General features: G+C 27.6%; 3 protein-coding genes across 4 annotated transcripts; all 3 read right to left on the bottom strand.

The window, feature by feature from the left end:
• Positions 1–31,370: 31,370 nt before the first annotated feature.
• LOC123301166 (katanin p60 ATPase-containing subunit A-like 2) lies at positions 31,371–32,168 on the bottom strand. Its single transcript, XM_044883899.1, has one exon. It carries the CDS (start codon positions 32,166–32,168, stop codon positions 31,371–31,373), a length of 798 nt encoding a protein of 265 aa, XP_044739834.1.
• Positions 32,169–33,893: 1,725 nt separating this feature from the next.
• LOC123301165 (tubulin alpha-1 chain-like) lies at positions 33,894–35,259 on the bottom strand. Its single transcript, XM_044883898.1, has one exon. The coding sequence runs from the start codon at positions 35,226–35,228 to the stop codon at positions 33,894–33,896; it is 1,335 nt and encodes a 444-aa protein (XP_044739833.1). The 5' UTR covers positions 35,229–35,259.
• An 85,767-nt stretch (positions 35,260–121,026) lies between these two features.
• On the bottom strand, positions 121,027–263,561 carry LOC123299564 (homeotic protein distal-less-like). Of its 2 annotated transcripts, XM_044881797.1 has the most exons (6): positions 262,994–263,561; positions 240,137–240,160; positions 239,928–240,091; positions 122,850–123,033; positions 122,119–122,566; positions 121,027–121,074 (listed from the first exon to the last, which is right to left on the bottom strand). In XM_044881797.1, exons 1-6 carry the CDS (start codon positions 263,310–263,312, stop codon positions 121,056–121,058), a joined length of 1,158 nt encoding a protein of 385 aa, XP_044737732.1. In that variant the 5' UTR covers positions 263,313–263,561; the 3' UTR covers positions 121,027–121,055. The 2 variants fall into 2 exon arrangements, with proteins under 2 accessions (XP_044737732.1, XP_044737731.1); XM_044881796.1 differs by having other exon boundaries at positions 239,928–240,160.
• Positions 263,562–288,358: the final 24,797 nt, after the last annotated feature.

The following is a 288,358-nucleotide window of genomic DNA, read 5'->3' as shown; positions in this document are numbered from 1 at the left end:
TTTTTGCGATAACTCCCCGATTAGCACGTGACTATGATTGAGTTTTTAATTATTACCTAATTTAGCAATTAATTACACGGTAAGAAATGAATGGCGCTTATAACAATGCTAGTAATATCACAGCATTGAATAGGGCTATCCACCAGACGTATGGTTAGTATCGCCAACCAGTATGGGTCTGACGCCTAAACTGCATTGACTCATCAGCCATAAGTGTTGCTAATATCACTATTCTCTCAATACAGTACACATTATAGTGTTCACGCCGATACTGGCATTGTGATATCCACAAAAAATTTCTTATCGTGTGTTCTTACATGTCTAGGAAATGTTGTATCCTGGTAAGTCAGTTATGAAAGTGTAGTAAATAAGGATAAGAAAAAACTAGTCCTGATGGAATTGGAAACTCAAACTCATTATTTAAGTTAAAATAATATTTCAATGTCTTTCAGCAATCGTTTAAGAGACTTTTTCACCAATTGTATTCACCAACATGTATTCCAAGCGAATATAAAATTATCAAAGATTTGGTGACTATTCACAAGATTAGCGTCGGGTAACATCTCTCAGAAAAAGAATAACAGGTAATTCCTACTGATGATGACTACATTTTAATCGAAAAGTGACTGAAAAGCATTGTCGAATAAAAGTTTTAGTCGAACAAAAATAATGGAAGTGGACTTCACGATTTGGAATCTGCATTCAATCTTATGTTCAATCTACAAGTATTGATCAATAAAATTTAATACAAGTGCATCATTTTATTTTGTACGAATGAACCAAGAAAACGGCCAATTATTAATTTTTTTTTTCAATCTTAAGTAACTCTGATATCTTCTAGTCGTTATACATAAAATATATCCGTGTCCATTTATACGCATCATTGTATCAGATAATCTAAAAATATAGGTTTTACTTATAGGTATGAATACCCATAGAAGATAATATTCTCCAAACAAAATAAATATACTTCCACTTTATATTAAACTTCATCCATCTTAATTTCTACTACAAGTTTCCAATCTGTTAAGCTAATTAATTGCAATGCAGAATAAAGCAACCAGGTTCCTGAAGCACTTTATAAACAGTTTGTTAGAGTAATTGGATCTTCTAAATATGGGAAAACGGATTCTCTTTGGGCACTAACCGGAACATATTTGGTTCTTCAATCTGCTTAGATATATTATTACAAATTGTACTAGTAGTACAGTAAAAGATGTTACAAATAAAGGAAAATGAAAGATACCGCTCGTATTTTGCAAATTTTAGGTGTCAAATATCATTAGTAAGGCATGAATTAGTGGTGTCAATGTTTCTATTTTTAATAAACAATAAATTAATAATTCCATGAAACAATCAATATTAAAGTTTGCTTACAAAATTAATAAATAGGCAACTTGAATTACGTATACGTTATACACGTATAACAGTTTTACTTGACAAACACTTAACATTTACGTCATACAAGTTGACTATTTCATCTCATGCCTTACTAATGATATTTGACACCTAAGAAACAAATTCCATGAGGTTTTAGCAAATATTTTATGCACTTAAGAAATAATAGCAACTCTAAAATTATCAAAAATAATTTGTGAGATTTCTAAGTTTTTGTGATAAAGTCAATTTCTTGTATTATAGATACGTATTTCGACTACAATGTATTCATCATCAATGTAAATTAGCTAACCTTAGTCAATTATTCTCCTGCGAGTACTGTTTCACCAAATTAGCAACTATTAACATCTCTCAGGGGAAAAATTACGATTAGCTATTTCATACTGATAAGATAACTACATTGTAATCAAAATACGTATTTATTGTACAAAAATTTATCTAGGCATTGGGTGATAAGACCTTTTTCACATTTTTTTTTCTTTTTTTTAAATGTAAAAAAAAGTAAATGTTTTGATAAATGGGCTAATTTTTTTCCCCAATTTTTTTGAAGCCATATGACCGAGAAAACAGACAATGAAAATCATTAAAATTCAAATTGGCGAAAATGATCCGGAAATACACGATGTTACACGAAGGTTGGTTTGACGTCATTTAAAGTTGATAATAGTGATATATTAATACAGCTATTGACACTGTTTTATTGTCATTGCTTGTTGGATTGACATCACAGAGCACGTGTGCGGTGGAGCCAAATAAAATCGTTTTAAAATATTTCAAATTTTATGACTTTTAAACAATTTTTCATAGTGTTTTTATTGTTAAAAATGCGTAATTTTTGAGTTACAGGCTCTACAGGCTCTCTTCGACCTATATTTTCATAAAAAATTATCAAAAAGCATTTCTGTTTTTCATGAAAACGGTCTATTCAAAATATTATTAATCAAAAAATTCTTGATACTAAATACATTTTCTTGAATATTACCAGTTATTCATTTTATTAGGAATTTTAGACTTTACATCTTAGCACTTTCGACTTCATAGTTTCTTATTGTAAAGATAAATATTACGACTTGAAATCCCGGTTTTATTAATATTATTATTAGAAGTATCTATAAAAGTTATATCATCTTCTGTGTTTCAAGAGCACACAGCAGACCAAGCAAAAGCATTTGATAAAAAATTACCACTTTTAAAATCAAAACATAAATGAGAATTATTGCTGCTTAACAACATAAATTACCATAATTTTAACCATAATCGAACATCCATTTTGATTTTTTTTTTCCTTTTAATATTATATATACTGAGTTGTTGTAACATAAAATTATATTCCAATACATTATTTTTATATTGCGGCATATTGAAAACTTGTCTTTTAATAACGATTTCACGAGACATTTTTTTTTTCATGTTGTTAATAGATGAATATATTTATATAGAGTGACTTTTTAAAAGAGATCTTATAAGATACCTATTATGTTAAAAAGTTTTTCCTCTCATTTTTGGTTAGATTTGACACAATATCGAAGAACAAATTAATTAAGCAGCAACAATGTTAAAATTATGGAAATTTACTTCCAACGCCAATTTTTAAAGCATTGCATGAAATTTGCAGCGGTTTATTTTCGGCCGAGTAGGAGTTATAACAAAGGGTTAAATTAACAATACCCAATAGGGAAAAACATTAATTCGTGCTAAATCAAGAATATATAACTGTAATTGATTATTATCCCATATCCGGTCCTATATGCTGATAGGGCCCACATTTTGCAATGAAAAAAGGTTTTCGCCATAAATGTCGTCAAAAATTCTTTTGAATAAAAAGTTGTAACAAATACGGAACTTTAGTAATTGTATATCTTTTATTTTTAATATTACGAGGTTTTATTTAACTTGCAATGTATGTATGTATGAATGTTTGTCCGGGCGGGATCTCGTAACTCAATTTTGAAGCAGTTATTGTGTACATGCACGCTTAATTTGGATGATAATGTATGGTAAGGAAAGTGGCATCCTGATTTTCCCATCGCTTCCACCATATTTGTTATACATACTTTTATTAGACTTAAAATAAAAATATAAGTAGAAAATATAAACTAAGTAGAAAATAGTCACTCATACATCACTCAAATCATTATAAAACACACACTTTGTGACCTCGCATACATAAGAGCTTCATGAGATTGAAAATTTTTTAAGAAAAATAAATTAATTTAGTTTGAAGATTTTGGGGAACTACAAATTTTGTCAAATTGTATTAAATCTTAGATTATTCTTATCATGCGTACTTAAAGATTGAAAATATATCAATTGAAATAAAATGAAGTTTTGAAGTTCGAGAATTGAGAATTTTCAGTTTACGCAAAGGATTTTTCTATTTAGAGAAATTAAAATGGATCACGGAAAACGCCATTTTCTTACCACAAAATAATTATAAAGACCCGATCGTAAATAAACAGAAACAAGCAAGAAAGTAAATCGAGGTAAGTATTTGGTACGTTTCATTCCATGTTTGAGAAATCAATTAAAGGGGCAGAATTACCTACCCTTTAATGATGAAGAAACAATAGTCGAAAAACAGAAGGTTCTTTTCTAGAATTATGCTTATTAAGATTCATTCAAGAAACATTTTTCGGGCAGATTTTTCACTAAAGGATAACATTAATCTAAAATGCTTAAAACCGAATTATTATACTATTTTTACAGTATTAACTACACAGTTAGCAGTTTAAAATTTGTGAAATTTTTCAAAAATCTAATAACAAAAATATTGTATGAGAATAAGTTGTTGAAGTTTCTAAGAAATATATCCTAAGTATAATTTTGGATTTAAATTTAAATGAATTTTTGTGTAACTTGTTTGTGTATCCCTACTATTAATAACAATGTATTCATACTAAATTATTTAAAAAACATAAAAACTATATTTTAAGATATTTTATATTAAACGACGATTAAACATAATCGCTATTTACAAAAAAAAAACAAAAAAAAAAAACGATGATGTACCCTACACATATGTTTTATAAAATTTTACATTGAGATAGTTGAATAAAAATACTAAAAATCGACAAAATATTGAAGGGAGAATTGCCAAAGATGAAAATTATTTTGTAAAGTCATTTATATTCACACAAGCGAGTGAATTTCTTTTATCCAACTATCTTCAATCAAAGTTTTGGTAGAAATAGTATGGAAAAAACCAGAGCGGAGTACACTGCCAAAAAGTTTAAACAATAAATATGTTCTTAGCATGGGGCAAGTACCTAAATATTTCATTCAAAAATAAACTGAAATTATATACTTATTTTCTTGACTTTAATGTTGAGATTGTAAGATCTTGCTCTTACATAGCATATGCTGAAATCTAAAATTCGAAAATAAAAACTAGCGAAGTACTTTTTAAAATTTTTGTTTCGCAATGATGGAGTGCAAACAATAAGCGTTACTTTGGTAATATTCGTATACAATGTCAAGTCGTATCGAATCGAATGTAGATGCATTCGATAAAAACACAATCGATATGTTATAAATATTATCAAAGATAATAAATGAGAACTCTAGGATATTTCGAAATAAATTTCGATTTTTGCCAATTTCCTAGATCAGTATTTTAATTTTATAAATACGTATTTCGACTACCAAGTGATGAGTATGAATTAGCTAATCGTAATTACGCTTATGTTACTCGTTGCTAATTTGGTAGCGGACTGCAGTTTCAGCTTGCTAGTCGAAATACATATTTATAAAATACAAAAACTGATCTAGGAAATTGGCGCAAAAATCGAAATTTAAATCGATATGTAGTGTTTTTGCCGCGTAAGCATGCTTAAATAAATCTGATTCAACCATATAGATCTGTTATGCCCTCAGAAGATATAACTTTATATAAAATTATCCATGGAATTCAATCTCGTTCCTGTTAAAGGAGTCAATTTCTATTTATTACAGAAAGTTATCCATTTTGTCGGTTTATATTCTTATTTTTGCAGTGCTGAAGGTTTCTTGCTTTTTGGCATAGTGCATAGCTTAGACGAGATGATAACTACATTCAATCATCAATGTGAGAGAAATATTTTAGAAGGCACGTCGCCTGGGTAGGGTAAGTATCAACCGAAAATTTGCATGTCTTGCACAAAGTTAGGACATGTTAGACTGTTGTTTTCAATACCCGAAAAAAGTGCGAAGTGGTTTTAAGTTAGAAACAAACATGTTGCAAATAATGACAGTGGACCTTAAAGATGAAGGACCTTAAGATTTCTATGAATCTTGAATTTTATTGGAAATTACCTCCGAATAATGAATTATTTTTGATGTTTGTTAGTTTTTTCGATTTTTTAGATTGTATAGACCACAATAATCGACATTTACCCCCACCATCAACAATTTGTTCTTCATACCTCAATTTTTTATTTCCGCTTTAAAAATTTTGATTTGATTGTAAACAATACATTTCGGGCACTCAATTTATTCTGCTTAACATACAGTCAAAAAGAGAGCGAGGTTTGATGTCATCTTCAACATTTCGAAAACTTGCTGTATTAAATTTTAATATATGTAAATCAACATACATTTTATAAAAGATTTTATGTACATTAAATAATTGATCAACAACGTTATATAAAACCATTTTTCTATATAATTTGTATATTATTTTTTTTTATTTTAAAATTCAATATATATTATTTAGATGAAAATTTAATATATACTTAAAATATATATTTAAAGATATAGTCAGCCCGTGTACAAGTCTTTAGTCTACTACAATTATATTATCATATACCCAAAAAGAACCATCTATAATATTGTATAAAAATTTTGTCGTAGGATCATCGTTTATAAGATGAATTCCATTTAAGGTCTTTCCTCGAATTGTATTATTATAGACAGGAATCAACTCTGTTTAAAAAAAAAAAAAACTGTTTGATTTAACAGGAATCAAGCAAATTTTAGTCACTGAAACAATCGCTTTTAAACAAATTGTTTGATTAAAGACGAAATCTTATAATTTGTATGCAAAACTATACGTGTTTCCAAACTTGTCCACCTCAACTTTTTACGCTTTAAATAGTTCATTTTTAAATAACAAATACAGTTATAAACACTAAATTACTTTTTTCCCTAAAACATCTCTATTTAGCTTAAAATAAAAGCACAAGCAAAATTTCTCTCGAGTTATTGTCCCGTTGTAAGTAAACTTTGAATTCACAAAGCCGTTAGTCAAATTTGATGTAATATAGTTGAGTTAGGACTTCAATAATTGTCATGTTTAATTTTAGTAATTTCTCAAGAAATATTAGGAAAATCGAAAGTTTGATAGTAAGAAAAATTAAAGGAAATAAAATTTATTACAATTTACTTCCAGACTATTCGTTCGCTAGGCAAAATGGAGATATTTACGTTCTAAATTAAAAAGCAAAAAAGTCAATTCTATTAAATTTTATGTAATAAATCTTGGCTTATTAAAATAAACTCTTGGCTTTCCTAATATAAGCTGAGAAATGCAAAAAATTAATAACGAAAATTACCGAATGCCTATTTTGTTAACGCTAGATCGAAATGTCAGATTCGCCAATGAACTTTCCCCCTTATGTTGTTCACTATTTTAACAGAAAAATCCTCTATTCGACAAGAAAAATTAAAAAGGCGTTTGGAGCTTCATAGATTAACGGCTAATGGATGATCAAAAATGACACCTCAATGAATTTTTATTTCTTCGACAAGAATTCTTTTTACTTCGAGACTATTGTGAAGATCATTCAGGGATTACAGAAAAACTCTAACCCGTCCTATTCCGGCCTATTTTACCGCCGAAGGAAATCTATGGTAAATTTTATTTGGAACTCTTCAGGCATAACCATATCGTGTAACTTATGTTGTAAGCGTTCTTGGGTATCGAGACCATGGAATAAAACCATCGTTAATTCTTCTTCATATTAATTATTTCTGTAAAAAGATGCATCCATTTCGTTTCAATTTGTTAATATTTTGATAAAAAATATTTGAAACAGATATTGTCTTGTATATGTTCTCGTTCTGCTTAAAGTTTTTTTTGTTATTGATCATCAATTTACATTTTGTGGATAAATTTTGTTGATTGTATATAATTTTAGAAGGTGGTATAACTATATGTTATTTTCTTATTAAAATTATATGCTTATAATTTTCATCAATTTTTTTAAATTTTATTTTGGTTTTACAATCTGTTTTTTGACTTTTTTTATATTTTAAATTCACCTTTGACATCTGTTCTTATATTTTTTAGTTTATCCTATGGACGGTTTTATCCGATAGGCTAACTTTATTATCCATGTTTATAATATTATTTAAAAGAGATAATGTCTTGCCTAGCGATTGAGACGAATTTTTGTATTTACATGTAGAGAATGTGGGTCAGAGAAGTTTGCGAGTTTGAAAACCCTGTAGAACAAAAATCTACCAATTTTTATAAAGTATACTTTTACCATTTTAAAAAACATAATTATTTCTTGTGAGTTTACTTGAAATAGAAAATCAGAAAATCAGAAGAGAAAGAAACTGTTTCCGATTAATCGACAACCAACAGTTGAAACACTGATAGAATGGAAGTCATAATAGGTAGTTCAAATATTCCCTAATGTACACGAGAGTGGATCAGATCTTATTGGATTTGTTTTTTGAACTCAGTTACATTCAGCTAATTTTCTCCATTTAACAATTTCGGATGTTAAAAATGTAATTTATAGTTACTTTTTGATTCCTATTTTCTATTATCAGTTCTTAAAAGAACTATAAATAGATCTAGTGACTAAAAGATTCACTTGAACGGTAATATACCCAAATGCCATAATCTAATGATTATGTTAATAGCATATTATGCCATAATCTATTTAGTCTGTTTATAATGACTATAAATAAAACTAAATCTTAAATCTAACACGTTTTGTCTGTTTAGTGTGTTCACAATGACTGTTAAATAAAGCTAAATTTTAAACATAGCACGTTTGACCTCTTTAGTTTATTCACACTGTCACAGTTGTCCAAGAGTTTGATCACTTCAATGTTTGGATGCTGCTCAATGCGTGCCAGGTATCTTTTACTGAAACGATCAATTTTTCCACGCACTGTGGTCACTTCAACACTTCGGTGAATATCATCATTATGCACATACCACGGAGAATCACAAATTGTTTGCAACATTTTTGATTGAAATCTTTGCGGAATTTCGATATTACTATTGCTAGCTGAATGCCATAGGTCCACACAGGTTTAAGTATTGTTTTATACACTAACACTTAATTGTTCAACGATAGCTTACAATTTCGACCCGAGAGCCAGTATAAATTAGAAAATATCAAGTTTAGCTGTTTTCTTTTCAACCAAATGTGTTTACGCCAAGTAAGTCTTCTATCAAGGTGTATATCCAGATCTTTGACTGCATTTTAATGTGGAAAACTGACACCGTTCATTATAATATTCATTTTCTCAAAGTGAGCGTTACTTCAAGGAATTTCATATCGTTAATTTGAATACGCCATTTTTTCAACCAATATTATATTTTATCGATACTTGTCTGCAGTTTTTGAGAATCTGAATTTGGATCCACATCAACCGACAGAATCGCAGTATCATCTGCAAATGTAGCTGTTATGCTTGCGTCTATTACCGGTAGTTCCGCGGTATAAATAAATTCAAGAGTTGGGCCCTGAACACTGCCCTGAGATACACCAGATTGGAAAGGATAGACCAGAGAATTCTTCTTGAATTTTTACTTGGAAGTATCTGTCTTCTAAGTATGATTTTAAAACACAGAAATAAGAACTTGAAATTCGTTGTTTTAATTTGTACAACAGAGCTGGATGCCATACTTTAAGGAGTTACTTATTTTAGGTAAAAATGTTATAAAATTTTGTTTGCGTTTTGAAAAACATTTTAAACACACACATATACTTAATTATTAAATATAATAAATAATAATAATATTTTTATTATGTATGTAATATGTTAATTAATTTATTATTCATGTGCTTCATACAATAAAATAATATTTATTATAATTAGTATTAACTCTTTTTTACAAAAGTTTTCATTTAATTGGTTCACTCACTCACCATGATAGTTGTAGAAGGTGTTATGAATGAAATATTATGAATACATGTATACACAAAACCAACCTATCTGTTACTATTCATCATATATAGTACAAGAAATAGGGATTTTAAAAGCTGGTAACTTATAAACAAATTTTATAAACTCATATTTAAGGTGTTGTTTTCCCTACAATATTGTACAAAAGTTTTGGTTTATTGCACGGTACATAGATTTAAACCAAATACATGCTTTGTAGTGAAGTAATATGTTACTTTTAGCTTGCAATACCACTCACGCAACTACAAAAATAATATTTTGCGTGCAAGGGCTACTTATAAATTTGATAATATAGATATCTTTCTTCAGTTATCAATACTCTAACTATAGTCGTCTCTGTGCATCAAATGAACTCATAAATAAATAAAAATTTTGATTTTATATCACCGACAACGTTTTATTTTTATGGTATTATTATAAACTATAAGATTGTCTAAATATTTTAGAGAGTTTTTTAGCACACTCTCTAGATATTTTGATGTAGAAATATCAATCAATTGAAAAGGGTAGGTAACCTAGGAATTTTTTGTGATTTTTGGAAACTTTGTTAATCAAAAAATTTATTTATAAAGTTTTATTTAAATCCCTAGTATTATTCAACCCTTCAATTTAGTTGCTCAAGGAGGCCCGTCACATATAGAAAAAAAACCATGTAAAATTATCATTTACATGGTTTTTTATCATTTACAATTTTGATGCCAGAAAGTCGAAAAAAAAAAAACAAAAATTTGATGAGTTACTCACTTTTTTCAGTTTTGCAGTTATTAAAGAAAAACTGGTTTTAAGTTTTCTTTTTTTAATGTCTCAAATTAGCTACATTTTTTCACAATTAATTTTACATCCTTTCTAGTAGCTATCTTCGTCAAATTTTAAGTGAATTCCTAAAATTTTTTAACCAAGAGTGAATATTTTTCTCTATTGCTTGTGCTAATATTAATAAATAAATATTCATATTTATTATATATTTTGTGTTTTTTTTTTAAACAATAATTAGAAAATATTTTTCAATAGAATGAATAAACATGAATGTATTTAATGTTTGTATTATTATTACTATTATAGTTAAATGCACGACATGTTCGTACAATGTGTACTTTTTTTTTCTTTTCAATATAAACATTTACATATATTTACCATTAGGTACAAACTTTATACAGTTTATGCAACAAAAATGACTTCAAGTTAAAATGCTATTCCCTAGGGTACATCATTTTTACAAAATATGTCGTTCAATCACAAAAAAAAAGAGAATAGTATTGCCCTGCGCCAACACCAACATATATGTTTGGAAAACCTGAAAAAACAAGGCGTAAGGTCATAGATTTAGAGCCAGGCCAAAAAGATGAGTTGATTTTACTAACGCTGATAATTTGTGGATTGGTTATAGTAGTTGTGTACACAAACATACTGCAGTCAGTCAAGCGAACTATAGAAGAGGGGTCAGATATATACTATCGAAACAGTTCAGTTTTACGTGGTACTAAAATGAATGTACTAAAGCCGAAAATTTTTTAACATATTGTATATTGCATATAAATAACAGTTATAACAGTCAGTCAGTTAAACAATACAACAGGGCTGGTCAGTCAGCCCTAATTTGTCAACAATAAATAAATCAATACATTATATTTTTTTATGATTTCCGTGGTATTTAAATGAATTTATTAATGCTAAAAAGTGTTATACTGCTTGCATATTGCTGTATAACAAATTTTCAGTTTTCATAAATTCATTTAAATACCACGGAAATCATAAATAAATATGATGTGTTTATTGTTCCTAAGTAAGGGCTGACTGACCAGCCCTGTTCTAAAGTTTAAGACCAAAAAAGGTTACATATAATTGAATCACCTATGTAGAAAAGAAATGGCGGAGTTGGTTACGTCATAGACCAGATATCAAGGAAACCAGGGTTTAGCGTTTCCATATACTTGTTTAAACGTTTTGCGCAAATTGCGTTAACCCATTGAATGAATGGCGTTGACTGATATAAAACTACACGAAATTAGAAACAATTTGATATATTCATAATAAAAATATGCTGTAAAAATCGATGTGTGTAAAGTTCCTTATAATTTTATTATTTTATTTATTTATTTCTAACATATTGTAATCATCAATTTTCTATACTTTGCACACTTAAAAAAAGTTTCATTCCCTAAATTTCACATGATTACTTCGGCTACCACTTTTAGTAAACTACCCAATTACTTTTAGCCTTACAAAAAATGATCATTTAGGTAGGTATCCGAAAATTAAACAACATACTCTGTTTTTACTTAAAGTCAACTTAGGTCTTTGATTCTGTTTTAACTGTCTACATTTGGACACTTTTGTTTTTAACCATCAGATAAGCCACTGAGAAAAGAAATTGTTTAGATAAAACCTAGAATAGTTTTACAAGATCTATTTTAGAGTTCCAAATATGTTTGTAATACTTTATCAGCATACAAGTCAGTTAATTAAGAAGATGTCCATAAACATGGAAGGCATATATTATTCAGAATGGAAATATTTTTATTTACATGACTGTAAATTTTATGCACATAAAAATTAATATTTTTAAAACTAATGACTATTAAAAACATAAGCTTTATTATATTCAGCTTAAATGAAGTTATTTAAGGTCAACTGCATTAATATTACAATATAAATTCCTATCACATAATTTATCTATGCCAGTTTGAAATGAAAAGTATTTTAAAGCATTAAAATCCATTCAAGCATTAGGCGTGATGCTTAACAACCAATTAGAATCAAGGAATTTAGATAATGAGTATACATCAAAAATGGAATTCCCCTTCTTACATTGAATTAAACTGCATTGAAATAATTATTAGAAAATCATTATTGAAACTTTAATATTTCGATTGATCTTAAAAAAAAAAAAGATTATTGAATTAAAATTAAGCTATACATTCTTGATTAAAACGAAATTTTTACAAATTATGATAAAACAAAGTCCAGTATATGGCTTTTCGGACTTTCGCAAATTATTTCATTAACAAATTTATAAAATGATATTATAGCATCCGAATTTTTCCATCTTTGAAGCTGTGTAATACAATTTAAAAAAAACTAATTTTTTGAAAATCAACGTTGATCGATCAAGAGGCTGGTTGATCAACGCACTGGATTAAGAAGCATGAAATTTTGTGCACAGGTTCCATAAATCTTTGTCAATTTAGAGCTGTAAAAATGTAAAAAATAATATATGAGTACATGGTTCAAAACAAAATTTTACTGTATCACTTTTTTATTTCATTCTTTAAAGGAGCGCAATAAGCTACATGGTCGAAGGCCGCAACATTTTCCGAAGGGATGGGAATAAAGTTGATGTTCAAAGTTAGCCCTGTCAATATGGTGAGTAAATAGTACAATATTGTGAGTAAATAGAATTGGAGCCATAGGGGATATGGTATCTCTCATCCAAATCAAATATTCACCATTTGCTTGGATAAGACTGCACTTCCCACTTTAACAATTGAGTTTTAAATTCAATAAAATCATTCATACGCATAAAGGGTACTGGACGCCACATAACTGCTTCTATAGATGTGGGTTCATAATATTTATGTCTACGAATCCTCTATTAGATCGTTATCTGTGAAGATTCTTATCCGTTGCTTCTTGTCTTAAAAATCGATTTCAATTAATTGAAATATCGTATCAATATCCATTACCTTTTACCTCAAATTATGTTAATAGATTAGAATCTCAGACGGAAAGAAGCCGTTAGTATATTTTCGTTTCTCAATATGTTCGAAAATTATTTGAATTGATTAATTTACATATTTTAAAATTACAAAATTTTATAAAAAAAGCTTTATTTTCACATAAAATTATCCTAATGAGTATATTTAGCGGCGCCAATTCAAATTTTAAGAAGACGATATTAAATAAACATTACAAGGGTATTCTTTTTATTACAAAAAAAAAATGTTTAGAAACCCTTAAATTTGATTAAATTAGGTCAGCAGACAAATATTAAGAGAAAATTTCTGTGAACCTTAGATATTTTTGAAAGTATATACATAAAAAATTCAAATTATAGGTGTATTATTTAAGTAATCATTAAAAATTCATAGTTATTCAAAACAAAAATAAAAATAAAAAATGGTCATTAAAAAACTACAACCACATTTTATACACAAAAAAAAAAAAAAAAAAAGAAAAACATCTTTGGAATAGTTTTTATGTAATGATATTTTTGTACCGAGTGTTTTTAAAATTATGAAGTTAAAATTAATTTCTTTAAATTTGCTAATTCAGTCAATAAAGACAGATTCTAAGAAATGCTCCAAATTTGAAAAAAAACCGTTATTAAACAACTAACGTATCTTCATTTTATGTACAAAAATTAGAAAAGAAAAACAACTTTTTGAGAAATTTAAATTTTAAGCCGTCGACATCAAAGCAACGCGATAACATTAATCACAACAAAACAACGACGAAAAATTTATTTAGGTTATCCACCATAAAAAGTCTAGGATTTAGGTGGGTTATCCTCATTGGCTGCTGAACATTAATGTACTTTTCTTTAGTCACTAATTCTTTTCCTTGCTTAGTATAACAAAAATGCAAAATTTCTCGATTTGCATTTTCAAATTATAGTTCCTTCTCTGCTTCGCTAGAAATTTCAGTGAAAAATTTTGGCCCTAATTCTACCTAGTCCAAATTTCTAACCAAAAAAATCCCACACTTAAAATGTAATACAGAATTATGGACTCTGGATCAATTAAAAACGAACGATAATTGTGGGAAACCTGGTAGACATTATGTTTCGTTCGTTGTAAATTATGTATTATTGAATATGAGGCGCATTGAAAGAATTTTATTTAATAATTTTTTTTAAAACAAATATGTATGTTGAAATTATACATATGCAGAAAATTTTTCTAACAATTTTTTTCTATGGATCTTTTTAATGCTATCGATAAATTAAGATAAATTAAAGAAGATAATTTTGTTTTGATTACTGTCAATAGTAATTACTTCAAATTTTAGCAAATATTTTTAATTTTTATGTCAAAACCATTTATGGGCAGTCATTGGAAGTTACCAAAGATCAAAATAAGAAGCTATTTAACAAAGTATTTAAAAAATAGACGTGAATGGGTTTCGATCTGATGACCTTCCGCATGAGAAACGAGGACTGTATCCACAATATCCCAGCCTCCGTGAGAATATATAACCGGATATGGAGGTACGGATGATAGTTCCAAAAATCCATGTAAAATATACTTCCTTATAGCAAGTATCCTATAAGGTATCACTAAATAGACCACAATTGCTACTTATGACCTCTGATCCTCACGACAATAGAAATTTTAATTTTGGCTACACTTAATCCAAACTTTGTGGGGTAGAGTTTTCACGGCTGGGCCTCTTTGGGTAGTTTTAAAAGTCTGATATGTACAGTTTGAATAAAAAGTTGACTATTTGAAATTTTTGATTTTTTAGTGGTTTCATCTAATGAATTTTTGGATGTGTCTCACCTGTTGAAATACATCCTCAAAGCTAAATTTCAACTTTTAGGGCTTTAATAATCAATAAAAGTGAAAAAAAGTTTACTATAAATCATCGATCATAAAAAAAAACTGTAATATCATGTCTATTATTTCAGCTATAATATTTAACGAACTCTCTTCAAACAAATGACGAATTTGCCGCATTAATATTTGAAGACAAGTGAGTGTCGCCATGTACACAAATGAACAACACGTTAGTCTAGCCAAAAAAATGAATTTAAAATTCAGATTTTATTTAATGTTGGAAGTCAAAAAAATTTACATAATTTTTGTTTGATATTATTTTTTTTTAATATTTTGTATGATTATTACTTATATGTTCAAAGACGAACGTTCACTTTTGGGTATAAAATACTTTTACTACCTATATTTTAGATACAAACGTATTTTTTTCGTAAAAATAATATTAAATTTGTTTCAGAACCAAAATTTGCATTTATGTGTCGCTAGACAAAAATTTATATATTTAGGTTTTTAATTTATACATTTTTGTTAATAATAGTAGGAATAATATGAATGATAATTGGTACTTAAACACTAACATTATTTGAGACTTAAACTCCCTTGAACACTCCTACATAAAGCCGTCTCCTGGAGACAGTGATGTTCCTGGAAATAGATTCAAAAGGTAGCAGCAACTTTAAAAACATCACACTTTACAAGTAAATATTATACAAATGTTTATTTAGAACCTCATAATATATAGAATACAAGAGTGATATCCTACTGCTTCGCTTGGTTTAAAAGTAAAAATGGATTAAGATTTCTCTTGCTTATCCCCTTTCTATAACACTCGAAATAATAGTAAGGATTGTTTTACACAGGTAAAATATATATATGGTTTTCTATTTTTTTAAATGTATAATAGGCATAATCATTCATAAAGTATATCAGAAAAGATGGCCGTGTAATATTTTATATTGACTATTTTTACAGAAATCTGTAATTTATGGTAATCTAATGTCAAATTAAATTATTAAAAGTTTTTTTTTTAGTTAATATATCTTTATAAATTATATCTCGTGTGTTATTCTGAAGTATGAGCTATATTGCTGTACAATTTCATTAAAAACCATGGTCGCTAGTTTTAGCGTGAAAGCGTAACAAACAAACAAACAAGCATGCTTACTTTCGCATTCATAATATATAGAGATAGAGATTTTAAAAGATGAATATTTATTGATTTTTTCACGAATAATGTTTACAAATAAACAACCTTCCACGTAAGGAAAAAAATCCTACCCTATTTCCTACAATAAAACGTAGTTATGGCTATTATATATCTACTTAAAAAAACTTTTATTCTTCAATGTAGAAAGAAAATATGTTACAATAAAAAACATGACAAATTCTTGAAAAAATTTGTTGATTTCTATAAACAAATAATTTGATTACTTAGACATCGAAATTATTTTCTTGCTATCATGTTGAAAATAATCTTTTCTTGAGCTAAGAACATAATTCTTGAAACTAGTACTTTTTTACAGTTAAATAAGAAGATATTATTTGAACAAATATTCTAAAAATTTGTCAATGGAACTCAAATAATTGCCTCCAATGTGAGGCATTTTAAACAAATCACAGAGCAATGAATGAGTCCTTTATTCATAATGAAATCTTGATATTACAAGGATTTTCAATCCTGTTTATTGTATACTAATATGATCATAAAATTTAAAATACATAACACATAAAATTTAAATTTAATAAACAAATTTTTATAAATTATTTATTAAATCTGTTAATAAACCATAAACATATTAAACAGAAGCTGTGGAGATGTTATCTAAATTTGTTATCAAACATAACAAATTTTTGAATACATTAAAAATTTAAAAATACCTACAACGTCAAAGGCGACCGTGTTACACAGATTTTAACCAAAAAAAAATACATTTTCGAAACTAAAACATAAAAACTTTAAACAAAAAAATTAACTGAATATTTAAATTAAAATTGCTTTAAGGTAATTTTTTTTTTAAAAGACAACAAATATTGGAATATTTATGTGAAAGTTACACAAAAATTTTTACGTAAATTATTTAAAGAAATTTTCACCTCGACATAAGAACATTTTTTATAACACCTTTTATTATTACGAATATTTGATTGCTTTTGGATAATTACTATTTTGCTAATTTCTTTATAGCAATAAATTCATATAATTGCTGTTAGGTAAGAGTTTAAAAGCGAACCATCATCATCATATTTAGTTGAGAGTTAAATTACAAAATCTTGAAATACTTTAAAAGATGATTTTAAAGAATTTAAACGTCGATTTTAATTAGTATCCAATTTTTCTTCCTTCGATTTTCTAAAAAAAGCTATGAAGGTGGTATACCTACATAGAGCGGTCTTTCACCTGATAAAAAGACTAAAATTATGACTTGGAAATTATTGAAAATTACGACCGAAATTCTGTATCCTGTTAGATCTTATCTCAGTCTTATCCAAATTCATGAACATTATCATTGAAAAATATCATCGAATTTTTTCAAATTTTTATCAGATTCAAACTCAATTTTTTATGCCAAATTAAAATATCACTAATCATGATTTCCAAAACATTAATTTTAATATGGAAATTAAAATTAATGCGGTGTTATTGCTATCTATTAATTGGTGGCTGATGACCTACCGTCGGCGAAAAGATTTATTTTATCCTTTTTAGGTATCTTCGCATTTCATTTACGTTTTACGCCGTCGCTGACATTTCCTTGTTAAATCATGAAGTCCTTTATGATATAAGAATTTATACGTTCACAAAAACTAGGTTATTTTTAAATTGTTCGATAAGAAAAATAGTTCAGACTGGATCGGATTTCATAAAAAATTCAAAATTCAAAGTAAATCGTATGACTTATTTTATGAGACAGTTGACGATTTTTTATCAAATTTATTATTTGCGGCTGTGGTCACCTTTTCAAAAATATGTTTAAAGGTAAAATTTTGTTTAAGTTTTGTTCACATCTGATTCTTAAAAATTTCTCAAATATAAGTTTTCTTGGTAGTATATTATTATGGTCATATTATTAATTGACTGCCCTTTTTATTTATTGTATGATATTGTCCTAAATATGTATAATATTTGATCGTTGAAAATAAGGTGCACATCAAACAAGGAATTACTGTATAAGGGTACCTACTTTAAAATAACAGAAGGTAAATACAGATGACATTTTATTTGCCTTTAACAATTAGGTTATAATCATAATAATCATCATTATCAATAGACACTAATATTACAACACGAAATAAATTTTTAGGATACAAAGTGGTTCAAGTGTTAAATATTTACATCATTTTTGTACAATATTTTAATATTTTGTTTATTTTGAAAAATTTGTAAACCAAGTTGTAATTGAATTGCCATATTATCAGATTTTCTCAGGAAGCTGAAGAAACCGTGAAGTTACTCCTAGCTCCTGAACTCAATAAAGAGATTTTTTATATTTTTTTCATATCCGCAGCTTTTATTTTAAAATATTTTAAGGATATTTATTTAAGTTTTTTAATTGTGGAAAAACTGAACTACCCAATATCGTACAGTATTATGATGCAGTGATATTAATAAATGAATTGCACTAACTTCCGACTTTTTGGTTGAAACAAATTCCTGGAACTTTGACATAGCAACCCTACGTGGGCGTCGCTTGGTCGCCTACGTAGGGTTGCTACGTGATGTAAAAAAAAAGTTCGTTCATATATATTTGAAGGATCTTGTTGTAAAAATTGTTTACTCAAATCAGTCTATTTACTCAACGCCTGCTGAAGCTTTGTTGGGGGCCTGTTAACGTAGTTCTATTTTAAGCCACTGGTTGTCGTATGGCGAAATTATGTTTCAATAACTATTCCTCATATTCATCTTATGTTCTAGTAGGTACTTCTGTATTTCAGTTATTGATGCCACGATACGAGGAAAAGGACAAAAAACTGTTTTCTTATAATGAAATAAATAATTTCTTAAATACCGTCTGAAGTACTTTCGAGGATCTATCTTCGGACATATTTTCAAGAAATATCATGAACAAAATAATCTAATCGATCTATTTCACAAGGAGTGAATTTTTGAGTTTTGTGAGTTAAAATTTCTTTACATTTCAAATTTCATGAAAATTGAAGAACAAATAATTTCAACATGGATTTTATTAAAAGAGGCGATAGGTAAAATGAAAAAAAAAATTTTAGTTTCCGATTTTCATTCCCATTATCGATTTTGTTTCAGATGAATTTCGATTTTCATAAAAATCAGTTTATAACGATATTTTTACCCAAAAAATTTTAGACGGGTCGATAGATAGCTGTCAAGATATTGTGCTTAAGCCCTCTACAAAAATTCTTTTACTTACTTTCAGGGTGAAAAAATTTAGATTTTAGTAAGATTTTTTTTGAGATGCTCATTACCATAGATATCCTAAAACAAGGCAAAAAAGTGATTATTTTCTTTTAAGGATATCGATAAAATAAAAAAAAACTGGTACCCGATATGTTCCGAAATTAAAATAAAAGAAAGAAATGTTAGAAACTTTCCTTAGCAAATCGAAATAGAGTATAGATCATACCGTATGGACCTACCTCGACTTTATTGAAAAGCATGATTCTAAATTATTCTTTCTGACTTATTTATTTTTTTGACTTGTATCTCCCATCTTTTGCAGCTAGTTGCAGTAACGTAGATTATAAATGACTTATACAGATTTTCAAATAATGTAAATACACAATACCATCTATTAATGAACAACTGTGTATATACTTTTACACAAAAAAAAACATATATATAAAAATATAAACCTATTTGTTTGACTGAATGTAGATACAATATATGTGTACATTTAAAATTGTTGTATGTTAACATCCGTCACGAATATGGCCGCAGGTTAACTATTGTGTGTCATTGGTAATTATCTGCGAGCCAAAGGAAAAGAAAAATAATATTTGTAATAAAAAAAAGAAATATTAATAACATATATATATATACAAACATACATATATACCTACAGAAGTAATAATATCAAAAATATTTTTATATATTTCATTTGGAATTAGATCTAGGTATGTAAAAAGTTGATACAAATAGTACCGAGCCGGTTTTTATAATAAATATTAACCTGATAAACTAGAAAACATAACGATAGCAGGTGTTGGCCGAAAGATTGAATTCTGAGAGTTTTTAACGTTTTTCTTGGAGTTATTTTTGGATTTAACATTTTATTTGTATAGAAAACTTACGCAAGAAAAAACATATTAAATTTTAACTTTTATAAGGAATATCCGACGGTTACATAAAATCTTATTTTTTTAGGAAGGTAGTGTTCGTTTAATTAATATAATTGTGTTCAAGCACTGAATATTAGGGTATTTGATTGTTTTCTGGAAAACCATCTTAGATTATAAGAGACCTTAAAATGTTTTAAAAATAACAAATAAAAATACTCTTTTAAAATAACCCATGAAAAAATTTTTTGTAACATAGATATCTATGCACTAAAAGTAACATATAGCATAGGAATTGTGGATTTGTTCAAGGGAGAGCTGAGAAAATTTTACCATTTTCAGCTAAATAAGTAATGATAGCCAATCGTAGACTTTTGATCAGGCAAAAATTAAAATCTATGGCTTCCATTAGCAATTTGCTTATTTTTGTTAATTTACATATAAAATTTTGAGCCATATTTTTATTTCATTGTGTATTAGCATATATATCTCAAAGAATTTTCGTGTTACCAAACTAGTAAAGTCGTTTTACTAGTTTGTAAATGTTTTTCGAATCATTGTGATCAAAAGCTCTCACGAACTCAAATTTTTTTAACGGGTAATTTTCGATCTACGTGTGATAAAAAGCTGCACATACTATACTATAATTGTAGCATCTGTAGCATCTGACTACTACTTGATTTTGATCAGGACAATCCGAAGATCATTTTGTGAACGGTTTTTATAAATTTCACAGCAAGCCAATCACGCGGGATCTTTTGACTTTCAAAAAAGAGTCAAGCAACATCCTAATCCGTACAAATTACAATTCTTAATACTTAGTAGATGTTGAAATAAATTGGCGAAACATTACAAGTTAATTAAATTGTTGTGTTGGATAGGTAGAAAACAAAAATATGAAATCATCTTTAAACTCGTAATGGATGAATGAATATATTCGAACAATTTCAACTTTTACAAATACGAAACATTGTACAATAAGTAGATATTATATTAATAAATTGTGAAAAAATTTTAAAAATGTCTCGTTAGAAATGTAAAAATAAATAAATCATACACATTTTGTATAATTTATTATACAAAATAATTATACAAAAATTCAACTCGGGTTGAAAAAAAATATAGGTTTGTTTCTTTTTTTCTGTTGTTATTTCATTAATAATGCATTTATTATTATCGTTATTACATATATTAAGTACCAACGTGTATATACGTTGAAAATAATATAATACGGTGTTTTTCATTAAGAGGTCTCAATTTTTAAATTTCAATAAAACAAAGAAGGCAACCATTAGCACTGTTAATTATTTAAATAGCCTATTTATACTTTTTGTTTATTAGATATGATATTGATATAATTTAAATTTCATACTAAAGTGATAATTATAGTTGGGTTATATGTATTTTCATAAGTTCTTAAAATTTGATTATTTGAAACCATTCACGAACACCTAATATTTATGTTTATTATGGATCATTTTTTCTTGGAACAATTGCAAAAATTATATTGTCCGACACTTCTCCGACACCGACAAGGGAATCCAATTATTTTAAGTATCAATTATCTTATTTGAATATTATTATCAGCGCAATTAACAAATTTTTAGGCTCGATGCGAAGCAGAAGCTACGACCAATTTTGAAAATGATAAACGACGACTATGAAGCAGAAGCTAATTAATATGTGATCTGTAAATTAATGACAGTTCAATGGATAATTTACTTTTTAAAAAAATGAATTTCTTCTGCAACACAAAATTTACACTGGTTATTATTAACTGTTTTAATAAAAAGCCGTAGAATAATATAGCTCAATATAATACCATACAAAATATAAGTAATAAATACTATACATTATGTCAATAAATAATAAATACTATAGATATTAATTACTAAAATAATGATTTAGTTGAAATGTCCAGCCAATAAAATTCGAACGAAAATTCCAGCCGGAAAAAAAATTTTGAACCAAATTTAAATTTCATGAATATCTCCTTCTCTTCAATATAAACATTCTATATATGTAATCTATTATGTAATACCAATGTATAAAGTAATTGAAAATACGATTTTTCAATTGTAATCACTCAAATATCATATATTTATAGAATAATGTCAGGTGATAATGTTATTAATGATATATATTTAGTTATTATTTTTATTACACAAATAAACACACTGGCTGACTGCCATATTAATAATTAATGATAACAAATGGACACAGAGTTTGATGATTCCATTTAAAAGAGTCTAGGCTGATTCGGTTTCTGAAGATTTTCAAAGAATCAGAAACTAGATATTTGGTATTACGTTGGTCTATTAATATTCATAGCACAACCTCCGACTAAACTTGGTTTAATAAAATCTGAAAAGAGAGAAACAAGTCCAGTAGTTAACATAGAAACTTTAACAGACGGGGCCCACTAATAGGAAATTTTGAGTCGATATACATTTTAATGGACCCACTACTGGATTGGACTGGTGGGATTCTTTCATTTCAGATTTTATTTAAAGCAGGCATCTTTTTTATTTTAGACTTTTAAGAAAAAAACCCTCTTATTAAACTATATTAAAACTTTTAAACCAAATTATTATTCCAAATTCAATTAAAAAATGTATCTTATATATATTTTTGTAAAATTCTAAATTCTAAAATATGGGGAGAAAGTTCAAAGTTCAAACATAGCCACCAATTTATTGCTTCGAGAGCTTCGTATCGGGTGTAATATATGTCTGGGGCAGTAATATGACAAAACAAAGATATTCTAATTCGCTCCCCCATTTTTAGGTAGCTTTAAAAATATATCAGTTTTTACCAAAATTAGAGGTTCATCGTTTGTCATTCAAATAGCTACGATTTTGTGACTCCGCCATTTTTATGTAAGGAATTATATGATCGAATATAGAATCAGAAAAACGGATATTTTTTAAGAAAACATATTTCCCTAGTTGTAAGGTTTGCAAAAGCTAAGGAGTGGTTAAGCGTCTGTGTATAAAAACTAATGTTATCCACGAAATTCATTAATAAATTTTCGTTCATTGTGGGTAAAAATTTTTATCAACGAATCATTTATATTAAACTTGAAAAATATTCCTACAATTTTAAACAAAATTCTATAACATTTTTCATAAAAGAATAAGTCATATTTATAATGAATCGATAATTATCACAACAAAAATAATTGCTTGTTATATAAAATGGTTTTTGGTTTATTGATATTTATCACGAAAAGTTATAAATAAAACTGAGCGTATTTAACGTGACATGTTTTATTTGAAAAGTTTTCATTTTAAAAAATCTGTTGAAATAAAATATAGCTCCGTATACAGGTACATAAACATTAGATTATGGTAGCGCATTAGATTCACTTAGATGAGTACAAAATTTTACAAGACTAAAATATTTATTCCACTTTTTTTATCATCTTTATTGGCACTTGGAAAATATTTGCTCGATGGGAATATGATTATGTGTAAGCCAGAGAAAGTGATCTACAAAATATCGAGGGCCAAATACTATTGGAGTATTTTCAAAAAAGAAGAAGTAACTTTTCTTCGCCAATAAAAAAGGCACTGTTGACTAACATTATAGTCACATTTTTGTTAACATACTATCCTAACTGTTCAGAAAAAGTAGTCGAAATTAAGAATTTTAGATTGATTTTGTTTCACCCAATCGCGCGATACAAATACCCAAAATTATTTTCAAATATTAATAACACACCATTCACTATCAAACAAAGCTATTTCTAAAATCATGGTTATAATTTATATCAGTTTGATTTCATTTCAAAATTGTCAAACTTTTCTTCTTTACTTTCCTCTCTTTTCTTTTGAAAAAATTAAGAAATAATATTTTGGTTGCATGCATTTTAAACCTTAATAAACTTAAAAGTATGACTATATATTTTTTATTTACAGATTTCGAAACCGTGTAATTCGTTCCTAGTGGCCTTATTTTTGTTTCTAACCATTCAAGTTCCAATAAAATACAAGGCTAAAATGAATTCACAATTTTAGTCTTTAAAAACTTTAAATGAAGAAAGAAACAAGTTTCGCTGTACAATTAATTTTGTTATCGATATAATTATTTTCATTAAAATGATTTAATATGTTTTTTTTATAATTTCAATTAAAACATTTTTTCCTTACATCTCTAATATAAACATTTTGAATTTTTAGGTCGCATGGAAATAAAAACAAAAAAAAAACCTACTGTTCAACTACTGACTATAAACTTTATATACATTAAGCGGCTATTAAATAGCAACTTTTTTGTACAAAAGCAACTCAAAACCACTCAAATGATTTACTAAAAAAAAGTATAAGAATATTTCTCGTGTAAATACAGTAAAAAAATGAAAAAAAGAACATTACTCATATATAAAAAATATATATACAATTGACAAAGTGTGAGAAATGGTTTGATTATAAAACACCTGATGACTTGAATGACAAGAAAGGGTGTCTCAGATGTACCTATTCAGTGTGTGCGTAGTCATGGTAGGGACAATAAAATTGATGCCAGCGTTTCCAGTGAAAAATTTTGGTGATAGAGGAGGCTGTTATGACTAATTTGCAATTCTTTACATGCTAATGTTATAGAAAATGTCAAATTAAAATTGTTGAAAAACACTAATTAATTAAACTTAATGCATTAAAAATTTTGAAAATAAGAAATCAAATTGTACAAATATTATTTTTCAAATGTAAATTATAATTATTTTTGTAAATTTGTGAGACAATATTATTAAATTTTCAATGTAAGTCATAAATGCAATCCATACAATTATATATGCATCCATAAAATTCTATAATTAAAGTAGTGTATCGTTCCCATGGAAACGCCTCCAATAAAACTCACGCATGGTGCAAATATCTACACCTTAATGTTAATAATCCGCATCTTTTATTTAACGAATAATATAAGCATTTGTCAAAATTTTCAATTCTTTGAATCCCAATAGAGTGGAAGTACATGTCTAAAAAACATCCCTATCCCTTTATATTATCAATGTGAAATAAAGGATGTTTGTTTGTTTATTTGTTACGTTTTCACGCAAAAACTAGCGAATGGTTTTTAATGAAACTGTACAGCAATATAGCTCATACATCCCTATATATTATAAATGTGGAAGTAAGCATGTTTGTGTGTTTATTACGCTTTCACGCAAAAACTAGCGAATGGTTTTTAATGAAACTGTACAACTATATAGCTCATAAATCAGAATAACACATGAGCTATAAATCAAAAAGATATAGATTCTATAAAAAAACTTTTTTTTTAAAATAAATTAAATCTGGCATTTACTATTTTAAAGATCTCTGTAAAAATTTTAAATAGTAAATGTCACAATTCATAGCCACCTTTTCTGATATACTCAATTAATTATGACTACTTTACAATTAATAAAATTGAAAACTGTCTTTTAGCTGCGTAAAACAATCCTTTCAAGTGTTATGGAACGTTGATAAGTGAGATAAAAAGTGGCAGAAGCTATAAAGCGGTGATTTTTACGTTTAAGCCCAGTGAAGCGAGTGGGTACCAAGCTAGTACTGAATAGAGTACCGTTGAGACTTTGTGTATGTATTCTTTATGTTCTTTTGGACAACTGTTTATATAATAAAATTGTCTGTAGCAGAACGTTCACTTTAACGGAGTACAGAAAATTTTTATTTCGACTCCAAGCCAAAATTAATTTTTATTAAATTAAATCACTTTTAATCGAATCATAATGGCACAATATCGGTGTCTCAAAACTTAACGATGTTTACTGATGTGGATGTGGACAACAGGTTGTTAAAAGAAGATGTGGATTCCAATAAGAATCTTTAGGTATAGTATCTTTTAGCTGAAAATCCTTATAGATCCTATTGTCTTCCATTATAATACTGCTTTCTTTAAGTAGAAATATCTTCATGTCTGTGATAAAATGAAAGACAAATAGGTACGTCAGAGGACCATTCAGTAAAAATCTCATTGCGATGGTATTACTAAAGTTTATACTATATAGTAGAAAAACCACTAGCAAATCGACATATAAATATTATTTTATCTGTAGGTATTACATTTTGTAGTAGATATGTGTAGGTTTTGTTACTATACATTAGGTAAGTATATACCAATCTACCTACCTATCTACCTATGAAGGTTACTGTCAGTCATTATTATATATTTATCTAAATGTCTTTTTTGTACTAATGACCAACTCGTAACAATCTCTGTATATTGTATACAATAACTACTCGCTGCCCGTCGCTTCGAGTGTAACTTCTAAAATAGCATGGAGAAAGTAATTTTATTCTGAGCCCCCTATCTTTTACTGACCATATGCCCATATCATTTGCCTATTTAGCTGTTATGATCGTTATAATCGTTATTTATGATCTTTTTGATCTTAATTACCACGCTTAGTTTATACCTGACTAAGCATTCGTCATAGTTTTAGAGAGAGAGACCTAATCTTCAGATCCGTTTTGCGAGGTTTTCTTTTATTAACTAGGCTTATTTATTTAACGATCCTGACCGTCTAGCACTTAATATGCACCTAATTGTGTTTCGTTAACATTCATTATTTCATTATTAATTTCATTGCGTTGCTAGCATCACATAATTCTAGCAACGCAACTTTGAGTTTTGAGTTACGGAGTGGTTTACAGAGCCCCTAATTTCTGACTTTGGTGACTTTTTAAATGCAACTTCCGTACTTGCGTCGCTGGCGTAACAGAGCTGTAATCAGCGCACATAGGAAAACCCCCTTTTGATATTATAATCATATAGATAGAATATATTATCTGTATAGATATGTCTAAATACTTATTACATATGTAAAGGGAGTTCTACCTGAAACAAATGATTATTTCTGCGATTTTTGTATTATTATCATTATGTATACGTAATAAAATTTACCTTTTCATTTAAAACAGATCAAGTTATCACTTGAGAAAAGGTTTAAAAGGAAATTAAAAACCAGAATATCTCATATACAGGGTGCTCTGTTATTGATAGCCGAAAATTATATCAGTAAATTACGCTTATCAAGACAAATGGAAAAGCTCTTTACCAAATTTCGATCAGAGGCGCTGAAATTCATTTTAAAAACATATTCACTTAAAATTTTATGGTAATTTTTTAGGAGCTTTGTATAAAAGAAATTTAGCCAAACTCAAGAAATAAAATGTAAAGTGAGAATGAATTTAAAGTTAAGTAATACTAAACATTTGAGCTAGTAAAAAGATCATCAATGGAAGAAACAAAACAGGGAATATTTAATCTTATCTTATATATTTAAACGAGTAGGTAGGGGTTTTTTGGGGAGAAAAGTCGATCTAGCTAGGTTTGATTTTTAAAAAACGTCGTTTTATCCGTCTTTTAATGAAAAAAGGAAACATACACTGCAAAATATGACTCTTCCTGACATCTATTGGTGTATATTGTAGTTAACGAAATAAAGTACATTACCGGGACATTCAAATTGGTATTTATGTGGAGTTTTAAGCGGTTCTTATATTAGTGATAAAATTTGTGTCTTTTTAACTAAAAAAATGCCGAGCAAAGCTCGGTCATGCAGATATTGTTTTATTTATATAATTAGTGCATCGGAAACTTTTTCATGATTCCATTGCAAATGTCGTATTTTGTCTTACTACTGCCATAAAAATACAAACTTTACTGTATTTCACAATTTCACAAATATAAAAATTAATGTATGAGGTTGTAAATATAATTTTTAGTGTTGCAAAATTATGTTTTGTACGAATAAAGACTATATTTATAAAAAATTGTAATCATGAGACACATGTGTATTTTTTCCTCTCATATTATTAAAAAAAAAAATTTTTTTCTTATTTTATATTTAAATTGTTTTGTCAATTATAAAAACATTTAGTAGTAATACGTGTGACAAAATACTGGAACAAAATCCCGACCACACAACAATGGTTTACTATAGTTAAAATAACACAATTTAAAACTACATTTTGATAGTTAATGTATGTAAGGCTATTTTCACACTATTCGGTTTCGACCGCACCGCACGGTAAACAATCGGACGGAGAAAATTGTAATGGGCATCATGTTCACACTATATGGTTTATGTAAGACTTTTTTTCATCACAAGCTCAGTGGGGTTGAGTGGTACGCTGTTTGGTTATAATGAATCGTTAACAAATAAAGCAAACGTCAAGTTTGAGTGCATTCTATAAATGAACGAATACAGAAAGTGGGCTTATTTAATGATTATTATTTGAGGATCTTCGGAAAGATGAAAATAAGTTTTTCAACAAATTTCGAATGTTCATTGCATCCTGCAGACAACTGATAGGTAATTTAATTTTCTGCAATAGAGGTTATTACCATTTTTGGTCTTAAGTGCACGGTTATGGAAATATAGCCTAAGACGGTTTTTCTTAAAATGGAGGCACTTCCCCAACCTATTTTTGTAAGGATTTTGTGCATTTTCATTCAGAACGTCATACTGAACCTATTTAAATAAAAAAATAACTCCCTTAATTTTGTGCATTATGGACAAGAGTAACGAGCTTCTATATAACCTATAGTAAAAAGTTGGATTCTGGTTAGCCAACTGTATTCGAGCCTTAAATCACTATAATGACAGTTGATTAATAGAAAGTAGTTAACAAAAAACATTTAAAGATTGAAAATAATACTGCAATAATTATATATATTACTATCCGATAAACACAAAATGGAATTAAATTTTTTAAAAAAAAGTTAATTTAATAAAAAGAAATAGAATAAAATGAAGACGATTTTCAGCATGACTGTACTCTACCTATTCTATCTAGCTACATTATATTTATACACACAACGATTTCATCAGATCGTTGTTTCCATGACGACATGCTTTGATATATACTACAATATAAAATAAAATGAAAAATGAAACATTTTCATTTTTATAGGATCTACTTTTAGATCGGGCGATTTTAATAGAAAAAATGAAATAAATGTCAGATTATAGTTTGAACTTTTAGATACTCAAAATGGAAACTCAGTCAACAGTATAACAATTATGCTTGTTTTATCCGATAGTCGATAAACGATATGTACATTTTTATAGAGTGAAAGTATGTGCCTATACAAGGTGTCTAGCAGTTCTTCCAAAATACTTGTGCTGCACAAAGTACTCTTAAATGATTTATAATGTAAAAAGCTTTTCATTTACTCTTAAATGATTCATTTCAATAGATTCCACCTACCTCCTATCACCAATCTCCTCTATATACTATTCGCAATAAAGACAATGGCCACTTTGAAGACCCACATTCTATCCTTCAGCCAGCTTGTCCTTGCTTATCCCGCCCGTAAACATTAACTTTACGCCCATGTCCTTGGAAAATATCGCAACTGCGCTTCCTTAAAAATTTTAATAAAAAAGTGATATAGTAAAAATTTTCATATTGCTAACTTCAATAATAACAAAGTTAAACTTTCAATCCCTGATTTACCGCCAGAATGAATTGAAAATAGGCATACAGTAAACTTTGTTTTGAACCATGAGCTCATATATCATTGTTTTGATATATGAAAATTGATCAAGTTTTATACAAACTTTCAACCCTCATTTTAACCCCTTAGGGGATAAATTTACAAAAATCTCTTCTTGATTTTACAAACTCTTTCATGCTTCCAGACCTAGCGGTTTCATCTGTGCGTTCATCGGTCAGACTTTCATCCAGTCGGTTGTACGAAATCAAGTTGTACGATTGCTTAGGCACATTATACCTTAAATTGAATACAGCACTAGCACTAACCACCTCCGTTGATTTATGCCTTTTAAGAATCATTTACTAAAATTAGATGAACAATAAAAACTAGTGCAATTTTTATTTAACTTTCGAAATTTTATTTCTCTTTATATACAATAGTCAGCAATCCCGCCAGGTTCGATTCCCGACGTCACGCCAAAAATGAATTTTAATAATATAGTTGGGATAGGCTGTCCTGTCATAATAAAAATATTTACTTTTCATGTTTATAGATTTTATTAATTTTTAACAAAGTTATAAAAGAACTGAATATATATAATAATTGACATTTTAATATTTTAAGTGTGTTCACTAAATCTTGGCTATATCTTGACGAGCAATTTATATTTTTGGTTAATTAATTATTTTATTTTTATTTTTTATTTATATAAATAAAAATATTCACAATAACAGTATTTTGTTAAACTAATCATAAAAATGAAGTTGATGATTTATTTCATATGCACAGTGTATGATGGTCCACGAATGGAGTTGATTTTTTAGTCAAAGGTAGCGATAAAAAGTCAATCTTTTCAAAATTCTGATTTCAACGAATTTACGAAATATACTTTGTTGGCAAATATGAAGAAAATACTAACATTACTTCGATTTAGTAAAAATAAGGATTTTAAATAATACCATTTAAATGGCAAAATATTTCTTTGCAAAAATTGCATCATTAATTTAATTATTACAAATTTTTCATTCCTGCTCTACTCCTTCCGTCGATAATCATTCTTCTAAAAATAAATATTTTTCGTGGTGACGAGGCGATATTGTGCGTGGCTACAGGGTGTTGGCTACGGTTTCCTCTAAATTCCCGAAATGAAAATATCGATTTCTTCACGCAGCGGCATGAAAATAGCTTAAATACAGCACGATAGCCAGACTTTTTTGCTCCTTAAGTGAGTAACATAATATCTTCTAGATGTGTTTCAAAATGAAATTGGTTTAGGATTTTCCTTTTTGTTATTCAAACAGAACCATTAACGGAATAATTTACTTTTTAAGCTAAGAATATTCGCTCGTCGCATATAGATTTAAGCGCACTTTTATTAGAATTATATGATGCTCAATGAAGCTCAACGTTGCAGAGAAATTGACGTCCATGTGGACTGCTTTGTTTTAGAAAATGTGTTGCCAAACATTTTTTTTTATCATTAATTTTATTTCTTAAAGTTACAAAAGTTTATAATATTTCGTTTCGGTGCTGCCATCAGATTTATCGCAATTTAGGTCCGTCCAATTTAACCAAAAAATTTAAAGCAAAATTTCTCTTAGATAATGTATGGATCATACAAAATTCATTTCTCATGTCATTTATTTATTGTCATAAAAATTTTTCACGATATTTTTTCTCCCATTCAATGTATTTTAAAGAATTATAAAAATGGGAAGAATAATCACCAATTTTATCACAGCTAATATATTTTTCAAAACGTGATAAAATTTCGGGATCTATATTCCAAGGAGAATTCGATGTGGCAAATAAAAATACATGTTCATTGGTTGCATATATCTCATCAATTATTTTTAACAATTCACATTTTTTATCACCTCCGCTTAATTTTTCTCTTTCATCTTGTTGTGCACTAATGTATTGTTCGATTTTATGAAGACATACAATTGAAAATGCATGATATTTCGTAAATTCAAAGACTGTTCGTATTAATTTTGTTCGTAAGGATTTATCAGTGTTTGTAAATGAAACGTTAAAAAATGTAGCATTCTGACATTGATTTGCTAAAGCTTTTATAAGAGTTGTTTTACGTGAACCTGATGGACCAAACAGTAAAATACCCTTCCATGGTACAGGTAATGTTTTATATAGTTCTGGAAACTGTATGGGACAATAAACTGCTTCATTTAAAAACCATTTTTCCACACCTTTACCATTAATGTCTTGCCATTGTTTATTGACTTGTAAATCTGTAACATATAAATCCTTAGAAGATGTATTCACTAAATCTTTCCAACCATTTAAATAGCTATAATCGTTCAATGAGTTATAGCAATCTGGATCCCCAATGGATCCTATTTCTTCTTGTGTGCTTTGTTCATTATTTCTTGATGTCAAACCTGATGTGGTGGACGAAACAGGACACTGTACTGTTTCTTGAGATGCCATTTTAAATGGTGGAATGATATCCCCTGTCGATTTTATTACTTTTTTTGTTAAACGTGGCTTTGTTTTAAATGTTTTTGAGTAATCATTAATATACCCCTGTAATATTACATTCAAGTCAATGTTATCACAGACTTCAATATTTGCTTGTAATTGCGCTTCACTGGTAAAACATTCAAATGTATTGACAAAACCATTCTCTTTCAAGTAATTTGCAATTAAATATAATAAACTCGTTGTATTTTCATTTGTTCCTTTTTCATGTTTTTCTTCTACTATTTTATTTTCTTTAACTTTCCGCGTTCTACTAGTGAATACTTTCCGCGTTCTACTCAATAATATTTCAATCATATTTTGCTAAAAAATGTTACCATGCACAAAAAATCAATTTGAATTATGAATTTCTTTGTTTATTTACTTGGATGAAAGTTGATTTTAATAATTAGCAACATGATATCAAGGACGAACTTGATCGCATTTCATCACATTAATTTAAAAACAATTCAGCACTACGTATACCATTTAAGAACGAAGGTTTTAGAAATGTTGAAAGGATGATGTATTATCTTATTGTATCCTCCCTTTGTGTAATTTTTTTAATGTTGCAATTTTAAAACCTTTCGAACGCTCATGAAAATTTTTTATAATTTTAAGAAACTCTCAATCTCTATACGAAATTGTTTATAAAAATAGCCCAGTGTAATTAGGGATCTACTTCGAAATGAGAGATATAATGAGCTGAATTTTCGTATAAAGTTTCATTTGGAATTCTCTCAAAAGTCTCATAAAATCTCATGTCTGCGTTGTAAGTTATTCTAGGACATAGGTAAAAAAATCAGGTTTTTCGCGGTTGTCTTGGTTTCTATTACTCCAATGAGGTTAACATTTACTATACAAATTGTAGAGCATAAAACATGCAAGAAATATTATTTGAAAGATTTTTGTACACATTCTTAGGAACTTCTTGACATGCTACAAACTTTTCCTTGAAATCTTCCGGAAAATCAAAAAACAGTCCCTAAATTACGTTTTTCTGTTCTATACATGAAATATGAGATTTTCATCAATCGACCCGCAATAAAAATCGAAAAATTTTGATTTCCCATAGTTGGATTGCAATACAAAAATTGAAGTTTTCTGATTTTTCCCGCAGTTTCAAGCTTTCTTTCAAGCATGCCTAGCAGCCCTTTAAAATTTGTATTTATCAGTCAGTGAGTCAGCTTCAGTTACGGCGCTCAATGCCTTCCATCGTCAAAATAGTTTTCAAATAAATTAATACCATTGGAGCATCTTTTACCTTGAATAACTTAAACTCAGAAACGAAATTTTGAAACAACTTTTAGAACGATAAAATGAATATCCCGAATTTGACACCATTTTATGCAAAAGTGACTTTATTAAAACCGTAGTATCTTAATTTTACCCTAATAGACTAATGTGGGATAGGGGTGCCTTTTTAGTATTTTGTAAACAATTCATCTGAATGAAATTTTACGTAAACATTTCAATTTCGTTTTTTTAGACTATATTAGAGCTATTTTAATAGAAGAAAACAAATTCACCTATGTTTTCTATTCTTTTGCTCATTAGCTTAAAACGAGCTAATAAAAAAACATAATCAAAAAAAATTGTTGACTTTATTTATAAATAAATCTTTTAAAATAAATACAAATTAAATCACAAAAACACTCTATATTAAAACTTAAAAAAAAAAAAGTATAAAAACTGCTATAAACCCGACGATTCTTCATTCGACAATTCATTATAATCTTTTTCCAGCATTGCTAAGTTTTCTCTAGCCTGTACAAATTCCGACTCTTCCATACCTTCACTTAAATACCAATGTACAAACGCTCGTCGACTATACATTAAATCGAATTTATAATTCAGTCGTGAGAATGATTCTATAATCGCAGTCGTATTCGATAACAAGCATAAAGCACGTTGTACTTTGGCAATATCACCGCCGGGTAAAACCGTAGGCGGTTGATAATTAATACCAACTTTAAAACCAGTCGGACACCAATCAACAAATTTAATACATTTTTTCGCTTTAATCATTGCTACTGCAGCATTAATATCCTTTGGTACAACATCACCGCGATACAGCATACAGCAAGCCATATATTTTCCCGTACGGGTATTGCATTTAACCAGTTGATTAGTGGGATCAAAACATGCATTTGTTATTTCTGAAACATTTAGTTGTGCGTGACATACTTTTTGCGCGGAAAGAACAGGTGCATAAGTTACTAAAGGAAAATGAATACGGGAATACGGTACTAAATTATTTTGAAATTCCGTTAAATCTATATTTAACGATCCGTCGTAACGCAAGGAAGCCGTAATTGCTGAAACAACTTGTCCAATAAGTCGATTTAAATTTGTGTAAGTTGGTCTTGTAATATCCAGATTTTTCTTACATATCTCATAAATAGCTTCGTTATCAACCATAAAACTACAATCTGATGATCCCAGAGTTGAATTGGTTGTAAATATCGCATTGTATGGTTCTACGATAGCTGTTGAAATTTCAGGCGACGGATACACAACAAACTCTAACTTTGATTTTTTCTCATATTCTTGTGTTAATTTTTCCATTAGTAAGGATGCAAACCCTGATCCTGTCCCACCACCAAAACAATGAAAGAGAATAAATCCTTGCAGTCCTGTACACTGGTCAGCAATACGTTGAATACAATCTAGAACGTGGTCAACTTTCTGTTTACCAACGGTGTAATAACCACGTGCATAATTGTTTGCTGCATCTTCTTTGCCACTAATTAATAGATCAGGGCTAAATAGTTCACGATATGTACCATGTCGTATTTCATCAATCACTGTTGGTTCTAAGTCAACCATTAATGCACGTGGTACGTGTTTACCAGTTTCCATTTCATTGAAAAATGTGTAAAAACTATCGTCGATACCGGCTTTTACACCTCTATCCGGTATTATTTGCCCATCTGGACCGATTCCATGTTCTAAGCAGTAAAGTTCCCAACAAGCGTTACCAATTTGTACACCAGCTTGACCAATATGTATAGAAATTACTTCACGCATTTTTTTTTCAATAAATTGTAAATATATTTTGGTGAATAAATTTTTTTTTGGATATATATACTTAATTTATTAATAGACAATTTAAATTAAAACCTACCCTATAAATGTCATAATATAATTTTGATATTCTTTTGTTCACAGAAATTTGACAGGTGTAAAACTTTTTAAACTTTTATCTTACTATTTGACTTGTTTGGAAGCATAATATTTCAGATGGAATATAATTTTTCGGAAAAATATCAGAGATATTTCAGAAATATTCCCGAAACTTCTTCATATAATGTTTGGTTAGAGTTAGGAAGTAAAGATTATGGGGTACAAAATGACAAATGTGTTTACAATAAAATAGTCCGTGAGACAGCACCCTTTTTATTGAATGATTAATATATACTTGAAACTTCGTGAAAGCCATCGGTCTGAAAATAATCTTTGTCGGACACTATGATCACTTGATAACATTAATTATTAAACTACAGAATATTTTGTAGTTCTTAGCTATGCTCATTTGATTACGCAAATTGATTTTCTCTCTTTGACTTATTACTTTCGAAATAAATCAAAAAGAGAAAGTTTGGTAGACTCTCCAAAAGGAAGGCACTCGCGAAGTTTCCAGTACGTATTGATCATTTAAGAAAAAGAGTGCTGTCCCGCGGACTAACAGTCACTCGCACTGTTTTTCCGCAAATTATATAAAATGATAATCATATTAATCCAGAAGAAACTGTAAGTTCTCCCATGCGCATATTGGAGCCCTGGAATAATAAGTTTTATGTTTTTTGAGACGCTTATATTGTAGTGGAGCGAAATATAGTAATTCATAAGCTATATCCAGGTAGAGTCTAGGCTATGTTAAATCAGCAGAAGCAATTTTATTAACAAACATTCTATTGTGTGAGATCTGATCGCTTAGACATTTCTCCTCATTTCACTTACTCATATCCTCACACAAGTACTCCGCAACTAATTATCTTCCCAAGGAGTGAATATTTGGTTTTTGGTTTGGTATTTGATGTGCTCTATGAATCCTTAGTTTCAAAAATATTATTCGAAACTAACATTCCTAATTTTCTTAAAATATATTGCATGAAAATGAAAGTGTTAATTAACATTTCATATAAGCTAATCAATTAAATAAAAAACAATTAAATAAAATTTTAGTCTTAATTTATAAACTAAAAATACGTATATACAAAATTTGTATACCCGACTACCAAAATAAAAAAAGAAGGGTCACAATTTTAGCACTTTGTTTATGTATATATGAGCCATTGCTGAATATATAATTTAAGTATGACTTGTATGTATAATATCATACTAGATTTTCCAATAATCATGTTAGCAAACAAACCGAATGTCTGGTCAAGTCTGTCATGTCAGGGTTTTGGCTAGAGTTCGTGTTCGTAGCTGAATGGGACAGGATAAATTAATCAACTTAAGCTAAATACATTGTAAAAGGTATCCTATAAAAAGTCTTGAAAACTTGAAGGGTATGTAAATTTAAAAAAAGGTTAATAGTGCCCGTGATACGCTCTGGATTAAATAATATACAAATGAGATGTCATATTCAGTATCAAAATAAGGGTTCTTTTAAAATTACTTAGAAATAAAAATTAAAGCTCAACTACGCAAAAAAATGAAAACAGCATAAAATCTAGAGAATACGCAAAATATTGATTTATTTTAAAAGGTTTCAGATTACAAACAGTTGAAGATGTTGGCTTTTGTCCATAATTTAAATTTTTGAGCCTCCGATTATAACTGCTTTGAATCTAAACATTTTTGCCTGATCACATTTTTCGCGTAGTCGGGTTTTTTTTTTTACCTTTTTTCTAAACTAATTTCTGTAATGTAATTCGATAATGCATCTTTATTTATAAATAACATATAAAGTCTTTTCTATATATAAAAAATATTCAACGAAAACGGCGCAAGTACTAAATTATTGATTTTAATTTAATTTTCATTTTATTCAAATTATTCTTCTAGTAAAACTGAAATGGAATATATATTTTTTCTATTGAATAGAAAAAGATATAAAATACAATATACACATACATACAACCACTCAATATAAACATTTTAGGGTACTTTCATTTAAAGGGGAAATATTAAAGAAAATGTGTATACGAATATGTTTGTTACGCATGCGTAGAATATGAAAAATAAAATTGTTTTGTATTTACATAAGGGGTGAAAAATTCAACCAATCATTGTATTTTATCATATCATCCGAAAATTTTATTGTCTAAATATAGGCGTGTAAGGTAAACTGGTGTTATGTAATATTTCTTTTTTTGGTGTGATATATGAGACTTGTGCTAAGGAGTCTTTTACTTAAATATTTAAGACATAATATTCAAAAAAGAAAATATGGAAATATTGAATTTTCCAGCATATTTAGAGCAAGATTGATTAATCTTTCTCAGCGTAAATCATATATAAAAAATGTAGTGAGTGAAGCCTAAAAAGCATTGGTTTTTGCGAATTGGTTATGTAGAAGACCCCTTCCCATAATAAGTTGGTATGTCTCTCTTTGCCCTCTTAGTTCCCAAACCAACCAATCGATTTTAGCTCGAGTTTTTCTTTTAGAAATTGCCTTTTTGGGCATGACTGTTTGCAGTGCTGTAATAATGGTAAAACCAGCAGAATTCAAATATGCAAACCAATCTTCATATTTCTTGGTGTATGTAGGCAGAAAGGTTTTATCTATAAAATTTTTCGCAAACTGTAGGCCTTAGCAGAGGAAATTTGAAAAATTATGAATTTTTACGGTTTTTTCGAGACCCTTTTCAAATTGACGTTGCCAATTTTTATTAACATAAATTTTTTATATGTCGGTGTCCAATTATATTTCTCGAAAAATTGAAACCTTTTAAAGTAAAAACAGTTGGTTAACCACCAAATAAGTAACAGTCTTAAGCTTTGTAGCTAAGACCGTACAATTACTTTATTATTTGAAGCTTTTCAATTGGTGTTCGACATATTTAGGTAGAATCAGCAAAGCCGTTCTTAATTTTTTTGGTCGTTGTCAAAATAGTATACGCTATTTATTCTAAGAAAAGCTTTCATTACAACAGCACTGATTGTTTAGTTGGTTTGATTAAAAATGTGTAATATAATTTATCTAACCTTCCAGAAATTTATTACCCACCAGAAATAGAATTTTGTTTTAGCAGGAATGAAATTATTCTGAAACGTGACTTTTTTGTAATTTTAGCTATAGTTAATACTTTTCTTTATAAAATTTAAAGACTATACACTGTTTTTTAATTTTATTGATCTCTCTTAGAATAGATATGAGTAATTGAAATCAGTTCAACTTACCTCGCATTGAGTAGTACTCACAATTAACAAAGCATGAAAAAGATATGTGTACATTTTTACTGCCATATGGACATTATAACAAAAGTAGAGGACGAAGTGGGTTATGTTTCATTGACAGCAAATTGAGTTTTCACGAGATATCATTGTTACGACACTCCTGTGCTCCTAAACATTTTATTCTTACATTTTATGTCACAGTATGCATAAGAACGTAGTTTCCATTATATAATGAAAGTAGGTGCTTAATTGGATTATTTAAATGATTTGAAGCGAATCTTCAGTTTCATATATCATTCTATATATGACAGTTATATGGCGGGCTTTATTCTACAGTTCTAAAATTTAAAAAAATTTAAAGGGTGAAATATATTTATTAAACACTTTTTGTAAAACAATGCACACTGCTACTGTAGGTACTTTATAATATCAAGTCTTTCTATAGTCTAGGATAAGACATTGTAAGTGTTGCTGTATTATGGGCATATGAGTATAGTTAAGTATTGGGCCTCGGTGCCAGCGTACCTTCAATCACTCTTCACTTACTTCAATGATACTGTTATCCATGGGACAATAGCTATATGGTCACAAAGTTTTCTTATCAGAGGGTAAGCAGCCGACAGGGTGGTTGTCCATGTGATTTTGCTTTCAAATAAAATAGACTTATTATTCCATAAGTAAAAAAATACTTCTTTTGCTGTTTATTTGCAACAAAATAGTTATGTTTTGTTGAATATGGCTGTCTTGCCATATTTGAGTTAAATATAATGGACTAAAACATTGAGGACGTAAAACCTAGAATGCTGCAAAGCAATGCATTACGATAGTTTCCTGGTGTCGAATTTGTCATATTATGAATAAAAATGTAAAACTAGACTTGAGACTATGACAAAATTTGAAAGTGAAATAAAAAATTGATTAAAAAACGAAGAAGTTATTAACATTCAAAGATTGTTACCCATCTCCTTTTAGCAAAACAAAGTTTTACATGTATTTTATATGTATATCTATAGTGATATCGGACAATGAAACCATTAACCTATATCTTCCCCTTTGTTTAATTAGGAATTTGTAATGTTCATATTTTGCGTACTTCTAAAGATTTTCAAAAACTAACTTCACTTTCTGCCCATGCAGTAAGAACTCTTCACCTGAAGTGATACAAATTTAGACAACAAGCATGCAAATACAAAGCAAAAAAAGATTATTTTGGCTTGTATTAAGCCAAAGGTGCTCCACGCTCAGAGAAGACGATTGGAACTTTTTCAACATTTTAATCACATTCCTCCAATGAAACGGTTTCCTAGATTGAACTTTAAATAACGTGACACAAAGAACCTCCAGGTACAATCATCCAAGTGTTAGGGTGTAATTTATTGCACAGTATGGTTTTGTACATTGTAATTTTAAATGTTTTAAAAACATATCAACGCAAAATGTTATCGAAGGCACAACACTGTTCCATATTGTGTACCTGGATGTAATATACATTATTTTTTAAAGGTGTTAAAATGTTATTTTTCGAGAGGTCATTATTGTTATAAGAAGTCATTATTATTAAATAATAAAAAATATTTTTTAATTTTTATGTTTATATTTATATACAGAATGATTTAAGTTATAATACCAGGACTTCACCAAGTGGTAGATAACGTTAAGATAATGAAGTTATGCTAACACTCGCAGTCAGTAAAGCACCAATTTCTAGATACAAGGTGTTAAAATATTTTGAGTAAAAAATAGTTAAGAAAAATTGGAAATTTGACACTCAATGTCGCAAGCATATGTTATTCTATGATGTTAGTGTTATAGAAATAAAGGTTCAGGGGATTTTTCAAGAAAGGTTCAAGAGAATCATAGCACACACATATCTCTAAGGTTAGTTTTCATTATTTTTCATCATAAACCTTGACGGACCATTAAATCTTATAGCATGTATTCTCAGCACTTTATATATTCCTAAGTACCTGTTTTGGCTATATTCACAATAAAATAATTTTCTTTCAAATGTTTCAACACCCTATATCTAGAAAAAGATGCTTTCCCGGGAAATCTTCTATTCGGAAATCACCATTCTTCGTTATCTGCAATTTTATGAGGCCAGATGCTATTTTAATTTGGACCCCCTGTAAATAAATATGTATATAAAGTAATTATCTCATATAAATAATTATTAAAAAAAAAAAAAAAATGAAAAGTAGTACTTAGTACAATTTTAATTAAAAAATTAAAATTTTTCTTTTGATTATGTAAGATACATATCAAATAATATTATAAACCTACCTATGTTATACAAGTACGAACGAGTATGTGTAATAATTTTACCACCTTAAAGTACTTGAGAGAATTTAGTTAGATTATCTTAAATCTTATATTTTAAAAATTATATATAAGTATTAAGGTTATTCGAAAATAGTATGCTACGTTGGAAATATGTTAAGTGAGGAAAAGCGATGATACAGGAAATTTTTTTTAAGGATCATTATACACTCTTGCATTTTTATAGTTGGTAATTAATAATTTCAAACATTACGTTACATTTCGTTGCGAATCGTGGTAACTAATATTGAGCTTTATTTACTAGTTAGAAACAAAAATTTTATTCATTTAGCAATTAATTTTGAGCTTGTGAGTGATCTTGATTCTGATTTTCTCCTAAAATCATTTATAAAAAGCTTCTATTTCATTGTTTGGGCTCGGATTGCAATAACTTTTATAATTTAAAGTCAGACAAATCTGAATGACTTAGATCTGTTGATCGAATAACCTTAAGATACTATATAATTTTGTATATTATCTTAAATCTCACATTTGAAAATTATGTATATTAAAATATATTATATTGAAAAATATATATAATAGACAAATTAATATGTGAAAAAAGATTAAATTAGCACTAATTTTGTTATTCATAAATTACTAATTTTCGTAAATATTGTAATTTCAATGTTAATTAATTGGTTTATATTAATAAAAATGTTAATTTTTGAGAAACAATGATAAAATTAAGGTACTAAACTTGCTTTGTACAACGAATGGTAAATATCTGCACATTTTGTGTTAAAATAATTAACATGTAATTAACTTGCAGGTATACCTATGTATGATTATGACTGGTTGGCCATGAAATTTTCTGGTCTTAAATTTAAAATTTTTATCTTGACAAATTATTATTTAAAATATTATCAAGCTAAATTCGCTAGATTTGCATTATTATCTAGTACTCTGAATTACTTCTAAAGCCATCGCGGGATGTCTGGCAGATGTTAAACATCGAAACTGTTTTACATAAACAATTGACTGAGTTAATACCATTTATAGGCAGAGTAGATTATGCAATCGTTTGTTTTTTTACGTCATGTAAGTAACGAAAAGCACGCTTACACGCAAAGTAATAAGCGTATCTTTCTTTTCACTTTCTTAGTGGATATAGTATATGCTATAAGGAGCATTTTTTATATTTAAACTTTTGTTCTATCCCTTACGGTTTACAAAAATGGGGCCTACGGAGTGGTTGCTCATTTACAACTAGACCCCTTTTTTTACGTCCAAAGAAGCTTACAAAATTTCGGCTTGATATTCCTTTTCATTTTATAGTTATCGTGTTGACTAGCAGACGGACGGACGAACAGACAGGCAAACAACCGGAAATGGACCAAATTTTTTTTCGTGGCATCAATATTTTTAAACGTTACAAACTTAGGACTAAACTTAGTATACCTTGATGTATTTCATATGTTCTTGGTATAAAAATATGTATATTATGTATACAGAATATTTAATATTAATTTATTATGCATTTTTCTATACAATCCAGTAATCCGAACATTTTAATAAAACTACACTCTCTGGTTATTAATAGGGCCGAATTGATGAGATTGTATTTGAAATTTTGTTTTTTATGTGTATATATGTATAATCTCACGTTAGCTCAGTGGTAGAATGCTCGCTCGAATATTAAATGTACAGGATATTTGTTTTAAATTGACATATGCTTGAAAATCTAAAAATAACTTTTATCGATAAAAATGCTTCAAGCGAAAAATGTTTGGTGAATAAGCGAACATTTTACACACACATTAAACTTGATCTAGGCTTTCAAGCTCAATGAAAAACTCACTCTACTTCATAAGTTCATAAGGTAATCGATAGACGAACACTTTATACTAGAAAGTTGTTATTGATTAAAAAAGTAACATTTTTCGTTCGAAATATTTTTAACCAAAAATTGTTTTTTCGTATATCTTCTGCGGAATCTAGGCACTCTATGAAAAAATTTCTAGTATAAGTGATTTGTTTATCTATAAAGGCCATTTTTGTTCAAATTGAATGAAAAAACGCATGATATAGTTTCGTATAGGGTCTTATAGGGTATGTTGCCTAGGTGTGTTCTTCGGGGACAGCCAACATAACCTAACCTAGCCTATAGGGTATGTTTGCTATCAATCACTGTCTAAACTATTCGGGGTAAAAAACATGTTTGCGTTTTTTTACATAACATCTTTCTAATTTAAAGTATTCATTTAAAGTTGATCAATAATGTGAATAAAAGTGTGGTTTGAATTGAAGCGGAAAACTTCGAAATGCGATACCGATATAGGATGAGTTTTCTTCGATATAATTTATTTTTCAAGTTTCAAGCATATGTCCACTTAAAAAAAGACATAATGTATATTCACCAAGACCCGATTTGACCCGCTGCATCACATTTAAAATCATAAATAAATGCAAAGACATTCATTCAATCATTAAAAAACAATAAACAAATGCATATTTATATAAAAATCACTTTTAATGACTATTATAATCGATATTTATTATCTAAATTAAAATAACACTAAATATAATTATATTTAAATGATGATGATGATAACTTGATTGAAACAAATAAATATGTCGATATATTCACATCTCACTCACTCACTTAATCAGTAATGAGTGTAGTAACTTGTGATGATAATTATTAAATAAAAGTAAATTCACTCAATAACTAACTAACTACCTGTGTAAGGTAAATATAATATAACAGAATCAATTATCATTATTAAAATAAAATTATAACCAATTATATATAAATAATATAAGTACAATAAAATATTGTATAAATAAAGTTCACTGTTATTTATACGTAGTGAGTTTCGGAACATTATTTAATCATATAAAGAGTGTGCGATGTTCTATTGTGCCTGCCCGGAACAGCGGATACAAATATCTCATTATAAACTAAACTAGCTGACCCGACGAACTTCGTACCGCCTTACAGTCTATTCTTTTTTTTTGTGATAAGTCAGAAACAGACAACACTTTTTTAAATTTATAGAAATTTGTACCTTTTAAATTTAGTAATATTATAGATGCACATCGAAGGGACGTTTACATTTCAATTGACATTTTACCACAGACAATTTACATTTTACCATAGACAATTTGTTTTTGAGTAATGTTACAATGTCCCTCAATTGTTTTGCATTATCGGAACCCCTCTACTAACACTTAAAATTTATGGTGTGGTATTAAAGTTCAAATTGACTTTTTATTATTATTACGAATTTTTTGTATGGGAATATAGAAAAATGTTGTTCTTAGACTTTTTCAGGCTTTTTTTATTAATTTTTCCCATGTTAAACCGTCCTCGTACTTCAAGGAATATTATAAAGGAAGAATTAGCGAAATCGGTTCAGCTGCTCTCGAGATTTGCACATACAGCAATACAAACAGCGATTCATTTCTATATTATATATAGATAATGAAGTATATTCCAAAATTGTTGTTGTCTTCCTATAATGTTGTAACAAAGTTTTGGATTATATGCACGGTAAAAGTAAATAAGCTTGTAGTGAAATTTTTTAAGCTTTTGTTTCAAATATTTTTTCGTAAACCTCACTGTTTTACGCGTGAGGGCGCAAATTATATTGTATGTATTATATGATCATATCAGATATGTATGTGTGGCTATGTAAGAATGCTATCTTTCTTTATTTATGTGATGTAAAAATACAAAAGATTGCATTATTAACATTGTTTAAACATGGTATTTCAACAATTAACTCAGTCAATTGCTTGTAATCAGTTGTTTTCACTTATTTTCATGTGTGACATATAATTTTTTAACAGGTTGTATAATAAATAGTATAATAATGCTTAAGATGATCATGTGTATGTAAGTAATCAATTATTTATTAAATATTTGTGTATATTTTAATATATTTTATTGAATTATATGCATGCAATAATAAAATCATGTAATTGATGCGATAATTAATATTTTCATATTCATTTTTATTATAATTCTAATATAAACACTGTTTTAATTCGTAAGTATCTACAGAATGATCGATTTTGTGGCAATATAAAGAGCTTACGGGTTCCAAAAGTATTGTATAAGATTACAGCGCTATCTATCTTTTATCTTTCGATTGTAGCAGCGTGTAAATTTCAAAAGAATGTCATTAAAAATTTGACTAAAAAAATTAATGCTGTTGTGTTTAATATGAATTAATTTTAATATTTGTCAAATTGAAATTTTTATAATAGTAAAACTGGTAGAAAATTAAATTTACTACAATTGATTCCCCTAGTATTTTTTTCTCAGGAAAATATTAACGAAGATAATTATGACCAATATTTTGAAAAGCCTAAAAAATTCGAAAATTTTCATAAACAAATCAGCCAACAAAGACAGCTCTCTTATTAAAACTGCAATACCTGATAGCTGGAATTATCTACTGTTACTTGATTTATTATCAACTGTCGTAGATCAACCCATAGATAATTTCATTATAAAATTTAGTTATCAAGTTACTTATAAGTATTTAATTTATATTAATTATTGATATTTAAATGCGTAATTATTATTACGTTAGCTATAGAATTTTTATTATTTACTTATTATAATTGAAAATGATTTGATAGTTAATTAACTTGTCAACATCAATGAATTATTATATATATTATACAGTATTTCATATAATATGAAATTAACAGTATTGTATTATTATGTTCAAATCATTAGAAAAAAAATTTCGAGAAAAATATTCATGCTTAATTTCTGTAATAATTTTGTGTTCAGACCAAAATAATGAAGAAATTAAAAATGCGAAATTTGTCATGAAAATCGGTATATGGCCATAAAAAAATGTTCTAAGCAACTTTTTCTAATAATTTTTTTCGATATCTCTAACCATCTTGTAGTAGGCTGAATTAAAGGTTCAGGTAACGGTTAAATATCTTAAAAAATGTGACCCATCCCACTGTATGACTGCAAATTTTCAAATCGATATTCCTATAAATTACGAAAGTGTGATGGTGTCTGCATCTTCAATGCGACACACTGTATATTTGAAATTACTTAAAGATATTTCTGATACATAATATTTTGCAATTTTTTAAACATATCGCTCACAAGGCTAAAGGGAAAAGATAAAACTAATTTGTAATATTTGTAAAATTGAAGAAAAAAAAGTTAATTAAAATTCAATACAAAAATCAATTACTTATTTCAATATTTATTGAAACTTAATTAGTTTTTTGAAATTTTAATTATTTATTTAAATTTTAATCATTTTTTTATTATATTTTTTATGAAAAATGTATTTTTAACTATTTATCACAAATTTAACACTAAACTGACTTGTTATAGTATATTAAGATCAATATTTTTAAGATTCTCTAAAAATCGATTGTCATATTAATTTCTTAACTAACACAAAAATGGCTTTTCGAAAAATTAGTTCATATTTTATTTTTAAATGTTAATTTACACCTTAACAATTACTATCTTTTCCCGCTGCGTTTGCACGATTCCAGTCCCTTTTTGAAATATTGTAGAAACTATGTTATGCTAAGGGAAATGCAAGTGTTATAGTCAAGTCCATAATAAAAAGCTCTTATAGTCGTGTCCTATTTATGACAACAGTTAGTATTAGAAAAGATATAGCCTTTGGAGTCTAAAGACTTAAAAGACGTATTGAAATCACTGCTTCAATACGTTGGTTTTCGAGATATATAGAAAAGTATCTATTTTTTTTAATAATCAGTTTAATTCCTACAGCATGTTAATTATGAACATTTTGATTGTTAATATCTCGTTCCACAGACAGTGAACAATTTTCATTTTTTTAAAATACTTTTGTAAATCCAAGAAAAGCTTGAATTGCCCGAAGGGAATTCCGAAATTATTCAATATGAGGTAACAGTCTCAGTATCGAGACAATTTAGAAAGTTTATTTGTTTACTCAATTTATTAAATTTTTTTATTAGGTCAAAACCTATTTTCGTTACACAAACAATCAATTTTAAAATATATATGAATGCCACAATGAATGACGTAAGTATTTTTATTCTGTATGTGGTACCAACAACATTGCATAACACCTACATCAAATAGTGATGATATAACATCATACTATGTATGCTATGTATTCAGTTTGCGTGAATAAGTGTCATTATATTTATGTATTATTTTTATTTATTTATTTATTTATTTAAATGTGATTATTATTATTATTATTATTGTTTGAATTGTTTTTGAAGAAGCATCCGTTTATTACAAGGTTTTTTGTATTTTTATCAATACACGGAGAAAATTTCTATGTAATTTTGGGTTTTCCAGCTAAAAAATACTCTATCTAGCGGAATTCCAAGGAATCTAAAATTTATTGTTGTTAATATTTGCTCCAAAAATTTAAAAATTAAAGAGTGTCAATTGCAGAAAGTGTTCACTGTAGAAAAGAGAATTATTGGAGGGGTGTTATAGGTTTGACAGCTTTGAGTGTGTGTCTGTCTGTGGCATCGTAGTGACTAAACGAATGAACCGATTTTAGTTTTTTTGGTTTCATTTGAAAGGTAATTTAACGGAAGGTGATCTTAACTACTCAAGCTTAGGTTATTTCAAGTGCGAGCTTAGGGTTCCGTACCCGAAAAAAATTAGCGATGATCTTTAAAATCGATCAGTTTGGAAAGGGCATGACATATAATTTTAACATATAAATAATTACTATGGAAATGAATGGTCAAATAAACCTGGCTTAAATCATTTCGAAAAGTGAATGGTAAAATAATTAGGTAATTCAAAACAATAATTCAAAAGAACAAAGTCAACTCAAGTATTTCAATTAAATTGAAATAATTAATAGAACCGACTTGATTAAGAATATTTTATAGCTAATTCTCCAAAAATCAGTTTACAAGGAATAAATCGCATTTGTCGGCGGTTTTTAAAATTTTGTAAATTCCACTTGTTAATCAAAATAGTTCGATAAGTACGACTTACTTGATATGGGATATTATGGCAGTGAAATCTTGAATAGCAAACGCATTGGTATTGCAAATTAATAATTCATGATAGACAAACTTCTCAAAAGAAACTAAAAAAAAAAAATATAGATATAAATAAATGAAAATAATAATAAACTGATCAAATGATAAAATCCAATGGTGTTGCGTATTAATTGAAAAATCATATCGTAGGTAGGGGTAGTAAACGATGTTGGATAATTGGTCAATCAAATCAATAAAAGTTAACCGAAATTCCCTGATTAATTTGTCTTTTAGAGGATTAACAAAGTCGAGTATTGAATTTTTGCTTATCGTTCGTATTAAAACACAATAATTTATTGCTTACACATTACGTAGAAACAAAAGGCAGGAAGTTTGCGGCTATAGAAGGAGTTGAATGATATCCGATATGGGGTTTTTCATCAATTGAAGAAAATATTTTTGCTAGTTGAAAAGACTTTTTTGAAAATTTACATACGTGTAAATATATTTTTTTATTTATTTATTTTTTTTTTTTTTGTTTACAATGGTTAATGAGAATTTTTTTTATACTTGAAAATTTTAGAACATTTTAATGTGATAGGTTTATAAAATTCATAAGTGCCTTCCCACATTGATCAATAATTTTATTTTATGTTTTTTTATATTACTTATTTGTCAAATTATTTATTCCTTTAATCGAAATTGGCCAATCTGATTAATAATCTCACATAAATTATGTAAAATAAAAAATTTAAAAAAAATTCTCACTTCTTTTTAAATTTAAGTGCATATGTTCGATATCAGGCCTCAAAATTAGCCATAAAATAACTTTCATCCAATTTTGTCGCAAGGTAAATTAATATAGCTTTCAGTTTTAACGTTTAAAGTTTAGAAATTTGATTAGAACATGATCAGTTTTTGTGTTCTAAATACAAAGTAAAATATGGTGGAAACGCAGTGAACAAAATATAAAAGTAGAAGAAAAGCTTTGAATTTCTAAGAAGTAATAACTGAGAAGAAGCTCAGATGAGAAGTACTGACGAATACTTTCTGCTCTTGAAATAAAATTTAATATGTTCAAGAGCAGAAAATACTTCTCAGTTATACTCAATTAAAACTATTTCTTGGCGTAATTAATTTTTTTTATGTAAATAAATTTTTTCATTATAATGAATAAAAAAATATTCTTGAAAAGAAATTGGCTTCGGATCAAAGAGATTTCCTTGCGCTAAATAATAATTTTAACTTCTTTTTAAAATTAAAAAAATTTTCTTGCAAAAAAAAAAATATTTTAAAATTGAATAACCTAAAAAAGGGGGAGCATCAGCTATCATTGGATTTATAAAAGACTTTTTAAAAACTATATATTTTATATAAATTCTTTTAAATTGCTATTCATTACGTCGATTCGAAAGATATTCGCATTATGTAAGTAAGTAAGTGAGTATATAACCTTCACATTGTTAAATTGAATAATAATTACCTATTTTTTATGTTCTACACGAGTTATATTAATTTTTCATATTTTTTTGCACTTGCCTGTTTGTCTTACATGCTTATTAGACACATATTCTTAGAAACATATGATTTATCTTAGACTTATCGTACTGATGATGGATTTATTGCATTGAAATAATTATTATATAAAACTTATAATTAAGTTCATTAATTTGCTGCATACAATTTTTGCTAGTCATCTATTTGGATTTTCCTCAATTGATTTCTTAAAAAAGTCTTTTTAATTATTTTAGAAAACTTTTTATCATGCCTAATCCTTTGAAATAATCTAAAATGAAAAAAATTCAAATTTTGTAGAAAAAAAAGGTTTTGCAAGTGAAAATTTCAAAATAAAACGATTGTTTCTATATTTTTTGTAACCCGAAACAAAATTGAAGTTGAATTTTCAACGGGTTTTTATCGTACATAAAACAATTGCAAATTTCATGACTTAAAACTATAAAATTTGCTACATATCAACAAATTATAAAAATAACTATAAATTTGTTAATAATAAAAGTATGAATTGAAACAATATTAAAAAATAAAAAAAAATAATTAGAAAAAAGTTAATTAAGTAGAAAAGTTAACTGGATAGTTGGCACCTCAAATGCGAATTTTCCTGGGAACCTATTATAAATAAAGAATAGTAGTTTGTGTTTTTTAATAAGAAAACCAATACATTTCCAAGCGGCTGTCGTATTGCCTGCAACCATAGAATACTGGAAATATGCTGTTTCTACAAAATTTTATTTTTTCTTAACGTTTAACGTTTAACGTTAGACGTGATTTGTAATTTTGTAATTTTTCTCACATCTAAAAATCAATAGAATTGTTCAATGAATTTCTACTAACCAATTCCATTGTCCAAGATTGTATCTATGGAAGTATAATTAATTTGTCTCTTCGATGATTGATAAAGAAAATTTGGAGGATAACCGTGACTTAAATATTAAATTTGATAATAAGGAACTCTCTTTGCAAATTAAGTTTGGAACTCTCTTTGCAATTCAGATTTCTTTTTTATGTTGAACGCTATAAAATTAGCTTCTGGTGAGTTGCAAGCAAGGTATGTTTATGTTCATCGTAAAATATTTACTTTGTAGTCTTTGTTACTTTATATGAAGTTCGTTAAAATGATAGAAGCCCAAAAGATATAATATAAAAAACTATGTCACAGATGTAATCACATTCTATATCCTGATTTTGATACCATTTGGGAGGTGCTAACTTCACGAAACTAAAAATGTTTATACATTTTTTTGTACTTTTGTGATGTTTTTTTTTTCTTTACTTATTTTATATTTTCAATGAAATAATTAATTAATAAAGACAAGTAATTAGCATAACTTCAGTTATAATAATTATAATGTTTTTTTATTACAATTTAATTTTTATATAGAATGTAGATGCATAAATGCAAAAATTTTTTTATGCATACAAGTTCAGTAAAAATTTTAGATAACATTTGAAGAAAAATTCGGATTTTTCGAATTTTTTTTTTCAAGGATTTTTTTTTAATGTTGGTTTACTTTTTTTATGTAACTATAAATGAGTAGAATAATTGTGTACATATTCTTAATTTCTTATGTCTATGGTATTTGCAGACAAGAATGTTAATTATCTGATATATCGGTTGTATTACAAAGATAATGTGCTAAATATCGAAAGTAGAGAGGAAAAACGATAACAGGCTTCAAATAGGTTTCAGCAGGCGTTGAATAAATATATGGATATATGTATTAAGAACAGATAGAAATTTACAACAAAACTGTTCAACCGTTTGATTGAACTCTCAAATAAAACATGATCTATGTCTAATCTTTTAAGTCTATTCAGTCCATAAAAAACAGCAATATCTCATTAGCCCGTCAGCACTCCCATTATGAGCATTTTGCTCACGCTCAATCTTAAACATAAGTAAGTAACGTTTATTTTTCTTCAGATATTGTAAGAATTTCCCTCATCAAGGGAGTAAAGGTGTTAGAAAAAATTTAATAATAAATAAGTTAAGTTAATATAAGTCGTTATCAGTAAATTAAAAAAAACTTGTGATTGAAATATGATGAAATAAGTTAAAATGAATTGAATTATTTAAATTATTTCTTTGCTCTATTATTTTCACTCTCAAACACCATTCAATAATCATGTAATTAAACTATTTTAACTAGCTAGTGCATTAAAAAATTTTATATAAATTTATAGAGGTTATCATTCACAAAATTGAATAATATTTATTGTGCAGAACGCGTGAGCAATGTCCCACCACGCGACTTAAGATGAACGGTTGACGAGTAAGTGATTTTTCCAGTATCGAATGGCCCCGAAAAATATCTTTTTTTCAAAAAACTTCTTATGGAAATTAGTTTATGTGTGTATTATATATTTTACTGAATTGATTCTATAAATGATTTCACGAAGAGTGGCTGAAACATTTTTGACATATTTTCCATATATTTATTCAACGCCTGCTGAAACCGAAACGAAAAGTTTATCATCGTAGTTATCTTTAAAGACACCGATTATTGCATGGCAAAATGGTTTTAATAATGAACCAATTTTTTCGATTTGATTTTCATATTGCATGGTTTTATACTCTGTAATAAAGAAACAGAATTTATACTCTGGTAAAGATTTTTAATTTTACATGTTTGAACTCCCAATGAGCTTGGGATCTTCCAGCTTTACCGTTGCAAGCAAGATTGTTCGAGTTCATTCGTAGGTGTTCATTTTAGGATCATTTTACTTGAATTGCCATTTCCAGATGAATTTCTTGGATATTGCTAAGCGATGACAAAAAATTAGAATTTAATTTGAATAAAATTAATATAAAATGTGCACAATTCTTTTCAACTAAACTTTCCGTCGGTTTAACAAAAAATATTTTCAATCCAACCTTCATAATTTAAATTCTAAAATAACATAAAAAAAATTATATTTACATAAAATTCAAATAAAAATTTAAAGAATACAAATTTTTATATTATCTCCAATAAAAATTCTTTACATTGTAGGTATTATGTAGGTACCTTTGATATATACCTATCGACCATCACCCTTATAACTTACTAACTCGTCGAATATGCATACATATTATATTGATAACAGGAAATTAAAAATTATTCATCATTTTTAAAACTTTATGAACAAGCCGTGGTAGATATTACCTTAGGAGTTCAATCCAATAGCTTTCTGAGAGAGAGTTGATCCTGCAGAGAGTTGAGTATGCAACAAAATATCTGATTCTTAAACCTAAATCGGTTGGAATTCAAAAATCATTGTGACCATAAATTAATAAAATTCAGTTGGTTGATCAAATTAATTTTATGCGTTATTTTTGATTATAATATCGAAAATTCAACATTTTTCCAAAAATGTCAGTTGAAATGAGGATTAGGTAAAAGAACTATACAGTTGTAGGGGTAACTGTGGCCTATTTTCAATTTGGTAGCTTGGGCTTTTGGATCATTGAAGATCTGAAAAGTCACTACTTTAAAGAGTCAGCTACATTAAGTAATTAACCTGGAGTTGAACGTGATACATCTTGAACATTAAAATTAGAACGTAATCTCTAATCACACGCATTCAAAGCGGGATCATCAGCTTAAATGCTCTAAATTATCTAAATACCAAAAAAAGTGAGGCACGTTTATTTTCGAAGTACCCGAATGATATATAAAATAGACTTCTCGATTGTACTGTGCATGTAACAATTAAGCAGTTCTATAAGAAACATGGCTTCAATTATTTTTGTATCTATTGTTATCACGTTGATTCGAGATGCTGGTGATGGATACACCCTAAAGACCTACTATGAGTTTCGATAAACCAGCTTAATAGTGGAACTATCATCTTCTTGACTACAAAGTTCACGAAAATTTGGGGAATTTCACAAATGATGAACATGTCTTCCAAGATTATGTAGCTGTTTTTGAAAGTCTCTTTTACAATTGCGTGGTGAATTGCAAAGATCTTTTAGATTAGAGAATTTATTTAAGCTGTAATAAAAACATGGGCAATTATGATCTTATGTTTATAAATAAACTGCACATTGAGGTGGTTGAATTAACATCTCAAATAGGTAATAACTTCATTTTTTCCCGGAATTTTATGAAGCTGCTCGAAATAAAAGCCTGGCGAACAAATTTCATCCGTAAAAACTTCTTTTAAAATAATTCATTTATGATAGTTGATATTATTTTTCGAACTTAGATTCTATAAAACCAATTGTCCCTCTGGTTCCTTACATTGTTTTACTGTGATTTCTGGGAATAATCAAGGTTGCACATTTTTTTTATATTTTGATATCAATCTTTAATTTTGATTTACGACATGAAAACGATAGCTTACTTTCAGTAATTTAAAAAAAAATATGGTCGCTTTATATATAGCCATAAAAAATTCGTTTTTTTTATTCTGTTGTTCGTTGTTTTAAATACCCTCTCCAATAAAAACCCAATGAATTTATAATTAATTTAATATAATAATTTTTTTTAGTAATATATTATAACCATTAACCAATGAAATGAGTTAGTATTTTAAACAGTTGGTGTTTGTATTAAAAGCGTATGATTGGTCAATGGTAATATGATTGCTGATAACCTGTTTTCTTGTATACATTTTTTTATTTTGTTTTCGTTTTATAAGTTGCCTGTTTGCTGCTCGCTTACCTTTGAAGAGATAAATATCAACTTCGTCATAATATCGTTTCATAACAGGTCACAAAGATCTTGTTTCATATACACGTATTTAGAATTATTAAGAAAAAGAATTCTTGTTGTAAAAAAAAAGTGGAATTTCAATTGGAATATTGTTTGTTGTTTTTCTGCGCTTGGAAAAAAATTTAATCAAAGTTATGCGGGAAAAATAATCCGGTTGGTGTTTAAAGTGCCTGGTGGTTATTGGAGGCTATATGGTTTTAAGATCATCGAACGATCTCGTGATCAGTAAAGTTTATTGATAGTTTAAAGTGACAATAGAATATCCAAAAAGAATCCTTTGATTTCTTATGGATGCTTGTTCTCCCCGTGCAACATCTCAAAACCACAAAGTCTCTTAACAGCATTGATAATAATGATCAGAATAGTTCAGGATCATCTTAAATCTATTAAGGAGTCACTATACTATGGAATAATCACAATGACGAGATTTCGGTGCCCCCAATCTTTGACCAGCTAGGGGGGATCTTTTTGACATTTCTTAACCAGCCAGGCATCAATCCGGAGGATCTATTCTGTGACACTCATTCCCCTGGAATCTTATGATTTGTAGATCAGTCAATCTTCAAACTGTGTTACCTTTTTGGTGTTCCTCATTTTACTAATCGAATCCTCACATAATTTTTCATCAATGTCCTTGTCTGCAGAGGGGTCTGATTTATTTGTAGCTTTTCGTGATTGATTTGTAGTTTTTAAATAAATATCGTAGGATTTTGTATCCTATCTCATTCAAAAAGAAATATAAATTGTAAATTTTAATATACATTACAATTGTTTTTCCATATATTTTGGTTTTATAGGATAATATTGTAAAGAATTTCTTGGTTCTCTGGCCGTTTTTTTGACTGCAATTAACTCCGTGAATAGCAAAGATTGCATAATGTGGCTCCGTAGCATAGAAACATTCTAGCAAGCCATAAAATTCGTTCTGAGTTAAAGGAAGACAGTACCTAGTTTCGGTTCAATAAAAATAGTATACAAGCCACGACCAGAATATAGTATGTAAGGGCAAGATCAATGTTTTGTGCATTTAGTTGAGAAGGCAATGTATTTCCGGCAGACTATGGAATTGCCACTCACAGTCGCCAACAATAAGAGCACGGGAATGTACTTTTCCTATTAAATGCACACAAATCTGTGAAATCTGTCCAGTATTTTAGCTTACAACAAATAAGAGCTCGAGACAAACAAAATACCAGAAAAAAAATATTCTGGCCTTAGAAACACTACCTAAATGATGTTTTTGTCAAACAATTTCAGAAACAACATTTTGTGCACACAAGTAACGGCTGGTGTTCTAGCAAAACAGAAGGTAAAAAGTAAGGATTTCTAATAAAATCCTTTGAAAACTTGAGCTTATGGATGAATTTCTAAATCCTTATCTAGAAAATGTATAACAAATTTTACTGTGTAAAGGTAGTAAATGATATATGTTTACAAGTGTAAATTTTTGATAGAAAAACAATCAATTATTTAATACCTACATATAATTAATTCTACGATTTTTAATTTAATTATTATTTAATGATTATTAAAACATTAGTACAGTATTAGGTCTTCAACATTCGTGTATTCTCAACCATGTATAATAGACCCATATATGTATTATAATTTATAAGTGTGTATAATTTCTTGACTTAATGCTAGAGTACACCACTAGTACATAAATGCTCTTCTACTCTTGGACAAATTTATTAAAATGTTAATATCAAATATCTTCTTTATAAAATTCACGCAAAAATATTTGTAGTTTAAACAGTTTACAAAATTATTTTCTTTAATATGTGTAAAAATGCCCATACAAGAAAAGCCCAGTCATTTCAACAATGCCAGTCATTTTTATAAGTAATTACTTACACGTGGCACTTCGTATGTAATATTGGTTTTGGTTATTTCAATTTTCTTCTGCGAACTTCTTGTGCGAAAATTTTTAATTGTGCTACAGTATTAATATACAAACTGGTTTTTTTATTCTAATAAGAGTTCGTCAGAAAAACAAAAAAGTCCATTTTACAGTTATCGGACGTCGAACCAAAAAAGAAACGTAAAACTCTTATAGAAAATCAATTAAACAATAATTTAATCCCAGATCATTTTCTCTGGAAAACAAATATTTACGATAATTGATTTTATGAACATATATTTAAACAAAAATATTTTAAAGGGTCAGTCAGGTATTGATCCCAGTACTTCTTGCATTAAATGCATGTGCCAAGCCTCTAATTTAGATATTTTTGTTATAAATTAATAATTAAAATTGCAGGGTTAAAGGTAATTAAGGAAAGTTATTATTCATAATCTCCAAAAAGGTATATTAAAAACATATTTCTTTTCCATTTTCATATTCTGGGAAATTGATTGTGGTGTAGACCATAAGAGTCGCTCTCACGTGAACGGCTTGTTTCAGCAGAGAGCTAATAGGGAGTAATACTATTAGATCTTAATAAGCAATACTCCAGGAAATTAATATTTTGTGACAACTTTGGTGAAATTTGTTATATTTATTAATGTTGATATACTTATCACTTTTTAAACGGGTCTTGTTTTCTACATTCGTTATTGCATCAGCAATTAATATTTTACTTAATTTTGTTTAACCTAAACAAATTTTAAAATTGTGACACAATTTGTTTTAAACAAAATTTATGACTCTAACAAAAGAATAATCATTAAAAAAAATACAATTGATAATTTGATTGTTTTATTTACGGTTAGGTGCGGCGTTTAATTTATGTCAAACTAAAAAAAAAAAACAAAATCTTATAAGTGAGCTTATATTTATTTATTTACTTGAAGAAATGACTGACATGAAAAATGTAATGAAATGTTACTAAAGTTGCTTCAACTATTAATAACGACATGAACATTCTAAGAATTTAACTCATGCGTGAATTGAAATATATTTATTTGTAAAATCGACTTTCTCTTCAACTTACTAGCTAACAATATTTAATTTTTAACCTCTGTGTAGTAATGTAAGCATGATTTCTATGGCTGGCTTCATTAGAGTCCTAGATCATAAACTCCAGAAGAAGCATAAAAATTTATAATAGTTTAGCTGATTTATGTTTTTTTTTTTTGTCCAGTCAGTCATGGCCTGTCGATCTCAGATATCTTTTTCCTGGCCCTAAAGCAACATCTGATGGAATAGAAAACGATCTGCTGGTTTTCGTCGATATTATATTGTAAATATCTAAGTTGTAAAATATTGCAGATCATCATGAGAAATTAGGTTCTGGCTACTGGTAATCAAGCCGAACGTGCTTTTAGCATTTACAATGAAAAAAGACCTTTGAGCATGTACAACAAATACTCAAACAAAGGCCAACTAAAGATACTTATTATCCAGCTATATGTCATTTAAAAGATTCGAAGGGAAACTGTTAAATTACCGTGTGAAAGCAAAAAAGATGAAAATACCTTCCATAACTGCCTAAAACACTTCGATATTAATTATTGTATTGGAATAAAGTTGTGTGCCTTAGATGTAAAATACTTGCTTTTTATGCAACAGGTACTGAGCTCAAATCCGGCCACTTGGAAAACATTTTGATAAAGATATGCAAATATAATATATTATGCAAATTCATAAAATCAATTGTCGTAAATATCTCTATAAGTAAAATATCTCTATAAATGTTGGTTTTACGGGAAAAATTTTTCAGAAAGTAAATTATTGTATAAGTGATTCTCTACAAACTTAACTTCCTGTTCATCATTTCCCGTTTATTAATATAAACAGAAAAATTTCAAGTTTTATTTTTCCTCTCCGTTTAACGCCCTTATTTCTATGTGTCGTTTTGACAATATTTTTAGCACATCGTGAACGAAAAAAATATTCCCAAGCAAAAATTTGATATATTGACTTGATCATAAAACGCAAAGATATATTGAAAATTTCAATGAACTGATTACAAAAACTTCTCTATACTGAGAAATTAAGGAGGTGTGAGAGGCACAATACTGACCTTTAAATAGGATAAATTTGGTTTTCGATATTTAAAATTGTTGTTCAATTTACTTCAGATTGTTCCTTAGGTCACGTATATATTGAATAGCGAGGAATGAGCTTTTAGTTCAGTTACTCTTCAGCATATATAGTCATTGATAAATTCATACTCGTTATTTAATTATCTTTCTATTATGATAAGGCCATACACTCATTGCCAGAATTGTATCCATCAATGGCAGTGTATGTATACGTTCATTATTTTAGTTGGGCTCCAATCAGGAACTAAAAAGTCCTGAATCAGTAAATTTGGAAAAACCTGTTGGATCAGAAGCTAAATTGATTGTATTTTAAAGAATAACGCAAACAAATTTTAAATTGTCCCTTGCAATGTCATCAATCATTCAATTGATGCTCTAAGTTAATTTTAAAATTTTCGCTACAAGTATACTTGTATGTTGTTTAGTCTCAGTGTATATACATATAAGTCATATGATGATTCCACACCATATTTTCATTTCATAAAATGCATAACGTTACTTTTATATAAATAGTATCTGATACAAAATTTTTTAATTTTTGTAATATGACTTGAAAATGTGAACGTCGCAGGCATTTATAAGTTTAGGTAGCCAATCTTTTGGCTAGTCAAAATATAAATGGTGTCATCATTCACAGAATAAGTTATATTGTCGGAATCGGACAGTTATATTGTCGGACAGAATAAGTTATATAGACATAAGATCTATAAAGATAAAAGGGTGAAAATTAAGTTATAATTTTGTTAGAAATTTTTTGTCAAATGGCAATTAAAGATTCACTTGGCTTGAACTTTTTATCGTGTATAATTTTATTGGCTGATTTCGTCTTTTCAGACAAAATTTTAAAGCATCTTCTTTAGTATAAAGCCAAACTTTACTTGAATTTCTTCAAAAAGTGAGGCTTGCCATACAAATTGCCATAAAATAATAATTTAAAGTTTTATGATATTCCATTTTACACAATAATTTATGTTTCTTTTATTCTTAAGGGAAGTTGCGTGAGTATAAAATTGCGTTAATGTAAAATCCCTTAAAGTTTCTGCTAATCAAAAGGATAAACGTAGATATCTTTGACGTCTGCTTTTGGCTATAAAATATTGAGAATCCGAAAGAAGTATAAAAATTCAAATTTATCCTCAGTTATGTCAAAACTGATATAATTCTCAATCCAATTCGAGGCAGAAACTACAAAATGTAGCACCCAAATGTGTCACTATCTTTATTACTTCATAGCTTAAATTCGTAAGTAGCTATCATCAATCATTTACTGTTTGCCATGACAATGTATGCTTATGTACAAATAAGTGTTTTGCTAAACTTTTTATGCCAACAATATACTTATTTTATACGGGTAGCTTAAAAAATTTACCGTTCATCTTTCAAATCGAATCTACCCTTTAATGTTTAATAATCTACACTAATAATACCCGTTTAGCGCAATGACCTTTGATTGTAATTAAAGTAATTGGATTGATAAAGTCCGTAAACTGTATTGAAATAATATTGCTACCTGATTCGATTAGCATTAACAAAAAAATTAATTATGGAGAAATAGTTTGCTTATGCATAGTAGACCACCATACCAGAAAGTACAATTTCCTTAAAGTACCTCTATGTAGAGTTCTATCAAACTAAAGTGACACCGAGCAAGGGAGCGTGTATGATGTATATGTAATCGTAAATGATTTTTGATATTTGAGGTTTTACTCTACTGTCAAGGAGTGTTTATGATTTTCGCATGCATCCTGTATGTATGTTGGAATATTTCTTTATCATTTCGTATCTTCCAAACAGCTTAATGGATTTTACCATTTAAGGTCTCATTATATTAATCTCAAAAACTCAAGGGTTTATAGATAGATTTTTGCAAAAACAAAACAAAAGGGCGAAATTTTGGAGTGAAATTTTAAAACGTTAATAACAAAAAATTAACAAAACCCATCGAATAAGGTATCAAAATAAAAGAAAATTAAATTAAATGTAAATTATGCACTTTATTTGATCATCATAGACCTCAAGGGAATGAGCGAGTTAATATCCCTAATTTGTAACAAATTTCAGGGTATAATCTATTCTTTATTATACGTATACGTATTCTTTATTGAAAAAAAAGAAAAGTATCCCCTAGGAAAAATTTTGAAGCCATTCATTGAACTCATGAAATCTATATATTAAAAAAAAATACTTTTAAAACATTTAAAGAACAAGAGTTTGATGACATTTCGTTAAACAGGTGCACACAAAAACCATGAACATTTAAAAGTCATAACGCAAAAAAAAATATTAAGGTAATTACCACGAATCGTTTATAACATGAAATATGTTTTAATACCTATCTAAGTATGGCGAGTTTTATTCAGAACTAGATATTTCCTAGAAATGTCATATTTTTTTCTTGTGATGACTTATTTTTAATCATCTGTTTTTGCATTTATGCATTCTTGAATGACAAAGGAATTGATTTTTCATTCATGGTTTAGAAAAATCATTTAAGTTCGAAAAAATAAATGAAATCATGTTAGCTACAAAAATAAACTCAAGTGAGTCGGTAGGTTAAGTTAATTGCTTACGCGGTATGTACAGGGTAGTGGGTTCGATTCTCGCAGCCATAACAAAAAAATTATTTTATTAATAGCGGTGGTTGGAAATTGAAAATGATGCTTTACGATCTATTCTCATACATACCAATTGTACAAAAACAAAATCATTAAAATCCAAGCCGTTCCGGAGGAATTTAAACACAAACGTTAAAGCACCGATTTGTGTTGTCCCTTAAAAATGCTGATGTTACGAACAATTTTGGTATAGGTGTTCATAAAATCAACCTGTCTGTGAACACGATAAATCAAAAACGAAAATAAATTTCATGCTGAAATTTTTAAAGCGTACTCAGGACGTAAAAAGTAAGGCTAAGTTCGTAAATGAACCACAAAGGTCCAGATCTTGGGATCTTTGGTCCATCTTGTAAACCTTCTTATAAGAAAATAAAAAAACTTGGTTTGAAATATTTTTTCGTAAGCATCAGTGTTTACGCGTCAGACTGCAAATTAGCTTAGAAACATTATATAGTATGTATATATGTAGGTACCTATTGTTTATATTTTAAACTTATACGTTACATATATTATGTATGTTATTGTCTCTTTATTTTTCTTTGCTTAGATGAGGTAAAAAAAATGAATGCGTAATCCACACTGTCTATACATGGTATTTCAACAGATAACTCAGTCAATTTTTTGCTATCTCAAGTTTTTTTTTTTAAGTTTTATTTATAGTGAATTAATTACTGGCTGCTAAGCTAGCTTCCATTATAATTCCAAATTTCTATAGAATCCATAAGAAACAAATTTTTTTTTGTTAGTTATATCAGTTTTATATTGACAACAAATTTTTATGCGATTACCATTGTCTCGACGCGGTGACTGTAAAATGCTTATGAACGTCTAGTTTAATGTGAGAATATTGCCTTCACTGTATTACTATTTCCAGAATACGATTTTGATCAATGGTAATTTAACATCTGACTTTTTGCGAACGATATTTTTACAATATATAATACAAACTAAGGTCCTAAATCGGTATATTTAGTATATAATTATACACATTGGAAGATATAACTTTTTACAATATATCATTCTTTTCATTCATATTTATAGGTATAATTTGGTGATTCTTGTCGCCTATGTTTAAGCCTAGAAAAAACACTACCGACGTAGTAAAGGCGCCGTATAATGATTTACAAATTAGTATTTATAAATTATATTTCATTCAGTAAATTATTTTCTTTCAATGTATTTTTTAAGTTTTATTTTTATTTTATTTTTTTTAATTTAGGGTCTTTTGTAATTAAAAATATATTAGTAAATCAGAGAATGCATTCAGAATTGATGTTTTCATTCAATATTTTCAAACAAGCAAAATGAGTTTCTGGAAAGTTTTACGAGATGGCTTTCCTATCAAAAATTTAACAAGAGTAAACAGTGTTAGATAAGTAGGCAGCTGAATCGTTCATATTAATTCCTTTATTCTTTAACATGTTTATTAATAAGTGAGATATTTGGATAAATAGATGATAATTCGAGCTGTGATTGAATATTTCACCTTCCATTTTACTTACACAGTTTCCTCGATAATATATTACATATTTTTATAGATACATTTATTTAACATTTTCAAACTCTGAACGTATTGGAAGGTCCAATGAAAACTCGTTTCATAAAACTCGTTTTTCCTAAGCACGTCTTAAGCGCGCTATAAAAAATTTAGTTTGATATCTCTTTTCGTTTTTGTGTTATCGAGTTTATGGATGGACAGACAGGCGGACAGACAACCGGAAAAAGGACTAATTAGGTGATTTTATGAACACCTATACTCAAATTTTGTTCGTAGCATGAATATTTTTGTTATAAACTTGAGATTAAACTTAGTATACTTTCATATATATTTTATACTAGCTGCGCCCGGTGACTAAACGAAAGTGGTGTTTCCCACCATTAAAACACATATTGAGAGTTACTATTACTGTGTAAATTAATCAAACTTTCTTGAAAAAACACGCTAAAAATCTATTTCACGAACTTTTACAAAACCCTTTGAAAAACACTTTCATGAATACTATCCCATAGGAACTGTACCCGGATAAAAATTAGCCTATTTTAGTTTTTGACCCCTAAAACACGTCGATCCTTTGCTTTATGAAAAATTATAACAAATCTATCCCATGCGACTTCCCAAACTTCAGTGCTATTCCAAACTATAATCTATCTCTGTGCCAAATTTCATTAAAATCCGTTTGGTAGTTTTTGCGTGACGGAATAACAAACATCAACCCGTCCATCCATCCAAACATTCACGATTATAATATATATCAGAAAAAATACATGGTATAAAAATATAATTTTCAAATGGCGTTAAAACATTGGAGCAAAATTTTGTAAAGAAAAATAAATCCAATGCACACACACTATAATATGAAGGAGCAGCCTCTTTTACAATAGTTATTCAAGATCATTTTTGTCGCAGATAATATAAACGAGGAATGCGTTTATTCAACACAAAAGCTCACTAAGAATTTTTTTAAATTCATAAACGAAACCAACTTGTACCACGTTGTTTGCCTGTCAGAAACGGTATTAACACATTGACTAGTTTATTTTATTTGTCATCGCCCTCTTGAATATATATTTAAATTGATTGAACCAAAAATTTTCCTGTGGTAATGAAATTCCGTGTATTATCTTAAATTATCAAATTTAAAATCTGCGGAATACGTAATAAAGAGTCTCTGATAATCTAAAAGAACATTAAAACAAATCCATTAAACACCCTTAGGTGGATATATATAATGTGCCATTCCAAATTTCTGTCAAATGCAATTTAGGTATAAAATATAAAAAAGACCCAAAAAAATTGACTAATTGATAGTTAAGCAATTCACATAATAAGTCAAGCACCTTTTTACACACACACACACACAACATACACAGACATTTAAACATACGCATACATACATAGGGAATTAAGTCTAGGGCCACGCACTGTATTCGACTGTGATTACAAAACGGAAGTTTGAGAGGTTGTAGTCAAGGTCATGTCTGATAACTTTTTCTTCTACAAAACATATACGTTGAAGACGATAAATTTTCAACTTGAGAAAAATTATTGCCAGGATTCGAAACAAAAAGGGGAAAAGAGTTTTCCGACACCCTACTTTGTAGAATAATGGGCAAAATTAGTTTAGATATATAAATCAGCATACATTATCATTGAAAAATTCACCTCTAGAAATTCACTCAACACAGTGGCTAAATTATGCTTAGCCTAACAACTTTTTATCAGCGAAAATTATTGTAAATGAGCATATTCGTTCACACTGCTTCCCTGTTATTCATTTTGTTGTTATTCTGTTAAGAAATGCCCTGACTGTGTTTTGTCAATGAAAACTAAAACCCAAGGCTAAAATGGAGGCGTGTTTGTGTATGGATGACATTGCCTTTTTGTCTATGATAGTTTTTACGCCTGTCATCATAGGAACCAGAGTTATCACTATTTCTCCTACCTTATTAATAAATTTCTGGCTTTTTGCGTACTCAAAGAAAAGTCGCTTTTTAAATGTTTCACTAATGATAAAGTTGCTTGGCATGACGTTGGTAAAAGTCTCTCTTCATATTTCCGGTCGTTCTGAAATGGCATTCAAATACTGCTATTGGTCCTAGACCTAACACATACATTCATACACACAGAACCTAAGTTACCTTTAATTACATCGACAACCAAAAAGATATCATCCGAAAACAAAACAACACAATATTCTTATAAACAGGAAATGCGTGACATTAACTTATAATGTCAAAAAAAAAAATGAAATATAAAATAATGATACAAAGAGACTCACACATGACAAATATAATCATAATCATAATAATAATAATAACATCAAGATATTATGCTTGTGTTTTACCCACCCGCACGCTAGTATTCGTTCACATATACAATGAAAAAAGTTTGGAAAGCAAAATTTTTTTTTTTTGAAATATTATGTGCGGCTTACCTATGTGGTTTGGTCAACCAGTAATGCAGTAATAAAAAATAAATATGCAGTGACAGATGGACAGCTAGAATTAATTAATAAAATATTTCATAATTTAAGGATCAATAATTGGTATTCAATAGAATATATATCTCGCTCAATTTTGAGCTTATTGAATTTTTGATATCAATGTTTTGAATGTAATTGATTTTTTTACCCAGAAATTACTCATTACATTTAACCCCTGGCGCAGTCGCCCTATTAGCTCAGTTGACTAAGGAGTAACTAATTCCGTCCGCGGTATGCTTAGGGTAGTGAGTTCGATTGCCGGCGTCACAACAAAATTAATTTACTTAATAGTAGTGATGGGCTGGTGTAGTGCATGGTATGTACATGAAGGAGGTGCAATCAGCCTCTGGAATTGAGGAGCTGATAAATGAAATTATCAGCGGAAAGGTGGTAAAACACATATATGGTATCACAATGGGATTTATAGCCTAAGCGTGTCTTTCGTGGACAACCAATATAACCTAACCTAACCCCTGGCGCAAAAATAACAGTGTGTAGGTTTATTAACACATATATAAATATTACATGTGCAGCTGTGTTTTTGTCAGAGGCATCTTAGCTCTTAAACGAATGAACCAATTTTTGGTTTTAAAGGAGACTTGATCTAGAGTAGTTTTTGAGTATTTTTCAAAAAAAAACTGTTAAGTTTGGACATATTTCTAGGAGAAAAACCGCATTTTTTGTCACTTAAAAGATATTGCTCATCTCTAGAAACTGGTATATAGCGTTGAATATGTACATATGGAAGCTCAGATAGTACCCAAGAAGAGCCTATTGGGTCAGGCAAAGAAAGGCCGTAACTATCCCGCTCCAATTTTTTTATCGATATTTTTTTGTAAATTCCGCTTGTTATAAATTGATTGAAAGTTTTGCAGAAATTTACCACTCTAGATGAAAAATCTAAAATATTGTATTTAGATTTTGCTTCGTTTTTGTTAATCTAAACTTTACGCTTAAATGATCGACCTATTTTGTATTGGCGTATATATTGATAAATTTGAGAGGACTATTTATAAAAGAGGTCGAGAAGGTATACGAAAAAATTCAGGGCATAATTATTCAAATGTTTTTTGAAGAAAATGATCCCATTGATGTCAAAATCCGATCCTATTTATGTCCAAAATGACCCCATTTATATCCATCCTACACCAGGATGGAAAGTAACTATAATATCGTAATTCCATTTTACTTTGTTTTCACTTTTCAAAGGATCTCAATTTTAAGCTTTAACAATCGATCCACCTTGCCAAGTGTGCGTATTCATTGCAGCATTTTAAAAAAGAATCGAAAAAGAAAAAACAATTTCTATAAACTTTTTATACCAGATTTTATAATAAACTTTGAAGAAAAAAATTTTCATGTCAAACGTGATTAAGGAACCATTTCCATTTTTGATTTCTATTTCCTCAACAAGACGATGGAATCGATGTTCGATGGAACAAGAACAATTGAAAACACATTCAAGAATCAAGATTCTTTCTAAAGATCATTACGTTTTTTTTCTTCTTTTGAAATATCATGACATTTATCTTGTTTCGCGTATACAAATGAATTCTATTAAAATTGTTAATCTATGTAGAAACGCATTCAATGTAAAAATAATATCTTAATAATTCAATTTAATGTCTTCACAAATCTTAGAATGTTTATGTTACAAATAATATGTCTAAATAAACCAATTTTCTAGATAAATATGGAAATCATTCCTTTAAACTATATAGAAAATTAGTGACTATTAGTTATACTTAGTTTAAATAAACAATTTTAACTTTCTAGTAGAAAGTCGTTGTAGTTGACAAGAAAATTAAAATCAAAAATTGTATGACATCTTTACATTTTCAGGAACCTAAATTATTTTAACACTGTCTAAACAAAAGTATGTATATGTCAATGTTAATTTGAATTGATATGCGGCGATGCTAAAGATGCATAAAATATCTAAGCGGAGAGAAAACACTAATATCTATTCAAATTTATTGGTTACTGTTAGTATTCTAAACTGAAGCCTCGAAGTTTGCGTCGAAACGTAATCTGGGTAAATATTCATAGAAGCCAGAGAATGTCCTCAGGATAATTTACTTGATGTCCCCTTCTACTTAGTTTTCAAAAAAGGTGGCCACTCTTTGAGTGCTAGAAGAAATCAATTATATTTTTGTAAATTTTGATTCGTGAAATATTATCATGGCAAAAATTGTTTACTAATATTATTTCTAGCAATTTTGCCTAAAACTTTTCCACTAAATTTGAAATTAAAAAAAAAAATTTGGGTTTCAAAAATGACTGAGAGCGGGTAGAAATAGTTTTGTTACACATTTTATTTACCCTACGATTAGTACTTTAAACCAAAAACAAATTTTCTATCCCTCAAGTTTTCATTGGAAACAATATAACTATTCAAATGTTCAAAATTAGAGGCATAATTTTAAACAAAAGTTGTCTGAAATATCGTTTTTTGAAGCATTTTCACGGTACAGCGGTATTTATAGAGACAGTTGAGTTCATTTCTAAAACTGAAGATATAGAATATTGACTTGAGTGATTAGCAGGTATTTCTTATTTTAAAATTTTATTGAACTTACTTAAACTTAGCCACTTTTTACAACAATTGTATTAAACCATATCAGAAAAAAATTTTTATGTATAAAGTAATCATTTTCATATTTTTATTTGTGTAAGTCTTATGTAGTAGATTTATCAGTTTTAAGAGTTTGGTTGAATTAAGAAAAGAGATCTTTCTTTACCCCAAAACATATCGCTCTAGTCTTTGAAGTTCACATCCATTACGGCATGTTCAATTACATATTATCTTTATTGGCAAATAAATAATAAAATAGTTAAAAAAAATATTTCTATTTCTATATAAAATAAATCTAAAGAATTTCATTATATTTAACGCAAATACCTCTCTCTAAATATAAAATAATATAAGTATTATTATTTTATTTACAAAAGAAGACGACGACGGAGACATAAGCTTTAAGTGTAAGAAGTCAACTTAAGTTTACTTATATTCAGACACTCAAAAGGCAACTTAAAGAAAATTTTTCTTCTTATTGAACAAAAATATTTCTTTATAAAGTAAAACTATAGTATATGTTATTGATTGTCCATGTCATAGTCTTATGCCACTAATACATCGTTTATAGTATTTTCGTAGTTTATTGTTTAGTTAGAGAATTTTTACCCGACTGTCAAGGGCTGGTTATATTGTTTTTTGCGAGTATCTTGTATGTATGTATGTATATTTGTTTGTAAATTTCTTTATTACATTCTGATCTTCCTCAGACTCAATGAGTTGATGACATTTAAGGTATCATTATATTTGTCTCAAAAAGTTTTTTTAGACAGGTTTTGGAAAAAAACAAAACAAAATGGTGGATTTTGGAGCAAAGTAGTAATATGTTATAAATTAAACAAAACCTGTCTAGTAGGTCTTCAAAATAAAGAAAATTAAAGAGGATTACAAAAATGTATATAAATTATATGTCAAAACTTAATTAGGAATAATAATTTGGTTTAAAAGCTTTAATGTAAAAGGGATTTTTTAGTGCTGGTTCATTAAAAAGTCTAAAATAACATAAATAATTAAAAAAATTAAAAACCCGAGTACCTTAAATAATATCTGATAAGAAAGAAACAAGTCCCATAGTTTACATAGCCTTTTAAAGTTTAGTATGACTAAAACCTTCCCAATAATCGGCCCCGACTGTTTAAGTCCCATGTAAACTACTCTACGTGTTTCTTTCTTTTCAGATTTTATGTAAGGCAGTCGGGTTTTTTATTTTTTAAATTATTTATTTTATTAGGTTAGTTATAGGTTATAAAACTTGAAATTGACTTAAGCCTTTTATTAAGACTAAACGAATCACTCTCTCACTATTTCTTTGCGTTTATTTTCTACCACCTGTATCAGATTATTTAGAAAATACAGCTTCCAGATTGATAAGGCGCTTCCTATGGTTCTGGACATTGACACCGTAAATGTTTTAATTTTTTTTGTCCAACCAATTTTCAGTGTAAACGGAAGGTCTAAAATCTCCACACGGGTCCTCTCTTTGATTCTAGAGTAAACTGTTACAATTGAAACTATGAATTTAATTGCAGGCTAAATTTCTAAGCAAACATTGACATCTCTGAGTACTATGACGCTTAGAGTTTTGCTTGGTAAATACTTATACCACTATGATTAGATCTTCTTCCTCGTCGAGGTTGCAGAGGTATCTTCAATTGAATCAATATTTTCTCATATATCTTTGGATTGTATGTTCTTAACACTATTTTCGGTGATCTTATATCTAGAATGGGCATTATCGGTAAAATAACCTGATAACATGGAAAGAATGTCGTTACAAGCGCATATAATATTAAACGAACTATAAAATGTATCACATAATATGTGTATCGGTTTCAATTGATGCGACCTTGCTATCTCGCAAGAAGAAATTAACACAAAGAAAACCGACAAGACATGAATTTTTTCATGTTTAAAAAAAATTATATTAAGAAAAAAAAACATTAATTATGTTTTGTTACACATACACACATACAGAAAGTAAAACAGACAGAGATAAAATGAATACATTGAAGTATACTATCTTTGTTAATAAAAAAAGGCCTCCAGCTATCTGTGTATACGGTTGCGTCATTAAAATGTAATGAAAAAAAGGACACATGAAATGTGTAATGTTCACTTTGATCAATTTTTTTTTATGTCATCAAATATGACTTTGTGAAAGTAAAGTTGTTTCAGATTTGTAGTTAAAATTTTCAAGGATAGTTTCGTATATCTAAACTAAAATAAAAATATATGAATATTTTTAATAAAACAAAATTAATAATAACATATAAAATATCAACTATTATAGCTAATTGTTTAAAAACTTTGCATTTATGAATTGTTTGCGTATTCGATGTGTGCAAAGAAGATGAAGGGGAAAGCTGAATCGATCGCAGCTCTGCTATTAAGAAATTGGCATTTAGTCACACGTTTTATTTCAAATATGACTATTTTTCCATTGTTTACATGTGATTATCTCGAACATAATTTTTAATATTTTGTTAAACGATTAAATTTAATACTTAGGTAAATAATAAAATTTTGATGATAATTTTGAATATAGGAAGAGTAAAAACTGTCATATTTTATCCTTTTTGAACTATCAATAAATTTTTTTATAAAATAATAATTCCTAGTTCTGTATGTTTTTAGCTTTTTGATTAGCTTTTAACAGTTTCAAATAACGTTAAATGGGAAATTTAGATTTTATTAGTTTTCTTTATTTTTTTCCAAGCCTTTTTCTATTTTTATATTGTCTAGCTCGTCACAGGCGTATTTTCTATATACTTCTTCAATACAATTCTTCATTTAGGAATGGCACATTGATCTTCTTCATGAGATAAGCAATCAGTCCACGTCACAATTGTCATAAGGTTGGCTGTTTTTGTAACTAAGCACTTTAACACTGAGTTACTTACACTCAGGATAAAAAGTGTATTGGGAGGGAGCAAAGTAGCTGGAGATCTTATAAAGTTTGCAATAAATGACGTTTTATTTAAAATATGAGTAATTTTCATGTAAACGGTGATAAAAGTAAACTAAAGTTGTTGAAAAACAAGTGAAAATTAACAATTAACTGAATAAATTGGTGAAATACCATGTATAGACAGTGTACAATACACTGCCACATTACACGTACTTACATATCACGCATACAAATCTGAAGTTCCCTTGTAATACATGCTATACAATTTGCGCTTAATTTGCCCCCACACGGGTAAACAGCGATACCTACGATAAAATGTTTCAAACAAAAGCTCTAACGGTTTACATGACCCAATTGGCCTATGCTTCTCATTTACGAACTCGACCTCACTTTTTACGTCGTATTCGTTTTTGAGTTATTGTGTACACAGACGGACAAGGAAAAACATGGACAGGCGGACAGATAGACAACCGGAAATGGACTTATTAGGTGATTTTATCAACACCTATATCAAAATTTTGTTGGTAATATCAATAGTGCTACAAACTTGGGACTAAACTCAGTATACCTTGATATATATTATATAGATAGTATAATAACAATTAATTAAACTTGTTACATTAGAAAGAGACAAAATTGGAAAAAGTATTTTTTAAATGTAAATTAACATATTACTTATTTAAATTTGTTGGAAAATACTATTAAATGTTCAATGTGAAACATATATACAATCCACAGATTATACTGCGTTAACTCCATGAAATAAAATTCATGCAGGGAGCGAATACACTAGAGTACCTACAAAAAGATCGTAGTGACTAAAAATATCTATAAAATTACAGTATTATATTTGACAGTATAAAGTATACATGGTGACATATATTAGGACAACACACGTGTACAACACGCGACTTTCATTAAATTACAATTCATTTCTGATTATCAATAAGCTCATTATTTTATTTCATGCGTGCACTCATCATGGGGTCAAAATTATGTCTTCTTAAATAAAACCGTTATATATATATATATATACTTGTAATTTGTAATAATTTTTTGTTATATTGATCATTATGTAATCTTTTACACACTTTCATCCATTTGATACTAAACAAACGAATAAAATTACAATTTTGTTGTAATGTTATAACAATTTTATTTAACCTCCATATAGTGACTTGAAGGTATGAATACGTTAAGAAAAAACGCATTTTCTTGTCTATAGAGAAGATTAGCCATAATCGCGTTAGGTAACTTACTTTGCTATAAAGTTTATTAAAAATCAACTATTTTGGGAAACAGTTTCAAAATTGATACTCATCTGTCTCCTAAATGGAACTCGGGTTTCTTGTTAAATCGGTTAAAATAAACTAAATAATTCAAAGTTAATCATAAATTTTATTGTTAATTTCATAAAAATTTTACAAAAAAAAAAAAAATGAATAAAATTCTAAATAAACATAATTTATATGAAACAGGTCCAATTTTAGTAATTTTTGGGTCATTATTAATGATTTTCATTTAAATTGATAACAGAAAATAATAATTGTTTGCTGGCTGGGAGGTAAAACAAACTGCAACAGACACCAAAAACCCACATCTAGGTTACCTAGGAAACTAAAACTTTTGCAATCTTCTCATGTTGCCACGAATTTTGTGAAAATGCAAAAATTATTTTAAATAAGTATCAATTTTTAATCCAAATTTACTGTTTTATCATTTAAAAAAAATTGAGTTGTGAAAGTTATCAGAAGAAGAAGCAGAGATAATTTAAAGTAAGTACAATGCAATCCAAATCAAACCAAAACATAATGCATAATAAATCAGAAGTATGTCTTTTTTAAACTAAAACTACAATTATTTCATACAGTAAAAAAAAATTAGCTGTAAAATTGAATTTTTTTTATAGTATTTGACTTCTAAAATTAATACCTTAAATTTTCAGAAAAATATCTTGTAATAAAAAAAAGTTGGCGCTACATTTATAATAAAGAAATATAGTTCTTACAGGGTGCTCACGACACCTTTCGATTTTTTTTTTTTTTTTTTGTAAAGTTAAACCTACCAAAAATATTTCAGCGAAAAAATTGTTTCCGAATTCTGACTATGAGAATATTGGCTAAAATTTAGACTCTAATAAACGGATTATTTAAAATAGGTATAGAATAAGTTCAAAAAGACACAGAATACGTTCTAATAAATCTTGAAATGCATGGGTTAAAAGTCAGGGATATAAATCTACATGTTTTGTTTACAGACGTCAATGTATATTAGATATTTATGAATAGCATAGTAGCATAATATATTTATGCTACTATCGAAAATTTGTCATGTGTGATAAAATGTTGATTAAAGGATAAATCAATTATCCTATTGTAGAAAGCTATGAACCCATGTGAAAATGTTTTTTTTTTTTTTTTTTTAATTTATTTACAGTAACAAAGACATCCCAGGCACTTTCTCATAGATATTATTGACTCGTTCAAATTATTGGAGCACGTGTAAGTTCATAACTTGGAGTATCGTGTACGATTAGGTAAACCTGAAGTGGAAATTCTCGTTTTAGTCTTTTGTCTACTTTATAAAGGATTGATGTAATTTTGACTAACGATAACTAAGATTTTTTATTTCTTGGTGTGAAATTATGGAGGCAGTTTTTCATTTTCGAAAACATATTTTTTGTATGTAGTCACATTTTCCATAAAATAAAGACTTATTTTACAAGAGCTGGCACTATTTTCATATAAAACTTAGGGATGAAGTATAAGTTTCGCAAAGCGATTGCATTCATTAACGATAAATATGTCTTCTTAAAGCAATCAAATTTCTGTTTGGCATATCAAATCTACATCTTTAAATTTATAAAATTTAATCATATTTATATTACAGTACTATTACAATAATATCTAGCACAGTGATTAGAATGGCAAAAATGTCTGCCAATAACAATTTTTATTATTTCTAAAAGGTTATTAAAAACGATTCTAAAAAATTATTTTTCAATGATTTGAAAATCTGCAATTTTTTGAAACTTTTTCCGGTCATGTGAACAAGTAAGCCAAGTAAACGCAACAATTCACAGGTGACTGTCTAGTTTCAATATAATAAAAGAAAGATTTACTATACAGCCGTCTTGAAATAAACTTTTTCGTTGCAAGACTTTATACCATTATGCGTCGTTGTAGAGGAGAAGGGGTTTGAAAATCATAAAGCGCACATGTTTCATTAAATTCCCTATAAGACGACGTACTCAGTTTCATGCGTCTAAAACATTGAAATGTTGGAGTTTTCAGTGTTTATTATACCGAGGGAAAATTTGTAGAAAGTTTCTAATTGCCTGAATAACTTTTGGGCAATATTTTCTATCCGAGTTACGATATACACTTGCATATACTTGACTGACAGGAACTTCTAAAGCGCGAAAAGATATTCAGGTCTGAATATACAATTATAAAATGAGGTCTCAACACTTTTTCAACCGTTCAGATGATTTACCCGAAAAATTTTCCACATTCTAATCAAGCCTGATATGCTACTCAGTATTATCCTGTCCTCATTTAACTCTCTTTGAATCAGAATATTTTATAAAATTGAAATGTTGTAGGTTTCCAACTTTTGTTACTCCCTATATAACACATTCAATAAAAATTGACATTTGACCTAGTAGATAATAAGTAAAAAGCTTCCGCATTGAACATGGTACATAGACTTGAAGAAAAAAAAATTAATTAATTGTTATTCCAAGAATAACTGTCAAAAAAAATGAAAGAAAGAAAGAATAGATGTATAAAAAAAATACTGTGGTAAACAACAAAATAGATTAATTTTTATTCAATTCTATGAAAAATTAATTATAAATTATTATTAATAAATAAATAATTAATATAAAAAAAAAATGTCTTAACATTTTAATACCATTTATTTATAAACAATAAATATTATTAGTATAAAATTAAAAATTGAATTTATTCATCACTTCCTTTTGTGGTCTAACAAGGATTTTTATGAATCCGTTTTCAGGCGAATATCATCGATCAAGGCTAGTTCTAGACAGTTGGCCACCCGTAGAAAATCATTGTCCAGTGAAAAACAAAATATTTCGTAGTTTATATACTTTGTTTCGTATATACTTTGAAAATAGCGTTTCGATTTTATCTGCCCTTATTTAACGATCCGTATGCAGACTTTATATATGAATAAGGCAAAGTCGATACTGTAGTCGAAAGCACCATATCTTTTAATGATGTTGCAGTTTGAAACAGCTCTAGAGAAAATTTCTTTGTTATTGGAAATCAAAATTCGTTGGCAAAAATTTGTGAGAAAGACATTCACCAAACGGCTCTGATTTCTTCGTCGTTATTTTTTTACCGTTTCTATTTCAGGCTAGTCATAAAGAAACGAATAATTGTATACCTCGGAACAACGTTGTTTTAAAGAATATTTTTGAATGTTATATGTAAAATTTCCACTGTACCTAAATGTAAATATGTTCAAAATAATTTGGCGACCTTTTGATTTAAAATATGGAAACCTTGAAATATACAAAAATATTTTTGACACACAAATATGTAAAGACAACATAGCTTTCAAAATCTGAAAATTAACGTTCCATTATATGAAAATCAAACCATTGCAACGGATTGTTTAAGTAAATCAAGCACATAAATTTAAGAAAAAAATTGATTAACCTTCGATTTATGATAAGAATAACTCTTTTTACTAATTTTTAAATTTTTATGAAAAGTGGATTTATGGCTTTAACACAAAATCGGAATCCAAGATTACCTACACAAATATCATGCAACAATACCAAGCTTTTGCCAAACAATATCGACTACTTTCTCATTTATCAATTATCTCGAATGTTACATACCATTCGCTTGTTGGCGGTTGAGCCATTTTCGGTATCGGAAAAAATTTATAATCAGTAAATAATAAGAATATTATACTTGCACGCCAGAAATTACTCCAGATATGTATGGAAATATTAATATTCCGTTCATGTAATAAAGCTTTCGGTCCAATAAGACCAGGTTCTAGAAACTGTAGTTATAAAAAAAAATAGTTAGAGCAAAGAATTTTACGAATTTTTTTCTTATTTTGTAGAAAGAAAGTTGTTAGCGTATGCCATAATAGCTCCCAGACAAATTGGCCGATTTTAAAGCGCTTCCAAAATTTTTTTAAAATATTGTGAATTATTTCTGATTGTGCAGAGTGAGAGTGAAAATTTTAAAATGTTTTTCTTTGATGCAGTACGATATTCTTAAATTTTACCTTCTATAGAGGTAAAAGTGTACCAAATCCTAGAGTGGCTTAAGTGTTTTTCTAACTTTATCTTTTTAAAAGTTTTCATAATATTATCATACAAAATAAATTTATTAATCCAAGGTCATAATTAATTAATGTATACTGGCTAAGCTACTCAGCTAGAATTTAGCATTCATTATTTATTTATAGCATCACTTATTTAGTCAATAAAAAATTTCATCAATTCGTTGATATGACCGAACATATAGCAACAAACTACACATGTAAAAAACTATTTCGTTGTGAATATGTAAGTGTATTATAAATTAGGCAATGTATACACCAAGAGATAAAGTTAAGTTACTGCTAGCAAACTTTTAAAGGCTATACTCTCATTATTTAGACAAAATTTTATATGATTTCTGAGGTATTAGAGGCAGAAATTTCACCCATTCCAAGTTTTGACCTGTAGAATATAAATTTTTATATTTTCCGGAGAAAAATAAGGTAGTTTCGAAAAAACGAATTATTAGGCAGCAATAATGAGTTTTGATGAAATTTAAATATTATACTTCTGTTTTTTACCACCCTCAGAGCTATATGATATACATAGCGATTGAAAATTTAACGCTTTATATACAAGTCATCCATCTACCGTTTCACAATAAAACCAATGTTAAATATACCTACTTTTGAAGTCATTTATTTATTTAAATTATCGAGCAACCCCTCCCCCTCAAAGCTTTTTCTGAATGGCTTTAGACTTAGTAAAACTTCAAATAAAAAATTATTTTATCCAAAATTGCCCTGGCGCTTGTTCACCCTTAATTGAAAGACTATGTTCACGTAAAAAAAGTACATATTTATAGCATTGTAGTCGATAGGCTGGTTTATTATCCCAAAGAATTTTTGTCGTTATTGCAGATGCGTTTGTGTTTATGTAGAGATTGGTCCGGACCATTACTTTTCGTCGTTAAAACTCATGCCATTGTTATCATTTAGCCCTGGTTTAATTTTTGTTGTCTTGGCTTCTCAAGCAAATTCGTTTTAAACGAAACGTAACAGAAACAAATTGAACGTAACAGAAATGCTTATAGTGTGTACAAAACTTTATGCACGTAATGTATGTATACAAATACAATCAGCTGACTCTAGAATGCCACTCGAGATTACTTTTGATTGATCCTAATTTGAGTTTCCGCTTCTCGTATCATCGCATCAACGAATATAAAAAACTATCCATATGTATATCTATATACGTGTATTGTAATATTAAAAACTATATTTTTATGATTAAAGATTGGAAAATATGCATAAGAAAAGCTATACAAAGTTGTTTATAAATCTTAAGAGAATAAGAAAGTATTGCTTGATTGTAAAATATTCTCAAAAATTGAATATTAATGCGATTCATTTGTAATTGAGGGTAATAGTCGGGCAATAAACGTGGCCAATCCCTTAATTAAGTACTGAGATACAGTCTACGAGTATGTTTGTAGGAGGACAAGAAGAACTTAGATCTTGATCAGTTGATACTGGGGAAAACTTGTGGATCACTGCTATGCCACGTACAAAAGATCCATTAAAAAATTATTTCAAGATAAGAACGTTGTCCTTCTGGTGTTGCGTACCAACAAATCCGATATTCTAGGAGTTTTCCTACCACATAGCATTACACTAAGCCATTTTTAAACCCCATTTTATTCGATTGATCAGGACGGTTTGCTGCCGTCTTTATCTCGATTACTTCACACCTTTCCTTGTTTTTTCATTTCATTGAAATTCAATCAAGAAAATTCTTTAGTAATTTTAAGCAGTAACCGGTAAGTCATAAATCTTGACACAACCTTTTACTGTCATTTTACTAGCATTGACAGATTTTGTATCTTCAAGTTTTTTCTGGTACTGTTAAAATTGCTTCTACAGAAAGAGTATAAAGAAATGGAAAAGCAGAAATATAACTGTAGGTGACACCTGGAGTTTGTGGTGGACAACTATTAAGTTTGTCGGGCTTTCTAAACAATCTGTACCCTGTTTATCCTATATAACAGTGAAATTCCTAATAGATAATACTCTACGACTGCAGCTACGGTTTGTTAAGAAACGTAACATACGAGCGATCACTGCGAGCGATTCGTATAAGTTCAGAGATGATATTAATAAAATTCCTTTATTGCTAAATATGCAGGGCGTTACTAGTGAGTAGAAATATCTTTTTTGATGTCTCTAGGTGTCCTGTCAATATTTTCCTATATCTCAAAAGGAATTTAAACAGTCCATTTTTGTACCGATCCGTTTGCGCCTATATTTAATTCGTTCCAAGCATCAAACAACTGACTTCTTCGTAATTGCAACCAGTTCTGATATTTTTTCAGAATAGAAGTGCGTGTAACAATTAAAAATTAAACAATAAAAATTTACGTTTGCTATTCATATTTTCCGATCTTTATCTTATTTACTTTAATAGCAATTACAGTGATACAAATTATATTAACATTTAAACTGATTTAAATAATGTATATTTTATATTAATAACACATCATTAAATGTTACTTAAAATTATGTGCGACTATTTAAAAAATATGTACTAGAAATTACCGAAGTAAATTTACACTTCTATGAGAAAAAGTTAAAATGCAATACTATAACGATGAATTTCAATCTGAAAGCGGTTGGATTTGGTAAAAGAACAGGAGTAAAATCATTAAAATAACTTGAGGGTGATACCAAAGATATAGGAGGTAATCAAAATTTCTTGGGCTAAGCTTTCTTTCCCTAACATTCAAGAGCATATAACCATAATTTAGTACCTAAGAGTTTAGAATCATTTCTTACAAAATTGATCTGTAAATCACTTATTTTATTATATTTAACGACAATCAATCAGATAAAGCTGCCATATAAACCTTCTTGGAACAGTTTTTAAGCTACTTAAGATGATTAGGAAAAAAGAAATTTTTGCCCAGGTTTCCACCTTTCTGGAAACTTTTTGAGTATCATAAACGCTGTTCAAACTATAGCTCATAAGTTTAGTTTAAACTAAGCCTTCCAAAGCTACCATTTGTGGAGGTTCAATAAGACTAGGTGTATTGGTATGTACTTATTTCAGATGGTCATCTTACGATCAAAATTTTTCTCAGGCTTGGCTCTTGGTACGTATGTAAGCCCACGGACGCCAAACAAGATTTCTTTCACATAAATGAACTCAACTTCTATTCATCTTCACAAAATGAATAAAAAACAATAATCGAATATTCTGAAATATTTTTAAATGAAACAATGGCAATAAAAGAAAAATAAAACTTTTATAATAAAATAAAACCCTACATAATGGTAATATTTTTAAAACATAATATTCCCCTATAAAATAAAAATATACAAATTGATTGTATCACACGCACTTGATATTTCAATTTAAAACAATAAACATACTTAAACTTGTCAAAATATCATATCGAATTCTATTACAATTTTGAAAAAGTACTTTTTTTTATTTTGAGTATAAGTTTTTGAAGTTACATGTAATTCTTTTTTTTACAAGTGTGTTTAGATTGGTATAAAAATATTTTTAGGGTTATTTTGTTACAGAAAAGTACCTACTCTTTAATTTTGTATTATCATTTAATATGAATTTAGGTATGTTTCGTATATTGAACAGTTGGTAATACTTGATAATTGAAATTATATATCATTAAATGTAAGTTTTAAAACAATTAAGTATTTCAGAGTTTATAAAAATTATATTCGTAGGTTATATGCGCAAAGTGATAAGAACATATATAGTAATAAGTTGTCAAGAGGAGTTAGATTGCATACGCGAAGGGAAACTTGCATTCCAACTAACAGATCTGATAGTGCAACTTAGATCGAGATGATAGTGTTATTGCTCGAAATTTGTGTCCAAACACTGATGAAAGTAGGAAAAAGAGACTACTGAATAATAACCTACTCTGAATAACCACTAGAATTAGTGAAAGACACTGTACTGCTTGGCATCAACATTAAAAATGAGGGACTATAACTTTTTTAAGGTATGCGACAAAGAAGAAGGAACGCTAGAACATGAGCTAAAGATCTCATGCGAGGTACTTCACAGTGAGAAAGAGCGGAAAAACGCATGATAAGTGTTAATTATTTGAAAATCCAACAATATATGTTGCGAAAGTGAAAAATTAAATTTCCCCCGTTTTCACCGTGTCCGATAAACACCGCATGCATTATCCCTTCTATCCTAGAATTAAGTTTCTTCCCTTCAGTCCCACATATACGGTAATATAGTTAAAAATTTGATCATCCGATATAATTTTTAAAGACTTACCTACGATGTAATTTACCTACGACCTAAGAATTATGAAGTTTTGGGAACATATTTTTAAGTGGTGTTATGGTTTTTTTTTTTTTTTTTGTAATTCTTTATATTATACTTTGTTAATAGAAATTAAAAATGATACTAATAATTTAAAAAATACTTGGAACTTGGAAGTTAATTTGTTTTATTCAATTAAATACAAGTCTATTAAACATAGCGGTTTTTGAATGAAATTCCATACCCGCCTGATTGCCTGTCGGTATTGTCGATTCAAATCAGTAATTCAAAACAAAGTGAGAAGCTACGATAGGTACTTTAAACATCAGGTTCGAGTAGCTTTGATATAAACTGATTTTAATTTCATTAATTCCAAGCGACCAAATTTAGCAAAATATTTTTTTTTTAATCTTTCAGCCGTTGGTCTTGTAACGGAAACAACAATCGATTTGCAATCTTCTTCTTTCTAAATAATTAAATGTATGTATATATCTTATAATGTATTCGCTCCGTGCGTGAGTTTCGTTTCCATGGTAACGATACGCTACTTTAATTATAGAAATGTATGGATGCATATATAATTGTATGGATTGCATTTAAGACTTACATTGAAAATTTAATATTATTGTCTCAACAATTTAAATAAATAATTATGATAATTTACATTTGAAAAATAATATTTGTGCAATTTGATTTCTTATTTTCACAATTTTTAATGCATTAAGTTTAATTAATTCGTGTTTTACAATAATTTTAATTTGACATTTCTATAACATTAACATGTAAAGAACTGCAAATTAGTAATAACAGCCCCCTTTAACGCCAAAATTTTTCACTGGAAGCGCTGGCATCGATTTTATTGTCCCTACCATGACTACGCACACAACGAATACCTTAGATCTACCAAATTATGGTACACTATGTTCGTTTATTGTTTCTATCATGTTTACATGGTTACATATTTTGTAATAATTCATATAATAACTGTTACAACAAAGTAGATATGATAGTTTTTAAATTGAGACCCTGGCTTGGCACGTCATATACCCGTCTCCCAAGTGTTGAGAATTTGAAGGATCAGTTGAAAAGTCTGGTATCTATAAATAAGCCGTAAGTGCGCAAGTTAGGGCCATTTAATTTATTGTACGTTGAGAACATTAGAACATTTGAATTGCCCGTTTTGGGTCAAGTGGTGAATTTTTTGCCCAAAGACTTCCTAAACCCCGGGATTAAGGTAAATGGTCTACTTTTCCGAACTATGATCGAGAAATCAAAATTGCTGTACTTCGTCGCAATTTAAGTTGCCCGACCAAAACGTTTTAAACTTAAGTTTTCGAGCTTGTCAACATAGTAATTATCCACTTAAGAGCACCACAGAATCTACTTATCTACTCGCTATCTAAACCGATCCTACTCGCGTCAAATTTTTTGACTTATACAAGCTTGCAAATTTTTTGCCTTGTGCATGCTTTGATCTACAATTGCATTGGTTCGTGGGCGGTAAGAAGGATATCACACTGTCAGTATTGGTGTGAACGCCACACTGATTTGACCATTGCGGTAATAGTAACATTATCAATAGTTATACCGGGCGAGACAATGCAGTAAGGACGTCAGGCCTACATTGGTTGGTGATATCACTATACTACTGGTGAATAGCCCTATTCAATTCTGTAATACTTACTTATGCTAACATAGATACTATAGTATCTGTCTCTATTCCCTACCATCAGCGTAGTAAACGCCAAACATTTCTTGCCGTATATTAGCGCAAAAATTGATGAGAAGCAACGATAAGAATTATTAAGTATTCAAAATAGTTTCTTACAAATTATTAACGTTAGCCTAAATTTCTGATGATTTAATTTAAAAAATATTATTTTAAGTTAAATGTATGAAACATATTTGTATAAGTTTATTCACATCTAATATTTAAGGTTTATTCACATTAAAAATAAAACAAAACTACGAAAAAAAAGTTAAAAGTTCTCAGAGTTAAAACATTGTGCAAAACCCCAATTAGATGTTTTAAATGCCAATAAAGCCACCATGAACCGAATGGATGGAATGTTTTAATCAAAATAATGATCAATTTTAGCGATAAGTTATTATGGTACTGCGTTTTGTCAACAACAAACAATGCTAGTGGCAAGTACTTCTGTCAAGAAATAATGTTTTTAGTTAAATTCTACAGTCTCAAAAAGTACCTATAAGAGTAGCATACTCTCGAAATTTTTCGGCTATAATAAAAAATTTTATTATAGTTTATTAAAAAACGAGCATTTTTGCTTCGTATTATGGAGTTAATATTAAGAAAAACGGATTTAAGAACAATATTTTCAAAATTATATTTAAGGATATTAGAAAAACGAAATTTTTGAAAAATACGCCAATATACTCGAATAAACTTAAGTAAAACACAGTTTGAGTATTAAAAAGAATAAAACACATGAAACTGGATCAAATAAACGTAAAGTATTTTTCTTGGATTTTCCAACTTGGTTATTCTTTCACCGATTTTTCCCCGTGGATCTTTTTCGTGGATATAGACACAAAATTTCTATGTCATCATCACTGTCTCCTTCATCGGAAACATGAAATAGTCCCTTCTCTTCTTCCTTAAACGAGGTTTTTGACATTTAGGGCAAACAAAAAAACAGTAAAACATACCAATTGTAATATTTATTTGTATAAGTGATTAACAAGAATGGAATTTAAAATTAAAATTGAAACCGGAAAAATAATTTAACAAATAGAGAAGAATAAATATTTACAATTGAAGGTTTTTTATTATTTTTTGTAGCGCCTACGATACGAATAAAAAATTCTAACATTTAAAATTAAAATACCTCTAGTGAGTGAATTTTTTTTTAGCAAATTATTAAGAAGTACTCTACTAACCTAACCATTCTTTAGCGTATAATGTCAATTCAAAAAAACTGACCTTCTATGGCAGAAAATGTAGATAAATTCTTTCAATTTTGTTGCTGAATTTAAATATCGATGTTTCTCAATTCCATCAATTCTGTGAATCATGCGTTGAATGATAATAAGTCTTTAATTTTTTTATATTCAATTCAAATCATACTCAATTTTAAGACAAATTCAAGTAAATAATAACAAATTCAGAGAAAATAGCCAAATTAGTTCAATTTTTTCATTGCATTTATTAGAAACCTATTTGAATGCAGACCTGTTAATGGTTTCGTCAGTCGCTATATTTTCAAGATCTTTTGTTCACAATAATAATTCAATGCTTAAACTGCAAAATTAACTATAATTCAATTTGACACTTTGAGTTGATCTTTTTTTCACATGTATTCTTATTGAAAGATTTCATTCTTATTGAAAACCCCAACACAATTTCAACCAATTATTATTTTGAGCAAATCTTTCAACAAATTTTAGTCTAACATCTGTACTTACATATTTTATCCAAGTTCGTTTGAAGTTTTATTAATTCGAATGTACTTTAATAGAAAAAGAAACCATAGTGAGTATTTTTTAAGTAGAATATGAAACTAAGGCGTTTTAGTAATTAAAGTCTTTAATAGAGTAGTTCCGTTTAATTTTATCCTCATACACATCACAATATCATAAATTATTATTTATATTTATAGATGAATTTTTTGTTTGTTCTTTTATATTCATTACCCGCTAAGAGATGTTATAGGATAGTGTGTTTTTTATGTTGAACCGCGCGCAAATAACTATAAAACTAATCTGATTATATAGGTCAAAATTTATTTTTATTGTTGTACATATTCTTTAGTAATCAAATTGCAATTTAAGACAATTATTTTTCTTTAAAATTTCGGTGGGCCTTATTAGGAGTACACAAAAATATGCGCAAAGGCCTAGTAGGTTCTTAATTTAATGCTAAATATAAAAAATTATATGCATTGTTCTTAGTTAATCCAGCGCATTCTTGGGAATCTGAGCTATCTTGGGAACCCAAGTGGCGGGCCTAGGAACTTTTCCCAGTAACAATCATTACCAGCTTCTTCTTGACAGTTTGTTTTGATAAAGACACAGTAAATAGTTTGTGAATATGAGGTTATAAACCGTAGGCAATTTGGAACATGACTGATAAACTGTCAACCACTACAAAATTAGCGTTTCCATACCTTTGATATGTACTTGCAATTTAAACTTATGCGAACGTCTGCAAGCATGAGGCTTTGAAAGTGTGCCACAACAAGTACCTTGTACATTGCCTAAAGAATTTAAGGATAAAAGTAGATTTTTCGAAAAATTCTACTAGTCTTAAACGTTTGATTCACCAATTAAGTATACTTGTACTATGGAAAAGCTGTGTCTCGAATCATAGAAGGTGCATGAAAGCTTTACATGTTCCATGTTCAAGCATTTATTGGTTCCTATAGAACGGAAATTTTAAAGTGTACTATAAGTTTAAATTTGGCAAATTTCTGTTCTCGTTTTTGATAAACATGACAACATTACCCTTTTCCGACTCTCTGAAAAGTTAAAAACACATTTGTTGGAGTATCAGATAATAGACACCCCGTTTTGTTGAGTACTAGATGACCTGGTGAACTTAGCTTACCCGCTAAATGCATTAGGGCTCTAATAAATACCTATTTACAACACCTGAATTATAATAAATAATATCTCAATGCTATTCAAATACCTGATCTCAATTTTAGATAATTATGGTGGGAGCGCAAATAAATAGAAAAGTATATAATAAAATGATATAATTCATTATTTATATGCGTTTAGACCATTAATTGTACGTAATATTTTTTCTTCAACATTCTTAATGTTCCGCTAAATTTTCTTAATTTTTTCTTTCAATCCACCTTCTCCTGACAATTATTAACACAAAAAAAAAAAAGAATAAGCGAAATTTTTCGTAAATGTATTAACATGGTATTTTTTGTTAAATGGTCAAAATTCGTGATAAACTTTAATACACGTATAATACTGAATTCACTCGCTCACGCATATAAAAATCTAAATAATTTGTAAACGAACATTCAATAATTATCCACACAATTTCATGAAACATACAGTTAAGCATCCACACAGTTAAGCAAACTCAAACAAGTTTCATATTAAAAATAGAATACCTAACTTTCATATATGGTTTCATTAAAATATACAAATAAATTATCCGACTTTTCCCTATTCTTTATTTTAATATCGTTCCCCTAGATTGAAGTGAGAAATACCGGGTAATTATTACACGCACGAAATTACACGCGATTCTTATGATATCTCGTGCTATCCCGTCTCTTATGGAACCCTTATTAAGAAGCTGTTAGATCGATATCCGGTTAATTTTCGTCGACTTTTGATATTGTCATGGCGATTACGTACTTGTAAAAAAATGGGTAAAAAAATAACGGAAATATGGAAAATATTAGTTTTTTGTATAGGTAATAAACAATAAAAGTCCAAATTCTTTAATTTTTTTCTGATTATTTTTGAACATTTTTTTTAATATTTAGTTCACGCATGTCAAAAATATATTATCTATATATAAAAAACAAGAAGTGCGTAACAAAATAATTTCTTGAAAGAAAACTTGGTATACATGGTGATGAATAAAGAACACCTTGGGGCGGTGTTTTATACCAAGGAAGTAATAATATAATAATATTTTATATATACACAGAAGCTGTATTCTGTATCCACAATATTTCAACCAGAATGTCAAAATGAATTTGTTGACCTTTAATTCATTAATCACCTCCAACAATAATAATTAAACTTAAATTTTATATATTTAATAAATAAAAATAAATATAACATTGGATCTGGTATAAAACTTATTATAAATTAGAGTAGAATCGCCCAAGAATACGCATAATTTTCAACTCAATTCGTAAAACTTTTTTTCTTTCTATTATATTTTAGCTTATTAGCTTATCAACACAATAAGCTTTTCAGTCATAGAAAAACAATGATTCGAAAATAATTTCAAAATATTTAAAAAAACAAATGTAATTTTAATAATCATCATGAATTGATTTTTAAGGAGCCATGAAAGTGCTTCTATAATTTAATACAAAATTTTGACGATTCAGCTAGGAACGATGGTTCAACCATTTCTAAAAATTTTAGGTTTATATTAAACTAAAAACGAACTTAGAAATATATGTATTGTTTTGACAGACTTTCCAAAACAACATAAAAAGTCATTTTTTGAACTTTTTCTAATCAATACTGAGCCCCAAAAAAATTTCTTAATACCGAATGATACTTAAAGAAGATTGATTGAAGATGCCAAAAACAACTTACGTTAGTTGTACAATGTTCAGTTCACCAGATATCGATGATAAAAAAAAGATGACTTTTCCTTCAATAACTGTTATACAAATTTTAAAAAAGTCGCAGAAGTCGCTCGGACTCTCAACTTAACATACGAGTAAGACAGTGACAACCTAACCAGAGACTTTAGGTTGTTAATGGACGAGTTAGATAGAGAGACAACATTTTTTATTTCTATCTATCTCATTACTATTAGAGAAACTGAGATAGGTAGAAGAGTCGTATACCCGTCTCGCTTTCTCCTCTATGAGCAATGCAGACTTGGGTAAAGAAACACACAATAAAGTGAATGACAAACAATAAAGTTGTAACAATGGTGACTTAGACTTAAAATAACTCGCCCATGCCTGATTTTAGCTATTAGATCTCGCTAAATCATCCTTCATTGATTAGGCATGAAAATCTTGAGTCCATGGGCAATGTTGAAAAAAAAAATTAATTAAGAAAATGATTTTTTATCTTTAATTCATTTAAGGCTTAAAAATTTTTTTCGTCTCGGCGTGATTACGCTTGGAATAACTTTCCTTTAACATAAAATCTAGCAAAACGCGATCCGCAGACAAGAGTCCAATTTCGAGATATTGAACACTCGAGTCATAGAGCTACATTTTACTTTTTTACCAAATGAAAGACAAAACGAATTATCGAAATTTCTCTTGATTGTTGGCTTACGGTTAATTTTGAGCGGTTTTACTATACGTTTATTTAATAAAACTTGTATTGTTTTTAATGAATGATATAATAAATAAAGATAAAAGTATGAGATTTAATTATGATTTATAATTAGTGTCTTTGTTTTTAATAACAATTGAAAGTGTAATTATTTGTTAAAAGTTAATCATTTATTAAATAAAGATGGTTAATATAAATTGCATAAATTCGCTCTTTCTTTGTTATACATTTTATTGTGTATTTTGTTTTGCCTGTTTTTTTTTTCTTGAATAAACGACAAAGATGAATACATTTCTTATTATTAATGAATATTATGGTCTTTGTTACATTTTAATTTTAATTTGATTTTCACACCTAGCGGCAAAAAATGTAATGTTGACAGGTTATAATATAAATTATTATACTGAGTGGAACTCAATTATTATGTATATATTCTAGTTTTCTTAATGGTACAGAATAGCATCTTGTTACTTTTCATGGGCTCTATAAACTTACAAAATCTAAAATTAAACAAGTGAAAACAAACAATTCACTGAGTTAACTGTTGAAATACCATGTATAGGCAATGTTGATTACTCTGTCTAATTACACATACATACATGTCACACATATATAACTGATATTCCCATATAATACATACTATACAATTTGCGCATAATTTGCGCTCTCACGGGTAAACAGTGGCTTTTACTCAATTGGCGTATGTTGCTCATTTACGAACTCAGCCTCACTTTTTTCGTTTTTAGCACGCTATAAAAATTTCAGCTCGATATCTCTTTTCGTTTTTGAGTAATCGTGATGAGAGACGGACAGACAGACAGCCGGAAATGGACTAATAAGGTGATTTTTTTTTGAACACCTATACCAAAATTTTGTTCAAAGTATCAATATTTTTAAGCGTTACAAACTTGGAACTAAACTTAGTATACCTTGGTATAATTCATATACATGATATGAAAAGTCCATAGCCTTTAAATGATTAAATGAGCTTTTAAGATATCTCCAGGATCGCTTTGAAACTAGAGTTTTATGAACATGATTTGAAGAGATATGTTAAAATGATTCACCAAATATGGATCTGTCCCCAATGTTTTTCTGTTTTTTCATTCAGGCAATGTAAAACTTGGGTCTATTTTTCGATTACACGAATAGTTTGAACTTTCGGCCTAAGTTGTTCACAAACAGCAATATCCCAGAGCAATTTTCATCGTCCTATCGTATATTTTGAACTTTCGCCCAAAGTTGTATACGAATGGCAATATTCCAGAGCAATTTTCCAACGTTATTTCAGAAACAACCCAATTTTGCATTCAATTATTTAGGCTCATTAGAATCCATAAAATATAAACAATCAACACGTTTAACAATTATATGAGTAAGTATTCTTAGAAATATCTCCAGAATTGCTCGGATATAAAAGCTTTTTGTTCACGATTTTAATCTACTAACATTTCAAAAATTACTGTCCCAATCGTTGAATGGACCTGATTTTTGTACTTTTTGTTGAATTTTATTCACGAAAATCCCTTAAGAAAATAGTAAAAAATCCAAAAATTATTTTTTTACCGATTTGAATAATCATTATCAAACTTTTATTGACACCAAATCATATACACAATTTAAAAATTACTCATAATTTTATATATGGTGTAAATTCAAATTGTCAATGCATTACTTCAAAATAATTCCTCGTTTTAAATAATTGAAAATTATATTTCTGTTATTAATCAAATAATAGCAAAACAAATTTTTGAGTAATAAAATTTTTAATCAAAAGAAATTCTTTTTTTTTAGTAATAATTTCATATTTGTATAGAAAACAAAATAATTTAATTTTGTTTTTAAGAAACCCAGCAGGAATTGAAATCTTCTGTATATTTCAGATAAGATTTGTTGTGTTTTTTTATCAATTGTATTCTTTTTTGTTGTATAATTTTATTATTACAACAAAATATAATAAAGGTAGCGTTTTTCTCATTCATTCAAAAACTGATTTCTCGCTTCACACCTCGGGAGGGTATAACTATAGCAAGTGTATATTTGTATGTTATATTGTATGGTATTACAGATAATTTCTAAACTATTAAAAGTGAAACTTTGAACTCATGGTGAAAAGAAAGCCTATTGCTGCCTTTCTGCTTGCAATTCTATGCAGCAATATGTATTTTATGGGACCAGACTCAAAAAGTGTTCTAACTTATTCTATTGAAAAATCATTAAATTTGAAAAAACCTTTATTTTAGACAATGCTAAGCATTTTTTTGTTCGTGATATTTTTTTCTAAAACTCATCATTTTTGAGATACAAGTGATTGAAGAAAAAAAATTGGCAGTCATAGGGACTGCCGATAGAAGTGAAACCTTAGAACTTTTAGTATAAAAATTTGAAAGTTGAAAATTTTTGAATTAAAATTATCAACATCAATCTGGTTTTCACATCTGTTGATACTCCGAGCAAAAATTATATACATGTTTATATGGTTTTTTATTATTTAAATATGTTACGGGCTGTACAAGATTATGACAAATTATAAATACAATTCAATTGAAATAACAATTAATATACAATCATATGATTTGTGGATAGTATTTGTAATTACATAAATTTCAATGTACTTGTTATATACGCAGCACTAATGTTACACAATACGTTAGATTTATAGCTACAGATATACTGAAATAAGTAGCGCGCGCACAGCATGTAGGTAAACGTCGCTAAAGAAGTTTTCACTTCAAAATCTATATTTGCTGATAATTTGAAATTAACGATTATTGTGTGATTTTGATCAAATATTTGATTTTGTATCTTTGGTAATTGGACATATTATATTTTGGACTTTTTAAACAAGTTTTGTCTCCTTACTTTTTTTCTTTCTCATATTGTTCTTGAGATAGGAGCATTAGTAAAAAATTCGCATTTTTATGCTACAATTTTTCTTTTTCAACAAAATTAACGATTATCGTATGATTATTATAAAATATTTGATTTTAAAACGACTGTGATTTATTTAGACTATTCTAAGTATTCTTAGCCAGTTTTGTGTCATTTTTCGACTTAAATCATAATGTTCCATAGAGCTACAATTTTTTTTCCTTTTTTTATAAAAAGCTCAATTTTTCCTCAAGTAATTTGTATGGATTTTATATATTGTAATTTTAAAAAAAGTGTATTCTTCCTTGATCATGTTAGGAACTACCAGTTATTTAGATACTCTCTTTCATAGAAGAAGTAGCCGGCTGTTTTCTTACCGACTGATTCGAACCGACTAACCAATGTTATAATATACAATGCAATATATAGAATATTTATTATTTTTTATTTATACATTAATAACTCAATCAGTCACAGTTTTTGTTTTATTTCATAGTTTTTTTTTTCTTCATATAAAACATACTGTATATTTTATTCATTACTCAAATTTGAAAGGACAGCAAGTTCCGGTGAATTATATTATTGAAAAAAATGAATGAATGATCGATCAGACATGAAAAAAATACAAACATTTGTATCATATTATATTGGTTACGTTAATTTATATAATCATAGGAATTTAGATTACAAATGATTTATTGTATGAAAATTGTTAGAAATTCTCTATGTGTATGTAATAATTGAAAATTAAAAATTTTTCCTAAAAATAAAATTTCGAAAGGACTGCAATTAATCAGATCTTTAGTTTTTTTCGATAAGATAGTCTGAATAAAATTGGTTAATTATGTAAAACATTTCAATTTCCCAGCAATGGATTTTAAAAGAAATGGTTTGTGCTTTCAAAGGAAAAAATTAATCAGCCGTACTGCTCTGTATACTGATTTCAAATTAAATTTTTATTACACATTTTAACGTTATTTTAATTGAAAAAAAGAGCAACGTCGCACATTCGTTCATGGGATTAATATTATATTTTAGAATTCCTACTGTTTGTGATATAAATTCCACAAAATAGCTTGAAGCACTCATGCGACCTCTGACCTCTATAGCGCCTGAAACCGACATACCGTTTTGAATATCTTAAAATTATTGGAACTGTATTCGTTATCGCTAGTTTTACGGATGTTGGTTGGGAAAAAAGAGCCACCCGACACTTTTTTCTTAGTTTATTATCAAGAAATGTTATTCGTATACCGATGGAGGTTAGGGTATTGCGGTAAACGGTGCTCGCCTCTCATGTGATATAGAAAGTTGTCAGTCGAAATCCATCTACGTAAATAGACTTTTTTAAAATTTTTATTTTGTTAAATAACTTAAGATTCTGATCTATGGTAACTTCTGATTACTGTTTATAGATGGCTCTTGATATTAAATTTCTTTTGTTTTGAACATCTTTTTTTTGAACAAGTCAAAAGAAAACATCTTTTATTATGAACAGTAAACAAAGACAATTATTCTGACATTTTCTCATAAAATTAAAAAGATAACCAGTCAAATACTAATTTCATATCTCTATGTTCACATGTATAATTTGTTATAATTTGTTGAAATATATAATATTATAATGCTTTATAATATTTATTTTATAATAATAATTTAAAAAAAAAATTATTTAATACAATTTACAATACAACTACCATTCCTTCATTGTTTTTGTTATTCGATAAATACATAATTTAGAACAAAAGGAACATAGTTCCTACCGGTGTCTCACAACTCCTCTCGTTCTTTTTTTCTTTAAAAGATCAATATTTTTCATTTTTCAATTGAATTCTATGACGCTTGAAAAAAGCATCCCACTGAAGAGACCTTCAGGGAGTTCAAACTTCTTTGGCTAATCATAATTAAGTGCACGACAATCCCTTAAATTGAATTAATTAATCAATTGAATCGTACGATGGACAACTAGGACACAAAGCAGTCTTAACACAGAGGTAATATTTTAACTAAATAACTTTGTGTTAACAAAATAATATCTATAATATTTTAGTTTCATATAAATCCAAATATATGTGAGACAGCATATATTTTACCATTTTACGTCATCGATAATACCTATTTGTTGTTCGTACGTATGTATAGGGAAAAGACCAGCGTACGTAATGTGTGTGCAGTTTTAAAATTTGCCGCAAATGGTATTATTCTAGATCGATGGGCACTTCAAAATATAACTATTGTTAAAAACCATTCAATGTTCTTCTCTTATATAGACTATAATGGATTAAGTTATATATGTCAAAACTTATTTTTAATCATGAATATAGTATGTTTATAAAGTCTACAAGCATAACGAGAGACGAGGACGTAAAATAATTTCAGTGGATATAAAACTTGCATGTACAATCGCGAAATCAACTAGATCAACCATCCCAATATGAAGCTCATTTAACGAATAGACGATTATTCTTGAGATAATTCTAAATGCTTTTTGTACAGTATTTTAGTAAATATCTCAAAAACTGGTCGACCGATCGTTAAGTAAACGCGATTTCAGTAACTTTTACATCAAAACTACACTACTACTGTTAAGAAAAAAAGAAAAAAATTGCAAAAAATCGGGGAATTGCTTTTTGTTTGTAAATTTTTTGATTTAGTTCTAATAAAATCTCCACCGTCCTTAAGAACATTGTGATAAAATCAGAAAAAAATTGTTGGCTTTGATTTGAATTAATTTTATTTTGTAGAGTAATTTTTACCCAATAGTTTCAAAAATATAATCCTTTTGTCGATAAGACGATTAGCTTTTGAAATATCGATTAAAATCGTTTACGAGGGTAACGGGGTATCTTATGTGACTACTTCAATCGATATTTCAGATGCATATTGTTTAGTATAACAATGTGCCATATCAACCAGACATTGGGTTTCTGGGAATTATTACCACTTCAGAGTATTTTTATCGAAATCGAGTAAAAAAACCATCCTGTATAATATATTTATCTACATTGATTTAGACGGATTGCAAATTACAATACACAATACAGTTAAACTTTTTCGTACTATAGTAATCCATTCATTCATACAAACCAAAAATTATAATAAATAATTTTGAAGTTTAACCGATGTGCAGTGTTCAATGTTTTTGTCGTAAACTAAATGATCTTTTACTATTATCTAGCTACGATATATCTTTTAGAAATCCGATAAAAATGAAATAGAGTGTTTTTTGGAAAAAATAGTAACAACGCTGTTCCAAATTATTAAATGAAAAACTTGTGAGTAACAGAGTTTCATCATCAAAGTCATATTTCTCATCATTAGATGCTTCTTATTAGTAGATTTTAGTAGATTTCTGAAATGAAAAAAACTACTTTAGAAGCGTTGAGCATTTTTGGCGATAGGGGAAATCACTGAGCTAAAACTTTAAGGTATGGTTTATTAATAGTTGCAATTTATAAATAATGGAAATTTTAATTATTAATATTTTACTTAATAAAATTTTGTTTTTCCATGGTTTTGCAGCTGGAAATATTTACATAAAAAAAGTGTGGATATACGGTATGTTGACACCGAAACTTCCATAGCATTCTTAGCTCTCTTAGTTAATTTTTTGGGGCTGTCGAGGTACGCAAAGTCTTTAAAACTGCGAAAAAACATGCATTTCGTAGGAGTGCTAGAAAGTTGACACCCTCTTGACTCTTATCCAACCTCCATACCATTTTCAACCCATGTACTCCATTTGGAGGGGCTGTAAAGGTTGAGCAAAATCATGGAAACATAAAAAAGAAACATTATTTTTACCTTGGGAATCTCCTCCAATTTATTAAAATCAATTTGTTGAAACAAACTTTAATTGAATTGGCTAAACTATCACTGATTTGTAACAAATATTATTTCCTATGTAAAAAAAAAACACAATCCAAGGCGGAAAATTATCAGGTTTTCGGTTAACAACGTCCATATCAGTTTTGATTAAAAACAGCAAATCAAATTATTCAACGGGTTTTCAGTCACGTATAACAACAATGTTATTTATGTGTATATTTTACCCTATAATGTATATAAAGTAGGGCCTTATACACACAATGTGTGTCATAGACCGTAAGATTAGTATTATTGTATAAAAATGTAAGGTTTTACCCTATAATACATATTAATAATACACATTCATAGACAGATAATACAATCAAGCTGATGATACCATTTTATCCCATATATTATTTTTATGTTAAAGGATCAATGTTCAAATACCTTACAAAAAGTGTCAAAATATATTTATCTATGGTTTTATTGATAAATACCATCATCATTGGTTTATTTTGTACATTTTGTAAACAAGAACCCTTGTAAACTATTTTGTTTATTTTTTGGATTATATTGTTAAATAGGCTGTAATTTGAATTGCACATTTGTAATATAATAGAAACATATTTTCCTTTTAATGCTTTACAAGGAAAAATAATCATTATTAAACAGATTGCAATTAGAATTGCACATTTTTAATTTAATTTTAATGAAACTATTTTGTTCACTTTAAACTTTGGAAGAAAAAATATTCTTTATGAAAATATGGGTTAAATTTGGTGAAAATTTATGGTGAGCATATTTTTAAAAAAGGTGGCTCAAAATACACGATTGAACTTTTGAAATTATAAAAATTAAAGCTAGATTTTTTGACTTTAAGAAAATTTCTTCTTCTCGCTTTAATTTTTTTCAGTATGCATTCTTGATGCAGAAATATACTTCTTGCATCAAGAAATTCAGTTTTTTCTGTATATATGTTTCAGGAAAAGTCGCTTGTTACGCTGCCTAGGAAAAGTCGACTCTTACTAAAAACATCAGTAACAGTTGATTGAAAATGATTAAACAAATTTTTCTTAGCAAAAGTTAACTTTTTTTATTATATAGTAATTTTTGTTAGTATTTTTTTAACTTTACCGTATACACTTATTAATAAACGTTTTGCCTTGCTTAGTTTTTTATTAACAAGTAGACCGTTTCCTTGCAAGAAGTTAACTTTTACTACTTCAAGACAGTGAGAGTATTTACCCAGCTTTTATCAAATACAGTGAGAGTATTTACCCAACTTTTTTTATTATATAGTAATTTTTGTTAGCATTTTTTTAACTTTACCGTATACACTTATTAATAAACGTTTTGCCTTGCTTAGTTCGTTTTTTATTAACAAGTAGACCGTTTCCTTGTAAAAAGTTAACTTTTACAACTTCAAGACAGTGAGAGTATACTTTACCCAGCTATTGTAAACTCTGCCAAGTACATGCTGATCAAATTTCAACACTTTTCGATTTGAATAAACTTTTACTGACACGACCAGTAACAATCGACTTTATCTAGGCAGAGTCACCTCTTCTGGAGGATCAACTTTTCCTGTAGCATATATATCAAATAGCAGATACCTGGATGAAGTTTAAATGTTAAACTTGAAACAAAATTCAAATCTGAAAAGGATTTTTACACTAAAAACCTTCAAACTGGCCTTTTTTTTAATAATATGTATTTTGATTGTATGTAAACCATGATCTTTGGGGAGATATTGAACATATAAGCTTTATAGTCAAAGGTTATACACTCGTTAAAAATCATAAAAGCTTCTTTGCACGAAGAAAAAGGGAGAGAACAACGTTTCAACAATTTTATCATGTCGTAATGCTAATATGATTTTATTAATCATTTAGAAATAAAATTTAAAATGAAATATAGAAAAAACAGATGATCCACCTAAATCTATATTTGATCAAGAGCTATGACTAAAACGGGCAAAAATATATATTATTTTGCACCAAATTTGGAACGAAATAGTATCAGAAACAGGCAGCTAACCGTGTGTTAATTTATATATTTACTTCTATGTATAGATTAATGTTATCATAAAGGCTATTTGACCTCTATATAGAAGGCGATAAATAACTAAATATAAGCGGCTAAGTGGCCGAGAGAGTAAAGGCGCAATCACCTTTAGACGTTTGACAACTTAGACTGTCGTCGCTTGGATAAGAACGAAGTAACCGATTCCACTCACATCATAAATATAATTTTCTGTATTCGGATTTAGGTTCAATAAATAAAGATTAAAAATAATGATGTGAAAGGTTTCTGTTATAGACGTGTATGTTTAAGAACCGAAGGTTAAACCCCAGAAGTATTATTATTAAAAGCTAAATACAGTGGCTGTGCTTTACTCCTAAAATAGGAGCTTAACATTTTCAGGATCATATTTATTGATAGCAGACAATGGAGACATGCATTGTCATGGATATTTTACCTCCCTTCTATCGTCTTTGATAAAATAAGTGCAGATATAACCTTCCCTTTGATGAATTAACTCAGATCTCTATCTCTTTAATTCCTCAATTGATGTATTACATGTCAAATTTGGTAACAGAACTCTTTCGAGCAATTCGTTTGAGACTCTTTAGCTTTCGTTATAGAATTTGAAAATATATGCCTAGTTGTACATTTATCTCTTTGTTCCCTTTTAGGGGGGTTCCATGGGATTTATTTGAAAATTCTATTAAAAAAATTTGTTATTGTACACCATTACGTGGGCGAGGAACTGCTGTGCTTCACTTTGAAATACTTACAAAGCTCATTATTTCCCAGTTGCCTTGTGCGAAAATAAGTATCCCCCATCAAAAATGTTTGTATATAGAAGTTCAGTTATATGGCAAACTCTCACCATAGAATATTTTTTTACTTAAAAAAAAAAAGACGATGATTTTTCATGTTTGGAGTGTATGTTTCATGTGGTAAAAAGATCCGATAGAACTTCCAGACCATCACATATCTAGTAAAAGATATAAACAATAATATGTCAGTTTTACTTCTTAACTTTTAAAAACAGGAGAAATACAAACAGATACAACGAACTTTTAATAAAATAAAAAAATAACATTTATCAACACTCTTTCTATATATATTTATACACACAGAGAATTACCGCTCTATTTTTTGTGTGAATCTGACTTCAATGCATACAATGTCGTCCGTTTGTTTCTTTTACGTTTTTTTCTTTTTCTTTTTGTAAAACTTTATTTTTATATAAATACTAGTAGGTTCTTTTAGCCACGCAATCGGTGGGAATGAATATCAGTATTGTATTTGCTATGCTTCTACTTTTCGTAATTTTTCTCATGCAGGATAAGTACTGTCCTGAGTGATCTGAGTGACCTGATGAGCTATCACAAACTTTGTTGGGATATAATTGACAAATGACAATTTTTAAACTTGTCAGTTGTCAACGCGAGATTCCCCTTGAGCGAGCCTGATCTGATAAATTTTTTTGGGCTTTCAGTGGGTAAAAATCTATAAGAATCAGTTAAAAATTTCTTGCAGTTTTTCAGTTGTAGAACTGAGTACTTAGCAGTACAAAAGTACAAATTACAGAGTACAGAGCTAAGGGGACTGCTTTTTGTATACTATATACATATACATTCAAATAGAATTTGACAGGAATAGAGTACATATAATAGGGGATAATCTTGATGTCAAATTGGTCATATTACTGATAAAAATGTAAAACTAGACTTGATCTGACTATGACCATGACAAAATTTGAAAATGAAATTAAAATTGACTAAGAAACAAAGAAGTTATAAGCAATTAAAGATTGCATTCAAAGGTTTAAGTGACCAGATATCTGGAGGACCAGTTTTCGAGTCCCGGCTTCTGTGTAATTTTTTCACATCTTTCTATTGTTTTTAATCAAATTCAAAATAATTACAACCCTGATTTTTAATAAAACAAACTATGTATTATTACATATAGAGTAACTATAATATAACATATCTATAATGCTTTATTACGATAAAACTCTTCTTTATAAACTCTTTCAACACAACGAGTAGCGAACGTACAGTATACAACTTTAAAAACAACCACAAGTTGTATGGAATTCTTTTTTTGCACATATTTATATACCCCGCTGACCGATCTACACACCGTGTGTACGCCGCATCGACCGTGCCGTCACAGCCAAACGTTCAACTATATTATATATATATATATATAGTACTATTCACCAATGAAAAATTCACTTTGATCATGCCGATAGAAAAATTTTGCAATATTTCAAATATTGAGACTAACAAGCCACCAGAAGCAGCTATACTCTCTCTGCTGCAAATTGTATTGTGTATATTTCTGTAAATAATAATATCCACATTGTGAAGAGTAATTCCTTCTTTTTTTTGTTCTACGTAAAAAGGGCTCAAAGATTCATAGCAAGTGCTGCAGGTTTTTAATTTGGTGATAGAAATTTATTGCATTGATCCTGAAATTATCAAATCAAAAGATTCATTAACCTCGAATTTCTTTAGAATAAAGGGGTAGAATGATACAAAAATCTAGGAAAAATCCAAACAACCCAAAAATCTTTACCTTTTTTCCGTTTACTGTGTATGTAAGATTAATTAGGTTCGTATTGTAAGGGTACTTTCCTTATTATGTATGAAAGGGCCTTAATCTAAAATTTTTAATGAATTTTTTTATCGGAATCGATCTTAAAATTTATATCAATTCAGTTCTCGTTTGTGGCTGTAAACTAGACTTTTAATTTTTAATGATTTTGTAGCTTGGATGATCCTCTATCAGTTCATTTACTTGTCAGGATAGACGTAAAAAACGATTGGTTATTTAGTAAATAGAAAATCTTCATGTAAAACCCTGCATTTATTGCTCATTTCTTTACAAGCGACTTTTGTATTTGTTTTAAATATTATTTTACCTAAATGGCAATTTATTGAAGAATAATTTGTTGTAAAAAGATAACATTGTTAAGAACAATGAATAAGTATAGGTAGGAATAGGTAGGAATGTAATCTACGAAAAGAAATTCCTATGGACCTTAAGTCCAAGGAAAATGCGTTTGGAGATGTTACGAAACGCTTAGAGAAGGATGTGTCTATTACAGAAATTTAGAGAGTTTTCATAGTCACATACTTCTTAAAAGGCTGTTCTCTCAACTAGAACCAGGATCTGGATAGTGATCTGAGTTGCACTATAGATCCATGGAGAGCCAGTTTCCAATGTTGTATTTCAAAATGCCTTTGAAAACCATATACTTCCAAAATGTCTCTTTTGCTTTAATTTTAATTAAACAAAACACTATTGATCTGGCATTTAGAGATCGTATTCATCGCTTTTTAAAAACAAATATCATTAAGTAATTTTTTTTATAATTTAACGTAGATATTATTTGTCTTATAAAGTAATCAATTAATATCTATTTTACTTATCATTTTATAACTTTAACTTTCAATTACGTTTAGCTTAAAATGGTTAAGAGTATTTTATAATTTTGGCGGAAATTATTTAGGATCTTTAAATATTAAATGTTTTTTCAGGTCATTCATTCTTCTTTAACCATCGCCAAAAATATTTCCCACATTAGGTATGATGTCCGTACATACCAAAACGGTCGTTATCCTTTGAAGTTTTAGTTTTGATAAAGAACAGTTAATTTTTTTATACGTTATTAATATCAGCATAAAGTTCCCTGAAAGTGATCTTATTCAATCGATCAGCTATAATAGCTATCTTACTAAAATGTATTCGTTGTAACTAAGTCTTGAAGTCGAATTTGAACGAATAATTTTAAATTTTAAACTTAATATTGACAAATATCTTGTCTAGTAATCTTAACTAAAGAGAATTGAAAAAAATACAAGGCAAAATAAGTTTTTCATATTCGTTTGTTTTTGCTTGATTTTCTCGTACATGCAGATAGAGAAATGTACTAATAGTTTTAATAATGCAATATATAAACAGGAGTTTTGTTACAAATGATTTGACCTCGCCATACAATAAACAGATCACTGTATCATCATCATCAACTCTCTAAATATTTTGTCATGTACAGCGGGTATCAGAAATAATCAGACAGGATAAATTGATTTAATACAACTTAATTCGTAAAGCAAGGAGTTGCTAATGAGCGAAGAACCGGAAAAGTAACTAGCGTAAAACCCCAATCGCTTTGAAAATGTGAATTCCAGCGAGATAACTTTTAGATAACTCCATTCACATTATTCACACTGATATCAAAATTATTTGGGGAAGATGAAAATAAATTCACCAGCACCTTTTTACCAATTTTTAATACACTGGGGAAACAAAACGCCGTAAGTATTAAGAGTTTAATTTGAACTAGAAACAGTAAATTATTATTTTTCTAATAATCACATAACAAAATTCGTTTGGAGCAATATTATATGTAAGGAGAGATACACATGCTGTAAAAATCCAAAAATTTAATATGTTTGTATTTTTTATAGTTTTTTTACATTTTGCTTGTTTCGGTGCTGCCTCGAGGAGCTTTTACATAAATAGGCTAGGTGGGTTTATTCAACGATACATCCAAGATATTGTAAAATTTCATGATGGCAGAATATTCTTCAAACTGATCAAGAATATCGTTAGCAGCTACTTGTCCAAGAGAAAGAGAGATAATGAGTCAAAGAGTGTAGCAAAATATAATATGAAAAGCTTAAAAAAAATAAATAAAAACGAAAAATTCACACAGATTTTGGACGGGAATTATAAATCGAAATTAATAGCATTCGATTAAAATGTCTACAGAGGGAGTGACGGCTGCTCCTTTCTACCACCATTTCCATGCCAACGCCTTAAAAATTTGAAAATTTCGTAAAATCATTGACACTAGGTATTACCTATGATTAGTTTTTCTGGTACACTTAGTATATTCTAAATGCATTAACCATATATGTACAACAATACATTCATATGATACATAGCATAGATGAGAGTTGTTGAGGAGGGCCTATAGTTTTGTCTCCTCTCATCTTGTTAAACAACAATTCATCATATTTTAAACAAAGCAAATTATTAGACTCTGACTGATGGGCTAACACTGAATAACAGACAGATGAAATTTTAATGTCTATAATATAAATAATAATTAATAAAAAATATTTTATTTTCTAGTCTCTTTATTAAAAAAAATGGAACAATCTTTAAAAACCAAAATGTGATAACATTGTAGACATATTTCCGCCCGGAAATTTTAATTCTGAAATTTTAATAGACTACGTTTTCACTATTTTTTCACAAACTGAACAAAATATCTGATGATCTTACACAATCACATACTTGACAGACATATGTTAGGCTTTAAGGTATTTCGATACCGAAAATGATCCAAAATTTTTTTATCAATCATCCTTTTATCCAGTCTTTTGTGAAACATTCATATCGATTCTCGGAACGGTTTATTAGAAGTTAACTATCAAAGTCATTGTTTTTATCAAAAAAGCCATTCAAACGAAACCAAAAAAATAAAATCGGTTTATCCGTTTAGGCGCTACGATGCCACAGAAGTGTCAAACATATAACACCAATATTTGTAGTTCGGGAGTTAAAAACTATAAAATATGTTCAGAATGGGTATATAAGGATGCAGATGACTTGTCAGAGAAAATCTTTTACTGCGAATTTTAAGACCGATAGTTTTTCTTCTTAAACTCGGTGAACTCCATCTTTGAAGCATAAAGCAGGTCCAATTATAAATGATCTATGAGCAAGAACTTCTACAGCTATTTATCTCTATTATATTGTTCAATTAATCTTTTCCAATATGCATTTTTTCAGCACGCAATTATAACACGTTTAAATATAAGGGCTTTTTTTGTTTTAGCGTAGTATATATAGCATTTTTTAATTAAGTTAATCAAAACGCGCTAATGCGCTATCTAGGAATGCATCTTTAGTCTTTTTTATGAGAGAATATCTAACCTGCGTAAAGAATACAATTAGTGATTTTATATTTATTTATTTATTGTATATTAATTTTGATTAATTCTGATTAATTCTGATTAATTATTTAATTATATGTATTTTTAGAAAAAATCTATTGTATTTAAATAACGATAATTAATTCATTTTTATATTAATATAAAACAAAAGTTTATTATTATTCGTGAAATATTCCCAAAATTTAAATGACGTGTTGGTGGCTCTGTGTTTTAAATCAAAATCAATCACGGTTGATGTTGCAACCTAACAATTTTCAGATGAGAAAATAATAATAATTATAACAAATTGTCTTAAACTCTAAAATAAAAAGACGTATGTTTTTCGGAATGGTTTGTTATTGGTCACAAATATGTCTATTCAATGGATATTTGCTGTATTCCATGGTTTGGACGTTGAAGAAGCCACACTTATCTTGTTAAATGCCCACAATTTTCTATCTGCACCACTAGCTGAAAATCGATGATAGTTTTTTTTGTCCAAAATGTTAAGTTTATGAAATCGAATAAGAAAAAAAATTTTGAGGCTTTGCATTTCAAAGAACATAGAATTCGAAGGAAAAATATTCTGTCTGGGGAACTCAGATCTAGTTTTTTAAATTTTTTTGGAAATCAAAGAAAACATAAAATTATAAATTTGTATGTAGCTTGGTCCTTGTTTCATACCATCGCCAGCCAAATAATTAAAGCGAGTTAAATGAGGATCACAAAATACCATTTATCCAAAAATAATTCGACCATGAAGAAAAAAAATTTGATCCCTAACAAATTTAATGAAAACCGCCTAATTTTTAAAAGAGTTGTTGCTTTCTGATCCTCATTTCATAACAATCATCTGACAAGATTCAGAAGAACTAGTTGTAGGAAAATATAAGACAAGAAAAATTTGATAGAACAAAATTTTGTGCTAAAAAAGTTAGTACTTTTAGCTGTTTTTATTTATACTCAAAGAGCAAAAACTTAGTAGTTCAAAATTCCTTAACTAGGCAAATAATTTGATTATTTCAATGTAAAAGATCCTAATTGAAAAATTATTTTCGACTGAAAAACTTTCTATAGTAATAAAATTTTCCTTGTAACACCCGTGACATTTTTTCATGGCAATCTTGACGGTCAAACAAATCGCCCAAGCCAAGATTAAGCTTCGAATATGCAAATGGCTGTGTTTGGTAGAAGTAAGGTCTGAGGTGAGCCCATTGATTTAATGCTCGAAAAAAGGTGCTGGTACCGCTAATCCATAAATGAAAATCCATTGTTTTAGATACAAAGGGTACCAATACTACTTTTCCACTTAGTACACCTCATTTCGGTTGGAGCTGGATGCACCCAATATTAAGTTATTTGATTTATGTATCTTGGCTCGTCATTTATAACTGCCTGTCACTTTGTTGAAATATAAGTAAATTTTGTTTAAAAACCAATTTTTTATCTGTAAGATATGTATAAGGTACCTTCATAAGTTTAACGATTTTATACTAAACATGATAAGTAATATATTAAAGAACCGGAAGCACATAGCAAACACCCACTGAATAAAATATTTGAATTAATAAAAAAAAAATTAGAACAACCAAATAAAAAACCGGGTCTTGCAAAAAAATGCATAAACCCTAACAATTACATACACATTCATTATTATTGTTGATATTTGATACTTCTTTTTTAACAAAAATACTTTACAATAATATATAAATACTATAGCAGCTTTTTTAAAAAATTGCCACGCCTTGGACAGGACAAACAATACTTTCATAAAAAAGGGGCCGTATTATAACAAAAAAATATGTAGATTGAACGAACAAACACACTTTTCAAAAAAATTTTTTACTAAAACAATTTTTTTTATTTTGGCAACCGTTAAAATGTATATACAAACAATTTAATACATGTGTTACCGACTATAGAAATTTTGATTACCTATAAATATAACTGATCTATTACGATTAGAAAAAGAGGAAAATATAACTTTATTAAGTTTTTTACTTTATTTAATTTGGTATATGGTGATTTTAATAATATATCAAAATTAGTTTGACACAATATATGATATTTAACGCAGCAGTCGTTTGGTTTGATCTCTGCAGTAAGGCTCTAAATTTATAAACGTAATCCGTAATTTTCAAATCATAATATATAATTTTTTTAACATTTATTTTGTAATTTTTGGCGCGTGGCATTTCTATTTATGATTGACTAAAAAAGGTGTGTCAGCAATAACTTAACATTACAAATCGTTTAGTTGTTATTTCTGATAAATATCTTTTAATTGAAGTGATTTATGCTTAAAAGACTTATGTTTTATATTTAAAGTCTGTAAAACAACTTCCAGAAAACTTATTCATCGCCAAAAAAGAAGAGTGCGTAATATTGTTGTCTAAATTTAGATATTTCTTTAGAAAGGTTAATGCTCATTAGGGAAGGGAGTATTGTCTACTAGCATAAGCCGAACTCTAAAAAGTGTTTTTTTTCTTCTTCCTCCCTCCTTTTTCGTTGTTCTTCTTCTTTCTATGCTTCTGAGCTATGGCTCTAATTTCAAGTCTCTAGCTCATTGAGAAGTTAGTTTAAAATCAATAACAAAACTCCAACCGGGTATACAAAAGCGAGTAAATAAAAACATGGCATGGGCGCTCTACCATATATATGTCCTATGAGAGTAACTGGTACACATTGACTTAGGAGCTTATTTACCATATTTATTTGGCCCTAGTATTTGATGTAGCAATTACTCTGAATAATTCCTTAATTCGATGTATGGTATTTGATCAAAAAATATTTAATTTACGAAACTTATCTAGGGTCATCATGAAACCTATGCGATAATTAGTGTTATGCGCCTATTAAATACTGGAGATCCATCGGTATGAAATCACGCATTAAAAGATCATCAGATTTGTAGAAAAATACAACCTTGTTATTTGAATATAAAAATACATGAAATGTTTGAAATTTACTTTTCTTTCATGTGAAAAGAATTAAACAAATAGTAAGAATTTTTAATAAAAAACAAGAAATGATTTTTTTAGCTGCATAAATGCATATTCCTTTTTTGTTCTCCCGTTTCTCATCTTTTTTGAGATTGGAATCTAGTATTTAACGGATAAAGTATTTACCTATTATGTAAATAAATATTAATGATCTAACAATTTCTTATAAAAAAAAAAATGAAAGAAAAAACAGAATAATGAAGCTGTTTGAAAACAAATTATAAATATATATATTAGAGAACAATAAAATAGAAAAAAAATCTATTTTCTGATATTATTCAGCAATGACTAAGCAGAATACTTTACTAAGTACGTTTAAAAACATATAATATTATGTCTTAATTAAAATAATATGTTTATAATAATACGTACTCAATAACCAGACAGGGAGTATCTCAAAAGTTTGAAGAATACAAATTGAACCAATAAATGGAAAGTTTTAGTTCGTTTTCTTATTATTACCATTACCATTAGGACAATTATAAAAATTGAATTGACTAATTAAAAGATTAAGAAATAAAAAGCACTTTCAACTAAACACTTACATAATTTCTGGCAAGGCAAGATTCACATGTTTTAATCATTCCATTTCCCAGCTCAATAATAAATCGTCTTTGCATTAGATATCCTCTCATTCTTTTTATTAAGGTTAAAATTTTTATCTGATTTTCGTTGTGGCTGTACTTCGACGGCTTTAGTCAAACAGAAAGCGAACAACTCAGGGTAGCAAAATGTGAATTTAGCTACCACTCCATTATGAGAAGTATTCTGGGACTAATATTTTCTAAATTAAAAAAAACTTGGGTTTGTGTTTTTTTATTTTATTATAAAGATCAATAAAATTAATTTTGTACAGGCCTTGTACAAAATATAAAGGATTTGTAAATTCCCTCGAAAACGATTTGAACGGTCTCGCCAAATACCTATCAAAATACTGTTTATAAATTGCAAAAAATAAGTCCATTAATAAAAAGTTTGAACGAATTCAGGTAATTAAGAACACCCATATTATATTATTTAATAACAAAGATTATTTACACTCGGGATTCTTTCTAGGTAGAGTAAAATAGTTTGTTCGGCATAGCTTAGAATATTTTGTTGTACCTAGGGTAGGGTACTTTACGGTATTCGATGAGAAATCAATAAATCTATCATCATATTTGAAACACATGCATCAAATGACTCCCTGTATAATACGTATTAGATACTTAATATGATTATTTATTCGAAATAATTGCAGACTGCTTGGCAACACTTAAATATCTCAATTAATGGTATCATTTATTGTATGTAATATATAAAGATATGTAATATTTTTTTGGACCAAGAGCCGGCAACTTGAAAGGTAAACTTACTCATGAGCTTGCACGAAGTGCCTGAGAGCAACTCGTATGCAGATTTATTAATTATTTATGGCGGAAACCATGAATCCAACAATATGGATTCATAGTAACTCAGGATGTATCTTTTTCAGAAGTACATTTTGGAATAATGTACTAAATTTGTCTTCATCAAGGGAATGAAAAATAATAATTCTTCTGCTATTGCTTTCGATCGATTAAAAATACCCCTGCACTAATCTTATGGGATTTGGGACACGGTTAAATTTGCTCATTTTGCAAGATTTTGTAGATTTTGACATCCTGATCTAAAGTCTCAATGGGCATGATGATCCAATTGCAAACCTTTTAAATTATGGGTGTTGGAATGTCAATAGTCACTGTGGAAAGATAAATGCGTTTTTCTCTATAAAGTATATGTGAAATGGTATATATATGCATTATCAGCTAATTTCACTAAGACCGATCAATTACTATGAGATAAGTACGAGGTTCTTTACATTTTTTCTTGCTGGCTCTGGATTTATAAATATATATATATATATTTATTAAATATAATGTAGGTATTAATATTTTTAAAAAATTATTGTTTGTTAAATAGTTTACTGTGTTGATGATATACATATAATAAAGTATATAACATTTAACATTTAAACAAATTTAAAATGATTTAACAACCATTTAAACACAACACAGATGATTGAATTAATCATGACTTGCATATATAAATTTTAATTTATCCAAGCATCATTCAGTTTTTATTGATGAATAAATAAACATTTATTGTTGAATCTTGTTGAAAAATCAAAAGTGCCATCACCTTTTGAGTCCCGGTTTGTATAATATGTTCATACTATCGAATTATTATTAAATTATTTTGTGGATGACTGTTCATAGTAATTAAAACAAAAAATGTTTTTCATATTTCATGTCAAAAGCCATCTATGAAGAGTGAGCAACAGTTAGCAAAGATCAGAATCAAAAGTTATTTAACAATGAGGATCAAGCATCCTTTCCACAAGACCACGGGCTCATTGAATACAGTAATTAATTCCAGATAATAAATTATGACAAAAATGGATTGTCGAAATTTTTTTTGTCTTGCCAATACATTTATAATATCATTTGGTTCAAAATATCATTGAGTAAAATGAATCGCTCAAGAAAAGAGTTTAAATTCAGTTATTTGTTAATGAGAAAAATCGACAGATAAACAAGGGATGGGGGGCTGCGCAAAGTACAAGCTTTTTAATTTTTTTTAAATAGAAACACTTTTGCACTTTTTGATCAGTTTTAAGTAAAAAAGTACTTTTGTGTTTTTTTCATTAGACGCTTAGATTTCGAAATAAAAATCCTTGAAAAATTGAAAATACGATATTCGATTTTAAGTAAAATGTTTCATTTTTTCAATCTCTGAGGGAATCTGCTTAGCTATCGCAGCTCCGACGCAACTTTTTCCTTCACCTCTTAGAGACATTACATTTATGAAAATTCAAACTACCTCGATCTGACAGAGGTCAGAGAACGCAATAGTATTATGCTACAAATTTATATTATTGGATAGCACTTCTAACTAATAGTGGTAATAACTGTATCAATTAAAATTAAACTGTTGTATTTATTTTTAATATGTGAAGCATTTTTTCAATTATACTACATTAAAATATCGACACCATATTTAACATATTATGAACTTAATAAAACTAAACGTACATATCATGTTATCTTTAATATTAAACTCTCCCATTGTTTATTCTTTCTTGCCAGTCATGTTCAAAAATCAAAATTAAAAAAGAAAAATTTTCCAAAATTTTAAACTAAAAATACTCAAATAAAACACTAGAATGATTTTTAACATGATGGGGATTTGTTATAAAACTTGTATGTCAATGATAAGTTATAAATGATGATCGTAGAATGAATTAGTAGTTTAAGAAAAATGAGCCTAATAAACCTAAATAGATTTAGCCGAATGAGCCTGAATAGATTTAAATTTCTGGCTATATTGATTAAATTTTTGATTAAGGAGAGAGAAAAATTGAATAATACTAATTTCAATAAAACTTTATTTATAAATACATTTTTTGATTAAAAAAGTTTCCAAAAATCACAAAAGAATCCTTGGTCATCTGGCTTTTTATTATTATTTTATCGTTCATAGTTGGCTGAAAATATAATGAATCATATTATCCTTTACAACTAAATATTTCTATATCAACAAAATCTAGAAAGTTTGATAAAAAACTATCTGAAATATTTAGACAATTTTGTAGTTCATAATAATAACATAAAAATATAAGGCTGTCGATGATATAAAAATAAAATTTTAATTTAATTATGAGTTCATCGAAGATCCATCATTTGATGAACGGAGAAGACTGTAGTTAGAGTATTGATGATTGAAGAGTGATATCTATATTATCATCTTTATAAGCAGCACTTGCACACAATTTACTGTATATTTTTGTAGTTGCGAGGGTATTGTAAAGCTAAAAATAACATATTATTTGACTACAAAGCATATATTTGGTTTAAATGTATGTACCGTGCAATAAACCAAAACTTTTACAACACTGTAGGTTTACAATCACGATAAACGCTTGAAACATTTAACTACAGGAATCATACCAATAAGAGTATATTGGTATGATGTATATACCTACCTACTTAAAACATTTTTGTAGAACAATGAAGCCGAACGTTTGTTAAATTCAAATCCACGTGGATAAAGTCGCGGGTGACCATCAAGCAAGTAATCAATATAAAATAACAATTCTCTATGTGGATAAAATTGGTATTGTAAAAATGAATATTTCTAGAACAATTGATGTTATCCTCTTCCTTCGGAATACAGTTGTAGAAAACATTTCCTTTTTAAAATCATACAAAATATTGCTTCACTGGTTTATTTCATACATTGAGGCAAGACAGAATGATCAGGCAAACCAAACATTTAGTTAATGCTGATTTAGAATAATTACCAAAAGGTTAAAACATAAATATTAAGTTTATTTCTGTAATAATATGCTGGAAACCGGAAAAATTTGTAACGGTATAAGGACTTTAATTCTATATACTTCCACATGACTTTGAGCTTTTTCCAGCAGTCAATTTCTCATTTTTCCCAGTCAGGAACTGATACTAGTAAGTAGTAACGTTAAAAGCTTTAGGTTGAGGAAATATTCATTAAATAAAAAGCAAACCAACCTTTTTTCGAAAATAAACTAGATTCTACAGGAGTCGAAAGAAACAATTATATAACACACTATGAATTATTCAATTTTACCACTTTTATACGGTTGTGCTTTTTCACAGAGAAAAATTTCAGATTTTAAAATGTTTCTCATATTTACGGGTATGAATTGCAAGTTGACAAAAACTGACCCAAAATAGTTTTAGCTAGTAAAATTGATTGGTAAAACATTGTCTACCTATCTTGCCAATGGGTACCTTCTAGTCACAAATAACATCACAGAAGAGACAATTTTACTCTTCGTATATTATCGATACTGGTTGGAGAACGATAATATACATATACACACAGTTACTATAGTAACGACATCGAAACTGATGTGTAGCAACAAACTCAATTGATGTATATGCTAACCTCTAGTCAGACATCGGAAAATGTCTCCATATAATATGTTGTAGGCAATATATAGTGAGTGCTATAGACAATCGTATATGCGGGGCTTATACTACGACATTATTCTATGAACAGTTCTATCTTCTGAGAAAGATGTGATGTTTTATATATAAATTACTCTACACAAGGGGTAGAATTATGTAAAAAGTAGAGGCAATTGAGTCGCTGTTGAGATAAAGAACTAGAAGTTTGAACCACGCCTATAATTTTGTAATTTAGCATATATTGTTTGTCAGTCAAGTCATCTTATGACGTGGAGCGTCATCGTCATATCTACAAACTATTTATGGTGCGAGAGCTGGCAACATTTTCATGGTCAATTTTGGGTATTTCTTATTCTATTGAACCTAGCCCGCAAACCGTTCGGTATTTCGCTAGAAGAGAGATTTACTCCTCTAGCATATCTGTTCTGCATATGTGTCAAATAATATGCATGTTTAACTAATAACTGCGTAAACTAGCTAATTAAAATTTGTTTGATTACGTGATTATTGACTCGCGAAAATTTCCTAAGTATTTTTTCCTTACATGTTTACTCTCGTGGTGAGAGAAATTCTCACAATTTGTGAAGGACTTTAACTTTAAAAACTGTAGATTGAAATCAGAAATATTCAAAATTCGAAAACAGATAAAATTATATGAGGGTAGAAAAAGTTTCAACCACATATATAATTTGAACAATAAAAGTTGTTTATATTTAAAATTGGCCCGGCTGCGCGAATGCCGACTTCTTAAGATAATATTTTTCCAGATGTTGCCAGCTCTTTTTCCATCATAACATGGTGCGTCATCATCATATCTATAGACTATTAATAAATGTTTTGATATTTTTATAATTCTAGAAATTATTCGAAGTATTCTGATAGTTAACTTTATTTATGTATTTGATACTAAAGTTAGTCTTTATTTAGGTAAAATTAAATTGCTCTTCATAGACACGGTTCTGGTGGATGTTGAGTAGATACACAAAGTGTAAAGTAAGAGATTTGGTATGGGTTTAAATTTTTGTCATGGCCTCCTGACAAGTTTTGAGATATCGATTAAAATTCAGGCATATGTAACCGTACATAAGCTTGAACGATTCGAGTTTTTTTAAATTTTCTTAAGGGGTACTGTGGTGAGTGAATCGAATGATCGATAAATTAATTTATCAATCGTTTATAACATTCGAAAATCAGGAATTCTGACACCAGTAATTTAAATATTTTTTTTGTGAAAGAACACAGAACGAAATAATTGTAAGTTAACATCAAATTACTAAATGATCAAAATTTGTATGGTTTTGAATACGAACAATACTAAATAATCCCAAAAGATGAACATCTTGCCTGAGATTTATGGAAAGTTTTCGCCAAAAATATTCTACGAAAAGGCTAATTTCAAAATATTTATCGGATTTTTGAGGGATGGTTGACCCTAAATAATCCAAACTCACACAAATGTATTTTATTTTGGGATAAAAAACAAGTTTCTGAGCTATCGACTAGAGAAATTGCGAATGCATTGTATTTAACTTGGTCCTTTTTTTTTAGTTTTTCCTAGACCAAAGTAGTGTTGTATTTTAGGTCATCACAAAAACTTGTTTTTTACGAAAGTTTTTTATTTATTAATATTAAATAAAACATTATTTGTTAAAAGGAATCGTTTTGTAAATGTAAAGTATTTTTTTGAACAATCAATAGACCACCAGATGTCCATAAATTTAGAATAATATGTAAAGGGTAGTGCATATGTAGTATATACCTACAAAGGTGCTCAAAGAGAAACAAACACCTTTAAAATTTTATTCTTACATAACAACAATATCAATTCAATACAATCAAAACCATACCGCATAAGTAAGTGTACTTAATAAAATAAGATAAACACAAAGCATTATTTTTATTCATAATAAACTCATGCGAGTACTAACGTGTACAGGGTGTAATGTTAATGTTAATAATAGTAACGATTTAAGATTTTTTACATCATAAAATTGCCTACCAAGCAGTTAGTAATCAACATATGATATTCATATTACTTCTGAAAGTATGAATGTTTAAATTCTGCTTTAAATTCCATAGACAAATTTTGATTTCAATTCACTGCAATTGACGAGAATGAAGTAATGAATGCTACGTTAGCTACCTATGATTATACGTAACAAATGCTAATAGCTCGTTTTTTAATTTGCCAATCAAAATTAACTTAAACAAAATTCGCAGAGTTTGTTGGAGGATATCTTGTTTTGACATCAGATTAGATCTAATTCTTCGGAAGAGATAGAATAGTACTTAAAATTAGAAAGTTAATATTCTATTGTATCCATTGCTCTTCAGGGAGAATATTTATTTAATTTTACAAATTATCAGCTTCCAATACGCTATTATTTTACCTGGCTGCCTGAGGTACTCATGCACAGTTTGCATGATAGTTAATTCGGTTCAAATTTTATGTGTGAAAACAATATACTTGTATGATAAGATATTAAACTGAAATCTCAGAAAATGTGTAAGAAAATCAGATTCAATATTATTAGATAACATAATAAAAGTATGGGGAAATCTTTGTAAAACTGAGTCGCTTTTTTCCAATCGCTTCACCCAGTCATTTATATTTTCTACAAGCTTTTATTTATTATTTATTCAAGAGCTTTAACTTAAATTTTGCATATATGTTTAGTATGGAAAATAATTCATTGTTTGCTAATAAACGTCATTCTCAATTCAATATGGCGGACTGCTCAAGATGTCCTCTTGTGGACTCTTAGGATATCTCATTTACCCATCGCTTCCACAATATTTGATATACATACCTTTTTTAGTTTTAAATAAAAAATACTTGATAGCTTTGATCACTTCGACTCATCCCAGATATTTTAAATTGAGCACCTCAAGCATTTACAAATCATGTATGAGTGACTCAGATAATTATTTTCTACTCTTCAGTACAATAAAAGCTTGTCCTAGTCCCAAATAAAAGGGGTGTTTCTCTCTCGGTGTGGCATCGTAGCGCCAAAACGGATGAAGCGATTTTGATTTTTTTCGGTTTTGTTTGAAAGTCTAGTTAATGGAGAGTGTTCTCAGCTATGTTTCAAGTACAAATTTTGGGATCCTTACCAGGAAAACCTAAAAAATTGGCCATTATCCTCAAAATCGGTTTAGTTTGGAAAAGGCTCTAAGGAAAACGGTAATTTAATGGAGAGTGTTCTTAAATATGTTTCAAGTGCGAGTTTAGGGTTCCGTAGCTGAAATTTTTTTCTATTAATAAAGTCCCATGGGCCAGATATATAAATATCAGCGAACCAGATGAAAAAATTAGACAACTTTTTGCTTGAATTTGTATATTTATTTTCAAAACGAAAAATATATAAATTATATTTTAAAGTTTTTGTACCAGGACATTCTGTATCATCCATACATTTGTGTAGATACCCACCATATATAAAATATTGTGTTATTAAATTAAATCTATGTTTAACATTATTAATGTACAGTACAATATTTGTATATTAATAATATAATTGTATTGCATTTAACATGTAAATAGAGGTTAAAGGTCAATACATACACAGTTTTACTGTAGTTAGTAGTGAGTGATGTGTATAAAATATAATTGATATAAATGAAGTTAATTCAGTAAATAATTTTAATATATAAGCATTAGTTTAGTTTATAGTTGTAATATGTTGAAATGATTTAATAATATATAAAGTGTCATTCATTCTGTGTGGACAAGATCAAATGAACGTATATTAATTTAAATATTTATTTTTTTGTTTAAATGTATTTATTTATAAATAATGTAATTCATATATAGGTGGAACTATGCAGTTTCTTCTATTGGTTGGAAATATCATAATATATTGAGGAAAATATCCAATCGCTATTGATTGTGGTATAAAATTCCTATCAAATATTTTGTGAAACTTTTAAAATTTCATTCTTTTTTGTGAAATCAATTATTTTATATCAAATATATTTAAAAACAAGATAGATTCCCAATAACGCATCCCCATTGGTATTTTTACTTTACAGGACCTAGAACTTGAGATTGAAGAACAACTTTTTTAATTTGTATGGCATACGCTCCGCCGTAGAATAGTTAAATATTAATAATTGGTTATAATCCTTATTTCTTGAAAACACGGTCCGATAATATTATATAGGATCCGGCCGCCAATAGTAAATAGAAAATCTAGTTCTATCTTGCGGTGTCCTTTACAATATCAGTTCACATAATAACGGTAGATACATTTTTTGCCAGAATTTTTAAAATTTAATGACTTTCACAAACCTCCATGTTTAAAAATAGCGAAGCAATAAAAAAATTACAGCAAAGAAAGGAAGTTAATTTCTCGGATAGTAGATTTCAGACGTATTTTTCACAAAAACTTCATATTTAACTTTCTAATACAAAATCATCAATTATTACCACATAAATATGGCTGATTTTAGAAAAATAATATGCCTTCCTACTTCAAATACTTACTTATAATACCTTTAATACTTTTTTTTTCAAATTTTCACACCCATTCATGGAAAATTGTCCAAAAAGGTACCTAGCTCGAATATCATCATCCCTATCCCTTTATTTTATATATGTGAAAGTAAGAATGTTTGTTTGTTTGTTACGCTTTCACGCAAAAACTAGCGAATATATTTGATTGAAACTGTACAATAATATAGCTGATACATCAGAATAACATATGAGCTATAATTTATAAAGATTTATTTTTTAAAAAAATTAAATTTATTCTGAAATTTTACTGCTAAATCTATCATCATCATTTTAAACCATAAATTAAAAATTCCGTAAAAGTTTATAGTAGTAAATGTCAAACAATTCATGGCTTTCTTTTGTGATAAACTCGATGGATAATAGCTCTTTTATACTTAAAAAAATTGAAAATTGTGCAAATATTTTAGTTGTGTAAAACAATTCCTTCGAGTGTTGCAGAAGGGGAATAATTGAGATCAAGAGAGGTGGCGGTGGTTTTTACTTTTAAGCCCAGTGAAGCGGTCGGGTATCAAGCTAGTAAGTTATAATATTTTGACGAATTTTGTTAAAAATATAAACACAGTGGTTTAATTAAGGTAATTTTAACATATTAACAATTTTGGAAAAATATTTAATCTAATTGGATTGTTTTGATAAAATTTCACAAATTGTCTTCATACCTTCAATCCTTCCACAAACATAACACAAATTTGTATAATGATAAATATAACAAAAAGAAGAAAGAATCTTTGAAATATAATATACAATATTTTGACATAACAATAAAACCATATTTTATAAATCCAAATAAGCTTCCAGTCCAAATACATACACACATAAAATACACATCAGTAACCATTATGAATACATATAAAATTGACTATTGGGGTTAATTTTCGAGGGGTTGTTTGATTTTCTCTGAATTTCGACAAAGGCTAGTCGTATAGTAGTAAATGCGTATGTAGAGGGTAAAAATATGTATATGTATTTACATGAATGGTTAGGCCGTGAAAAAGGGCAAATTATAGCGTTTGTATATATATATACCTTGTCGAAACTAACTAACCAGCAGAGGATAGTACCTACTTTTTGTGAATGATTACCGATTTGAAATCATTCAAGTGGGTATCTCACCATCCATCCATCCATCCATTCACACTCATGCATGCTGTGATATTGACAATAGAAATTGGGATAAAAACATCCCTATATCACCTAATAGTAAATGTAAAAAATAATTCACCCCCGTAATTTTAATGTATCGATTATATTGAGGATTTTATGTTCATATTATATGTGAACAATTGAAATTTTGTACATTAACAAGCTGTGGTGAGTATGATTCTTAAAAGTCAGATCATCAACTTTCAAGTTAATTGCATATTCTTAAAATCAAAATGTAAAATGAGAAGCTATCATTGTGTTATTTTTATTTCACTGCATAAATGATCTTCATGAATAATCCAGTAATTTGAAGGTACAGGGTGGTTTGTGTTAAATTCAATTGTTGAAACCTTGAAAATTTCGGATTTTTTAGATTTTGGGCGATTATAACCCTTAAGGACTAGTTTTTGATAATACATACCTTTTCATGAAGACTAAATTTGATACAATATGAGACTAGAAAATTGTCTCTGTAGACCCAATAGTTTCCGATAAAGAGCATTGCAAATGTTTATCATTTTTTCGAACTTCGCAATTTTTTGCAATATTCTCTCGTTCTGAACGATTTTTAACCCTGCTTTTTCGTAAATTTTTTAACCAAATGGCGTCCGAGGTCAGATTATTCATTTGACCAACATCCTCAACAAGTTTGCATAAAATAAAAACTACCGAATTTAAGCCAAGCTCTGATTCATAAAGTTACTGTACTATCACACAATTTACAAAAAATAAGGTTTCGTTATAGTAAAAGTTTCCCTATCTGCGGCCCAGGCTATTACATCGAGCTATAATAGGTGTCTATGAAAATTTCAAATTGATGAATTTCAAATACCATCAAAATTTCAAATATCACCGACAGGCATATGCATCTTTGCAAAAAAAAATTGTGAATACTTATAGATTATTGTTTCAATTTTGTGACGTTTATAATGACTTTCCATCAAATTGTTAAAATGGCTTAAAAATTGAAGTTGTTTTAATGTGTTTTTAAAAAAAATGTATTGATGTATCTTTTTTATATAAAATGCAGTTATTATCCACTTCAATACAATAATTGACTTTCTAATATTCCTTTACTAAGTTCAAATAATTGTTCAAGTACTTTTTTACCATATAGGAAACCTTTTCGAAACTAAAAATGTGTATGAGGATTTGAAAAAGCATTTTGTTAACTTGATTCCCGCTTAAAAATTCCAAAAATATACAGTTTTGCAAAATCTACCTAAAAAATTCGGCTTTATCGAATTGAAAAAGTGAAGTGTCAAAGTGTCCCCAAAAGTAAACTTATTTTGAAAGAAAACTGTAAAACTATGTCAAATACACTCAATTATGCACCGCAATAGCCATTTTATTTGTCATGCCATTTGTTATTGAAAAGAATATGACCTAAATTTCCTAAAGTAGTTATATTTTCAAAAACTACAGTATTCCTTCAGAGAAAGCCAGGTCGAACATTTTCTCGATTATCATGGGCATCATGAACTAAAGTAATAAAATAAAATTACGTCCGAGGCCATCCATAAATTACGTCACACCTTGAAGGAGGGGGAGGGTATCATTCGAATGTGATATTGTCTAACAAGGGGCAGGGGGGATCAAAAGCTTTGTGACATCACATTTCAAAATTTGGATTGAAGAAAACGATGTTGATACGAAGGATGTTCCTGACATCCAAATTCAGAACGAAAATGATATGCCTAATTTACCAGTAATAAATAATGTAATGGAGAGGCTCCAAAGTCCATGGACACAAGATGATTGATTAAGTTTTGTATTTTCGATTAACATAATTAAGTGTTTATTATTTCTTTACTAGTCATAGAAATATCTACATAAATGTTCCCTGTGTTTAATGCTCATCATTTTAGCTATACGAAATTTTTAGCCACAAACATGTGAAAGGAAACATGAAGACAGGCAAATTGATTGAATTGATTACTGCAAAAAGCTTGCAGTAGAAGGGACTGTATGGAGATTTGAGATTGTGTGGAGATTCGACAGCCAATTCGCTTATAGAAAAACTAGAGAGATATTGCAGGATCAAAATGATTATGTCATCTTTCGAAACTTCTGACTGATGACCGATAATAGTTAGACAAAGAGATGACTGCTAAATCATAAGAAGAAATAATCGGGTCTCTATAGACACTGTAGCTAAAACGGGAACCTGTTGAAATCAACCTCAAAAGATGGATAAAAAAGAACGACAGAGCATCTCAACATCGCAAAATTAAAGTGAACTCCAAAAAGCTGAAAATGAGTCATGCTGCAAAGCTATAGAGGAGTTTGGCTATACAAAATGCCATGAAATGGGGAAATAATAAAATACTACTAGGCACTTCTATTTTAAACTCTTCTATTTATTCAAAAACTCTTTTTCAATTTTTTTTATAAATGATTAAAATTGTAGAATTATTCAACATTTACGTAAATAAAATGGAATAATGCAAAATAATATAATCACATTGATCATCAAAAATCGATTACTATCCATAAATGTATCTACACAAAACAGTTTTCAAGTAAATAAAACTTACCTTCCTTATTATTTGCTTATGATACCTTTAAAAGTCTATAGAAAATAAACAAACGTAAATGTATATATTTTGTCAAAAAGATGTATTTATTGAATAGCTAATAGAAAACGTCTCCATTGTTGAATAGATACCAAACTATATAAACATGTTAAACACTCAATAAGTTGTTACAAATACATTATTTCCAAAAATGGACAAACATTTTTATTGTTAAAATATCCCATACAACAATTCAACAAAAATAAAATACTTGATGATAATGTATATCGGATTAATTTCTTTCATATTACAATGCCATTATTTGAGTGCAAAATAACTTTGTAGGTAGAGAGAAAAAAGATATCTTTAATCTGTTTATATATTTTGTTATACAAACAAGGATTAGTGTTGTATGTTATTAAAATATAAATGTGCACTTATGAGGCTTTCAAATTTGAACTATTTTTGCAAAAACTATAACCCAGCATTTTAAAAAATATTCAGGATACTTCAGACTACAGGGATTATTTTTTATTTAAATAGGTTTAGTATCATGTACTAACTGAAAATGTACAAAATCCTTAAAAAAATAGGCGAGGTTGCCTCTAGTTTAACGAAAACCGTTTTGGGTTATATCTCCAAAACCTGCACTTTAGACCAAAAATGGTAGGGTCTTTACTATCTATAATTAAATTATCTACCTTTTTTGTACATTAATTTTTTTGTATCACTAACCGTTTATGACTTATACGACTATGGTGATTTACTAATTAAATAATAATATGTAAGCTTTGTATATTTTTCATTACCTGTTGGTAAGTATTTTGACTTTGTACTTAATTTATATATCGAATTATCTGCCTTTTTCTACTTATTTTTTGATTTTTTTAGAGCTTTTTTTCAGATTGATGAAACAGGCTAAAAAAATTAAAGTGCTTGAAATATAACTTACCTTTTTCGATGAATCTTTGGACATATTTAAAATGAATAGACTCTATTGGTGCTTTTCACTTAAAAAATTAATAATTCACTTTAAAAAGTAAACGTTTGAATTTTTATGTTTCTTTTCTTCAGTAGTTTTTAAAAACAAGTATTACCCAAAGTTTTGATTAAAGGAAAAGTCGGATATATTGAAATAAATAAATAAAAATTATTAATTGTTAATTTATATTTTATATTTTCGTTCAATTTTTTTTTCCATACACAATGAAATAATAAAATCACTTTTTTTGGAATGTGAAATATTTTTTAATTTTTCTTATACAAAATTGTTTTTCTTCACTTTTTTTTTCTTGTAAATTTTAAAATAAGTTACAATTAATAACACAATTATACAAATTATTTTCTTTGTCAATTAGACTAGTCTTTAGTCAGCAAAATGATCAAGACTCCTTTCCCAACGCAACACACACCAAGTGATGTGATTCCTTAAATTACTCGCCTATTCCCAACATTTTCTTTCATGTTTATAGCGAAATATAACGATTTAAAACTTTTGAACAAATCGTTTCATTCCAAAATATATAAAAATCCAGATGCCATTTCGGTTTTGCTTCAGTATTTTAAATAAACGTGAAAGAAAATTACCGTAATAGTCTAGTCTAGTTTAAAAGAATCCCAAAAATTTATGGAATTTACATCAAGATCAGAGTTCCGGCCTATTTTCTGGCTAAAGATCGGTCTACATAGTTTCCATATAAAATATTTCATTTATTTTTCTATACATTTCTTTTTAATTAACGTAAAAACAACTTCTAAAAGAAAAATAATTCCAATCTGCAGTGAGTGTAAACTTTTTTCCTCAGGTTTTTAACCTACATTTAATTATAATATTTCTATCGTTACTAGTGGTTTTTGGCTGCACAAAAAAACTGCAAAATATATCAATTTATAATACAATTTTATTTAAACCAAATAAAAATTAATAAAAACATTTTTTTTTTCTATACACAAAAAAGAATTTTTTTGTTTAATAAATCAATCTATTCAAATCATGTCAGTATTTTTATAGAGCGGAAAACATTTTTTTAATAATAATAGTATTTACAATGTATTTTGTGTTTTGTTTATTCACTGAGGTAAAGCTCTATAAAAATAGTGAAATGTATTAGGTGCGTGATAATATGTTTGAATGTTACTTAATCCCGCTTCTTATAAATAATGGAATGCTTTAAGCAATATTGGATTCGTTCTAAAGTAAAATTGTATAATTATGCTCACTATCCAAAAAATGGGGAAAACTTGATTGAAAATAATATTGATGTCGAATTGATTATGTAACGGCTGTAACACATTCTTTGTTGAAGTTATTTGTTTGAAAACTGAATAAGAAATTTTTTCAGTCAATTTCAGATAATAATGAATGAAAGGGGAAACTATAAAGTTAGTCTTATTTAAAAAGGAAATAAATTTTGAATGAAACCTTTTTCTCCCGCAAATCTACGTCCGCAAGCATGAAAATAAAGGACAATTGAATGTTGAATATTGCATTAAATTTTCTATGCTGTTATCGGAGAAGGATTTCCATGAAAATGAAGGTCTTTTCATAAGGAACAACTTTATATTTTACCTGTTTTGAATCTGAATAAACTTACTACCATAAAATGTCCTATTTTTATTTTATGGTAGAATAACTGACAGAATATGATAGAGTATATCTCGGAAGGTTATTGCCTTTTTCAGTTCTTTTTGTTACACCTGAAACATCTAGAATTTCTACCTGTTTAAATTATCAAATAGCATTAAAATTTTAACCAAATTTTCCCCAATAAGCTTTCAACATCATTCACAGCAAAGTTTTGTGATGTTATGCAACATTCAATCATATTCTCATTAATATTATTTTAAAATAAAATTATGATCCAGCAATATTTAAATTAATCATAAGTACGGTGAATTAGATTTAAAAAATTTATTCCAGTTTTATGTTAACGATATAAATTTTATAGAAACATTGCTCGAGCATATTGAAATTTCTTGCATTATAACTTTTATCATTTTTTGTATAATGCGAAAAATTTAATATTTTAATGGAAAAAATAAATAAAAATGTTTACTTTTTCTATTAAAAAAAAAAAGTTAAATTTTTTGAGACAGCACAAATAATAATTTTTTTGTTTGAAAAAACACAGTGAAAATAAAAAATAAATCATTTTGTATTTTGAATTATTTTTTTATACATTTAATTAATTAATTATAATATGTATAATTTATATACAATAAAATATTTTAATAATCTAAATTAATTATTTATATTTTCTTCTTGAATAAAAATTAATCACTAAAAGCACAAATATTGTAGTTTTTGTCTTTTTCTCTTCAAAAAAAAAGCACCGCGCAAAGTGTAACATTCACAATATTTTTTACAATAATTTTCTTTTAAATTTTGAGTGGCGAGCGTCGACGAGGTTTTTTTTTATAATGGTGATTTTTTTTTCTTTTTATTTTATTTATATTTTTATTGGTCAATTCATCACATTATTTTTAATTATATAATAATTATTTATAATATTTACAAAAATTCTTTAAAACTTTTTTTAATAATTTTTTTTTCTGTTGCATATTGTTTTAGGAAACTTTTTGATATTATTTTTAAAAAATTATTAATATTATTTTATTTTTATTTGTTTAATTTAATTAAATTGTTTAACACTGTTAAACAGCAGGCCATACTCTGTAATAAAAGTAAAAAATTTATTAGTTAATGAAAAAATTAACAAATCAATGAAATTATTAAAGTAATGTTTAAAGAGGTCCTTTCTTTCTGCTTTCAAGCTTTAATTATCAAGTTAAAGATCATAGTGGTAAGATTTCCAATACCACACGAAATAAAACGAATTATACGATTTATTTTACTAGTGAACAATTTTCCTATACTCCCTAACAATATTTCACTAAAAACCTGCTTATCGTTTGGTCCATGGATAAGTGTCAAGTAGTCACAAAAAAATCAAAGATCCTTAAATATCCTAGTCTGGAACGAATACTAAATTTTAATATTTTAGAAAACTACGTCTAATTTCCTCGAATTTTAGTCTTCGGAGCTGGACTTAACAGAAATTAAGAGTATAAAAAGAAATTATTTCCCATCGCTGCCCAAAATAGTTTATTTCCTTCAATTTGTTTGTTTGCACATGAGTTAAATTTGACAGGAGTAGTATTTGTATTAAAAAGCATAAATATTTGAGAGGAAAATTATTCTGGAATAAAAAAATATTAAAGCAGGTTTTTTGTTAAATAGAAAAGCCCAGTGTCCTAAAATTTTTTATGGCTTCAACTGACGTTCGTTTTCAAGCCGAAACAGACAATAGCGCGTGGTGATCTTGACTTGTGACTGCCATAGAGACATTTCCAAAGTTATTCGGCAAGGAAAAAGTAGATAAAATTATTTAATTGCTTATATATTTCATGTTCATCAATCAATTTTAATTTTTATTTCAGATCTTGTAAATTATTCTTGCACATTTTCAAATTCTAAAAAAAGATTCTTGAAATTGCCTAGTATATAGGAGTAAATTATAATTAAAGTATAATTCTTAAAAAGTAGAAATATATTTGAATAGAAACATTTTTAAAAGTAGTTTTATTTAAATAGGAAAATTATCTAGTAGGTTTTGGCGTAAAAACTTGAAAAGCAGAAATAATTTTCTGCCAAATGCACTTCTTTTTCCGTAAGGTATTTGCAGTGTCAAAAGATATCAAAACATGAGATACTTACGTTAATAAACTAGCTGGTGCAGGATTATCACCAGCATACCATGAATATTGTGGTAAATATCCAGGATGATGTGTTGTTTGACCTTGTAAACCATGTACACCACCGCCACCACCGCCTCCACCACCCTGTGAATGCGCATGTGCATGTAACGGGGGTATATGATGCGATGGCGGGGGTTTTAAATCTTGCCATGCACCATGATGTGAATGTGGAGGTGGAGGTGTACCGGTACTTCCAGGTCCACCACCGCCTGGACCACCACCAGGTCCACCACCAAGACTCTGTTGAAGCGATGGTATATGATGTTGGGATTGCATTCCACCACCGCCACCACCATGGGACGATAATGGTGTACCACTAATATCACTGCCAGGCGTCGAACTTGGTGTTGGGGAGTTCATCATGTAATTGGCATTATTGGACGGGGAACTATTCGAACTGCCACCACCTGTAACAAAACAAAGAAAAACAAATTAATTTGCTTCCTGGTTAAAGATCCTAGCAAGGCGACGGTTTATAAAAACGCAACGACCAGTGTTGTGACCAATATTTTTTTTTATTTGGACCATTATCATCTCTCAACGGGGTTAAATGTATTTTGCAGGCATTTTTTTGAATATGTACATCTTTAACACCTTTAGATGGTCAGTTTTCTATCTGCCTCAATCGGATAAGATACCAGATAGATTATTTCGGGATATTTTAACTTATTTTCGAAGAATTTAACTTACCAGGTAGCATTTGTCCTGGACCCGGACTACCAGACGGTAAACCACCAGGCGTACTCATAAGACCGGATCCATGATTAGGAACACCTCCCCCAGATCCATTATTATTTGAACCACCAGGAACTTGTTGTGCTGCTTTCATCATTTTCTTGTATTTACTTCTTCTATTTTGAAACCATATTTTAACCTGTAACAAATAAACAAAAATGTTAATTAATTAATTTTATCAATAATCACACATTAATAGAACGAAATTTTTTTATCTAAAGCTTTAACAGTATCTAAAAACTATTAAATAAGTGATTCAGAACTTTGGTAACTTCTGATTACTATTCAAAGATGGCGATGATTACTGTTCAAAATTTTTGAAAAACACAGTTATTCTAAAGTTTTAAGTTTTCACTTTCGTCGAAAATTCTCATGACAACCTCCGTTTTTTTTTTTTTTTTTTTAATATTGAAAATTGCTTCAGATTGAATTTTGTATTGTTTGATCAAATATTTCTAATAATATTGATAAGTATTAAAAACTTCGCTAATATTAACTTTTAATACATGTTTTAAATTAATTATGGAGTTTAACTTTGGGAAAATCATCATCATATTCCAACTATCTTCTTAAAAACTATACCTAATATACAGGGAGCTCTAAGCTATCCCATATAAAGACATCAGTGCTAAGGTGCTAAGATGATCCATTTCTACTGTACCTATATTTTTTGAAATTTTAATACAAAATGATACAATTGTCAATATTCACAAAACGCCAGGTTAGAAGAATATGTAGCTTGACAGTATGAACAAGAAAAATCCTTTTTTATTTGAAGATTATTAGTGATAAATTACAAAAGCCCGCGTAGAAATTTTGGTATGCCATCACCTTTTTTCGAGTAAACAAAATCTCTGGCTCCATTGTCTTTGTTGAAAGTAAAAAAATGCTATGCAATTTTTAGGACTTTGTCCGTTTTCACTTTGTCCACAATAATTACAGTTTTTTTTAATACAAACTCCGTGAGTCTAGAAAAGGACGCTTTCCCGACAATCAGTGTATATTAAGAAATTTCCATTAACTTAACGTCATATACCATTTGATGAATTTTTGGTGCTATAACTTTGGCCACCCTCTATAATATCTATCTCTATAATCTAGTAACTAACATATGTTTATAATAAATTATATACGAATTAATTAAAGTATTATATTTACATAATTTTAGCATAAAGTTTTTGTGGTACGCAAAAACCTTTTAAAATTTAATACCGCATACAATATGAATGGATGTATGATACTCTAACTCTAGTAGGTACCTACATGAAAGTAATTCTCCATTAAAATATCTCGTTAATTTAAATATATAAGTATAAAACTTTAATTTACGTCATAGTTGTATAGTAATTCTATTTTCGTAATATTATTTCAGATTGTAATTATATTTATGACCGAAATTAAGATTATATAATATAATAGTGGTTAAAGTTTTAAACGTAGTTTTAAATTATTTTGATGGTAAATTATGTTTCTTTTTCGACATATTTTATATCTTATATTAAAATTTAATTTTAACTCCTTTGATAATTATTTACACGTCATAATCAAGAACGGTTACTACAAAAAATTTTTTGATGTTATTATTTTCATATCAGGACAGATGACTTTTCCATGTGACAATCGGTGGCTTAGATACCATAGTAATTTACAACAATACTATTTAAATATTGTAGGAATGAACTGTCGATTTCTAATGATCTGCGGCATTCCATAGATCACTGTTGTTATTTTTTTTAAGATTGAAACCTGCTTGTGGCTGCCATATTGATTGCTTGACGTAATTTTACCAATAGCGATTTGTAACTAAGACACAATAACTTATATTTAACAAGTACGTATTTTTAACAAGACCGATCGTTTATAAGTCACGAAAGGGGGCTGGAAAATGATTATTACATTGCGTAATTGATTCCATCAGAGATCTAATCTACTCCGAAAATATGAATTCATTATTACTCGCAATTTTTTTATTTAACAAAACTATTGAGGAAATAGTAGCTATGTTATTGATTATCATTTGTAATATCGATATTATATAATTTCTCGGTTAATTTAAGCCAAATTGAAACTTTTTTCATAATTACTAAATTTGTGGAAAATAGCAAAATAAATTTAAGGAGCAAAATTTTTGTCGAAAAATCTGTCTCTGTAAATATAAACTTTAATGGAGAAACTTTAAGTTAGGTTGAAAGGCCCTTTGGCAGTGCCGACACTCATTCAGAGATCTGAGGCCCATTTATATTGTACTACTTTTTTATCAAAACTTCTATATGCCAAAATTTCAACTTCATTCAAATTCAAAGATGTATTGTGTAAAGAAGTTCCAGCAATTTATGTTTGCTTCAACCAGATCGGACTTTTAAAATGCTCTTTTGATCTATCAAGTGAGATTTGTGGAATCACCCTGGCGCTTAAGGTAGTACCAGCATGAAATCACTTTTCGACAGATTTGGCCGAATTTTTTTTCTCGGGTTTATAATAGCTTTATTTATGAATTCCTAAAATTTCATAATTTTTGACCGTTTAGATCGCGAGATATTTAAAGACAAAGTTCGCGATTTTGAGGGTCATGTCCCATTTAAAGCATGTAAAATGTCCGGTCTCTCTCCTATTTTTTATGATATTATTATATATGGAAGAAAAAGTAGAAAAAAATGTTTATACAATACAATTCTAAAAAAAAAATTTAGAAATTAATTTTCACTTTCGAGATATTAATTTTGACGTAAATTGACCGAAATTGGGACGTTGGCATAATTATTTCCCATTTTAAACGGTCAAAATTTCTGAAACTTTGGGAATTAATAGTAAGCATTATTAAATTCTTAAATTTAATTTTTCGTTAAATTCTGTCGAAAAAAAAATTGTACCATTGCTTTAACATAGAAACTGCAAATACCATGCTGGAACATCCTTAATCTGTTTTTGTCATGTTTTACAAGGTCATTTGTACAATTAAGTAACAGTCAATCATTTGTATTTTGTGAACAATTTAAGTGTGTTTCAACAGTATCCTAGTGATTGTGAATAAATTTAAATATACTTAAGTTACAAAAAATAATTTATTATGATCGTAAACTTGCTACCACCCACAGTTCAAAAGGTAGCAAATATCATCAGCACACTTGATTAACAAAAAAAAAAGAACCTGTTGGAGATTTTTTCAATACACACAGTTTGCTATCACACAAAATTACCGACTAAACAAATGAAAACAGTTGGGCTTAATAAAACCAAGCTTGTTCTTTTTAGTTTGGAGTAGGAACCTAAAAGTGTAAGTAAAGAAAGATAAATTTATTACGGTTTAATAAGTCTACCTTTTTTATACACACTTAGTTTACTTTACCGAGCTGAAAAGAACAAGCTCTATATATATTCGATAAAGAAAAAAGATACATTCATCTCACTTATATAATATAAGGGTAACATATTCTATATCAATATATTGAATTACATGTATATAAAATATAATGATGTGATCAAATGTTAATTAGGTATATTTTCTCAGTGGGATACAGATTCTACTCCATTTATTGTTCAATTCGCTATTCCTGACAATATGTTTCGAATACAAAAAGTTTAATTTACTTTATCTTATTACACTTGAGCTATATTTAAACTAAACTCGATTATTTATTTATTTAATTTTATTTAAGAGAAGATTGTGCGCAGTAATTCAATGATGAGACTAAGTTTTGACAGCTAAATTACTTGCAGTGAGTCCTGGGTCGTATGATTTATGGTTATAGTCTCGTATTGTGAGACATAATAGCATAAAATAAATGTAGTCAATGTCATTCATGGCACGATCGTGAGATGAACGATTTATAATCGAGCACCCAATTTAGGATTGTCATTTGGACAAAATAAATTCAAGTATAATCGAAATGAAATAAGAGAAAAATAAATTTTCTCAATGCTGCAAAGAACAAAAAGTCAGAAACCTCAAATTTCAATTTTTTATGCTCATTGAATTTTTATTTATTCGAGATATAGACAATTTTCGATATCGATGTTTACAAGGAAATAAAAAAGTGAGGGTACCCAATTAGATGATTAGATGTTGCCACAGTATCTGAATCTGAATCTACAACTTCAAAATTCTTCGGCTCTTGGTCGCATTAGCCTTCGGGTTTCATGTCGAATCTTACTTGTTTTAATAAACAAAATATCCGGTAAAAATGACTGTATACAAATGACTAAAATATTGTATATTTACTTGATCTAGAAGGATTCTAAAATTGAAGCGAGAAACAAGTTCCAATCTCAGGAACGAAGTAGAAATTTTGTGGAATTGTCAAATAACTAAAACCGAATAAAATGCAAAAAATTAATAACACACAAATTTTAAACAGTTCTGTCAACAATTACTCGATTACAGTTCCTTTTTGAAGGTGGGACTACAAAATTATGTCATTGGAATGATATGACTGCATCGACTTCGACATGTATCTATCTATATCTGATGAGAATTGTTTTAAATTAGAAGTCAGGAGCCTATTTGATATGTATAATCAAACATCAAATAAAAATCATAAAAATAATCAATTTAATTGACCACTACTAAATTCACCACTTCCCCTACAATATTATTCGACAAAAGAAATAAAAAATATATTGGGTAACGGTACAAAACACGTGTCTGCCATCATCATTTTTTTCATAAATTAAAAGAAAAAACGAACACAAATTGTTTCAAATTATATATACAAAACAAACATCAGGCAGGATCAAGGGATTCAAAGCAGTTTGACTATCAAAGGAATTGTGAAAAGAAATGAAGGAAAAAAGCATATTCATAATATAATAAGCTTCCTATTACAATTATTTAACCTTAGATAAATAAACATATTTACCTCATGTAATAAATAAATTTGCTATATGGAGTGTTGAACCTTAGATCACAATTCAGATTTATTAAACCATTTTTTTAAATATTAAACAGTAAAAATAATCTCTCCACGATAATAACTATAAAATGTGATGATCTATATATTTATGAGATTCGTAGTATAAGATCTACCATGAATCAGACTCTGATTCCCCATGAATCATCCACAACGATTATCAAGGAAGGTACTCTTTTTAACATGTAATCATAACAGTTAACGGTTAATGAATCATCGAATGTATTTAACTATAGCTTTAACTGCTTTTTTGATTGTCTTAGGATAAGTAAGAATACTTTTTCTCCACTAACAACTAACTTTTGCATGATAAAAACACAATAATGGTAACACTACGTACTTTCGTTTAACGATTATTCAGTGGGCGATATTTTGATTCAAGGTACGAGACCGAACCTATTTTCATCATTTATCAGTATTTCACGTTATATTTTATAAATATGGTTATAAAAAAACACCCACCCGTAAGCTACGATTTAGCTAGGATGTGGTTTAAATCATAAATCATTACTTGAAAATAAATAAACAGTAAAAGCATCAACCAACTTTTGTACTCACAAATTTCTAGTCTCATACAGCAATGTCCTTAAATAAAATTGACAGTCATAGGGACTGCCGATAGATGTTTCACTTAGAACTTTCATTCATAATATTTGAATTAAAATTATCAACATCAATCTGGTTTTCACATCTTTTGACACTCCGAGAAACACTTATATGCCTGTTTATATGGTTTTTTATTATTTAAATATATTACGGGCTGTACAAGATTATGACAAAAGATAAATACAATTCAATTGAAATAACAATTAATATACAATCATATGATTTGTGGATAGTATTTATATTTACATAAATTTTAATGTACTTGTTATATACGTAGCACTAATGTTACACAATACGTCGGTTGTATAGCTACAGATATACTGCTATAAGCATGTCGGCGCAAGCACACCCTTAACATTTTCCTCTACCAAAAAGTTCCCAACGTCGCTAAATAAGTTTTCACTTCAAAAACTGTGGAAAAAACTAAGGAGAATCATCCCCAAGGTACAGCACTCTATTCAGTATGTGTATGCTATAATATAATTATGTCTATGAATACATACGTGTGTGTGTATATATATATAGGGTGCCTTATTAAAATGGTAACTGTAGAAGGGTGTATATAAAATATATTTGGGATGATATAACAATATAATACTAATTGAATTATTTTAAATACCACAATTATAATTTTACTAATTATTTTATTTTGATTTCTATTTTTAGTAAATCATTCATCATTATTTTGAATTGAATTTATTTCCTGGCTACAATTGAATTTGAATAGTTAGCATATAAATATTTACTACCCTCTTTTGCTTAACAGTTTTATTTATTCTTTGTTTTGGTAACATGTTTAAAGATTCAATTGCGTTCAGTTTAAATATTCATGAGTGGGATCAATTGATTACGTAATTCAATTAGCTGTATTCTTGAGTAACGTCTATGATACCAATTGCAAATGAAATGACTATATTCTAGAATTACCTATTTGATATCAATGATACTACCTACAGGTTACTGTTACGTAACAAAAGACAACTACTTCGATATTATCATTGAATACTTCGTTTTGACTTTCCTGAACAAAAAAAAAACATGAACTTATCGGCATCACATAAAAACTTATCCAATAAGTGTCCTGATATTGATTCGAGAAATCGGTTTTCTTATTGGATTTTGAACGATATCTTCGTAAATTATAACCAATGAAACCGATTTTTGCATTATTTTTTACTTGAAATTTTCTCGATCGATAAATTCAGTTTATTAGTAATTTTGATCAAAGAAAATCAAAAAGGGTGTTAATTTGACGCTTGGGCGTGCAGTTTTTGGAGTAAAAGAAGATGTCATAGCGATTTCTGTCGTTAAATCTAAAACTACTCGTACAAAAAACCATAAACATAAAAAATTGAATATTATTAAATTAAAAAACCAAATTTTTTTCTTATTATTATCGATTTTTTCTAATTTCTTAAGAAAATTGCAAAAAAGCAAAAGATAATTTTGATCCAAATAATTTTGACTCGAATTCATTTGAATTAGAGTCCAGAACTCCATACAAACATGGATTTCTAGAAAATAATAGTTTATTACTTAAATTAACTGGATTTTCATTACTTATGGAATTGTCTCAATTAACCAGAAGCGCTGGATTTACCAGTGGGCCGAGTGAACCCGTGTCGATAAGGGTAGATTTGATAAATGACAAAGTTGTCGATTAATAATTGACAAAAGGGAACCACAGTTTATTTCAACTATCGAGAAAGAAAAAAATTTTTGCTGAAGACCGTATTAATAAACAAAAACCAACAGCATCACAGATTATGAAAAAGAAAAGATGGAAAAACAATTTTTTTTGTGACAGGTCCGATTTGTAAATAACACGAGAGTTAGTACATCTAACGAGTACTACCCAAAAATTCCTAAGCCCGACACTGAGCATACGTAAGATTTAGTAATAACAAATACTTGAACTGCACATAATCAAAGGATGATAGATTATTATATTATTTATATTATTTTAATTTATTTTTTATGTAATTAGGTATAAGTAATTAGTGCACATACACACATACATACACAAGTACACACATCACTAAAAACAATATTATTTGGTTTAAAAAGTAATTTATTTAACATACATGTACATATGTAACACGTATGAGTTGTTTAAATTAATTATAATTGTATAATATTTTATTTTTATCTGAATTTCCGTCTTCTCATTAATAATAAATATTATTATTACTTTTTTTTTTACATAATTTTCAATGTCTTATGCAAATTATTAATTTTATTTAGAAGAATCATTTTGTATTCATCACAGTCCAAGCTTTCATCACAGTTACAAACACATCTCGGAATATCCAAGTTAAAAAGGTAAAATGATATAATGCCATGTTGTCGAACTTAGAGGTTATAGTGATTATATTGTTGGGCGAATCGTCATAGAAAATTATTATTGAAAGTATTGAGAACCAAATTTAAGTCCTAAAATTCAACTATTGGAAAAATTACGTCGAACAGTCAATATGGCAGACACAAGCAAGCCTTAATATTTAAAAAAATTGCAATGGTTTATGATTATTCAATATCCATTACTACGGTTATCCAGCGATTTATTCAACGCCTGCTGAAACGCAATTTAACTTTAGTTCAATTTTAAGGCACCTGTTGTCGAAAGTAAAATTAATTTTCTTAATATTACCGCAAAAGCTTAAAAAACTACCGAGAAAAAATAAAGTCTAACCACTTTCTGCGTTCTAGTCTTAAGCCTATGATTTTGTAACAAATTGTCAATAGTAGATAGAAAATAGCCCAGAAAACAATTTTTTATGATATTATTTTTAAAGGGTATGTATTTACGACTTTTATGTTATTTTTTAACTTGAAATAATCGTGAAAATAGATTGTGCAGGTAAAACATTCAGAATTTGATTTAAGGTGTTTTTTTAGCGTGTTTGTTCATGCTCTGAGATCTTGGACTATATTTTTATATACAGAAGAAATAAATATTATTATATATCTTCAATACCTACAATATCTGTATATATCTATTTGAGTTGTGTGTTGAAATATAATTACAAATTTCTATTATACACGAGAGAATTTTTTAGTATAGACTATGGAGCATCTTAAATATTGTTTGTATGCATGTATAAATTCATTTTGATTGATGTGAATATGTACAACAAATGATAAGTTTATTTGATAAAATGTTAAACTGTATTAAGTTATTTTATTCATCGATCAAAATCAAGTTGTCGTTGATAAAATTAAAATGTTACAGTGATGTTGAAAGTTGTTTATCGTCTGCATTTTCTCTAGATATGTTCACATACAGATTAATGTGTCTAGTTTCAAATATAGATTTCTTTGTAAAGTGGTCCTAAGATAAACAGAAAAAGTAAATATTTGATGTCTAATTTTTTAACTAGCGCAAATAACGTAAATGTGTTCGCAATCAGTTTGGTTAAAATTTAACTTTTAAATCCCAAGAATGCATTCTGAAAATTTTGAAAATTGTATTCAATCTATGTTCATCTATGCTAGGAAATGTTTTTCAACGTTTTTAAATTAATTCAGACATAATTTTTATTAAGGAGATGACCTGAAACGCAGCCTACCTAGCAGAGATTGATTTTCCATATTATACGGTCACAAAGGATGCGGGTGTGGAAACTTTAAACAAAGAGGAAGTTATATGGAAGTACTTGTTAAAATTTGTAATATATGGCCGCTGTAAGAGCGCCGATTGAGTGCGTACTAAATCATTATCAATGTAAATCTACGCAGGAGATTAATGCTTGTCACAAACGGAGAAAAAACCCCATTATTAATATTATTATGAACATTAAATATAAACAATTCACTTATTCTACAAAGCAGAAATCAAAATATTTCAAATTTGTTATTATTGTATCCCAAATTATTCCAATTCCAAAAATTTCAAAATGTCAATAATGAAAAATATTTGAAAATTTTTACCATAATGTTATTAAAACGACGTTTTTGTTAAATAGGCATTTGGCTCGTTACAATAATTTTTTGTATAAATTAGAATAATAATTAGTATTAAATGCAGTATTTTTACAATTTCATCTACCTAGACTATTTCTTTTATATTACTAAGGTAATTTTTCGAATAGGAACTAGAACAAATGTTGCAGTTATTTCAAGTTTTTTTAATTAACAAAAAAATATGCTCATCATTTTTTATTTAAATTAATATGTTTCATCTTAATGTAGATATAACACCAAAGTATAAACTACGTGCTCAACTGAATGTGATCGTACAATAAAATTAAAACTACATAATAAAATATATAATAATGAATTAATAAGTTAAGTAAAAACTATAGTTGTGTAGAACAAGTGAAGTAAAATATATTAAATAAAAATAATAAACTTTAAATACACATAAATATTCATTAATGTTAATATCTATTATAACAATCACGAATACTACATATGTTTAAAATAGTAAGTATATCTACAACTACAGCTACATATAGATAATATGTAAGTAGATTGTATAAATAATCCTCCATACAAATCTGTTTTATCACATCTTATTAAACAACAGAATCCATGTACTTCTTAACATCCTACAAATATTTATTTATATTCTCCTACGGTTTAGATGAAAGTCTATTTATTCAGTCTATTCATATTCTTTTATGATTGACAAATGACCCAAATTGAATATATAATACAATTTTGTATCCAAATGATATGTTAATTGTCGCGATTTCTATGTTGAATTCTATATTTGGTCTGTCAATCGGTTAATAGTCAATTAATTGACTCATAATAAAGGCTACATCCATGGTTATTTTAATTCTTTAGTATCAGCAACAATTCATGGTGGAAGGTCAGGTTTCTTATGTGAACTATGGCAACATTCATCTTATGTTTTTTAAAAGAAACTAATAAACTAATGCACTGATTTGTACTTTCTAAAAAAACCTGATATTTTTATCACGTACAGTGAAAACAAACAATTTAATGGGGTGTTCTCTTCGACAAGCCTAAATTGTAGGCATTTTTCAAACTAATATTATAAAAAAATTAAAAACATTTTTGTAGCCATTTTTGTTGGAAAAAGAAATTAAAAATTCTTCGAATTACAGGCCGATGAAAGGGCAAGCACGTACAGTCACATTATGGATAAAAATGTCATCGAAAGGTTCATTTTGATGGTTGAGAATCCAGATATATTATAAATGTGAAATTTTGTGAGGATGAATGAATGTATCAAACTAATTATAACATTAAGGACACGTCACATTTGAGAGTTAAAATAAATCGGCTATTGTTTCCTTAAATTTTGAAATAATTTCTTAAAATCCCGATTGTATACTGACTATGCTTGCCTCTATACATAATTTAACAAGTTGTTGAAATCATTCTATTCAATCCGAACCAATTGCTATCTCTATATATTTTATATGTTTCCTTATAAATGTTTGTTTGTTGTTACGCTTTCACGCAAATACTACCGAATGGATTTGAATAAAACTGTAGAACAATAAAGCTCTTACATTAGAAAAACACATGAGCTATAATTTATAAAGATATATTCTATACAAATTAAAAATAATAAATAAATTTAAATAAATTCATGGCCATCTATTCTAATATACTCAATGAATTATGACTATTTTACACTTTAAAAAATTCAAAACTGCATATATTTTTGGTGTGTTAAACAATCCCTTTGAGTATTATGGAAGGGGGATACGTGAGATCAAGAGAGGTGCAGGCTACAAAGCGGTGATTTTTACTTTTAAGCCCAGTGAAGCGGGCGGGTATCAAGCTAGTAATGTATAAAAATAGATACAAAGAATCATATTGCATGCTGATAATAGTACTAAACAAATGAAGAGTTAACCTATTACGTATATTTACCATACATAAACATAATATAAACAAACTTCATCCTTAGGATAGTAGTCATTATTTTATGTATAATGTCTACAATGTCTACACTATATTATGTGGAAAATATTGATAGTAGACATTGTTTTTTTTTTGTTATTTTTACTTTACTTACATGTGATGATGCATTTTATTTAAATATGTCGCGTTTTTATAATGATTACTAGCTACCCGCCCGCTTTACTGGGCTTAAAAGTAGAAAACCACCGCCTCATAGCCTCCTCCTCCCTTGATCTCACTTATTTCCCTTCCATAACACTCGAATGAATTGCTTTACACAGGTAAAATATTTGCACAATTTTCAATTATTTTAAGTGTATAATAATCATAATTGATTGAGTATATCAGAAAAGAAGGCCATGTTTGACATTTACTATTATAAATTTTTACAAAAACCTTTAATTTATGGTTTAAAATGATGATCATAGATGAAGCAGTAAAATGTCAGAATAAATTTATTTTTTTTGTTTTTAAATATATCTTTATAAATTATCTCTGATGCGTTATTCTGATGTATGAGCTGTATTGCTGTATAGTTTCATTCAAATCCATTCGCTAGTTCTTGCGTGAAAACGTAAGAAACAAACAAACAAACATCCTTACTTTCACATTTATAATATATAAAGAAATAAAGATACGAGATGCAAAGCCGTTGAAATGTTAATGAAACACTTTTTATTACAACGATCGAGATTTTTAACCTTAAGCAATATTCGTGGCTTCCTGACTAATTTCAACTCGATTTTAATTGGAGAGTTGGTTCTTTCGGAATGATTTATTACTTTATAAAGAAGAGAATGAAAACCAGGATACTACACATATCTAGTTGTAAAATAATTGAGTATAGCCGGCAATTTTGTTCGGTTGCATCTGTTTAAAGAGTCACACAGGCTCCTTTAACAATCTGTTAATCAATCGAAATTGGTATCTGAAGATAGATCTAAAATTTCACGCATTTAATTCATAAAATTTCGTATATATACTTCACAAAGTTTTTAAAAACAAAGACATAAGTAGAAAAAGCATTAAAAATTTGTTTTAAAAAGAAAACCTTAAATTATAGATATCTACAAATTGAGACGGGAAATAACAAATTGTAAAGTATTTAAAGGATTTAAAAGTATTAACCTTAAAGGACAATCAAGAATGACATACATGCCATTGAGATATCATCAGCCATGCTATTTTCTAATATCCAAAAAATATTCAATATTATAGGTACAAAAAGTTGCAAAATCAAAGATATAAATAAAACAAAAAAACCCAAATACAAAAATAAAAAGTAAAAATATGTCAAAAATAAAATGATAAATGAATTTTTAATGTATTTCTATACTCTTGAAGCGGTTTTTATTCAATGATTATTATGCATGGAAAATGAAGTGTATATATGTTATTCAGTAGATATTACTCAAATACACATAAATCTATCTACCAATCCATTGAAGGACAGTTTTTTTTTTTTTTAAATTAGTTTTATTTTTATTATTTATTATTGACATGATTGATTGAATATGTTGCTTGAATCAAAAGAATTTGTACTTAGTACCTTTGAATAATTTGTATAGTACTCACTACTTAGTCAACATCTGTACTACGTAAATTATAAAGTAAGTATTTCGTTGCATTTATTCAAGTTGTATTAGTTTAAGAGCTATAGTAGCAACCAATGAAATTTTACAAGTAATAAATTATAATTTTAAAAATTAAACTAAAAAAACATGCTTTATTGAACTAAAATTAATATTTCAAGGCATATTAATAAAGATGAGATTATCAAGTCTTGGTGATCCAGGGTTGGGGAACTAGGATAAAGTTAATAAATGATTGTATTGTTATCAGTCCTTGACACGCGTGCAAATTTTCAAGTCAATCGGGGATCTACAAGTTGAGAAAAATTACGTTATCATTCATACATACTGGTCTAGTTAATACAAGCGTGTTAAAGTGTAACATTTTCAAAGAAATTTTTGATTAACGCCCGACTACAAAGTTAAAGTTTTATTAAATGTTAAAGTCACTTTAATGTAAGGAAATTTGTTAGCATCATCGGTAAAATTTCAGTTTTAAACACCATTACTCCAAAGTGAAGTGAAGGGCTGCGAGGCCTGATAAAGTTGTTGTTTAAAAGTTCGAAAAAAAAATTCAAATTAATTTCACTGCGTTCCCACCATATTTTCGTTTAATATCTAAAAATATAATTGCGCTAATTTTAGCATATTTAAGTATTGTCATGAAAATTAAGGCTGACCTGCTTTTCCCGCCAAACATCCTGTTTTATCGAACATTAGCGATATTTTTTATATTTTTCTTAATAAATGAGACCAATTCAAATGAGTTAAATTTGCATGAATGCTAATTTTATTCAATGACTACATTTACAACTTTTATTCAAAGTTTGTGTGTGCAATTTTCATTTGTAAAGAATTTCAAGAATTTCATTTGCAAAGCTAACTAAGCTAGTTTTCTGTTTCCTGGACAAAAGTTGTATTACAACAATGATAATGATGATTTTCTGCGAAAATGAACATAACTAAAGAATTTCATTTAGATGATGACTTCATAATTTTTTTTTTCGCCATTGGCTCTTAGACTAATTACACTAAAGTAATTCAGTAAACACATACCTACAACTTAATATTAATCTTTAATGATCGTGCTACCATCTTTATAATTATTATTTCATTAAAAAAGATTATCTTTTAACATACTAACCTAATGATGAAAATATAATAAATAATTCATTGATATTTGATATTCATCTAGAAAAGCTGTCTTTAATTTTAACGAAATCTCATTTATTAAGGTTCACTAATCATCGGGAACTTTATTACATTGTGGAATTTTCGTTAGTCCTCAATATACTGCATATTATATTTAGTTTGGCCCTCACGCCTTTCTTTTGTGTTATATTTTGCTGATTTTTACAGAGCTGTAATTTGAAAACTATTTTTAACAAATTTTTTCAGTTATGACTTATTCTAAGTTCCCAATGTTGCCACCTACTTTCCATGTCATAAACGATAACAAATATGAGACATGTCTGATTTCTTTCATCCAATCAAGCTACCATATCTTATACGTGCAAATTTTCTTCAAAAAAGCACAAAATATAATATTTATTTATTGTTTATTAAAATAAAATAATAAATCTAGGTACAGTTAAATATTTTTCATATATAAATAATTTTGTTTGACATTTGACGGAAAAATATTAAAATTTATATTTTATTATCGTGCTTGAAATAGTATTTCAAAAATATTTACCAAGTCATGAAATAACTTCAATAACAATTCAATATTAGCCTAGTTTGTCTAAATATAAAACAAAATTTGTCAATCAATTTTATTCAACATTTCATTTTAAGTAAATTATTTTCTTGTAGGCGATAATAAATAGAAAAAAATTGAAATTATATTCTTATTTCAAACAGATTTATTTTAAAAAAAAAAGAGCTTTTTAGCTTTTAGATTGATTTGAACTTTAACAGATTTGAATTTCATGGCATATGATAACTAATGAACAAAGTAAATAAATAAATTTTATTTTACGTTAAATATGAAATCATTGAAAAAGCTTAAAAGTTTATATAGAACTTGCACAAATAAGTAATGCTGACAAAAACGTCTCGCATTATCTATAAAGCAAATTGTGACTGATTTGGTAAGAAAGATGTCCAAATATTCGATTCAAGCTCGTTGACAAAAATTTTTCCACGTTATTTAATTCATCTTGTATAGATTTCCACTTTGCATCGATGTTTTTAGCAATTTTTCTAGATGGGTATTAAATTTTAAAGAGACAAATTTTACCGAACACAAAGCCTAAGTATTTTTTATGTAATAAATAACATACTATAAAATAATAATTTAAAACAATAAAGGAAAAAATAAATAATTACAAATTCTTTTTTATATTCATTGTTTTAGATTTGAGTTCTTAAACATATACATATATACATATGAGTATGACCAACAGAGAACAATTCGACATTGGTGGCCTTCTCATAATATAAATATCATCAACATCTTTCTGAACATTAATTTTCAATTACTTATAAAAGAATATATATAAGTTGCTGTTGTGATTTCAAGGACACATGCATAGCTTTGATTTGTATTTGTAAATGGTTGTTCGATTTTGATTTTTTTTGTAATTTTATTTTTTATTAAATTATATTTGAATTTTCAATTATATGTATGTTTATTATTATTGATATGGGAAATTTTATTTTTGATTTTGAAATCACGTTGAAACGATACCAATCATTAAAGGGTTTTCATACCATAATGGTTGCAGTGAAAAGGATAAATTTACAACCACTATTCCTAAAATGCAAATAATTTAAGACCAAAGCTTCATTAAGTTATCAAACCTTTTGATTAATTTATTTATTGGCTTAACGAACATGTTTAAATGAAATATTAAAGAATTGATAAGATAAATGCAACAGACTTACTTTATTACAAAAGCCTCAATCAAACTTGTTCGACGTTTATTGAAGAAGCCTTGTTATCTTTGGATTTTAAAGTTTTTTATTTATATCTGAGGTGGAATCCTAATTAAACAAGGAGCGTTTCGATCGACAAGCCCAATCGTCCAAAGAACGTGATTATTGTATTTTGCGGGTCAAAATTACTCTAAAAAAGAACTTTTATTCCAATCGAAGAAAATTTTCCGCATTTTTATTTTTTAAGGAGTAGGTACTTTTTTAGAAAATTGAAACATTATACAAATAATTTTGTTTCAGAATTGGATAAAACTTGGCATATAAGTAATTTTGATCCAAGAGTTTCTGTTTAACGAAAAAACAATAATTTTTTAAAAATCGCCTGAAATCAGGTCCGAAAAGCTTTTCTTTCTTAGTGTTTTTCTGATTCCGGAGATATCTTGAAAAATATCCCGGTTCTATTAAATATATATTCTAATTAGGGATTACAAGCTATTTGCTAATTAACTTATTGTGACAATTGAATCCGCACTTGTAATTGCCATTACAAAAAGTATTTAACGTTATGTAATTTTAAAATTAAACTTTAACCAAATATTGTTTATTCCATGAATAAAAACAACCTTAACCTATATCTCTGCTGAGTATTTATTAAGTCTATAGACTGACTATATGAGTGTATTGTACGTCAATTTATTTGTGCTTTTTTGTTCTGTCGAACAGTTTATAGTCAATAATTTTGTATTATGTTCTTATTTATACCTTTTATATAAGCAACAATAATTGTTCATACAATAAATTGACATAAAAACTAACTAGATGACACATTCACTATTACAAGGACAAAGGTTGTGTTTCAAAATAATGTAATAATAACGTGTGTTGATTTGTGCTAAAAAAAAAAATAAATAAAACTTTCAATTACGTTTAGATGCATACCGACATACAATTGTACAGGTAAAATTATCTATTTCTATACCTTATTCGACCTTGCACTGTTTGTAGGTACTATGTAATTTTTTATTACTATTTTGTGTAAAAGTATAATTAATTATATTGTGAGAAAAAAAATTGTCAATATTTTGGGTTGAATTGTTAGCGAGTTTGTCAATTTGTCAACTATGTTTAAAAAAAAATTGAGCAGCAAAGCCCCTTCGCTAAGATTATACTTCCCTTCATTAAAATATTTGAAATACTAACATAATAGAGTTAGTAATAAAAACTTGAAATATTTACATAACATAATTGGGATCCATGCACTGATCCGAATAGGACTGGCACAATCTAAAATTTCTGCTACTTGATTTTCAATGAACAGCGCAGCCATATTAGTTAATCTCATTTGAGTCACAATTATACGTTTTTTATCAATTTTAGTAAAGAAAAACTGCGTTCGACACTCGCGCAGCTGTCGCTAGTATTGTTAACAGATTATGCAATAATATCCAGATCCTATTTTTGAGATAGTGCTGCAAACCCAAAAGTTCATCGCACAACAAATCTCCATTAATATCAGATTTAAAATTGACACACAAAATAGTAGACATAACGCAATAAATTTTAACGATCTTTCGTAAAAATTTGTTTTTATTTAAGTATCCATGTATACGCTTTAAAAATAATAATTATATAAATAATAAATAATAACTTTTATTATAATAAAAGTGGGATTTTATTCAAAACTTCGCACATAAATCATACTTCATATTTTATAATTTTTTTTTTTTAAATATTATTTTTCAATATTTTTTTAATAATTTTTTTTATTAAACATGAAAACCAGTTACATAATATTTTACATATGTTTGCTAAGACATTTTTTCCAAAGACTACCTACACTATTAGAAACAACAGTACTGTCATACGTCTTATAAAAACATTTATTTTAAAATATATAGATATAGATTAAATATTATAACGTGGACAAAATAAATTTTTAGAAAACACTTGGTAAATATGAGCTTCTCTAATTGCGATAATTTTCGTAAAGAAAAAAGTCATTCAGCTGAACATAGTTTCTAGTGGTGTATATCAATTGCATAGTACTCAGTAAAAACAATACTGGTTTGAAGAACACGTTTACTTGGCTGATGATGTTCTTATAAAAAGCTAGCCAACGATTTCACCACTTCAAAAAAATAAGTATTTGACTTCTTAATTCTTAAAGTATGGTTAGGTTATGTAAGGTTAGACTAGCTGCCCTGGTTTGGGATACACTGAGACCATAGGGGCCGTTGCGATACCTAAAGAATTTGCTCATCCCCACCCACTATTCCATGAATCATTTGGAGCTTTTTAACAACAGCAGGAGTGCTTTGACGTCAACGGACTTCAGGTCGTCAAAAAAAGTCTCAAGTGAGTGAGTACACTTCCTCCTCACTGTGACCGCTTTGGCAATGATCATGATACACTTTCAGGACCAGGTGTTCAACGTGCCTGTCATCTAGCCAGTGTCCTGTAGAAGCTGCAACAATTTTGCTAATATATACCCTTGGAAGTGATATAAGATCCTTTTAATGTCTACGATTGTACTCCGATCATATCTGTATTGTAGTGCCACAAGTACGTTCCTCCCTCCATCAAAGACTGGCTTTTTTTAAGATATCCTCTTTGCAAGTATCCTCAAATGCAACTCCCGGATGTCTATTGATGCTTGTTTCCGACAACATTGTGCATTTCTAGCAAGCCCATTGGCTTCACAGTTTCCCGGTATGTCCCTGCGTCCAAATACCCATACCAGGTCTAATTCATTTGTTCCGCCCACTCGTTTAAGGACATTCTTAAAGTACTTCTTTTTTTACAACTCCTTCATTCAATATATAAAAGGGAAAAAATTTACCACATTATAATGTTCTTACTATACTTGAGGTCGGATAAATAATATAAAAAAAGACATATACTTATTCTAGTGTGCGTATTTATTAGTGAAAGGCTTAGAGGAAAATAATAGTAAATAGGGTTATTTTTTTAAACGGATTTTTCTACAAACGCGAGCTAGTTTGTTTTTTACATGTAGTATTTTATGCCTGAAGGGTATGCAAATATCATTACAGTTTGTATACACAAAGTGTTGTAATTATTATTTATGTACATTTTGTAAACCTTACATATTTTATGCGGTTTTTAGGTTTAATCTGTTTCGTATTCGTGCCAATTTTTCAACTGGTATAGTGAAATTTTTTAATTAGGTAAATTTACTTACTTAAACCAATATCTGTAAGCGAAATTGTAAGATACAATAAAACTGTTTGATAAAAATTTTATATTAAGCAAAATGATAAAAATTTCTATCGAATCGTACCTATAATACTGAAGCACTCTTCGCGATATGTAATTTCGTATTCAGTAATTCTTGTTCGTTGACCCTCTACCTAATTATTGCCTAGTGTCTCCTTCACATAAATTATCTTAACTTTTTATCTTTTTTTAACATTTGAATTCCAAATTTATACTTTTAAAGATAATTTTTAATGTAACGTTTTAATAAGTGTCCAAAATTCAGACTTTATAAGTCGTAAGGAAACCAATATGGAATAGTTTTTAGAACTGAAGATAACATAATTGATTCGTTTTTAGAATTGAAGATTATTGTGAATCAATATTTTAAGATAAAGCGAATTTCTTTGTAAATTGATTTCGATCGGAATTAAATTTAAAATCAAAATTAATTGAGATTGAAAGATTCATATAAATAATTCAGTATCAACAACCAACAATTTATCGCAATACAATAACCCGTTGAAAAATTGATAAAGAGAAGAATCGTTGAAATATTTAGGTTCTTATTTAGGTATTAAATTATAGTTTTAAAGAAACATGATTTTTTGAATTTTTTGGAACACTGATTTGGTTCCTGTTGATTTTCAAGCGTTTTAGCGCTTTGAACGAGAGAAAATGCACATGAATATTTTACAATTTAATATTTTGCTGCACTTTTATAATAGATGCCAGGAATATTTGCCTAACTGATTCTGTATTACATTTTTTTATAATCATAGTTAAAATTTGTTAAAATAGATAAAAAATTACTTTACCGAGAATCATATGCGAGTTTTGCACGTTGCATTCAAAAAATCTGACTATATCGATTCAATTGATTATTGTCACAGGAAAGAATTGCAATGTTTCATTTTTAAATTTTACGTACGTATTTAATTAGATTTGTTTCTGTGTATAAAATGTAAAAGGAATGAATTCTTAGTAAATATTTCGTAATATATTACGACCTAACCTATTTTTTTTCAACAATCTAGTAACCATAACATATTCTGAAAAATTTCGACAAAAAGGTATGAGACCTTCTACATCAGACATTCACAACGAAGTCTATATATTCCAGAGAGATTTTAAACTTGGTTTGTTTTTTTCATATTAAACACGAATACAATTAAAAACAAGAACTTAAACAATTCAATAAAAAAAAAATCGTTGATCAGATAATAATAATAATAAAAGAAGATACCGATCAAAGAATATTTAAACAACAATGAACAAGAGAAGAGAATCGAAGAGTCGTTTTTGAATGAATGAATTGACAACGTAATGAAATAAATTAATAAATTTTAATAAATAACTTAAATTCCAATTATCAAAAAATTACGTACAGTGCTATCATTTATTTTTATTTAAATAATTTATTCGAAATTAAAGTGTATACTTTAAATTCCGTTTGGTAGGTTATCAATCAAAAGACGTATCCAATATTTAATTTTTATGAGGAGATTTTTTTATTGATGTGAATGGATATTCTGCCAATTTCCAACATGTAAACAACACGCTGATATTACTTCGAAGCTTAATTCTTGGGAAAATTACACTTTCCTGTGCGACAATCGCTGTCTTAAATAGAACTATCATAACAGGTTTATATACTTGGTTTTAGCAACGGATAAATAAATCGATGGATATCAAGAAACCATACTGATTTACAACAATACTGTTCAAATATTTGAACGAATTGTCGAATAAAAAATAGCCCTTTCTTTTAATGGTCTAGTCTTTCCATAGACTTGTTTTCTTAGATTAAAGCCTGTTTTTGACTTCCATATTGACTGCTTGACGTCATAGTAATTTACTCAGCATAGATTAACAGAATTTGAAAAATATAAATCATTTTGTGTTCATAACGATTTTCAGAACATCCTACCCTTGCTTAAAAACATGTACAACGAGCCCTAAAACAAAGATGTAAAGGTCCAGTGATGTAGTCGACTAGAAAAGAGACATTGAAAAGTAGACATTTTGTCTCGAGTATCGGGGTATTTATTTGGTATTTGGATAACTGTGGCAGTACTGAAGGTAAAAAATTTTAACGCACTTATGAATTCTATTAAAATGAGAACACCAAAATTTTTCAACTAATATCAAAACGATAGTCGTTTATCAAAATTATTACTTTAATTTCAGCTCATTTATTGTAAACGACATCATCTGCGGAGAGAATAAATATTATGTACAAGTTGGCCTAATAAAAGTGATGTTGAAGTAAAAGAAATGAAGTTGAGGAAAATTAGAGGGCAATTTTTACACAGCCCTGATTATAAAACATACAATTAAATGAAACAATTGATTATGAATCAACAAAGTTTTATATTTCATACCACAAACATGTCCAAACAGTTAAAATAATGTCAACGTTAAAAATAATTTATTAAATATAAAAAAAACAGGAATTATTCTTACGAAATAATAATTAAATACATACACACAAAACTTTGTACAAAAAAAAAATATGTCAAGAAATAATTTTATTAAAAAAAAAAAAAAAAAAAAAAAAACTAAAAATTTGTTACATTTGACTGATTTTAACAATAATATAATAATTATTATCATTATTGTTAAAAACAATGACAACAATCTTACATGATGATAATAAATTTTCTATAAATCATCCACATAGTTTGTAGCCAAGCACAGTAATAGACTGTGAGCTCATAAAGAAGCCAAATTATGATTCTTTTTGCCTGCCTGATCTTCAAAATCGATTTTGTTTGGAAAGGCAAGACATACAATTTTCATATATAAATAATTACAATGGAAATGAATGGTCAAATAAACCAGACTTAATTCATTTTGAAATGTGAAATGATAAAAAAATTAGGCAATTTACAAGGAATAAATCACATTTGTCGGAGGTTTTTTAAATTTCACTTGTGTATTAAAAGGAAGTCATTAATAACAATACACAGAAAACATTTCTGGAAGTTTGGAACTTTCAAAGAAGTTGGAAAATGATGGGCCATTTTCGATTATTCGAAACAATTGTCCAACTTACTCTGCATATATTTGTAAACTCTCTGTTATTGAGAGTTAAAAAGACCTGTCAAAATATGAAAATTGAAAAACCTGAATTCAATAAATTCAAGCTATGTTTAAAATCTCATTTTTCTTTGTTATCAAAAAGACTGTTGTCAAATTTACTAAATGCGTTTGATTATGGGCTCACGGTACCTTTGAACAAGCACAGTAATAATATTTTATTTACAAGAGATCTATACGAAGATATTATTTATTTATTTACTTAAGGTATAACCCTGAAAAATGGTATTTTTTTTAATTAAAAATAATAATAATAGGTAAATATGGCTTGTTAAAAAATATGTGTGAATATTATGTAAATTAATGTGTTGTCATTGAAAGTCTGTCATGTTTTGTCAACCAAAGTTTTAAATCAAATTAAAAACACAAAAGTATGGTAAGTTGCAACATTTATTCAATAAAATAATTCCGGGGAAAATAGTCAGTCCTCTAAGATTAAGGCTGACGCAACTATTTTGGTGAAAACGAATTGTTATAAATTTTAAAACAAAAACGTTTTGTTTTCATCAAATTTTTTTCCGATTTGTCAAAAATATACAAATATTCGAAGTTGACATTTAATTATGTACGAGCACCAAGGCAATTTTAAATAAAAATATTGTTTTTTTATATGCAGTTGGGCGAAGTCGAAATCAATTTTGAAAACTTTAGAGGGGCTTTGTCCGATTATTTAAATAAGTTAATGACTTCAAAAGTAGACATACTTAACACTGGTTTTATAATAAAACGATGCATGATATGTTTTCATAGATTTCTCCAAAACTAATCTGTTGAAATTAAAGAAAACTATTTAAATTAAAGTTAATACCTTAATAAATTATTGAAAACAAGAAAGCCCGACTAATTAAGGATGTGTGAGCACGGAAGTGGGGACACAAATTTAAAAAATATATTTTCAATTTTCTTGATGAATTATGTTATAACTTATCAATTTAACAATATAAGACGAAAAGTAAAAATAAAATTTATCGATACCTGGAATAATTTTCCAAATATCGAAAATTGAAAATTTTGGTTTATTATTAGCTTTCCATATTTCGAATACCAAGGCAGATATCGAAAAATTATATTCTTATTTTTCGTCTACATTCATGAAGTTATAACAAAATTCATCATCGTAGTTGAAAATAAGGTACAAATAATTTCAACCCTAAATCTTAAATGTCTTGGTGTTCGTACTACCTTAAATTAAAAATGTTATTTACTATTAATATAACACAATTATAACTCAACTCAATGGTACTAACTATTAATATAACTCAATCAATAGAATTGGTGTAGGTAATTGATGTAAAAATTGACACTCTTTTTAAAAAACCCAATACAAGCTTTCAATCACGAAATTCGATCTACCATACGAAAACTTTTTATCTTAAGATTGCATTAAAAATAAATTTCAATGATCAAAATTGCTCTGTTTGTTAAATTTTGCCATTGAACTTCCAATGGTCCAAATTTAAACATTCCGTTCATAAAAATGAACAGTTTAAAACTTTAAATATGAATGAATGAATAAGTTAAATATATACAAAGCTACTCATGCATGGTTCGTTGAAAATTGAGAAGAAAAAAAAAACATAAAAATATCAATTTAATATTATTTATCTAAAGTAAATCGTTGTTAGTTTAAATTATTTCCTATAAGTTTGAGATGCTGTCAGTTTTGTAAAATGTTACAAGGTCTTCAACAAATGCATATTTTTTACACTTATAACCTTTTACATTGAGGTTTTTTTTTTATTGCACCTTATATATGAGACTCTGAGAAAGTAATTAATTATTATTTTAACACTATTGATGAAATTCCAAATACATTTAACACTTTCAATATTTTATCACCATAAAATCTTGAAAAAAATTTTTTCAAAATTTTTGCTATTCATTTGGTTTATTGACACCGTTATCAGTGCCAACACTATCTATTAGCCTTCATTGACTAATTTTTTGCTTCCTCAATACCAAAAATCATACGGAAGTTGTTAATAGGTAATATTTTTTATACATTACCTATACAAAAAGAAGGGACAGATAGACACTAGGCTCAAAAATATTTGAGTGTCCTGTGAATGAACGAATTTTTTTAAAATTTCCATCATTTTTATTTTTTAGAAGGTCATGCAGAGATTACGTAATTAATAAATGACCTAAGTCTGCTACAGTTAATCCGACTAATTTGAGTATCGGCATCTAACTTCAATTGATCATATCTCCGAGCAAAATCAAGTTAGAGATGTTTGGTAAAGTAGAAAGTATTTGTCTTTTGGTATTTTATTCCTGCACCATATTTCGAAAAAAACGACCTTCATTTTCTGATTTAGTAGATGAACATACGCCGGAAAACATAGGTCGTTTTCGTTGATCTCGTTTGGCTACGACCTCAATTTCCGTATTGTACAAGTATTTTTTATTGGCCTTATTGAACAGTATAGTCTCCTAATATCAAGCTATTATATTCCAAATGAAATCCGATTCAAGCCTGTTTTCCCATTTCTATTTTGAAACACTAGTTGTCCTATAGCAAAATAATTTTCTCAATATGATGTATGAATAATTAATATTGCTGCTTGCCTATAATACAGAAAATATCCTTTCATTCCAACGATTTTCTAAAATTTTGAATTTCTTGTTCATTTATTTGATCGATCCACTAGTTAAGTATTTACGTTGTGTTCGATTTCTTTCTTTGCGAGTCACAGTCTGACGCCTAAATTATGCGAGTGCTTAAAAAAATTTTACATACATGCAATAAATATTTCATGCAGCAAAAGATTAGGCAATACATACATATTAAACACGTTTGCATACACGTACATACATTGTGATAAAAAAATAGATGATAAAATCTTTATTTATACCTAGATAGAGTGGCACAAGAATATAATTGTATAGTTAAGTTTGTGTAACTTGCAGTTTTTAAGCTTTTTTTAAAAACGGAAAGCTCGATTTAGCTGTTTTTTTAACCCCCGTACCAAAAATAGTTTCACCGCTATGTGTGTGTGTCTGTCTGTCTGTGTTATCGTAGCGTTTAAACGGCTGAAGCGATTTGGATTCTTTTTTGTTTCGCTTCAAGGTAATTAAATGGAGAGCGTTCTTAGCTATGTTTCAAGTGCGAGTTTAGGGTTCCGTACCCGAAAAAAATTGACGATGATCTTCAAAATTGATTCAGTTTGGAAAAGGCTTTCAGGAAAAGGATAATTTAATGGAGAGTGTTCTTAGATATGTTTCAAGCGCTAGCGGGGGTTCTTTAAATTTTGTAAATTCTTATTCTAAAAATATTGTTAGTACTAGAATTAAAATTTGTGTTGGTTCAAAGTTACCTAGGAAATGACTAGTTACCTAATTTTAAGGTCGGACAAAATAAAAAATATATGTAAAAATATGATTTCTAATTATTTAACGTATGAGGTTTTTCAAACAGACATTTTTAAGAAAAAAAAGTTTGGAAGTACTACCTTGTACAAAGTTTTAGAAGAACTTTACAGGGGACAGACTGTATTGTATACCAACAATTATTGTACTTTTAACATTTTATTACCTGTGCGGTAATAATTTTTTTAAACCGATTATATAACCATAGTAGTATATTTTTATACCTATAACACTATTTTTTAATTAATTAAAAATTATATTTAAATAATTAGGATCTTGTTGGTTAAAAATTTTTATTAGACAAATAATATAATCGTGTACAGTAAAACTTTAATAAAACAGAATGCTTTTTTAACATTTTTGATGTATCAAGCGCATATTTGGTGTTGTTATCCTTCCTAACTTCGTCGGAGAATCATTCGATTTTGTAAAACATGCCAAATATGTGTATTTAATGTTTGAAAAAACGTTTAAAATACGCCAATTAAAAAGTACAAGACCGTAGTTTAATTATATATGAGACTGTTCTTTAATCTAACAAATCTAATTTCAATTAAATATTTAAAATTTTACTTACAAAAAAAATGAAAAAATTTAATTTGCCCATACCTAAAACAAACAAAAAAGTACAAAATTAAAAAATAAATAAATCAATCAATTTTGAAAAATACATAACGATTTGATATACATTGTATTTAACAATATTTTAATTTAGTTTGTATTTAACATATAAAGTATTAACAAAACGATGAAACTTGATTTAGACGATCCTGTGAGAGAAACCTCACTCGCAAGAATGGCGCCAAATTTTAGAAACGTATTATTCATAACACGTCTTCTTTGATTAAAAATTGATAGGTGTACGAAATTTTGTGCTAGTGATATTTCGACTTACTTCGAAATAGCCTCCCCATACTTATCTCTACTTTTGAGGACAAACCCTGCCTCTTCTAGAGATTGGAGTTACAAGTTTATGTGCAAAATGGAAGATAGGCTACCTTAAACATGTATTAAAATCTTGAACATTTCGCAAAGATTATTTCCTTGTGTTTCTCCCGTTACATTAATTTCATTAAATTATATGAATTCATTAAGGTGGTTTTTATTCGAACGCTTGAGTTCAATGAGGATGATTCTCGAAGAAAGTCTGTTCGCACCGTGCGTAAGTTTTATTGGAGGCGTTTCTATGGTAACGATACACTTTTTTAATTATAGAATTGAATGAATGCATATATAATAATTATATGGATTGCATTTATGACTTACATTGAAAATTTAATATTATTGCCTTACAAATTTAAATAAATAATTATGATAGTTTACATTTGAAAAATAATATTTATGCAATTTGATTTCTTATTTGCACAATTTTTAATGCATTTAGTTTAATTAATTAGTGTTTTCAATAATTTTATTTTGACATTTTCTATAACATTAAGATGTTAAAATTAATTAGTCATAATAGCCTCCTCTATCGCCAAAATTTTCACTGGAAGCACTCGCATCGATTTTATTGTCCCTACCGTGACTACGCACACAACGAATAAGTATTTTTAATTTCACATCAAAGTGTTCTAATAATAATGCATTTTTTACAACTTTTATGTTGAACTTTAACTGTACCTGTACTTTATGTATTCTTTTTAACGAAGTAAAATATATTTATTATGTATGTGATATTTATAACTCAAAACCATAACACATTCATCATTATTACAACTAACTAACGAATAAAAAAGAAACTAAAAAAAATATCTTTAAAATTTAACTTTTTAAGAAGTAGCCACTAGTAATAAACTAATAAAAAAAATACAATCATATATTATTTTTTGATATAAAGAATAATATAAAAATAATATATTTTTAAAAAGTTAGTTAACTTAAATTTTTTATCGTTATAAAAATATATAGCCCCCCACAAATAAAATAAAACTAAAAAAAAGAAATAAAACGTTGTAATCATAAAATCGTTATTCAATAAAAGTGAAATAGAAGAGCATCTATCAACTATTTGTTACTTCTATACAGAGACTGAAATTTTTTCATGAAATAAATTTTTTCGATCACCATAAAGTTAAGTAAAATTTTTACTTCAAATTTGAATGATAGCTGTCTAAAAATTCCATTGATAATAAGAGACTTTATTACTAGAATCCGTTCGTTAATGGGAATGGACGGTGAAAGCTATTTTTTACAAACTCTTATTTTAACTTGTATAATATGTATGTTTGTCCGGGTGGAATCTTGCAACTCAATTTTGAAGCAGTTTAAGTTATCCTCAACCAATTGACATGACAATGTATGTGGTAGGTGGCGTCCTGATTTTCCCATCGCTTCCACCATATTTTATATACATGCCTTATATAATCTTAAATTAAAAATTTAAATAAATACTACTTTTTAAGGACAAGCTTTTATTGTACTAAGGAGTAAAAAATAATTTCTTTTAGAAGTCATACATGACTATTTGTAAAAAGCTTGAAGCACTCAACATAAAATATCAACAATGATTCGAAGCACCTCAATGTATGTATGTGACTAGGCTTGTTCTAGTGGAATCTTGAACCTCAATTTTTATATTGAGCGTCTCAAGCTTTTACAAAAATGTATGATGTACATGTATGAGTGACTAGAAAATAAAATATTTTCTACTTTTTAGTACCATAAAAGCGTGTACTTAAACGTAGGTTTTATTTTAATTTTTAATTTAAAACTTGAAAAGACATGTATATAAAGAATGGTAGAAGCGATGGGAAAGTCAGGATCATCCCTTGTTAAAATAATAGTGGAAACTTAAGAAACCAAAAAATGTATATTTGGACATCAATTGAAGATTTTCCAACTCCATTCAAAGTAATTCAATTCATTTAAATGCATATACGGAGTAATAATTTGTGGGTAATAACGTGTTGTGAAAATCTCATAATGATTTTTAATGAGCTAGAAGGGTTTTATCAGTTAATGTAAACTCAAAAAGCTTGAATTTTGAATAAAGAATAGTGGATCCTGTTGGAATTAAGTCGGGGATGATACGCTCTTCAACGTTCTAACAGAAAGCTTGTTACTGTATATACAACCTTAATAGAACTCAAAGAAAATAACTGGTTGTCTGTTTTGTTTTTTGTAAAGAAGGCAGTTTTGATAGAGATTGACCAAAAGACTAAGAGAAGTTAGCCGAGCATGTTAGAGAGTGGAAGAAGTTAAGGTGATGCGTTAGTGAGCATTCGTAAGAAAGTTATAGAAAAGTATAGGTGCCGGATTTCAGTGTCTATCTTAAATACTACTCCTGTTGGTAGTGTATGGATAAGAACCTAGCACAATGTTCTAGAAATTTTTGTAACTTTGAAGAAACTGCTTTAACGGTAACTCAAAGACATCAAGACACAAAATGAAGTAATGAAATTTAAGTTAATTGAATTATATTTAAAAATCGAGAATATTACTGGTCAAAATTAGGGTAATCTCGGAGCATCTTGTCTTATGGATAAAGTTATTTGTCAATTTTTTGAACAAGTACAAATTTGGTCAGTGTGAATCGAAAAACGGAAGGAATAAGAATTGAAATAAGTTACTGATTTTCTAAAGAAAGATGTATAGTTATGTGTATGACAATGTCTGTCAATATAGAGGTCGTATGAGTGTTTCAAAGTATACTTTTTTTCCTATTTTTTATGATACACTTTGTTGTTGTTGTTTTTTTTTCGTACACACAAAACATACACTAATAATGACATCTTTATCATGTATTATGTAAAAATATTCAAAAATTCATCATTACTTATTATATATTTCTTTATTTGGTTGTATAGTATACAATGTTTTTATTTTTTTATAATATGTGAAGTTTTTTATTTTTATTTTTTTTATTTTCTGTTCTTTCTGTAGTTCTGTACAGTTCTGTTGTTGTAAAATTTAACTAAATGTTATATATTATGAGAAGAAGAAGAATACGTACGAATTGAATATACATTTTGTTAAATTGGATTGTAAATATCTTGTTCATTAAGGTGGAACCCTATTTTTTTTACATTTATGGTTTAACAAAACTATAGTATGATTTTTATTTAAAATCGTATTTTTGTTTAGTAAACACAGAACAGCCTGAAACGAGAATGGTGTGTCTGAAAACTTTTTGAAACCACTCATGAATGAAGTCTCAGTGATATCTTTAAAGAAAAAATTGAAATTGTGAACCCAATTTGTTTCCCAGGAATTGACCGTTTCCATGGATTTGTTTATTTCATGCAAACATATCTACATTCTATGCCTTCCAAAATAAGTATTATTAGCCCCCAAACCAAAAAAGGGCTTTTATAAGTTTGACCGCTATGTATGTATGTCTGACTGTGTCTGTTTGTCTATCTGTGGCATCGTAGCGCCTTACGGTATGAACCAATTTTGTTTTTCTTTATTTCGTTTAAAAGGTAATTTAATGGAGAGTGTTCTTAGCTAAAAAATTGGCGATGAAAATCAAAATCGATTCAGTTTAGAGAATGCTGTCAGGAAAAATGTTATTTAATGGAGAGTGTTTCAAGTACGAGTTTAGGTTCTTCCCCCGAAAGATTTTTCGGGTACTTTGTAAATTTTGTAAATTTCACTTGTTTTGAGCTGATTTTTTGTAATTTTGAAATCAAAAAATTAAAAGATTCATGAAGATATTTCATTTCAATTGGTGAAAATTAATTGGCATAATTTTCCAAAGACTAGAAGTAGGGGAAAAAAATCTTATTACGAGGTAATAATCTTTTCTACATAGAACATCGTGACAAAGAGTACAAACGAATTTCGCTACTGGCTTTTGAAAATGGAATCTTACTGAATAACCAGATTATACTGAAAAGTAAAAATTTGTTAGAAAGTGAATGTATAAAATAATCCAAATATTGATTGATGCATTAAATGGCATTTGGATAAAAGTGTACGGAGAATAATTACAACATCAGTTTCTTATTCCTATGACTATACAAATTCTAGCGTATATCACATTTATTTAAAAAATAGACTATATTTAACTTATCTCATCTGTCTACTTTGTAGTCTTTAGTCCACACCTTATATGTATATAATCGTATTTCACATATAACTAAACCGTGCGGCTTTTTTTGGTAATTTCTTTGGGTCGACAGTGTTTTTGAAAATTAAGTTTTATAATATCCTCATCAATGTTTAGAAAAAAGAAGATTTATATAAATACTGATGCCCTACGTGTGCTAGAAATAAGATAAAATTTCATTCATTTTCAAAAATTTGTTGGGAATTTACAAAAGAAATCATATTTTTGAAGAAAAACAATATAAAATCTTTCATTATCTTAAAACATTATTAAGTAAAAAGGAATATTTTCAGTAAAAATACATTTTATGTTAAAAGTAAAAATTAATATCGACTAATTTTACACAAAGGAGAATAATAAATTTTACACTTTTATGAGGGTAATCTATTGACTTAGTTGTTTTCAAATTAATGAAATATAAAAAAGAGAGAATAGTTAACAATAAATTTGTTAACTTATTTATTATTTCCGATAATTTAATTCCATTCAAATAAAAAATAATTTTTTTGTGTGTTCTGAGAATGAATTCATGTTAAAAAATACAAAATTTTCAAGACATGTAATAGATCAATTTTCTATTAGCAGTTTTCGAAACATTTTCAAAATAAATATTATACAGGGTATTGAAAACACTTTGCCTTCCCATATTTCCTTGCAATTTCATCAAAATATGCCAAAGCTTGAAAATATTTGTCATGAATATTACATAATTACATTCGAATGACAATCGATATTCAAGACTGATATGTATAGACATAAAAATAAAATAATATTAAAAGACAGATAACAATTCACTTTTAATAATCTTAGCATATCTTTTTAAATCTGCCCTAATTGATCTTTAGTCACTTTTAAGGATTTCAAATATTTAAATTGGAATTAATTTTTATTTTATATTCATAAAAATTATTTGATTTTTAATGATAATCAATGTGATTACAGATTTTATCAATATTTAATTTATTTTTATAATAAATTCATTGGAATTAAAACAGGTGAATAAATTAACTTTTTTTTTATTCTTTTAATTGCAAAATTCAAAGTGAAAAATATTCAGTATATTACATTGTTTTTATTTAGAGGCAATTTTATTACAGATATGATATTATAATTACAAACTGAACATAATCAGATCTAATTATTATTTCTCTAGCCTATGTTTTCTTAAGCGGTACATTTTAAGATCGTGATTCTATTTTTCGTCATAAACCAACACAATAAGTTTTAAAATGAGGGATAGATCATGAAAATTGATAAATAAATAAGGAAGATGTCGCGATGTTACAGAAAAGGAGGCTAGAGAAATAATAAATAATATAAATTTTTCATTATTCAGATCTTCATTAGACTGCTTTAATAAGAATAAATTGCAATAATTTCAGAATCCTTCCTTAGAATGAGGTAGCTCTGGCATATTTACTTAATATTAAAAAAAAATTAATATTATTTTGCAAAAATTCGTAAATACAAAATTAAATTAAAAATTCGATATTTTTTAGTAAATATAATCATTGACTTGCATTTTTTTACAGTATTTATTTATTATATAGTATTAAAATAATACTACACTACACCTAAAGGAAAAAAATATTTTGTTTCCGGAATCACACATGGAAGCACATGACATTTATTTGTATACGTATGTTTTGTATATGAATACTATACATACGATGAACAAAAAAGTATACTCCGTGTCACCCTAAAAACAAACGTAACATACCCACAAAACAAAACATTCCTACATATTGTGTAGGTATTATCTATACCCGAATGACAATAGCACAAACTGACTAAAAAACTAGCAATAACAATAATTATTAATAATAAACTAACAATAATAAATAAAAATAATAATAAAAATATAGTTTGTATCACAATGTTTGTTTATTTTGAGGAACGTAATTTTTTATTTTTATGGATGGGCATACCCGGTAACAAAATGTTACAAAATTTTAAATTAGATCTTATTAATGTTGTGAAAAAGTATTTAGTTCATTAATTATCCGGCATAATCAGTTTTTGACACCTGAAATCCAAATTTCTTATTCGATTTCTTGAAGAAGAAATAAATATTAGAAAAAATAAAATGGACTTTAAAAGGAAAGAAATAGTAACTTCTTGATGGTGTAAACTGTTTCGTGGGAAAAATTAATCCCAATGTAACATAGAAAATGTGAGTTACTGGTACAATTTTGAGCAAAGAACACATAATATTTAATTCTTTAATATATGCATATTAAATCATTCGATTTCTTGAAGAAGAAATTCAAAAATCCGCCATTTTGCTCTGTTTTTTCAAAAACCTATCTAAGAATACTTGAGTTTTTGAGACAAATATAAGGATACCCTTTAATGTTTAAATCCATTGAGTCGATTGGAAGACACGAAGTAATAAAGAAATTTAGTTTGATTTTTGTTCCCAGGTGGATATTTACGCGCTCATAATATTTGACTTTTCTTTACGGCTATTCTTCAATAAATTTTACAATTTTTGACATAATAAAAAATAATTCCCTTATTTATGGATAAACAATTTTGCAGCATATGTAATATTTATTTGAATTCAAAGCATTTAAGCGTAAACAAAAATTTTATATACATTTGTTTACATATTTATTTATTTTATTATCATTTATTGATTAAAATAATGAAAAAATATTTTGTGGTTAAATGGGCTGTGATTACTTTATCACGGTTAAAAGAAAGTCACATAAAAGCCTGTTGTATGTAACCATCTGTTACATTTTACGGTAACTGTATTACTTACATAATTCTAATGTGAATTACAAAGACACGAAAAGATTTTTCACCAGTAAATAAATTGATTTTTCTTATTTGCTCTTAGAGGTGTTCGATCAATCGCATGAAATAATTTTATAAAATTTTTTTTATCACCCCTTTGAAAAAAGATAAAATAATTTTAAGAAAATTCATAATTTTAAAAAATAAATTAAACTAATTTTAAATAATTAGGTTATTATATTTAGGTAAAACTCGAACGATTTTTACCAAAGATGCAAATAAGCGTTATTTGCTTATTTTTAATTTCGTTTAGTCGCAAAATTTGAAGACTCAAATTTTTGTATTTCCTATTATCAGCATTCCTATTTTTATAATTTTTTTTTTATAACGTATCTATTTTTGTAGTCAGTCAAAAGCAGGCTTAACGTTATAACAGGCTTAAAAAAACAGAAGTGGTCTATGAAATGGTCAGACAATTAAAAGACTGAGTATTTTAATAGTTCATTCATATTAAAAACAGTATTTTACACATTACTATGGTTTCTTAATATCCTTCGACTTAGATCTAAGCTACCAACTGCCCATGAAAAAATGATTTTCTGCTTACCTAATTTTTTCTTTTCCAATAAATCGGTTTATATTCAATTTGATTTGTTTGATTAATATACTCAGTCGAACAACCTTACTTTTTTAACATATATACTTTATTCAATGCTGTGTACCACATAATCCATTTACGATCTGGTCTAGTAGATTTCAGATAAGATTATGTAGAAAAAATAAAAAATAAATAAAAACAATCAAAAATCATTATAAAAATATTATTTTTAAAAACAATAGATGATTATAATTTTATATATTTTATTTACTAACACAAAAATTTTTAATAAATAATAAATAATAGTATAAATATTTTTATATTATTGTTTAAATATTTTTCACATGACAAATTATTAATGTGATAAGTCGTTTTGGCGTTAAGAAGGTGACAATAAAATGAATATATATATTTTTTTGAAAAATTATCATTATTTTTGTATTTTTTCATTTGCCTTGAACAAAAAGATGAAATTGTTATGTTGAGCTACGATTGTTCTATTTCTTTCTTGGGTTAAACAATGGTTTTTGTTTAATAATAAATGTTTTTTTGGGCTAATACAGAATGGTTCTTTATTAAAAATGTTGCTTTTCTTGTGTTATATCTTTGGATTGGTTGGAAAATGTTTTTGCTATACGACAAGCAAAGAATTAAGATATAAAGTTGATAACAGGATTTCATACGATTAACCACTTTTGTTTTACAAAGCTTGTCGTCATCAGGTGACGGTGCAAATCCACGGCGACTTACATACCACAACTATTCCTTATAATTAATAATATAAAACATTCTTAAGAAAACATTTTTTACTATTAGAGTGACACATACAAGAGTGAGTACAACTTGTAAATAAGAGGTTTTCAATATTTTGTGAAACATTTTTAGTATCTTTTTTTTATAAAGCCATACATATAGTATTTTACTAAACACCCGGTATGTAAAAACCTTCATAGTGATATTATTTATACATTATTTGTCACTCTTAAAATATAATGTTGCATTTATATAGGACTTAAGTACTACCAGTGTTTTATTTAATTAAGTTATATTATTTTAACTCAGTAAGAAAAATACATATTATATGTAATTTAAATACCATTAATATAAGATTTAAGATATATTTTATGTTTCTTGCACACTTTAAACGACTTAAGTATTTATGTCTTCACTTCACTTTAAATTATTGTTTTGAAATGAAGTTTATTGACATATTATACCGAGGAGAAAAACTTTAGTTAGAAAATGTAAACGGTAATCAACAATTATATAAAAAGTATATTTAAGCGGTACTTTCTGTGAAAATATCAAAGGTTCAATTTAATTTTTATTTTCTAAATTAAAACAGCTGGGGGCTACTACTTTAACAAGGCCAAGAAAACTTCAAAAAATGTTTTGTCTGATATTCAACAGATATCAAACAACTGACGTCTCGCTTTTCCAATTGTCGGACAAAACAGACTTGTATATGCTATTCAATATTCTTTTTACCCCTGAATCAAAAAAGGGGTGTTAAAAGTTTGATCCCTATGTGTGTCAGTCTGTCTGCTTGTAGCATCGTATCGCCTAAACGGATGAATCGATTTTTTGTTTCGTTTGAAAGGTAATTTACTGGGAAGTGTTCTAAGCGGAACCAAAAAATTGTCGATGACCTTTAGAATAGGTTCCGTTTGGAAAAGGCTTTAAGGAAAAAAATTAAGAATTTAATGGGGAGTGTTCTAAGATATATTTCAAGTGCGAGTTTTGGGTTGCGTACCCGAAAAATTTTCCGGGCTATTTTTAAATTTTTGTAAATTTTACATATGAAAATCGGCTTAAAGGATGTTCGCTAATTATAAGCTCGTGAATTTTTCCGAATCATCTGTAAGAGTAAGAATTCTTTGACAACACTTTAGACCATGGCCTTGGCAACAGCCTCTGAAATTTTTGTCTTTAATAAGTAGCCAAAATGAACTCTGACCCTAAACCTATTATAAAAGATTATTTAAGAAACAAGCAAAAGTTATTTTTACGAGGAAAATATTATTGTTTTCAACAATAATATAAAAACATTTCAACGGAATTGTATGAAATAGTAATTGAAGGTTGTAAACGTTGGATAATACTTGGTATTGTGATCGAGTCCTCTGATAGTTTTTCTAAATAAATAATTATTATTACACAGTGTATACAATAGATTATCTACTATATATTTAGCTGAATCATAGATTATAACATCTAAAATGAGTTTATACATAAAATTTTCGCACTAATTAAGTAAATGAAAAAGTATTCTTCCTGTTTGCATTTCATCGTTTTTCACAGCAAGTTTTTTGTGATGACTTTTGCATGCTGTTCATTAAGTTATCATCGTAAAGTTTTTGGTACGAACTTTTGTGTATTTACTTAAAATATATTTAACAGGCAAAGTTAAAATCACAACCACAAATTTGAAAGGAATAAAACTTTTGTGGAAGCGTTTGCTTCACGACAGTATCCTATAATCTGGGATAAGCATGCCTTAAACAGAAGATAGTGAAGTTATTTTGAATTGACATGACCTTCCTCCAAAAACAGCCCGTAATATATTTAAATAATAAAAAACCGCATAAAATTCTTACTCGGAGTGTCGATAGATGTGAAAACCAGATTGATGTTGATAATTTTAATTCAAATATTATGAAATTTTAAATTTTTATACTAAAAGTTCTAAGTTTTTAATTCTATCGGCAGTCCCTATGACTGCCAATTTTTATTTTACTTGGTACACATATTACTACGTACTAAACATAGATTTAATAGTGAATAGTAAAAAAATAACAAAAAATTTTACATTGAAATCAGTCATATAGCATGTATTATTATTATTATTGTTATGTTTAGATGGACAATAAAAATTTCTCACCGTGTGACATCGTACCAAGATAGATGCATGTAACTTCCGCTTTTACTCTTTACATTAATATTTCGCCTTGGTTCGAAGTCACACCAGAATGCGCACGGTGGATGGATATCTTCTACACAGGTACACATCAGAGGAGTAGTAGTTAGTTAGTGGTACATTACATATTTATACATTTTGTACAAGATATTTTATGATGTGCATAATAGTTAAGTATATTTTCGACCTTTAATATAATTAAATATTTTTTGTTTGTATGATATTTTCCAAGCGTATCGAATGCATCTAAGTATTAAGTCACAGAAATTTTTTAATTTATTTAATTATATATGGAATTTTTTTTTTTTGAAAAATAAGGTTAAGGATGTAAACAGCTTTTTGAAAGTTTAAGGTTTTCTCATGAAATTTTCCCCTACCTCAACGAAATCATTCATAAGATATTTTGAAATAATAAAACGTTCTTAGAAAAAGGATAAGTCACAAAATCACAGTTTGACGTAAATTAAAAATTTGCATTCTTTAGCTCAGAGACTATAGTTCGGGATGTACATACATATGATTAGATTCTTAAAACCCCCTGCCCCGTGCTTACGTAATTAGTGAATGGTTCCTAACACATTTTGGTAGTCTCAAGACATCATCGTAAATGTTGCGAATCAATAGTCAGGTCCATGTTACAAATAATGCCAGATAGGTACTGCTATTCCATTAAATTTTTAATTTCGAAGCAATGAGACACTGTCGAGTGTCTTTATAGTTGAACCATTTGGGTAATGAACAATTTTAGTGTACGGTCGAGTTATTCGTATTATTGTAAATTTGGTGGATGTATATTTCTAGGTTACGTCTGTTTTTACGACTTCTTTTTGTGTAAGAAAATTCTAGGGGATTCTAACAAAGAAAATATGAAATTATGTCTATCCTTTTCACATTTATATAAACTTTTTTTTTACTTCCCAGAATAGAAAGTTATTATAATGGATCCGATTTTCGAAATCAATATTTTCAGCATATCTTTACGTTTCGTAGTCAGAAGAAGGCATGAGCACCAATTTTGAAAAGAAGTATGTTTGGTTTGTGTGTAAGTACGTACGTATGTTCGGGGTAATTTTTTACTGATGCATATCGCTCGAACCAAAAATGGTATCAACTTAGTTTAGGTGTTAGAAGCGTGTTAGCGGCAATATGATCCGAAAAGAATTTCGTAACATTCTCTGAACTCGTTTCGAGCTAGTCGAGTTTTTTATTATTTTAATTCTTAATTACACTAGGAAGTTATTCGTGTGGATCTCAAGGGTCGCCCCAGACCCACCTTAAGGCTTGAATTTGTATGTATTAAGTTTTATTGAACGAAGTATCATCAAGAACGTATTTGGTTGCCATGAAAATCATTTTTTATAGTTTTTTTACCCCAGAAATTATGCAAATCAGGTTCATTATCGAATTGGATTTAATGGGCAATTCAAAAATGAATAAATAAAATCATTTAACTTCAACATTTAAAACAATTTAAAAAAGGTTTAAAACAAAATGTTAATATATGTATTTAAACATAACATAATTAGAAATGTCGTCTACTAATTATTATTTAAATATCAGTAATTATATGGTAATTACCTACTTACTAGCTAGCTACCAGACTTTTTTTTTCAAAATATAAAACATAAAAATTTCCAATTAGTTTCTTCAGTTTGAAGGTTATTTTGGGGGAATTTCTTAAAATTTTTGCTATATAATTTTATAGATTTGTTTTTGAGCATTGTATGATAATTTAATAAACCAAAACAATAAATTTTGTACTCATTCACCCAAAAATTTTGTGCTCAAATAAACGTCATCCATATTACAGTGTGTTCAATTAAGTTGGAACCATATGGAAAATTTATTTTGTTTTATATCAAAATTTATTGTTGATAAAAAGTTCTGTATGGCCTAGAACGCAATATGAAATACTCAGATATAAATTTTGTCGAAAATGTAAATCTTGCCAAAGATTAAAGTACGTTTTTACATCATAATGGTCACAAGAACAGAACAGTACTAATTGAAAAAAAAACTTTCACCGTTTTACCACTGAACATGGGAATATAAAAATATCTTTCCCAAATACAAATTTCAATTTAAAATAAATTTTGTTTTTTAATATACCTGTAATAAAAATAAATAAAAAAAAACGGTTTTTTTAAATAAGTTTTTAAATAAATTTGAAGTAACTTTTTTGACGAATTGAACATAAAATAGTAGCCGACTGCCAGAGAGCCTAACAACACTACTACATCATACAAAGTATGCTATCGGACGTTATAACAACACGGGTATAAATAATAATAACAAAATGTTTCTTTTATTTTCATTATAATACGAGATGGGACAACTCGTTGAAAGCTAACGGTATCTTTTTCGTAAATACAAACCTTATTTAATGTTTAAATTATTAAAAGTTTCGTTTCATTTTGGATTAAGAGCCAGGCCAAAAAAAAAATTCGTTGTACTTACTAGGCCTGATAATTTGAGGATTGGTTATTGTAGTTGTGTACACACACAGGCTGCGTTCAGTCAAACGAATGATAGAACAGGGGTCAGATATATGCTTTTGAAGCGGTTAAGTTTTACGTGATACTTAAATGAATTTACTAAAGCTGAAATTTGTTTATTTAACAATTATGATTGTCAGTCAATTGTTTGTTAGAACAGGGATAGTCAGTCAGCCCTCATTTATGAAAAATAATTATACAGATTCATTTAAATATCACGGAAATCATAAATGACTCTGATTTATTTGTTGATCACAAATAAGGGCTGACTGACCAGCCCTGTTCTAACGTTTAAGTGACTGACTATCAAAACTGATATTTATATGCAATATACAATCTGTATAACAATTTTCAGCTTTAATAAATTCATTTTAATACCACGGAAATCATAAATTAATCGGATATATTTATTGTGCATAAATAAGGGCTGACTGACCAGCCCTGTTCTAACACTCAACTGAATGACAATCATAATTGTTAGTTATATGCAATACATAATCTGTATAACAATTTTCACCTTTAGTTAATTCATTTAAGTACCACGTAAAACTTAATCGTTTCGATAGTATGTATCTGCCCCTGTAATGTAAGGATATCGTTCGTAGAACATTCAAGATTATTCTCTACATGGATCATATTATTTTCCATTTCAGTAGTAAGTTTCAAAATGATATGTCGACAGTTATGATGATAAAATAATAATTACTTTTTTATTGCCTTAGAGACTTAGGAGAACATTATTTCTTTTTCTTTTTAATAAAAAAAAAACTCTACATATATGAGATTCTGTTTATGGTTTTTATATTTTGTTCGATTTTGATGCTATAAGAAATTAGAAGTTAATATCATTTTTATATCATAAGTAAAATAAAATACAAGTTAAATTGTTACGCAAAGAACCTTTAAGGCACTTTAATCAACATTGTCGAATTAATATTTTACAGATGTATACACCGTGTATTAATTAAAATACAATATAATATATCCTTAGGAATCTTAATTTTATTATATTCACTGGCGGTGATGATTAATTTGCTTCTTGTAATAAATGTAAAGACCACCCATATTTATTAACGCCCTGTAAATTCAATATGCAAAATCATCGAATTATCGGTTCAATAGAAAAGTGAAGTTGATTTTTTGGAACGTTACGATTAGAAAAGTGAAGTTGGGTTTTAAAAATCTTTACTAGGATACAAGTTATGAATGTTTAAAATTCCCAATTAAACAAAGAGAAAGATACCCACTAGAGACGTCATACGTGTGTGTCGCCGTAGAGATTACATATATGTTTTAGTAAAAACAAAGAAACATCCGAAATTCAGCCGTCTTAAAATAAGCTCTCGAAAACGTTTCCAACGCTTCTACCATGAAATTCATTAATTTTTATGCTTATTTAAATATCCTGTTAACAACTTGCTTCTATTGATATCAAATGTGTGTTATATTAAACGTAAAAAACAAAAGTTTAGGATGTTTTCCCTATTTACTTCTATTTTCCTGATAACACAATTTTCTTACCGTTTTCGAGGTCGAATTCGCAATTAAAATAAATTATAATTCCTTAAAATTATATAATAAATTTTAATTCTTTATTTGTTATTCGATTACTTGAATTACGCCTTAAATTTTTAATATTCTACTATGTGCTGCACAATTATATAAATTTGATCTTATCTAAAATTACTAAAGCATAATATTGCAGTGGAAACTTGATTGAGAAGTTTTTCTTATATTAAATATCCATAGATTAATTATCTTTAGAATTTTCTAAAATTTTTTATAATTATTTTAAATTTAAATAATATCTCATGATGTCATTTTGTTTTTTTTTTGCAGTTTAAATTTTTATTCAAATTTATATGAATACTTCGACAATTGACTAAGGGAATTTTTATTTTTATAACATTTTGTGGGTAATTAAAAAATTTTTTATGTGATTTTGGTTTGAAGGTTTCAAAATATTATACTCATATTTCAGAACAGATACATACATAATATAATAAATAAATATATGGTCAAAATGAAAAGTTTGTAACCGGAAATCTTACAATAATTCTAATAATAAAAATTTAAAAAAAATATTTTTATGATTTTTATATTAGTTTTTGTTTTAATAAATCATTGAAGGACATCTTGGTAATCAAAAAAAATTTTATTCTATTAAGATGCTATAAAAATTATTATATTCATTACATGCAATATGTTCATATAATTCAAGCGTACATTAATAATAAGTTCCGTGTGCATTTCAGCTGGGTTGGTAACGAAACAAATATAGTTTTGGGAAAAAATTTCGAAAACGAAAATCGTTTAGTTTAAGTTGTTAGCACCTACTATCATTTTTATATACAATGTGTCGCTTTTAAGATGAAGACACCCTCATACTTTCGCCATTTATAGGAATATCGATTTGAAAATTTAAGGTTGTTGTCTTGCTATGAGCATATCGACAAAAAATTCTAAATTTGTGTATACTTATTAGGAATATAATAATACATTAACCAAAAAAATTTGAAGTCGATTGACCGTCTCTAACTCGAGTTAAATACAATTAAAGTTCGGATAATTAACATGGAGAGCATAGGAAAGGCTGCGTTTTGTTGTGTTTTTAATTAAAGAAAAAAATTAGATTTAAGATATTTTCAAAAAAACAAACTGAACATTCGTGAATTTGTGCTTGTGAGTTTAAAAAAAAAACCAAAACTATTGACAGTTTCATTCTTGAGATATAATTACTCAAAGTTTTTTAAAAGTTTTGTGAAACAATTATATTTAGAGTATAAGTAGTGTAAGAGAGATGTCTATTATATACAGAATTACAGACGTTTATTACCATGCTATTATCATACAGAATACGTGATAAATGGACAGTTGAGTTAAAAGCATGTTAAAATTAATACTTATTTGAGTGTGCTAAGCATATCTTTTTGTCTATTTTTACAATATTGTACAAAGACAACCACCTTAATTTAACTTTCTTTCTATTTTCGGTCATTTTAATTTATATGCTTTCTACAAGTGTGTTTGAATTTATTTGCAATTTTTATTTATAAGTATTTTATTTATAATTTTCGCTAATAGATTCAAAAATTTACAAACTATAAGCCATAACAAACACCAAAAAGATGTTCTATTTTGTATACATATAAATAATAAAATAATTTTGTAATAATAATAAAAAATTTCAAAGTATTTTAAAATGAACATATACAACTAATTAAATCTTTTAATTAGTAAAAATGCAGGTGTTTTTTATTTATTTATAGCATGGAATATTTTGCATTAATTCATAAAAATTATTCTAAATTTTGAATAAACAAAAAGTTTCTGAAATATTAAAAGATGGCATATCTAACCATACAGGGTTGCAAGATTTATTGTTTTAGCGACACATCTAATGTTTTTTTACCCATTCTACTGCTCTGGCGCTGTTTTCTGAGTTAGGGATTTCAAGTGATATCGTAGAAAATACACGAGTAAGCGCCAATTTGTATATTTTTTGGAGTCAAAATTATATATACCATATTTTATCAAAGTCCGAAACAGAAAGTAGGCATTATTTTTAGATTTTTTTATTCAAATTTTGATACGCGACGTAATTTTGACCCAAAAAATAGAATAATCGGAATCATTTCACGATTTTACAAAAGTCAAATCAAGTTTAAACTGAGCTTCATCGAAATTGGAAAAAACATTTATTTTTGATTTTTCGATTTAATGAAAAAGGTTGTTCGCAACGGAATATCGCAAAAAATTTTGAGTAACGATTTCCATATATCTAAGTATATTGAAATTACAATGATATTTATTATTTCAACATGTAATTTGTCAGTCGGTAACAACGTCAGTCGGTATACATACAAATAATCGGTGTTTTAATTAATGATGAAAAAGTATTAGAGCGATTAAGCTAACTACGACCCAAAAATCATAAATAATATTCAAGTGAGAAATCAATTTGAATATATACATCACTAATTAAATTCAGTTTTTACAAACAACAACAAAAACTTGTTATACGTATTGTGAACTAGAATATCTAGGTAGAATTTTTAGGGTTCCGTATTAGAAAAATAAACACACTGTAAATAAAGATACAATATGTCATCAAGATATGTCATTCATAGATTGTGAATGACCAATAAAATTTACAATCTACCATTTTTGTTTTAGTAGGATTATAAATGACTGACAACAGGCAGTCAGTTTAGAATTTAATGATTTTCAACCGTTAGCTTATAAACAAACGGAATACAAGTGCCATTACTGAATCTCATTGTTTATTGGACTTGAACTATGATCTTGGTGAATATTCTTGATATCAAGTATTAAGAAGGCTAATAATTAAATTGTAAAAATAACGTCCATTCCATCGAGTACAGTTAAAAGAAAAATAACTATTATCATAAAATTTTTAGTAAATCGTGTTTTGTAACAATTTTACTTGATCAATAAAAGTTATCAATCGAAAATTTATTGCATGAGTCACACATATTAATAAAATTTTGATCCAAAGCATCCAAAAATTAAAAATATGGAATATCACAATCATTATTAGAAATGACAATCATTATTAGAAATGACTGCAGTTGAAAACGTTAAGCTTGATAGGTACTCTTTTCTTCGTTTAAATTTTCTACAATTACTTTATGGATTTCAGAATTTTATTTAATAATTTACAGCACAAGATAACAACCTTACCTAATAGTGCATAATGTCAAAATAAAAGAGCCGTACAGAGCCACGTAGCGAATTTGAATCCACTTACCTGTTTTCACATGATATATTTCTTAATTAATTTGTAAATGTTTAAGTATTATTGGTGTTATTTCAGAAGTAATAATACAATAGTTTTACAAAACTTAATCACAGGTTGTTTTTTTTATTTTTACTGATTTAATAAATATTCAAAAAATCTAATAAATTAATTAGTTAAAAATTAATTAATTGTAATTCCTTTAATAATTTGTATATTTAAATAAATATTACATTTATTAAAAATTATAATAGATGTGAATGTTTATATGCATTTCCTTAAACTTTATGTACCGTGTGTGTCAAGGATCATTAGGTAATGGCAATAAGTAAAAACCTCTTTAATAAAACTTATTTCAAACATAGAGGTACGTTTTAGTAGCAAAAATTTTGAGAGTTGATAAAATCGAATTTTTATCATATACTAGATGTCCATTAAAATTGGGTCTAGGAAAAGGGTAAAAGTTAGGGAAGAACCGTTACTGTTAAAATATTTATTTTAAAACTAGTATTTATTAATTTTTTTTGGAGAATTAATTAAATCCTTCATTTGTACTATATTTGAAATATTAGACTTATACATTTTGGGTGTACAATGAGAGTGTATACAAAAATCATAAAAGCGGTTGTTTTTATACAAAAATTATATTCTTTTTAGTTTATATATTTAAAAAAAATCAACTTTTTACGATGATTTAAGATCTAGATAATAATACATTTTTTATTGATTCGAATTGATTGGTACGTGTGTTTGATTAAGTACCACATTTTTTTAAATATATTACATTTGCTGTTTTTAATAAACCGGTTTGACTTTTATGATTATTATAAATGTTTAAATATCCGCGTATTTAGTTAAGCTAATTGCGTATTTATAGGATTAATTTTTCACACTTATTGCATGTTACAAAGTAAAATAATAATTTATAAGGTGGAGGGGTGGAGAGTTTGGTTGACAGAAAGTTGTTTATATTGATGGCTATCTGATTCTGAATGTTTTTCTTTCCAAACAAGTTATCTGATTCTGAATGTTTTTCTTTCCAAATGGTTTCAAATTATTTGCTTGATTTAAGTAGAAAACAAGTGAAAACTGATATTCCCATATAATCCATACTATTCAATTTGCGCATAACTTACGCTTTCACGGGTAAACAGTGATGTTTACGAAAAAATGTTTCAACATTTTTTACATTTAAACTTTTGTTCTATCTCTAACGGTTTACAAGATGGGTCCTACGGACCCAAGACCCAATTAACAAATGTTGGTCATTTACGAACTTGACCTCACTTTTTACGCCCTAAGCACGTTATAAAAAGTTCATATCCTTTTTCGTTTTTGAGTTATCGTGATGACAGACGCACAGACGACAGACAAACAGACAGACAGACAACCGGAACATGATTCACAATCCACCTGTCTGTAAAAACCTCATATCAATGTTAATAATATCTGCTACAATTTTTCAATCCATTATGGGTTACAATTTGTATAACACGGTAGGTACATATCTAGTCATAAAATCAATTAATTATGAATTAAATAATATATTCATAATTTTTTTTTTTATTATTATTAAAACATAAATCAAAATATTTAAAACTTCAAAAAAAATATATAATATATAATAAAAAAATATGTTTAAAATCATAAAAAAAAAAACTAAAATAAAAGTTATGATTTAGAAATATTAAAAATAAAATATGATAATCAAAATAAAAATAAAAAATTTTATTAATGTAAAGGTTAAATGATTTTTAAATAATATTCAACAACTACCTAATAAAAATTTGTATTTTCTTTTTTTTTTTAAATAATAAATCGCATAAATCGCGAATTATAATATATCATTGCATGTTCAATTTTAATTATAAACAGATTGTAAAATGATTATTTCATTTTGTCTGAAATAATTTATTTCGTAATATATTTTGTTGTTAACAAAATAGCAAAAAAATAATCATATTTTTTATTTCATGTAATTTTATTTAAAAAAAAAAAAATCAACAACATTTTTTCCAGTTTTTATTGTGAATTAAAATTTTTATTTAATTTAAATTGTTGTTTTAATGATTTCTTATTAATTGCCAAAACTAACGATTCGTTGCATTCCAATAATGTTCATCACTATCAAAAATTCCTAGCGCCGGAGCTGCGTTAGCTAAGCGAATTCCCTCAGGGATTGAAATAATAACACATTTTTCTTAAAATTCAATTAAAATTCAATATTGCATTTTTAATTTTCAAAAAGTTTTATTTCGAAACCTATACGTCTAGAGAAAAAAGCACAATAGTTCTTTGCTTAAAACTGCAAAATACAAAAATATTTTTTAATTTAAAAAAAGCCAAAATTTTGTACTTTGCGGATCCCCTCACCCCTTGTTTATCGGTCGATTTTTCTCTATTTACGAACTTAACCTATCAAATACCAAAACCCTAATTCATACCAAATTTTATAAAAATCGGACTTAAATTGCGACCGCTAGAGAGTTTACACACACATAAACGTATAGAAACGTATGTGTTACATATATATATATATAAATTTTTACGATGGTCATTTTTGATACCTGGTAGGTAGGATCGATGAACATTTGAAGAAATTTTCCCGAAATTCCACTATCAGTACAAAGCATGGAAAGCTATAAATATTACGCAATTATTACACATTGTGTCTGTCCATTGCATCTTAATTATAAACCAAGCGCCCTAAGCTTCAAATTTGCCTGGTATAGATTTCAATAAAATAAATATCTAATAAAATAAAATATATATATTGAAAAGTTATTGACACATTTAAAGATTTTCGAATTTCATATTGTCAATCATTTTGTATGGATCTATATATTGGTGGAAGCGCAAGTAAATACATTAAGCATATCTATTTAACATAATTTCTCTCTTTACACAACTCTCCCACCATATTTCATTAGGTATGTCATTCTAAATCAGAGGTTTTCAAACTCTTTTCGTCTACCACCCACTTCGAGAATCAATTATTTTTAAGCGCTTTCAAAGCGTATGATATCAGTTGTATCCCATTGCATCTATTCGATACAAATAAGTCTTACTCGACTCGTTTAATATAGCTCTGAAATGGGAACAAACTACTATTAATAAATGCTCAATTTTGTTTGTTTGCTTAAAACTGAAAAATCTATATTACAAAATTTTTTATTAATATTAACCACCTGTTTGTGGAATCACCTATTTTTTTTTTTTTTTACTTTAAAAAATATATCTAAATATTGAGGCAGCCTGGGTATACATGTACATTGTTACTTATTATTCATAATTTTTATTATATTAGATATAAAAATATACATATTGAAATATTCTGATATGTAAAGTAATTAAAGAAACTTTTTTTTTTACAAAATTTTGTGCTGGTACCCATTAAAATAATCCTAACCATGATTGGCTACACATTGTTGTTTGTATATTTTTAAAGTTTATAATATTTTATATGCAAATTTTCAAAACAAAACAATTTATCACAACTTCAAGAACAACAAAATTGTTTTTTATCGAAAAAAAGAAATGTTTCAAACCAGCATAGTTGCAATAAAGTTTAAAAAGTCGTAAATGTTTCTTAAGCAGTACAAACCTATTTAAAATTCCAACGTGCTTAGGTTAGGTTAGGTTAGGTTAGGTTATATTGGCTGTCCACGAAGAACACATTTAAGCTATATATCCAACAATTGCCTGTTAGTTAATTTCAGTAGATGCTTGGCTAATCTCCATGATAACAGGTTGTATATATTTGTTCTTCTTTTAAAATGGGCGTACACCGTTGATTTTTCTACGATTTAAAACTTGTACCTAATTAATAAAATAGTATTTATAAAAATGTTATAACATGTGTTTGATTTCCATATTTACATAATTAACTTACAGATATCAATGTACGATTTAAGTGAACGTTGTCGAGATTTAATATCATTAAAACTAAGTCGTGGTGCATATAGCCTTCAGAAGCCCACATAACTTTCTGATTGGGTATTATATTCACTGATTATCAAAAGAGAATAATTTAATTAACGCCTATATTTCAAAGTTTAGGTTTTTTTGGACATTATTAAAAAAAAAAATGAAGTAGCGGATTTGGCTACTAGCTTAGATTAGTTTATTCGACTTTATAGTTCGAGATAACAACATAAATTTTTATTTGAAATTAAAATAAAAAAAATCGCTAAAAAAACTTTTTCTACAAATTTTAGAAAACACATATTCGTGTGTAGAAGACCACACGGATCATCAGGTGTTACGCACTAAAAACTAATAAATATTATATTTGTGATAGGTTTATATATTATAAGGTAATATTTTTACATATGTAGGTCCTCTATTTCGAACGTGTGTCTGTGTGTAGTATGCCTGAGTATCTGTCCGTTACCCACATGTGATTCTTCCTTTTTTATATTTTCTATAACTGACATATATTTATGTATTACTTATTCAAACATTATAATAAAAAGTTTATTCTTTTTGCCTCGATGTTGTACACTCATTTTAGATAGAAAAAGATATTACTATTGTAGTGTATTAAGACTATCCTTTTTTACATACACTCAGCTCAAATAAGGTACGAAAATAACATACTTAATAATATAAGCTTACATTTTATAATAAATATTATTTTTGAATGATGATAACACAAGGGAAGCGCAATAATATAAACTTTTGTTAGGTTCTCTTTTGTGTATTATTTATTACATTCATCACTTATTTTTTATGTTTTTTTTACAAATCATCCCACAATATTCAATAATATCTCTGTCTATCGGAAGTAGGATCTAACTTTATATAAAACTAAAATGTACGCGTAAAAATCATAGAAGTCACATTTTTACCATGTTTAACCTAGAGTTTTAAATATTTCTTATCTCAAGCACAGGTCTAATGACATTTGATTAACGAGGGATAATTCAGAGTAACTAGAATCTGCAAACTAGTGAAATTTACAAAATTTAAAAAACCCCCAACAATTTTTCGGCTTCTGAACCCTAAACTCGAATTTGAAACATATCTAAGAATACTATCCATTAAATTGCCTTTTTCCTGAAAACCCTTTTCCAAACTGAGCCGTTTTGAAAGATCATCGCCAATTAACATTTTCTATTAAATTACTCTTCAAACAAAACCAAAAAAATCAAAATTGGTTAATTGGTTTAGGCGCTGCTATGCCACAGACAGACTGACACATACACATACTTATTACATCCCTTTTTTTAGGATGCAGTCTTGAAAATCATGAGTATAGCAATGGTAGGCGGTTTTTTTTTTTTTTTAAATCAGAAAGTTTTGTCTTGATAGATTGATCTAAAAGTAGAAGCAATTGGCTTGTGGCAGATCATATAAAAATCGATAGCACTAAAAAAGCATTCAATTCAAGGCTATTGATTAAGTTTTCCGCCCCACCCGGAATTTGTCAATTTATTTTTCCACCTTCTAAATCAATCTGATTAGCCGCTATCTGCTATTTTATTTCTCATCTTTTTTAAAATCCTTCTTGTCCCTTTTCCTCATGTTTGCCTATGTTCTGCGCACTATACATCAAGCTGTTTCTTCAGAAGCAAGAAAAAAAGTTCAAAAATTTTGTATTGGCTCATCACTTTTTTGGTAAGGGGTCTTTGCTTATTGAAGAATACGACTTTCGCAAATTTTGTATATCAAATTATCCGATTTCAGTAGATATCAAGAACAAACATAGTTTAGAGAAAAAGAAGAACGTTGTGTTTTCGAATAGCCCCCTTTTCATAGAATTGAAACATTAAGGAACCCAATATTTGAAGGTTTCTTTCATAGTTTTATGCATACATTTCAGTAATTCTTTCTATCGTGTTATATTAGGAAAAGGTAATTTTTTCTTAAATTGGGGAACCAAAAAAACGTTTTGTAATAAGATATTCTTGAATATCTTATATATTTAGATTTTAGTGGATTCTACATTTGATCGATATGTTTGTAGTTCAGTTTTCGTAACTGATAAAACAATTCCAATATTAAATTACATCAAATTTACTCCCTATACAGGTACACAGAAATATATCCTCTTGTATCAACATTTTGACTAGTGAGCGAACTATAGATGTATATAAATATAAACAGACATTGGTTATAGGCATATCCGGTCATATATTTTTTGAATTTTCGTTCCATCCGACTGAAAACTGGGCGACTGCTGTCACTATATTATAACAAAACTATTGTTGTTTGGCATTTTGAATATATCCATTAGGTAAGTACTTATATTTATTTATACACATTGACTACTGCTATACAAAAAAATATATATATTCATAATTTTTATTTTATAAAAAGTACTTCAACTTTGAAAAATAACATTCAAAAAATTTGTTCTCATTGACTTGTTAACAGACAATATCTTTTAAAGGGTAACGATCGTAAATAATAATCCATGATGTATAAAATATAAAATGATAAATGTCTTAATTTTATAATCTACGTTAAACAAAAAAAAAAAGAGTATTCAAATTAACAACAGTTTTAATATTCATAGCCCTTACCCCGAAAAATGAATTGATTCTTATTATGACGTCGAATCAATTATAATAATCCCTCTTAAAAACATTCCTAGCCTACTCCTATTTATGTTCAATATTCAATACGAAACTATATGCGCTTAAAAAATCACATTTATAAGTATGTAACAACTATTTAACTTTAATTTAAAAAAGACATATAATTTGATATATATATCGACTTCTTCTAAATATCCTGCGATCTTAATCTGTCTCTTTTAGCGATAGTTTAAACGGAGTCAAGATCCAATTTACCTAGTTGAATTTTGAGAACTGGCTATAATTTTTTTGGGGCTATACCTGTTTGGACCTATTTGGATTCTAGCAATGGGGAATAATCTTCATATCAAAGTGGCTATATTACCCATAAAAATGTAAAACTAGACTTAATACCATGACAAAATTTGAAAGTGAAATTAAAATTAATTAAAAAACGAAGAAGTTTTAAGCAATCAAAGATTGTAAGCATTCAAAGGTTGCCCATCTCTTTTTAGCAAAGCTTTAAGCATTCAAAGTTTTCTATGTATTTTCTATGGCGATACCCACGTAAGAACTTGCCAGTGGCTGTCTTCATCTTTGTTCAATTTGGAATTTTAAACGTGCATAACTTCTTGCATACTAGTAAAGATCTTTAAAAACCAACTTCACTTTTTTGCACGGCCAGTGAAAACTTTTACCTGAAGTCATAAAAAAAACTTGGTCCAATTCCCTATTAATGAGAAAGGAATCCAATCATAATCCTTATCCAATTTTGGACTAGGGACGAGTCAATTTGAAGCTTTGAATAAACAGGGTATAATGATTGATTTTATGCACACGACCTATTGAATTGTAATAAGTTTTAATAGGTTTCATGGAAAAATTTCATAAGAGTTCAAAACTAGACGTAGAATTTGATTGTCATTTCAAAAAAGCTAAACATTTGAGAGGATGTTTTCAAAGTCGTACCTAATGTGATTTTATTTTACAAAATTATCTATAACCGCGGAATTTTTATTCAGGGGACCTGGAAAGAAAATTTGTTATTTCGTGGTAATCTTAAAAACCAGAATGATTTTCTAATGAGAATATAATAGAATAAAAAATGTAAAAATGATTTTATCAGGCACTTGAAATATTCTTGTTGACAAAATGATTTTTAAATTTGGTTTTCAATTATCTTCCTATATAATTTTGTGTCCTTAGTGAATATTCATTAAATTTACAGCATGCTGGGCAATTAAAAATTTTCGGCCATTATGCAACGGCTCTCAAATACTACGCCAGGTCCTAGACCATAAATATAGATTTCATGTTAGAATTACATACTTGTATAAACTATTTAGTATTTACACACCAGAATAAATTATAAAATATTTGAAAGTAAAAGTCAAATAAGACCAAGTTAATTAAACAACATGAATATTATTCACTTCTTAACTGAATACTTCATTCCGTCATATTTTATAACATGTAATAAAATATAAAAAAAAAATTTTTAATTTTTTTTTTAATATTGTAAATTTTATTTTTTTAGTAATAAAATTTAATTTCAAAAAAGTATAAAAAAAAAAAAAACAAATGGTACCACCGTTAGTGTAGTTAAATGCGTGTATTTTTATTAACTTACACTAAAAAACAAAGTACTAGTTATACGAAAATATGTTTTTTACATATTTTCCTGGTGCTAAGAAAATTTTTAAGCAGTTAAATACTTATTTCCTTTATGTATTGATATCATCGACTCAAAAAATATGTACTTATTATAAGAACCGAGTAAGCACGTTTACTTCAATGTAGTAAAAATTTTTTTTACTGTGTAGAAATAAATAAGTATGTAGGTTCTCGCGTGATAAGTTTTAAATTGTACATATTTTATTATAATTTTATTAAAAATTATAAATTATTTTTGAAAAATAATATTGTGGTCCCAAAATAATGAAAGAATGAACGATTTATCTATGTATAAATATTTACTTAATCTATAAAATGGATCAAAATCCGATTTTTATTCATAGAGTTTGGAACAAGGAAATAGACTAGAAAATCTGATCTACATAGAAATTTGTTTAACAGCTTGTGTCAACCTTTTTTTCAAGATTTGTATTCTTTATTCGCACCGTGTATGACTTTTATTTCAAGCGTTTCCATCGAAACGTACGCTATTTTATTAATATAATTTTATGGATACACATATAAGTCTATACTTTGTATATAATTCGGTCTATTTTTTTTACCATCTATACCTATCTATATTAGGAATAGAGAGAAGATAAGTAAAGTATGGTTATTTTATAAAAAATTGACCTCTAATCCACTTATTGCCTTGATGTTTATTGCCCAAAGCTTTTTTTTTATATAAAATGCATATTTGAGTTAAAAATAGTACTTACAAATAAACTTTAAATTATGTGCCACATACCTGAAACAATAAAACACAAAATTAATAATCAATAATTCATTTGAAAAATAATTCATTCGATTTAAGTCAGTTTAATACTTTAGTCTCAATACTTAAATAAAAAATTCCAAAATTTACAAAAATAAATTTGTTTACTTGCAGTAATATAAAAAACTATAACGTGCTGTATGTAACTTTTATTGAAATTAAAATAAATTAAATTAAATAAATATCTGGGTAAAATAAATCCACCCTATTTACGAAAAAAAAAGTCGGTAGTAGCCGCCCTTAATATTAGTTATTACATTTGAATCAATCGTAAACATTAATAATTATATGATTTATTATATAATATTATTTAATATTAGTGTTTTTGTATATATTTAATTTATATATTTTATATTTATTGAATTTAAATAAATAAATTATAATTTACACTAATACTATCCATGTACAAATATATGTAATTACCTTGAATATACAATGTGCGATAGCCCAAGAAAATTTAAATATTATAAAACTTAAGAACAGAGAAATACGAATTATCAAATGAAAAAACAGATGGAATTTCAATAACCGAGTTAAGATTGACTTTTTTGATGGTTTCAAGAGTGACTGAAATTTATGCTCAAATTAATTGAAATTGGCATGGAAAATGAAACGATTAAAATAAGCTTAATATTTTTATGATATACTTCTTTAATATTCAAAAAGGTTCACTCTTACAGTGACGTTTACAAAAAATTTTTCGACCAATAGTTGTTTTTAAAGTAAAATTTTGTTATGTTTCTACAAAATGGGTCCTACGAACCCAAGACCCATTTGACCTATGTTGCTCATTTACGAACTTGACCTCACTTTTAACATTCTAAGCACGGTATAAATATAATTTCAGCTTGATACCTCTTTTTGTTTTGAGTTATCGTTGTGACAGACAGACAGACAGGCGGGCAACCGGAAATGGACTCTTTAGGTGATTTTTGAACACCTATACCAAAATTTTGTTCGTAGCATCAATATTTTAAGTGTTACAAACATGGGACTAAAAACACATGCTTTGTAGTCAAGTAATCAGTTATTTTTAGCTTTACAATACCACGTAACTACGAAAATATATAATATATTGTCAATCAATCAATAATACTCTAACATCAATACTCTTCAATCATCAATACTATAACTATAGTCGTTCCTGTTCATCAAATGTTGGATCTTCGATTAACTCATTTATTTAATTCAAATTTTGTTTTTATATCATCCACAACCTTATTTTTTTATGGTATTATTATAAACTACAAGATTGTCTAAATATTTTAGATAGTTTTTTATCACACTCTCTAGATTTTTTTATATAGAAATATCCAATTGAAAAGGATAACCTATATGATTCATCATTTTTTCAGCCAACTTTGAACGATGAAAAAATAATAAAACGGCCGATGACATAATATTTTTTTTGTGATTTTTGGAAACTTTGTTAATCAAAACATGTATATATAAAGTTTTATTGAAATATCTAGTATTATTCAATCCTTGCTTATCTCCTTAATTTTGCGTGTGGAAAAGTGTACATTTCATGTGTTACCTACTGTTCTTTTTTCATGTATTACTACTAATAACCAAATAAGTATCGTTGATATTTCAACAGGTTTTCTATATTAATAATAGTAGCGATCATTTTGATTCACATTGACTGTTATATTTCATTAGATTAGTAATATGTTGTTTTATAATACATGGCTGTTGTTTTTAAGTACAATATATCAGTTTGTTAGTTAATGTTGAGTGTGTAGTGTTATCAATAATACCTACACCACTACTAAAAACACTGCCATGTGTAAATGTTTAAGTAGTAATTGTTTTAAATTATATATATTTTCTAATTTAAAATGAATAAACTCACTAATTTATTAATAAATAAAAATATATACACTGGTGTTAATCAAAATATAGTGCCCTGTATTTGTGTACCAAGTTGAAATGAACACCACAATTCATCGCTTGTTATGTTTGTGCAAATCAAGTCAAGCAAAAAACTAATTTTTAAAGATATTTCGATACAAATAAAAAATGAAAATGATTTTCCTTCTAAATTTAAATCGTCCTTACGTCTTTTTTGAAAAATGCATATCGATTCTCTGTACGATTTATGAGAAATTATCTGTCAAAGTCAGTGCTTTTACCAAAAAAGCTTGAAACTGGAGGAATACTGAATAAAGATTTTTATGTAAATGATAAAGCATTTTAAAAAGGACTTATTGAATAAAAAACCAAATTTCTTGCGACTTCTTCATATACCACCATATAAAAAGGGCTGTTTTTAATTATTAATTAATCGTAAACCGTAAAGAGAATCCACTTGAAATTTATGCAGATGTCGTATTGAATACTCATTAATTACAAACAAAATTTCATTTTTTTAAAAACACTTTCGATTTGGTATCGAAACACCTTAAGATTGTAATAGTATTGAAATTACTCTTGCAGCTTTGGTGATCATAATTCATTTTTAACATTTTTAGCATTTTCGTCATTTTTGGCCAGTTTTAGCGTCCAAACTAATGTCATTCTAGATCATTTTCTATGAAAACATAATCAAAAAATTACTGAATTAAATTAAATGTGTTTACTTGGTTGTTGATATTCTTATAACAAGTAAATATTCCTTGAGTCAGCCGTCTCAATGCTCAACTCAAGAACGGAAGTATTTGACTGCTTAATAATTGTCTTAAATCAAGAAAACACTTACTTACTACCGTTTAAAGAACATATTTTCTTGAATCAAGTACTTTTTGAGTGTATCTGCTTGTTTTAATCTTTATATTTATGAAAATTGAAAAGTTGACAAAAATCATTTCCCTCCTATATCTACTTGCTCAAAAACTTGAGCGAAGAGTATGTTTTCTTATTTTGTTATATTAATATTCTAATTATTTCTTTTTCAAGATTGACGATGATAATTTTTTTTTAATCCGTATTTCAGGGAAAAGCAACCGCTGCCTAGCCGGCTTGAATGTATCAGTTTTTAATACTGAAGGACAATGAGCCCACAAGTTAATTTTTAAGGTCAAATGGTCTATTATTTTTTTATTTCAATCTTATTTAAATTTTTGCAAATGATCACTCTGTATCATAATTTAATCATATATATTTCTGTATTTTTTACTACTATTTACTATTTATATACAATTTAATCACATTATTTATTTATTTATTTTTAATTATATATATATAATTAATATTATTATTATTATATTTAAAATTAAATAAATATATATATACAATATAATTTTGAATATATGAATTATAATTTGCATCTATTTAAAAAATATAAAATAAAAAATGATTAATGAAGGTATCTTTTTGCAATTTCAATTTATAAATTAAATTTTTTTTTTATAACATTTATAAAATAATTAATTTTTTACAAGATTTTTATTCTTTTCCATTACCGCCACCAAATAAGATTTTTAACGCTTTTGAATTGTAAAAAATAAATTTTAACTGTTTGTATCTAGGACGAAAATATTAATTATTGGTATGACGTTTTTTAAAATCTGTTTCACTACATCTATCTCAATCTCTCTCTCTCTCTCTCTCAGTCATATTTGATGCAAATTTGTTCAGACGTTCTTACGAGCGCGAATGAATACACTAAAACAAATAAACCGCAAATGAAAGCACTAAAAATTGGATTGTTTTCTGCGCTTCCACCATAACGGTTTATAATTTGCAAAATTAATGCGTTTGTTTATAATTGAATTATATAGTATTTGTTTATATTGTATTTGCTTAATCGGACAGTGCTGTCAGCTGTCCGGTTAAGCAAATACCCAGTTTTGATTAGGCCGTCTATTGCCAAGCCCTATACCCTTCGCAATTCGGCGAATATTTTGAATCTTTGTAATTTTATAGAATTAACTTTAGGAATTATTAAAAACCGTAAAAATGAAAATTTGAGTAAAAATCTATCGTATTTTTACCGAATCTACCGTTTTTTAAATTTATCTGCCATCCACCGGTTATTATTTGGCTACGTCTTTTTGGGTAGGTTAACTGAATCTAAATAAATATAGATAAAAAAAAATTAAAAATATTATTCATGGATTCAATATAAAATATGTTGATTTAATACCCATTAATATAAAAATAATAAAAAAACAAGACTATACTATTAAACAAATATTTTATGTATGTATATGCATTTGTTTAAAGACAACTGAAGCGGAAAAAATTTGACAGTTTCATTTTTTTTAAATATTATTTTTCTTCTTTTTTTTTTAACAAACCGGAAGAACCTGTCAATCAAAAATTTAATTATTTAAATATTTAGTTTATTCCCTAGGTTAATTTTTTCTTCTATTTAATTAAGATGTTTATATACTTATAATAATAATTAAATTAAGTAGGATTATATTTACTAAAAAGTTAATTAGCAATTTTTTTAAAATATTTATATATAAAAAAAATTTGCATGTATTATTACTAAATCGCATGTGTGTGCTTTAAGAAGTGAATATAATCGTATTTCCTAGATGTGCATATGATAAAATATGCAGGTATAGCCGATTTAAACTACTGAATTGAAAAATTAACCATCAGCAAGTTTATTTAAAAATTAATAAAGCATTAGTTAGTTATTTTATTTTTTCTTAAATGGTAATAATGGCACTTGTACTTTTTTACTGCAAATTTTTATAATTGAAGTTTGGGCATGAATAAACAAGAATTTCAAGCAACATTAGCACCAAATTTATCAGTTTTTCATTATCATTTCACTCTTTTATTGTTCATTTTATGGCAAATAGTCTGTGCTTCTGTATCAGTAAATATTCATAGATATAAACAAAAGTATAGCAAACTAAAATTTGACTTTGAAAGAATTTGGAAAAGTTTAAAAACTTACTACCGGCGTAATAAATATTGTGTAGAAGAAAATATATATTTAGGATGTATGAGCACGGTAGTGGGGGCACAAATTTTAAAAATATATTTTTTCAATTTTGATGATAAATTATATTATGACTGGAAGATATAAGACGAAAAGTAAGAATACAATTTTTCGATATCTGGCGTTATTTTCAAAATACCGAAAATTGAAAATTTTGTTTAATTATTCAGCTTTCGATATTTCGAAAACCAAGGCACATATCGAAAAATTTTATGCTTATTTTTCATCTACATTCACGAAGACAATACAAAATCATTATCAAAGTTGAAAATAAGATAAACATAATTTCAAACCTAACTCTACCCTACTTTTACGTCCCTTATATGAATGGAGACACTTGGTTTTTTTCCTTTCTATGCCATGGCTTATATGTTTACTTTCTATTAGAAATTTTTTTAAACTTGTTTTCATTCATTCCAAGTGAAAATTATCAAAAACTTTCAAAATATATCGTTTTATGAGATGCCTCCCTAAGAGCCAATGTATTTTTTATCGTTTTTCAATGATTTTTTTCTTAAAAATTTGCATGGATATCTAGGCTGAAATTCTAACCACATATTCTTTGAGTAAAAGTCTAACCATACAAAAATGTTGATCTTGTAAATGAAACATTGTTTTCATGCTCATACATCCTTAAAGGACTTTTTATACAATGTTACAAATAGATAAAAACAGCATTTACATACAAGAGAATTATTGCAAGCAATGAAATTCATTCCTATCTTTGTGAGGATTTCTACAAAAATAAAAGAAAACCTAGAAGATACTATCATCAAAGATAGCTAATAATCACCTGATATAACTTTTACGAGTGTATAAAATTTAATACAATAACGATTGCTTATTAAAACGATTTTCTTTAATGTTTTTATAACCTTCTTCCGCATGTAAGTAGAAAAACCAATAAAGAAATTAATTAAAAATAAACCCACACGTAAGTAACACTCAAACGTCTACTAAATGTGTTAAAATTCAATTAATTACCAGATTAATTAATAAACTACTTAAAATAATAAGTTATTATTAAACATAAATAATATTTCATAAAAAGCTATATTGATGATAATTGATTTATATTTAATATTTAATAAAAATAAAAAAAGAGATAATTATGTATTAATAACAATAATATTAATAAGATTATATTAATTTATAACTAGGTAAGGTAAGTAAAGTTAGGTTAAGTAACACTCTCACTAAGGTTGTTGTGTATACGTATATAGGTACTTATGTGTAAAAGATTAAGTATAGAAGACAAATTATAAGGTAATAAAAACAACCATATATTTAAGTTAATTTTATATGACTTATTATTTAGCTACTGTTAAATTGTATAGGTAAAGAATCAACTATATATACATAATATTTTGCGGAGCTATGTAATTTTACATATATAAATATAATATTATATTAGTGTACTACATATACAGTATAGAAAATACTGGGTGGCTTACAAGAGAAAGGTGGTAAGCATAAAACTTGGTAAAAGTAATATAAAATAGATAATTAACTAGAGAAATAAACTTTTACAGAAAAAAGTTTCATACAATTTTGTTTCTCTTCATAAAGACACAAATTCACCTCTTCCTGCAAAGAAATGATAAATTGTAGGTATAACATGCAGAAAGATAGGTCACACCAATAGATATTGCTATTTTGATATAATATGTGATTCTAAATTATGTCGGCTACAGAATCCAAAATAGCAAGCAATGATGAAAAAAGATAATGTTACCTTATGTAACTCGTGAAAAAAAATACCAAACATAGAAATATTATTATTTTCCCATTATTTGTCGCTTATCAATGTTATTTATTGATCACGCTGCTTGCTTGCTATTTACGCTGCTTGATCATCTTCGACCTCCAACACTCCGACCTCATATAGGGATAATGCAATGACCTTTCTATTTTCTATCTAGAGAAGGACCTGTATAAGCCTAAGTATCTGTTTAAGACTATGCGTGTTAACACTTAATGGGTTAAGGATGTACGAATGCCAGGGCAATTTAGGATAAAAGGATTGATTTTGTATTATATGAAGTTGGACTAAGTCTAAATCAGTTCTGAAAATTTAAGGGCTAGTTACCCGATTATTTAAATAAATAATTGAGTTCTAAAGTTTAATATTTGACAATGGTGCTATGGGAAAACGTTGATGGATGAAATGTTTTCATAGATTTCTTCAAGTAGTCGGTGGAAATTAAAGAAAAACTATTTTAATTAAAGTTAATAAATTATCGAAAACAAAAATAACCCGCTGTGTCCAACTAATTAAGGATGGATGAGGACGGTAGTTGGGACAAAAATTTTAAAAAATGTATATTTTCAATTTTGATGGGGAATTATGTTATAACTTGACAATATAAGACGAAAATTCAGAATAAAATTTTTCGATGTCTGGAGTAATTTTCAAAATATCAAAAATTGAAATTTTTTTAACCATTTAGTTACCTATTAATGCAGATATCGAAAAATCTTATTTTTATTTTTCGTCTAGGTGCATGAAGTTATAACAAAATTCATTGAACCTTAAAACGTAAAAAGTAAACCAAAAAATTTACGTGTGGCAACATTACTAGTTCAGTTCTTCGTTCAGTTTTTCCGCTAAGCATAGTTAAAGCACAGTAAATCTATCGCTTTGTACATTAAGAAACATTTATAAAATTTCAGAAAAATACTTTTTTGTTATTGAGACTGACGGATAGACTAGTTGTACTGATGTTTTGTATAAAGATGTAAATGTTTTGATTTTTACTTAAAACACAACGTTATAACATGTATGTTGAACACCAAATAAAAGTTTTTGATGAAAATTTTTCTGTACAAAAACATCTATACTTTTAATTTTTAGAATGTCGTCCTGTAAAAAGACGTAACAGTTATTATATATGTGAAGAATATAACAACACAAACTTTTAATATTTAATAATAATAATAATAATAATAAAATAAAGCTATACATCACTTACTTATCTTGTGTACTAAATATATAATGTAAATTGTGTATTATGATACCTACACTCAAGTCTTAGTCATATATTGTTAATAACATTCATATGGAAATATATAGTGTGTTTACATTTAATTCAGGACCAAATAATATTTATTGGGAAAATGATGTAAAGCAGTCATAAGCTAAAATTTTAGAAAAGCAGTCTATTGGATTCTAGTAGACCATTGATAGAGCGGGCTAGTTTTTATTAGACAGTTCATGCATACATTTGAAAACTGATGAAAGTGTTGAGCTGGTGAAATACATTCTGAGGGTGTTTTCTTAATTACATTTTAACCTAACAATTGTCGCATGACAAGATCATATCCCCGATAAAATAAACTGTAACATATTCTTACGTTTTAATCACTTATTACAAAAGTCATTACTGGCTGCCAAAAACATTTTTGGCTCGCTATTTTTTTTAAAATGCGTGGCTTTTCTTTTCTATTTCAAGGAACAAGAAATATTAATAAAACACCAAATTGCAGGAAAATTCAATTTGAATTTCTTCAAATTCCTTCTTCAAGAAACTAAAAACGAAAGAAGTAAAGAACAATATACTAAAAACCACTACAACATTTGAAAAAGGCCTAGCAATAATTAAATCTTCCCACAAAGAAAGATATAATTTTTTTTATATGTAATTACAACCTTGCATCCAATGTTTTTGCTGAGCAATATATTTTGCTTTAAATTTTAGGAAAAGAATTTCGCCATGCGACGAGCGGTACCTTAAATATGAGTATAAATAAGGATATAAATAGATATATTAAAAAACCATCAGTTATTTTCCCAATAACATGAGTATGGATTTTTACCAGCTTGAATTAGTTTCTTATAAACATCCATAGCGTATAAATACTAATAGACACTTTATACAACAGAAAAATGGAAATTTTTAAAAATTACTTGCCATAGCATTTCGTAAGAATACCTTAAACCTTTAAAAGAATTGTTCATGATTGCATTCTTGTGCCTTCCTTGAACTATATAAATAACAGTTGTCCCAAAGTGGTTTCTTTTAATTAACTTTAAGATTACATTTTTTTTGTAGATACGTTTGTCGTGCCACATTCAGTCCAAATTTTAAGAAAATGATGATTTCATCTGTAAAATACCTAAGGTACAAATTTCTAAATTTTATGATGAAAATAAAATTCTAAGAAACTCCATGTATACAAATTCTCATATTATTTTTAATATATTAAAAAAAAAAATTAAAAATAAAAAACCATACATCCAACCTACAAACAAAATTTGGATTTTTTTAAGTAACATTAACATTAAAACAACAAAGCCCCTTTTTTTCTTCATCTTATGGAGTAGTGTGTATGGCAATACACCTCTCATATATTAAAATAAAAAACATAAAAACTTAAGGTTGTTCGATAATCACTCAATGTAAGATTAAAGATGATCTCTGTACTTTTAAAAGAATCCACTTTTATCCCACTTCTGAGCGTCATGACCTGAAATTATGCAAGCGTTTTTAGAATCGATGAGAATACAATAATGGCGGTAACATTTACTTGTTATCATAACAAAATTCGAAAATATTATACGATATAGAAATGCTGCTAAGAAGATAATTATACTTTAACGAAAATTCGAAACTTAAGGATATATAAGAACTATAGAAATAATTAAAGACAATATATGGTAAACTTGAAAATATAAAAATATACAGAATTTCATTTTTTTAACATAATGTTGCAGAAAAAGTCATAATTAACACGATTTCAACATCGTAATAATGGACATCCATCTGTCGATATATTTTGACTTAAATTTATTGTTTAAATAGCGTACGCGACATTTCAAAAATAAAAAAATTGAGTAACTTCATTTGAATTTTACCTTTTGCTCAAATAATTCATAATTATGTGAAAAATTAATACATTTTACACAACAGCATGCAACTAAGTTGACAAAAGCGTTTTGCCCAGAAAAATCGATAGTTTGAAACATGGCATGACGAATATTAGTTTTGATTTATTATGTATTAATCGAATAACCTTATATATAAACAAAACTAACTACATTATAGTTGCGCGTTTTTTTATAATATAAAGTCGATTAAATATTATAAATTATAAAAATATTATAAAGATTTTATCAATAAAATATCGGTAAGGCATAAGATATTAAAAGAATGTTTTAATAATAATAATTTTCAAGTTAATATTATATATATTATAATATTAATTTTTTTTTTTAAATATATTTACCATAAAAAAAATTTATTGGTTTTATTATTTTTATTTTTTCACTTTTAATTTTTTGTAATTTAAACATTAGCACAATTCACTGTGATTTTTAATCATTTAAAATTATTATTTTTTTCTTCACAACTTTTGAAGCAGTTTTTTATCAGATATGAATATGAAAGTCTACTTAAATATAGGAATTTAGATGAAAATTTTCTGCTTAGACAGTTTTAGAAAAATACTTAGTGAATTAGAAAGAATACTTTTACTGAATAAGAAAGAAAACTTTTAGAAAAAGAGAAATCATTAAATGTACTAGATATTAGATACTATATCTTTAAGAGAAATTACAGACAAAAAATTGAATAAAAATAAAAATGGGAAATACAGATCGGACATTTTACGAAGAGTGGCAGACAATTAGATAAATATTTTCAAAATAACCGAACAAAATTTATAAACTGGAAGTCATTCAATGTAAGAGGAACAAAGAACGTAGATCGTAGATTAATTCATTAAAAAATTTCATATGAAAATCGACGATTTTCCAAGTTATATGAAATATACTATTTAAAAAAAAAAAAAAAAAACAAAGCCTTTGAGTAAAAAGATGCAATCAACTGACAATCGTAACAACTATTGCCGGCTTAAGCGATCAACGTTTTAAAACTAAAATTATCTAATTTTTTAATTGACATTTATCTTAGTAGTTCATCTCATAGTAAAAGTACAGTTTTCCTTTCATTTAACAAAGAGATTGTCTTGAATGTTTTTGAAAACGAATAATAATATAACATTTTGATAATGATTTAGCTCGAAAAATGACGTATGTATAACAAGAAATTAAAGAAGGACAAATTAAACTTTGAACACTTTAAATATTTAGGACTTCCCCGAAATAAAACCTCAACGATTAATTATTAATTATTGAAAATAAAATCTTAAATTAATATAAATTTAAGAAATATTAGCGCAAAAATACTGAATCCATTACTTTTGACAAATAGTCAAACGTTATCAAAATTAATAATGACTGTCTCACTCTGTTTCACTGTATTTTTTGAGTGACTGTATACATTTAATTAACAGACGTTAGATTAAATAAAATATAAAAAATTATAAAACTTTGCAAACAACAAAAATTTACGTTTTTGCAATACATTTGTTTATCGGAAATTTGATAAAACAAAACCATATAAGGTGTATTCAGAATATTATACGGGCAGAAAAATAAAATATCGTAGTTAAATTTTTTATTTTTGTTCATTATAATTCATACAAAAATTAGAATAAATTTCGTGTGGGTGTATTATTTACACAAATTTCGAAAAAATTAATAATTCAACATAAATAGGTAAGTTCGAACATAACTAATTTAAAAAATTTACTTTGTGTGGCTTCAAAATCAAGCAGTTTCCCAAACCTGGATTCGAAATCTCTATGAAAAGGAGTTCAATATAAAAGAGGAGCTATTATAACACACATATTTAAATTGTTGCAGAAATAATTACGCAAGATATGAAAAATTTTTCTTCCTCCAAAATTTGCATAAAAGAAAAATTTTGTTTGCATCTGAACACTTAACATATTTTTCATTAAACTGAAGTATATAACCGTAAAGATACTATCATAGGTATATTTTTTTAAATCCCACTTCAAAAAATTTCTAAAATTTGTTAATTATTGAGAAATTAATTATTATTTATAACAATAGCGCGTAGGTGACAAAATAAAATACCTTTTTCGGTACCCATACATTTCTTAAATAAATAAAAAATTAATCATTGCTCGAACCAAATTTATTTTGTGAATTTTATTCATTTATATTATTTTTAGTAAAATCAGTATCTTCTTCATCGCTATCGCTGGCTTGGGCTATATTACTATACGGTAAAATGAACACAAAAAACATGGTGTGAAACACTCATGCATTACCTCCATTTACAGGACGATATCTATCGATATTTCATCTCTCTAAGGCTTGGATTAAATACAATAAGTGAAACTTACAAAATTTATAAAACCCCCGACAAATTCGATTTATTCCTCGAAACCAATTTTTGGAAACTTCGCTTTAAAATGTTCTCAATCGAGTCGATTCGACCGTTCAGAAGCTACGATGCCACTGAGAAACACACAGAATCACAGATAAATATTTTAAACTTATAAGACTCCTTCTTAAATCAATATCAGAGTGATGGTCAAGGACATCAGATGAGATGAAAAGCACACTTAGAGAGCTATCATTTTTTGAGACAGAATTTCGGAAATATTTTAATTGAAATTGAAATATTTTAGTTGACTTTGTTCTTTTGAATTATTGTTTTGAATTACCTAATTATTTAACCATTTCACTTTTCGAAATGAATTGAGCCAGGTTTATTTGACCATTCATTTCTATAGTAATTATTTATATGTTAAAATTATATGTCATGCCTTTTCCAAACTGAATCGATACGGTTACCTAAACTCGCATTTGAAATGTACCTATATAGATCATTTTTTATGTTTCTTGAGATTTTCAGATGAATTTTCCGAAATTAATGTACCTCATATCAATCATATCTTTGAATATTAAAGACTTAATCTTATCATATCTGAGCTGGCAATACGAAGGTTTCTATATTTTAAATTTTAATAAGCTGGGTATATTGGTATTCGTTTGACCTCGAAAATGCAGCATTGATTACCGTTATTAAATTAAGTCATATATGTGATTTTTGTATACAGAGGTAAAAAAAGGAAGAATGAATAACTTATAAAAGACCTTACAACAATATTATTTTTCATATACATATATCTATATATATATGTATATCTATATATATATATAATATATTTTATAAAATAATAAAATAAAATATAAGCCTCTTTCATCAAAATACAAAACAGTACAACCCACAAAAATAATATATCCATACGATCATATTTGAAAAATAAAATAAAATAAAAAAAAATTTTATAAATAAATCCTTTTTAAAACACAACCCACTATAAAACTGCAGTTTAAAATGCATAAACAATGTACGCAGGCACGCATCATTATCAACATCAGAGAAGTTTTTGATGAACAGCATAAAGTCTATTTACACTATCAATCTGAGTTTTACGTCATGAGTAACAATATGGATATAAAATACTTTATAATAGATGATGATTCATATTCTCAAGAATCTATAAGTTGATTTAAAATTGACTACGTTTATTTCTTAACAGAGATGAAAAAGAAGCAGAAACATCACTTCTAAAGAACTGATGATGAACCACAATGTTTAACTTTTTAAACGGTCTTTTTAACAATATTTTATTTTTGTTTTTATATTTTTTTGTAGTCTTTATTAATATTTAATGAAAATTAATGATTTAAATGTGTTTAATCGTTTTTTTTGTTTACAAACTGGTAATATGGATAAATTAGTATATGTTTTTTGAGATCCATGTGGTCTGGGGAACTCTTTCCCGACTAGAAATTTTCACGTGCTCCCATTTGGGACCCAGCTTGGTTGCCCAATTGGGACCCCAAATTGGGCTGTAACGCAGAAACTTATTTGGGGCCCGGTGGGGCTATCCCAATTGGTTCCCAATTGGGCAGTCCCTATAGGTTCCCGAATGTGCAAGCCCTATGGATTCCCAATCGAATAATCCCGGTCTGTTCCCGCTTAATTTACCTTATTGTAAATCATTTGCCCCTTGTTAATCAATACAATCATGATGTAGCCTATAGCTTCAAATTAAAAATAAACTGGAAATTACCAAGCAAATTTTTTTATTTATAAATTTATAAAAATACAATAGATTCAGTCAATAGAATGATCATTTTTTTAAACGAAGAAGACGATGGCCATCCCAATCTCGAGCACCTTGTATCACTGCTGTCATTGCCTTCAAAATTTCTTTATCGTCTAGTGGGTTTTCGGGACTGGAAGCTAGTTTTTTAATAAAGACATCTATAATAATTTAAAAAAAAAAATTATTAATGTAAGAACTATTTTTTTTAATAATTACAATATAACTTGTGATCGAAATTTTTACCTTGTATACTTGAATAAAAACTTCTGGTCCGTAGAAGTCCAAGTTCACATTTTACATAACCTCACTTTCAATTACACTCAAAAGTTCGTTACACATATGTCAAAATAATATAATTCAATTAAACGTAAATGCACTTAAAAAATTTTATGATATAGTATGATGCTGAATTTTTATAAATTAAAATAACAAAAAAAAAACTATAAAAAATCACTTATTTTCGATTCATACTCGATTACTCGATCGTTTGTTAATCACAGTGTTTTTATTATGACAAATAAAAAACTTCTCGTCGCGCCATCTGTTGAAATGTTTTAAATAAATAAAACGCGGAAAATTCAAAAATGAAGAACTGATACTTTTGATTCAAATAGAAGGGAAATAGCAATAACAGAATAATATTAAGAGAAAAAAATAGATTATGTAAAAAACGAAAAGTTTATAAATACTCAAAGTACAGAGTTAAAAGTGAAGTAAAGCGTTTTGAATTAAAACTTTTTTAGGGAAATTATTTTTTTCTAAATTTATAACTATTTACTTACTATAAAAAAATAACTTAAACAAAAAAAATTAATTGAAAAATTATGATTGTTTTTAATAAAGTAGGAAATTTTTTAAATCAATTAACTGTACTAAGATTAAGAACATATATATTTGCTTTATTCAAAGCAATCAAATTTTTCAAAATCCGGTAAAAATAGAGTAAAGATTATTTAATTTTTACATCGGGCTATCCCAACGTGTTCCCAACCAGGTCCCACTCAAACAATTAAACCGTTGTGTTTATCATTTAATTTAATTTGGGCTTTCCCAATAGGTTACCAAATAGGCCCCAGTTGGGAAAAACTATTTAAAATCGCCTATTTTTACATTGGGCTATCCCAAAAGGTTCCCAATTGGATCCCAATTGGGATAGACCTATTTTAATTTAATTTGGGCTTTCCCAATAAGTTCCCAAATAGGCCCCAGTTGGGAAAAACTATTATAAAATCGCCTATTTTTACATTGGGCTATCCCAAAAGGTTCCCAATCGGATCCCAATTGGGATAGACCTATTGGGACATGCCCCAACAAATCCCAAGCGGGCCCCAATATAAGTACTGGGACAATTTCTAGTCGGGTTTGTGGTTTTTTTTTTAAACGATCTGCGAATTTACTTTTATCAAAATGCACAAAGTAAAACTTTTTGAGAGAAATTGTTTAAAAACTTAATTTTCCTATGGAAATGTCAAACTATACTACAATGCCACCTTTTTCTTAAGATAAGAGCTTAGCAGAAAGACACGTTTAGGAAAAAAAATCTAAAGTTTAGCTGTATTCTTTACATATAAAGCCGGATTTTTTAACTTATAAAGATGAAAAGCTGGATGAATTGTTATAAAACATAGCTCAAAAGCATGTTAATCCGTCTGAAAGCTACAATATCACAGAAATACGGATGATTCAATGGGACAAATATATAATATGCGCCTTTGCCGGGTCCTACTATTAGATTGGTAGTAAAATTTAATTCGGTTGGTCTGATTTGTCTATCGAGATCTAAGACTAAGGTTCGTGGATCTAATAGGGTATTATCGTTAATCAAAAATAAATCATGAAATTTGAAAAAAGTTAAAATTTATGTAAAAATATACTTAAATATTCTGATTTCGTGTCATAAAAGCACATTTTTCTTTTAAAATATTGAAATTAAAAATCGAAATTTTTAAACTGTATATCACGTGACCTAAAACGCGGGTAAGCCCTGCTGTGATGTTATAGCGGTATGAGTCATAGACCATCAGTTAGTTCAGTGTAGACAGCTGGGTATAATATATACATAGATAATATGTATTTATATTTATTATAATCAGATGTCTATGAATATATCTGTCAAAATTATTTGTGTTATTTCGTACAGTGATACCCATATTATGTCATCAAATTGGATGCCCGCGTTTTTGGCAGATTAAAAATGGTTTAAAATTTAATTTAAGTTATTGGCAAGAAAGCGTGTGTATTTTTCCGAAATAAATTTTTGGTGGATTTTTATTAGCAAAATCATCATTTTGAAGTACTTTTTCACAAATATTGGAATACCCTATTCTCAATAACCGATTTTCATCCGAAACCAGAACGAATTATTTTTCCAAAAGGGAGTATTCTGGTTCTATCGAGCATATCATGTGTCATGTACCAGATTTTGGCTTAAATATTCCCTAATGAAAAATTACTAACGATCCAAAAGTTGTTCGTGTAAGAAAATTCGTGCGAGATGACTGCTTTGAGCATTTTATACCAGTCAAAGACACCGCCCTAATTGCCGAATAACACCAAGATTCGATCATAAAGCTCTATTCAGCAAGAAGATACAAAACCCTTCAATTAAAATAACTTTCTGGAGGCTCTTACAATAGATCTACTTTCATATTAACGAGTTTTGATAAAACTGAGAGGGGGGCGTATCTCTCCCATTTGACCTAAGGAAAAACGACAACATTTTGTGCAGAAGGAAGATAAAAATCATCGCTGCCGGTTTGTCCTTGTTTCTTTATGTCCCATGTTCAAAAGCAAACACAGAATTATCTAAATTAAGAGGGGATGTACCGACTTGCCTCTGACGGATATAAAAATCTCGACACATCCTTTCCATAAGAATTTTCCAATGCATTTTCCGAATCATAAACCTTTTTTGGCGCGACTAAGGATTTTGTATATAAAACTAAGATATTAATATTATGTTTGACCAATTAAGTATGGTAGTTATTTCCACAAAAAAAAAAAAAAACTAACTAAAAACGATTTTTAATAATCAGGGTACATAACTACGATTACATATTGCATATTTCTTCAATGTTATACGGTTAAAAATATTTTTTCACAAAGTATATTTTACCTAAACATGTTGTTAGCAGGTGATAAACATTTTTCTTTCCTATTTATTATAAATAATAATGATTTTTATGCTGGCATCAAGGCGGTCTATTCACTTATTAAATAACAAAAATTTTTGTTATTTTTTTACACCGTTCAATTTAAGTACCTAGACATCCCGTTTAATCCAATTTTTATTGTAAACTTTTTTCTGTTGTTTCTTTTATTGTATAAAAACCAACTTTTTTTTTTGTAACAAAAGGATATGTATAGTAAATTTTTTTTCAAGTTTTTATTTTAATTTTTATCCATAATTAACAAGTATATAAGGTTGATTTTTATAAGGTTGGTATTACCTACTATGTGAGTGTATACACAAAAAAAAAAAAAAAAACAGCGTATATTATGTTAACAATGTTTTAATATCTCTTTGATGTATTACAGTAGTTACTAAAATGTTGGTACGTTCAGCAACCAAATTAATTGAATTTATTTTACTAAATACGTAATGGTTGATGCATATTTTGATTCCTTTTTTGAACATGCAATTATTCTGGAAGTGGTTATTTTGACAAAAGAATTTCTGTATTATTCTCTCGTTAAAAGAAATGAATTGATACTCATTCATTTGGAAAATTTTGAAAACTTATTATTGAAAGATAGTCAATTTTTACTCCTACAAAACTTCACTTATCAAAATAATAAAAAATTACAATCTATTGGACTATTTTTTGCGATGAGTCAGGTACAAATATTATGCTAATCTTCTAGAGACAAACAATGCTGATAAAAGACCCAATGAAGATGTTTTTGTTACAAATTTAATAAAAATTGGGTTGTTAGAATGACTGTACATCCAGACCTGACAATTATTTGAGTAAAATGCAATTCGAATCTTTACCGAATGGTTTACTCTACAAAATAAAGTAATCATTTGTTGCATTTATATTTAATTTTCAAATTAAAAACGGCCTTATCCTACATATTGAAGTACAAAAAATGGTGTAGGGTACACGAAATCAAGAACTGTAATTATGGAAACAATAGATTTTTAATTTATGGAAATAAGGAGCATCAAAATTAACAGAAAATATGCCGAAACTATGTGTAGAAAATTTGTAGGAAGATTCATCAAGCTTTTGATAATGTTTGTAAAAAATTTCTATAAATCCAAACACAAATGCGATGTCTGAGGAAGAGATATATTTTTCTATGTACACCTTTAGGAATTAATTTATTCGAGGTAATCTCTTACTGTTTAGATTGGCATCTCTTTGAAATTTGATAACTTAGTAAGTAAGTAAACAAACGGTTAGGCTCTGAATTCCTATATATAAAGCAAATGTGAATTTTTCGGCTATTGTGACACATTTATATACATATAAGTTTTCTTCTATTTTGAGCGTTTTAATTTTATTTTTGGACTTAATAAATAAATAATTAACTCAAATATCGGTTATTCGCTCTGTGCGTGAGTTTCGTTTCCATGACAACGATACACTACTTTAATTATAGAATTGTATGGATGCATATATAATTGTATGGATTGCATTGAAAATTTACATTTAAAATTTAACATTCTTGTTTCACAAATTTAAATAAATAATTATGATAATTTACATTTGAAAAATAGTATTTGTACAATTTGATTTCTTATTTTCACAATTTTTAATGCATTAAGTTTAATTAATTAGTGTTTTTCAATCATTTTAATTTGACAGTTTCTATAATATTAACATGTAAAGAATTGCAAATTAGTCATAACAGCCCCCTTTATCTCCAAAATTTTTCACTTAAAGCGCTGGCATCGATTTTATTATCCCTACCATGAAGGTTATACAGAAGGAGAACGATCGCTATGTACTAAAGCATTAGCGCACCTGTCCCTGAAAATTTGTAGAATTTATAGTTCATTTTCAGCCACCAGCCGCGCTGTCGTCGGTAAGTAGTATATTAGCGCACAACAGCCCGCATTTAAATGATACAACTTAGCGATCTCAGCGCCTCACTTATTTTTTCAAAATATTGGGGACAATATTTTCTATTGCGATCGTTCTCCTTCTTTATAACCTTCATGATCCCTACCATGACTACGCACACAACGAATAGAAGCCAATTTTATTAAAATTAGTAAAAAAAGATCCACCCAAGGAAAGATGTATTGGTTATATATAATGAATATCGGTTATAACAAATTATAAGTCTCTTCTATGACGTTATATAATCGATTTTGACTGTAGAATACAAAAATGTTGGTCAAAATACCCCAGTGATTGTACGTAGACCATAGTTTAAGTACTAACTATTTAAAAAACGTACAGTCAGCGCACAGGTATACTCATACAAATATATTATGCATACATATACATAAGTATACATATACATTGAGACGGTATGGGCGGTGTAGAATTGTCGTTTCTCTTTCATATCGTGAGGTTATGCAAGACCTTTGGGCGTTATTTGTACACTCACTGTCAAAAGCAGCGTATATAAGTAATCTATTCATGTGTTTCATATATGTTTGTGTATGTGTGTGTACATACACATTTATTTTTAAACATACTATTTTACGTGTATAATGAGTAAACTAGCAAAGTCTTAAGTATTTTCTAAGTTAAAATTTATCATAAATGTTTTGAAATACGTTGTATTTTATAAAATATCTTACATCACAATTTTTACTTAAATATGAAAAAAAAAAGTGTATATGTGAGTGTTTGTATACAGGGTGTACCGCTGAAATTCAACGAAAATCTTACACATTAACTCTCATACATTCATGTATTTTACCGATTTAAATTTATAAGTAGGTCCCTAGTCTCAAAATGGATCGAGAATCCGATCTGGACACCCCTTTCATTAGTTGGTAGAATCCGCCCAGAAAACATTTATAGCCTACTTCGATAATTCTCTTCAATTCTCGAATACGCAATACGCAAATTTTATTTTGATGCATTTTATACAATCGATAAAGCAAAACTGATAAATGACGCCAGAATTTACTGCTTAAGGACAAGGCAGACTACTAAGCAAACGTTCGTGTAAGTTCGACACCATTTTAAATTTAAGTTAATAACTAATCCATATGTGTTATATCAACTCTTTCAGATATATATTGATTTCTGTCAATTGTGATTTTTAACACGCTTATATTAGCTTCATCTGTATGTATGTATGTATGTATGTTTGTATGTTTGTACTCTGTAATATCATAGACATGCATAGGACATCATCAGTTATATACATTTGTTATACTACCGATAATCATGCTATACATAAATACTTAGAACATGCAACAAGCGTGTTTTTTAGTTTTTAAACTATATTCTTATGTACTCTCGTAAATGGCACTCCAGGCAATTTAAATCGTTATATTTTGAAGCAAACATAAATGAAAATTATCAAAGTAAGCTAGCAAATTTTTTGAGGGGCTATAGATCGGTCTAACATTTTAAGTTTGGGTTAAAAAATAATATATTATGGTATTCACTTTCCTGATACTGGATGAGCATCGAAAATTTCGAAAACCAAGTTAAATGATAGACAAAACTAATCCTATCGAAATCTAGACTAATATAATCTTGCCGACTCACCTAACTTACCGAGTCACTCTGTACAATTTTATGTGTAGATTATGTGTGTAAAATGTGTATGTAAAAAAAGTATGAGAATAAAATTGAAATAAAAACCTCAAAGGAAAATTAAATATTTTTGAATTAAAAATTATTTTGTTCCAAAACAAACAAAAAATATACATATATTTATTATTGTGGTATTGTAGTTTTATTTTGCAAGGAATTTGGTTTTGGTTTTTGTGAATATAATTAAAAAATTGTTGCTTTATGTATATTGTTTACAAAATCAGAATACGCAGTAGCATTTCCAACATGTCATAAAGTTTACTCAATAAAGAATTCATTTAAGTAATGCATAACAGGTTGGGAAGTTTTAAGGTCTTAATTTTTTTGGTCTTCGAAATTATTTGCAACAAGACAAACATTTATGTAGCATTAAGGCAAATGTCTGCCACCCGAAAATTTGCTTCAAAGTATCAAGATATTATTTTATTTGAATTAAATCTGCATTCAGAACCTACTAGATTTTCCCTGTTCGAAGAAATTCGAAGAAAAAAAATTCGAGAAATACATCTAAGAAATCAAGTGCGTGTTCATCATATTTAAAGTATTAATACTAATTAAAAATTTTTACTGACAAATATGCAAATTGTAAAATTTCTGGGCATTTAATTTGCTTGCTGTTTCGTTTTAATTTTTCAGCAGTCAAATACTTATTTTTTTGTATTGAAGTATTGAGACCGTTGTTGACTCGAAAAATATTTACTTGTTATAAGAACATCAACGGCCAAGTAAACGCAGTTACTTCAATCCAGTAATTTTGTTTACTGTGAAAAGTTTTTATCCAAGTTCCAGTTCCAGTTTCGCTACCAAAACTACATAGAAACGATTAAGATAAAATTTGGATGAATCGAATTAAAAAAACGCCAGAATATTCAAATAAAAATTTCATTTGACATGTTTTTATCTTTATAGATTGCGTTACAAATCGATAGCTACTAAGAGAAACTAATTTAAATTTTTACAAAAACAAAAACAAATTCAGTATAAAATCAGAATGAAAATATAATAATGATGATTCTTGTTAATTGAATCTAGTTAGTGGCAGTACTGTCGCTTTCAATTTTCATGTCGGACGTAGTGGTGTAACCGCACAATCAGCGCCATCGTTGGTAGGCAGAGACGAGACCTTTGATGGAATTCGTAGAAATCATTGATTATTATAAATATATATACACTCACTTGTATACATGTAATACTTGTGCTCCTTCTTGCTATTCAATGAACAACCAAGTCTTTATAAATCTTGCACGCAAACTTTTATACTTAGTACAATATTTATTGTAGCCTTGTGTTTAGAGTTTTAGCTTTTACATGTTTAAATAGAAGGAATTTATAGGTTATATGGCGTGGTTCGATGTATATATAAGTGATATCTACTATCAATAATCGTATACTTTATACATAGAAATGATATTTATAGAAATTCCATCTATATCGATAGTAGAAGTTTTCTTATGGCTGGATAGCTGAGTGACTGTTTTGAGTACATATTTGAGGCACATTGAAAATATTAAAGTTCATAGTTTGCGAATATGTGGATGATGAAATCGACAACCAGGCTGGGAGGTTGGGGGCGTTAGTGACCTATGGAATTTTTAATTTGCAAATTTTTCCTGTGCAAAAAATGTTCTTGAGGCACTTTGAAACCTACACCATTTTTAAGTCGAAGTGCCATCTTGGTTTTATAGAGTTTAGAAAAGTGTGGTAAAAAGGACAATGCATAAATTTGGTGGACACTTAGTTAGTAACCTAATCGTTAATCTCTTTGAACATAAACACGAACGTTTTCCAAACAATATGCACCTAAAATTATCAAACCATTTAGGTAATTAATATACCGTATATCAAGGGATTCCAAAAGTCTCTTAAGTGCACCAAAATCAATTGCCCAAAAAATTTATAAAACTACAGTCAACATTTTCAAAACTGTTAGATAATTATTTCAGTTTTGTATACTGCATTCTTGATTGACAAGCAGTTCTATTCAGCTATTTGTCAAGTTTATAAGAAGTCTCATACCGTTCAAACAATTCACAAGAAAAACGTAGGTACCTTGGAAAATCACAACATAAAAAACATATAAGATAAAAAAATATATACAATAATCACAAAAAAGCAACAAGGGAATACTAGAACTTAAACGGAAATAATAAAAAAAAAACCGCAATATTTGAAAGGTATTTTAAAATACATTAGCGAAGATTTATTGATCGTAGGTATATTACACGAATTTTACATCCAAAATACATGCAAAAATTCACATTGACAATACAGATTTATTGAAACTATAAGAGAAAAATGCTTATATTTTGAAGAACCTGAATAATTTTTCGTTATTTCTTCAAAAAAGTTCAAAAAATGAATGAAGTTCTTTCAAAATTGAAAATATACAGATAAAATCAGCGTAATTTACCAACTGTTGATTTATAATAATAATATGACTTGTTTCAATTGTAAAAGATAATTTATGTAAGTAGTGTATGAAAATATTCCAAATTGACGTAATCACATTTTTATTGAATACAAACTATTTATTTTATATGTTATATTTAAAAATACTTTTTGAATGAATAAAATTACTCATGAAAATATAATTCCTATCAAAATTGTATTTGCTAGATAGATTTTGACATCTTTTGACTTATTCGGTTAACTATTATTGACCTTAAGTGATCACGAAATATTCCATGTTCAATAAAATTTTTATATACAAAAATTTTCTAATTCGATTTTCATTCGTTTCGCCACAAAAACCGTAAAAACCATGAATATTCAATTAAATTTATTTTATTGAAATATAATAACGGAAATGGTGCAGAATGAAAAACTAAGTTTTTATTTTTTTATTTTCAACTTCTTTCAGTCATACTACTAAAGGTTTTTTTATATCTTTTTAAGACAAAATGCGCTGAAAGTTAGAGAAAAAAAAGGCTGAATTCCTAGTTCTCTCAAACCAACTGTAACCTATGAATTAGTCAAAGGACTACTAAATCCATGGTGAGAGAATCACTTACGGTTTCTAGACCAAATGTTTCGGAGATCACATTTGTTAATGATTGATTCCTAACACTTTGGTTAAATAAAAGTCAAAATATTTTTGTGGAAAGGTTTTTCATTACTCGATTTTACTTTATGATACATGAAAGTGATCTTACTTTTATCAAAATCGATCTTTAGCTTATGCATCATATAAAATATTTCAAACCACTTTTTTCTACATTTTTTAAGCCACAAAGGTTTTTATGGTTAATAATTAAACAGGAATCATAATTTCAAACAGGAAATTATGGGTTAAGAATTCCATAATATATTGTTTTATATTCGTGCAGTGTTATCCTTTTAAATATAAATTGTAATAATAAAAATATAAATCATAATATGGAACACAAAAGCTGATTGTCAAGCAAAAATTACGGCTTTTAATAAAGAGTGTTCCAACAATAGCTGATATTTTCGTATTATACATTGAACAGGTTTTATTTGATATCTCAGAAACTGTATGTTAAATATTCAAATTGTCTTGTTTTTTTTCAATTATCCTTAGTATCAATTTTTATCCATATCAAAAATTTGGCTATTACACAGAAATATTTTCTAAGAAATTATCGAAAATGAATCCTAGAAATCAATATACCAGAAACCGTGCATTCAATCATCAAAGGAACTCGATTTTTATATATTTTGGGTCAAAATTATCTAAAATACCAAAGCTTATCGAAATAGGAGTTGTTTCTGAATTTAATAAAAACTCGGTATATTCCGCAATTTTGATCCGAAAGTTACAAAAACTGGGTTTATTTATCGATTGGTCAACTATTTTCAATAATATTGTCGAATATTCAATATGAGGCCCTCCTTTTTATATCTTAGGGATTTTGACACGGAATCAGAGGAGCTACTTATAATATTGTTTTTAATTTGGAAAAAAACATTGTAAGAATCAAGGTAATAAAAACTCTTTATTGGTACTTTTTGGATCTCCCAGATTTTCCATAACCATTTCTGGCTAATCGTATTCCTTAACAATTTTTATTTCACCAATCTAATAAAAAACTCGCTTGTAAGTCTAGAAAACTAAAATATCGGCTCATGTTGAGACACTCTATACATTTGTAAATTTAATAATTATTTTGTTGTCAGTTAGCACACCACACTTTTGTCGATTAAATTGCAGCAACAGTAACAAACAGTTTACACCACAAAAAAAAACCAAACGCGATTAAATGTCATTGTTAATATTTAATCGTATGAGTTTAATTTTCTGAAACATTCGAAGTGTGATGCCCAATGTCCAAAAACATCAAATTTTAAATCATGTCCTTTTCATGAGAAGGTTTATTTTTATACAATAATAGACATTCCCTCAAAGAAGTGAGCTATTCGGAGAACAAGAGTCACCTAACACTTATTCCCACCCTTTTTCAAGAAAATTCAGGAGATTTTTGTCACAAGAATTCAAAAATGTTTGACCTTATATATCCATTTTGTTTTTGTTATGTTTGTGCTGATTGTATTACAAATAAAGTGTATCATTATGTTGTTAACGGGTTTTATCATATTATTTTTTAAATTGAATGTGAATGTAGTTGTTGAACAGTATTGCTGGGGGTCAATCAAGTTTTTTAGGGTTTATATTATATTATACAATTTATAAATGACAAAGATAATATACCATTTAAAATGTATACATACGCAAGCGCTGTCAAGGTTATCTACATTTCAATCGGTTTTTCTTTAAGGTAGTTCACTCGTCAAATGAATTTTCAATAAAATTGAAATATTAAATTAATAAAACTATTCTGTATTTTATAAAAAAAGAAACTTTTTTCACTGTCTGTGAAATAAGATATTAACAAAAAAATAGATGCTTTTCTATTTTTTTATCTTGAAAACGGTTACTATCATGTTTTTGGAAAACAACGTATTCAAACAATAATTTATTTATTGTACCAAAAAAGCTTATAAATTTGCAGTTGTGTGCATATATTGAGTATATGTATTGATACAATGTCTTAGTATTGTACACTGTTGTCTTAAATAGTGCACAAATATAGGAGCATGTTTCTTAGGACTGTAATTTGTGTGAATTACCATAAGTAAGTGTCGTTTGTTCGTTATCTATGAATATCCATAGAGAATAAATATTGAGTATCTTGTTAATTATTCATTATATTGCTAACTTTGCACACTATAAATCTCTGAAAATAGTTGTTTCTCGTTTGGTGAATTTAATGTAGGTAATTTTATAAAAAAAAGTAAGAATAAAAATGAAAATGAAAAAAAAGAACATTTTTATAAATCATAAATAATATTTTATGGCTATTTTATTACGATCATATAAATATTAATAAAAAAATTGTTTATAAAAAAAGGTAATGATAAAAATAAGTTATGGACAAATCTTCAAATTTCTGTAAAAAGTATTTTCAATGACATAGAAATCAAAAGTAACAGAAAACACATACTCCAGGAATCCAGAGACTGGATCCATTGCTATCACATCACTGGGCAAGCAACTATACTTGGCACAAATTTCTTTAAAAAGAGTTTTGTCACAATGCGCAATAAAAAATTAACCATTTAATGTTGAATACAGATTTTTATTACTAAAAACTAGGCTAGAGTGTGAGATTGAACACCTGAAATCTTTCATCTTCAATGCTTCATCAATTGATAATAATAATAGGATAATCAATATGTGAATCACATACATATAGTAAGTTGTAAACTGATCAAGCGAAACCAATGATTTCGTTCCGAAAAAAAAAATTAATTCAATAATTTGATTTCAAACAACTTTTTCACACTCAATGATTTCCCATGATCAAATGCTTGCACCTTAACAAACCGAATGTAATTTAATTGTATAGGATGCTCTTGTAAAAGAAAGTAGGAAATATTAACTGTATCTCAAACTGATCTCTATATTGTACCAAGTGGAGCAAATGCAATGGTACTCATAAACTGCAATAATAGGCATGTTGATTAAATTATTTTATCATTTCAGGGGAAGAATCGTTACTGCACGGGTAACAAAGTGAAGTTGGTTTTGATCTAATTAAACAAAGAGGAAGATATGGGTTAGTGCCGTCATTGTCCGATATACACATAAAATAGAGATACATATAAAATACATAAAAAACTTTGTTTTGCTAAAAGGAGATGAGCAATCAATCTTTGAATGCCTATAACTTCTTCGTTTTTTAATGAATTTTAATTTCACTTTCAAATTTTGTCATGATATCAAGTCTAGTTTTACATTTTCATGCGTAATATGGCAAATTTGACATGACAATTCTACGAGGCAACTACCGTATTGTTAATTGTTAAATTACTTACTTCAAAATATCCAAACCTTTCTTCAAAATAGAATACTTAGCAAAAAATTATTGTATTATAATTCATGAAAAACAACAGAAGAAACCAAAAATGAGTCAAACTTTCCTCTATTAAAAAAAAAAATGCTTTTCTTCGTTTTTCAACGATATTTTATTCCAAGTAGTGTTGGTTTTAAATGTCGACCAGCTCATGTAGATCAAATTTCCAGTCGTGTTTTTAATTCAGTTCAAATTGTAGGTAAATTAAGCCATATTACATTTAGTTAGCTGAATTAGATCAAAGATAAAAGAGTCAAATCCTTATACTCCAAAGTGAATGTTAATAAAATTTATCGAGTAGGCTGGAAAGTTGCTTGAGAAGAAAATCTCAGCAAATGATATGAGGTATAGAATGAGATAACAGTCAGTCGGATATAATATTGGACAAAAATTATCTTAACCGAAAAGTTCCTGCAAAATTATTTAAAAGCAATTTCAATATTAACACAAGTTGCCTATAACAAAATAAATACTTATTTGGTTTTTTTCGGCACATTAATTTATAGTACGGAACTCTGATTATGTAAGTACAAACATTTCGATACACTTATCCGATGTTTTGATTAGACAATTCTTGTACAAATATAACCAGCCCTGTTTATCAACTAATAAATGTAAAACAAATAAAATTAGTTTTAAAAACACATAATATTAAAACATTTAAAAAGCAATAATAATAAAATTACAAATAATAAAATGTGTACAAAATTAATAATCATTTGTTAGATTTCTCACTGATAACATGATGATGTATTGAATATATTCACTATACGTATGTAGTACAGGGAGCTCAAAAAGTCGCATATACTTCTATATCATTAGTTCTGAATTCGTTGTTAGTTGCTGGTTGTTGGTTTTTAAGTTAGAGTAAAGCTTAAAAAAGACAGAAATTTGTGAGACTTTTTGTAATACTAGCTATTATCTTCTCATTTGAAATGAAATGAAACCTCTTGTCTTTCACAATGACGAGAGAAACGAAACCTTGACCATACACTATCAAATTTTAGAGCGGTGATATAGAGCAGGCATGGGCAAACTTCTGTATCTAAAATACGAGTAAGACAGTTACATCCTAACCAGTGACAACCAAAATTACATGTAAGGCAGAGAGGCAACATATTTTTCTACCTATCTCATTACTATACGAGAAACTGAGATAGATAGAGCCGTATACCCGCCTCGCTTCCACCTCTATGAGCAATGCAGACTTGGATAAAGAAACAAGCAATAAAGTTTATGGCACACAATAAAGTAATAACAATGGTGATTTCGACTTAAAATAACTCACCCATGCCTGGTTAGGTGTATAGTGTAAGAGTTGTACAATTACATTCATTGTGGGTACTTAAGAGTTGTGGATAAGAGTTTCCAAACTTTTTAAAATGCCTGTAATTCATATAGTTTTATACATACTACAAAGGTATTTAAACATATTCAACAAAAAGTAGAAGCAACTCTTCTTCGGTTTACTAAAAACAACAAAGTCGTTTGTTTTTTGTTGTTTTGTGTATGTAATCTTTGTGTATATGTTGTGTTGTTGTTGTTGTCTTTTGATAAAATTGTTGTATAGTATGTGCATACAGGATGTTTTAGAATGGCACGGCATTATTTTAGGGATATGTTCTTTAACATAAAAGAAACAAAATTGTTTATTTAATCATTTGTCTCTGGACCTATTACATGGGCATCACGATCCCCTAGCTCATTGCGGATGAGTTATTTTGTGTGGGAGTAGATAAAATTAATGAGTCATTAGCTCATTGGCATGCTAGAAGAGTTTAGAAATGAGATCATTGAAGCTTCATCACCAGACACAATCAAAAAGCTTTGAGACAGAATGTTTATTTGCAATTTTTTGTTAATTTTGTACCCCAATGTTCTTTACCAAATTTGGATTTTAGGTCTTATTTAAGAAATAATTAACCTACTCTTATATTAATAAATTATAAAAAATGTATTCATCAAAATAAAATTCCAATCCAATAAAACGCTACTTAAACAGAGGATGTGTTTATCATAGTGTGAAAAAGTGACCTATTTTGATGATGATGTATTTTTTTATTAATTGATTAATATCAGAGTAGGATAATTATCTCCTAAATTAGATCTCAGATTCAAATATGGTAAAGAACATTTTCTTCTTCTTTTTCACAGCTTATTCAAGTTGCAAAAGTTCTGCAATCATTTATAGAACACCCTGTATATACATCTTCTTGTTCATCGCATCATCAGCCGGTCGGTCGTACGACGAACAAATGCATACATCATTGTTTATATAAAAATCTAGTTTGGCAACATAAATATTCGTTTGATTGTACCTGCATGCTTACTCTCTGGGCTCTCTGTGAATGTTTGTGTGTGTGTACCTGTGCTACAAGATTGTAGTATTTGTAAAAAATGTATCAAATAAAAATGTCTTACGTAAGAGTTGGAAGCTGAGTCTTATTTTGAATTTAATTTGCTAATTGTTGAACAAATGTAAATTATGTAACGTAAGATTATAGGGGCTATACAAGAGTGAGAGACATAGATGGATTGTGCTTATACCCATTACACTTGCTGGTGAATTTCCAGCCTCTACTTCATGAGTTTATTTGAAGTTGTTTAAGCCAACAGCAAGAGTTTTTTTTGACAATGATCTTCAAATCAGAGAAGTTAGTCATTATATGATTTTCCTCATGCAATAATCGAAATGCACTAATAAGGCAGCACGTTTTCTATCTAGCCAACTGCTCGTTAACGCTGCACATAGCTTTCGAATTAATTTTGAAGTGAGATAGTATTTTTGAAACACTTCCCATTGTACTATGATTATATATATACCATAGGTTATATATACCATATATATACCATAGGTTTACTGGGGCTAGTTGAGCAATGGGGCGAGTTGTTCAATTGAAATATTTCTGAAACTATACATCGTACAATAATACATCAAATGAACGAAACAGAGGCTCTGAGGGGCTTGGTTCATCACACCAACAAATGAATGACTAGCAGCTTACTCCAATAGTGAGGTAAGTTGAGCAACTACGACCATTACTAAAACTATAAGAGATATCGGAATTGATCTAAAAAACATTTTTTAAGGAAGAGATTGTCGATATATACATCAAATAAATATGATTAGTCGCTTAAGAGCTACAACCATAAAAGTCAAAACCTACTCAACTAGCCCCGGTATATCCTACGTTTGCCCTAGCACTGTAAAAAAATAGAGGTCTGAGAAATGTTTGTACTGTGTGTGGCATTTTGGTATATTGGTATCCCAGCTACGGAAACTGGAAAGATTCATTGAAAAATTTAAAACAGCGAAAAACGATTAATAGCTTTTATAATGGGTCAAGAGCCACGTAGTGACGTTTACATCATTTTAAATGACAGAATCTTCTCATAAAAATGAAGATATTTTTTACCTATTTTAGATAAAGTTTTGATAAATTCACTAGGTTCAAAAAACGTTTATTTTCAATTGAGAATCGAGCTACATTCTGTAAAAAAAAAACACACAAATGCTTACCTTTTAAAACATATAAAACAAACACCGACATTTCATTACATTTTACGACAAGTTATAAGTTATATCAACAACTTTGTAAAGGTACTACAACTACACTACTACGTACAATATAAAATAGGACATTTGTTTGATATAAACTGTGCCAACAAAACACGTCCGGCCATATCAATTGGCGGGAAATTATTGTCACAATATAAACATTACGACAATATACCGATGCAATGATATTTATGGCAAAATTGTTTTTAAATAAATATTTTATTGTTTTCAATCAAACAACATTCACTTCAAGTTTTTTTTGTGTTCTGAAGTTGGTTTTTGCATGAAAAATTGGTATGAGGGTCATTACTTATAACATTTTTTTTTTATTTTGTATGTTTTTAGAAAAATTCACTATCAATAATAATAACACTTTGGATCAGGTTTAATTTATTCACTGTTAATTTATATTAGTGATGGATTCGCCAATTTGCTTATCTATTGCTACAAATACAATATACTAGTGTTTAATGCAGTAGGATTATATTGGTAGGAAATCAATAATGACATCAAACAGTCAATATGTCAGTCATAATCAGACTCAAATCTTAAAACAGAAGTATGGCTATTCATTAAAGTGTTGGCTATTTTTACAAGCTCCTATTTAACTTACATGTATGTATGTATGTGACTATGTAACTATATGTTTGTTCGAATGGAATTTTGCAACTCAATTTTTGAAGCAGATATCCTCAACCGATTGAGTTGAAATTTTGTAAAAAACACATTTAGTTTGGATGACAATACATGGTAAGGTAAGTGCCGTTTTCTCATTGCTTTTTAACGTACAAACTTTTATTGTACTAAAAAGTAGAAAATAATTTTGTAATAATAGTCAACAATGATTCGGAGCACCTCAAACTTTTACGAATGGTCATGAATGAGTGACTCGTATTAAGTTATTTTCTGCCTTTCAGTATAATAAAAGCTTGTACTTTAAAAAGTATTTTTAATTTTAATTTTTTCAATAAGATAATCCATTCATACATTTGAACAGAATGTTGTAAATTACTATGATTTCTTAATATCCATCTATTTATTAAACACTTGTTGAAACTCAGTTTAAGGTTATTATCGTTCAATTCTATTTTAAGCCAACGCATGGAAAAATGATTTTCCCAATAATTAAGTATCAATTTCGAGTTAAGATAAATTTAATCAAGTTACATATTAAACAAATTATTCTTCACTCACTTTTACTAGCTTTTTGGTGGAGGAGATGGGAAAACTATTTTAAAATGGAAACGTTAGTAAATTTAATTAAGTAATAGGTAATTTTATCAAAAGAGTGAATCCTTGTTTGAATGAGCAAAAATTAATTTAAGCCAAAGCTTTCAGTGTTTGTTTGGAATTTAGAAACAAAACAACCGAAAAATATTTCTGTACAGTGTCCCATTTTTAAACGCAACGGCTAAAAACTAACCAACTAGTCTATAGTTGACAAACTCAACCTTATCAACACGTAATTACAACAATACTCTGAGTATACAAAATTAGCGGTCTATTGGGTCTCTTTTTCCGATTACTGTTTATCTGAAATAAACTAAGTCGGGCTAAGATATTAAAGTTCTTCTGCTAGAAACTTAGTTTTCGGTCACACAGTCTATCTCCTCAAAATGTATGACAACTTCGGTAGATAATTTAACTGAAACGTCCAAAGTCAAATATTTCATTTCATACCTTAACCTTGACAAGGCGCCAATTTTCCATGAAATTTTCAACAAAAATTCCAAGAATTTTTCTCTAATATCCCAATTACACCAATTCATATGTCAAAACAAAAAGATTGACGTTAAAATAAATATTAAAAACGCAAACAGTTTAAGCCATACAAAAGCCGATTACAAAATGATGATTGCTTGATGGTGCTATTGAATTTTTAAGACAAAAATCTTCATGTTAAAAATAAATTATGCATCATCCGTCAAGTCAATCAACAACATCTTCAAAAAGGAACAACAACACAAAAAAACTTGTTATTAAAATTTTTAATAACAAAGAATTCCCCATACATACAAATAATAAACAAAAAATAATATAATATTTATTTACAAAAGGAAACGAGAAAGTACTTAATAATTTAAAACATTTAATTAATTAAAATTAACTGTAGTCTTCTTTTTTTTTGTGTGTGTATGTAAGGATGCATAATTATAATGACATAAGGACAATGCATTTTAAACCGTCATCATTTACGATAATGTATTGAGTTTTAATTAGTATGTTTATTGATCTTTGCCAATCATCATTTAAATCCAATTAAAACTGTATACAAAATCAATTAATGCTTTTTTTATTTTTAAACGTACACGTACTGGGTGGTCCACAAAATTGTGTGCATAAATATTTATTTGTGTAAATTGTTCATTGTATTTTAAACGGTGTAATAATCGAGTGAGAAGTGGAAATATGAAATACAAAAAAAATGGAGGTTACAAAAGACTGCATGCCAAGACTAAATGCCAAGCTTTTATGAGTAAAGATAGTTTTTTGAATTCAAGATTGTCAAAATTTACGTTAAAACTAAAAAAATTGCCAGGCAGGTAGTCTGAAAATAGCAACGTGTCAGATTGAATTAATTAATGAAAATAAACGAAAAATAAAAAAGACAGAAGCAAAAGGGTAGACAGCTGAGTTTTCAAAACAAACAAAAATTTTGGTAGATTATCCTTAAAACTAGGCAAATAATTTGACAAACACTAGGTATAGTAGAAGAACCTTACAGCAATCGACTTGGCAAACACGTGCGCTTTTACGAGGCACTAATTATTCAATTTTTATCACAACTTGATAGACTAAACCGCCTATCTTTTAAATTTTCATGGTTTAAGGGTATGTCTATCCTATGGTCAAATTTTTGTGACATTACCCAATATTTTATTTAACGTTAATTTTCATCAATTTGTATGCAACTTGCCTTGTGCTAATGTTCAGAAAAATCATGTTAAGAGAAAACAAGTGAAAACAAACAATTGACTTAGTTAATTATTGAAATACCATGTATAGCATTGTTGATTACTCTCTCATATACACATGCATGCATGTCACACATATATAACTGATATTCCCATATAATACATACTATACAATTTGCGCATAATTTGAGCTCTCACGAGTAAACAGTAATGTTTTCGAAAAAATGTTTCAAACAAAAGTTCCGAGTGCCAAAAAGTAGTGAGCACTTTTCCATGAGTTTATGGAAACAATATATTTTAGTTAGTTTTAAAAAATACGATTAATTAACTCCCTTAGGTCCATTCTGTATATTAATACTTAAACAAAAAAGAACCACGTGTTTCTTATAAAATGCAATAATCTTTTCATATCGGAAATTCCGTTATTCTCTTTTGTTATACCAATTTGGATTTAAACCACCACAAAAATTACGTTAATTATTTCAAATTTGATATAATAATCATTTGAGATAATTTTGAAGTATTTTTAAGGTTTTTAAGCTAATTTTGATAATTTCATTTTTGATAAAGAATATTTGTAATTAATTTACAAACAGATATAATTATGACATGCTGTTTAAAAAATAAATATATTACATTATCCAAAAATGCATTGAAAATTTTGTAAAGAATAAAAAATAATTTTTCTTAAATAGTAATTAAGCTAATTTTATGTAATTATAATGTTAAAAACGGTAATTTTTCTAGCTTTTTTTATTTGAACAACGGATTTGTTATGTTATCGTATTAAATGTAATTTGTTTATTTTGAGAAATAAAAGGAACATTGAGACATATGGTTAAGATAAACTTTTATTATTAAGTAGATAATTGATTTTTTTATAAACTAAGTGGCAGAAAGACCATACAAACACCCAGACCCTGGATTTATATAATACGACTTTTTCTTAATCACTTGACAATTTATTTCTCATGTCTTCAATGTCGTTTTTTCCTTTGTTCGCATTACTTTGAACGTCATAGAAATGAATTTGATGTCTTATCTATATAATTTCATTATTTTTACGGTGTGAGCGTAAAGTTGTTGAAAGAAAATGTGCTCGGAACATGATAACAAGTAAATTTTTTTTTTATTTAAGAATAAATTTCCTTGCTAAACTTTATAATTTTTAAGCAGTCAATTTTTCTTGAAGTAAGTATATAAGTGTCTTGAAATTAGCATTCTTGTAATAGTACAAGTAAAAGCGGTAGCTTCAATTCAGTTGTTTCATGTTAGTCTGTAACGAAAACCTTATCCCCTTATCCCCTTAAAAAGTTCGGATTAACTCGAAATTTGACATACTTATCAAGGACCCATGACAATACAATAATTTAATAAGTTTCTGATCTTGATCAGAATTTTCAGGAATAACGATTTCCCTATCTAAAAATATATACATTTATTTGCGCTCCCACCATATTAATACTGCATTTTTGATAAATGGATAATAGTCTAAAAAACTAATAAACACAACATGCTTTTGTGATTAGCTGAACTAAAAAGTAAAAAATAATTTTTTTAAATTCAATAAGATCATTTTATTGTTAAAAAGTCTATTATTTATATAACTAAGTAGGTACATCAAGGTTCTAATTTTTTTCGTAAATTCGTTTTCTGACTCTTCCCACATCCTTGTTACACTGACATGTTGAGAAAAGAATGTACATTCAGAAAAGATTTTAACCTTGCGCTGACCTTTACTTGGAGGTCATCATTTGCCTTGGCAAGTTCTATATACTTTTTGTTATTGTTTTAACTTTCATTCATTCCTTTTTTATTACCAACAAAAACTTAAATTAATTTTAATGTAATTATTCAAGACCGAAGTTACAAATCGTGTTACTAAAATTTATGCAAAAGACAAACATTTTATAACCATTAAATTCAATAAAGGGGCATAATACATATAATCACTGTTTTTGTTTAAAAAAAAAAGGCGTTTTTTTCGTTGACATTTTGTTTTTTTAACCATCATTAAAGAATTTTAGGCACATAAAATTATCGTATCAACAAAATGTGACGTATTATGATGAAAATAAAAAAACTTGACAAATAAAACAACTAATAAATAATTCATATACAGAAACTAAAGTATAACACAGTAACTCACAAACAAGCCACACTCATTTAATTTTTTTTTTTTTTTTTTTGTTGAATTGTAAGCATGATATTGATTATTAATGGAAAATCAATATATTTATGTCTTTGTTTATAAAACACCGGTGATAAAATGTTTATGAGATAACTTTTTACATTAATTTTTTTAGTTTATTTGGTTATATTTTTGTATCCTGTGTGTTGGAAAATGGAAAATCACTAGTGGCGTTAATCAATTAAATCTAAAAAAACAGCAGTTGTCTACAGAATTACTAGACTATTAAAAGAGTGTGCTATTTTTAATTTAAGAGTCCATTTATATATTTGAACAGTACTGTTGTAAATAACTATGGTTTCTTAACATTCATCTGTTTACTGAAGCCCAATTTAAGCCTGTTTTCATAGTTCTATTTTAAGGCAGGCTATAAAAATATGCAACTAGCTGCTACTTGTCAGTTTTGCTGGGAAATTATCTTATCTTTTCTTTCACCACTTTATACCGCTCATAAATAGAAGAGGCCTTTGTAGAGTTCTTTGGCAAAGTATTGGCAGGTAGTTTCAAAGTTTGTTTAATTGCTTTGAAATTAATTTTGCTAAATTTTTGATATTTTCTTAATTTAAAAGACAAACTCACCGATTTACTTGTTTTCCAAACAAAACGCAAAAGATAAGGGCGTCAATTGTACTCACACCGAAAGAAATAATTCTAGTTGTAAAATTTTACATACCTGAAACAAAAAGAAAAAATTTTATATAAACATAAATCAAAAATAGCGATAATTATATCAATGAAATCAAAAGTGAAATCTGGACATTTTTTTTCCACTTTTTTTCCTAAATGAGTGTAGATTGTAAAATGAAATGTATTAAATATGAATATAAATTAGCCTTGCAGAAGTGGAAGGAGCAATTTTTTTATAATTTTCTTCTAGCGTCCCAAGTGAAAACTTTTAAAAGTTTTGTATAACATAATAGTACACCATTTGTTAGTAAAAATGAAACTAACTTTTTGTAGCGACACAAATTTGGTTAAGCAAAGGCTTTTTCATAGTTTGAAAATGGTGTAACACGCTGAAACATGCCACACACTATGATTAAAAATAATACTGTAAGTACTTTGGAGGAACAAATTATGATTACTACAAATAGAAATAAAAGCCTAACCTAAGGCGTCGTTCCCTTAACGTTACACGTCTATATAACTCCATAAATTAAACATCTTTAAGATATTAATAATTAAATATCTAATTTAAAAGGAAGCTGTCAGATATAAATAAAATTCATGAACCAGATTGTATGGATTTGTGATTGAGATTGCATTATCAAACATTATTGCTAAATGCAAGAAACAATATCGTTCATTTAAAGAACGAAATAAAGTTATCGTTTACGATAAAGTGAATATACAACGACATCTTATTTGTCAAAGTGATGTATTGCCAATAAAAACCAAACGTTAATATGCTAATTGTCACAAACAGTCAGCCTATATAAAAACCAACGATTGATATACAAAATGTATGTATTATTTAAATTTACAATTGTTTTACAATACAAAACATTTATAAGTAGTGGATTTCGACATCTGTGTAAATCGATTTGTATTTTTTTTTTTGTATTTTTATTTAGTTTTTGTATTTAAATTTCCTATTCTGTATATATATTTATTACCATAATCATTGGATAGTAATCTTCGATTAATAGTTTTACATTTATTGAATATAAAACAGATATACAAACTTCTTTTCTTTATTGAGTAATTTTCTAAATTTCTATAAATGTATACAAATAAATTATTTATATATAACAATTTTTAATTTATCTAAATCAAAGATATATGTAAAGCTTGTTTCACACATACATGACTTAATAATTTGTAATAAAAAGTAGGTACGATACGAATTTTTAACGTTCAAGCTCAAGCAAGAGATTTTTAAGAGCAAGCAAATTAAAATATGTTATTCCTTGTATTTCTAAAATTGTAATCAGATCCGAAACAACAACGAAAAATCATTGACATACACAAATACATCCCACTATTTAACACGCACTGATACAAAACAAAGACAGTTAAACAGTCGGTTTTTTTTAAAGACGTTTTGGAATAATATGCCTAATCTCACGATATTTGTTTGCTGGTTGAAAGTTAAAACCAAAAAAACTGCAACAGACACAAAAAACCGACATCTAGGTTATCAAGGAAGCTAAAACTTTTTCAATCGAGTCAGGTTGCAATGAATTTTCAAAAATGCAAAAATCTTTTTAACTGCCAATTTGTATTTTTGGTCAAAATTCTATGATTTATCATTTAAAAAAGTTAAGTTGTGAAAATTGTCAGACGTTAAAGAAAACAGAGATTATCTAAAGTAAATACAATGAAATTTTTATGTTATGTCATAATAAATATCCTTATCAAGATAATATACTCACATATTGGGTTGACTACTAAATCAAAAGTGTGTCTTTTTTAAACTAATACTACAACTATTGCATACAGCAAAAACTAAAATGCATACAGCTAAAACATAAAATTTACTTGTTCGATGTTAGCACACACCGATGAAACATTTTGTCTCTAAATTAAACAATTTGCACAACACTGTTTATACACAAAATGATTTCTGCACAATATTTTCAAGAAAAATGTTTTGTTTAGCACATAACAATTGTTTGAACAGTGTGCGGTCATATTGATTTTCTAATAAATTTTTCGATAAATTAAATAAAATTGAATCGTTTTAACGTATTTTATTTTAATTCTCTAGTGAGTAATGTCTTCATTCTTGGATATTGTTTTAAGTGGTAAAAAAAAGAGTAAAAAGTGAGTGTATTACAAAGAAAGATAAAATCGTATATATACAAGTATTGGCATATTTTTTTTTATTAGTGTCTTATATAAAAATCAAACAGCATGTGTATTTATTATTATTTACAAAGAATTATACACACACAGGCGTTTTCGACATATTTGGTATGCTCAAGCTAAGTTCAAGTTATTCGATAATTTTTTTTTTTGCCAATCTCTCGTGCGGCACTTTTTATAACTTACAAGTTTTTATTGTATTTTATATTTAACACAAATAAAATTGAAAAAGTATTCATTTATTTTGTATTTGTAATATTGAAAAGAGTTTCTTTTAAGAAATAAAAAGTAGTTCTTCTAAAAAAAATGATTTGAGCAGATAGAGAAAGAATCCATTTAAATTTGTTTTTATTTAGAAAAAAGATCAAGAGATGTCGCGGGACACTCAGTAGGAACTATATGCATTTGTACCTTTGTACATTATAAATGTAACGCTTACTTTTTTTATTTACAAAATATTTTTCTGAAAATTTAAGGTATTAATTTTAGAAGTGAAATACTTGTTTGATTCTTTAAAGAATTTAATTTTATAGCTAATTTTATTTTTTACTGTATGAAATAAAAAAATAATTGTAGTAGGTATTAGTATAAAAAAGACATACTTCTGACTTAGTAGTCAATCCACTATGTGAGTACATTACGTTTGGTTTGATTAGGATATTTATTATGACATGACATAAAAATTGCATTGTACTTACTTTAAATTATCTCTGTTTTCTTTAACTTCTGATAACTTTTGCAATTCAATTTTTTTTAAATGATAAAACATAAAATTTTGACAAAAATATAAATTGACAGTTATAAAAAGATTTTAGTTTTTTTTTTTAAATTTATTGCAACGTGAATCGATTGAAAAAGTTCTAGTTATCGATTTTTGATGTCTGTTTTTTTTGGTTTTAACTCCCAACCAGTAAACAAATATCATGTGATAAGAAATATAGTTCCAATATGCATTATTAAATGCGTAATTGAATAGCTCAAAATTTGTTTTCAAAAGTGAATGTTTTTTTACCAAGATCTCTTAACAATATTACCAAAATAATTGAGTGCTCATAAAAATATTTTTTCATGTCTCTCCATAAAGTATTAGAAATGTAGGCGTTGTACTTATATCCCCTTGATTATCATAATTCTTCTCATCACATGTATGTATGTGTGTTGTACGTCCTTTATGGTATTGTACTACAGCATATGTAATATAACTACAAATTTATTAGTGACTTGATAGCATGTTGAATTATTGTGTGACGGTCATAGTATTTGGTCACTTTTTATTACTATACACATGACCTTATACTATCTAATAGCAATACTATTCCTATAAATATAATGACTATGAAAGTGCGTCTGTTTGTTTGTTTGTTTGTTACGCTTACGTACAAAAATTACTCAATGAGTTTTAATGAAACTTTACAATCATATAGCTCATACATAAGTATAACACATGAACTATATTTTTTTATTGAACGTCTCTGTAAGGCATAAATTAAATTTTTCTGTAAAAAGTCTAAACGAGATATACTCAATGCATTATGACAATTTTACATTTTTTTTAAATTAGAACTATACATATACTTTTATTGGTGTAAAACAATTCTTATCTCTTATTTCGAGTGCTATGGAAGGGAGATAAGTAAGAGTAAGGGAGGTGAAGACTTATAACGCTGTGGTCTTTACAGCGAAACGGACTGGTATCATACTAGTGATATTATCCATTTGTTCTTTTCAGCTCGGTGTAGTAGGTAAACTAATTGTAGTTGTAAGAAAACAACGATAACGTTATTATAAAGCAATAAGATTATCTTTTTCTACGCACACTTAGTATACTAAACCTAATCAGAAAGAACAAAGTTTATATTAGTAGTATAAAAACTGTAATACAACACACATTTTTAATTATTAATTAATTTTTATTAAAACAATAAAATTTTATAATTGATTTAAAACGAACAAAAAAGACAATATTTCATATTTAGTTCATAGTTTGATGAGAAATATTGTTTTTTAAAAACTAAAACTTGGAAAGCAAAACTAATGTTTTATAGTTAAGGCCCAATATTGCACTCACCTGATTTTTAGTAATTGAAAAAATATTATTACAAGTTTTATAGCAGAAAAGATTTTAATTTTAAAGGAAGGCTTAGTCGTTAATTCAGTTTTAAAATAAACTTCATTGCATTTTAATTAACTGTTGTTTTAATGAATAATTTCAATTTTTTCTTTAATGAATAATTTCAACTGTTTTTCAAAACTGTTTAAAATATATTGCTCTTTAGAATAAACTCTAAAATTTTGTACGAAATTTAAAATGACGGTCTTGGTTTTTTCTTCCAATTAATAAGAAAATATTCAAATTAAGGCTGTAAGTATGATGAAAATAAGACAGATTTAAAATAAATTTGAAATACAATAAAATGAAAAGTCTCATCCAAGGATAAAATAAAAAAAATTGTTTTGAAAAATATCTCAAACATTTGAGTGACATTGGATGATATTAATTAAGTTTCTGTATTTTCTTGTCATTATATACCTTGACATTCCCTTAAGTATACTAAAATTCCTGTTGAAATTTTTTTTTTATTACAGAATCATAACATTGTCATTGTAGATAATTTACCATACCGTTAATGAATTAACATAATAAAATATTTTCAATATCCTTTGATTTTTATCAAATGAATGCGTAAATACGTATAAATTTAACGAATTCAAAATATTTTCTTTACATATAACAGGAAATAACGTCCCAGATATGTAAATGCATATACGTTAAAAAGAAAAGTAAAAATTAGTTTTAACATTTCTATAAAAAGGATTTCTTATTCTAAAACTGCTAAAAATAGCTTGCTAAAAATTCCGTACAAAAAAAGTGAGCTCTTAACTCGCATTTGAAACACATCTAAGGACACTCTCCATTAAATTGCCTTTTCTAAAGGTCTTTTCCAAACTGAGCCGATTTAGAAGATCATCACCAGTTTTTAGTTTTTTTGGGTACGAAATCTCAAATTTGCACTCGAAACATAGCAAAGAATACTCTTCATTAAATTACCTTTTAAGCAAAACCAAAAAAGTAAAACTGGGTGACAGACACACACACATAGCGGTCAAACTTATAAAGCTCCTTTTTTTAGTTCGGGGGTTAGTAAAATAAGTTTGTACCATGGCAAAAATTATATAAGAAACTTTGAAAAATTATAATAACTCTAATTAAAAGAATTTTTTCAGAAATTCTTAAAAAATATAATCGATTGAATGCAATACATTTAGGCTTTTCGAGCTTTATTTCGAACAGTGAAAGCATGATTGAAACAAAACAAATTGAAAAGTTTCTCCAACGCGTTTAATTATATTGTTTTAATCAATAAAAGACATATATTGTAATGTTTTATATTATATAAATAGAATTATTATTACCCCATTAATGTACAACTCATAAATTATAAATTCATTTTAATTATGTCTCTTGGGTCTTATTGTTCATTTTCATCCCTTATTTATCTCAATAAATATGTCCAGTAAACGCACACACCTACTGGGTTATATGGATTATTTAATTTCTTTTAATTTAATTTGAAAAAAATATGATATGGTGTTATATTTATTCCTATATCTATCCAACATATTCTTACATTAGATAAAATTATTTCTCCAAATATTAAATTTCTTCAAATATTTCAATCCTATTCTCATGATATGAATGTTATCTTAATTAAAATTCCAGTTATTTATGTTAAAGAAAACCAACTTGACCAAAAACTTCATTTATATACAAAATCAATAATCTGAAATGGCTTAATTTGTAAATATCGTAATAATTAAGTAAATTTTATTTTTTTTAAATACTCCTACAATAAATGCCCATATTTAATTCGACACAGCCTTGACATTTACAAAATTACCAAACTTTTGGTTAATTTTTGTTGATAGTTTTCAATTTTTGCTACTTTTAATATATTACCATATAAATATTTACAAGGATGCAATATATATAGTGTGTCCAGTGTCAAAAATGGGATATTTTATTTTAAACTCAATTGTCATTAGCTGCGTGTCATGTACGACAATAAATTTGAAACTTCCAGCCATATCTTGGTTCAAATATCCTGACTCGTACTAAGAGGCTTGGGTTAGCTAGATAGACGCCACGCCTCACCACCAATTGGTAAAAATAGCATGATCCAAATATTCACTTCCCCAAAAATTTAGTGCTCTATACGTACTAACTAGTTGGGTATGGGCGTCAGGCCCATACTGGTTGGCGAAACCCATAATACTTCTAGTAGATAGTCCTATTCATTACTGTTATATGCTAACGTAGATACTATAGTATCTGTCTCTATACCATACCGGCATTGTAGTAAACGTTATGTACTTCTTACCGTGTAGCCCCCGCAAACACTGTATGCCATATCGGTTCTAATCCAAAAATTAAATTAAATTATAAGTTTTTTTTTTATTAATATATCTTCATAAATTATATTTCATGGGTTATTCTGAAGTATGAGCTATATTGCTAACAAACAAACAAACCAACATGCTTACTTTCGCATTTATAATATATAGAGATAGAGATTAAACAAAAAATATTGAACAAAAATTAAAAATATTAAAAAAACATAGAAAATAAAACTTTTGTGTAGGTATTAATTAAAAATAAAAATTATTAATTCGAATGCACCTTAAAAATACCTATATGATATTATTTATTAATATATTATTTGTTAATATTAAATAATGGGTTATTATATTATGATGTATGTCTATTTATGTATGTATGTATTGTCTTGATTATTTAATTAAAAATTAATACTCATACTTAAAAGGTGTTAATGAGTTAATTATAATCATTATTATTACTTATTAAATAGTATTATTTAATAATTGTAAGTATAATTACATTTAATTTTAATGATTTTATTTAGTTTGACTACCAGATAATTATTTATTTTGTACTTATCATTATGTTTAGTTCAAGATTTTTTTATGTTAATTTTAATTCAGTTTGGTATGTTGTTAAAGGCACAGAGTACATTGATCTTTTTGTATTTTTATCCTGATTGAAGTAATTCCACATTTTTATATTTATTTTGTATTGGAAAACGACATATTCTTATTATGCATACATGTTTTCGTTTTTATCTTCAATAACGCATAGGCGGACACGACCACTAAATATGGTAAATAATTAAAATGTAGATATTTTTAAGAAATTATTGATTTGTCAATGTCAAGGTAAGTTCAAATATCTATGAAAATCAAACATATCCATAACGAAAATTAAATTATTTACTTTACTAAATAGCCATTTAATATTTTCCAGTACTTTTTGATTATACATTCTCTAACACTGACAGTTAATACTTTCTTTGGAAATTCTATCAATATAAAGTTTATTCATTGATAAAACTTGATACCAATAATGAATCAATAAATTATTCCATTGAAATATAATTGACAAGTGAAATTTACAAAATTTAAACAAACTTCGACAAATTTTTCGGGTACGGAACCCCAAACTCGAAATTTGAAACATATCTAAAAACACTCTTCATTAAGTTGGCTTTTTTCTTAAAGCATTTTCCAAACTGTGTCGATTTCGAAGACCATCGCCAATTATTAAAAATTTGTTTGGTTTGTCCGATGTTTTTAATATCGGACAATATTAATATTTTAAAAAAAGGATTTATCAGCATAAATCGAATCTTGAACTGATTCGATCTTGAATGGGCGATATAATATTATTCGATAAATTATTTAAACCAATAATATTTTATAATATGTAATTGAAATATACCTACACAGATAAATAGATATAGAAAATAATATTCAATTTGTTTGTATTAAAATAATAATTTATTGATATTATTAAAATAAATTTATTAACCATTAAAAATATAATCTATTTATATGATCAAAAAAACATTATTATTATTATTATTATTATTATTTTAATTATTAGTTTTGAATATTAATTAACTAAAAATATTTTTAATATTATTTATAAATATTGAAAGTAAAAACATATACAAATATAATATTACTACTGTTTTATAGTTTTTTATTTATTTTTATTTTTTTAAAATAATATGATAGTTAATTAATTACTGTTTTTACAGTAAATATATTAATACTCACCATAGAGTTATAATCAATACTCATAGAGTTTTATTCATTCAATACCAGAAAGAAAATATATTTATCATGATTGTTAGATTAGGTTAGGTAAGAGGTAGTAGGTGTAGGCTGTCCTGGGGTGGGACACACTTAGACCATAGGGTCCGTTCTGATACCGAAAAAGGGTTGGCCCATCCCCGGCTACTACTCCATGAACCATTTAGAACTGTTTAAGAACAGCAGGAGAGCTCATGACAAGTGATAGGCAGTGACAGGCCCAGGCCCAGGCGTTCAACATGCCTGCCGCCCAGCCAGTGCCTTGTAATAGCCGCAACAACTTTGCGAACTGAGGCCCTTGGACGTGATATAATATCTTCGGAACGCCTGCGATTGTACTCAGACCATATCTGTCTTGTAGTACCACAAGTATATACGTTCCTCCTTCCTTTAAAGATTGGCCCGTTTTAAGATATCATCTTTGAGGAGCAACTTGCAGTTCGCAAATGGAACTCCTGGATATTTATTGATGCTTGTGTCCGGCAGTATTGTGCCATTTTTGGCAAGCCGTACTACCATGATTGTTAGTTACATAAAATTTTTAAGACTTTTACTTAATAAAGCGAGTATTCTTCTAATCATTTACAATCAGTTCATAATTAGACTAAATTTATATCCGTAGAATCTCACAAGATGTTCATTAATTTCAAAGAAATTAATAATTCATATTTATAAATGCTAATAAAAGAATATCTATCTATGTAAACTATGGCAAAAGTTAGAGAAAAATTCATGCAACCAGTTGAAGGAAAGAGAAAGTGAAGAGGGTCAATTTGTGTGTTTATTTGAAGAAAGAATTTCTTTTTACCGTGTATTTTGCCGATAAATCCTAATGACACAAAATAAAATGCATTAAATATTACAGAAATTGCAAGGGCTAGAAAAAGCAAAGGTTACCTAAACTGTGGCTCATTGACTGGAGAATTTTGTTTGGCGAAAGCAATGCATATAATGGAAAATGACAAAGAAACACAAAATCAAAACTTTAAAGATCGTTATTATTGAAATGAGAACGTATTTTGAAGTTATTCAAAAAAACTTTCTATTCGGGATGATAAGGAAGTTTTCAAAAAAAAAAAATTGTTTTTGTATCAATGAAAATGGGTTTGCAGAATTTGCCAAAAAACAAAAACAAACGAGTAAAAGCGTATCTAAAGTTAAATTATAAGTAGTGCAAAAAATTCACTTTAATTAATTCGTTTTTTCATTGTTTTCAGATAGAATTAATTATTCGTACATACACATAAAACATTTTTGAATAATTGAACAAGTTAATTTAAATGACATCTAGGTTAGTTGAGTAATTCCTGAGGTAATAGTCTACTTTGTAGGTACATACATATTTACATATAGATATCCTAAGCACCTACAGCTGATTTAAATATTAAAATAATTTATTAACATGAAATAAATAAATATTTTAATAAAATGTATCAGAATGTGTGTGTGTGATTATTAAAAGACGTGAATTAATTACTTTTTAAGATTTGCAACACCGAATCGAACCATTCTAATCAAAGAACTTAATTAAAATGATATCAATAACTAGTTTATATTCAAACGCATACAATCTTTCATAATTTCACATCATTTTTAGGTAAATTTATTTATTTAATTATATGAAATTTATTGGATCCTGAATAATTTCTTAAAAAATTTGGTAATGAGAACCTGTGATCACAATGATCTTGTCTGATTTTTCAAAATGTTAAATTTAAAAATTAAACCTATTTTTTAAAAATTAACAAAATACACAAACACAAAAATTATTAGTTTTGATCTATAAATACCAGTCAATAATTTATACAAAAATTAGAGAGGTTTAATTAATAGCTTCGTAAGTTTTCTCTGGAGGGTAGTTTGAAGAAATGAGTTAAAAGTTATTAGGAATTTATTTTTCAGTTTTCTCATTCCTTTTGACGGATCTACCAAACTTTCCTCTACTATTTTTTTCGAAATGGCTGAGTTTTCAAATGAGCATAATGACATAATTGTTAATTATTAATTTTTATTTATTAAATTAAAAATTATTAATGATGTCAAGTGGTCAGAGTGTCAAACAAATACCCTGTTTTTAGAACGATAACTCAAATATGACGTCATCATACTCATTCTAAAACGCAGCTTGATCGTAAAGAAAAATTTGGCAGATTCGTCTAAAAGAAACCACTCATGAAGTTTCAAGTATGTATTTATTATTAAAAACGTGATGTCCCACAGTCTAAAACTCATGACACAAACAAAAATTTCATATTTATTACAAAATATAACGGATTGACTAAAAATATTGGCTTCCAAAAACTTTATTTTAACCTCTTTCTAAAGCTCTCAACCAATGGAGATGAACATTTTACTGATAAAATTGATAAATAGGAAATGCGAAAATATTCACCTTAAGCCAAAATAACCCAATACAGCCTTACTTAACTCTATCCGTTATGAATAAACCAAACCACAAGAAACCAAAACAAATATCCAATAATCTGGAGGTTTATTTTCATAGTTGGGTAAAATCAACTTTGTATATCGACATGTTTATAATCTAGGACCACCCAGAAGCTTAATCCGACCCTGCCACGATTAAATTTTAACTCTAAGTATGTAAGTAATGTTATAATTAATGAATTGTCGTAAAACCTCTGTAAATGTAATTAGTTTAAGAATAAAAAATACAGCAAACAAATTCATGATTATTACACTTTACAAGAAGCATTACATGGAAGATATAAAGTTAATGTGGCGTTTTGTTTTATAACCATACAATGCGGATTGTAAAAATTATGTAACTAGTGCAACAAACTACTTATACTTTACAAAGTAACTTTACAATTTATCTTAACGGTTTCGAATATCAACAGTAAACCAACAATTTAATAATTGTGACGTAAAACGACAATTTTATTTTAATGTTTTTTAATGTCGTCACGCCCAATTTGTTATTAGAACAGGTGTTTACTGTTACGTTTTTAAAAGTTGACTGTAACAACTCATCATCAATGTTTGAGTGAAGTACATTAAAAGTAAATAAATATTTTCTTAAAAAAAAAATGATGTAAAGAGAGTTTAGAAATTATTAAGGAAAATAAATTTATGATGCCTGCTCTCTAAAGCCGCATAGAAATAAACAGTCTTTAGTAAAGATTTTTGTTTCAATACTTTTAATGCTAAAACATAAAAACAAAATCTTTCATTTATGGACAAATACTACTTGTTTTTGAGAAGCTAGGTGTTAAGCTAGGATAAGTTATTTAGACAAAAACATGAAGTCTCTTGTGAACAAAAGTTTTTGTTACTTCCTTCGAAAAGTCACAAAAAATGAAAGAAAGTATTTTAAAGAATGAAACTTTCTGAATCAAGATTTCTAAACAAAAATTTCAGATTTATTAGTGTAATTAAAACCATCCAAAGGAAGGGTGGATACAGAAAACGCTCAAACTCTTAATTCAACTGGGAAAGTAAGGAATGATCCTGACGAATAGAAAAAAATTGCAAGTGAAACCAAGGGCCATTCTTGGGTGCAGAGATGTGTTATTTATACAAAATATGAAAGTAAAATACGATTTGAAAATTGTTTATATTTCATTGATAGATACGCAATTGTCAAAGGTTAAAGTTTATGGCGAAAAATTAATTAGGTTCATGGTGTTGGTGCAGGGAAGTTGCTATTAGTTTTAAAGATATTGCTTTCTTGCCTTCAAAAATTTTATTTTTGGTACGATTAGGGGATCCTGATCCTTCTGTGTGACAGCTCATTTTTTAAGCATTTTCTTGAGAATTGTTTTTAACGAACAATGAAAAGATAGAACTTGGAGGTTCTTATCATTTTTTTTATTATGATTTTAGGATTATATAATAAAATTTAACCATTTCGACTGATTCTAAATCTATCAGTCCAAGTGCATCAAATGGCCTAGAACCTGGTGAAAATATTGAGAAATAAATTTTTGGCTGCTGAAAAAAATCCTGAATTATTTTACTTCACAAAATTCTCTGTACAAAATATGAATCAATCAATTTCACTCACAATATGTGCTCACTTAATAATTTTTATAAACAATAATTATCGTTTTATTAAACTCAATGATCCATGGAATATTTCACCTCTTAATAACAGAAAAAAAAGAAACCTTTTTTTTTCTATTCATATTTAGAATTTTATTTTATTTTTTCTAAATTAAAAATTAGTTTTGACATGATTGTTTCGTTTTTTTGTACCAAAAAAAAAAAAAAATACCAACAACAACAACAACAAACAAATAAATAAACAATGGATTGTGTTTTTATTTATTTATGGTTTTTTTTATGAAACAGTAATTTTAAATTTTATGGTTAGTTTAATTTTAATACGCTGAACATTTTCATCTTTTATAGTTTTGAGGACGAGTTCATATTTTTAGATCAGAAGAGAAATGTTGAAATAATTTTTTTTCATGCCTGTATTTTGCTTGACATTTTTTAATTTTATTGAAAAGAGACTCAAACTTAGATGAATTCTAAAAGCTTTACAGTTTTACTTCATTTACTCAAAAGTTGTATACTATCCCTATATATTATAAATGTGAAAGTAAGGATGTTTGTTTGAAAAGCTTTCACGCAAAAAGTACCGAATGGATTTGAATGAAACTGAACAACAACATAGCTCATACATCAAAATAACAAATGAGCTATAATTTATAAAATATATTTAAAGAAAAAAATCTTAGAAAAAAATTATTTTAATCTGACATTTTACTGCTCCACCTATAATCACCATTTTGAACCATATATTACAGATTTCGGTAAAAATTTAAAATAGTAAATGTCAAACAATCCATGGCCTTCTTTTCTGATCAATCCCTGCAAGTGTTATGGAAGGAGGATAAGTGAGATCAAGAGAAGTAGAGGCTATTAAGCGGTGATTATTACTTTTAAACCCAGTGAAGCAAGCGGGTATCACGCAATCAATAAATGTAAATTCGAAATAATCATCAAGTTATAATATCTAAATGTTTAGCTCTCGATGTAAAACAAAACATTTTATGTTCTTGGCCAAATTGTATTTAGTAAATTTTTTTATAGATAATTTTATTTTTAACAATATTTTTTTCTACTTGTCAAAAGCATTTTGTCAAAAACAAACTTAATAGTTATCAAATATTTTGGAACAGAAGACATTCAACAAACCACACAGTATTAAAAAAAAAAAAAAAATTCGATAAAAATGTCAAAAAAATCGTTGGTTATCATTTATCATTGAAATTTGATTATTCGACAATTATTTTTTTTAACAATTTTTGTAAAAATAAAATAATTTTGGGCGTGTAAATATATTTTTTAGCAAAAATATTTTTATTTTTATATAAAACAAAAGCCCAACCAATATTATGTTACATAGGTATTGAAAATCAAATATTTTTTAAATGTATTCGATTACAAAAATACGATTAGCTATAAACAAATTATATACTGATAACAATAGTTAATCAGGATCGTACTTAGGTGAAATTGTGCGAAAAACTGTTTCAATAAAACTCATGTACTATATTTTTCAGCATAATATGAAATAAATCGATAACATTTGATTTTTTAACGATTTTTAAATAAAACGATTTTTTTTAAAAGGACTAAAAATTATTTAAATGATTATTTTTGATACATAGTCATATGTACAGCTCCCTTACCCCCTCCCCCTCATTTTGATTTAAGTAGATTTTTAGACTGTAACATGAAATATTCCTGCATAAATTTTTATATTTCTAATATAATCGACAAAGGATCAAAATTAGCATTATAAGGGGTGTAATACAGGCCAATAAAGGACGAAATAAATTTCATATATATTTGCATATACACTATAAAATATCCAAAAGATTCAGTGAAAAAATTTACACCAAAAATCAAATGAATGCGCTGGTAACCCCTTGGACTTTAATATTATACGTATTATTTAGAACGGATTGCTGCGGTATAATGTCACAAACAATAAAGGGAAATAAACAGCATAATAAAAGTAACTTTAAAGTGTAGTTCACATGTTCTCTTTTTAAAGTGGTAAATCCATCAAATAAACCAGTAGTAATAAATAAGTTTAAAAAAATACTTAATTTATTCAATACCGATGTACTACGTACGTATCTTATACCGTTAAAATGTAATATTAAAAACATATGTTGTTATAGATTTTATTGAGTGTAATCAATTTATGTTTTACAATAATAATGGATTCAATAAAGGATCTACCTTTGCAAAAATACCGGAAACTTTTATGAACATGTTAAGGGCAAACAACATTCTAAGGTTTAAACAATTTAGTCTTTCAGTGTTGTTCGAAGGATCTACCTTTTGGCAAAAATACCGGAAACTTTTATGAACATATTTAGGGCAAACAACATTCTTAGGTTTAAACAATTTAGTCCTTTAGTGTTGTCCGTTTGCGTCTTTTTCAACATCGACGATCAAATTGAAAGACAATTTTTAACTGCCCACTCTGATCGATCTGTCGGACAATTTCAAACATCAATATAAATTTCAGCAAAATATTGGAAACAAATTGATTCCTTTTAATCTTTGGTAATTTCAGGTTAATGTATCGTTTTTACGAGAACATGATAGCGTTAATACGAGTTAAATGTCTGAAGTTTTAAACAAATTCAAACTCGATTTCGAAATTAGCTTCACATAAATGAACACTTTAATATTTTAAATCAAACTGAAAAAACCAGGAGCTCAAAAGACAATTTTTCCACGGAAACCATGCTTATATAAATTTGCCTAGATTATAACTAGCCATTTAAAACCTATACAAACCAATATTGAAAAATTTTCTTTTAAAGCTTCAATTTTAATTTTTTCAAATCATCGATATATCTGCAGAGAGAAAAAAGCAAAATCATTAATTCCGGAGTCTTCCCATTTAATTATAAAATCTCTTCAATAAATGTTAAGATTCTCCAACTATTAAGGAAAAGTTCCTCACAAAAGAAACTGTTTGACCTGAAATTCAAGTATTTTTATCTGAAACTAAGCATCCAAATTTTACAAAATATTTTTTGCTTAAAATGTCTGCCGATCCGAGGCGTATTCAAACTTTTTAATTATTTATTTTCATATTTTCAGTCTTTATTGACTCTACTATAAGTATAAAACTAGTTACACTACCAGAATTAATCATAATCGATCGATATATTGATTATTCTGTTTGATTCATAAAAAATACATGTATCAGCCTACACGATGGATATAGTTGTAAGTTTTTATAAAGACTTACGCACATAAAATGACAATTTTTATTAAGTTTTATTTATTTTTATCAGCTAAAAGAATTTTTAATCTCAGGATAAATGTTGATTAAAAACCTTTCAATATTGAAGCATGTCAATAATGTCTTGCTTATGGTAGCCGTTGATAAATATGTAATTAATATACTTATCCTATTCCATTCCTTAAATTATCCCCTTGCGTAAAGTTTAAGCTACAAATAAAGACGTAGAAGTTTTCTCATTGAATCAATATTCTTTCTAGCCCACTTAATCTTACAATATATTTTTATCTTCACTTTTGAATGGTGGATGCGTCCAATTACGGAACACGCTAAATATAGTTAAATGTATAGAAGTTAGTATTTTTCAAAGGACAACCATATTTATATCCGATCACAATGCCATCAACGACAAAAAACGTACTCTTAAAACTATTTTAATACCTAATTTCCTTTAATGCAATTCGAATTTTGATTAAAATATATAAATTTAAAAAAAATAATTTCCTTTACTTTGAATACCTTCATAAAATTATGTATCCCGTTATTTTTTTTTTTTAGAATTTTTTAACGACCGCTTTCTATTTAAATATATAATTTTGATTTTATACTAAGGCTATTTATTAGCTTTCATTTCCTATCATAGAAAGAGAAAAATCTTTTGTACCATAAACGACATTAATAAATTATTTTATATATTTTAGGCTCCAGTAGTGAACTTGGTGAGTAGGTTTAAATTGATGTTTCCGGTTAAAAATTAGATTTAAAACATATGTGTCACACTTTTAACCCGATATTCCCGTGAAAACTGAAAAAATTCATATTAAAATGGAAAATTAAAACGTTCACTGTGTGATTTTGTTCTTCTAATCTAACTAGGAATACTGGGAATTCCATCGGAATTTTCTTAATTGACCAATATTACACTTAGCCCTTAGTTATATCTTATTTATTAATTATATTACTTACGTACTTTGATAAAACTTGCTCTCTCGACGATCACTTAAAGTGTTCGAAATTATTATCGACAACAACTTTAAGTCAAGTGTTTTTCACAACTTTATCTATATAACTTTCAAAGCCCCTTTTTAAAGTGGCTTTAATCATTTTATTCATTAAATCATTTCTAAATTAAGAATCAATTCTTACACGTAAACACATAATAAAAAAAAAGTCTATAACTTTGCAGAATAATAAAGGGTTATGTTCAGCAAAAAATGGTATCGAAAGATATTAATAAAATAAAAATGTTATTGTAAATATTTTAAGTATTTAGCATTTTTTTATTCCTATTTCAGATAAAAACATAATTATATAGATTATCATTTTTAGATTAATTATTTTTTTATTCAGAAAAACAATTGAATTTCTATGTACGAATATTGATTCGGACTATGGTAATTGTATTTGTTTATCAATTATAATAAAAATAATAATTCGGTAAACTTCAAATCAAGGTTGTCAATTTGCATTTTTATAATAAAAGATTATTTTGTTATCTTAAAAAAATCTGTGAAATAGACAATAAATTCTCAAATAACCATCATATTCATTAGTCAATATTTCAGGCAGCCAAGAACAATGAATGCTCAAACTGAAAAAGTTGCTGTTTCATTATTTTATTTAATTCTTATTTTTTCAACCTTTTCAAATAAAAAAAAAAAGTATCGTTTTGTAAAAATAAATTCAAATCTTGTTATCATCAGTTTACAAAGTTAAAATACAAAACGTCTTAGAATCTATAGGTCCTAGCCTAAAATTGGCATGATTTTGTGCCGCTTTTAAAAGAAATACCAAATTTGTCCCAGTATATATTAAATTTGCCCACGATATAAGCCAAGTTTATAGAGGAGCTATGTCGAAATTTAGCGATGGAGGGAACACAAAATTTGGCATTGTTTATATGTAAATAGGTACATCATCATGCTTGCAAGCAAACCTGCAGAAAATAAAATTTTATCATACACTTTTGTTTAGGTTTAGTCATTACTACACAACTCTGGTACATTTTTAATACAGTTGAAAGTCAAATTAAAATGATTAATAAAATATCAACTTAATCAGCACCCATTTATATGAGATAAAAAGATAATTATGAAGATAAAAAACCATTAAATTTTAGGTAAATGTTGCTTATGACTGACTAATCACCCAAAATAAACTAAATTCATTTGATAAACACGTGGTGCAAAGCTGATTTTAATTTAACCATTTTGCATCACTGAAGTAATATGAAATAGTTAATTGTCTTGCTAATCACGAATATAAAATAGATTAATACCGATTTATCGTATAAAAATTGTCTAATTTATAAATTATGTTAATATATAAACAATTGAAAAGCACAAGGATAAATTCAGTTTGGTTGATTAGCACGTTTATGTGATTTTGAAATTATAATTTGTCTTTGTTTGTTTATTGTGAAAATTTAATTCTTCAAAAATGGTTGTGGAATCATCTTTTAATATGAGATATTTGCATCAATATGTTTCTGTGATGGCTGGTAAGAAAATTTTTTAATAAACCTTCTCAAAAATAATTTAAAAAACTAAAATTTTGGGTAGCAAACCAACAGAGACATTTTTGAGAAGCTATTTGAAAATTATTTTTTATGTTTGAATATAAAATCAACCAGCCGTGAGTAGGGTCTACTGCGACCCTTGAAGTTCACACGAATAACTTACCAACAGTATATATATAATAGTAAAAAATATAGATAAAACTCGAGCAAACCAGAATGACTCGACCGAATGTTGTGAAATTCTTTTCGGATCATATTGCCGTTAATACTGTCCATTGACACCTCAAGAAAGTCTATATCATTTTTTGTTCGCGCGATATCGATCGGGAAAGAATTTTTTAAAACTCGCCCGGCTTAAAGCGACTCAACCGAATTGAAAATATGAATTCTCTCATCACGAGAATAAAACTGTAAGCAACAAAATATTAACTTAGGAAATTTTCGAGCCTGTTCCTGTACTTGTGTTAGTTTAATATAAGTGGCACTCCGTAAATAAAAAAAAAAATGTGATAGAAATATGGTGAAATTGGTTATTCCTCTGCTCAAATACTTTCATTCTCAAACATCATTAAATTATCAAGTAATCAAACTATTTTTAATTAGCTGGTGCATTAAAAAAATTTGTATAAAATTATGTGGAGGTTATGATTTATAAAGTCAAGGAGTATGACTTGTGAAATATTTGACGTATGTGTAGAACGCAAAATTACCGAACGATTGATGCGAGTGCTGGAGTGCTGACGGGTTAATGAAACGTTGCTAATGTTATTTAGATATTCGAACTCATGAATATAATCTACATCTAATTTAAGAAAAATTGAGTACTAACACATACTTTTTCTTTAATTTTCAGGTGCACTCACATTTTTTGTTCTTGGAAATCAATTAGGAGCAGTGAGTCCATATTTAGAAAAACTAACTAGTGAAGGTTACCATGAAGTAGAAAAAATTAGTGATAAAACTATGCACTTGTTGACCAGTTGTCTTACAATAGCAATATTGCCAGGTGCTTTTATAGCATCATATGCAAATGACATTCTGGGAAGAAAATATTCAATGCTTGCAATGACTATTCCAGCCTTTTTATCACAAATTTTCGCATATTTCGCAGTGCATGTTGCCATGATTTATGTAACAGTAATATTACGTGGAGTGATATGTGCATGGGCTTTCTCTGTTGTACCAACTTATGTTAGTGAAATAGCATCACCGCATCTACGTGGACCATTTACTGTGTTTTGTGTACTTTTCATGTCACTTGGACAATTTGCTGGTAGTTTAATACAAGCAAGTTTATCCATTGAGATGACAGCGATAATTGGTGGTGCAGGAATATTGGTGAATCTGATAATGATTATCTTCGTATCCGAAACACCATATTATTTTATCACAAAAAATCAAGATTTAAAGTGTAAAGAATCATTAAGAAAATTTCTCCGCCAAGAAAATGTTGATAAAGAGTATGAAGAAATTCGAGCAGCATGGAATGAAAGTCTTAAATCAAAACAAGTGGGTTGGTTAAAAATTTTTACAGTTCGATTAAATCTTAAAGTGTTTTTAATATGTGCTGGAGTTCAAACTGTTCAACAATTTACCGGCCATATTATTATGGCCACAAATATTCATAATGTAGTGAAAAATTCTGGATTAGATTTATCGTTGTCGCAAATTTCACTAATAACAAGTAGTGTCAGTACTATTGCAACTATTTCAAGTATATTCGTTGTAGATTCCTGGGGTCGTAGACCATTGTTTATGTTTGTAGCTGCAGGTGCTTGCATAGGACATTTCATCACTGGATTGGGATTCTTTTTGGAAAATCTCAATGGTGAAACATCAACAGCACTTGGAATTACAGAATTAATTGGAAATCTAATTTATTTAGCAATGGTTGGATTAGGTTTAATGCATTTACCAAATGTGTTGGGAGCAGAATTATTTTCAACTGATGTCAAATCAAAAGGTTGTTCTTTGTTAATGGTGGTTACATCACTAGAAGGTGTCTTAGTATCTCAATCGTTTGATTTCTTATCAAAGATTGCCTATTATATTCCATTTTTGGCTATGTCAGGATGTGCTTTACTGGGTCTGATATTTGGTATAATCTGTATTCCTGAAACCAAGAATAGATCTTTGGCTGAAATTCAAAACCAATTAAATGGAGGAACAGAAAAGGTTTCTAAACAGAACAATGCATAAAATTGTGAAAACCAATTCGATGTATTGAAAATTGAAGTGTTTAGTAACAATCACAAAAATGGGACCGAGAATTTGGAAATCGTGTAAAAAGATCTGATAATATTATTTGAGAAATACAAATGTAAAAATAATTTGCTTCTAAACAGTATTTTTAAAATATCTTAAATAAAGTTCATCGTTGATAAGTCCAGCAGATGGATAACTTTCACTAAAGACAATTTTAGATAATTATAAGTAATTATGTTTTGGGTAAAGTGTCAAAATGTACATCAATCAATCAATCAATAAGCCCTCTATCCTGAAGTTCTGTCTGTTTTGAAGTGTTTGTTTTCTTCTTTTAGAGAATATCTCTAAAGAATATCTCAGTGTGGCTTTTGGCAAAGGCCTCCTCTAACATTTTCCATTGTGCAATTGTACATGCTAACGGTTAAATAAATATGTTTATTTTATTTAGAAAATTTTTCGGAGTGCTTTAACAAAAAATCATTATCAAATGGGTGCATATGATTTGCTGACAACGGCCATAGCCTCAAGATTTCATGTTTCATAGTATCTTTTATATTTTAACTATGTACTAACTTAAATTAATAAAAAGTAATCAATGCCTTTTTTTATTTATTTTATTTTTGAAACACATAATTTTTGGGATAATCACTATTAATGTGATAGAAAAAATAAAATTGAAAACTTTGTAATAATTTTCAATTCAGCTCTATGAGGTATTTCGATGCCGTAAATTGAAAATCATCCAAAAAATTTAATCAATCATCTTTTTCGCAAATTATGCGTAAATTGTATAGTATGTATTATATGATTATATCAGTTATGTATGTGTGACATACATGTATGTGTAATGTGACAGAGTAATCAACACTGTCTATACATGGTATTTCAACAGTTAGCTCAGTCAATTGTTTGTTTTCACTTGTTTCTGTAATAAATTTAGCTTGGAAACTTGATGATAGCCGGGTATTTTTGTTGAATTAATAGTTATAATATATGTTATTGTTTGATGTGTAAATGGTATTTGTTTGTAATTTTACTCAGTAGTACTCATCATAAATAGTTATTTGTTGCTTAATAAATAATCAAGTAATAAAAACAACACTTATGTCTTAAAAATCACTAAGAATCAAAATGTTATGACCTCAATTTCAAAAAATTAAATTTAGGTATATTATAGAGAGATACACGTTAAAAATATATTGCATGAGATATTTCAAAATCAGTTGTTTTTAAATTATCAATAAAATGTAAAAAAACAATAAAATTAAATTGTAAAATTACTTACATTATAAAATTTTACAATATTTTAATAAAAAACCATGGAATTCTTTGTGTGATTCTTTATAACAAGATGTTTTTATAAAAGTCGTACATGTTTAGATACCCTAAATACAACAACAAAATCTGAAAAACGATGTAAGTTCTTCTTTAGAATTTTCGATTAAAATTCATCAAAAAATACCATATGGGCAACGGGTCTCCTAAATGGTACCTCTTCCGTCATACATAAGGAACTCCGAAAAGAAAGTTTTTTTTTGTTGATAATAAAATAAAGTTTCTAATATACAGTTAATCATAAATTTAATTGTTTATTTGATAAAAATTATGGACAACTCCAAACATAATTTTTATGTTTAGTTTAGAAATTTAAACGTACTCTCAGGAATGTACTGCATTCTCGGGAATGCTAATTAGAAAACTTGATACAATTTGAAAAAAAAAACCAAACTAATATCTATAAACAATTAAAAATATTGCATGAAATTGATCATATCAAATAATAAAATGATTGCAGTTTTCCAAAAGTGTGGAAATGTTTAAAAAAAATGAGAGGTATGGTGGGACATCGGTAGTAACTATATTCCTTCGTTACCTTGGTGCATTATAAATGTAGCGCATACTTTTTTAATTTACAAAATAATTTTCAGAAAATTTAATGTATTATTTAAGAAGTCAACTACTTGTTTGATTAAGAATTGAATTTTATAGCTACTTTTATTTTTTACTGGGTCAAATAATTGTAGTATTAGTTTAAAAAAGACATACTTTTAATTTAGTAGTCAACCCAATATGTGAGTACATTACGTTTGGTTTGATTATAATATTTATTATGACATGACATAAAAATTGCAGTGTTCTTACTTTAAATTATCTCTGTTTTCTTAAACTTCTTAAAAAATAAAGAAAATTGATAGTTGTAAAAAGATTTTTGCATTTTTCAAAAATTAATGGCAACCTGAATCGATTGAAAAAGTTTTAGTTTCCTAGGTAACCTAAATGTCGGTTCTTGGTATCGTTTGCGGTTTTTTAGGTTTTAACTCCTCATCAGCAAACAAATATTGTGAGATAAGGAACATAGTTCTAATATCAGTATGGTAACGGCTAAATTAAAATAAGAATCCTTCCAAATAAGACCCACCTTCATTATGCAAAACATAAATTCAAAAAATATTTAGTAGTGATTTAAAAAAAGTTCTAACACGCGTAAAGGCTACGAATAATCCTCTCACCATAAATATTTATATCTATATCTTAATAAATTTAAATAATAACTAAATAAAGAAATATTGATTATATAGTTTAATGAATGAAAGCATAAGTAATTAATTAATTGTTACGCATAATCAATTAGATGAATGAACCTTTTTAAAAAGTTCAAATTGATTTAATTAATAATGAATAACAAATTGTGTGTATTAAATCAATAATACTACACTATTATCACAAATAACAATCCAAATATTATTGTTGTTATTAAATACAGATGATAATGTTTTAATATAGGTAACTATGTACGTTCTACTACTCCTTGTGTATGGCAAGTAATAAGTTTATTCATCCATTACTAATAAATTGTTGCTTTAATTAGACCACGCGGTCTTTGTAACCGTGACACTTGTTTACAGGCCAAATACATTATTATATTTACTTTGTATATAATACTAGGTATGACAGATTAAATGGAGAGTTTTATATTTTATTCTAGGTATGACATGTAATTCATTGAAATAAAATAGCAAAATATTAATTGATTAAAAGAATATACGAAAGTCTGTCCCTTGTCAGCAAAGGAGCTGAGGACAAGAGAATTCCACGAAGAAAGTAGTTGGTTACAATGTCATATAATATGATGTCTTTCAATCTTAACAACATGCTCAATCAAAGTTTTTCATATTTCACATCAAAACTGCCAAATCTTTCTAACTTTCGTTATCTCGAGAAAAAAAAAGATTTCAATTAATTTTCGCCACAATTTTGTAAATATTGCACGAGATTTAACTCCACGTACCTCCAAAGTTGTAAATATTTTGGAAAATTTTGGGTAGACACTAATACTTTATAAATACTAATTTTAAGAGTAATATATCATGAGGCATAAGTCTCAATGTGATAAATGGATAAATGGTAATCGTACTCTTGGGATCATGCTTTGATAAAATTGGACTATACTTTCAATAGAACAAAATTCAATTCTTTCTCACCTTTTTTCACAAAATTCATTTTCATAAAAACCCACAAGTGTGTCTCGAGGAAAGCAAAAAAGAAAATTTTTTTCTAAAATTATTTTCTAATCATAAAGTAACATTAGTAAATTTTCGTAGCTATTGTATAGTCAAACACTGTGTGGCATTCCATAGAGCGAGCAACTTTCATACGTCATAACTTATTTAAGCCCATTTAAGTACCATTGCCTGCTAAACTTTACTATTTTGTCTATATTAAACCCACAAGAATTTTCTTGATAACTGATTATTTAAATTTGAAGAAATAATGAACAAAGTTGCACGAGTTGGAAATACACTAAATTAAATGATTGAAAATGCTAGGATCGACAGTGTTGTCCCTGAAGAGTTTTTGAGCACCACACGGTATTTTCTATATAATAAATATAATACATGCATAATTTGAGTAAACGAGCAGAAATAAAATGATAATTAGAATTAAATTTAACATTTTTAATTTGGTGCAATACAAATTAAATTATAACAGCTAAGCAAAAAAAAACAATTGACATCTTATTTAAAATGCAAAGTTTATAGATGTTCTTACCAAATTTAAATTCAGTAAAATATAGATGAGTAAAGCGCGGTAAAACACTATTAAGTTACATTTTGATATATTAGTATACAAGAATTTATTAGCTATTGGATATTATAATTCAGTAGCTTATATATACAAGAACAGGGTCCTTAAATGGAATTTAAAGTGTTTTTAACAAGAAATCAAAACATGTAAAAAACCAACTATTGTTTGTCCTATTTAATAAAAAATGCCATTTGATTTCTTGCTTAGTTTCTCTGTGAGTTTGGAATGCAGTTTTAAAAACTTAATTTATTTGACTAATTTTAACAATTCGATTATACCAAAAATAAACTTATATATATAGAAATATTTATTTGGATCTTTCGAACGCGAAAAACAGTTCGTTGCTCAAAGCCTAAACTATTTGAAATAAAGGATTTTTTTTAAATTTCCAATAGAAACTTTTGTTTTCAAATACAAGAAATAATTTTTGTGAGTTTATTAAAAATAAATAATGGTTCCTGAATTCCATATATCCATCCAGGTGGTACTGATTAATATTAATTAATTAAACTTCCAAAAAATATTGATAATAAATTTATTTTTAATTGGTATTATTTTATTTATATAAATAAATAAATGATTATTGAAAACAATAATTTAAACCCAAATTGAAAGAGTGTAGTTTATACATACACTTCGTAATATAAATAAATCATGTCCAATTAAATAAAGCTTATTATATGATTATTATACTTAAATATTATTTAATAATTATTAATTATATAAAAATATAATTTATTTCTTTATTTCAAGTTGATGATGTCAAGTTTAATTATTAAACTAGGTAATATTTTTATTTTATTTTATTTTTTTTTAATGAATTTATGAAACAATATTTCTCTTTGATGGCGTGTGTTTATTCAATGCCATTATTCTGTTATAAAGATTTTAAAATATAATTTTAAAATAACTAGTGCAAAAGCTCTACACCCCTGCATACAAAGCAACGATACATTTTTTCAGCTTTTATGAGTATGGTTGCTAGATTATTTCCGGATTTCCTGTTATCTAGAGCACGTATGGCCCAGTTGGTTTAGGCGCTTGTCATGAATCTTAGAGACTCGAATTCGACTCCTGTGTAGTATGTAAATATTTTTTGTCAATTCTCTTTATTTTAAAAATTATTAATTAGGTCATCTTCCTCCTGTAACCGTAATTTTTACATTTATTATATTTATATACTGGTACTCTTTAATCGTTGATCTGAATTTGAATTTTTTTTTCAATAAAAAAATATTGTAATAAATTTTTATAGTTTTCTGTTGTGCAGGAATGCGAAAATTATATTATGTTCTGCATTTTTTGTTTGTTTGAAATATGTAATGTACTTTTTTTTTGTTCAGTAGTCATTCATTGCATCCATCTTACGTTTGGTATTTATATAATTACTTATCATTTACTTTTAATATTACATATTTATTTTATACAACTTTATTAATGAATTTTTATTCATATTTATTATGATAACTGTATTAGTGCGGTTCTTTAGAAAGCATTTTTTTGTTTAAATGAGCTTACATACAGAACCGTTTTTAAAGGCCCTGGACACATAACGATCATAGGACCCCTTTTCCTACAACTAGGCGTAGACTGAATCGACGGTTACAAAAAATGATTTTTTGAGGGCAGATCGATACTCTTGCCTCTCAATAGATAATAGACACTTACCCAATTACCCAGTAGAAAAGAGAGACCTGTTTTCTTACACCCAAATCCGTTCATAAATACCCAAGTTTGAAAAAATCCGAATATTCTAGTTTCTGTTAACTTCGTTAATTCATAAACTTTAAATCAAAATGGACAGTATACAAGGACGTTAGGATATTCTTTGTTGTCGTTAAAAAATAAATAAAAAATAAAATCAAAATTTGGTGTCCCATTTTTTTTTCAGTGAGCTTTTATTAATCGAATACTGAAACTAAATAAGTAAACAATGAAATGCATCAGCTATTGAATTCATAATTTTTATAATGAATCGATTATTAGTATACAGAGTGATCCAAAAATAGGGAACTCTTTTTTATATGGCGCTCCCTATTTTCTATAAAGGATGTTTTTTAGAGGTTCGCAACTTAAATTAAGATAAAACAAAGGCAAATATTACTAATATCCATGAAACTGGCTTGATTGGAAAAAAAATTGTATACCATTAATGTTTAAATATTTTTTCAGGTCATATGGCCGTACAGAAGCATTAATATGAACAAAAAAATTTCAATAATTTGCAAGCGTTTCCCATAAAAAGCTTCTAAAAGTAAGAATTGGGCGGGAAATATGACTTTATTGATGGAGCTGTCTTTGTCACGACTTCTTTTGGAATATAGTGTACTGGTATATAAACGTTTATAAATAAAACATAAATTCGAATAAAAACCATAAGTACGTTTACCTAGATAAAGTTATAGTTCAAATATATCTATACCATCCTTTTAATTTTTATTACGTTTGAATAAACGTAAAAATACGATGTATAGACAAGGTAAGGAATGTATATTTAAACATTGTCGATCTGTAACTTATTTATGTGACTTCACATTACAGTGTATGCTAAATTAAATATATTTTGTAAATATAATGAAAAAAAAAATTGGAAAGTGATTCAACAAAATTTAGGATAATTAGTACTTCAAACAACATAAAAATCTGCTAATTTGACCATCTGAAGAAGTACTTTTCGAGATATCTTCGGATTACTTACAAACTACTCAACAAATCGTTAAATAAACACGATAGTTTAAAAATTTTTGGGTCCAAGTTACCCTTGGTACCAAGCTTTATGAAATTCAGAAAAAAAAATTTGGGTGTATATTTTTTGGTTTTTGTTTAAGGGTTTGGTTTTTCTTAAAAATAAGGTCCCTTCCGTGATTAGACAAGTAGTTTCTGGACTTTCGACTAAAATGGTATACAAATTGTGTTATACCGTAGCAATTTCGTTCAATATGAAAGATACTTATCGTTCAAACGCAAAATGAACTTGATTGTCTTTCCTTTTTCAATTAATTTAAGGATGCAGTGCCAAAAAATAATAAAACAAAGTAAAGAATAAAAAAATGCTCCATAAAATTGTCAAAATGCGAGGCTACTTATTATATATTCAATTCGATTCAGAGCACGCACAATTTAGTTTTAAATAACTAGTGCAAAATAGTTCATTATCATATAACGTTTATGTGTTTGAAATCCTCTGTACATAAAATGTTTATAGGTAGTAAAAATATACGAAAAGAAAATACATATAAAAAAAAGTAAGATAGAAAGTAAACTAACCTGAGTTTGTGTAAGTCCTAGACTTGCTGCTAATTCAGCACGTTCAGGTAATGCTAAATATTGTGTACGTTGAAAACGTCTATTCAATTGCTGCAACTGCAAACTTGAATATATCGTACGAGGTTTTCGCATCTTTTTCCCCTTACTACTACCCCCTGTACCACCTAACCCACCGCCACTGCCTAAACCACCACCGCCACTGCCGATACGATCTAAACCCAATGCACATTTATCTGTAACAAAAAGAAAACATTTATTAGGATTTTTTTTCTTACAATATTTATTCATTCTGTTTCTGTCAGTTAATTAAAATAATTTTTTCAAGATACTTTATCAATGAGTCTTAAGCTGTTCGATTCTTAGCATAAAGCAGGAGTAAAAATCTGCATAGTTTAAAGTTTCTTAGGATAAAGTTTCCTGATATTTTGATATTTTGATATATCCTGATATTTTGTATGATTATATTATAAAAGCCTTTTATAAATTATAAATTAACTTGTCGTTTGAAAATAAAATCCTGCACATGCAAGATTGTTAAAACGTATTGCGTCAAATTTCTGAAAATTGAAAGGAACATCAAAAACAACTTTTTAGTCCCAGAATATATGTTCCAAAATGCTTCGTAAAGTACACAATAGAGCAATACAATTTTGAAATAAAATATGTTAATAGTAAGTACATAAATTCATTTTTAATAATTTTTAAACAGAAAATAACAAATTTTTTTCATTTTCGATATATCGAGCTATAAAATTTAGGAACAAAAATCTTAAAATTTTATTATCCTTTATATCCTTATGATTTCTTAAAGCCAAAAATAACTCATCACTTTACTACAAAGCATTTATTTGGTTTATATGTATGTACCGTGCAATAAACCAAAACTTTTTTCACCTTAAGAATAGTCTAGGACCTAGACTCTAGGTCATTCCACGTTGCAAAAATGTTCGTTATACTTTCATCTTCTATTTTCACAAATATGAAACTAATAGTTAAAGAAAAAAATTACATTTTTTAGGAATATTTACTAGAAATATTGATCAAAATAAAAATATTCCACATTCGAGTGTCAATATGTGCTAGATTAGTACTTGTCTTGTTGAAAAACTTTATCAATTTGTATTCTATATTGACTACCATTAATTCAATTTTTGTTTTCTTTATTTACTAATGACACACGACATGACATTGACGCATTTTAAACAAAAGTTTTTTTTTAATCGTATTTTTATATAAATATTGGACACACTTTTGTAACTGAAACTTTTATTTACTTACACAACAAAAAAAAAACCATACATCCAACTGAAGTGGTTATTTGATTAGAAAAATATACGATATAAGAGCAGAAAACTTGTTGAAAAACAAGTGAAAACAAACAATTGAGTTAATTGTTGGAATATCCTGTATAGAAAATGTTGAACGCCAGTGTTCGTATTATTTTTAATAAATTAGAAGGATTTAAGGTGATTATAAACCTACAGTATTGTAAAAAAGTTTTGGTTTATTGCACGTTACATAAACCACATATATGCTTTGTAGACAAGTAATAAGTTAATAAGGCTATACACAAACGCAACTACAAAAATATATAATATATTGTGTGCAAGTGAGTCTTATAAATTTGATATTATAAAATCGCTCTTCAACCATCAATACTCTAACTATAGTCGTCTCTGTTTACCAAATTATGAACTCATAATTAAATTAAAATTTTGTTTTTATGTCATCGACAACCTTATATTTTTATGGTATTATTATACATATACTGCAATATTGTCTAAATATTTTACATAGTTTTCTATCACACTCTTTAGATTTTGTGTTATAGAAATATCCAATTGAAAAGAATAACCTATAATATGATTCATCATTTTTTCAGCCGACTTTGAACGACAAAATAATATTAAAAATCCCGATGACCAAGGAATTTTTTGAGATTTTTCGAAACTGCAACAACCATTCTATCAATTTTAAGTTTTGTGTAAAAGGATTTTGCATAAAATGAAAAAAATTTCGTTAATTCACAAATTTTCAAATAATTTCCAAAAAATAGAAATAATTAATCAGGTACTTAACAAAGAGGAAAACTAACAGTTTTCGCAAAAAGGACAATGATGAGAACATAGAACTTGAGCAACTCTTTATTCCAAATCTAGTGAATATTAACGAGGCATATTCCAAATATTGATTTTTAATATTTTTCTATATAGAAATTATTGAGAACATATTCCATGAAAACGAAATATGGTTGAAGTTATGTAAACATTTCTTGATTTTAAACAAAATATATTTGCATGTTATTATTTTTAAACGTGTCCTTCATTGTTTGAAAATAAATTTTTATTCAAAATATGTAAAATAAAATATAACGAAAAAGTATTTGAATTTAAATTTTTTATATTTTTACTAAAAAATTTAGAAACTTCTTTGTCAATTTTTTTTTTAAACAAAAAACCATATGAACATATATCTTGAATAGAATAATTTTTCGAGGTTTTAAACTTCATTTCTAATAAATCTTACAACATTAATAAAATTGATTTCCTCAAATATTCGTCTTGCAGAAGGTTAATATTCTAGGACAAATCAATATTCGAGAGCAGAAGATTTTTCAATTCATCATGAAATATTTTTTAAGGTTTAAAGATTTAATTATCATAAAATGTTAGAAGGAATCGAAAGATTTTTGTGGCTTTTTTTTATTTCAAATTACAAAAACGATTTTTGAACTCTTTCTGAACTAAAAAAAGGGGTGTTATAAGTTTGACCGCTCTGTGTGTGTATCTGTCTGCGTGTCTGTGTGTCTGCCTGTCTGTCTGACGAAACCGATAGACCGATTTTAATTTTTTTGGATTTGTTTCAAAGGTAAGTTAATGATGCTTGTTCTTAGAAGCTAATGCTATGTTTCAAGTGCAAATTTATTTATTCTGTACCCAAATTGGCTCAGTTTGAAAAGGCTTTAAGGAAAAAGGCAGTTTAATGGAGAGTGTTCTTCGATATGTTTCAAAGGTGAGTTTAGGATTCCGTAACCAAAAAGTTTTCATAGTTCCATGAGAGACAAAAGAAACTAATGAACCACAACAGAATATCTAGAATACAGTGACTTAATTACCTTATAATCTCCGATAAATTAAAAATTTGATAATATCATGGAATAAATTTGCAACTGTCTTACACACTTTTCATTAGCATAATATTCATTTTTAATTAATAATTTGATCCAAATATGGCATATACAACTTATTAAAAAAAACTTTATTAATAAGTAATTAAAATCTTAATCTAAATTATTTAAAAATTAATTTTTTTTTCTTTATAAATTAATTTAAATCATCGTTATATTAAAATACGAATGTGTACTTTTTTTTAAATAAATACTTTATTACATTATAAATTAATTAATAAAATATAATAATAATTACATATTATTATAACATTTTTTGATTATGATTGATTTTAAATTATTGAATGTGTAAAAAAGAAGTGTGAAAGTGTATATCAATTATTTTGTTATAGAATAATTTATTATATGTACAGGGTGGGCATTGCGAAATTTAATTTATGAACCAGAAAATATTAGTTCAAAGGGACAAAGATTAAATTTTTTCAATTCCTTTTCGGAGAAGAAATCAGACCAATTTGATTTTGGAATTATAAAAAAAAAAGTGTAAAACTTTTTTATACTAAATTACACTTATTTTTTCATAAAAATCCCCTTATCTTTTCATAAGAATTATCTTCAAATTAAATTATTTGAAGGTAGAAAAAGTTTCAACCACATTACCATTTGAAAAATAGAAATTTCTACGTTTTAATCGAGCATACATTAATTATCTTGCATTCATAATTTAAAAAATACATCGTACATTTCAAAAATAAAAAATATCTTTAAACTTTTCTCTGAACTGTTTTTCTTATTTTTGTGTAATAAATTTTTTTAATAATTTTTTTGAGGTCACCCTATATGTTTGAATGTTCGGTACTAGTAGTAATAAATATTCTAATTAATTACCTTTAATTGAATACAAATATTTTATAATTTACTATTTTTTTTAAATAAATTAGATTTAGAAAATATTATATCATTAATTTTTCTTAAATTATTTTTCAATTTGAAACAATGATTACATAAGACTTTTCAGTTTAGCAAGGAAAGGTGTGAGGGTGTTGATAATTTTTTATCACGAAGAGGAGCATTTGAAGCATGCTACACGAGTGGTACCAATCAGCTGCAACGCGCTTCAATTTTGACATCAAACTCAATGTTTATTCGAAATAATTTTTCTCTGATTATTTTTCACATGACAATTTATAATTCCGATGAAACGATCACTTCATCCGGGCAATTCGAGATGGAAGTCAATAATTTAAGAAATTGAGAGGTGGAAATATGTGCATCGTATTCTGGGGGCATTTTTTTTGCCAACAAATTATAAAAATTTCCGTTATCTTTGATTTTTCACAAATTTCGATGTATTTTAACACTGTAATAAAAATAATGAATTGAAAAACAATTATTTATTTAAATAAATAAATAATTAACAAGGTGTAATTTATTGATTATAATCTCCGATTTGTAATTAGTATTATGAACTCGTTAAATGGTCCATGTCAAATCTACCTATACAAACCTATATCGTATATATTACAACTAAACGAATCAAAATACTGAGTGGTTCAATTAACTTGTCCATTTAATCGAATTTAGTTATTACTTATTTATAACTAAAATATTAAAGTGAACCTTATTTGGTGGAAGCGATTGGAAGAAATAAGCAATACAGAACTTACATCCTTTTTAATTTAATTCAAAACTAAAAATGGTTCTTCTAAACTAGAAATTCAGTGGCGTCAACACATCGTTTTTAGCAATGCCACCGCACGGAGAAATGATTAAATAACATGCAGAATAATAAGGTTTGTTTCTAAACTTGCTTTCAGTGTATTTTAACATAATTTTCCATAGAAACAAGCTGAAAATTGTGAATTTAGCGTGGCTCACTGCCTCAAAAATATAACTATTTTTTATTAATAATTAATAAAAAAATGGAATTATTAATTTTAAAAATGAATTATTCTTTCTATTATATATGAATTTGTGACAAAAAAAAAAAATATGCAAGTTCTCTATTTAAGATGTAACTGAATTTTAAAACAGTTATTATCAACGAATTAAGCTGAAATATTGTTAAAAGTTCAGCTACATGATGTTAATCTTAATCCATGGTGGACCGCTCAAGATGGCGGGCCAGTTATTTTTTTGCATTTCCATGATATGGGTACCAAATGAAAGATTTTGATGAGAGGAATACGAATAACAAATGAATATCGGTTGACAATACATTTTTATGGTTAACATGAAATAATTTTCCGAAGCAGCGATTTTTGTGGTTACTTATAAAATCTTAAATAAACTTGTAATTTTCCAAGACACCTTCTAGATATGCATATAGTATTCCAATTTCAATTAAGTTAATTTGGTCGCAAATAATATAATATACATGTTAAAGCAAAGCATGCAACTGAACAGACTATCATAACATCTATCATTGCACTCAATTTAAGGAGATTCTATATAATATGTTATTATCGATGTACACAAACACACTATTTAATAATACTAAATTCTATTAATTGCATTTATCATGGCTATTTGAGTGAGTATAACATCCTTAATTAAATTTTAGATGCTGTGAAAGTATTATCTTATTCATTATACTATATTTACATATAGATATCTTTTGATTTTTATTAAGGCAACCTTTTATGTAGTGTTCGCACCGTGCGTGAGTTTTATTGGATGCGTTTCCATGGTAACGATACACTACTTTAATTATAGAATTGTATGAATGCATATATAATTGTATGGATTGCATTTATGACTTACATTGAAAATTTAATATTATTGTCTCACAAATTTAAATAAATAATTATGATCATTTACATTTGAAAAATAATATTTGTGCAATTTGATTACTTATTTTCACAATTTTTAATGCATTAAGTTTAATTAATTAGTGTTTTTCAATAATTTTAATTGAATATTTCATGTAAAGAATTGCAAATTAGTCATAACAGCCTCGTTAATCGCCAAAATTTTTCACATGACTAACACACACAACTAATAACTAACACTTATTATATCCACTTATATCCCACTCTGTATAAATACGCATTACGTAACATTTATATAGCTATTAAGTTTTATAAAACATATATTTTTAATTTACAAAGTTAATTAATAAATAATATTAAAATATTCTTATTCAATTACATAGTTTTATAATATCTACGAGTATTGAGGTGATAAAATAATTTAACTGAAAATTTTTGTGTTTGTGGTTTTACAAAATGCATTCATATATATATATTTTTTTAATTTATTTTATTAGCTCCAATGTCAGACTATAATCATAATGAAAATATTACAAAATATAAATTCACTTTTTTTTTACGTTTCTGAGATAAATTATCTATATTTTTTTTTTAATTTAATGCATTTAGCAAAATTGAAAGATCGATTTTTATTAATCATTTTATATTGGTAGTTTTTTTACGAAAACTAAGAATAAGTATATTCAGAAAGGAGCAAGTGAAATTTACAAAAAAAACCCCGACACATTTTTCGTGTACGAAACACTAAACTCGCTATTGAAGCATATTTAAGAACACTCTCCATTAAATTTTGCCTTAAAGCATTTTACAAACTGAATCAATTTTGAAGATCATCGCCTTTTTTTAGTTTTTTCGGGTACGGAACCCTAAATTTGCACTTGAAACAGAGCTAAGAACACTCTCCGTTAAAATATCTTTCAAACGAAAAAAAAAATCAAAATCGGTTCATCCGTTTAGGCGCTACGATGCCACAGAGAGACACATACACACACTTATCGGTCAACCTTATAACACCCCTTTTTTTTGGATCGGAGGTTAAAAAAGGGCATGCCATGATTTGATTTGATTTTTTTAGTAGCATCGCAGTTGGGACGAATGATTTAAGTTAGCCTTATTTTTCTGTTTGAGTTCAATATTGATTTACATTTAAAATTTAAAAATACAAAAGGTAATTTTTTCAAAAAAATTTCGAACTTTATATTTTCGAAGAGTAAACATAAATATCCGTAAATTTCCATTGCAGTAAATTACATTTAAGGTTCCAAACAGTAATAAAGGGCGTGATTCAGATAAGAAGAAAGTAAACTATTTCGACTTGTATTTGTTTATATAACATAGACTTAGTCTCTCAAAAATAATCAGGTTGTGTTGTTATACGATCGCTTGTACATATATTATGCATTAAGTATGTGTAACAAAAAATGCATACATGAGACATGTTCATGAGAGTTAATAAATCATCCTATACAGTAATTATTTATATAAAAATACAAAAAGTGTGTTGTAATTAAAAATTGGTGGGCAGATAGAGTATCTTGATTACTTATGTTATTATTTAACTATTTTTACGTATATTTTGACTACTTGTGTTATATTATTTTTATTATTGTTTAGAAAAAAAAGTTTATTTTATTAGGTTTTTAAAATTTTAATTGTTTTTTTTTTTTTTTTCAATTTGAAAATTCTGCTATAATTAAAAAATAATGTATTTTGTGCATCACACGGTTGTTTATCGAATATATTACGTCATGGCAAAGTTTTCATTTTTACCTCTAAAAATATTGTTAAAATTCCTTGTTCTTGAAAAATCGTAAAGTGTTGGTAAAATAGTAACAACTTGTTTGACTTTAAAAAAATGAATTTACAACACAGAATTTACACTCATTATTACCTTTTCTAATTAAACTCATTATCAAGTTTTCTAATAAAAAGCCGTAGAATAGTATATTTTAATGAAATACCATATCAAATGTAAGTAATTAATATCATACAGTATGCCAACAAATTTGACAAGCGTGTACTATAATGTCACGTCCCTATAAAAATTTGAATTTCCGTTTTAGAAATTTTTAAATGCCACCACTGAATTTGTACTTTTATTAATTAATTTTAAGTAATTAAAAAGGTATTAATTAATAAAATAATGCTTTAGTTGAAATGTCCAGTCATTAAAGTTACGGCGAGACCATCAAAATTGAATCCTAGCCTCAAAGAAAAGACATCGAGAGGTTTTATATAATGAAAAGGACCTTAATATATAAAAGAATACGAGAGGTAGTCTCATATTTTTTATCATTAATTCCAAACTTCATTTCGAAGTATCATGCATAAAAATTAGCTCAATAAAGATAATCTCAGTCGTGTTTTTGTAGAATTTTACCATGAAGTGATCTAAATCAATTTTTTAAAATATTTTGTAAATTTCTATTTTTTTTTTTTTTTTTTTATCCATCATTTATTTCAACCAAAAACTGTTTAAAATCATTAATTTTTATGTTTTTTTAACCATGAAATTTAGAAAAATAAAAATATTTTTTTAAATAATAAAATGACAAAAAAAACCAAATATTTTTGTTAGTATATTAGTTTGTTGTACCTATAAATTTTTACAATAATTATAATTTAAACTGAAAACTGTGCCATCGAAAAATATTATTTATAAAAATAAAAAAAGATAATAATTGTAAGTTGCATTACTAAATTTATATTAATTTAATATTTGATTACATACAATTTTTAATACTAATAATAATTATTATTATTATTTCTCTGTTTATAAAATCCATGACCGTATTTTTAAAATATCTTTGTCTCTTTTTATCTAAATGTGTACTCTGAAAAATGTTTTAATCTTTTTAAACACAAATTTGATCACTAATTCAGTAAGCAAATGTACAGGCTGTGTACCTACCCTTTTAATTTCTTTCGGAGGTGTACAATCTTAATTATCACTCCAGGGTCTTTTAAAATCACGGGAAAAAATCGAAGTCCTTACTTGTGGCGCATAAGCTACATTCGAGCTGTAAATTCTGTGGTAGCTAGATGTTGGTCTAATTTCAATTTAAACTTATATACCAACTCTAGAAAAGTTTCAATAAAAAGTAGAACGTTTAAAAAAACGACTCTGATAAATTTGATAATTAATAAAAAAGGATCAAACAAATCGAAGGAAATTAAGTTATTGCTTTTGTACTGATGGTGAAATTTTTCAAAAATTTCTTCAAATATTCATCGATCCTACCTTCTTAATGTCAAAAATGACCATCGCTAAAATTTATGTATATGATACATGTATATACATATATATCTATACGTTTATGTGTGTCTGTAAACTCTCTAGCGATCGCAATTTAAGTCCGATTTAAATAAAATTTTGTATAAAGAAAGCTTTTAGTATTTGAAATATCAAGTTTGTTAAGGAAAAATATCGAACGATAAACAAGGGGTGTAGGGGTCCGCAAAGTACAAAATTTTGAATTTTTTCAAACAAAAAAAATTGTATTTTTTGATCAGTTTTAAGCAAAAAAGTACCTACTAGTTTATGAAATAAAAATTCTTGAAAATTAAAAATGCAATATTCGATTTTTAGAAAAATGTGTTATTTTTTTCAATATATGGGGGAATTCGCTTAGCTAACGCAACTTATGGAAGTTATGCTACCAAGTAGGTTTTTTACCATTGACATAATTTTCAGATGCTTTCTTTTAAGATCACCATGTAGATAAATGATTTAAAAAAGTTACACAATAATATTTATTATTATATTAAATGTTATAAAAATAAATACGTTATTTTTATAGTGTTGACCTTAATTAGAAAATTTCAAATGTTTAGAGGGTGGAATTGTTTTGTGTGTTTGATACTTATAACAATTACATTTTGAATTATGGTTGAATATATGTATATTGCAGGATATAAAACTTTTAAACAGATTTCTGCAATATAACCATAAATCTATGGTTTTTGTTCTTTTTTTTATATATTTTTATGAAATAATTAATTGTTACATCATCCACAAAAAGGTGTTAAAATTTTAAAAAACCTATATTAAAATTGTGTGCGTATTTTTATATGCAGGCAAGTTCTTTTATGATGACACTGTGGGCAAATGTCAATTTGTCGTCATATTGAGTTATTTTTTTGTTACTATATTTCTCAATGGTGCCTGTCTTTTGTCTAATTCACCTCGCAGCCATCGCTAAATTGTCGTTTTACGTTATAATTTATTTCATTCCATTAGTTTGGATGTGTGATTTTACGCTTCATGTCACAAATCTTGGCCTATTGTTTGATGAGCCTTGTTTCTATAATATGGCTATATGTGTAAAATGCGCTAAAATATGCAAAATGCATAGATTTTTTTATTCCATTCACAATCGTTGATAAAATATTTAAAATGTGAATGAAATCATATGGTGACAATTTTCTTCATATAATATCGATAATAACTCGAATGTATTTTATATAAATTAGAAATTTCTAACATAGAAACTTATAACAAGTTTTTATTAATTAAAACTACTTTACTGATGTCGTTAGTATGGAGAGTTTGTAAAATAATATTAAATAAGGGGCACTTTAAACTTCGCGAAATTTTATGGACACCAAAATAAAAAATCTATTTAGCCATTAATTTTATAAACATTATTTTTACTTAGTTGAGCGAATATATTGCGCTCTTCCCAACTGTAATGTGCCTCATTTCCAACCTCGTTGTACCGTGTTTCCAAAATTATGTATAACTTCAGTAAATTATTGAAATGAAATATTAAACAATTCTGCCTACAAAACCCTTTTCTATAAAATGAAAAACTTTATTTTCCTTAATAAATAATATCAAAATTTATGAACATATTGTATGTCAATCCAAAACCAGAACAAGAATCTAAGAGACATAAAACATAATACTTTACGGAGAAATATGCAGAGAGGCAGAAAATTAAGAAAATTAATGAGATCGTGTTGATCTCATTATATTTCATCGAAATGCGTCTCGATAACAAGACAATATTTCTCCACAAAATTTTTTAACCTCCTGTAAACTTTCCATCCATCATAAAATAATTAAAACAATAATTTCTTAAAACCATTTTATTGACGTCGACCGTTTGCCTAGCTAAACTAGAAAAATATTTATATTTAATTATTTATTATTTAATTTATTAATAAGATTTTAAACTATATCATCATAGACATAGAAATAATAAAAGTTTTAGAACTATAAACTAGAATTAAAAGTAATTTTTAATCGAAAAAAGAACGAAATAAGTATAATTTGTACTTTGGGTACCTATTACTTGACATGATTTCTCAATCTACATAGAAAAAATTATCTGGATTGAAGAAAACCGCTTTTACTTGGCATTTTCATATATTATAACAAATAAATATTTTCTTGAAGCCACAATTTCAATACTTACAAAAATATTTGAATGCTTACAAAGTTTTAAATATTTACTTGTTCCCATTTTAAGAACATATTTTCTTGCAACTTGTACTTTTTATACATTAGGTTTAAATAAAATATGCTTTACAAAATTCAGTAAACAAAAAATATCCGACGGCCTAACTTTAGACTAAACTAAAAAAACTAAAAAAAATTGACACCATAACAAAAAAAAATTCAATTTTAGACAAAATAATTAATAAATTTCTACTTAGATTCTAAAACTGAGAAATAGAATTCGATCTTTAGATCAATTTGTAAGAAGTAAAATAATATATTCATATAGATTAGGAGATAATTGATGGCTTACTGATGCATCCAAGAATACTGAAAGATATGCAAAACCAATTGTATTGGAGTAAAATTTTAGTAGCGTCCATGTGATCATCATTTCGGAATTTAATTTTAAATTAGAAGTCAATTGCATAGCAAGTAGCACCCTTAATAAAGTTTAGACTTACATATTTTGGAATAAATCGTAAGTTTAGGAAAACACTTGGTGGATATACTTAAATTTCGTTAATAATACAATAGTTTTTATGTCTTCATATCTCAGCTTTGGTAAGCATAAGCGAAAAAGTCTTCCTGTGAAATCTGCCTATTTTCTCAATTCATAGAATTTTCACGCGATATTTATCTAGGAAAAGATTTCTACGGAATTGACAAACTTTTATCTGCAATTTCTCGTCAATCTGTTGCTGTTTCAGAAAACAAAAAGTTAAGCTCTCTGTAACAACATTGATATAGTTAACTAGCTGCCTGTTTTTTGGAAGAAGACGATGTTAAAATATCTTGTTAATAAGAATTTCTTCTCTCTGATAAAGTATAAAACACATCATCGTTACATCCTTAATAATTTATTTATTTATTGATTTTATAGTATAGAAGGTTTATCGGTCGGTGCGGTCTTCGGTAGGTGTGCACGTTAATTTATATATTTAACAGAAAATAATAATATGACATATACGATAAAAATTAATAATTAATACGTTATACTTATTAATTAAACAAATGGTATGTCATATTGCACAAACTTTGTGTAGTTGTATTCATGGTATAAGAGCCAACGTCACGAAAAACTTGATTTTACGACGAATTAATTTTGAAAAATTAATTTTCCTATTTAAATTCGATACCGATAAAGTACTTGGCACCTGAACGCAGATTTTTTAGTGCATATTCGCGAGAAAAGCCGATAATGTTGCTGATTTTAAAATCATTTTAAAATAATTTTTTTTAAATCGTTGTTCATGCCCATTTAACAAAATAAATTATTTAATTGCCAGACAGTTTAATCGTTCTTAACACTGTCCCAGATATTTTTCTAATAAATTATAAAAAGGTTTTCAAATCATTTTAGTGTCGCTATATTATTGATTTGATTTAAATTGTTACAGTTAAGGATGTATGAGCATGATACCAATTTTAAAGCTCAAAACTTTTTTTATAGACAGACTTTTACTCAAAGAAAATATGGTTTAAATTTCAGCTTAGGTATTCATGCAAATTTTTCAGAACAAAATCATGGAAAATCGATATAATATACATTGCTTTTATGGAGAAATCTCAAAAACGACATATTTTGAGAGTTTTTGATAAATTTCCTTTGAAAACAAATAAAAAACCTTTTGAATAGAAAGTAAACATATAAGATATTAGCAATAATATAGAAAAGAAAAAACCAAGTGTCTCCAACTTTAAGGGATGTACGAGCAGAGTAGATTTAAGACTGAAATTATTTTAATCTTATTATATTAATCAACTTTGATTAAGAATTTTATTATAGTTTCATGAATGTAGACGAAAATCAGGAATACAATTTTTCGATATCTGCCTTGGTTTTCGAAATATCAAAAGCTGAATAATTAATGAAAATTTCCAATATTTTAAAAACTACGCAAAGTGCGAGAAAATTATAATTTATCTAATTTTCACAGATAGGTAATATATTAGTCTTAATCTGTGATGATATTCTGATTTTACTCATCATATTGACACATCCTGGAAGAGTAATGGAAATATTTTTACATATAGAAATTTCATAAAAAAATTGCTGATTGTTACTTCCCTATTACCAAAAACTGTACTGTAAGTCCTTGTAATTATTAAGAAAAAGAAGGAAATATCGAAGAACTTTTGAATCACAAATTCATTATTAAAAATCATTTCTATAATAAAACAATTTTTTTTTTCACATTTATAACAATTTATTATTTCTTAGGTCTTGGTGTTTCTTTTACCCTGGATATGGTTTTATTTACGATTTCCTTTTTCTATTTTTTACTCATAAAAAAATATAAAAAAATAAATAAAAATTATTATTTATTAATATTGTTTTGACATAAAAGATGTCACTACTGTAGGTAACAATATATCATTTTAATAAGAAAGCAAGAAAGTTACACACCTTCCTTTAATATTAGTGTATAGAAACGGGTGTATACAAATATGGGCATTATTTTTATAATCTGACTCGAAGAACAGATTTGAAAATCGAGTTATAATATTTCAATATCGCAAATTCTTAGCAGAAAGAATCTTAGAAAGACAGTTCTTTCTTTAGTCATGTTTAAAACAATGTTTAGCTGGAAACGAATATATATGAAACATCTTATATATAAAACATCTTTAAACAAAACGTTTTATTTAATACCACATACTGATCAAACAATTTGCCTTAAACCGACTTGCTCAACAATTCAAAGCAACTGTTTTCTTGTTCGAATTCAAAGCAAGGTGTGCTTCTTTTTTATGAAAAATCAGTTTGAGATACTGTTAAGGTAATTCCTCGTGAATGTTTTATCATACTTGAAAATTCTATTTCGAATTTTATTTATAAATTCTGTTACAACTTATAAAATTTAGTAAAATTTTTTGATATATATCATAGTTTTTGAAACATGTATGCCTTAAAAATTTAAAATCACTTATAGAAGATACATCACACAAACACATGCAACTTTATCACTTAAAATGTATTTTATGGAAAATTGAGAACCGGCTGCTATGATTTTCTTTACAGAAGAATATTTTTCATGTTTTTTACTTTAATTTTATACTTTTTGGTTCATTCAACTTTTATTTACTGGTGATTTAATTTTTACTTTGAAATATTGTCCCCATCGCTTCCACCAAGAATTAAAATTTCCCATTTTTGCTAATTACTTCGCCAAGAACATTACCAACTGATTTTGTACCCATGCGATGATGTATTTTTGCTTTCTTCGATAAAAACAATATAAAACTCCACGCTTTCTTCAAATGGTAACTTGCGTGCATTTTCTATGAATCAGGAAATATTTATCGAATCCTCAATCCGAATCAGTCATTACGATAAATTAAAATGTAAGAACAATGTTAAAACATTTTAAACTTTAAAAAGCGATGCTAAAACGGGAGCTAAAGAAACGACTCTTTGGTGCAAGAAATTCTTAATTATACAAATAATTTTCTTTATGTGAGAAATTTTTATAAGAAAACTTATTTTTAGGGCGTATACTTACTGCCCAGATTATTATTCTAGTTTTTCTACTTTGCTTATAATTTTCATAATTTATTATAAGAGGTTGAAGAAATGTCGACTTTATGTCGTTTTATGAAAACTTTTTAATAAAATCTGTAAGTTAAGCACCGCTTCCATACACAGAAGTCTTAATTAATCATCATAAAATGTTTTGAAGTGTATTGACAAGTGTAGTATAGTGACATTATACTTTTTATTGTCATTGCAGCACAACAAACACTGTCAGAGCCACTTGTGGCTGAATGATTAGCCACTTTTTGTTAAAAGGAGATTTTAAAATATATTCAATAATATTTTATATTACAGGTTTTTTGAAATCCAGTTTTGTATGTATTTTTTATTTATTTATTTTTTTTTTTTTGTTACAAATAAGTATGTGTTGTTTTATTATTATTAGCTTAAATTCTAAGGAAGAATTTATTATGATTTTTCAATTCTTGGAATTACGTTTTCTTTTAATTTACCAGATAAGTTTAGTGAATTTTATTTGCATATTTTAACTTTGATGACAAAAATTTAGTTTAAAAATAATCTAAATTAAATGTTATTAGATCAATAGAAACGATATTTGTAAAAAACGAAGATCAATACTTATATCCCATTTAATCCCGAATGAAGAGACACGGATAAATTACAATTCATATAATTCTGGTGGAGAAGCTGATTTATTTAATTCCGTTAAAATTAGGCAGCGCTCTTACCAATATTACTTAGTCTTTTGCTGCATCGAACGAAAAAAAATTGGTTATTTTTAAGCAATCAAAGAAATTTTCATCTATTTAACTCACTATCAATTCCAATATTTAGGAAGTATTGTGTCAAAGACAGGTGGAACTGATGAAAATGTCACTTACAGAATTAAGAAGGCCAAAGGGACGTTTGCAGAGCTTGCACTAGTGTGAAAATCAAGCTAAATAAGGAGAAACACCAAAATTCAAAATATTCGGGACTAATGTAAAATCAGTCCTTTTGTGTGGCTCCCAGACGTGTAAAGTGACCAACTATCGAAAATAAATTATTATTCAGGTATTGACATACAGATATCTCAGAACAATCTTCAATATACACCATCCAGAAGGAATCTGAACTATATTCAAAGAGAATACAGGATATTCGAAGGGAATATAGGACTTAATAAAGGTAATAATTCTTCAAGAGAGTAGCTTTCAAATGAAATAAGATTTATGGAATGGATAGTTCAAACAGACTTTTTGCATTTATTACTAATTACCGCAGTAATTTCCTCCCAAAAAAGTTATGTGATCCAATTTGTAGATTTTGCAAAAAGTAAGACTTATAAATTTGGATAAATAACCTTCCAGTTTTCTATTAGCTTATTTTTAATTTTATACGTGAACATTTTTGATTCTTTATAGATATATTTAAGCTCAAAGTCTATCAAAAAGTTAATTTTAATAATAGAAATCAAAATAAAAATTGAAAAATTCTTGAATTAAAAATTCTTATAAACAATTATTTACAAAAATTTCTTAGATTGTGTGACACTTGGGATTAACCTGAATACTAACTCTTTGAAAACTAAATTCTCTTAATTTAAAATTCCCTAAAAATTTGAGATTAAGAACAAATATTAATTGTAGCAACAAATTTTAACTGTGGCATCTGTTTGATAACTAATAAAAAACAAAGAAATAAAAAACTCCGAGCTTCAAAGTGCACTACCAAGTATATATTATTATAAAAATCTCCGTCGCTTCTTATGGACCTTGGAAAAAGTTCAAAAAAGGAAAGAAAAGAAGAAAATTAATGTAAATATCTACCGACGCAATCCACGATGAGAATTTTAGAAGCTAATTTGGTTGATACTTTTCTTGTACTTTTCAAATACAATTTTAAGATACAAAATTTTAAGAATTTTATAATATTTAAATTATTTAATTCATGGTATATTAAGTTTAATTTTTAAAACAGGCGTAAAACATTAATTTCCATTATAGTCATGAATTTCAAATACTTATAATAAGTACACAAAATTTCTAAATTTTCAATCTACTACAAAATATTTGATGGTTACGAAATAAAAAATATAAATAAATAATTTGAAAAATCTAATACAATCTAATACATTTTTATCCAAATTTTTTTTAATTGAATAAAAACCACGACGGGACATGTTAAAATTTTTAAAACTTTTATATATGGATAGAATTTAAATTAAATATTAAGTTTAAGAAACAAAAAATTCTAATTTAAAATTTGATAAAATTCAAATTAAATATTTTATATTTATAAATTTTTATATAATCCTTTAAAAATATGGTTATTTCAATATGTGGTTTTGATCTTAAATTTGAATCTGAAGTGTGGTGCAAAAATACCGATAGAAACTATTTAGCTGTAATTATTATTGAATAATCGATATGGTTTCAAATTAATAAAAATAATATACTGTTAAAAAAAATAGTTAGTTTGCACGAAAATATGTTTTTGACTTAATAGCAAGTAAATAGTTTCTTGGTTCAAGAAAAAGAAAATTTTTAAGCAGTCAAATATGTTAAGTGGTATAATGTGTTAAGATAGAAAAGGCTACCATGTATGAGAGACTGACTTATATATAAAGTACACAAGGGACCAGTAAATCCAAGATAATTTGATCATAGCCCAATTAGTATTAAAATTAAGATAAGCATATCTCTGGGCTGTATTATGCATTTTGTCAAAAAATATCCCGTTCATGGCCCACAATAAAGTTTTATTGTTGATCTTGAAGGAAATATATTTTAACAAAATACGTAACCCGATTAGACTATTTTCTTGATCCCGATTAGAAACATACCAGAGATGATTGAACACTTGAAATACAACTTGGATTTATTCGCGAAATACGACTGTAATTCCAACGAAAATTGTGTACAAATTGGACATCCAAAGTGCATCCGCCATCTATGCGTAGCCTCGGAAGCCACACGATCGAAATCATATTCAAACATCAATGGCATAAAAATATGTCTCTAAGCAATTCTTATGGATATTGTTAAATTTCTGATACTGTAAAATATATTTGTTTTATTTTAAGTTGTGAACCTGTGGAAAATACCCTTTAAATAGGGAATATACAGATTCATAAGTATTGAAAAAACACAAAATTTTTTTAGGGTTTTTTGTAAATTTGGTGAGAGCAACAATTTAATCTTTCAACAACTAATAACTACAATAAGATAAATTATTTTCCCTGCACCACCACCAAATTTGTAAAGATATGTTGTCATTGATTGATTGTACGATATTTGATATGAAGGTTTAATATTGGGTTTCTTAGGCGAGATGATATATAGCCTTCGACAAAGATAGATAATATTATACAAATGCCAAATAATTTGTATATTTAGCTCTATATATTGTGTCTACTATACAATCGCTCTCCTAGAAAATCATAACTACATAATAGAATCTTTGTAATTGAGACAAATTGATTTCAAAATTAATACAAAGCAATTACCCAAAAAATACATCGAAATCGAAAATTCATTTTAAACTATAAATTTATCAAATTCCTCCAATTAAGATTTGTTAATGAAATCATAAAAATTATTTGCATTGCTTTGCGGATGTGTTTCGATTAATTTTTGTTTTTGAGATTGTCTTTTTTCCAAGTGTCTAAACTTCAATTATATCAAAAAGTTCAATGTAGAAATTGTTCCTAATTCAAACCTTATTTTTAAAATCACTATCCGCGAATATAATCTGACTTTATTACAATTCAGTTAAATAAAAAGTTGCAGTCTAATGAACTAATTTTATTATGAAATTTTAATTGTTCTAAATAATTACTCCAGTAGAATTATAATTTGATTCATAACTAGTTCACTATTTATTTAAATTACTATAAATAATTTCTGAAATGAACTTTAAAAATTCTATTTTTTGTAATATAAAAATTATTTTAGATAATTCTAAATTGTTAACAATGTAGAGTTCGATGTGAAAGAATGTAAGACTTAACGAGTTCAATGCCGCCAAATTTTAGTGACAACCATTTTTTATATTCACATGTTATAGAAATTTAAAAAAAATTTTAACGATTTTCTAAATTCATTTTAGCTTCACTGCGAATTTAATTTCGAAAACGAAAAAATCCAAGCATTATACTTGTAAAAAGACAACTTTGACGCTTTGCATAACACAAACAATAATTTCTATCGTAATTTCGGAAAAAATTTTTTACGATCGTTATTTAAATCTCTAGACTTACGAGAATATACGGTTTAGTTTTGAAACAATGTCGACAAGCTACATTAAAATAAGTATAAATTAATTTTATGTAGTTTTAAATCGAAGTTACAAAATTCGGATAAACTGATGAAAAAGAAGTCGGTTTTTCAAAAGAATACAAAAAAGGATTACTTATCAAAACAAATTTTTTATTTTCAAACATAAAGAACGATTTTCTTGAAGCAAAAATAATTTTTTCTTGTTTTTGGAAAGCTTATTATCTCTCTTTTAAAATACAAAATATTTTCTTCTTTTTAAAATCTTATGGGTTAAATATTTGAGAAAATTAGTAGAACAAACCTTAAATTTTTCAAAAAGTTAAGTCAGGTTTTACCCAATTTTCTGGCGTTCGAACAGTCTAAGATTTTGAAGACAACAAATTATCGTTAATTTAAAAATATGATAATTGAAAAAAAGGTGGAGGGTACGGGAATATTGGTGGTTTCAACGTTTAATATTAACGTTAATTTGTTTCTTACTAAATTTTTTATTGTCTTAAATAAAGGAAATCAAACCCTCACAATTTTTTAAAACAATAAACAGAGCGTAAACAATATTAAGCAACGGAGGTAAAAATTTTCCCCTATTTTACATATTGTTGACAGCAACAAAATGAAATTGTAGGTATTTAAATAAAAAAAACTTTTCAATTGAAAATTGACAAATAAATGAAGACATATATGTTTTTCGAAATTAAAATAAAGTTATAAAAATCAAAATTGACAGGCTATTTAATTTTCCATGTTAAAATAAACATTATAAAATATTTAATTTAACAATTATTATTTTTATTTTCATATATTTTATTCTGTTTATGATTTTTCAATGGAAAATATATCCACCCTCCATATTATAAAAGAAAAAATATTTTAAAGATTTTATATTTTTATGAATTTTTTATTTTAAAAACTATTTTATATTATGAAATATTATTTCCAAACTATAATATTGAGCTTTTATCATAGGTAATTTATGTTCGTTGAACTCCCAGAAAATAACAATAACGTATTCATATATGAACTCACTAGAGTGATACCCACCCGCTTCGCTGGGTTTAAAAGTATGTATTGATAAAGATTGCTCTCGCTTTTCCCCTTTCTATAACACTCGAAATAATGGTAAGGATTGTTTTACACAGGTAAAATATATGTATGGTTTTCTATTTTTTTTAAAGTATAATAGCCGTAATTATTCATTGAGTATATCAGAAAAGATGGCCGTGAAATATTTTATATTGACTATTTTTACAGAAATCTGTAATTTATGGTAATGTCAAATCAAATTAAATTTTTTTTTATCTTTATAAATTATTTCTCATGTGTTATTCTGAAGTATGAGCTATATTGCTGTACAGTTTCATTACAAAATTTTTATTTACTACAGTTCATTTTCTGAGCCATGTTTTTCTAAATTTCATAATTAAATTGTTGTTTTCATTCAATGTTAAAATTGCTAAGGATAATTTCGTTAATTATCGTTTTATTTTTTAGAATACTTCGATTAATATTCGTCAAATAAAAATTTTAAAAATAAACAAAGTTGTAACTAAATTTATTTACTACTATTTATTCTCTGAGTCGCCCTTTCTAAATTTCCTAGTTAAGATGATATTTCCAGTCAATGTTAAAAATGCTAAAATATATAATCTTTTGAATATTAAACGTAAATATCTTTAGAATGTTTAATCTTAGAGAAAAAAAGACGCTAAGCCGCAAAATTAGAGAAAATAAATTTTTCAGGGTCATTTTTAATCCTCTATATCATTCTACCAACGCAAAAGCTGTATTGCGACAATTCAAATGTAGAAATCCGAATACTTCACGAATAAGCGTTATCGTCGCGGTCGCTTGTGTTTTAGTTTAATCCTATTGGAAAGTAAAAAAAACAGGTAAACAAAGGCCGTATCGATATCATCTTCAGCATGACATTGCATGGTATATGTAGTTTTTTTCTTCCATATTTATTATTTGTGTAGAAACCAGAATAATTATTATAGATTGAAATTTATACCCAATAATTATTATTTTTTATACTTGGTAATTACACATGCGAATATATTACCTACATTTAACAAAAAAAATAAAAAACAAATCATTCCACGAAATGTTGTACCCGATTGCAAATAAATCAGCAGAAAATATAAAACCCTTTAAGTAAAAATCGAAGAAATGTTTTTTAAAAAAAATACATTAATTCGTCGGTTTCACACACACACGGATTGTAAAATAAATTAAACGGTATTTTAAAATTCTCAAAATTTTAAATTTGTGTAAAACGTTCAAAGAAAAATTTTTCTCGGCGTTCATAACAAAATCAAATTTTTATTCTCTGATAAAAATTATTTGTTCATATTATTATTTAAAAAAATATTATTTCTAAGCATAGATATTTTTTTCTAAAAATTTGCAAAATTCTTGTCGTTATTTTTGTTTTATTATTAACGTTATTAACGTAACGTTAATAATATTAAACTAAGATACATTTTTATTGCTTGGAAAATGTGTATTACCTATTAGTTCCTGACTTTTTTTAATTAAGTGCCTTTATTTAATTTTTTTAAACAGTCTTTCAAGGGATGCAATTTTCTTCTTGGTTCCAATTTTAATTCTTCAAATACAAAATTTGTACCGCCTGATTTATTTCTACACTCAAAAAGGAAAGAAAATGAACGACTGAAAGTCGATTTCTTATAGATTTATTCGTAAACAGATACAATTTCTTAATAGAACCGACTTCTAGTCTAAAGCTAGTCTAAAAAGTGTCAAAAAGTTAGGAATATATAACGTTGGAAATTAATTTAATCAAGCTTGGATTAGTACTTCGGTATTCAAAAAGCTGTGAAATAAATGAGTCAATTGGTAAGTGGGCATGAATTTCTAAATAAAATCCAAGATTCAATTTATCATGATTGCCCTACATCCAAAATAATGAATTGTATAACTTGTCAAAAGCAAACATTAATCCGAAACGATCAGAAGCGGATATTAATCGATCATTTTTTGAGAAAAATTGGCTCAATTTAAACAATAAAATGATGTTTTCGGGTATTTACAGTATATTTTATTTCTTTTTGCATAATAAAAAATGCCACTGATTGTCAGTGAATTTTTTATTAAAAAGATTTTTCAAACAATAAATATAAATATTAAATATGCGAGCGAAGAAACAGTAAGTAATACACAACTCGACAACTCGAAAAATAAAACAAACACGAAAACCATATTTAAATATTCATAACCGACTTTCTTTAATTATCTATTGTCCTTTCAATAATTTTCATCCTAAATTATACGTTTTCTAAAATACAATCCGAACGAATTTAAAATATCGATCATATTCTATATACCTCTCAACAAAACGGCGCATGTTACATGCAAAGTTTTTTTATTACAAATTTATTTAATTATGGCCTTTTTTCAGTGCAATTAAAATTTAAATTAAAAAAATTAAGATAACACGTTTTATTAACATGTGGGCTTAAAATTAAAAAATATTTTTTGTTTCAAAATTCAATGTTAAAAATCTCTAACATGCATTCTTATCTTGCTAGTCTATTTTAACTATAGAGTCTCCACGCTTTTTTTAAATATCGAATTTGAAATTTGCATAACATTTTTTTTTTTGTAAGTCTTAACCCATATATTTATTAAGCGTGATGTCTTAGTCTTTCAATCTATATTTTATATTTTGGATTAAAAACCGCGGTAACAGTAACCGAATATGCGTCTTCCCGTAGCCTTCATAATTTAAACTTCTATTTCAAGTCGTACTTTCGAATTTCAGTAAATGGTATCTACGGCATTATTTCCCGAGTGATAAATTAATTGCAAAACCTCAGCACATACGTAAATACAGATCAAGCTCACCACTTTTTCTTCGCAGATTTATTTATGTTTTTCTCGGACTAAGTTTGGGTTTCATTAACTAACACTTTTTAAATAAAAATAAAATAATTTTTGGACTTACCGTCCTCTTTAGGTGACGGTGGGCAATTCGCATAGCTGCCTAAATGATAACTCGAATAAGAATTTTGATGCATGCCAGGAAATGTGTACGCCAATGCTCCACGTGCTCCCGAAAAAGCATCATGGCCCCCAGATAAATTCCCATTTCCACCATTCGGCGGTGTAAAATGATGCTGATATCCGGACGTTCGTAACGGTCCATAACCATGATGTTGTAATTCAATAAACGCTGATTTCGAAACCGGTGTATTTGTACTCGAATCATGTGGCGTCGGTGGGCCAATATGATGGCCTTGATGATCCGGTGGTTCACCCGACATTTGTGGTGTCGACGGCGGATCCTCACTCGTATCCCCAAACGGGGATTCTAGATCCGTAAAGTTTAACGTTGTGAACGGTTTTTGTTCCAGTGTTCTAATTTGATCTATAAATTTTCAAGCAGTGAAACACTCAAAATTTTCTTTTATTTCTTCTTTTCAATTATTTCTTGTTGTAAGCTTATTCGCACTAAAATTGTTAATACGCATCACTTATTAAAAATAAAATTTTAAGTCACAAATCCATATACACTTTACACCATAGATACAATCACAAAAGCACAAAAAAAATTCACAAAAAATGTTTTGATCTAAAATGTCACCAAATAAATTTAAAAATAAATGCGCGTAAAACGAGATTATTGAAAACACGAGAAAAAATCAGCAATAATAAACAAACAATATAATAATTGTAATTAAATTCACGATAATTAATTTAAAATATCAAAAAATTAAATAAAAAAATTGTAACACGAGTAACTTCGGTAAAAAGTATTCAATTATTTATTATGGTAATCGCAATTATTAAACAAAATATGAATCACAATTAATTATACTTGAAAAAAAAGTACTCTAATTTCCTCTAAATTACACTAAAATTATAATATATAGTGTAATCAGTATAAATAATACAGTCGGAGCGAAAAACGATGATTGTCAATAACAATTTTTTTTTTTGTAATGCACCTCTCAAAAACGGATAAGTGGTACCTCTTAAAGCAAAATATGGGTATTAGAGATGCTAACAGAGTGACTGTAAATGCTATAATGAAGTGTAATTCCGATAATAGGTGCCTTTGCACACAACATGTTTCTTACAATGACCGGTAGGTATCCCTACTTTACATGGTTGTTTAATCACCAAGGTGGAGTATTTCCATCGTTTCATTGGTGTATTCAACGAAATGGGTGGGATTTACAATGTTGTTTTCATATGGAAAAAGGTGTAGTTCGTTTTTTTTTCTACTATATGCATAATATACTTTGGGGGAACCGCCCCTGTAGACTTTTTGACGCTATTATTCATGTTTGTGTAATAGTGTGTATTGATACCGCCACTGTTTTGTGTGGTTTAGATTGTGTGTTGAGATCTTGTACTTCTTTGTTAAGATTATTTTTCTTTTTAGAAGCATTAAAATTTTTCTTTGACATTGTTGCATTTATTTTTTTGTAATTTTTATTTTAAAAAAAATATTTTTTAGTGGTGATTATTTTCATCTAATTTTATTTAAATTTGTGGGTGTTTTACAAGTTGTTTAAGGTTCTTTGTGTACTAAATTCAGTAGGTGGTCACATGACTCTACAGAACCCTTGCTAAAATAATGTTTGTTTAGTATTTCGCTATGCAAAAACATACCCTTGCATACTTAAATTTAAAAAAAAATACTAGCTACAATAACACGCTTTTATCGAAATATCTATGGACTAAAAAGTACAAAATAATAATAAGTTTTTGTTAGATTGTTATTTTTTTCGTTAAAATTAAATAATATTTATATTTACTTCCACTTAATATTTCTCATTGCATCCACAAAGTCAGGTTGAAGGTATTTACTGAATAAATTTTCAAGTTGGTAGTAGCATTTTTCAGTAATTAAATATCAAGCAAATAGAAAAGTGTTTTTAACAAAAATTTTGAGGTTATTGAAGAAAAATTTTGTTCAAAACAAATTAAATGGACATTTTTTTTGCAAAAGTTTTAAGATTATAGAAAATTTAAAATAAAATCAATTTTTACTCCTTCAAAATAATATTTAAATTTTCGAATTTTAATTGAATTCGTTGTTAAATTAATAAAACGTAAGTTAATAATAAAATGTCAAATTTAAATAATAAATTTTTAATTATCCAGAATTTCGACTGTGGCTATTTTACGGGTATAAATAAATATTGAACGGGGGGAATGCAGGATGTAAATATCGAGAAATTTCGATGATTAGGTGATTATTTCGATTTTGAATGTTGAAAAAATTTCTTGAAATTACATTTTTCATTGCAAAAATGACAAGTTGATAATAATGATCCAATATAGTTCCTAGTTATTTGGTCTTGTTTTAAACTAAAAGGCTCAAATTGTTTTTGTTTTGTCGATCAGATATGATTTTAGCTATTGTTTTTAATTCCGTCTTATTAGAGGCGAAAAACTCATATTTTGTATTCAGATATTGTCGCAGTTAAAAGATTTCGTCCATAAAAAGAGCAAAATCCACAATAGTTTTCTTATTCAGCTAACCGACATTTCTTATACCGGATTATCTAAGGAAAAAGCCTACTAAACATTTCTTGCGTAATGCAAATAATTCCAAAATTTACACTGGCGTTATATGCGTTATATGAAATAGTTTAAATGTTCCATCCAAAATTTTCATCGATTCCTTAAGATACAATAAATATAATAGTACATTCGATTTTTTTTTTTTAATTTTGTAAATTTTTCTAGCTACCATAATTGATATAATGCTTTAATTATTTACAAGGATATTTTTGCGCATGAATATTTTTCTGGAATAATTTAACAAACGATATGATGCTGTATTAATGTGAATTCTTTAATTTCGAGCCATAACAAAATTTTTGCCATGTTGGTGGATAATTCTTTGCAATTTCAGCAGTAGAAATGTAGCAGCTTGTGGAATTTAACCTTTTTTTATTAAGAATTTGATAATTCACCATTCAGTAAAGAATTCATTGATACGCAAGTCTCATAAGTATTGTTTAACTTTTGATTTGAAATCAATTTTCCACAAAATTTTTTTTCATACTCTTTTCCAAAATTATGCGCATTTTTTATGATCCATTTCTTCCGCAAGATAAAGTTTTAAAATTTTTTTAAGTAAACATGAAAAATTTCGACAAGAACTTCGTCAAAATTCATTCTTATCAATTTTTTGCGCTTTTTTAAAAAGGTGGAATGAAAAATAAATTTTGTCAAAAGGTATAAAATACATATTAAATATTCTTTGAGATATTTTCGACTAAAAATTGATTAAAAAATACATTAAAGCTATAGTTCATACATTAAAGCTCTATTTTGGTGTAATTTTGATAAATAAATACCAAATTTTAGTAATTGATAATCCTAATGTCATTTCGAAGTTTGAAAATATAATAAGAAATAGAAATTTAAGCCTATGTGGAGGAACTGAAAATAAGTATATGTGATAGTTTATATATTTGGTGGAAGCGCAGATAAATTATATTGATTTTTTTAATTGAAACAAATGAATGACTTAAAAGAATTAACAAAATCTGCTTTTTTCTAATATGGAATAAAAAGTACAAAATAATTTTTAAATGTAATGTTTGAGTAAAAATCGTAGGGTGACAATTATTTTCCCCAGCTGATATTTTAATAGTTGAAGAGCGGCTAATTATTAGCATATAGATTTATATAAAATATTAGCATTTCTGGAACTTCGTAAAAATTTGTTGCCACGTTTTTGTAATTTTTCCACGAATCAAGAAATGTCAAGCAAGAAAATTATTTTATAAAAAAATTTCAACAAAATTTCATAAATTCACAAATATCGAAAAAAATATATTCAACGCACGCTAAAATTTAAACAGAGCAATTTTTGTACTCAAAAAAAATATTATTTGGGTAATAGGTCAGTTTGATGTGATTTTCTACCTACCTTCGCTATGCGAAAGTTTAAATTGAATAGATTTTGGAGCCAAGTTTTTCGATTTTGCATCCATTTATGTGTGTTAACTTTGTGTATATATACATTATCACGTTTTTCTCTAAAACTGCCCGGCCGATTTCGATAATTTTATTGCGTAGGGAAAGCTTTAAGCACACAACTAACCAACGTTAAAATAAAGCAAAGGTAATTTTGTTTGTATCTGATTATCTTCGATAGTACTCGACACATATTGATGATTTGGTCGTTGAAGTAATCATTTTGCTGGGAAGAAGAATCGATTCATCGATATCTACTGCAAAAGTTAATTGATAACAAGGAAAATTTGAATTTTATTATTACTAATTTTCAACCGATTTCAAAAAACGAGAGGGTTCTCAATTCAACCGTTTGTTTTTGTATGTTTGTTATGCAATTACTCCGCCAATTATGAATTGATTTTGATGATTATTCTGTTGTTTGGTTTCATATAAATTTTATGATAGAACCGACTGCAAAAATATTCATAAGGTTTGGCTACTGTGGTTGCCCTAGAGTGGGACACACTTAGACCAATATCAGATCATTTTTAATATCGAAAAAGTTTAACCAACCAACGGCACTACTCCGTGAATCATTTGGAGCTGTTAAAGAACATCAGGAGTGCTTTGACGTCAACGAACTTTAAAAAACATGCTTAAATGAGAAAAAAATAAATATCTCTTTTGAGTAAATGAATCGATTTTTACCTGAGAATACAATTAGTTTTTTTTTTTTTTTTTAAATCGTTTTTAATAATTTTTTTACTCCCGAACTAAGAAAAGGGGTGTTATACGTTTGACCGCTATGTGTGTGTCTCTGTGTGTTTGTCTGTCTGTGGCATCGTAGCGCCTAAACGGATGAATTGATTTTAATATTTGGTTTCATTTGAAAGGTAATTTAACAGCGAGTGTTCTTAATTATGTTTCATGTGCGAGCTTAGAGTTTTGTACCCGAAAAAACTAAAACTTGGTGATGATCTTCAAAATCGATTCAGTTTGGAAAAGACATGACGTATAATTTTTACAAATAAAAAATTACTTTGGAAATGAATGGTCAAATAATCCTGCCTCAATTAATATCGAAAAGTGGAATGGTTAAATAATTAGGTAATTCAAAACAATAATTCAAAAGAACAAAATCGCCTCAAATATTTCAATTTCAATTCAAATATTTCCAAAAATTTGCCCCAAAAAATTAAATCTCTCTAAGTATCCTTTTCATCTCATCTGATGTCATCGACCATCACTTTGATAATGATTTAAGAAGGAGTGTTATAAGTTTAAAGTGTTTTTCGGTGGCATCGTGGCCCTTAAACGTTCAAATCGCCTTGATTGAGAACATTTTATAACTAAGTTTTCAAAAATCGGTTTAAAAGGAATAAATCGCATTTGTCGGGGGTTTTTAAATTTTGTAAATTTCACTTGTTAGCTGAGAATATAGTTTGTTTTCGATTTTATTCATTTATTTAAAACTATTACCATTATTTATTTATTATTAATATATTTTTGTAAATTCATTCATGTGAAAACATTTTTTACACAGAATTTTTATCCAGATTGACATAAATTATAGTAAGTTTCTAAACATATAAGTAGGTAACCTTTATACAAAAAGTTAATTAATCATTTCCATTATACAGGTATGTATGTGGTGTACAAACATCATATAAATAATGATTGATTTTTTCCGAATTTCATTCATAAAAATATATAACTGAAATCATTAAAATATCATTAATAAACAATAATATTATTTCAATAATTTGTAAACAAAATACACATTTACACACACGATTTAAAGAAAATAACGATTTTATTACAGGTAAGTTATATATTATAAGGTAGAAGAAAACATTATTATAGCTAATGAGAAAAAAAAATTATGGTGTCTCTACCTGTGGAAGTACTTTTGAAAATATTGTACAGTTAATAATGACATAATGTAATGAATAAAAGTTTGTCGAGAAAATAATTATGGTTCAAGATATATAATTTCTCTCTGTCTCTTTTTTGCTCTATAAAGGATGGTTCGAAATGGGCGAATTCGAAGAGTATCTATAGCTATGCTTAGAGTGAAAATTTAAGCAGAAAAAACTTAAGAATTTATGTACTCCATTCAGATGATCTCGATAATTCAATAGTGTATGAAAATTATCGTACAGTCCCTTCTCCATTTTCGATATAGTTTTAAAAATAACAAATATGTTAATGGATGTCTCACTCCGGAGGCGATGACAAGTGAAATTTAAAAAATTTATAAAAACTCCGACAAATTTTTCGGGTACGGAACCCGAAACTCTCATTTGAAACGTATCTAAGAACACTCTCTATTAAATTATCTTTTTCCTTAGAGCCTTCTCCAAACTGAACCGATTTTGAAGATCATCACCTACCTTTTAGTTGTTTCGGAACACACTCCATTAAATTACCTTTCAAAGAAAACAAAAGAAATCCAAATCGGTTCAACCGTTTAGTAATTGAAATGGTAATTTGATTGGCAATGTTCTTAGCTATGTTTCAAGAACATCTGCTTAGTCATTTGAATATCGTTACCTCTTTTCAAGTTACTATCGGGTACGGAAAACTAAACTTACACTTGAAACAAACTTCATAAAATTTCTTAATATTAACAGATAATTTTTAAGTTACAATTTTGTCCTTCCCGCCTAACTTTACAATCTCTACACGTCGCACGTCGCTTTTCAGAAGGTACTTCTTGGTGTAAATACATCATCTGTCGTTTACAAGAAATCGTTAAAGAAAAAATTTCTAACGAACGAACACACCTTCGTACACACAGACATCAATAAAGTGCTGCTAATACATTTTACTAACTATGAAATGTAAACATATATTGAAATTTTCGATTTGGAGTTTTGGAATCATAATAACTCTTTATACTGGAAAGTTAACAAATACCTCCCTATTAATTGAAAGATTTTAAACTCAAACCATAAAAAATAAATTTTTTTCATACCAAATTCATAAATATTCATGCGTTCCATGGGGATCTCAAAACGACAATAGCTTAAATCAATTCATCAACAGATTCCAGATTGCAACGTTCTTTATCGAGTGTATATGTATTTGTTTATACGTGGCGATGTCGAGATTATTATATACCAACGTAATTTAATCTGAAAATGGGAAAATAAAATCTAAAGATTGCATATTTGTCGGAAAATTGTTAAAGAAGACACAAATAAGACATGTCTGTGATTGCTAAACTTAATCTATGTGGGGTATGCATATAGACACAACGAAAATGACCGTCGAAACTTGAGTATGTACAATCAAAAACTTGCCATATCAGAAAAAAGGTCTTGCGAGCTTCTCATGCCACAAGGTCTTGTGATATCACAGTCTTCTGTATACTTAAGTTATGTTTAGCGTATTATTGCTGGAGAATTTTTTGACACTCACAAAAACTCTTTCTTGCAGAAGACGTTATATTTTCAGTAATAAATTTGTGATTGTTTCAACGCCAGTTGACTTGATTCATCAGATATAATTCGGGTGCTTTTTTACCTTTGAAGCTTTTTTGTAACCATGAAAGCTCCTACATAGCATGATGACAAAATTTTGATTTTAAATGCATGTTTATTTATATTAATGCAATCATCATTTTGATTACTCTTTTTGACATCAAGGTTACATTTAATTACGAAATCTACAATGAATTGTGATATTTTATAGAAATAAAATATTCGAATTTGCAGAAAATAATATAAGAACTTGACAAATTGTTTTATTTTACTTTTCTTATTAAACAAGCTTCTTTTTGCTTTACCATCGTATTGCACATAGGTTAGTGTGGCAATCATCAATTTTATATTGAATAAAGAGGCGAAGAGCTGTAGATAATATTTTTGGGAAAATCGGGAAAGTGAGAAGGGTTGCTACAAAATTATAAACTTTTAGACAGTGGAAAATTAAAAAAAAAAAAAAATATTTTGTAAAGACAAACAACTTTTGCTTTAAAGTTTTTTCATACAATAAACAATTCGATAGAAATATTAGTTGAGACTCTGGTAATAAAATTTAGACGAAGGTAATTTTCATTAAGAATTAATATCTTAGATACGGCATTTCTCTCGTCTTACGGTTTGTTAAATGAAGACGGGTTAGTCGGGCAGATAAATTACACATAAACTAAATTTCATCAAACTAAGTTAAATCGTTTAATTTTTCAATTTTATTATAAAAAATTTTCACATTTTTCGATGGGCACGTGTTTATGGTTAAGCCGATTTTAGCACCGTTCCAAATATTTATTTTATTAAAACTGTTGTTTAAAATTCGAATTCTACTGATTCGTTTTCATCAAGATATCTTCATTTGCTCTCGCCACAAATTAAGCTTAGTGACGTAAAGTTGCATGGTGTGTTGTTACAATTTTCAAAACAAAATTAAAATTAGGTTGAGTTTTATATTTTATATTTTAACTTGTTATAAAAAGGGGGAGGTTTTAATTTGAAAAATTGCTCTGCAGGGTAGCTGTTTCGTAGCTCCTGCTCCATTCGTTTGAAGGTCATTCGTAAAAATGCTGGGTTTAAAATATTTGTAATTTTATGTACTCCGTTTATTGAATCGGTTGCAATGTTTTTCCACTTATCAAATTTGTATCTTTCCGTTTTCTTCTGGTATTTTAGAATAATAATTTTTGTCTGATATCGTTTATCGATCGATATTGATTATTTATGCCCAGTGTCGTATCGTATCCCGTTACTAACGATTCTCGTACCAACGACATAAAAAGAAAGGCTTCATGCGAATCTATCTAAATACTCTACATGTTTACAAGGTTCTTCGTGGTTGAACTAGATATATTTCTGAATATAAGCCAATAATAATTCATAAAATATTTATTAAATAATTGCCATATTGGAGAAACTTTAAAAAAAAACCCAGTTTTTAACAAGGTGTATGCTATTTTAGGAATATATAAGATCATGGGCTTAGGTTGCATGTACTTTATCGGTAACATATTCTATGTTATTAGTATTATTTTAAATAACACTAATTAGCCGATTAAAGAAAAAAGTAAATCCTAATTCTATTATTTCAAGCCAATAATTCACCCATACCTTTAAATAATACCCTAACATTGGTTCATATTATAGGTACTGTAAATAAAGACCCTTATAAATACTATGTATATAGTATTTAACGAGGATAAAAAGATCACAAACAAGTCATAGTGAAAATGAATTTTGGATACCAGACCAGCAACTTTCTCAGTAAATTTTTGGAAAAACATTGTTTCTACAAATTTTATAAATATTTTCACTTTATTTACACAAAAGAAAAATACTCATAATAAATTTTATGTTACAAAACCTTTGTAAAATAACTTCCACATGATAAATATCCTTTCTTTGTAAATGATCGACTTACTAGTTGGAAAAATCTAACGAATTTCGATATTGAAGTCGAAAAATTTTTGCAAATGACTTATTTTTTAACAGGTTTTTTTTGTTGTAAAAAATACAAAAAAGGAGTTTCCCGCTTCCGGAACGATCCGCGTGAACGCGGATTTTCTGACTGCGGTTTTTATCTCCACATTGTTTTTTTTAGTGACGTTTTCTTGATTATCTCTGCTTCTATTCATCGGATTGAGACGAATAAGAAAAAGAATGGTTTTTAAGAATTTCTGCTTCAACTTTGCCTGCTATCGAACCCTGAACAAAGCAAAATAAAATGATGGAATTGAGTTGATATTCTGGAAAAAGATGTAACTTATGATCATAAAAAAGGGTGGTCAATTTTTAGCCCAATAAAGAACCTCAATTTTGGGAAAAACAACAGATCGTACGATTCAGGCAAATCATCGGACTTGAACTTTTATTTTAAATTGTCGGTTTTTTTATTACAAAACAAAAATGCAAAAAGCTTAAAAAAATCCAGATTTGCATCATTACAAGGTACAAAAATTGGAAATTTTCAAATGACAGACCTACACAAATAAGGCCTTGATTTTCTAAGGAATTCTGTGAGACGTATAAAAAAATTGGTACACGGTCTACTGGCAGTTAAAATTTCAAATTGATGGAATAGTTTCGAGAAAGACATGAATTTTGCGATTAAACACAAGCAATTTTGTTAAAAACAATAATCGCATTCTAGAAACCTTAATCCGTAAAGATATCATAAAATTTTCGACTTTTGTTTTGAGTGACGAAACCAACAACTTTCTATCAGATAAAATTATAAAAACAACCAGAGGAGACCTTTAACAAGGTCGGTCATGTGGATTTTTCTGCAAGAATTGTAATTTTGATATATATGTAATACACATAGTTAATATAATGTAGTTATTTAGTAATAACATAACCAAAAAAAGAGCAAAGAAGCATGCCGGCTATAAATGTAGTTCTTTTGTCTTTTGTATAAAACAATACCGACCCGAAATAAAATGTAGTCTTTTTGAAGTTTGTATACCATTTAAAATAGGCCACACAATATTGATAATTTGGAACAGGTACCAAACAATAAAAGCAATAAAATCATATAACTTACTTTTTATGATTTAATATAAGAACATTTTGGCACATATTTTACAACTGTGAAATTTTATTGCAAAAAGTAAAAGCATTTAAATTTTACAAATAAATTTTATTCGCGACTAAAACCATAGTTTTTGCAAACAAATTTTCCCTTTTTGTTCCTCAATCATTATCATTTTTGTTCATATATCAAGCTTTTATCCTCTAAGTCATGCGAGTTATTTTAAGTCGAAGTCATCATTGTTATAACTTTATTGTGTGCCATAAACTTTATTGTGTGTCTCTTTATCTAAGTCCGCATTGCTCATAGAGGAGGAAGCGAGACGGGTATACGACTCTTTTACCTGTCTCAGTTTCTCTTATAGTAATAATTCTCTTATAGTAAAAATGTTATCTCTCTGTCTAACTCGTATTTTTGGTTGTAACTGGTTAGGCTGCCACTGTCTTACTCGTATTTTAGATACAAAAGTCTAAGGGACTTCTCTAAGCCAAGTTTGTCTGCTCTAAGTAATGCCAACTTCTGCAAGGTAACTTTTCATAAGATTTCTTCTCATCACAAAAAATTATAGCCTTGAAAATTTGTATGCAAACCAAAAAATAAATTTTTCAGTGCTTGCTTCAACGATTGTTTATCCTGGTACAATTTCTTTATTTCCTAATACTCTTTCTTTCTTTACAGGAAAACTCAACAAGAAAAAATGGGAATTGGGAATATGTTCACTCTAATTTTTAACTCACTTAATAAACTCTTCTTAAAAAAAAATAATTTTCAAGTTACTTAAAAATTCAAGGTTTTTTATTTTTTTAAGATGGTTCAAAAATAATTCGAAAATTTTGAAGGGATTTTTGATACCATTTTCAATATCGCACACTTCTCTGCTCCACCCTTAGTTTCCGAATATTACAGTTTATATTAATTAATCTACTGGATATTATTAATTCTTCAATATTTGATCTTTCTTCTTAGTTCAAGGTGACATAAACATATACAAAACATATATACATATTTGTGGGCCATTGACATTCGAAATTAGGTACATTATAATGATACTTGTATCGTCAGAACAAAAAAATGATATCTACATGCAATCCGTAGATCATTTTAACATAATAGAATTAAAAATTTTGTTAATTACTTTGCCAAGGTTAAATATTAACAAAAAACGATTTTTCTGCAAATATGTATCTTTTCAAGATACAATACTACCTATATCATGTCAATGATTATGACTTTAAACAACATAATTTCTCGTCAAATTCACGAGCTTTTATTTTGTACCATAATTAACTGTTTCGTAATGGGTTCATCTCAATAGTTACCTATAGACAATTTCTCAATGCATATAAAGATCGTAATCGCGAAATGATAAATTCGAAGTTATTACAGATTATCATAATATTATTTTTGTCTCCCTTTTTGTTTCTAAGTTAAAATATTTTTATATTTTCTAAGTTTAAATATCAAAAAATGGTGGAGGCTTCGGGAAAGTATTAACATATCATATTCTGTTTTGTAAAGTTCTGTCGCTCAAGACTATCTACCTTTTCTTAGATTTTTTTTCGAAGTTTAAATATCAAATTAGAAGAGATGAAAGAAATTACTAAAAATGGTGTTTTCATCAGCGTCTTGATGCATTTTTCAGTCTAAAAATAAATCACGTGTAGTCTATTTTTAACCGCCGAACCATAAAGAGGGATGTTATAAGTTTGATTGGTATATGCCTGTATCTTTCTGTGGTATCTAAGCTCCTAAACGGATGAAGCGATTTTGATTTTTTTTGTGTTAAAGGTTTTGTGTTGTGTTAATGGAGAGTGTTCTTACCTATGTTTCATGAAAATCATTCAGTTCGGGGAGAACTGCAAAAAAAAAACAGCATTTACCGAAGATTTTTTAAATTTTATGAATTTCACTAGGTTAGGTTAGGTTATTTCTGGCTGACCACAACGGTCACACTTATGCTACCATATATGAATTTTAACACCTTTTCCGCTGATAATTTCATTTATCAGTTCCTTAATTGTTTTCAGATGCTGAATGCACCTACTTAATGCATATACCATGCACTACACCAGCCCATCACAACTATTAATTAAATTAATTTTTGTTGTGACGGCGAAATCGAACCCGCTACACTAGGCATACTGCGAACTGAATTGGTTACGTTTTAACCAACTGAGCTACTAGGGTTGACTAATTTCACTGGTTGAGACACAATTTGTTAAATAGTGAATCAGATTTTTAAGAAAATAACATACATCCTTTAAATCGTATTCCTCATATTGTACGTATTAATTCGGTAATTTAGTTCCAAAAAATAAACTATTTACAAATGTTTTGGTTTAATAACAATTCAAATCGAACAATACAAATTTTGGTTACAAATAAGTTTCCAAGAGGATAATACCCATTTTAAAAGAAAAAGAATTTAAGAGGACAAAATCCTTCAGATCTCCAAAAAAAAAAGAATATAATCTCAAGTTTACCTCATTTAGTATACATAGATGAACGCATATTAAAAAGAGACCCATCCACGTAAAGATGATCATTTCAAAAATGTTTTTGAAATGATTGGCAGGTGTCAGTGTATTTTGTTAGAAAGGAAGTCAAGTGAATCTAAATAAGATTCAAATTATACACAAAAAAAGTACCAAAAAACTTTTGTTTCTTTTTTCACAAAAAATAAAAAATAAAATAAAATAAAATAGGCTTTGTATCTATTAATTAGATACATAATATTTTCACGTTTGTAGTTTTTTTAACACCGATATTCAACATTGAGTATGATAAAGGTAAACACATTATTGGCGCCAACGAATACAAAAGATGAAACAAAGGTATTAATTTGTGTATTTTGAAATACCGAATAAAGAATAAATATTATTGAATGTCTATAATATGTGAGTGCTGAAGTTGTACCATACTAATTAACGCACTAAATTTTACCTTAAGTACTTTACGGTTTTAGGTCATAAAATCTCTATATCCCTTAAATTATATAGTTTTCCTTTGAATCTTGACAGTCCATATTGTATAGGCCATAACGATTGCAATGAACAGTGCAATAGACATAGGTATTATACAAATTTTCAGCGCCCAGACTATGATATTTGTTTCCATATTTATAGGAATTGAAAAAAAAGTATGATTCAAATTTTTTAAATTCACCAAAGAGTAAATAATTAAGAGAATATAAATAAATGTTTCAAGTTTTTTTTTAATAAAACATTTAATGCCAATTTCTTAAAATTTCCTTTTTTTTCACTTTAATATATGATTTCACATCGCTTCCACCAAATTTCTGTTTCGCCGTGTATTTTGGTGTAGTAATATATTATTACAGTTGCATATAGAAAAAGTGGATTGAATATTACTTTGAGAAAATCAATTGAATTTTTTTAAATGATTTTTCCATAATTTTAAATATGGAAATTTGTAAGGATGGGTTTAAAATGTGTAAAACGAAATAGATAAATTGCATATACAATGGGTACTCAAATAATATGTAAAAAGAAGTGTAGGTATTGAATATCGTGTTATTGTATATTATTTGATAGGAAAAAATACAGGGTATATACCGAAACAATGGGTAGTGAATTTTAGGAAAAAAATAATTCCACTCAATTACAATCGAGCTGAGCTTAGCAAACATAATATTAGTATATGTTTGAAGAGTATAGTATATGACGTCCAGAATTGAATGAAAATTGTAAATAAATAATCTCAAGAAATCATCATCAAGAAATGTTCTACTCTTCAGGGAAACTTAATCCTAAAAATGGAAACTAGCCGTTTCTTCGATAAATTTGAGACATATCATTCCAAGTTTTTCCACACAAGTCTTTAAGCGCTTTTAGAAAAAACTCTAAAGTATTTAAATATATTTTGAATTTTTCAGTTGCTTGTCAGAGTGTCTGTATGTTTGATCGAGCATCATACTATTTGAGCGATTTTGAAATTGAATTAAATATGTTAAAAGCTTATAGTCATACTTAAAAAGTGATGCATATTTTATCTCGTTGGGACAACGAGAGCCAGTGATACCGCGATAAAATCACATACCTCTATTATACTTAATAAATTCCATATACATTTATTTAGTATATAGCGAACAAAATGAGCTATGAAACTAAAGATAGAAGTCAATCCAAAGGCTGCTTTATTGTCCAGAAGGTGGAAAGAAAGCTGGCGTTGAATGTATCAAACTAAGTGAAAGCAAGATTATCCACAGCTGGTTGATAGCGGCTTATAATTAATATATGTATTTACTACAATACTCAGTAATTGTTTTCTAATTAGATTATATTGTAGACTTATCTGATTAATTTTTCTATAATAAAGCTCAAATTCAATTACAAAAAGCGGTCTAGGTGCGACCCGAAAGGTCCACACGACTAACTTCCCAGTGGAAATGATTTTATATCAGTGGAATGTATCGTTTTTATTATTTTTTTGTTAATAATTTTTTTTCATTTCACGGGCTTCGCTCCCGCACCCCCGATGACGTTAAAACTATATAAAGATAAGTGATAATAATGACAATTATAGAATTTTTCATTCGGTACAAAAAACGGCTGTACCGATTTTGCTCCAAATTTAATCAGGTCTAAGTTACATAATTATGCGTTAAGTCCCTTGTCAATATCATCATTTGTTCTCGAGATACGCGAGACGAAAATTGAATCCGAACATACATATATACATACATACATACATGTGCACACACGGACATCCTTTTAAAAACCATACTATTCGACTCTAAAGGCCTTGAAACGTGGAGATATGTCAAAATTTTCAATTTGCAAAATCCGACCCATTATAATAACTATACCACTGGGAAGTTAATAATCGCGTCACTAATTATTCAATACAAATACTGTAGAAACTTTATTAACTAACGAATATATTGTATATGACTGTAACAAGACTCACGTGTACACATTGGGTAAATGTATACAGGTAATTCGCAACACAGTGTTATGTTTCTACCATTAATTGCGCAGTTTTATAGAAACATATGTATTCCCAAGGAATATATATGGTACAACGCTATCCAATTATCCAATATAATAAAAAAACTTTACATTCACCATTTTATAATAATTCTAGGGTAATGTGTAGTACCTGGAATGCATTTTACTTTATGAGTGAGCCACTATATAAAGACAAAGTTTACAAATTAAAAGGCAAGCAACCGAAAGAAAGATTATCGATGTGCATATGTCTTCAAGTAAAGAGACATACAATTTTTGAATGTTTCCAAGAAATAACTTTCATTTGTTAAAAAGCCGATAATAGTGTCTTGTTTTTTATATCAAATTCTATCTGAACCACTACTGACCGATTATAAACAAAACGTAATTTATTAAGGAGATAAAGATGAAAAAAATCAAAATCGGGTACCTTGATTCAAGCAACATAATGTACTACTGATACTAATGTAAACAGGAAAGACTATATGTTGAAGAGAGCACCTATCGAAACTAACTGTGGGATTGATTGTAGATATATTAGGGGGTGATCAATGGTACATTGTGGTCTTGAATCATTTATTACACGTTTTAAAATAGAAAAAATAATTCTACAATGTTTACGTAATTGAAAAAACCTATTCTCAAAAAATAAAATTTTACACTAAAGAAGAAAAATAAATTTCTCCATCTGCACAAAATTTCGATTTTCTAATAATTTTGATAAAAGTTGTTTTATTGCCCGAAACTTTGTGTTGATATTACTATCATTTATTTTTAATCTTAGGTCCATCCTAATCTTTAGGACCATCCAAAACAACTTCAAGTTAGAACTAGGAGATTTCTCAAACAACATATAGGTTTGTTTTTTTTTTTTTGACAGATTTACTTGAAAAAGCATTTGGAAAATGGCTGATGTTAGGGACTTTTAAATGATCTCAGTAGTAAAAAAATACCGCTGGATAAATATACAAGATATTTTCATACTTGGTATTAAACTCTTCCCTAATAATAATAACATATTACAATACTTTGTTGAAGTTGGAGTCTTCGTACAAAAGGATATTTTATTTTTTTTAAGTTTAAAAAAAATTAATGATTTATGATCTATGAATAATTTTATTGATATATTTGTAATCGTGACTTATTGCGAATTAATCAATGTTGTTCATACATAATTTTATACGGCAATATGTATAGGATGTCCTTTCTACTTTAAGGCAATTAGATTAGTCCTTAGAAGCTACCTAATTTTATATGACCCAAAAGCTCAATAAAAACCGAAAAAGCAAATCTAGAATAATTAGGATTCTTCAAACATCCAGTTTTTTGACCATTCCTTAAGTATATTTCGAGCTATGCTCAGTCCATCCAATTAAATTTTCCAAAAACTAATATCCCAATCGTTAAATGAACCCGATTTTTATGTTAGTTGGGTCGAATTTATTCAATATACAACGATTTATCAAATTCGGAAATAAAATTTTCTCGATTTTGTTAAAAAACCTTAAAAAAAATTGCTTAACATCAGTTTTTTAAATTCTGATCTGAAAAAAAATTATTGTCTAGAGCAGTTTTGACCCAAAATATACAAAAATTGGGTAGATTTAACGATTGGACATATAGTTCCTGATTTGTTACCCAAAATGGCATACAAAAAGCGATACCTTCGGAGGTCCTTTTATTACGAAATAAACTAGTTTTTCTGTCTAGCTTTGTATAATTTTGAATGATTTGGATCCTACAAATATAAAAACCAGCTCATTTGACGATTAGGTCAGTATATTTCCAAAAAATATCTCCAAAATTATTAATTCGAAGTTTTATTCAATTCTAAACAAAAATTTTGTTATTGATTTTTTTTTAAAAGGGAGAAATTGAAATTATCCTTTACCACTTAAAAAAAATTTTGTCTTCTTTGATTTAAAAAAATCATTTTAAGAGTAATTCTTATTGTTGATATGTAGTTCTTGAAAATTTGACCAAAATCGTATGCGATAGCCGATATCTCTCAATAATTTCAGTCGATATCTATGTCTGTGTCGATCAATCGCCAGATTGGTCGAAACCAGAATTTTTTACGGTTAATGTAACAAAGGTATGTTTATTGTATTCTAGGGAATATTTACACAAACAATTAATGTTAATAATTTTCGTTTAATTACACCCTGTACCTAGAATGTGTACATTATAAGAAATGTATATTTTATAAAAATTTTATTGTATAAAATGATTTGAAAATCACGATGAACGTGAAATTATATAATGTGATTTTTTTATGTTCATTTATCAAAAAGGTAACGGGGACTTAGCTAGAAACACGTTGCAAACATTTTTTTTTATAAAACAGTGTTTGAATTATTTAATTGGAAAACATGTAAACATATCGAAAATATCTATCACAATTGTTAAAGATTTCAATCAAATCATAAATCATTCTCCTCTTCATCATTTACTTTTATTCTATCTTCATAGCCAAAAATCTCAAATACTTGATTTTTGGATTTTTTTGCTATTTGATTTTTTGAACTATTCCTTTAACATTTCATCCATCGGGGGCTCGACTTTTAACTCGCGGTATACTATTCATTTTAGATTTTGGATAAACTTCTTTAACAGATTCTGTTAGCTTCATTTTCCGAAGATTATGTTTACAATTATAAGACGCCACTTTTAAATGAACTGGTAATTTAATGGTAATTTCTACGAAATATATTTGAATCGTAATAACGAGTAATATACTTTTGCCCCGGCTAAACTAGTTAGATATGTTTAACATGTGTCTTTGTGTGCCTGTCTTTGACATCATAGCTTCCAAAAAGATGGCTCGAATTTGATATACTTTTTATTTGAAAGATATGACTTGATCGAAAGTTTCCTTACTTGAATCTGTTCAATATTCAATTTGGAGAGATTCTACGGGGAAAAATCGAATTTTTATTGTTTTTAAAGCATTGCTCTTCTTTAGAGACTCTGCTTTGCCTATTAAGGCTGTCAATTACCCAACCGTTATGATTGAGCTTCAAGATTGGTGATTTTTATGTGGCTTAAATTATTTCCTAGCAAGTATCAACCTCCTATCACCTTCACTCCAACGCATTTATCTATGATTTCGTATCTACCAAACGAATTAAGGTGGTACCCTCGTGTAAAAAGCCCATATGACAGCCAATGCTTAATGCATTTTTTGGATATTGATTTTGACGAACAATGAAAAGCTAGAACTTTGAGGTTTTTGTCATTTAGTTATTATTATTTTAAAATTATGTAAAAATATTTCAAAGTCTTCTTTGGATTGAAAGTTATACCACTCCGAAGACAACCGCCTCGAAGAAAATCACGCAAACTTCCTCCACGATTTCGACTGGGTGGATGATTCTTCTTGTGAGTTTGCCTTATATATTTCAAGTGAATCGGTTGAACTTTTCTCGAGTTATGATGGTGGAAAGTTTAAAAAACACAGTTTTGAGAAAATGCGTTTAAAACTTCAAGTACATCACTAAACTTGCTAACATGTGCTTCTTTTTACTGCTGTATCTTTATAACGAATTCAAAGAAAACATTTTACCAACACATTCTACACAAGTTAAGGAATCGATTTAAGCACAAAAAAAATGGATACCCGTCCATTTTTATATGGATACCCGTATTATGATTGAGTTTTATACGTATTAGTGAGAAACGATATCAATATTTGCTTTACAGTTTCTTTACAACACGCTCTTGGTAAATTAGGCCATTATTAATCGAAAAAGTTGCAGAAAGATAACAGATCATAAAATTTTATTTTTCGGAAATTCAATTAATAATGTTTACATAACCTCAAGTTAACAATATTCACCATAAAAGGAACTGACCCAACAAGAAGATCTTTTATTACAAGCTGCACACAGTGTGATAATTAGATCCCATGTACCTGCAGAATAGAATTGTATTATATTCTATTATATATTGCACATAAAAGAAAGTGTGCTGCTATAAGCGGGTTATATTATAAAAGCGTGAAAGGGCACATTCGTCAAGGATCCACCCAACATATTTAAAAATTCATTTAGAAGTTATCCATAGGTGCCGTTACACTTCAAACGTACCTATCTAGATATTATATGATTATAAATATTAAATGTTTAACTTTAAAATATTTATGTATATCCGTAAAAATGTAACGATTTGTTTCAACAAAATAGGCTTTAAAAGTTTAAAATAAATGTCAAAATTTATTTCATTTTTTATTATTAATATTCTAAAATATACAACGTATTCTTTTTTTTTTTATTTAATGGTAATAAAAATGTCTGGTGACATAATTTGAACAAATTTGAATTGATTTTTATTTTTTTTTAAATGTATTTTTTTCTTCACCTTATAATTTATTACGTTTGGTTTGTAATTTTTTGTAGTTTATTGAACTTTAACAAAAAAAATTTAAAAAAATCATAAATTATATTTTTTATGGAATTTTTTTTTATAGTATTTTTTTGTTATATTACCTAATTAATAATTATAAGTCAATGAATTTTTTCATTAATTATAAATTCGTGTTAATTGGTTTAACAAGAAATATAACTAACAAAGTTAACTGCTTGTATACTTTGTACTAAGCTGTATACCTTTATGTCGATATTCTTTCAGAAAAAAATAATAGTAATGTATGCAATTTAGAACATAATTTATTCATTAAAAAATAATGCATATTCTTCCCTTTAGTAATTATATTTAAGAACAGCATAATTTATTTATTACAAGTGAAATTTACAAAATTTAAAAGACCCTGTCAAATTTTTCGCGTACGGAACCCTAAATTAGCATTTGAAACATATCTAAGAACACTCTCCATTAAATTGCCTTTTTCTTTAAAGCCTTTTCCAAACTGTCATCAACAATCATCGCCATTTTTTAGTTTTTTTCGGATGCGCAACTCTAAATTTGCACTTAAAATATAGCTAAGAATACTTTTCATAAAATTATCTTTCAAACAAAACCAAAAAATGCCCCAGACAGACAGCCAAAAGACGGATAGCGGTCAAACTTATTAACACCCCTGCTACGGGGGTTAAAAAATTGTTATTATTGTCGTAAACAGAATTTACTAATGATAGTTTAACGTGTTTAGTACCGGTGGAAACTTCTGATCAACTCGTAGAGGGCAATCAGAATCCATGGATCTAAGACTACATCCCGAAAAAAAGTTTGGGGTACTTAAGTAATAGTTATAAATTAGTTAATTACATTAAAAAATCAAAACTAAGGATCCATAGAGAATTATTTAAAAAAAATACCTATGAAACAAAAATTTATTATGAATGCGAATTTTTTAAATCAAAATCACGATAATAAAATAGACTAGAATTTACAAAGACCTTTGAATGAAAAAAAAAAATTGTTTTGTTGCGTGCACTGTTTAACAAAATGTTCCAAAAATAATTAATATACATCGATTACAACCAATTTTTTTCAACAAAATAAGAGAAACACGCGTTTGAATTCCTAAAAATTAGTAGATAATTACTTAAATTAATCTTTTGTTTTCGGATATAACTGAAATTTTTCTTTTCATAGATAAAAATAACAAGCGAGTCAATTTTGATACATTTTTTTTTAATGAGCATTGAACTTAGAAACCAAGACTTGTCCATTTCGTTTTAATATCGAAAGATAGGTTCGTTTTAAGTATGGGTATCGAATATTGATCCAAGTTTGGGTATAAGCGAAAAACAAATTTTCAAACGACAAGCTTAGTTTATTTCCCTTTTCTTGAGCAATAGTTGGCAAACCATAACTGAATTAATTAACCTAGAAAAGCCTTGGCCAATAGTTGGCACTCCAAGACTTAATTAATTATCTTAGGCCAAGGTTTTGGCAATAGTTGGCAAACTAAGGCTTGATTTATCAGCCTTGTGTCAAAGATTGGGCAAGAGTAGGCTAACCAATTATGACCCACAGATTTTGTCCTAATTTTTGGTGGTTCATTTTTATTTCATAAAATTTCAACACATCCATGGAAATTTCTTGCATACTGTGTGAAAATTAGAAATAGTATTTCGAAAATACAATAATTCTTTGAGACAATGGGTTTTACTTCTTAAAACGAGTAGATTAATTAATTCTCAAAGTCACCGTTTGCTATCATAATCCTGTTAATATAAATACATATTAACAAGTAAAAACAAACAATTGACTGAGTTAATTGTTGAAATACCTTTTTACAGAAAGTGTTAAAAATCAGTGCTTGCATTGTTTTTTTTTATAAATTAGAGAGTTAAAAAAAACAGTTTTCGAAATTTTCGACAATTTTCGAAAGTATTTTCTAGCATGTTCTAGAATTTTGTTTCGTTTTTCAATAATGTTTCACAGACCACTAGTTGCAGTTATCTGCAAATTTTCAACTCCCTTTCATTTATAGTTTTGGAGAAAATGGACACCAAAATTTTGTCCTAATTTGCGTTCTCACGGATAAACAGTGACGTTTACGAAAAAAATGTTTCAAACAAAACTTGTTTAATTTTTTATAAGCAGTATTAAATTTATTAAGGAGAATTTTACACTTAACTTTTGTTCTATCTATAACGGTTTACAAATTGGGTCCTACGGACGGAAGACTCACTTGACTATGTTGCTAATTTACGAACTTAGCCTCACTTTTTATGTTCTGAGCAAGCTATAAAAATAATCTTAATATCTCATTTCGTTTTGAGTTATCGTGTCCACAAACAGACGGACAGATGGACGGACAAACGAAAATGGACTATTAGGCGATTTTATGAACACGTATACCAAAATCTTGTTCGTAGCATCAATATTTTTAGGCGTTACAAACTTGAGACTAAACTTAGGATACCTTGATATATATTACATATATACAAGGTATAAAAACGAATCCATCATTTTTAATTATTCAAATAAACAATTTCCTAGGTATTATAGATTTGATTACCATTTTAGAAGTCCCATTGTTTAATCGCTAATGATGTAACAATAAATTAATAAACCACCCACAAGACCAATTAAATTATAATTCTATTTAATATAACCATTATAAACTTATCCACCCAGTCGTACACCAACAAGCTAAAAATTCAACGAATGAAGGTAAAATTAGACCCCAAAAAAATTATGAATTGCATGATAAGATTTTTTTTATTTAACACCAATTAAGTTTTACAATCAAAATAAAAAATATTCTCTAAATGAAAGTAATAATTAACCACAAAAATGGATTTTATTTTTTAGCGAACAACAAGAATAAAAATCACCTGTGGCATTTTCATCCCTCAACCAAAAATGTAGGTAAAGTTTGGATGTAACAATGCAACAATGTTTTTTTACAAAATATTTACCCGACCTGGAGCGAAGAAGTTAGCGACGACTGAATATATTTGCAACATGCAATGTGATTTTTTTAAAATTTTAAATATTGCTTTTCACCAAAAAAAAAAAACAATACTAAAAAATCATATTTAAGTTATACTTTTATTGAAAAAAGATAGAAAGAGCATATAAATATGTATAACGAAATGAGATAGATGTAAGATATAGCGGTGCTTTGTAAATAAGACTGGCACACACGCCCAGTGGCGCCAGTATTGCCTTAGGTTAGATAGACTTTAACAGACATAAATACAGAAACAGATCTCACCTGAGTTTTTAAGTAAAAATCAACTATTATAAAAACATTTTATGAAAATTATTTAACATAAAATTTGAAAATTTTGGAGCGAATTCTTTTAATTTAGATTTATATGTAATAATATTCAAAAATATGATTAGAATATTCTAATTTTAATATTAGACCACACATACATTTTATCAAAAACAAGTGAAAACAAACAATTGGCTGAGTTTATTGTTGAAATACCATGTAAAGACAGTATTGATTACGGAAGCGTTTGTTTTTTTTTGTAAGTAAATAGCCACTCAGAACTGATATTCCCATACAAAACATACCATAGAATTTGCACCTGATTTGCGCTCTCAAGGGTAAACAGAGATGTTTATGAAAAAATGTTTTAAACAAAAGTTGTTTATTTTTTTAAGGAACATTTTTTTCATTTAAACTTCGGTTCTGTCTCTAAACCCAGTTGACCTATGGAGCTCATTTACGAAATCGACCTCACTTTTTAAGTCCTGAGTACACTATAAAATGACAACCGAAAATGGACTAATTAGGTGTTTTTATGTTTTTACTCAATGAATTTTGACTATTTTATATTTAAAAACATAGAAAACTCTACATATATTTTACCTGTGTAAAACAATCAATACCATTATTTCGAGTGTTGTAGAAAGGGGATAAGTGAGAGCCAGAGATGTGGAGGTTATAACATGGTGTTCTTAATCAATCTTGACTTTTAAACCCAGCGAAGCGGGTGGGTTTCACGCTAGTAAAAGATAAATTCATTGAGTGGTGTTTCATAACATTCTAGTCTTGGATATTTTGCAATTATGTAGATGCTAGACCATAATTTTTCACAATTTTCTGAATAACCATTAGGTAATCAACATTAAATATCTGCCAAAGTTGTAGATGCTTAGATTACTCTCATACTCCAGCTAAAAATAATTTGTTTTTCATGTGAGTAGTAATGCTTCACACTAGAATATTTAGAAAGTCTACTTGGGAAAAAATCAAAAACTATTAAAAAATTTTGACTTGCTGGAATGGTAGACAGGCATAGAAAAGTATCTCCTATGAGAGAGAAAAATTTGAAGTACATACTACACTACTGTAAACTAAACTGAAATATTAGTTTTTTAATAAGGAAATTTCGAAAATGTACGCAAAATTTTGTGTAATACAATTATTCTCTAAAACTCCGTCATTTATTAGTTAAACAAATTTACATAAATTCTTTGAATGAAACCCTTTGAATGATTCAAATGAATATGTAGAAATAGTTTGACATTTATTAACTTCCAAAAAAAAAAAAAACTTATCTTTATTGTCACCAATTAAAAATAACAATTATTAACAAACAAAAAACACATAAAAATACAAATTATAGATTTAAAAAAATAGTCAATAAAGATTGAAGATAACTGTTAAGGATACAAAAAAAAGAATATAAATATTAAAGACAAAGAACCGGTAGCCAAATACAAAAATAATAAAAATGATACTTTAAACTAATTTTTGTTTAGAAATTAACATTTTTTTTCTATTTCAGTTTTAAATATGTGTATATTTACACACTATTAACCTGATACTAACCTTATGTCGGTATGTTTTTTTACAATTATTTATGTTATAGTTTTGGACAACATCATCTAGTTAACGCCTGTTTTTTACCTGAGTGTTTATGTCTTGTAGATTTTATAGTGTTTCACAATAGGATTTTTACTTTTGAAAATTTATAAACGTTTCATTATGAAATGGTATAAAATATTAGGTATTCTAACCTTGCATCTATTTGGCAAAAATCTGGCAACATTGGAATATCTCAAAACACTCCTTGACCTTAAACACAGTTTTCAGAGGGTTTTTTTTCTGATTGAATAGGTACGTTTAAAAAAATACTAAAATGCAGATGGAAACGTATGGTCCTTACCACTTTTCCCTACGTATATGTATATTTGAAGTTGGAAAAGCTTTAGTGCTTCTTTTTTCCATCGCCTCCACCATAGTTGACATACATACATATACGAAAATAAGTAAAATAGATTTATTTTGTATGTACAAGCTTTTGCATTAAAAATTAAACAATTTTTTTTCCCTTGAATCACATTCTGAGCCATTCAACTAATAACCGAATAAATTTTAGGGTATTTCAACGGCTATATGGCCTACGAATATAATATATAGTGTGGCCAAAAAAAGTTAGTTAAGAAATTCTTTAAAGAAAACAATTGAAAACACACAATTGACTGAGTTAATTATTGAAATTCCATGTATAGACAGTGTTGATGACTCAATC

This window comes from Chrysoperla carnea, chromosome 5 (genome assembly GCF_905475395.1).
Source record: "Chrysoperla carnea chromosome 5, inChrCarn1.1, whole genome shotgun sequence".
NCBI classification, from domain to species: Eukaryota; Metazoa; Arthropoda; class Insecta; order Neuroptera; family Chrysopidae; genus Chrysoperla; species Chrysoperla carnea.
The sequence above is the reverse complement of the archived record's forward strand: the minus strand, read 5'-3'. Positions and strand labels throughout refer to the sequence as shown.

Bases quoted from the DNA above. Each gene is read 5' to 3' on its own strand.
- LOC123301165 (XM_044883898.1), bottom strand. From the start codon at position 35,228: ATGCGTGAAGTAATTTCTATACATATTGGTCAAGCTGGTGTACAAATT.
- LOC123299564 (XM_044881796.1), bottom strand. From the start codon at position 263,312: ATGTCGGGTGAACCACCGGATCATCAAGGCCATCATATTGGCCCACCG. The intron at 240,161-262,993 runs GTAAGTCCAAAA...TTTTTGTTACAG, and splicing joins ACCGTCACCTAAAGAGGACG to ATAAATGTGCATTGGGTTTA. The intron at 122,567-122,849 runs GTAAGTTAAATT...GTTTTGTTACAG, and splicing joins TCCAGGACAAATGCTACCTG to GTGGTGGCAGTTCGAATAGT.
- LOC123301166 (XM_044883899.1), bottom strand. From the start codon at position 32,168: ATGGCATCTCAAGAAACAGTACAGTGTCCTGTTTCGTCCACCACATCA.